Source organism: Odontesthes bonariensis, chromosome 7 (assembly GCF_027942865.1).
Source record: "Odontesthes bonariensis isolate fOdoBon6 chromosome 7, fOdoBon6.hap1, whole genome shotgun sequence".
Taxonomy (NCBI): Eukaryota; Metazoa; Chordata; class Actinopteri; order Atheriniformes; family Atherinopsidae; genus Odontesthes; species Odontesthes bonariensis.
The window spans coordinates 10,861,224-11,096,540 of record NC_134512.1 but is presented as its reverse complement, the minus strand read 5'-3'; the positions used below and the strand labels follow the sequence as shown (position 1 = coordinate 11,096,540).

At 40.4% G+C, this 235,317-nt stretch overlaps 3 protein-coding genes across 4 annotated transcripts; all 3 read left to right on the top strand.

Moving 5' to 3' along the window:
- The first annotated feature begins 2,648 nt into the window (after positions 1–2,648).
- On the top strand, positions 2,649–29,792 carry mtss1la (MTSS I-BAR domain containing 2a). 2 transcript variants are annotated; one of them, XM_075469444.1, is made up of 15 exons: positions 2,649–3,209; positions 6,486–6,547; positions 6,665–6,738; positions 20,947–21,031; positions 21,244–21,335; positions 21,427–21,501; positions 23,748–23,905; positions 24,043–24,150; positions 24,537–24,634; positions 26,110–26,242; positions 26,901–26,975; positions 27,204–27,359; positions 27,676–27,858; positions 28,007–28,172; positions 28,394–29,792. In XM_075469444.1, the coding sequence occupies exons 1-15, from the start codon at positions 3,141–3,143 to the stop codon at positions 29,194–29,196; spliced, it is 2,337 nt and encodes a 778-aa protein (XP_075325559.1). In that variant the 5' UTR covers positions 2,649–3,140; the 3' UTR covers positions 29,197–29,792. The 2 variants fall into 2 exon arrangements, with proteins under 2 accessions (XP_075325559.1, XP_075325560.1); XM_075469445.1 differs by lacking the exon at positions 27,204–27,359 and having other exon boundaries at positions 2,650–3,209.
- Positions 29,793–34,608: 4,816 nt separating this feature from the next.
- On the top strand, positions 34,609–155,693 carry LOC142383745 (neural-cadherin-like). The gene is made up of 33 exons (XM_075469443.1): positions 34,609–35,839; positions 69,029–69,226; positions 74,717–74,942; positions 77,048–77,252; positions 78,945–79,056; positions 80,273–80,522; positions 85,252–85,394; positions 86,970–87,142; positions 89,545–89,713; positions 90,742–90,912; positions 93,557–93,729; positions 112,840–113,007; positions 116,825–117,074; positions 117,389–117,516; positions 117,912–118,098; positions 123,069–123,212; positions 124,573–124,856; positions 125,383–126,991; positions 127,713–127,806; positions 128,594–128,778; positions 130,511–130,740; positions 131,188–131,465; positions 133,763–133,977; positions 138,103–138,230; positions 138,413–138,540; positions 140,250–140,373; positions 142,015–142,198; positions 142,413–142,579; positions 144,901–145,165; positions 147,086–147,269; positions 148,608–148,858; positions 153,925–154,079; positions 154,644–155,693. Exons 1-33 carry the CDS (start codon positions 34,840–34,842, stop codon positions 155,208–155,210), a joined length of 8,745 nt encoding a protein of 2,914 aa, XP_075325558.1. The 5' UTR covers positions 34,609–34,839; the 3' UTR covers positions 155,211–155,693.
- A 40,388-nt stretch (positions 155,694–196,081) lies between these two features.
- tshz3a (teashirt zinc finger homeobox 3a) lies at positions 196,082–212,395 on the top strand. The gene is made up of 2 exons (XM_075469442.1): positions 196,082–196,445; positions 208,203–212,395. Exons 1-2 carry the CDS (start codon positions 196,406–196,408, stop codon positions 211,502–211,504), a joined length of 3,342 nt encoding a protein of 1,113 aa, XP_075325557.1. The 5' UTR covers positions 196,082–196,405; the 3' UTR covers positions 211,505–212,395.
- Positions 212,396–235,317: the final 22,922 nt, after the last annotated feature.

Below are 235,317 nucleotides of genomic sequence, written 5' to 3'. Positions count from 1 at the left end.
AAAAATGCCAGTGAACGCTGCGGTGAAAGGACTGGGAAGCAGTCCCAGTCTCTCTACCTCATGTTTGTCCATGTGTAGATCAGATACCAAACCAGACGTAGTTCCTAAATCTAGTCACCACAAGTTAATAAAAACAACAGAATGATTGTATTTACTTTGTATTGTGTTTTATTTTTTTCATTCTTTTTATTCCTCTGCAGTGTTCATGTTTATGAAGCTTTTGTTAACAGGTTTGGCTCTTATGACAGGATGCTGAGTATCTGATTACTCTATAAATACCCACATCAGCAGCCATGCTTTTCTACTGTATACGGACTATAAAAGACTTCTGTAGACTTACTGCTCATGTAATTACTTTTCAGGCAAATTTTACTGACATTACCCACAGGGCATGTAATCAGAAAAGATGATGTGATTAAAAAAATAGCACAATAGATCAAATAAAGAATTAAGGCACTATCGAGACAAATTCTACATCTTTGCCAGACTGTTTAGTGTTTACTGAGGTGGGCTATAGTTTTTGGTTGTACTAAACCAATGATGTCTGCCTGCTAGAGTGGACGTTCTCGTGTGTTAAAAACAAGCTGACGGATGATAGGGGAAGGTGTGTGTGGCAGATGTGCAGGCTTATAGATTGACAGGATGTTTATCAGGAAAACTGCAGAATGACCCCATGGCCACTTCATAACAGAACAGTAATAAAGTGGTCAAAATGTAATATACAACACTCAGATGGCCTCTAATTCTCCATGATTGTCAAAGTTATGGTAGATAATGTGCAATACAACTTCTACTGCCCTATTGTTAATTTGGCTTGCTGGATCATTAATTTATCATTTTATTGATGTATTCAATATAGATAAAATTGCCAATACCCTGTTAATGTGGATCCATTCTAGCCGAACAGGTTTGGGAAAAGGTTCTTATTTTCTTTCTGGCTGAGAATCATATTTAAAAAAAATTGCTTTATGTGTAAATGATTTAACTTAGCTTTACTGACTTTAACTCAGTGCAGAAATAAAATCCAAAAATAGCAATCCTGACTCTGTCTGAACTTCTTTGTACTTCTCTGAACTTCTTGTAAGAAAATCCAAACCTGCTAAGCTACTATTTGTACACAAACTTAAGAATAAAAGCCTAAAATTAAACAGATTCCTTTCTAGAACACAACAAGGCGATGCCATGTTGGTACATCTTGGGGCCAGCAATTACTTAGCATCTTATGTTAGTGTTGTTAATGGCACCTAGCCTTAACTTAATTATAAGAAAATATTTTAGTTGATTTTGTTATATATGTTTTGGGGGGTTTTTTTGCACAAAAACAACAACAAAAAACCCCACAATTCATAGATTTAGTCTAGAAAAATGGATATTACTAACTTAACTTATAGTAGCTTATAGTGCAGAGAATCAGCTAGCCTTGTTTTACAACATGCCACAGATAAGCCCTGGTTAATTCTAATAAAAAAAAACAAAAAAGTTTCTACGTATAAGTAGAGTAGCGCAGGAGAATAACTTGAGAAGATCTCACAGGCAATGCCATATTTTTAAATCTTGAGCCAGCAGCTACTTAGTGTAGCTTAGCTTATCTCTTAGCATAGAGATATGATTATACAAGTTAGGGTAAAAAAAACTGGCTTTTTTGAAGAGAGGAAGATGCTGTACTTCTTTTACATTCTCCTATGCTGGATGTTGACCAAGATCAGCATTATGTTTCTGAAATTCACACTTTGGGACACAAATTTGGTCTTTCCTCTACTGTTGTTGTGCATGTAATCTGTATTTTAAATTGTCCACCCTATGGTTGAGAAGAGGGTCAGAGTCTAGGGGACCAAGGTACACTGTATGTAGGCTATAGGCCTGCATGTATACTTCCCATTAACAAACAAGGCATTTTCACTTTAGACCAGTATAGTGAGACAAAAGACAAGCCAAAAATGGACAGCTACGCTAAAAAAAAGCCACTTGAGGCTACCATTTTTTAAAAAGCAAATTCACAGAACAAGCCCAAAGCAGCAATTGGAGACTGTGTAAAGTTAAGATACTGTTAGTGTATCAATGTTAAATCTTTAGTAGATGTTGTATGAGGTGCAATAACTCCCAGTACTCGAAAACAGAAATAGGCCCACAAAGAAAGATCCTCAGAGTTGTTTTTACACCTCAAATTAGGGCTTTGTTATGTCAAGGTGAGTCACAGCATGACAGGTGCACCTACACTAAGTGTTAGAGTTTGTTATATGATCAAGTTAAAGGTAGGATGTTTTTGGGGCATTGGACAAGAGAGGGGATTAAGTTAATGTAAAACGTTTAACCATTTCAGGAGATAACTTCGATTTGAATCAACATCTGTCTTTTGTTATAAGGATTAGGGAGATTAACCGATGCACTGTGAGGTGATAATGACCCACATGCTGCTGTTACCTGAAAAAAAAAAAAAAAAAAGATAGTGAACAGACCCATGCGTGAATACACAGGTAAAACCAAGGAAAACATGCTTTACAGTTAGTTAGATTTCACTTTTGTCTGCGCGAGTGAAAGGGAGGCTGAAAAAGGGGGTGTTCCTCCTTGTCCCCTCCTCCTCGCCCAAGAAAAAAACTTGACCAGCCCCCTTTCCATTCCCATGGATCGTATGACTGGAGACTCCAGCTCCGAGACATCTGCTCCGTTAATAACAACGGAGCGCGTCCCCGCGTCCCCTGCGATCCCGTCTCCCGTTGAGTCCCCTCCTCCTGCTCTCTACCCCAGAATTGGGCTCTCTGTGTTATTTGTGCAAACGTGGTGATCATGAGGAGCCACCGTGCATGTGCCCTCCACGTTTTCCGTCTGTAGTCCAACCAAGCGCGTCCCTGCCTGTTCCCTCCCTCCCGAGCCTCCGAGAGGCGAGTAGCGGCGGCGGAGCGCGCAGCAGCACCCGGTGCCACAGAGCAGCACATTTCTTTTTGTCTGTGCGCTCCGCAGGCTGCTGGCTGAGCGGCTTCGCATCCTCACGGCTGCTGGCAGCGTTGTTGTAGGAGAGGACAACGAAGGGCGGATGAACAAAACAAAGATCTACAAGTCTAATGTCTGAACGAGCCTGAACTGTGGGATATTGTGTCTGATATTTGTCTTTCCACAAGCTTTTTTTGTTTGTTTTGGCCACCATGGAGTCGGTGGAGAAGGAGTGTGGAGCGCTGGGTGGATTATTCCAGGCCATCGTTAACGACATGAAGGTAACACATAGGCTACAGATATTAAAGTAGACTCGGATTTGATGTGACCTTTGTGGTTGCACGGTGGCTGATCAGACACATATTTTTTACTGCCTTTGTCTCTTTCACCGGATCCTCCCCCCACTAGATACACCGCTGCAGGACAAATTGAAAGATGAAACATGTTTCTCTTTGTGTGATTTGCATAAAGTGCAGCAGGTCCGTCAGACAGTGGTTGCCACAACACTTAAACCAGTGTGTCAACCTGTTTACCACACAATACCTGCATGGGGGCATCAGCAGAACATATGATTTTATCACAAAATTGCGCGATGTGTTTAGTTAAGGTATTGTGTTTAAAATCTAACATCATAATCAAACAATAACAATCTCCAAATCGTCAGTTCATAGAGAGAAATAAGAAAGAGAGTAAACAAAATTAGGAGAGGATGTGCATTTATTATAATGCAAAACTGATGATGTGACTTTTGACCCCAGATTACTGTTTCCTCTTCATCTTGTTTATGGAATAATGCTTTGAAAGAAAACAGCATTTCCACCACCCCAGAAACAGGCTTGACAGATTACTGATTATGCTTTATGATGTTTGGCCCTGTGGCAGGAAAACATTTCTTTTGCAGTTTGTTAAGTACACAATTGGAACCCTGACCTAAGTCATTTAATGGACTCACTTTGCAGGTAATTTCTATAAATCACGAGCTAGTTTGATATAATTTCTTAAGCAGGAATTGGATGGGTCTCACCATCAATCACTCACATGCAAGTGTGTGTATTCGTGTGTATTTGTTGGGGGAGGGGTCAAGTCAAGGAAGTTGTACCAGGGTCAGGGTGGTCTGTTGTTGTTTGTGATGACAGATGGAAAGTGTGAACATATCCATCAGGCCTTAAGGCAGATCCCAGTCTTCACATTGTCTGAGACATTCATCACGCTTACAAAGTGCTCATAACAGGAAACAAGTCGAGCATTAGGCTGTGCTTTCAACCTTACATATTTCTCATTGATTTGAAGGCCCAGGGCTGTGGTGCCTTCGGACAGACTATTTATGGACCAACCATTTGTCAGGCTCCAATGAAATCAGCTTTTAGCTATTTGCAGCGCTGCTTTGGCTTCATATATTTTTTCTTTTGTGTTGTGCTCACGCCAGGACCAGAGAGAGATAGACAGGGGCTCTCAGAAAGAGGGAGTCTGTGTATTGATAAGCAGCACAAATGAATGAGGCTGAACCCTTAGTCAGCACAGTATCGATGTTCACTGTCTGAGAAAAAGATCTGACCTCATTTCCGTAGCTTTGCTGGGCAACAGAAGCCCGTTAGGCCAGCTTTAACCCCCTGGTGCTTTAACCAGCACCGCTTTCCTGATTGTGCACAATGTTGGAGTAAAGTTCTAACTTATTCACATGATGCACATACAGAGAACTTATATAGTCTTGCTTCTAGCTGCACCTGTTGGTTATATAACTATCTGATGAAGCCACAGGAAAAAAAGTAGGAGATGTTAGCACAGTAGTCAGAGGGTGAAGCCAATACAGCAATGACTCATCTGGATTATATCAGGAATCAAGAAGTAGATCAGCTATTGGATTAGAACTGAGTAGCACATAAGGTCCAGTCGAAAAGTCGTTTTTAGTTTGGGAACTTTCACAACCGAGTGAAATTACCCAGAACTGTCTAAGTAGCAGCCAAGTTATGGGCTGTTCCAATTCTGTACATGCTAAGGAAATAATTCCCAAGGCTTCAATAATGATCTCCTTTAGCACAGGATACACTGGACATGGTTTATGAGAGAAAGGTGATATTTCCACATATACTCATATAGCGAGGCTTGATTATTTTCATCCAGTTGTACTAACTGAGATTCATGTGGCTACATATATGGATGGTAGGATGAGTATGAGTAGCCCATGACATCACTGCATTTCACTTTTTTGACATTTTTCTTACTGTTTTCAGTTCCTAACTTTAAAAGTAACATTCTAGATTATCTCTAATTCATTATGCATGACATAATTTTCATGTAACATGAGACAACATGATATTGCAATAAACAAAGTATCTAAAGCACTTTTGTAGAATATTATTTTAACCATTGTAGTTTCAGTGCTGCAGACCCACATCACAGCTTCGTGGAAGTGTGACCGGATTCTCATTTCTCCTATTATCTTTCTTTCACCCCATGATGGTTTCCACAAGGTCACGGAATAGAGCTTAGGAAAAGATGATAGGAAGTAATTTGTCTGACTATTCAACCGGACCCAGAGTGATTTAAACACTTTTTTACCAGCACCAAGGATGATTCTTTCAACCTCACCTTCCAGTAAATGATGGGTCAAACCTTCTTCTCCTTACTTCAATCTTTCTATTCACCCTTACTTCCCTGGGCCTTGCTCGGTGTGGAAGAAGATGAAAATGTTCATCTGTTTTGGCAGCGCATCCTCCCTCCTGCCTCTGGTAGTCAGCGACCACACAAGCTAATTAGACACCTGTTGAAGTCGAGTGCAAACTGAGGCTGTGAAGCTCATGGCTCAAGTTTTTTTTTTGGGAGAAAATGGCTCCTGGATAACTATCTGAGGCAGGAACTTTATCCAGTGGAAGCTGGGAGTTAACCTCTGTCATTGCCAGATTTTTGGCTCGTATCCATTAAAGTGGCACGCAGGGGTTATACCTTTCCTCCCCTTATTCCAGGGCTGAAGCTCTTGCTTTAATGGGATCTAACCTTGAATGTGTTTTATGTTTGGCTTCTGCACTTATAGCTCCAGGCAGAGTGTGATGATCCAACGCTAAATCTAATCCAGATTTTTTTTAAAGACACGCCCATGCTACCTGTACATAAACAGTCTTGGTATGAAGTTTGGATAGCTCTTTCAAGTAACAGAAGCCTGGAACTTGTGTGCACACATGAGAGAGGATGGCGATTTTGCTGATTGATAATGATATGAAATAAGCATGCACTAAGACATCACGGTGAATTTTTGAAATATAATTCAGAGCACGGAGCGTGTTAGAAACCAGTCTTTTCCAACACCAAAGTAAAAACTCAAGCGCTCTTTGAGTTATTGCAACCGTATTTGGTTTTCAGTCCAGTATTTTATCTGTCTGAATTTATGAGAAAACTGAATTTCATCAAGTTGCACCAGACAGTACACTCTTAGAGTAAACATGATGTCTTCTCAAAATCTGTATGCATACTGTGTGTGTGTTTGACAGGATGTGCTCTTACACTTAAATGTCCTTGGTGAGATATTTATTTCACACAGTACTTTCCCTTTCTCTTATCAGAGCTCTTATCCTGTGTGGGAAGACTTCAGTGCCAAGGCTACCAAGCTGCACTCTCAACTCAGGTGAGAAGTGGTTCATGTGAACAGCAAACTTTTTTGATTTGATGAAAGTTCTTATGTAATGTTTACAGACTCTTTGCAGAGTCAGGGTGCAGTGAGCATATGTCAATGTATTTACAGGACAACAATTCTGGCAACAGTGGCCTTTTTAGATGCCTTTCAGAAGGTGGCGGACATGTCTACCAATTCCAGAGGTGAGAGGAATAATATTGCATTAATTCATGCTCATACACTGTCAAGTTAGGTCTAAAAAAAAATGTGCATTTGAATATTTGTGTTTTGCTTGAGCATAATATAGAAATACACTTCTGAGCACCTTCAAGCACAGTGTTGTCTGCACCTTTTCTCCATTTGTTCAAGTGGTACAAAGGGTTATAGCAGATGGCAGGGATAGTCTTTCAGCTATACAGTTTTTCTTCTTGATATTTAATGTGACACTCTGCAAATCACTATTCATGCAGAACAAGCAAAGAGAATATTCATAGCTTTTTCATGTTCTTCTGAAAGTGGACAGTTGGTGCAACACTCTTGGCTGCCTCTCACAATCATGGTGCCACGCTAAGATATCCAATGTGGGCGCAGCTATCGGGGGAGGTGGCTCAAAGAAAGGAAAATCTGGGCTTATTGTTTTTCAGTCTTAATGAGGTCTGCTGATCTGCTTTGTCACACTGCTAACAGCAGCAGAGAGGCTGACCACAACTGATTAACACAGATTTCTTTGGAGTTGATCGTCGAGAGCAGTATGTAGGTCAAAAAGATCCTGCTAACTCGGACGAGCGTGCGAAGGCTCCTGACATGAGCTCAAATGCAATCACACAGGCGTTGAACCAAACAGGCACACACCCACATACACACACTCACACATATGTATTCAAAGGTGACAGCTGGTAGGTGGCCAACTGACCTTACAGGTCACATGCCAGTATACTTTTAAACACTTCTACCACTCCTTATTGAACACCGACTGCTGGAGAATACAGATAAAGTGGCATATCTGCAACAGTGTTCAACCAAAGTCGCCAGTACAGAGTTTATTGCCATGGCGATACATCAAGCTACCATAAGTGATTCCTGATGAGAACGCACATGAGTTATGCAAGATGAAGCACAGTAGACTCGGGACTCGGGTCAACCTGCGGGCAGGTTATAGCTGGCAGCTTGCTTCAATAAAATGAAGGTGTGGACCATGGCAAGCCAAGACTTCAAAGCAAAAGTGCAGTAAAAAAAGCGAAAAGAGCAGAATGATCGATGGCCCAGAGAGAGATGAGAAAGATGGGTGAACTGACTTTAGCAGCTATAGACACACAACAGCCCTGTAAGCATGTCACTCATACACCCACCTCTCTTCTGCTTCTCTCCGAGCGACATTAACTGAAGGATTAATGTCATCTTTCTCAGGCCACCGACTGTATGAATGATGAGAGACTTTGAGAGCAATTAAAGAGAAACTAATGAAACATGGATTAGATTTATACTGAATGGTCAATGGACAAAAAATGAAGATGTGGTATTTTTATCATATTAAATTGAATAACATTAACTGGTGATGTTTCTTTTTGAAATCCATTTATCAACATTGTTTTATGGATAGTAGAATTGACCTTTACACAACACTGTGTAAGGGGTTTCCAACCAAAGATCTCAGGGGATGTGTGAGGCTTTGAGTCTGCTGAGGTTGAGAGATTGTCAAACTTAAATTTGCACACGTAGGATGAAGTGACCCATTTGCCAAAAGTATGTGTATCAAACCCAATGTATTTTGGTCTGTTGTGTGGACAAGAGCTTGTGCATTTTATGGGTTTGCAAGAAATAAAAGCATCTTTGAAGGAGAACAATTCACAACTGTGCAAACAGCGAACTGATGCGGTCTGGATTAAAACCACATACCTCACAAACACATACAATAAAACCAACTAACAGATGCAGGGTCTTGAATCAAATTAAATCATCCAGTGCAAAGATTATTTCTACGCTTCTGTGCAACTGGAGTGCACAGTGGGGAAAAATGTCAAAAGAGAAGCCACAACAATTTGAAATGTAGATAAAATAGTTTGATAAGACTGTGTTTTTGTCTTCGTGGACATTATTTTAAAACATAGCAGATTAACTGTTTTGATGATATTGATGCATACTTACAGTATCAAAGGAATTATGTTGATGGACCTCTACATTTCCAGCCTCAAGAACATGGAGTACCCCAGCTGTAATAAGCTCACTCAGTGTGAAATAAATATTTCCAGGAGAACACATGCAAAAAGTTTTGATTGTCAAAGGACATTGCACCCAGACTAAACACAGTTTCTAAAGTTAAGCCTCCCATTCAACACTATGTATGTGACGGAGACGGCCTTCAGTACTCTGGTAACAATGAAAACAAAATCCCATAACAAGCTAACATAAACATCAGGCCTGATATGTCATCCCTGGACAGGTTTGGAAGCCCAAGGTGGCTTTTCAAACAGGAGTCCACAAACCAATAAGTCTGCGGCCCTCTACAGTGTGAACGGGATTGGTTTTGAGAACAAAGGAAGAAAACTCAACTCCTGCTTTCTCAGCTAACGATGTTATCAAGTCCAGTTTTTATACCGTGACATATAACTACACCTGGAGAACTAGTTTTTACCAGCCCCAGCTAATTGTTGTCATTAGTTTTGTTAAGCAAATAGTAGATCAGTAATTCTTCTCACTAAAATGGTGATCATAGATAATCAATACACCTGCAAAGCAGTGACATAATTCCAAGTTCATTCAGGATTTCACAGACACATCCACAACAATCCTATTATCAAATCCTAACATGCCAAATCAACTTTAAATAATCTGGCCTCTGGGATACACTCTTAGTAGTAACCCTGAGTGCATCTAGTGTAGAGTCAGCAGATAGGAAAGTCTTGTTATCTTGTTAACGATCATGATCTCAGCTCCATAAGGTCTTGCTGGAGGTAAAACAAATAGAGTGCATGGTCTCTGTCTTGGTGGTCATTAGTTGAGTGCACATTTCCTGATTGGATTTAATCTGTTTTGAATCAATTGCTGCTAACTCTTTCTCACTATTACCGAGTGACTGCTGATTGACAGATCGGTGGTACATGGGTTATTGGGTTGAAGGTGAATATTTCAATTATGATCACATCTTTCTTTTACTTCTTAGTTGGAATTTAAAAGAGTCACGATAAGAGTGGAGTGAAGTTTCCTGTTTTTGGTGCGCATGATCCATAACTGAATTGGACTGGCCTGCGTTTTGTTTTTGTAAAAGCTGGGACCAATCATTGTGATCTGAACCGAATCTGTCGCCCACTCAGAAGCCACGAAAACATTTCCAACATTGTGAAATCCCCCCTATGTGCAGCTGTTCGTCTATAAATAAAGCATATTTTTCTGTACTGTAAATTGTTAATGAATCATACCAAGAAAAAAAAAAGAAGACATTTTTATTTTTTCTTGCATTTCACTGTAAATAATGTTTTAAACATTGAAACTTCTTAGGGAATCTACCAATTTTGGCTGCAGCAGTTTCAATAAAAGCCTGTAAAATCCTGGAGGGACTAATATTATGAATGCTGCAGCAGCAGTACTATTTTTGCTATTGCGAGCCTGTTGCCATTTTAGCATTTAGTATGTAATGTTGTTGTGGGACAGCTTAACACTGATGAAGTGCAGCTGCTTTGACTATACACAGAATGTGCAGTTTGAAGGCATAACTTTGAGTTCTGGAGTGTGTTTTGGACTAAACATTTCACCAGAAACAAACCTTAGGTAATCTTAAAGTACTTACTTGACCTTTTCTTTGAACTTTTATCTTTTTAATTGGTTCAAAGAATGCAGAACATATTGTGCAGTTTATATGTGCTCTATAACAGAGTGTCATTTCAATCCTATTTCTCCTGTGGGAGCTGTTTTAGTCTTTCCGTGCACCAAACTCTAATTAATTTGGCAGTAGGAATGTCGATATTTATTGGAACTGGCCTGTGGTGCACAGGAATAACCTTTCAACCTCAGACTGCTGGCTCCAAAGACATAGTTAGGCAACTTTGACCTTCAGGCAGCTGCAATGTTATAATGAAATTTTCTTTTAATACATCACCATGCAGATGTCGTACTCTTTGCACTTTTGTTGTAATTCTAATTTTAATAACTCAAGACTCTAGATAAATAGCATAATAAAATTACTTGCTCACCATTTTGTAAGTCCTATTTCTGTCCCTGTTGCTGTTTCTCCTCACTCTCTGTCTGCCTGTTTCCCCTCATGTGTGTGTGGGTCTCGCTGCCTGCAGTGATCATGTTTGTCTCAGCGTCTTCACAGCCATATAGGGCTGATTGCTCCACAGGGGGTGTGCCCCTCAGCTATGAACTGTTGGCCGTCATCTCTGTCACCCTGAACCCTTCTTGTGTTTTTGAGACAAGCTGCAGCTGTTGGAACAGCTGGAGGTTTCACCACGTTCTTCTTCTGCCTACTTTAATCTACCTTTAACACACTCACCCCGTCACCCCTTTAACTCTCACACTCTGAAGTCTGCACACGCTTCCCTGCTCCTCGCCAAAGAAAGCAACATTCAGTACTTCTTGATAGATCCAGAGAGAGAGAGAGAGGACAGTAATTGGGAAAAGATTATATGATTTCCTGTCCTAACTTTTTTGTTGTCTTTTACTCTGAGGTCAGCTTCTCAAATAAACCTCTGATAACTGTATTATGTGTGAGATGGCCCCCTCTGCTTCTACCTGAGTCAGCCTCCTCTCAGCATGTGTCAAAAACACCTCGGTCTGTGTTCATGTTTGGACTTCCTCTTGCATGTGCAGTCAGTTTTTAGAGTTTATGGTCATGGCGTCAGCGTCTGTGTTTTATGAAGCAGCTGTAAGAGTTGGCTGCCAGGCGTTTTGGCACTTTGTCTGACAGCGCTGCTTCTTTAAGCTGCGTTGATGGATCCATGTCTGAAGGCACGTCTGCCTCTGTGAACTGGAAGCTTGCATCTGGGTTCAATAAAGGTCTGCTAGCCGCAAAGACTATATTAGATGTCTATATTTGGAGAATTTAAACCTCACAAAGATACATGTTTCATGTTTCAACACCCATTTTTCCTGTGACTTAGTTTGAAGCCCTGCTGCTCTTTGGAATGCTTTATTATTAGACGGGTCAGGCTAATGGATTGTGGTGTATCGTCTAGACCTTTTTTGTTACTCATATTAAAAGCTGTGTGAAGCATTTAAGAAGACTGGACTCACTGTGTGTTGCTGCTGCTAGGCTGGACAACATATGTGTTGTCCTATTTTTCATCATGGTTTATTTGAATAGATGTCAAAGGGCTGGTAGTCCAAAGCTAATGGTCCATGAGTGTGTAACACAGGCTCTTTTTTTTTCTGAGAGTAAAGTAGGTCTAATGGGGGGCAAGCTGACCTGGATGGGGGTTGTGGTTGCTGTGGGATTTCTACAGCTCTGGGTATCCAGGGTAGGCAGAGGCGTTGAGTTAATCCTCTTATCCCCACTCTGTAACACACAGACAGAGACTGCCTTTGCTTCCCTTCCTCATCAGCCAACCCCAGCTTTAAAAAATCACACTCTGGGATCACTGGACAGTCAGCCATGCACTGCAAGTTTGTCCACACTAATGTAGACCTTCTTTCTTTTAATATGCACACCAGAGCCGGTAGTACATGCACCATTACACACAAATACGCACAGCCGTAATGTTCCTGGGAGCCATTGCAAGCCCTTTCTGGTTGCTTCTGTCTTTTCCCTCTTACTTGTACAGTGCACACTGAGTGAAGGTATGCTTGTAGATCAGTGTGTCAGCGAAGCAGTAATCTGCTTGGCCGCTGTACTTCTCTGGGTTGGCAGATGGGGCGGATATCCCTACACACCATCTGGACAGCCTGGCATAGACGAGATACGGTCGTGGCCTAATGCTGAGCGAGATCAGGGGATTACTGTCTTCCCTGCTATCCCAGCAGCACAGCTATTTTTATGGACATGTCAAATAATGAGCGTACCCATGTGATCGAAACTGACATTCATCAAGCCTGGCATTTCATGTTGTGATACAAATCTGTGTTGTAATCTATGCACAGAATCACGGGGTTAGAATCTGGAACTATGGACCTGAATCATAAAATGAGCTTATACATTTCGAGTGTTTTGGATTATGTTCATTAAGTCGCATAGAAAATTGCAATTGTTGATACATAAAGGTTTGTTGTGCCATTTTGGTGATTGTATGCTGGCTGTTCAGATATTTCATGACCTTCAACTGTAAGGCCAAATTAAGTATCAACAGAATCCTCTTATTTCCCCTTCAGCTGTTTACCTTGTCTTTCAGACTGAGCTAAATAGTTTCCAACACAGTTCTTCATGACTTGTCTCAAGAGTTTATAGGCTTTAACCTCAAAAGTAAATGTGGTCATCCTGCAATAGAATGTTTTCCAGCCATTATAGTATCTAGATGCAAAAAGTAAATGGTGAAGTTGCCCCAGTAATGTGAGGAACAGACGACAAAGAGGAAATAATGATCGGAGGGAAAACAAATCTTTTGGTTTTGCATAACTTTCATGCTGAGGTTGAATACCGAACTAAGGAGACAAACACAAGGCTAGAGTGGAACACTGTGTTCAGCTATATCCTGAACATGAACTCAGCTGCAAAGGAAGCAAAAGAGGGGAGGGAAAATACACCAGACAGCTTGTAGAGGAATGTAAGGGAGGACTTATGCACAGTTTCTATGAACTGAAGTGGCTCATTTAACCCCTTCAGACCTGCATTTTTTTGGCTGAAAAAAAAATTTTTTTTCAAACTGATTCTGACTCCTCTCCAACATAAAAACAAAGTGCAAAAAACACATTTTTGATATCTCATGTTTTTAATAGTATTTTTTCATGTCCATTCCAATGGACGCCACGACAAAATGGGCGTAAAATGTCATAAAAACCTAAGGAAAATAATGCTGAGTTTTTCCACATGGTAACCAATATGGTATGACCTAAACATCTGGAACTGGATGTTTGCATGGTTTTGAGTCTGTGTACAGTTTTTAACATGCACATCAACTTTATGGTGTATCATAGAGTTGGTAGGGAACAGTAGTGAGGTCATCACCAGTAAAACCTGGAGCCTGCAAGAAGATACAGAAATAAAGCAATCTGAACATGCACATGATCACAATAGATGTGTGACTGCAGATAAGATTACCTGAAAAATCTGTTTTTCCCATAGTAAACTGTATGAAAATTAAAAACTTACAGATATGTTGTATCTTTACATACTGACACTAAACATTTTAGTGTTAGCTGAACCCGCCCAACTCCGTATGTCCATTGCAATGGACATCAGACTTTGAAAAAATCCTATGAATTAATGATATGATATATATTCAAAATAACTTCAAATATTATCACTTGTAACTGTTACAATTATACTGAGAGCAAATTTATTTGGCCAGCATGAACATAAATTGATATTTTTGATTGAAAATTGACACTTACTCTTCCCTCTCTGCAGTCGCTCAGCCATGCTTGTCTTGTCTGATGTCTGTCACTCTCTCAGAGCTTGCTCAATGTCATAAAAATGATTGTGATTGGATAATCAGGATCCAATCAGTAACATGCACTGCTGGCATCATTAAATTACAGAGTATTTATTGGTTTAGAGACAGAAATATGTCATGTCCATTCCAATGGACGCAGGGTCTGAAGGGGTTAAAACTTTTAAACTAAATTGCAGAGAATTAAGGATTTTACATGCCAGTAGGAGACTTAATAAAAGGATAAATATTTGGAGCATATATGTACATACAAATATATTGTTTGGAGCACATAAGGCATGTTTATATTTTTTGACGCTCAAATCTGAAGCTTACACATAAATGAATGCAGAAGAAGGTGGAGAGTGATGATAAACTTTAGTTCAGGTTAACTTAATACTTAAAATGCTACAGATGGAGATGGACATGTTGTATGTTTAACAGGAGGAGCAGCAGCAGTGGTGTCAGAATTGTATGCAGGATTGTTTGCAAATGAGCAGGGCAGCATTAAGTGGGCAATGTTTTCGGCTGAGATAAGAACAATTGCCAGTTGAGAGTAGGATAACTTGAGTCACAATATGAAACTGCCTCGCCGGTTCAGCTCCTATAAAGAGAGTTCTATATTTGCTATCAAGGATCCTGGCTATCACGTAAAGATTTATTACATCCCATCACCTTTAGATTTCAGTATCCTCCTCATAAGGCCTGAAGTGAAAGGACTTTTATATACTTTGTTTTAAGTTTCTTGTTTTCTCTTTCTTCGTCCCTTTTTTCATCTCCAGTGAAAAGCACATCTGGACAAGAGGTAGTGAGTATTTTTAGCAACATTTGTATCCCTGAACAGGAAGCTCCTCCAGCAGAGAAAAAATGCTTGTTTTCCTCCTTCTCCTCCTTGAGTCTCTTTCTAATGCACACCCAGAACATCAGGGCACACCGCGGGCCGTCTGTGTCTGCGGATATTTCTGGTTGAGAGATGAAACTTGCTGTGCATTGTCTGGTCAGGCAACAATGGGATGAGTGTGTGTTTGTGTGAGACAAAAACAATTGATCGAGAGGCCACTTCCTGTGCCTTTTAGTTGCATTGTTGCTGGTAACAAGAGACATTCCCCATTTACAGTAAGGAAGTGACACAAAGGCTTGGAATGAAGTTTTGATTTCTACTACAGGCACACATGGCACACGTTGACTCATAAACAAACTCACATTTGTTTAGGGTTAGGGATATTTTCAGCCTCTCAAATGTCGGGATTTGCTTATTTCCCTGCCTTATGACATCCATGCATCCAACCATCCATTATCTGTACTTGCCTCATCCTGTTCAAGCTGGGGCCCGTCAGAGCTTTCATCAGGCAAGAGCTTAGGTAAACACGCTGGACAGGTCACCAAAACGGGACAGAAACAAACGAGACTACACAAAAAAAAGAACAAATTTAAATTAAATGTTTCTGTTGCTCATAAGCAAATTAATTGAGTTCACCCCCAAGGACAGAACAACATTTTCAAGTGGATTGAAGGACACTGCCAGCAGGAAACCAGAAAAAATTAATCTGATTCACGTGAATATACTTATTTTTTATCAAGTACAACTCAAAACTCTTTTTACAGTGTAACAACCATGCAGGTTCATACTCAATTCAGTTTAGAATCACAAATGAACCCAATATACATGTTTTATTTCAGACTCTGAGAAGAAGCCAGAGTACCCAGAGAAAACCTACGCCGTAAGTTAACATGCAAACTCCACACAGGAAGGCTCTTGCTGAGATTCAAAGTAGGAACTTTCTGTGAGGCATCCGTGTTAATCACCAGACCATTTACCTGCCCTGCTTTGTAGCAATTTACATAAGTTATTTCTTGGTTTCGATTGAACAAAATGTGACATTGTTGATGTCTAGAAAGTTGTGATTTTTCACTATTTTGTGAAATTTAAGCTTTTAATCGATTATTGAGAGACCACTTGATAAGCATAAATTACAGCCCTGCTGTCACACACATATTAACAGAATTGTTTCCCTAATCCACACAAAAAACACGTCTGTCTTTGTTCTTTCTAGGATTTATTATAAGGTTTACAGTTTCCTGTCATGAAAGTCTTGAAGTTTTGCTTGGAATCCTCTTAAACTGCTCCAGAAACTGCAGAATTACCTTCTTGTTTTTTATTTCTACATGGTTCTGAAGTGATGACATATTTAAAGAAATCTGCAAGATAAAGTAACATTAGATGACGGTTTGAAAAGTTAGTCACGTTTTATAAATGCATTGAATAAAAATGAGAGTTATATTGCTGGAATAATTGTTCAAGTCTAATTTTGTTGGCTAAACAATGTTTTCATTGTTGCTTAGTTGTGTCAGTATTGTTTGAATTATATAATTGCAATAATCAATTGCTATGAAATGTTTTTTTTAAGAATGCCTTTAGCTTCTGATATAATAATGCACAGAGCTTAGGTGTAGAGCTGCTGCTGCCTCAGTCCTGCCTGCCTTCTCTGTCTTTAACCTCTAAACAAAGAGCAAGCAGAGTACAGAACCCGTGCAACCAGAAATGAAAGCAAAACATGCGTACAGTGTATTCCTTTCTCTTAATTTAGGTTTACAATGGGAGGGAAAACCCCTTCGGTGAGGTAATGTCCGTATATCAAATATTAAGTTAGCATAATTACCGTGACATTTTTAGTTACAGTGCCCTTAAAGTGTCAATAATTGCTTTGTGAAACCTCCCCACAGATTTAGCTCTCTTTTTTTTTTAAAAACACAACGCTTCCTTCTTAGAGTTTATATCTTTGGTTCCATTTATGGCAGTTTAATTAGGTCAGGACAAAAAAGTGCAGTAATTATTTTCACATATAATTAGGAGGTGAAACAAGCATGAACAAAGATGATAGTAGATGTTGGTTTGATAAAAGCTACTTCTCCAGCTAAAGCAATGTGAGATCACTTGGGCTTTCTTTATAATATGAAATACAGTTTTCACCACAGTGTCACTATAATGTTAATATGGATTTAATTATAATCATGTCCATGGAATTAGATAAAACGCTAATTCATTCATGCTGAAGTCAGATTTTAAATGAAAGGGTTAGGGTTAGCGGTTTCTCAATCGACGCACACTGTTGTCTACAATTTATGTAACTTTAATTCGATTTGTAACTCTTCTGCTTCAGGACAACACTCCATTCCACATCCATATGTCTACATGAGGTTATTTCACCCACTAATCTTCTTTAGATCAGAGGCTATTGTTCCCTAACCAGCAGACACAATGGATACTGTTTTATCTATTAATCCGTCCACTGTGTTGCACCATCAGATCTCCAGCTGCGCTTTCGAAGTCAATTTTTGATGATATCAGCATATGATGATTGGTAAGGTTTTGAATTCAGAAGTTTCAGTTGGATGTTTTCTTCATTCGTAGCTAGACAAGACTAATGGAGATCACAAAGTCAGAGCAGTTTCTCCTCAATTTCTCTCCAACTTTTTTTTTCATGAAAAAGGTTTTAATTACTAGTTTTGCTTCCTTGGAGGACATTTGCACTATTATAAAAAAAGATTTTGAAAACAATGGAAGACATTAAATGATCTGATTCTTTCCACTTGCTCCTACTCTCTGTGAATTACGTATCAAGTGGACTTGATGTGGTAGATGTCTTGGCAGTGCCTGTTGCACCTGCAGCAGCCACCCGACACTTCCTCTGCCCCCCGACTGGCTAAACTCACCCTCCACCGCAGCAGTATGTCCCTCTTTCATCCTGCAATCGCCTCCAATTTGATCTCATAGCCCCTTTCATCCATCAGTGCCCTTCACTGTTTCCCTGCCAGTTCACACTCTGTGTCGCTTAAAAGGGTTGGGTGAGGGAGGATAAAGGCAGGGAGCTTAACTGTCTGTGCCAGCCGCCATCAGCTCCAAATCCAAGGTGCCAGTGTGAGAAATAACTGTTGTCCCATGGATGATGGAATTTCCTGAGCTCAACAGCGGCTGTATGAGAGACCAGCTAAATGAAAGGGACCTCATATTCCTGGAAATTATAACAGTTAGGATGTTCTGTACTTTTCGCTTGTACATTCTGCACCAATGCTTTTATTTACACAGGAAATAGAGATAGTTGGAGCTCAAACTGATCTCAGTTGACCTGAATTCAGCCGGAAAACTGGAGGTAACACACAAGTCTGTCTGCAGTTAAATCTTACTCCAACTTGGTAGTCTGAGCTCCAAATAAATCTGAGTTAAACACCAAGGTTTAGATGTTGAATGAAAGAGATGGTTAAGCAAAGCTCCCATGTTGAAGACATCGGGGAGTGAAGGCTGTGGCAGTTTAGCTCCTGGCAGGAGAGCCCCCTATAAAGAAGGCCTATTAAAACGCTCCTCCTTCCCCAAGGAATCAGGAGAGTTAATCAGAACCAGAGCTCGGGGTGGAACCACTAACTAAACGCTGGGACCACAGTGTACTGGTCTTGGAGACTGGATCTTTGTGTTCCTACCAAAATCCCCCAATGTGGGCTTGGCCTTACCACAAGCAATCCCATGTACTTTTCAACATACACACCAGATCTTGCGGGGCTTTAAATGTCTATTGAGCATATGGAGTGAGCCAGGCGCCATCAGTGTCAGATACAGGCACAGCAAGGCTCGTGTAATGAACCACACATTGTTGCGCTGTTCAGTTGCTCCCAGTTGTTTGTTCCATGTCTCAAGATATATAGCTGAGTTGCATAACAGATCCCCTCCATCCTGGTTTTGTTTCGTTCATTCACGTGTGGGTGTCTGCAATAAGGTCAGTCCAGCTCCCTCTAGATCCCCAGGGGTCCCACTTTGCAAAATAATCACTTTTCCAGTTATTACATACTTGTAGGCAGCCGTCTAGCTACTTGGAAGTTTATTTAAGTGGCTTCCAATCTGAAAAAGAATGTGGAGAAAAAAATAAATGAAACCTTAAGAAGAGGTATTCACTTTCAAAGAAACATGGAAAGTCAAAAACGTAAAAGGTGAAAGAGTTTTTTCTGTATTCTGCTAAATATCTGTCTTTCTAGTCAGACTAAACCCTCCTCTTAGCTTGTATATATTTGTCACATGCTGTGTGGCCATGCAGGGTGCTGTGGGAGTAAATTGCTGCATCCCTGTACATCCGGTCGAGGCCAGAGGCTGGCTGGGCTATTGGACATGGCCAGGAAGCCTCTGAAGCTCCCCAGGATGTAGCTGTCAGCTGATCCCCTTTTGGGAGGGGAAGAAAGAGCGGAAGAGGCTGGAGGGATGAAGTGGGGAGCGGGAGGGAAATTGGCAGGTGTGGAAGGGACAGCAGAGCGATGGCTTTCTCCAGCTAACAGTGACATTGGCAAGGTCTGTTAAAAAGATATAAAGGGTCACATTGCTCCTTCCAGCACTCCTTCAGACTTCCATCATCCTGCAAGACCTGTCGCTGCCTCTGTAATGCCTATATGAAGAAACATTTACAAATTTAATACATTTCTAATACAATTAGTATAAATGATTTCATTATTTTGACATGTACTCCATTCCTTAATAGAAGGACCCCTCTTTTTTGTATTTATAGCAAGGGTTCAGCATATATGATCCACATGTTACTTCAATCACTTGTTTAATGCCTGTATGTGACACAGCTGGAGAAACTTTCACCTCTAACCCCAACGCTAAATTAGTCACCTAGCAAAGCAGAACGACCCTAACCTCCTCTGCCCATCATACAAACACACTCAAGTTATTCTACATGTGTCTGCTGAAAATGTCTCTCTGAGACAGGTTCCGGATCTATTCTTGAGGGTCTTTGAAGTTGAATAACATTAAGTGAAGTTGTATCAGAGTGAAATGGTCTTTGTATTACAATGTTACATGATATCACCTGGAGACAGTAACCTCGTTTCTTTATATGAGATCAGGAAAGGAGCACAGATCTCACCGGACAACAATCTGGAGCATTCCTCACACTCGGTTTCATTTCAGGCCTGCTATATTAGTCCTGTGTTTTAATTGGTGCAACACTCTTTCCTCTTGCCTGTTTTTACAGTGAAGGTTAGAGCTGGTGTCTCTTTCTCTCTGCCTGCCCTGGATGAATGGTGTTTAGGAAATCGGACAGGAAAGGCAGAGCAGACAGGGAAGAATAGAGGGATATCCCCTTACAGGGTTCCCTCCTTTTTCCTTCAGGATAGAAGGGGTGTTGGAAAGGCTGGGGGGGTGATTGTTAAATCACACCACCTGTCATACACAAACGTCAGCACCCCAAAAATCATTCATTAAAACATATACAATCACGCTCACCCTGTGAGGCCTGTGTGCTGCTGTCTCCTTTTGCATTTTTGTGTGTGCGTATGGTGAGAGACATTCAGATTAGCTGTATGTGGCCCAGATTACAACAGGATCAGCGCCACCACGTAATACACAGGCCTATGAACCATCAGCAAGACAGTGAACCAGCCACGGCTTTAGAAGCTTAAGACCCCATTTAATTACACTTCTGGAGAGAGGAAAAGTACAGTAACCATTTTCATACAAGCTGTTATTTACACTCTGGTGAGAGTCATGTATGCAGTCTTGAAGCGTCAAGGGGAAAACGCTTGTTTTGTTGAAAGAAGAAAAGAGGGAAAGTAAGGCTCTAGTCTTCAGGCACTGTACCTTGTTTGCATCACCCAAACAAATGTGACATTTATGGGCTCTGCTTTTGCAGTAAAGAGTGTGCTCACCTTGTGGCTACAGCTGGAAATGCTTCTCTAGATGAGGAATAATACCCTTATAAGTCCATTTGACAGGAGGGAATTAGAATACTCCGCTGATGTGTTGGGTACTTGCATGGAAAATCTTATTTTTCTAGGTCAAGGCACATACTGGTGATTTGTAATGACAAGCTTTTCAACTGTAGTTGACAGTTTTTTTCATTTTGTACCAAGGTGCCACCAGGGACATAGGCTCAGCTCTGACAAGGATGTGTATGCGACACCGCAGCATTGAGACGAAACTACGCCATTTTACCAAGTAAGAGTCACTTAGGCTATATTTTTTTTGTCTTTGCAATGTTTTCTCTCCCTTTTTTGTGTTTCCAGGTTCCAGACCCTTTCTTTTAACCTTCATCTAATTCTGCTGCTCTTCGCTGAGACTTTTTCTGTCATATAAATGAAGTCATTTGTTGTTCCCCTCATCCTTGGACTCATTCCCCTCTTTTTTTTTATCTCTGCTTGTTACTGTAGTGTCCTCATGGAAGGCCTGGTTACGCCACTCCAAGACAGGATGGAGGAATGGAAAAAGACAGCTAATCAGCTGGACAAAGACCATGCCAAAGGTTAACAATCAGAAAAACAAAAGTCTCTATTAATATACAATGTCTTTTGGAAATGTATACACTTTTTTTTTCCCACTTGCTCTCAATGCAGAATACAAGAGATCTCGTCATGAAATTAAACGGAAGTCATTAGATACCATAAAACTCCAGAAGAAAGCAAGAAAAGGTAAGGAATACTTTTGAAGAATGCTCATTAATAGATCTGATATAAAACAGATTAAATTTCAGTGCTGTCACTGAAGGCTTCTCAGCTGCTGGTGCTGAGGCTGTCATAGTGTCTAATAGTGAAACAGCACCATCTAAAGGGCCGAATGAGAAATAATAACTCTGTCAAATCAAAATGTTTGGTACAATTTCTGAGTTTTTTTTCCAGCTTTGGATGATTTACTTTATAAATGAAAGACATTAATCTCTCTCCTGGCTGTGCTTGCATTTGCCCCTACTACTGGTTGTAATTGACTTCCTATTGGTATAATTACCAGTTGTACGGGCTTGTCGTAAACATACAATGTGCTGCTGTTTTTACAGCTAATTCTGCCTGTTCTTCTGTCTCTCCACCCCTGCTTCTTACTGCAACGCTCCTCTGTTTCTTTCTGGCTTTTTACCCTGGCTGTAGAGCTTCTAGGTATGTCAGCTGTTCTTTGCCCCTTAATGAGAACTTCACAAGCATCAAAACCCTCATTAGATCAACCTGCCAGTCAGACAAAGCACTGTGCTCTCTTAGCATTTTTGGTTAAAGGGTGGAATATTTCAGCTTGTTGGAGGGAAATGCTTCTTTACTACAGAAGATTGATAGGACTATTCTGTCTATAAGGTGGGTAAATTACTGCCTGCCAGCTGACATTGCTTTGAGCTCAGCACTAAGACTACTTGAACCTGTGCAGAAGTCCACCTACAAACACCCTTAAATCATGAATTAACACACTATATTGTGTTTATTTGATCCATGCAAAAAAGTTCAAGATTCTTATAACGTTGCTTTACAGGAAAACATATTTGCTATTTTCTATTGATTTTGAACATAGAGCATCAACGGCTGGTGGTGGCTTCATGCATACTTGACTCATATAACAATGGCAGCTTATCAACCATCTGATTTCTCATATTTATAAACCTAAGATGCACACATGGTAAATCCATAATTATAATGCATGTAAATAATACATAGGTGTTAGTAAATTAGCTTTTTCCACACCAAAAAGTTTTTGTGTAAGTAAAAAGTTAGACAGCTTTTCTTTTTGCTCAAGTGCTCTGTCAAGTCATGAACCTGCGAAGCAGCTAAATGTTACATTCATACATCATTAACTGACCTTATTAACTTTGCATGTACTGCTGCGAAATGCCAAAAAATGCCATGAAATAAATGACCAAGAAAGAACATACTGCATATTTGTTTTGCTGGTGTCTTGTAACTTGCCCTTGCTTACAAACAGCCTGTCCTGCTTGCTTGAGATGTAGCCCTTCTATTTTTCATAAACGCTTTTGTTAAATAGGGAGAAATTTATGAAAACATATCTGTCAGACAAAAAGTTGTTACTTTAATAATAGCTTCTTTGTCTTGTGGTGACATTTAACTTCATGATGAAGGCTTATAGCTAAAAGTTCTTTTTGAGGACCTATAAATTGATAAGCTGTCATATTTTTATGGATCTACTATTTTTTGGAGCATTATTAAAAGCTTCTCTCATGAAGCTGATATGCGGTGAACATGCTGACAATGTTCAGATAAATCTGCGGCATACTGCTTGTTAGACAATTAGATTGCTGTCAGGGATTTCAATTCAGGCAACATAGAGTCAGTGTTGCTAATTATATATTCAGTTTCTACTATACATTCAATAAATAAGTTACAGTAGAGTTAACTAAAAATGCTAAGATACAGTGTACAGTATGATCTACTGTGTTTGCAAGTGATTGGCAGTGTGTCTGTAAATCAGCTCATCAGAGCAGGAATGAGGCATTTCATTGGTCATCTTCATCTCATTCTGTCATTGATTCATTTATCATCTCATGTACAAGGGAATGCAGTCTTGGATAGCTGACCATTCTGTACAGTGGTGTTTTTCTGTTCACATCCATTTCAGGATCTGTACATCATCGCTGTTTGACAACATGTTTCAGCATCCTCTCATTCCCATGTGCATGAACTATCTGAGTGCCATGTTTGTTCGTGCATTGCCCTCAAGTACGCGGCAGCTTATCATTTTTTGTTCTAATCATTTTTCCTCTTTTCCTTCTCCCTGACACTTCATGTCACTTCTGTAATTATCACCCACCCCTTCAATTCCCCTCTGTTTTCATTCTTCCTCCTCTCCTTCTCTGTTTACTCAACTCCCCTCTCCTCTGACCTCCCTCGCTCCAACCCTCCCACCCTCTTCTGTGCCTCTGCACCCTTGCTGTTGCCGTGCACAGGCCGGGGAAACCTGCGGCCCCAGCTGGACAGTGCCATGCAAGACGTCAGCGACTTGTACCTGCTGATGGAGGAGACGGAGAAGCAGGCGGTGCGAAGGGCACTCTTGGAGGAGAGAGGACGTTACTGTACATTCATCAATTTACTTCAGCCTGTGGTGGTGAGCAACACAAAGCCTTCAAATGCCTAGCATTATATATTTAAAGAGCACTGATGTAAAATGAGTGTATGTTTGAGCCTTTAGGCTCTTTTTGATGTCATAGATGTTTAATTTGATCCATCCTGTTTTACTTACAGAATGTGGAAATTGCCATGCTTGGAGAGATTACCCATTTACAAGCCATTGTAGATGACCTCACTGTGTTAACCGAAGACCCACAAAAGCTGCCCCCGGCCAGTGAGCAGGTATCAGGGGTGTCCTACTCCTAATTCTTTGTATGTTGATGATGCACTTAACATCTCACTTTCTAACAGATGGTAAGGTAATTTGGATCGCAATAAAATTTCCAAGGTTATGACAAGATTCAAATGTTACTTTAATGATATACAACTTTAGTGCCATAAACAGCCATTGTTGAGCCAGAGCTTTTACTCTCCCCAGCTGCGATAAAAGCCTGCTAAATTAACAAAAGTCTATCAATCCACAGGTGTAATGGTCCCCAAAACACATGGTTTACTCCAGGCTTTTAACTTCTGCTGCACATTTCAGTGCCTGTCATTTGTAAAAGCACTGTATGCCAATATCTGTTGTTGCAACTGTGTTATCACCATGTTGTGATGTGTTGTGACAGGTGATCCGGGACCTGAAAGGCTCTGACTATAGCTGGTCCTACCAGACCCCTCCTTCTTCGCCCAGTAGCACCAGCTCCAGGAAAAGCAGCATGTGCAGGTACATATTAAAACACACACACACACACACACTTTGTTGCACTAGCTGCTCAGGGTTATCTGTTCACTTGGTTAAAAATCCTCTCCAGGCATGTTCAAAAATAGAAAGAAATACTCTGCTTTGACAAAAAACTTCCTTCATGTTATTTGTGGCTGATATATGTGTTGTCAATGATGGATTTTGTTGATGCAGGGACTGTTCTGAACAAGTATGCATGCATGTTCTCAATTCTAACCCACCTAATATCACAGAAGCAAAGAAATTCAACTTTTAAAGTCGCACATTCATTCATGTTACCCTCTTCACCGAGCTGCCTGACTACCTGAGACAGTTGACATGCAGTACCTGTGGTATCGCGCCAGCTCCTTAGCCTTTGTTCTTGGCAGATTTATCATTCTCAAGCTTCTTACTGCCAGATTACATCAAAGGCTGTCAAACATCACAGCCTGAAAGCCACGAGGCTACGCGACAACCCTAAAGCCACAAATTTGTAATGTTGACGACGATAGTTCAATAGTTTATTTATAAATGTGCAATTCTACGTTAAGAGAATAATCTGAATTTAAAAATACAATTTATTAATGTTGAGTTTAAGGGATATTAGTATATAGTGTTACAGTTCCTGTCAGATATGCTTTGATTTTTGTACTAATTAACACCTTATCCTTTTTTTTACTCTGTCTCTGTCTTTACTGACATTCCAACCACTGACAAATGTGTGGTTATAAGATATTTAATTATAATTAAAGCCCATGTTTTTACAAATTTTCTCTTAATAAAACAAAACCTTTCAATTAAATTTTTAGCAGCAAAACAGCTCCATTTTGAAATAAAAAGTGTCAAAGATACAAAAGTTTGAAAATGCAGTAAGATGTAGAAAAACAAGATTATTTATCAAAGGAGAGAAAAGACTTAAAGATGGTCTGTGGTTTTAAATGATTAATGACTATTTGGTTTGACATATTTAATTTGGCTTTCTTCCTTAAGCCACATGCTAGAGAATGAAGATTAATGAGGAATGATAACGGCAGATATGTACCATAGGGAGATGGGAGGGAGGAGGTGTGGGAGAGGATTGTGGAGGGAAGGTGAGAAGCGCAAGTTACACATTTAAAAAATGTGTGGGTGACAAAGGGAAGCAACGCTGAGCGAGAATAACAAAGCAGGAGACAAAAAAAGCACAAACCCTCTTAATCTTCAGAGGGAAATGCAAATCAAATAAGGGATAATGTTTTAATGCTCTTTGATGCACAAAAATGAAAAAGAACGGCGCAATTGAAACGGCCTTCATGCTCTCAGCTTTTTGTGATCAAAATTTCATTTAACCTTTTTTGTCTTTAGCGCAGCTTACACACAAACCTTCTGCATCCATAAAGAAAATTTTCTGAACAGGGGATGAGAATGTGATAATATTGATCGTAATACTCATTAATATGCATACTTAGATTTATACTGTTGTGATATCCTGCCAACAGCCTGCTCCAGATGCCCTCAGCAGGAGCCCATCGGCTCAGCAGTGTCTCCTCCCACGACTCAGGCTTCGTCTCCCAGGATGCCAACACCCATTCTAAGCCTCCGTCACCCATGCCCTCTGATATCACCAGCCAGGTAGCAGTGTCAGCTAAGCTCCTAATTGTTCTTTTTTTTAATCAGAGGTAGATAGAGAAGCAGAGATTTTATACTCCAGCAAAACAGCCTTGCTATCTCCAGGGATTCCTCAAGCAATAATGCCGCAGGGCAGGAAGACACAGCAACAACACCACTTTCTTGTCAAAGTGTATGTGATACACTCTTTAACAATGGTTTTCCATCTGGTGTCCTCAATATGCTTTTTAATGTTTGCATTTCAGACACAAATCCCTAGTCTCAGTGTGAGCTTGATAGTCAATCTGAGCTTTTCGTGTCTCCTGTAATAGAGCCTTATCATTTGCAAATGTTCAGTTCTTATCCCACTGGACTGATAAAGTTATTCAGATTCTCAAAGTCTGAGCGTACTGTAGTGTGCAGAGCACACTCAGCAGCATAACAGCACACCAACTGATGCAATGTTCCTTTTCTGAAGAAATTATTTTATAGGCTACTTTATATTTGATCTCGTCTAAAGTCTTTAAATCCCATAGGGGAGTGAAAAAAATCCTTCTCTTTCAAGTTATCAGCACTCTTCTGCAACTCTCAGCCTCTTTCTATGCGTCTCTCACACCTACATCCTTCTCCCTATTTCCTTTTTGGAACTGCACTGTTGTTGAATCCATCTTCCCTTTCTCAGAAATCAACAAGCTCAGCCTCCTCTGAGGCTTCCGAGACCTGCCAGTCTGTCAGCGAGTGCAACTCTCCTACAGCGGTTAGTACTGCATGCATCTCTCACCAATCTACTCGCCTTGCTGGACGTGCACACTTGCAGACATACACTCACTCACTCACACACGCTGATGTGCACTGCATTTCCCTCATTGTTATCTATAGCTTAAAAAAAGCCTGTGGGCTATCCATGGCAGCCGCAGTGTAGTTTGACGTGGACTATTCATGGATGTTGAGCACTCTGACTCAGACTTATTTGTCCATTCTGCAGTTTGGCTCATGCTCATCCTTCGGTACCTTCCGCCCTGCTTTCTCTCACACTGGCACCATCAGGCCTCTCTCTGTCATACCTCCTGCGTCCCCCACATTTAACCACCCTCTTGGATCCAACAATCCCTCACCCTCATCAAAGGTTCCTAGCTGGAAGGTTTGTTTTTATTTGCAATTTTTTGTTTGGGTTCTCTCTTTTAAACCTTTGTTGCTTCTTTGCTTTTTGTGTTTTATCACTGCCATGAACATTCTGTCATGCAGATACACCGCACAATCACCTTGTTGCTGTTTTCACTAAACTAAGATTTAACACAAAGCCATAGCCTGCTCTTGTCTGCTTATATCTCTGCACATGCATCTAACCAGATCATGAGCCTTATCAGCAGCCTCTGAGTTTAATTAAGAGTGCAACTGTTGGATGGCAAACTCTGAAGATGCAAAGTTGGAAAATAGTTTGATTATTCCATCTGCAGCTGCAGGAATGGGCCAAGTTAAGTTCCTGTGAGCCATCGTTGGCCAGTACTCTGCAGCGCAAGAGGGAGTCTGCGGATAAGATGAGAGGAATGGAGGCTCCGCCCAGTCCGCAGGGATACTCCGGGATGCAACTAGATGATCCACACAGAGTGAGAAGTGGCCCAGGAATTATTACAGCCAAGGTAAGAGGTCCCCAGAAGGTGAAAAATGTAAATGTCAGTAAATTAATTTACTGGCATGGGGATTGCAGTGTAGTCTATTGCTTTGTAAACATGCGCTAATCTGTATGTGTTTCCTACCTGCCTGGGATTGTGTATGCCTCTGCTTCAGCATGGAGAGCCCCTATCTCCAGCAGCAAATACCCTAGCTATGGTTCTGACAAGAGGCTTGAGTATTGAGCAGCAGAAGAGCAGCAGAGACTCTCTGCAGTACTCCAGTGGCTACAGCACACAGACCAACACCCCCTCCTGCTCTGAGGACACCATACCCTCACAAGGTAACTCCCATCCTGAACAGCTAACACTCTCTCAGAATGAAGCAAATTATTACCTCTCTTTTCCAGTTTCATTGAGTATTAGATATGGTGTGGTTACACTTTTAAATCACTGTCAGTGAATTTTGATGAATTGATGAATTAATTCATCAGAAAGACAGCTGCCAGTATTTTTATCAGTCAGTGTTAGAAATAAAAATCTCGCGACTTATTGTCACTTTTAGGTTCTGATTATGAGTGCTACTCTCTCAACGGGGATGCTGACAGTGAAGGGCAGGCAGACTTTGACAAGTCTTCCACCATCCCCCGCCACAGTAACATTGCTCAGAGCTACCGCCGTATGATCCAAACCAAGAGGCCTGCCAGCACAGCAGGCATACCTGCAGGTAAGAGCCTGCAGGGAACCCCTAATGGTGCTGGGGGAAGCGTTTCTGGAGCTATTTCCTCTGGGACAGCCACCATCCGCCGGACGCCATCCTCAAAAACGGGTGTGAGACGCACACCGTCCACATCTGGCCCCATTCCAATTCGCCCCCCCATTGTGCCGGTTAAAACCCCCACAGTACCAGACTCTCCAGGGTATGGTAGCCCATCCCATCATCATACAGGCAGCGAGGAGTTTCTGTATGGTGATGACCCATCCGCTAGTGACTACACAAGGGCTTCTCCAAAGAGGATGAGCCTCCCTGACACAGCTTGGGGCTACGGAGGAGGAGGCGCAGACAGGACTGTTTACACCCAGCAAGCTGCTGGCATTGTCTCCCACAGTGCCGAGGAGGACCCTCTGCTCGCCGCCAACCGTCACAGCCTGGTGGAGAAGATAGGAGAGCTGGTAGCCAGCGCCCACGCCCTTGGTGAGGGTCAGTTCCCGTTCCCCAGTTTGCTACCAGGGGATTTTACACACTGTGCTCCCAAGGAACTGTCCTCTGTGACCCAGGATGATGTGGATATGTTAGTGACTATAAGGCGGGGGGTGAAGCTGCGCAAAACAGTCACTGATGACAGGTCAGCTCCCAGGATCCTTTGATAGTTGAGGGGGAGGAGATGGTGTTAGGACACAGCTGTGGCGCCCTTATTTACGACCATAAGGTTCGTAATAAATAACAGGAGCTCTTGTGTAACACGCAAACTGAGGCTCAAGCAACAAAGACAATGTTACATGTGAATGAAGGCCAGTCGAGTAATGATGGGCTATGAACAATGTCAAGTCATTTCATATCATGTATCCTTGTTTTCTTTTGTTTTTTTTATCATTCTGATTTGTTTTGTTGACTTTGTGGCTGTGCATCTCTGTTCCCTGTGTGACCAGTTGTTTCAGCCCAGTTTGTCCCTGTTTACCCCATCATTAACACATCACTCTACTGGGAAGTGAATGCTCTGCGTCCTTGTTCTTTCAATTAAGATCATGCTTTATTGTGCATTTCTCTATTTACACAGCCACCTGTCAGCGGAAAGTGAAGGGCGCAGTGCTCTGTGAGCCTGTCTCTTTGTTGTGTTTCTCATTGTTACTGTCCAAGTACTGTCTTACTGTTTTGTTTAAATGGACAGCAGCATGTAAAAATAGAAGCAATATGGCAGTGCTTATATTGCTGTACTGTACTGTCAATATATTCTGCGATTAAACAGGCTTTTTACTGTAAAACGCCTTTTGTTTCCTGTTTTTTTGTCAGAAAATATATAGTGTCCCTTTTTTGATAAATGGTCTATATCAGTGTTGTGAATGGCACAAATGTAATAAATGAAATATAGAGCAGTGGTTATCAACATAAATTAATTAGGGAATATTTACATGTAAACTAGGCTCCAGCAATTTTCCTCAGCCTTTTAAAGTTCTTTTTTTCCTCTTTTTATTTTTTTTATTTTTAACAAGAACAGAAAAATCTTTCCACATGTGCTTTCTTTTCTGAAGATTCTCATATGTTAGTTAACAATCACTATTGTACGGCTTACCCAGGACAGTGGTTATAATTTCCCAACAATTTTAAACATTTTATTGTGGGTCACCATTTTCTTTTTGTAAGCCAGCTCTGTGAGGCTCCAGGACTGTGTCCAACAGTGCAGTACTTTAAACAGACAGGTGGGGGCGCCGCAGACCCTTCCAGGGGTAAACGTGCGCCGTTAAGTGGACAGTGAAGGAGGATTTCTTTTGATGTTGCTTCCTCAGTGCAGTTATTTCTTAAAAGCTATAGAGATGGTAAGTCGATGGGTGAAACGAAGAAAGAGGCACATATAAAGACTTGTTGTTCATGTTCAGAAAAACAGTGAACACATAACAGAAGGTATGCTCTTACAGTCCCATGTAACATTGTAACAAAAATACAGTATGGTTTATGTTGATAGAACTCCCATAAACTGTTTGAGATTTCATTTCCAGGCAAACATATAGGCCACCTCACAGGTGGGACTTAATAAAACACTGTAAATGTACGTTGCACAGTGCTTGCAAGCATTTACTTTGTAAAACAAACCCTGGGATGTGTGAAATTTATATTTCCATGAGCTGCTGAAAGTCCCCCCATTATTTAGTGAAATATTGGCCCTGCTGCTAAACTGACTGAATAAAGTGTTTTTCCCCTGGAGAGCAGTGATGATGAACCGCAGCCCCCCTTTGCCTGGAAAAGAAACCTGTTTTCAGAGTCTACTGCTTTATGATGTATGAGCATAAAGTGCATTTAGAGTCATATAAACAGGGCCACTTAACGGTGTACACTTATAAAAAAGGGAAACATACATGTCAGATATGAATAAGTGGGAAATTAAGAGCGGGATGAGTGTGTTACTGAAACAGTATGTATTAAAATTACACAGAGTTATTTGTTGTTTATATTCTTGCACCGAGATTGGTATATAAGTTTAAGTACAAAAAGTGGAACTAGATTGAAATAAAGAGGCTGTATTTAGCCACTTTATTTCAATCTAGTTCCACGCCTGATTGGCACCGGAGAATAAGGAAGACACAGTTGAATCTTTGCTTTAACCGTTGATGATGAGGGCAGGTTTTCTCTTTTGGTTTGCTTGTTTTTGGGAGCGATTTAGAAGATGCTGCAGGACCTGCAAGTCTGTGGAAATCATCAGTCTTCTCTGGTCGAGATGCCTTCAGTATTTTTCACGTTCAACCTCAATGGGTTCCCCATAATCCTGCCAGCCTCATGAATAGCACATTATTGAATTTACACCATTAGCCCATTGCCTTGAACTTGGTGAGTAATGGATACCTACCTTAATGGCTTTGGCTTGATGGGATAATTAACGCAGAAAAGAGCTGAAGAATTCTATTGTGCATCCAAGGTTTTGTTCTCGCTGCCTAAACTATTCCAAAGAGAATATCAACACTGCATTTTACAAAAATCTCACCTCTCATTTAGGCAGATTAATAGACACAATTGAGCTGGGCTAATTTTAATTCTCTTTGACTTTCTAATGACATTCTCCGGTGTCTTTGGATGATGGGAGCAATCTTTTAACATGATTTTAACATGAGATTATTCAGGACAACAAGAAGATACTTTTTCTTCAGTTTCTTCAGGTGCTTATCACCTAAAGAAATGATACAACTTTAGGCTTCCCTAATCAATACGTAGATATAATAAAAACACTCCTCTGACAAAATGTTGCCCTGAAAAGTTGTTTCTCTCGAAACAACTGCTGTTTTAATTTATCAAACTTATTGAATTGTCATGTTGTATGTAAAAACTAATCCTTTATGAAAGTTAATTCTAAGATAAAAGGTTAACCAGATTCTCAGCAATGAGATTGTTTGGTTTGGTCTGTTTTTTTTTTTCACAAACTAACAAAAGCTCCTCTGCAGTATTAGTCATGAAGGTAAATTCTCAACCTGGCTGCACACATTGCTCCATAATTAATGGATCTATTAATAAGCAGTTATGGTTTCTGCAGCATAGCTTTCGTCAGGCTCTAGGTGCCTTCAGGGGATCACAGATCAAATCTAATTAGCTGCCATACCTTATACACAAGGGGAATGTCTTTATATTTATCCAGCCCCTTTAACTGCTTTTTGCCTTCAGGTTTCGATGAGGTAAAATGTCTTGAGGGCGTCACGCACACAGGAACACAACAATAAACAGCACTGCAGAGCGGATGTTCCTGTCAGGTGTTTGGGTGTTCCCAGAAATGGCTCTTCCAGAGAAACATGTGGGACAGGAATTCCATGGTTGTTCACTCAAAATGTTGACTGATGAATGGCAGCCAGCGCGCTGGATACTTAGTCATCCATTTTAATTGTCCTGTCATTCTTTAATAAAGCTGCCTTTCTCAGCCAATTATTTCACTGACTTCTGCTGAACAGTCTATTTTTAAGACTTTCTGACCAATCCACTCACTCTGTGGCCTAAACTGGCTATGAACTGATGTTAGTGCCAACTCCTGTTAACGCTACCTTCCATCATTTCCTGACGTCCTGGCCTATTTTCCAGAAAGGAATAATGGATAATTTTACAGAACATACAAGTGGCATAATGGAACCTGCTCTCCCAGAACCACTCCTGATGCACACAGAATCAGAGGTAGCTGAGGTGTGCTTTAAATGTTACAAGGCTGCACTCCAGGCCTTCAGAAGTTGTGTCTGCCTCTGAGTGAAGGGAATGAATTCAGTCAATTATTCATTAAGTAAGCATGAAGCTTTCTAATGTTCACTGGCTGCTTTTTTTCGGTGTGAATTTTTTTTCTCTCTTTTCAGTGCCCTGCAGCTCCGAGTTATCTGTTAGAGGAGAGGGATGATGAGGCTGTTTCATGACGTTTTTTTCAAAATTCATTATAGCTTTGTTGTTTTCATGTGGTGTATGTTGGTGTTTCATCTCAGCAGATAACTGCAGCAACCCTCAAGTAAACTATCCTTCAGACTCTGGCCTGGTCCTGTGATTGAATTAGTCTTTGCCACGGCTATCTCCCACACTGGCAGTCACGGTGAATTTCACCATGTGAGACAACGTGATAAAAGACAGGATTTGATTTGCATTCATGGAGCACTTAGGAAGTTCAAAGAAAAGTTGCAGGGAGAGATGAGCATGCAGGGTCCTCTCAGACAGAGTCTCTTTTTGACATGTGAGCAATGCTGCATGAGATCGTTTCCCATCAATAAATCGCTGTCGTGTTAAATGGTCTGAGGGTTTTCTCTTTTTTTTGGGGGGACATATTCTGAAATGTCCGTTCCATCTTCAGGTCAGAGATTGTAAAAACACCAGGGAATGTGGAATGGCTCATGTGGCACAGACTCAAGCTTGGGCTACATGAAAAAAAAAAAAAAAATCAACTATGAACCAATCTAAGCTTTGTGCTCCAGCTGTAAGCAATGATTCAAAATTGTCTTGAGGCTTGCTGCCTGAAAGGGACAGTTCACTGCAGAGAGTGGATTTGGCTAAAAATACTGTGATGGATTGTAGTTTTAAAATGATGAGAATCTTAGACCCTGAGCTTTGCTGAATTTTATTTCAGATATTTTATTATGAGCAGGGAAACATTGCATGGAATCTCACCTCCAATACATATGAGTATTGATCCATCTCAAGGAAAAAGGCTGACATGACATGAAAGACAGAGTCAACATTGTGTGCTCCTTCACCTCTTATTTTCTTATCTTGACTAATCAAAGCTATTCAGTGTGTGCAATATTTAACATTCAGACTTACAGAGGTGAGAAGAATTCGAAGTTGTCACTGTGGGAATTAGCAGCTGCCACCTACAGATTAAGGTTTTCTCTGGTTGATTGGCACGCCAGCAGAGTGAGAAAGGAAAGAAGAGCAAGGAGGATGACAATCATAAATTGAACTCTGGTGCGCATATTCTGGCTGCAAAGACATATGGAGCTGCTCAACATAAGCTGCCTTAAATCATCATGTTTACCCAGTTTAAAAGCCCAAATCCTTGCATTTGCATTTATATTGATGCTTTTTTCAGTTTTTTCTAGTTTCTTTAAGCTATGAATGAAATGTGAAATTGTGTAAACATGTGTGCAGTGCGATGTGGGGAAATAAATCCAAATTTCAAAAAGGGAGAGCAGTAGGTCGTGGGTTCAGTTCCTCGGGGAGAAGATGAATGCTGTGCATGAGTAATTCTCCCTTCAGCAACTAATGCACCTGAAAGAACCTCTAACCAGTAGCCTATTTGGAAACTGTATTGCTTGAATAGAGCGTGGTACGGAGAAGGAGCAGATGTGTTCTGTCGACTTTCAGTGGACGGGAAGCATGAGTGATTTTTCCCTTCTATCAACAATTATTTATGCTGAGAGCGGATTTATGTGCCATACAGCTGCGAAGGCGCTCACTGAGTGTGCACAGGCTCAGCCGCCGCGAAGAGTTGTGAGGCAGAGACCCTTCTGACCATCACACAGGGTGGGGTTCACCGAGGAGCTCCTTCCCAGTGCGCCGCCACGCCCCCGCGCTTGGAGCTGTCCGGTGTTCTGGTGCTGAACGCTGGATACGAAAACAGCGAACTGCCTGAGGCGCTGTGGACTGCCTGCACGCAGCCGTGCTGCATGGAGCTAAGAGACGAGTCTTTCAGGATGAAAAAGCTTAAAGTTCAGAGGGCTCTCCTAGAAGGATCGTATCGTGGATAACTATGAAGGGAATTGTTTCTCAATTGTTTTTCTTTCATTTTTAAATGATTTTCTGTCAACCCCCTTGAGTCGCTAGGAGGTACATAAGTCGCCACCAACATGATTTTGGGTGTTCTGTTATGCTGCCTTCTGATACCGGCTGCTGGATATCAAACACAGGGGCGACTGCCTTTCTTTCACGGGCATGTTTTTGAAAACTCGCCAGTGGCTTCCAAAGTAAACGGACTGAGCATTCTGGTGAAGCGCATCAACGCGCAAAAATGGTGCCCGGTCTCCGGGATCCACTTCAAACTGTATGGAAACGACAGTGAAGATTTCCGCGTCTTTGCCCACCACAAGCGGGGAAATATATTACTCAAAACTTCCAGGGTTTTAGACAGAGAGGTTCGCTCAGAGTACCTGCTGAGAGTAGGTCTGTGTTGTCAGACCTGCGCGTCGGAATCTGTAGTCTTTGAGGTTGCGTCGATAAAAGTGGACGTTTTGGATGCCAACGACCACGAACCGACTTTTCTCACTGCAGACAGCATTCGCATAAGTTTGAATGACACCACTGCTCTTCGTAGCGTAGTTTACAAGCTGGAGGCTGTCGACGAAGACAGTGGAAAAAACGGAGAGTTGACGTACTTCTCCATCCCCCAAAATGGCAGTTTCTATGTTGTTCCGAAAACTGGTGAAATATTGTTGGTTGACTCTATCCTGGGGCTCAACCCTACAATACAATTCTATGTGTATGCCAGAGACCACGGATGGCCCCATCTGACCACTAAAGCTGTGTTGGTTACTATTGTTCCGCAGCAATGGGCGACGCGTCAGGTTGAATTCATGGGCTCGGACAGGGCAGGACGGTCACCCAGGGCGCTCCTTGACCCTGGCACCGTGGTCTCCCTCAATGTGTCAGAAGATGCCGGCATAGGCTCTGTCATAATGACCCTGAATCCCACCAGGTTTCAGTCAGCCGCCTACGAGTTGATTTACCCGGAGCCAGAAAGCTCTCCAGTCACCGTGGGCCGCGACAATGGAGACATTACAATAACCCGGAGGCTGGATAGGGAGACAGAGCCTTTCGTGGAGCTCACTGTTAAGATTCAAGACAAACGAGGTGTGTTGAATATTTCCCTATTCGTCCGCACTTAGGTTTTGGCCGCACAACACCCCCTCCCCTGCCTTTCCCCTACAATTATTTGCTTTGAGGTGATTTTTTTTTTTTTTACCCTGATTTAATAAAACGCAGCACAGTACATGCACATGGCCATCTGGACACCTCACTCTTCATCAAAGGAGTCCACTTATCAGACCTGACACATCCATTCCATGCACACTGGCCAGTTAGTGTAGCCGCAGGACATACCGTAGGCTCATTCCACAGGTGCTTCATTAACAACATACCTGGAATATTTTTTACCAGTACTGACACATTCAGTTGAAAATGTTTGATATGCTCTAGTCAGAAATTTGTCCAGGTTATTTTGTAATGTAGAAAATGGATACTAATTAGGAGCCTTTTTGTAGCAGAGAGTTGAGCCACGAAGGGTCTCTTTTAGAATGAGTGAATTATGTCCTCGATTGACATAGTTTGCAACTGTGAAGTTGTTTTCAGAGCTAATCCTTGCAGAGTGGCAAACGACTGTGACCCTCTTTCTCTCATCTACCGGCATTACCCCTCTAATCCTCCTCTCATTCACTCTCTAGTCCCAGGGATTTGAAGTAGCGCTGCCAAAGTCAGAAAACCTCTCAGATACTAAGCGGAAAGGTGAAATTCACTTCTGTTGAGTTTTGTTTTTGCGCCTGCAAAAGTTTGACTTCAAGCTTAAAAACAGAAAAATGAAAACAAAATGGAAAAGAAATAAAGCATGGAATCAAAATGATTTCCTTTTTAATTTAACCTCACGGTGTGCAGGAAAGAGCGCGGGCTCTGTTTTCAGTCAAATTGCCTGCTGCTCCTACGTTTCACAGCATATTTTAGATTGTAATTGCAGGCCTGATTGGGATACATTCTTGCAAAGGGAGGTGTCTGGAGGTATTTTGGACGGAGCAAAAATAGTTAGAAATTTGACACTTCTTTTTCTATCCCCTTCACAAGCAAGTAACATAACTCAGATGCTCTAGTGTGACAGATATCTAGATATCTCCCTCCATTTTACCTGTCTCACCTGCAAATTCTCCTCCCTCGATCAAAGGCACGACATGTCCTTTATCCTGTGACTGTGGCTTTTGAGACAGAATTCTGATGGGAGTCTGGGAGGACAAGCCTTTCTTCTGCTCACTCCCAATCCGTACACATCTTTGATATAGAAAGTCAATTTTTGCTTGTTTTATTATTCTTTGTGGAGGTTGAATCTAATCTCCCGTGTGATCTTTGACTGTGGGTGTGCTTTGTGTACGGCAATAAATCTGTGCTGTGTCTCAGAGATGAAGGGGTGAGCTGATAAACAAATTACAGAAGGGAGAAGCCCTTCTTCTTTTGTAATTGTAAATCCATCGTTGTAGATGTTTGTTTATGTACAAGTTTGACTGCATGGTCACATGAAAATGAACCCCAGGCACAAATAACAACCGTTTTAATGAGGTCTCACGTTGAGTTATTTTACCAGATTGAACTCTCTGTGGCACAGAGCTGTCCGTAGTGCTGACAGTCACTTGCTGAATGTCAAACATGTGCCATCAGCGAGCAGTCCAAATGCGGTTCCAGCATTTTACTCAGCAACAGTTACAACTGACATTAGTAATACTGAACATGTGAGGTGAACAAAATAGTACTGAGACACAAACCAGGAGAGCAGCATAAAAGGCAAGGTCACAGGAATCAAATACAAAAGCTAAGTCACTTATTTTTGACTTTGTCCTTAGCTTACACTTCCATCTCTTTCATTATATCATTCATGTACCATCTCTGATCCCCTCTAGCCTCTCATCTTCTTCTACAACACTAACAGCTACCCATATTTTTATTACAACTAGCATTATTAACATAAACCAGGCTTTGCAGACAGGTGCTTTCAAGTTTGTGAACCTTCTAGAACTTCTCAATTTTCTGCACGTAAATGATGTAAAACATAATCAAGCTTTCACACAAGTCCTAAAAGAGAGAAAGAGAACGTGGTTAATCAAATAAGACGTAGATATTATACATGCTGAAGTATCCTCTGAGAAAATTATATGACATGAGTAGGCTCCCAATCTTTAAAAAGATTGGAGGAAATTCAAGACTGATAGTCATCCTAGGCATTAGGCAGTAGTCTGTGAAATCACTTATGGACCTAGGGTAACAACAGTACAGGGCCACACTCAAAGTGGTTAATGTTAATGTGCATTGGTAAAAAAAATAAAACACTGGATTCTGGAATAAGAGCACAATGGTGGAGTTGATACTAAGATCTGGGTCTATTTTTATACATCTGGACTGGGACAGCTTGCCAATACTGCACTGTTAATTTTGATTTACATCAGCAAATTCTAAAATTCCAAAAGAAACAGTGTGGAAAGATCTGATGCAAGCAGTATAATTAAAAAAAAAAGCTTCATGTAATTTGTTCACTTGCAGGTATGTGATATTTGATTACAAATAATTGACAAGAGTAATATTTCTCTTTTTTAGATTAGGCTCTCATTTGAATAAAGAACATCTATGAAAATCTGAAGATGATTTACGTAATGTATATTTCCAACAACAGAAAATATTTAAAATGTTCAGGTACCGCTTTGTGTGTAAATTTGTATTTTTGCGATGATTTTCTTTTGCAGGTGTTTTAGCTCAAAACAGTTCACATTACTATGCAATTGTGAATGCAAATTTAGTCAATGTACAGTGAAAGCATTTATTAAACCGCTAATGCAGGCATAAGAAGCTAATTAGAGAAGTGTGAGGCTTTCTTGTGTTAATACATTTGCTGTGGTTCCAGCATTATGATTAGAGCCATCAGATGAGCTGTAATTAGTGTTGTTCAAATGGAGATTAAAAAGCCAAGTTTGTTAGTTAGAAATAATGGCAAACTGCATATACAGCAAACATGGAACAGCAGATCTAGATTACTCTCAGTATGGGGTCTATCCTCACCGAGTTACTTACCTAAAAGAAGATGTGCTTAGCCATGTTTGACATGTTTGAACACTGAGCCTTGAATGTAGCCTGCCACATAAGTCTAAATCAATCTTAAGAGTTGTTTTTAGATAAGTGTTAAACACTGTGAGAATCAGCAAAGCATGTTGTGTCACATTCCAATACACTTAACTACCAGGACACAGTATTTCACCATCCATAGCATCATACAGGTCTGCATGTACAAACGTTGCTGATTCTCATCATCATGGATTTAACTGAAATGATTTAACATAAATTTGATATCTGCTGCTACAGATCTCATAAGATTAGGCATAGTTTTGATTGGTATTTCTGCAGTAAATTGATCAGTTAATGTAACCATGCAACATATTGTCACATACGACTACTTCCACTCAAGTAATATCCTTATGTTACATATTACCATCACTGTGCTGTGATTTATTACTCCACTTAATTTTTAATTACACATCCAAAGTTGGGAATTACATTGTCTTTTTTGAAACAAAACAAAGAAAATTTATTTTCTTTTAATCACACTTTGCAAAACTTAAGAAAATTATGTGTAATCAGAGCATATGTGGAGTCTCATTTTTATTTTATTTGTACATATTCAGTAGTCATAACAAAACATTCATGATCTTTTGGATTAATTAGGGCTTTACTTCAGGATAGATTAGACTTGGGTCCTCTGATGTGTTTAGACTCTGGTCCTCCCACTGTGGTGCATCAGATTTAGCACACAGTTGTACCACTTTGTTGGTTTAAAGAGTTTACTCTTCCTCAGAGCCCAATGAAAGCATTCTTCCTTTCCCTGACAAGATTCCCTGCTAATGCTGGAGCAATATTTAACTTCTACACTATATTCAGTGCACCAACAATCCCCCTGAGAAAACAATGATATTTTTCTGAAATAGCCTCTGTGTATCAACCCATCTGTGGAAGCAAAAAAAAAAACGAAAAGGCGAAAGCAGTGGAAGTAGGCCATGACTCATGACTCAGAGAAACTGGTTATGCAGTGTTGGTTAGGGGAGAGGGAATGAGGTACCTCTTCAGCTCTTCCGGTAAAGAATTTTCACTGGCCTACAGAGTACGTCACTTTAGATTTGTGGTGGGGATTTTTCTTTTTTGGCTGTCCCATCCAAAGAATCCCTTTCTTTGCAACTTAGGAGGAATCTGTTAATGCAATTTGACAGGTTAGGAGACGTATTGAACAAGTGATCCTGTCCTAAGTGGGCTGGAGTGAGGGATATTGGTGTGGTTTCTGTCTCTCCTTTAGATATCTGTGGGCAGGCCGGTATTCAGTTTGTGGTAATCACCTCTTGTGGTAATCAGCCTGTTTTAGTCTGGGAACCCTCTCTTTCTCTTGTCTGCCCGCGTTTCTCCTCCTGTCTCTCTCTCACAGTCAGCATCTCTTAACATGCTGCCTTTAATCCAATTTCTCTTTTCCTAGTTGCCCCCCACCCCCCCAACTAGATTTGCATATTCCCCTTGTGACGTGAAATGAATTGAGAAAAAATTCCCATCTCATTTTTTTGTAATTTGTGACTGAGGGGCTGTTTGTTTAAGTAGAAACAATTTCTCAAAAAGCTGTCTTCATTTATTGAATTTACTTTTTTTTTTTAAATGCCTAAGGTGATTATGCTTTATTTTCAGTGATTTTGAGCATCTGTGGGGTTGTGTGTACGTGTACATGAGGATTGTTTTTTCATTTATATATCTAGTTAAATAAATCTGTTTGTATATCAGTCTGTTACATGGTAAATGTTGAGATTGGCCTTTCAGAATACAGATTACTCACAGCAGAGACTCTCAGATTTGTTACCTCTGACGACTCTGCTTTAGAGCTGTAACACGCCGGCAGCACTAGATTTCTGCTTTTGTGGTCTCTCATCTATCAAATAGATGTGTCTAACATCCCTCTAGTCCTCTCTTTTCTACAGTCTTCACATGTATCTGCTGCCGTGTAGGAGGGAAGGGTGTGTGTCTGCCACAGTTTTTTGAAAGATGGGATTAAGCAGTAAGAACAAGTGCAGTGTGAGGAAGGAAAGGAGCTCTACATGTAGAAGAGACATTTAAAGTGGATACAAGAAAGTCAGAAAGGTCAGAACAAATGGTAACGCTGAGGGCAAGAACTCTACTATGAGATCGGGGAAGTTAAGAGAAGCAAAGATGAGAAAGATAAAGAAGCACGAAGGCAGAAAAAGATGGAAGGAGTGTGTTAATAGTATCAGTGCATGAAACTGTTTTTTTTCCACTCTGCAAGCTTCACTGACAATAAGTAAAGGGCAGCCAGATGAGAGACAGAGCCTTGTAGAATGCTGATGAGAGGTCAGCTTGGTGAAATGTAATTGTCAGATGGTTAGAGGGCAGGAGTGAGAAACTCTTGGGGTGGCAGGAGGGGAATGAGGTGTGCATGTACTCTAGCCTGTTGTGCAGAGTGGATGGTTACAGGGCATGACGGGGTTGGGAAAAAATATAGTACTGTATGGCTGAAAAGGGCAGTGTGTGCTGGTATTTGTCAGAAAATTGTTGCAGGGCAAATGGAGTAAAGATGAGAAGACAAGTATCACCTGCCCTTAGGAACTGCATGGAGAGGGAGTGAGCTAAACACTAAGCGATAGAAAGACTTAAAAAAATGTGTGTTGTCTAGTAGAGATGTTTAGATTGACTTTTCTGCCCTCGGAGTAAGAGCACTCATCCCATACCAGTGCTCTCTTTAAAGCACAATTAAAAGAGGGATTAAGTTGGATTGTTTTGATGTCGGATAGCATGAGGCCAAAGAATTTTCCAAAAAGTCCTCCCTCAATTCTACATTGTGGCAATCTGTGAAACTGTCATAAGATAAAGTTTATTTAATTGTGACCTTGGACATGATTTAAAAAAAAAAAATGTGTTTAGTTCAAATAGACAGACAAAAATCACATAGAATCCAGTCTGTTTTAAGAAGCAATAAGGTTTGCATTTGGAGGCTTGAAGAGTCTGAAATCAAGACCTGGTAGGTAGGAGTTTATCTATACCAGCATTTGTCAAACTTCATACTATGTTACACTTCATCCATTTTAATTTCTGTTAGTTTTCACTTTCACATGGCGATTGGTTAATTTCAGACACCAAAAGCACCAGGTATGGTTTAGGCATGAGCTTGATGGCTAGGCTTACCCCTGGCCTGTACTCAGGGTCATACAGCTCACATGCATCAGATATACGTAAGTGATATAAGGTACGTGCAGAACAACACATCTGTCTATAGGTGTTGTTTTCACATGTCATATGTTTCCTACAAACTCACTGGTACCATTAATTACAATACAAAAGTCATGCAGCATCAATAAGGTCTGGCTTCTTGGTTAGAGTTAGGAAAACAGCTTTGTGTGAACTTGAACGTCAGTCTACTGCATTTTCAAGCTTATGAGGCTGATGAATTTGATCCTCAAATGCTTGCACGTAAATATTAATTTGTCACATATTTACTCAAATTAAAAGTACAGCATGAAACTGCAGAGTAAAAGTACAAATACCTCAAATTTGGTTTAGACTACAATATTTTAAAGCATCACGAGAATATTTAGACATCTTTGGTCTTTGGCTCTCCTTACAGTTGTGAGATGTAAAGCCACTGTTATAAAAACATATTCTAGTGTAGGTGTAGTACAGTAAGCTTTTTCTGATTTACATTTTTGAAGGATACAGCATATGTGTGAAATCAATACATGTGCAACGTAATGCACATTGCTTATATCACAGTGTTATGAATTGCAAGAGAGCAAAATTTTGATGTAAAATGAGCAAAAACTGAACAATTAGTTTTCATCTGCTAATGTTCAAGTTAGTCTGAAAGGGAACTGATGTACTAACTGAGGCTTCATCTGTGAGACAGAGATGAAAATGATAAGTTTTCTAACTTATGTTTGAATATCAGATAAATAACATCTCTGCCATTGCCAATGACTTGGTTTAGCATATGGTTTGTGAAACAGATTTTTGCTGGACAGAGGGGCTGCATGAGAGGGTAAAAGATATTATTACAATGTTATTTTCTATATTGATCATTCTCAGTCTTGACCAAAATATGCAATCTGAAAGTGCTGTCAATGTGTGTGTATTTGTACTTTTCAGCTATAACTGTTTGTAATTACAGTTACATTCACATTTACATAAACAACAGAATGCCTTCATATTTCTTGTCTCACTCACATTCACATCCGTTACAACTTCTATTTGGTAAAATTGTCTGCCCCTATATTCGGAGCACAGCTGCAAAGGCACAGGCTCTCACTTTTCTCCTCCTGCAGCGGGAATGGGCAGCATGACTCTAGCATTAATCTACATCTTTCACTAGGTACTTAAATGTCGCAAGAAAAGTGCTCAAATGGTGACAGTATATCCCAGCAAGCCTTCCTTCTGTGCATGATCATGTATTGATTGGGTGTATGTGTGCGTATAGAGGAGAGCAGGGTTGTATATGTCATATCAGTGTGTGGGCCATTTGCCAAAGACAGCGAGGGAGAGGGGTTTAAATAGATGTGCTTCAAACAGCTCTACAGTAAAAGAAGACATCATTATTTTGGATAGTAGAAAATTAGAAAAAATTTAAATTTTAAAATTTTAAAAAACAATTTATTGCATGAAAAAGGTTCCATCCATTCATTCATCCATCCGTCCATCCATCCATCCGTTCATCCATCCATCCATGTTTTTTTCCACGTTAAAGTTCATTTCTAGAAAGGACAACCACTTCTTCTACGAAATTATAGTCATTAGCAACGTTGCCCACACCGCCACCCTCTGGAAACACTATGGAGACTAGTTTAGTCACTTCAAAGCAGTCTATGAAAATATGTCTGATTCACAATAGTTTTTGCGGCTCTTTATAAGATTGCTTTAGATTTGCTGCACTTAGTGAATGAAAAGCCAGTACAATACAATACAAAATTCATACGTTGTTTTCATGTTTTCAATTGATTTAGGCATTACTGAAATGACTGATGCTACAGTTTTTTTCATGGTGGGAGTCTACAGGGACCTGTCAGCCTATCATGACTAAATGAATGTAAGTGAAAGCGTAAACACCACATTTTATCATGATGCTATGATGACAAAGAGAGAAAGTGCATTTAATGTGAATCAGCCATGAATCAGCCATAAGGTTAATACTACACTCTGAAGAGATATAAGACTGGTGAATCCCCCCTGCAATAACAGCTACTGTAGAAGAGGGAGGAAGCGGCCAAAAATATAATTAAAGTCACGGCACTGAATGAGTGAGTACATGCGGTATCTGTCTCACAGAGGCATAAACCTCATCCTTCAACCTACATGTATTTTTTTGTTGTGTGCGATGTTGTGGGAGATGAGAGTGCTACATTTGGCACCGTGCTTTGAGGACAGTCACGGTAACAAGGCGTTTTTATTGGGCCAAGCGGCTGCATTATTGATGCCCATTACCACAGACATGGTCAAGTCTTAACTTTGCACAGACACAGGCGCTGTCAGGTAAATGTCTTGCTGACCTCCAATCGCAGATTCCCCAAATGCCTCTGTGCAACTTGATGTCTACCTCTGTGATAAATGAGCACGACTCACACATTGCAGAAGGAGCTTATCACCAGCAGTGAAGGTTTTGTTTTATTAAACCTAATCCATGATGCGCTGGCACAAGCTTAGTGGGAGACGAATGCTGGAGTTTGAGTGTTTTGTTGACATAATTTAATCATCGACTATTGTGTTTACTATGATTGCCTAATGTGGATAGATTTCTGATAAACACAGTAACATTTTACGTCACTGGCTGACTGGTCCCCACTACACCTGCCACTTCCCCAAACCATTTAAAACTTTTGTTCTAGATCCACTTTGGCATGCTGGGTCGTCTCTCAGTGGCATTTCCCCAGAGAGCTGAATTGATTTTGTGGTATTGATTAACCAGGAGCAGTTTTGCTCCCAGTCACAAAACATCACTTTAAACAACAATTTATGTGTTGCAGAATAGGCTGTGACAGAAGCTTGTTGATAGTTTACCAACTCGCAAAGAGGTAGGTGTGTGATTGAGTCGAGGGGCTGATAGAACTCTCCTAAAGCACTCTAATGAATCAGCCTTTCAGACAGGCCCGCCTATAGGCTTGAATGAAAAAGGGAAAATTTGAGCCAGCACTGGGATATGTCATGGGAATTCAATGCTTGTGCTTATTTATCTATTTGGTCTTGAATTTCTCAACCTTTGGTACCCAAAGGTCCAATTAACTGGGCATAACAATGGTTGTAGCTCTGTTCTCGGTGGCCCATGGAGGCACTGATAAGCACACAGGACGCAGACAACTTTGAAAGCTTTGCCGGTTGAACTGTGAACGAGGAGATTTTTAATGCAGTGAAAAAGATCACATGCCTGACCAAGTTGCCTGGTGAGCTGTTTTGACATGCCATGAACCTTGCTTTGGAGTAACGTGCACAAATTGCAGAAATTGAAGTAATTGCAGGACACCAATTTGCACAGTGAGAGTGTGGCTTTTGTTAAAAAGATGAAAATGACTGGCCATGCAGAAAGAGAAATGCCAAAATGAAGACAAGGATTCTTGCTGCATTTTGGGCTGAATGGGGATCAAAAAGACTATGTGGAAGGCAAGGGAATTGGGGCTCATATTGTAAAAATGTGTTTGAAGATGATGTCCATATCATGGACTCATGGTTCAATCATTTTCTGGAAGACAGAGACACAGAACAACTCCTTCACAGCTAGAGGATGGCTGATTACAGAAGCAGGTGTCTTTGATGCACAGAAAATCTAGTGCCTCTCAGGGCTGATGAGCATCTAAGAGAGCCTATGTGCTGTTATATGGATATTTTAAGATGAGAGGTTGTCTGTGTTTGAGGGAGCTGCAATTATATATGGAAATGGAGAATCTAGAGATGACATTTTTCTTCCTGCTTGTTTTGTGATCTAGTTTTGGCCTTCCGTTGTATGCTTTTGTTAGGTTCTCCTCTTTTCAGTTTGGACATTTTTGTTCCATACTTTGCTCATGCACATGTGCTTGTGCAGTATGTGTTTTTTTTCTGCTGAACTGGTAAATGTGCAGGGCTTTCTTTCCTTCTTTCACTCTGCCTCGACAGTGTAGGGCTTAATTCTGTTGACAAATCAGGCCATATGGTCTCTACAATCTTATAACGTGACAAGAAGGACTTGATAGGGATGCTGCTGTGTCAGAAGTGCCAGCCTTGCCACAGAAACAGAGTTACATGTGGCACTGTCTGTTTGCTGCATTCACAATGAAACCTAGAAACTGAATGAAAAGAAAACCAAATAGATGGAAAGCAATAATCAAAAGTTTTTCTCTTTTTTAACCTTCAGCAAAATCTGCATATCAGTTGTTTATATCCGGTCTGGAGCTGTGCACATATATTTTCTCAAGTTATCAGCTCATAATTACTTCTTCCCTTTCTGCCTCAACACTGCTGCTTTTATTTAATCGTGTAATTTCTGTAATTAATTGTGTGACTGTGCGGTAAGTTGGTTTTGGTGAATATCTCTGACTTGAAAATTGCTGCGTCTGTCAAACACTAAATTGAAGATTTGCGTCTAAATGTTCATATAGCGCCTTGAATGATTGTGTGTTCAAAGGTACAAATGAGTCACTCGGCTTGTCTCAATATTTGGATTATATTTACGTCTAATCCTACTGATGGAGTATTACTTTATGATTAAAATGGTGTGAGATCATGCTCATCCAATGTGAACATTATCACAGATTTGGGATATTAAGATTGATTAATGTTGCTCTTTACAACATATGTATGCTTTGATCGTAGATATCCGTTGGTGACGTAGTTGTGATTGCACATATTGTGAAAAACTGTGATGAGGTTGGGGGAGTTAAACACTTGGTTTCTCTGACGCACAGTGGGTGATAAACATTGATCTTGTTTAATCTTACTGGCCTACTGTTAATGATGGGAGATGATGGTCCAAACAGGACAGACTGCTCACTGGATTAGAATATCTAAATGAGGACTTTATCCTCATCCTCTCTTTATCTTCCTCCCATTACCAATAAGCCGGAATGCAGTCACATGCTGAGTTACAGTTTAATGCATGTGACTAGTAGTGTGTAGCATGTTTTGTGTACAAGCTTCTGTTCAGGCAGTTGAGAAAACATATCTTATGGTGTTTTGTCAGTGTGCATTCATATTCATATTCATGCAAGTATGAAGTGTTTACGTTAGACGAACACTGTCAGAGCTAAAATCCAACCTCACACTACTGCTTCATACGAATGTGCTGTACTTCCATGAGAACACATTTGCAATGTTTAACACATTGTTCTACCTTTCCACAATAATAGATAGTGATAGGGGGTTCCCAGAATGCCTCCCTCTCTGCTGTGCTAAACAATCACGGACCCAGGTCTGGTTTCCTTGATAGATTAACGCTGTCTAACCCATACACTGTGGCTTGTTTTCCCATTAAACCTGTGCAGCAGTCTCTGTTGCTTCTGCCTGGCACCGGTCTTGGATTTGCGTTTGTGTGTGTTGGCATCTCTGCCTGTGCACGGGCTGTGTGATTGTTTGCCTTGAGACATGTTTCTATGGAAAGATATCGAAAGCGCTCCATGGAGCACCTCCATCAATCACCAACTCAGAGGGAAATGGAAAGAGGGATGGAAGATGAAAAGAGAGATAGAGGTCACCAGAGGAAGCAGCATCCAGAGAAAGGGAAGAGAGGAGACAGAAGAAAAGCGGTTGAATGAATGGAACAGGCAGTACCCAGCTCAATCAGAGCTGGGTACTGTAGTTTATATCCTTTAGAGATAAGGCCTGGGAGCACTGCTCAGCAGCTTCCTTCCCTGTAGCTTGAACTGAGCTTGATAATAAGAAAGCGTGAATGGGGCAAATTGAATTAATGCCGCGGCACACCATAAAAGCCCTAACTATAATGCATTTTAAAATCCTATAATGAGGAGAGAGCTAAAATAATTTCACACTCCAATGAAGAAGATGGCCCTGTAACAGATTTTGGGGCCTGGCTGACACTGCCAGCGCTTTTGTCATTTAATGTGACTTTAGGTGCAATGTCGAAATGATACTTACTTTTACTTCCTGGCGTTCAGCAGCACGAAACAAACTAGATGAACAAACATTCAAATTCGTGCAGCACATACAGAGTTTAATCACGGTGGAGAGCGGCTGCTTGCTTGCTGATGTCTCACTTGGGTCAGTTTTACAGTGTTGGGGTAAAACAATGTTTCAGAGAGGGCACATCTGCCATGGCAGTATTCTCTCATTACTCTCCATTAACAGCCCATTCAGAGATAGGGACAACTAGGAGTTGGACCACATCCTGCTCGAGTCCACATGTGCACACATGCTTTTATATGCATAAATATACTTGGAAAAAGCCCAAATGTGTTATTCTTTGTGTACACACGCAAAGACACACATTTTTCAATGTCCTCACATACTATCAGCTATCCCTTCCTCATCATTAGAGTCATACTGCCATAAAGGAGAAATTACCTCTCCATTATCAAACCGTGGAGGGAGAGAAAGATGGCTCTCTGACACAGCATCACTAGCAGACGGGTGCTGATAGAGACTAATGACTAAATGAAAGCCGCTGCAAAGAACAGTGCACCTTTCGGACTTGAATGGAAAAGAGCAACATTAGCTGCTTCCTCTTCCTCTTCCCTTCCTTTCTCTTCCATTCCATTTGCTTCTCTTCTCTTTATCTTCCATGTACATCAAACAGGCCTGTTCTCCACTCCTGAAGGATTAACGTTTCTTTTGTTTAATTTTTTTCTGTGCGTAATTGTGTTGAGCTGTGTCGGCTTTCTTTCCATTTGACCTGAAGGAAGTGTGAGCTGAGGTGAGCACAGCCATGCATCTCTCATCTGTTTTCAACAGATGTACAATACACAGCTGTGGTTACACATCACTAAATAACAAACGCACCCCATCCATACGTGCACATGCAATTTCACATCCTTGAATGCCCACAAACACACATGGATGCACAAACAAGGCACATTTCTGTAAAACATCAATACTCTCACAAACCTTTGCACAGACTGTACAGGACACAAAGAAGCACAGGGATGGTATGTACAAGCTGGATAAACAGACACTGCGTACACTGTACGCACTGTGGACAAATGAATGAAAGCCTAAAGCTAAGAGTGAAGCAGGACGGGGAGAGGTCAAACAACAATTTATGTGTGTTTACCTCAGATCCTCATGCTGAGAGATTGCACTGGAATATTCCATCTTGCACTGTCATCTAGATTAACTGTCCTTGCCACCTTTGCAAATGACTGTGAACTGTTTGGCAGAGCGTGCACATAGTATGTGCTATTGCACATCATGTCATTTACACTGTAGTGTAGAGGGTTGGTGAGTTTAATCACAGTTTTTCTGTACTGGATATATGTTGGAGTACATGTTATTTCTAAACTAAGTGTCTGTTTGGATTGCAGCAGCATTATTCCATCACAAATTTGAGTGTAGAAAGCATACTTCTTAGCCAGCTCAAATTATGTGTGTTACCACAGATAGTTGAGAAGATATGGTACTTGACTACTAATGCAGTGCTTATACAAGTGCAACCTGCTACCTGTGTGTATACTTATTTCTCCCAGTTTCATTTGAGAGGAGGCAAGGAACCCAACACACTGTTAATCACTTGGACTTTCTTTTCAAAATGTCCTCCTGGAAGCTTTGTTCATTTATTCATCTTCACCTGCACATAATAAGCTCAGAATAAATACAAACATTTATAGAAATGAAGACAGGTGCTACAGCAGGGTTCCTGTTTCAAGTTTTTGTGTTTTGCAATCAATTTCGTAGCCTTAAGATCTTATTTTTTCACAATAAATGGGCTGTTTGCAGCATTTGTTAGAGGGCTTTTACCTTCCAATCTTCAGTAATTCCAAAATAAAAGCAACAGATCAAGCTGTTCCTTTTAGACTGCTTAGACAGAGTCTAGAAAGGAGACAAATGGTAAGGCTGTATATTCCTTTTCGATACAACTGGAAACCAATCTTGTATTCAGTCAACCTGTTACTGCCCTCATTATGCCGCAAGACTAGTATTGATTTGCTGTGAGCACAGAATCTTCTTGGCTTTGATGGTGTATTTAACATTTTCTAAAAAGTTTGGAGGACTTTTAGGCTTGTTGTTATGCATTTTGGTGGCACTTCTCTTCTGCTTCTGTCTATGTGTGTTTTCCTTTTATCTTAAAGAGGCCATAATTTAAACTTATTTTACTTTTTGAGGCAGTTTTTAGGATTCTTCTATGCTTTTGATGGGATCCTCACAAGTCATTACTGGAGTTGTTATTGTTACAGTAATTTGTAATTAGTCAAAAATGTGTGAGGCTTACCAGCTCCACGTTTAAGGTGTAAAATGATTACAGTAAAATTGTATGCACCTCAGAACCTTCAGAAGATGGTTCAAGAAGTCACAGATGAGATGCACATTTATGGAGTGCTGTTGCTAAGATATGGAAACTGATCAGGAGATGACACCTAAATCCACACCTCAGTTTTATGTGCTAATGTGTGTTGAACTATCCGTGTTCTCAGTTTTGAATCTCCAGTAGGCTGCACATGCCATTGCGCAAGTAGACCTTGGCCATAGTAGCTTAATCAATCACTGATTATTGGATGGTATGTGTTCTAGTTAACTGTTCAGATTTAAGTGTTAGTCTTTTGTTCAAATATTCTATTTGATTAAACTGGGTTGTAAAATAATTAAACTAATTATTAAAGTAAAATCCATATTGTAATGTAAATCCTTAACATTCAACTGTAATTGAAAAACAAGCAAAGTTATATGATGTCAGTCCTGAAATGCATGTACACATTCATGTGATTAAGAAAGGAGACCTTCTTTCAATGCTATGGTTTTACATATCTGAACAGAATGAAAAAATATCTGGTCCTTTGCAGGTCTTAACCTCTATTTTGTAATATCATAATGCCACAGAGGAAAAACATCAGTAATGATTATAGAGAAGCAATTGTTGCCCATCAATCTAGAAAGAGTTATACGACCATTTTCAAACAATTTGGAGTCAATGATCATGCCAATCTTCACAGTAGTCGACGTCCCATTATGAATCATGGGATGTACTTAGTTATTGAAGCACAGCCTCTGCATTTTAGCTTAGTTTTTGTTAAATAAATAAATAGTATAACTGTCATGTGTTGTTGTGGAGGTTGTATTTACCAGATATTAAGACCTGATAAGAACCAAATATTAATTATTTATATGTATATATATACACATATGTATCTTGATGGATGAATCCTTAGAAATGAAAATGCTGTCCTTTCTTTTTCATATGACTGCATCTCTCTGCCAACAAAATATCAGGGAACTTTGGTGGAAATACTATTATTAGAGAAAAAATTGCAGAATGGACAATTCTGATAAAAAAAGCTTTGCCCATTCATCTGTATTCATTGACACTGTATGAATACAGTTACATGTACAACTCATTCAGTATGCTTTCTAAATTATCACTTTAGAATTTTTCTTTACTGATGGAAACAAAAGTGTCATTGCAGCAGGTTACAGTAACTTTCAGGATGTAAAGATCAGTCTATGTGATTGTCTTGTAATGTTACATCAAGGACAAGTTAAGCCTCGATTCACTCAATTGTATATTGCATTTACTTTCAACCATTTTATTTCTATTCATTTATTTGCTTATCCTGAATTAAAACTGATCTTGTGAAGTGGAAAAGGCTAATACCACTTTCTCTTTATCGTTGAATGCTGTGGCCAAGGTTCCAAGTTCGATAGGGAGCAAAAAAGTACTTGTTTTTGAAAGACAGCCCTCCAGAGAGTTAAGTGACTATACAAAAATTAAGCTCAGTGTTTGCAGCTTGAGATCTATGTATCAGTCACTGATAATTTGTGTAAGGTTTAATTGGTGGACCTTTGTTTAGTAAGAACGCTCAACATTTCTCTTTCCACAGAAAAAAAAGGGACAAACCCGATTTGTAGGTTTTAAAGTTCAAATTGATTATCTAGAATGAAAATGATAAATCATTTGGGTATCTTGTCAATTAAAGACATACAGAAGAAGGGAGTGAAACTCACAGCTATGAGTATGAACACAGAAAAAGTCTCAGGTCAAACAGTTAAACTTCACTGTGTAAATCTTTTAGCAGTATTTCCCAACATGTTGACAGCAAGTACAAGAGCACTGTTTTGATTCTGTCTGCAAATAACCTGCCATAAGAACAAACCGTGGATCTTCTCATGACACAGGGCTCTTTGTGTGTTGGACTGCTGTGTGACAAAAGGCCCACTTACAAAAGTGTGACTAAAAAGATCCCTGACAGAAGGAATCACTCTCCTTTTAAGAGCATGCCAAATATTTTGTTGGGATGGAAATAAGAACTGGCTCCATCAACAGCCCATTATGTATGTTGCAGTAAAAAGTGCAGAATACAAGATTTCTCCTGCATCCCAACATAGAATACCTCCATTTATCCGTTGCAAGTAAGTAGTGTTTCTGATGAATGCCAATGATTCAAATGTTAATCTCAGCTTGTAATCAACATCTTCCAACAACATCCCTGCCTACTGATCAGACATACTGAGCTCCATTACTCTGGATTTAGAAGGAATGCTACACTGACTACACTGAAAACATCCATTAACTGTATTTGTATTAATCAGCATGCTCTACAAAGTGGATGAAATAATAAATAGGTTCATTCTTGTTTTTTGCTACTAAATAAAACATTAATCAAATGACATTTTACATTACTAATTAAATATAAACATAGGATAAGAGAAGTCCACACAAGTAGAATTGTAATAATTTATTGAATTTAAGCTACTCATATATGTTCTGGTCATGTTTTCATTGTTGTCATTCTAAATAGAATAATCTTTTGTCAAAAAATAGATGTATAAAAGTAAACTTTTTACACAGCTGTTAGTAATTTCATGTGCATAGACTTCACACCAAGAATGCATTTTTAAAATTGCTAAATTTCCTTTCACATGAAGCATTCTGACACAAAGGTTGTGGGTCCCTCATTCATCATCATTAGTTCATAGTGGCAGTTGAATTGCACTTCAGTTTCCTTTTTTAGATGTCAGTGCATATCTCTGTTAACACAAATCCCTCTTTGCATAGTATTAATTTGGCTGAGGTTACTAGAACAAAGCTTCACAAAATATCCACTTAATGACAGAAAGAAGGTCTGCTTTTCAGTGAAGACATCACATTTGGATTACCTCGCTTGGGCTAATTTGTATCGCCATCTTCATGGCTAGCAGGTATTCAATGAGTCATTTTCAAAGTGACTAACATGCTTGTCGTGCATGTATTCTTTGCTTCATCTCACTTCACGTTCAAATTATATCTACTGAGCATGCTACATCTTAAAATATTTATATAGTACATTCGAGGTGTTGAGAGGAATTAAAGTGACACATTGAATGGATTTTTTTTCAGTATTCATGCAGGATTGATAATTCAGTCTGTCAGACAAGAATCACAATTCTAATGAAATCGACATTTCTTTTTGTCTTTACAGAAGACACGCCAACAATAGCATGGGAAATGAGAAGTAGAATTGTTAACAACAATGTTGGCTGTTTTCCATTTAGGTGAGCTTGTTCCAAAGCTCTAGTATTGTGCATCTTCACTCAGTGACAATGTATACTAATGCAGTGGAATATGTGACCAAAACAAAACAAACCAATATCAATTAGCCGTAGTGTTGTACAAGTCACGCCTTACAAAAACTTAAGGGTTCAGAAAGCACAAAAATTTGTTTAAAATAAACTAATTCAAGGTCATGTTTACAGTCACAAAAAAGAAGTTCACATTTATGTCTTGCTTCTATAATGTGATGCAGAGCTTTTCTTTTTCACTAAAACCTCATTAAAGTAATTGCCACTTCACAAACTACATGAATTACAGCTAATTAACATTAATTCAAAGACTTTTAAAAGGCAAATAAAACTAATCAGAGTATATGTTTACCAAGTTATACAAGATTGATTTATTGATATTATTCAGCTCCATAGGAGTTTTGAAGCTGCGTTAGTCATCCTTTGATAATAATTTCTCATCATCAGTCACTGGGAAATATTTCCCATGACTGACTCGATGCTTCAGCTTTATATGCTGTGTTAAATTGGTATCAATGCAGCTGGCATTTAGGTTTGTGTTTCAGACTGGGGTGCAACCAAGCTTGCATAAGAGGAGAGAACAAGGAGAGGTTTTCACCCAAAAACTCTTTAGAATGTTTTCATGGACCATGTTCAGCAATGTTTGTGATCAAGGATGCTTAAGGTTTCGTTGCACTTACAGTAACAAATGTGGTTGTTATCAGCCCTAGAAAAATATAGTCTCCACTTCCATCTCTTTGCTGATCTGAACATTGTGTATTAGAAATAGCATTAGCAATAGCAATAGCAATAGCAATAGAAATAGCACAAATGATGTCTTAACCACAGATGGCATAATCCTGGACATGTCACCTGTGTTACCTGTCAGTGTTGTAAGTGACATCATAAGCTATAAGATATTGCCAAGCTACAAAATCAGCAGCTCAATTAATTGATTGTGACCTCTGAATACACCTTATACACCTCTCTCTTCACCTCTCTCACTTCAACTTTCGAAATGTTTGTCAACTGATTTTTATTATATTTTGTTCTCTATCTATAAAAAAAATAGAATTTTTATTGAAACAATTTATACTGTACCAATTCCCTCTTGGATTGATAGATAATTGAATTGAATTGAATTGAACTGAAAACCCTCTAGATAAAATTCAGGGTAGATTTATTTCACTTTCATTTGGCTCAAGTGAACAAAAACAATTACGTCCTAATGATAGTATGATAAGGAAAATATGAATGGAAAGTGTGGCAAGGTGACACGTAAGCACCGGGGGAAGAGCAAAGGCATTACTGTGGCTTGAGGGAGCAGAGAAACAGGATGCCATTGATTTTTCAACTTTGAAGAAGATCAGCAGCCTCCAAAACAAAACAGTGTGGGGAAATACATCCTATACATTTAACTTCACAACATGGATCTGTGCTTTCCTCCAAGTAGTCCAAACGTGATTGGCAAGTACATTACATTAAAATGTTTCCTTCTTTGTTTGGTCTGCTCATACATTTACAATTCAGACAAGATTCAAAACCAACACTTTCTACATTTCTCTTCATTTGTTTTGAAAAAACTTAAGTCAATCACAATATCCAATCAAAACTGATAGCACACCTACTAACTTCTTATAAAAGAGCTGCTGTTGAGGCGTGTCTGGATTTGAAGTAAAGAGGAAGCAAGTGCTCCTTAAAATAAAGGATGTCTGCGCAAGGTTTCAGATAATTAGAGAAATGTTTTTTGATTATTTTATAAATGTAGTTGTGTGGAGTAGGTTACTTCTATGCAGTTAGTGTCTTATCTGCAGTAGACAGTAGTTGGAGCATTGTCATTTTGGACAATTAGGAGTAATTCTGACAGAAGAGTAACAAGTTCTCAAAAGGTGGCCACAGAAGAAGGGATTTTTCCTTAGGGTTAGAAAACTATGATAGTTTGGGCTAAATTACTTTTTGTTGGTTGCGTTGCTTACATGTAAACACCAAATATTGCTGCAAAACGTTGTTACTTTCTGGTTGGCTTTAGAAAAAAATAACACATAGTAAAGGATAGAAATCAAGACCACTTGGATTAAGGCTGAAAATATTTTTACAGCACGGCTGTATCATGCTATCATTCAGTTGCTCTCAAGACCACCACAGGTCGCATATTGTTTGAACGTAACTATTGGCCATATCTGCCTGCATGAACAAACTACATGTGCATGTTTTGGGGAGGAGGACAGTCTCCTCTTATCAGCTCTGACCCAAAAGTCTGCTGCTCCCATAGCACAATACCGACTATGGGACTGGAAAAATGATTGAGAAGCCTGGGAAAACACAAGCCATTTATTAATTTTTGCAGACGTAATGCCCAGCATTAAGCGTTCCAACAAGTCTTGACACAGCTCCTGCCCTTCACAGCTTATCAGCAACGGGGTAAGTTGGGCAGCAACAGTACATGCAATGATGTGGAACAGCGCAGATGCTCTTCAGTTGAGCACTCTGACCACTATGAATCACAGATAAGACACTAACCATGCATGACACGTCACACAAACCAATCTAAAAAATAAGAATTAAAAATCCCAGTAGTACAACAGTAGTAGCTAGCATTTACTAAGCAGCTACGACAGTTGCCTCTGTGTCCAGGGTGGTAATTAAACAATTGTGACTTTGCTTGAAGAAGTGAAATACACTTGAGACACCTAATTCAACTGCTCAAATACAAATTCATCATCTCAATGTGCAAACCATCAATTTTACAGTCCATAGCAGTGGGCAAGAAAGTGTATATGCTTTGACTGACTACTATAGAGTTGTACCAATTATTGTTCTAACTTTAGGATAGGGAACCATGGCCAAAGACAACAATGAAAGAAAATTATAATTGCTATTTCAACACAGTTTAACGTCTGCATCGTAGAGGTCATGATCATGCGTAGTTCCTTGCCTCCTTTGTCTCTGTGTTGGCCATGTGATGGACTGGCGACCTTTCCAGGGTGTACACCGCCTCCTGTCCGGTGGCAGCTTGGATAGGCTCCAGCTCTCTGGTGGCCCTGAAGTGGATAAAGCAGGTATAGAAAATGGATGGATGGATAGTAGACGCCACTGTTAGTTGTTTTGTTAGAGAAAATCCGATACTGTCCTTAAACGAGATGTCTTGTTAGAAATAAGTGGTCCACTGGTCATTAGAGTTGACTTATTTTATTATGAAAAAAATAGCCAGACAAATAAACACAACACCAGCACTCATGCTTGAATACACAACATTGGCATTTAAAAAGGTAGTGTTGTTTCTGAATTATTTTTCTGATTTATGCAGTTTGGAGACACTGAACCAAAAGATCTATATCCTAAGAGACCAAGCAGTATACAAATTATGGATTTGTCACACATTTAGAAAGGAAATACTAGGAGACCTAATCTTTGTCATACAAACTCTGTTTGAGATCCACAGTGTAATCTACAAGATATTTTCTGTGTCTCTGACGAACATAAGCTTGTATCAACACAATGCATTTGACCAGAAAATTCTGCCTTGGTGCAGAATTACAGCCAGTCCCAGAAAATGAGCTTTCCTTAGGATCCTCAGAATGAGCTGTTTAGGGTCTGCAGCTTTAAATGCAAATTAGGAGGAGAAAGGCGGGGCAAAGCGGAGGGTAGGGGTGTGGCCTTACTTACGCCCGTGGTACCATGCGCAAATGTTTTGTGAATCGCAATGGCACGTAGATGGCACGGCAGCCCTATGCCGTAAAACTAGCGAAACCTGTTGAAATGAGCTTACTTTGACAATATGACGAACTAGTTAGTGAACAATTTTCCTAATACAGTCAAACATCAAGCAAGTGCTACACAAGACAGAGCAAGATGACAAAAAAGGCGTACGTGAAGGGGAAAGCAGGAGTGAGGATTTTGACATTCTCATCTGATTGCTCTGGTTTGCAAAGATGCACGTAGCGCTAGCACTGGAACCATGAATTAATCATTAATCATCCTGATGAAATGCACTGAATTTGTGGATTCATTGTTCTTCAGGAAGCTTGAAGTAGGGGGTTTTGGTCCAAAATGAGCGAGCTAACCGTTCTGTCGTCACTTTCCCAGAAAAAACTAAATCTGTCCACTGGCTCTTTAGAGGTTCTGATGCAGGAGCTCTAAACAGATGTTTTACATCCATGTACAGAGCAATGAGCTGGCCAAAGAGCTGTGGGCGGGGAAAGGCAGTTTTGGCATAGCCATATATGGGCTCTGGGGGGAAACAACCTCGACGTCATATGAGGCGCCATGTCATAAGAGGCAGCTTTCCCGATCAGGCCATCTGCATGGTCACATTACCAAAGGCGGAGAATAATTTCTAGTGCATGGTTTAGGTCTATCGTCATTTTTAGCCACTGGGGGACCGCAGGCAGGCTAGGGGAACTCATATTAACCTTAAAAAGTGAAAATTTCATGCCATGGCTCCTTTAAAGAAGCTGAAGAAGTAGACGTGGTGACACTTTTAGCTGAATTAGCAACCTGGCTCAATTGCACCTCCTCTTCCTCCATGGACAGCACAAGTGGGCCAGGTTCTTCTAACCCTCTCTGGTTATTGAAGCCCTTGTATCTAGGGATGCAGTGATACCACTTTTTTTCAAACCGATACGATACCGATACTTGGATCTGAGTACTTGCCGATACCGAGTACCGATGCTGATACTTCTACCACAAAAAAATGCAATGAATTAGAAGACAGGTTTCGGTCTCACTAGCCCAGTGGTTCCCAAACTTTTCGTGCCCAAGGCACACCAAAGGACAAGTAAAAATCTCAAGGCACACCTATTGTGCAAAATAGCCCTTATAACACGTGTTATCACTCATATCATGTAAAATATCTGTAAATGTGCATTATTATTTACTAATAGAATACCAAATAGAATGTGACAAAGACAACTATATTACTCATGAAATATAATTTGAAACTTTATCAAATTAGGCTTCATCGAAGCAACAACACATTCATATAAACCAGACAGGTCACAAAATAAAAAAATGATTCAGAAATTCAGCACAGAGAACTGTCAATGCAAGGAAGCTGCATTGTTCATGGTCCTAAACTACAAATTATCAATGCAACATTTCAGCAATCAGTGAAACATGTGCTATTGAAAATATTTTGCCTACTTACAAATTAGTGAGATACATGTCGGGGCGTGCAGATTTTTTTAAATCCTTGGTGGCACTGAGCAGAGGGCCACTCGCAAGTCCTGTTCAACAGAGAGCCGTGACCTCCTGTTGTTCTTCATGTTTAACCAGAGTACAGAACGCCAACTCACACAGGCAAGTAGCGGGGAAAAGAAGAAGGTGCTCAATCGCGTGGTGGGAGATGCTTAGGTAGTTCGATGCAGAAGGATTAGCTCACTAGCAGTTAAGTTAGCATTAGTTATCTTGTCCCGACAGGATGCACTCGGGCTGAGGATTGTTTACATCCCCGGTCCAACTGAAGCCATAAGACGGGTAACTTTCATGATACTGTGTGCTGACAGTTTTTTTCTCTTTTCTTTCGGTGGTGGGTTGTCGGCAGTCACTGCACTGGTGGTTGGTGGTTTGCTCCGCACCAGAAAGCGCTCCATTTTCCCTCTTGCGTGTTTCTCACAATTCCCACCTGCGCAACTGCGTTAACAGCGAAATATGGGGTTCTCTGAGGATTTTTTTTAGGAAAAGTGTTTTCCTCTGTATTATGAAATGAGTACATACAAAGTACTAATATGGTAAATTAAAATAATAATTATTTTTGTGTAGTTGTATATTGCAATAATAACGTATGGTTGTCACAAAATCCCACGGCACACCAGGACTTGGACACCCTATGATCGCGGTCTTCATGCATAAATTGGTATCGGTTCATGGTATCGGTTAAAGGTATTGTTCGCCTCTTTTGACATGAAGCTGTATGACATCCCATATTAGCAATATCATTTGTGAACATTGACGTACCCCCCTCTGCGTCCTGTGAGCCGAGTTCCAGCCTCGTTTTGGCGTTGGCGAAGGTAGTCCGGCTAGTTTGCTAGGGTCCCAAAAATAAAGCGTCTTGCTTCTCAAAACAATATGCGTTCAAAAGAGTAATACATTTGCATCACAAAATCCTCCCTCCAGAAAAAGTCAGACCTCACATCGCTTGGCGCTAAGAGTTAAGAGTTTCTAGTTCTATACTATGAATAGAAGAAGTAACAGTAACATTCTTATATGAAAAATGTTTTAGTTTTAAAAAATAAAATAAAATGTCAATTCGAAGTACGAAGCAGCTTATATTGCTGGATGATACTCTTTTTTTGTCAACTGTTGACACAAGAAAATGATAAATATTTCAGTCAGAACTTACAAAACCTCACTCTTTTGTAGACCCCTTTTGAGTAATTGTTAGCTTCTCATTTATAATTGCCCAGATTTTCTAAGCTGAGAACACAGTAAATGAGGATTCCAGGTATAGGTGTGTAATGGATATAGGCCTCATTATGTGAATTCTTTGCATTTGTGTATTTGGCGCTCCTCAGAGCTGTACACACATCAAAAGTGACACTGATTAAATGTGGGTGGAGCTCATATGGCATGATGTTTTTATCTTCCTGGAGAAGAAAGTCCTACAAAAAGAAAGAAAGAAAGAAGAAACCAGTGAATAACTTAACGTATTGTATCGTTAAAGGATTGCTTTTAAGCACTTTTAGTAATTGATTGGTTGAGGTTAAATCTTATGATTAACCACACTGTGCAGATAGGGATGTATAACATATCTGAAATTAATTTTGTGCCTTGAAACGTTGTTGACATTATTAAGATTTTTTTTCTTCTAAATAGTAAAATACAGGCCACATTTATTCCAAATGAGTATTTAAGCTAAATTATACTTTTCTCTTCCCTGGAGGCTATGCATACACGACCAGTATATCTCCATGTAACACTTGCTCCCCTCTAAATCCTCCTCTTTTATGCGAGTGAATAGGGCACATTTTTTACCGCTCTGAACAATAAAACAAAGGGGATTGAATAAATTCCGTAATTTCTTTGGCTGAACTACAAGAAAAAAAAGCCTACAGTACCACAAAGGAAACTATAGTCAGTGGCTATTTGGGAGAGATCCATCCATCCAATTCATGAAATTCTTATTATTAACTTATGTTGATATACTCAATGAATAAGTTCTTTCACACAGATAGTCTTATCCTTGACGCTCTGTTGCTGCTTAAACTTCCCCACAACAAAAAACAAAAATGTGACAAAGCATTTCTAATTAGTAAACAACCAATCACTCTCAGTAGAGAGTGGTTTTGCTATTTTTTTTGTGTTGTTATCAGACGTACACACAAACTCACAAACACCACTGGTGTGCCCCTTATAGTTAGCTGACTGCACTTTTGAATCAATATGACTGAACACTGAGGTGCACCATAGTCTGAACAAAAGAAATAGATATCGCCCCTGAGACGACACCTATTGGTTTGTGGACTGCTCCTTTGAAGCCTTGAGTTTGGCATTTAGCCATTGCCAAGTTTGGATGGAGCTTGGGAGTGATACTTAAATCTTATTACTTTTTTTCAGACTTATTCATATTTGGAATGATTTCCAAGCAGACCATAAGCACACTAATCAGTATTAATTTATTTATATAAGTAAATTAGGTGATATCACCATATTGTCTAGTGTTACTTTTGAGAAACTGATACTTTTTCAATCTATTGAAACCAGATTATTTCTGGAGTCAGCTCCTCGTCAGTGGTATTGCACTTCAAGGCAGTTCTGCTTTTACTTAACAGTTTTAGATTCAGTTGCTTCATCCATTTTTAAAGTAAAGCAGAAGCAATGGAAACCCAATGAGCTATTACATATAAGTTCTAACTGTACAAGAGGGATTCATAAAACCCCTGTTATTAATGGCACCAGCGGCTGTTAAGTGAAGTGCATTTACCATCCTGTAGCCAGAGGTTGAACACATGCTTGCACTTTGCACACTTGGAAGGCAAGAATGAGTATCCTGGGTAAAGGAAAAATGAAAGACACAAGACTGAATATGTTTAAAACCTTAGACTACATTTCATCTTCAAGCTCTGGTTCTAATCTAAACCGTGAAGGGTGGGAAATCAGTGACGACAATATTATTTAGCCTTTCAATTTCACAAAAAATATTTACTTTTATGATTTTGAATTTACTCACCTTCACAGGGTTGTCTGCATTAACATGAATGAAAGAACACTGGGTGATCTAATGCGCTTCTTGTTGTCCAACTTTGGAAAAGGTAATAGTCTCACTCCATCAAACCTACATCACAGTCTTGCATTGGTGTTGTTGCTTTCATGGCAGTGTGCTTGTATTGTAGTCCATACAAATCCCTCCCTCTGTCTTTAATGGACCTCATAATATTTTCCTACTGAGGTTAAGGAAAAATACATCATGGGGTAATGTTATTGGCCAGACGACCATAACCTTGGACTTTGTCTGGAGTCAGTTTCTACAAGGAGCCAGACTTATTGATGTAAGAAGACTTAGTTTCTAAACAAACCTTAGATATTATTTCATAATGTTGCTGTTGCAGGGGAACAGAAGACAAGCAATGTGGCAAGACAATAAGGAGCAAGCGTAAATGTCACATCATGCGGATCTCCCCTTGAAACACTCAAACATTTGAATATTTGTTCAAAATAGAACCTGGTAGAAATAATCTTTTTGTGTCACCAGGAAACAAGTGTAATCTATATTTGCAGCTTCATTCACTCTGGGGCTGTGATGCTCACTTTTCAGATTTTGTTTTTCTTCTTTAGTTTTTTTATCAATTGGCAAAGATGGTTTTATTTTAGCTCACTTGGCTTTGTTTACTTTCCTGTTCTATCAAGTTGAAGTAGAGAGGAAAAGCTGGTAAATAAAAGAGAATCTGCGGTGGTAGTGTTGGCACCATCTGGCTTCAGAAAACACAAAACAAAATAGAAAAAAGCTACATGCAAATACTGTGTGAGAAATGTTGCCCCGTTCAACAGGAAACGTAGACAGTTTGTCACATCCGTAACACAGCCATGTCAGAGAACATGCTGGTACAGGTCCAACTCAGGTAGTCAGTCCATCACATTTCATCTTTGTCAGAAAATGAAAAATCAATTTTCAATTTTCCACCAATGTATCAGGTTTGTATTAATTTTCACATAGCAAAATATGACAGCCTATTAAGTAAAGGGTGTGACACTAGCAGTGTGCCAGCTGATTGTTAGAATCTTCAATTTAAACAGACAAGTTAGACAAACGATAATCCACCAGCCTCCCTGTGTGCAATTTTTTTGAAAATGCTTAAAATGAAAATATTAAGATGCAAAACCACGATTCTTATGAAAAAAAAAAAGTTAAATTTGTAGCTTAGTGGGGAAAAGCTCTTCTTGTCCTCTTATGTAGTTTTTTTGACAGTGTGGCAGTTTAGAAATAAACAACATTACATTCAATCAAACCCACATAATGTTTCATTGTGAAGTATTATTCAGGTAGTAATTCTAAAGACGCATGTTAAACTACACAGCTGCTGGATTTCACGTATACAGAGTTACAGTTGATTTGATATACTTGGAGATATATTGGTTAAAGTCCCCATGGTAATCAGATATTGATGCTACTCTTACTAATTCTACAAACACAACTTCCTAAAAAGTTACAGTTTTTCAAAATGCAACAAAAACCTGAATCTGCAGTTTGTTTATTTCTTTTTTTTTTTTTAAGGAGCACCTGTAAGCAGACAAGCAGAGAAAAAATACACAAACAAATAGACAAAAAAGCACAAGCAGCAGCAATCATATATGACCTTAAACCACAGGACAACACAACAACTGCTTAGCGAGCATGCTACTGGGGTGATGAATGTGTGTGTGAGTGTGTGAACATGCAATATACATAGAGGGTCCCACATAATAACCATGCTTAAATATCAGTGTATAGGGCCACAACCCCCCCCCCCCCTCCCCCAGCAATCAGAAGCAGGCCGAGAGGGCCCCCAGACCCAGGCCACCAACAGCCACCAAGGAGCACAGAACCCGGGAAGCCCACTGTAGGGACAACCACGCATCCACCCAGAAGACAGCAGAGGAAGGCCCCGGACAGAGCCTCCACAAACATAGGGCAGAGACCCCCCGGTGACCAGAGGTTGCAGCCTACCAGCCCTGCCAGGGCCCCGCCACCCAGACATGGGCCGTGCACCAGAACCGGTCCCCGCGAGCCCGAGCGCCACCAAACCCCCCGGCAGAGGCCCCACCCAACATCCGAGAGGGCCAGGCGCCCCAGACAGCCAACCACAGTGGGCCAGCGTACGCCCCAGTGCCCCAGGGCAAGCGCCCCAGGAGTCAAGACGTGCCCACAAGTGGGTGAAGCCGCGAGCAGCCTTGTGGAACTGGGAGCGCAGCCTTCATACCCAAAGAGCCCCACCCACCAGATACCACTCAGTGCTACCACCCCCCAAAATCTAATGTTTGTTTATTTCTATCCACCGTTAAGAGACACAAGAAAATGGAAAATGGATTGTGGCTCCCTACTATGTGCCAAACTCTCTGCCAGAATCATCAATCAATTCAAGAAATATATTTATTCATGAGAAATTACAAAAAACTTAAGTCTTTCAACATCTACAGTGCATAATGTTGTAAAAGGATTCAGGGAGTCTGAGGAAATCTTAGTGCATGAATCCCAAGTTTCGAAACTACTGTTTGATGTTTGTGACCTTCAAACAGCACTGCATGAAAAACCTTCATGCCACCATGATTCATATAGCCACATGAGCTCAGGAGTACCTTGGAAAATCATTGTCACTCAACACTGTCTGCCACTGCATCCAGAAATGTATCCGGAGACTATATTACACAGGTAAGAGACTATATTACACAGGTAAGAAGCCATAACTCTTTGTAGAAATGCTACTGAGTTCGCTAGACACGAGCTCATCTCAGATAAACAGAGAGAGTTGACACGTGTTCTGTGGTCAGAGTCCATGTTTCAGTTGCTTCTGGGAAAAATGTATACCAGGTCCTAAGAGTCAAAGAGGAAAAAACAGTCCAGGCTGTCATCAGCGAGAGGTGCAAAAGCCAGCATCTGTGATGATATGGGGTTGCGTCAGTGCCCATAGTACGGGTGTCTTGCAGATATGTGAAGGTAGCAGTGATGCAGGGGTGTGCATTGGAATTTTGGAAAGATATATTATTTCATCAAGGCAACATCTTTTCCTTAGGGAACAATCCCAGACCTCATTCTATAGAACTTACGGCAGTATGACTTTATACACACAAGAAAAACATGTGTCTCATGGGTTTGCCTCCAGACCAGATCAGTCTCAAAGTGAAAATGTATGATGCATTATAATAACCATAACCTGTTAAGCAGCCAAAATTCTGTATTCAGCAAATAGACCCAGATTTGTCCTTACACAAATAAAAAGTGTAATTACAAGAAAAGATTTCTCCCAACTTTTTTCAGTGTGTTGCTATTGCTATTTATATTTTCTTAATACTATTAAGTTAGTAAGAACACATAATATAATTCCCTTTGTATTTGTGTCTGTTAAATAAAGGTTAAAACAATGAGTTAAGTTTCAAAATTTCCCTTACCGAAATTGATGTTTTGTATATATTTTCATACCATCTGTTATGTAACATTTTATCATTAGTCATTTTCTGCGGCTATGAGGTGAGCCAGAAGGATGCTGATACCTTTGGATGTTATTTGCATGTATAGCTGCAAAAAGACACACGCTAACTCCTTCATCAAACACACACACACATTTTCTGCAGAGATGCAGATTTGGATTTAATAAACAGAAGTTGAGGCCATTTACTATTTGTAATTATTATAACAGTGCCAGCACGTGAGCTTATATGATAAGTGTGTCGGCCCTTCTGAGCTATTCCAGAGTCCAGAGAGTGTGTTGTGGGGTTTCCCTGAGTTAATAGATTTCAGTCCCCTGTGCTTTTAGAGTGTTGATCTCCTGCTGATGGCTTCACACTCTGCTTTAAGCACAGAGGTTGAGGGAGGTTTGGAATAGATTCTCCTTAACACTGCAAGCGTTTGTTTAATGTAGCTCATCACCTTTCCTTCGAGCTGATTTTTACTTTCCATTCACTTGCTGCTGAAAAGCACCCCTGAAATTCCACATCTGACACAGGCCATTGATGTCTATGCTTGCAGATGCAGTTTGTTTAATTCCACACAGACGTATTTGTATCTTAATTTCCTCCCTCAATGGAAGTGGAAGGAACCAGGGATGCATGAGAAAAACCCTGTGTTATTAATTATGCTGTGTACCCAACCTTAATTTTCTCCTCTCTTGATCTGCTACTGTATGTTTTATTTCCAATCAAGGATGCTCCCAACAACTTTTGATGTGCTATGCTGTTTGTTTTGCTTCACATGTGCTCTTGTCTTTGCTTTGTTATTTTGCATTTTCTGGTAAGCATCACACAATAGACCTTCCACTGCGCTGCCTTCCTCTTTCCCCCACTCAGCCTCTTTTTCTCTGTGGATATTTGTGTTTCTCTATCTGTGCCTCTCCTTTACTCTGTTTCCTCTCATCCCCTTCCCACACACACTCAGCATCCTTGTACTGTGGGCAGTGTATATGTGCATAGAAGCACTTGAAACAACTTTTTTTTTTTTATTACTGGCAAGCCACTTAGCAGCTTTATATAGCAAGTTCCCAAGGAGAGGATTAACAGGAAGAAACTTCAACAGAATGGCCTACGGTGATAGAAAATTCACACACACTCAAGCAAAACTCACACACGTGCAGACACACCATACCATGGGCATTGTACTCTCTGAGCTTTGGCCAATGACATATTGCATCCCTATCTTCCAACTTTCATGATACAATATTATGTTAGTTGTTCAGCAGATGCAGTGTGGACCAGCTTTTCATCACACAGAGTGCACAAGGCATATTTGACTTTGAAAAATCCACTGGAGCCTATGAGCTGCTGCCTGTTATTTCATTGCATCTTTTGTCTGGTCAGGTGAGGCAGCTTGTGTCAGTCTGGTACTCATGGAGAATCGCTCACTGCAGCTCTCTACGTAACGTACCAGATCAGAGAAAAATCGTACATGTTTGCGGCCTCAGACCATGCAGTGAGTAACTTTTGTTGGCTTATGTGCACATACAGTCTTACACCTCACAAACATGTATCTGTGCACACACTAGCACATTTTTCATTATCCTTCCAAAGCTGATAGACTCTAATTATCTGCCTTGGCTCTGATTAGTCCCTCTGTAACAAGCTAATTAGAAGGAGCCTTGTAAAATCATCGCTGCTATTACCACAGAGACATGGTTGGGAAAGACACCAACAAGCAGTAAGCAAGGAATGTGTCTTGCACCACTCCCTGCAAAGATTTGATAGTTAACTAAATGTTAAGTGCTGGAGCTCTGATTTCTTTTTGATTAAGTGCCTTTTAAATCCCCTCTGCATCACCATAGAATCTTTATCCTCTCTCATTATTCATCACGAAAGGATTGTTCTGTCTTGCAGGGCTGGATGATCTGGTTTAAAGTGCATAAATTGCCACTGTCAACATTTTACAAGATAGCATCTGAACATTGATTGGTTTCTCTGCCCCCACGATACAGTGGCTATTTATCCAAAAGGAACTATTGTCACATCCTTGTCTGAAGTTTTCCTCTTCAGCAGAGCAACTTTAAAGCCTGAGCGGAAAGCTAGATTAATTCTCTCCTCGAGCTTTTTCCTCCTTGTGTTATTATCCTTCTAACAATCCTTTTAAGAGCTGTCACACACTTTGTAGCAATTGTGTTTTAGTTGTGAAAGCTCCAGAGCTAGTGTCAAGTGCATCATATAGTATTTTCCTTCTAAACTTAAATGGAGGGTAGTTAAAAAAAAAAAAAGAAATGTGATTTCTGCATATACTTTCTGCTGTCCAACTCATTTGGAGCACTATTTGCTGTATGCCTGCACCAGTCATCGTATTCATATAGTTTTGTTCATCAGCGAGAATAGACTTTGGAGGGATATCACAGAAAATTGGGGAAACTAGTAAAATAGAAAAGTTTGTACATCACAACATATCTGTTGAGTCAAACTGGGTAGTGACAGGATGCATCACAAACTCTGCTGCTCTGCTTTTGTCATGGATTAAAAAGCACATAGTTAGCCTCTGGTCACAAACTGGACAGCTGTTACATAATAGGATTTGAAACTTGTAGCTACTTTTAGGTCTTAGGAAGCTCACCTCTTTGCTTAAGTGTCCAAACACGTGCATTTGTTAGAGAAGGTGAGATAGAAGAAGAGATGCAAATAGCATTTATGCCAAGTGCATGAGCATGTGGTCTGGCTGTGACAAGATATTTTACTTGTATATCAAATCTTTGCATTTCTTCTTCTTTGTGGTGAGGCAGATGGCCTCTGTGGATCACAGCCCACTGTGCTGGTTGGCAGCTCTTCTGACATTACTTCAAACCGTGTTGACACATGACCAATATTTATGGAAAAACTGTCTTAGCTCACAAATCTGTGACTTGCTCCACTTTCAGACAATAGATCTTTCAAGAAAGTGAACATTGTTTCCAGATTTTGTCATTGTATTTAATGTGATAACGATACCCAACTACCAGTTCAAGCAAAAGTCATGCTATGTTCATGTCATGAGGACACAGTTGTACGTGACCTGTCCATGGGTGCTACTGTGCTGCTTTTGAGTGTGTCTCAGCTTAGTCTGAGCAAGCTGGTAATTGGATTCCTTGAATCTTCTTATTCACCTGACTGAGACAGTGTGCAGGCGACAAAGAGCCTGCTGTCTTGAGGCGTCATCCTTGCACCCCTGTGGGAAGATCAAGGTAGCTTTACCAGACTTGGTAGATGAGACTGTGGCTGAAGCTATGTCCCATGGGAACCTGGATGCCTGGATGGGAAACCTTATACCAAAAGGTTGGATGATGTCACATCCACCAAACTCTATGGACCTCAACATACCTCCTCACATCCATTAAGAACAATCTTATATGCATGCTGTCAATGACAAAGATAAAGAAAGTTTTAAAGTTTCAAAATCACTACTTAAATGGGGACATATTAAAAAAAAAAAACATTTTCCTGATCTATAGTTCACTAAATTACCTTAAGAATTCAATGAGCTAATAATGCTTTACCAGTGTTGTCTAGTAAATCCAACTTCTTATAGTAGTGTATTGTAGTGTCAAGGGGATCCCTTCACTCCTTAAAATTGACTTCTATAAACAGAACTCGAAAAACATGGTTGAAATGGGTGCTGTTGTAGTGATTTCCTGTGGTATTATGATCATCGCAAAATTGTGTCAACACATGAAAAACGTGTATAAAATGTCTCCTGTAAGGGTGATGTGGTATATTCCCTTTGATTAGAGCTCTGGGTTCAGTTCCACATTGCTTACACAAGAACGTTGACATTTATTATAACCCTGTTGCTTTATGTTTTTCCATTTACTGGAAAGGATTTATATCTCAAATACCTAAACCCTTAGTTGACTCTTGTTTGTTGGTATTTCAGATTTCCCTGGTTGCTTGTCTCTCCTTTACACACACAGTTACATGACAGCTGTCACTTTTAGTAACCGCAGCTCTGTCACTATCTCTGCACTATCCCCACAGGCACAGACTGGTACCTCAACAAGGTGAAGCTGAAGATCACTGATGTCAACGACAATGTCCCTGCGTGGAATATGAAGCCTTACCCTTACCTGGCTGTTGTGTCTCCAGAGGCCCCTGCAGGAACATTTGTCTACCAACTTCAGGCACATGATGGGGATGAGGGCAACAGTGGAGAAGTGGAATACTTTTTGTCAGATGGTAAGCTTTTTACTGCTCATATACATGCACACAAACACAAGATGAATAGGAGCAAAAAAAATGTGTTGTTGGTAAATAAGCTTGCAGGCTGTAAAGCTTTGGAAATAAATACACAGTCACCCAGACACACAGCCACAGGCGTTCATATGTTCATTCATGCTTTCATACTCTTTAGGTGTCCATTAGCTTCTCTGTCTTTTTTTACCCGGCCTCTCTCTACCTCTCTATCTCTGTCTCCCCTTTCTCTCTCCTGTACACAAACACACAGATACAAAAGCACACAATCAGAAAATTCCACGCAGCCAGAGGCTTTCACACATTTGTTTATGCACTCTTGTCTGTCTGCTTCTTTCTGTTTCATACACACAGATAATCATGCAAGCACATATTCACTCATGCTGTGGGCTGTTGGTAGTCTGCCAGGACAGTTGCCCCCCTGGTGGTTGAATGGATGGAGGGATGTTGGCAGATATTGGGGGATGTGCTGATGTTACTAGTGGGGTTTAGTGATTTCGTTTTTACTTAAGTTATTACATCCCACAGAGTCCTGATTTGATTAATACTACAATTACCCCGAGGTGCCTTACCTCGAGTCTATATGACCATGCGAAGAACTTCTGTCAGTTGCATTTGTCATCTGATATTTTGCAAGTTTGTTTCTCTTCAAAGTAATGTTGACCGACTGTTTGGATTTCACATTTGTTTATCCCTCTGATGCAGTGCTTAGTTTTAAAAACCACAGGATGAGATAAGAGTAGCTGACCCCATTTTTTAGTACTTAACAGCAGCGGAAAAAGTAAGGTGCCATGTGGGATTTTCCTGTAAACAAACTGACAAAAACTTGAATAGAATTATATATATATGTATATGTATATGTATACACAGTATACACATATATATGGTGTTAACGATGCACATATGACAATATTGTGAGTGATTTTTTTTTCAGTTGTCATGGTATTGATGGTAGATGTTAGGTTTGCATATCTCTTCTTTATCAGTTCATCTAGATGCCTTTATTTTTTTACTATCCATTAAGTGTAATTGTTATACATTAACCATCACATTTTCTTTAACTTTCTGCTATGATTTCGAGTGGCTCAACAGAGTAGTATATGATTTTATTTAACCTTTTTTCCTTCAGCTGCTAGGAGAGTTGGTACCTGGGGGCTTTATAACTGACACTTAGGGTTAACCCATGGCACGATGCTGAGGTTAAGGTTCAGAGGATCAGGCTTGGACTGGAAGTCATGCAACTGCTTCAACATGCAACCCAATGTCAAGTCACTTGAACCTTCGAATCAGTTCTGTCGTAAAGTGGATAGCATGGCTTAGGTTGGGTGGTTTTGAGCATCTTGCACAAAGAGGAACAGAGGGTGGGTGTTTGGAACCAGAAGAGCAGTAACTACCTCTGGCACCCTCTACAGTGGAAGAGATTCTTGATGTGTGATATCTGGACTCCTGCAAGAAGCTTTGCTGCTCTATGTCTTGGTTTAATGATATTTTTTTGAGTATCTATTTAACTTGCAGTACATGCACATTGAATTATGAAAAAAGGTGGCGGTTGCTTGGAGTCTCTGGTCTGTCAGTACAGCAGTTTAATGGTTTGTAGTTATTGCGGTAGCTCTAGATGTCCCAATGATATTGCTATTGTTAATTATTTTGGTTATGATAATCATGTGGTCAGAATGTGACATGGGGACAGCGCTTCATGCAGTGGTTCTCATCAAAATCCACAGTGCATATTGTTGTTGTCTAACAAACTTTTTGAATGCATTCCCTCTCTCTATAAAACATTTATTAGGCCCTTTATTTAAATATTTAAGATTATACATTGTTTATATCCTAGTTTTCAGTAGTCCTCAGTGCCTTCAGCCCATTAATACCTTTGTTGATGCATTACTCCTACCAGCTGTCAGTCTGCAAAATAGTGGAGCAAGATGCTAAAACAAAAGGGCATCTGCTAATTAAAAACTCCATTGCTCTACTAATTGTCAGAACATCCATGCTTTATCTTAAAGAGAAGAAGAGATGACAAAAAAAAACCCAGTAGCAAATAAAAACAAGATAAATTGTGTAGCATGGTAAATGCTAAACAATTCTATGAAATAGAAATAGAAGTCAAGGACAAGAACCTCTGCACTATGCTTAATGTGTTATGTTTTTATTTATATATATACATACATTGCCATCAAATCCCATCAAGTAAGTCTGGCTGTTTTATTCCCCTGTGAGTAGACCTCTCTTGATCAGCAAAATGATATGAATATTGGAAGAAAACACTTCACTGAGTCACAGTGTTGCTGTGTGTTCTTTTATTATCATAAAAATTGAAACTGTACCTCATTCTGGGTAATTCCCTTATACAATGTCCTGCTGCTCTAGGTACTCATGCATCAATCTGCATCTGAAAAAAGCCTTCAACCAAAGCACGTTATCTCCTATTTGAGTCATATTATCAAAATTCATCAGCGCCCAGCTGTTTTAGGAAATTATATTGCCATTTAATGCCTATTGCATTCTGTCTTTTTAATTTGTGAGCTGTTTAAAGAAAATCTATGTCTCCAACAAGAACAAATGGGCTTTGGGCTGAGAGCCACAAAGAGAGTAGGGCAGTCATTGTACTCAAAAACAGACTTGCACAGTGTTTTTATGAGATTACTTTCCAGCAATATTAATGCACTTGTGCTTAGTTAATTTTTAGTCTACATACCCTCTCTATGTATGTACCCTTTAATGTTAACTCATTGGCTGCCAGCCATTTTCAGTGCAGAGACACCCATACTGCCAAGTGTTTTTCAGTATTTTGACTGATTTTCCAAGACCCACAGAATAGTGTGTCTTATGACTATGTACACACCGAAATTACCAAAAGAAAGAGTAGACTCTCTTCTTTGATCAGGAAAAAAAAGTTTGTTTCTACCATTTTCAGTCTTTTAGTAATAGACAGTAGAACATAGGTTGGTTTCACCAAAAACAGCTGTTTGACCCAAAAAATGGAGAAAACAAGCTTTTTTTTTTTTTTTTGTGGATAGTGGCACTGCTGCAACCTAGCGGGTAATTTTGCCATTATATTCTCTGTTTAGTGTTTACAAGCCTAAGATTTAGTGACGAACTCCGCTAGATTGTCCCCCAGCCCGCTCCGTTAAAAAACGCAATTGACGTCTATAGACGTCTTTGGCAGTGAACAGTTTTTTTAAATTGACGTCTATAGACGTCAATGGCACCGAAAGAGTTAAAGATTAAAGTTGTAGTGGCATATGAGCAAGCCATCAGCAGATTAAGCATGACAGATGGGCGGTTATTGCTGATGTCTATTCATGCACATGTCAGCTGGTAAGACTGATTGCTAGCTAAATAAATCATCCACAATTAAGTTTCTTGCAGGTGGGATTTAGCAGTCAACAGATGTTGATTTGTTTGTCCAGCAGCTAACCCCATAGAATACCTGTTCTTTTTTGGTCAATTATTAACAGTGCATTATATACTCAGTTGAACTCAATTCAGTCTTATGCCAATAGCACTATCTCACGACATTGTCTTCCAAGGACACTACAAATAGAAAATCCCAACCAATTATCTTTGAAAAAACACATAGCAACAGAATATACTCAATGTTCATGATTGAAATTTTAACAAAGATGACTTGGGACAATCCGATGTCTTTGATCAGAGTTTTTGTTCAATAAATAATCTTTCACATGAAACTTCTGAAAAATTCTGCAGACTTTGTGTACTGAATGAAAATGGTTTATAGATTACAGATAGAAGAGCATTTGTGTTCTAATATTGATAACCAAGAGTCAGTGCTACTTTCTTGTCGGCATTCTGTAGAAAAGATGTTCTGGTGTTTTGTGTGGAAAAAAAAAGAAAGTTGCTTGAACTTTACCACTTTACCAACATTTTCCCCTGATGCACATAAGCTGCTGAGGAACAAGGCTGACATTTCTTCTGCACAACTGTCAGCAATAGAAATCCTGAGGACGGCAAGACCTGATGGCTAGTCATGAGTTATCATCTGGCTAGACTAGTTGGGAGCCTGTGAACTTTCTGGGCTGTAAGCTGGGGAAACATCACTACTTTATTGGTACTTTGTTTGGTCCAATCATTTTCCAAAGCATTGAAACCACTGCTTGATATTGTGTTGGTTCACATCATGCTACCAAAACAGTTTGACCCATTGAGGTACGCACACGAGGATGTCCTGTAATTATGTTCACTACACCCATATAGTGTTGTGCCTGATCCATGCACTCATTTGGAGATGATACAGTGTTAGAAGTTAGAAGGAAGTTCTCTACTGTGTACATAACAGATGTGTGAGTGAGTGTGTCATTTACTTTTCGATTACTTACAACCAGCTCTCACTCACCGTTCATATTAACCTCTAATCACAAATTGCACTCAGTATGATATGGAGATGTACAAAGATTACCTCTGGGTTGTTTGCTATGGACAAATGCAACTGGCTAACAAAGACATCTAGATGTGTTTTCAGCCTACAGCTATTGCTAACGTCTATTATTATGCCTTGGAAACAAGATAGCAATAAAGGCAAGGCAAGGCAAGTTTATTTGTATAGCACAATTCAACAACAAGGTGATTCAAAGTACTTTACAGATACATTAAAACAGTAGAAATAAAAAGCATGATTTAAACAAAAAAGAAAGAAATAAGAACAATAGATAAAATCAGTAGGTAAAATTTAATTAAGTTTTAAACTCAAGCTTCAGATTTGGATACTCTAAAGAATAGAGTATTATCACTGATTTCAGTATCTTAAATCCATCGGGTGGTTTATGAGAACAAGGTGAACATGGATGCAATTATCAAGGCATTTTAATACTAGTATATGTTCCTCTCAGTATTTTTCCTGTCAAAGCCAGTGCAATATGATTTAGTTTGTTCATTCCTCTGTACTTTTTCAAATGAATTGCACACAAAGTGTATTCATTTATGAATGACATTTAGAAAATGTTTTTGAAAGCTCAGTATATGGCCGTGGCTCAGTGGTTAGAGTGGGTCATCCAATGATCAGAAGGTTGGCGGTTCGGTTCAATTCCCACTCTCACCCCTCAAAAAAAAAAAGATTGGTGAAATTGACAGCTGGAGGGGTGTCAGTCCACCTCCTTGTCATGGCTGAGGTGCCTTTGAGCAAGGCACTGCACCTCCATCCTCCCTGGGGGCTGTGAATGGCTGCCCACCACTCCAGTGTATGGCATCTGTATCTATGAGTGTGTGACCCTGTGCAAGTGTGTCAACAGGTGCCTTCCTGGATGGGTTAAAATCGGAGGACAAATTTTGTGTGTCTGCATGAAAAATAAATTTAATCTTAATCTGTAAGTGTTTCGAGCCGTAATATAGTAAACCCAGCAAGACAGACTTATTTCATTTCACTTGACTAATATGTCTTAGTTAGTATTCAAGCCAACAGCATCAGATTGGTTCGGATCCAGTAATAGGAAATAATGTCATTGTATTTTCCCGTAGGCGGTGACGGCTGCTTTGCTGTCGACAAGAAGACAGGCCAAGTGGTGACGACAGGGCTGGTGCTTCAGAGGGAGAGAGAGTACTTGCTAAGCGTGGTGGCCCTTGACGGCATGGGAAGCCGCAGTGCACCTGCTATGCTCTCTGTAGTGACAGGGTCCAGAGCGCCACAGTTCACCAACGCCAGCTACGCCATCTCCATACCAGAAAACACGCCGGAAGGACAGCCGTGAGTGCTGCATAGTGAACATAAGCGAGGATGAATATCAGCTGAGTGATAGGCAGAGTACTATAAAATGTATACTGTTCCTCTATAGTTTCCCAGATTGTGTGAAAACCTTTGCAAGAAAATATAGTTGTGATATTTCTCTAAGGTTCTGCCTTGTAATTAAAGATATTTTTTTCAAATGTAATGTATTCTTATGTGGTTATCTCCCAACACCTTTTGTCACGTTGTTGCAGGGTTGGGGAGTAACGGATTACATGTAACGGCGTTACGGTAAAAGGATACAAAATAAAAGTAACTGTAATCCGTTACAGTACAAGCAAAAACGATGTACTCAGATTACAGTTACATTCAGTGAGAATGGGGGTTACTTAACAGGATTACAATTTGTGCGAGGTTGCAGTGACAGAAGTACAGAGCGGCAGGGTCGGACTGGGGAAAAAAATCGGCCCTGGCAATTTTCCCCGGGACCAGCCCCCCCTCAGTATTAATTAGTATCTCCAATCTAATTAAATAAAAATAAAAAAACGAGCACAGACCGCTCATACAGTCAATGGCATGTACCCATAGAAAAAATACACACTCACGCACACATCACACAACCTGACTATCGGCTAACAACCATGATCAGTAACCTACACAAACCCAGACACATAATGGCTCGGCGGCCAGCAATCGGATAAACCAATGAAGTGAATCAATCCTGTGAAAGAATGAAAACAAGTGAATGAAACCTGCACTCACCCATTATGAAGTTAACTCTGCCAGCCCCATACTCTTGCCCCTGCTCAGCCAACTCCTTGACGTCGGGTATGGTTGCTAACGTTACGGCGGCTAGCATTAGCAACGAGGCTGCTAGGCTTGCTAAATCGGTAAGCATTAGGCTACTGAAGAAAGCTAGTCTTTTTAGCTACGTTATATTATCATCTTTCTTCTCGGCTATAAGTTAACCTTTGTTTACGGCCACTGGCCATAACCTGACGCGCTAGCTGTCAAATCACCGGAAGTTTTCACCGGAAGTACTGGCGCACACACACAAGCAAGGGTGTGCAAAGAAAAATAAAATGTGATGTAAAAGTCTTACTTTGCTTATTTATTACTAAAGTAGAGCACTTCATTGTCATTGCACATGTATTAATGAAATGCAGTTTGGCATCTTATCAAGTGTAACGCGTGCAGATGTATAGCATGCAGTATTTAGAGATAAAATGCAGTTATTTACAGCTAGTGTAAGGAAAGATGGTTAATAGATATGTGCAGAATAGATCAATTACCTAGAGAAATGCATGTATGTGCAGAGAATGTATAATGTAGTTATGGCAGTACAATGAAAAGAAAAATATCATGGTATAAATAAATGTGATAAATACAGATGGAATCATACAGATAATATACAGATTATCCTATACCATAAATAGGTAAAAGTAATCCAAAAGTAATCCAAAAGTAATTAGTTACATTACTTTTTTTAAGTAATCCAAAAAGTTACACTACAATTACATTTTAAACAAGGTAACTTGTAACTGTAACGGATTACATTTTTAAAGTAACTTCCCCAACACTGCGTTGTTGCCACAATCAGAATGATTGCCTGACACAGGAGGATACAGTATAACAGGAACACAATATCAAACAGCTTCCTTATTCACTGACTCACACAGGGACATTTTTAGCTTCTGTGTATCTACAGACACAACTCCTACAGTAACTAATGCAAACATGTGTATTAACACACATTAGGTGCTGTATCTCAAACATTAGGACATGTGCTAATAAGTATTCATTTGATCACACCATTGCACTCAAGCAAGCACTGACAATCATCATCACACACTATTAAAGATTGCAGACTCTCTTAACCATAAAAGCAAACACTTGTATCTGCATAATAGTATTGCATTATTGCATTATTGCACCGAACTGACAAGTACTGATTGACCGTGTTTATAGCATGTAGGCAATGGGGCATAAAGAAATTGATTTCATTACAGCTTTGTGCTGATGTAAGAAAATAGGATTTCGACTCTAATTCAACAGGGTCACAGCTGAAATCAAATTACAAAGCTAGTTTTTTCCATTTCTTTAAATCACTTTCTCTTTTTCCACAGCTTCCTGGTTGTGTTTGCCCATTCCTTCCAGAAGCAGCAAATCAGCTACAGCCTGCTGATCAATCCCAGCAGCCTTTTCAGCATTCAGAAGGAGACAGGGGAGATCAGTCTGACGAGGACACTGGATTATGAGAATGACCAGCGACGCTACCTTCTGATGGTGCGAGCCAACGAAGAGCCTGGCAGCCTCAGCACTGCCACAGAGGTTAGTCTAATTAGGCAGTGATACAGCCAGCAAATATGAGTCATGTAAGAGTTCACACACTCTGGTCATCAAAGCCTAAAGCTGAGGTCCGCTTTGATGTTTTATTATTGCATCGTTTAAAAAGACATTTACAGTCACTGTGGTGAATTTAGTTGAAATAAATATCTAAATAAAAAGCTCTCAGGCATGCAACTTTTTGTGCCTGTTTTATAGATCCTGACAGCTGGCGAATACGATGACCCTGAGGTGCCACAACAGCAAAATTCAAAACGCAAAATTTTCAAAAAATATAGCAACAGAACAAAAAACACAGTAACAAAATACCACAACATTTATTCAAAGCACTGTAACAACAAAGAAATGATAAAAAGTAAACAGATAACTTCAGGAATCACAACACAGCAAATAATGTCTATTTTTCTATTTCGGTCTTTGTTTTATGTTAAACGTGTCTTGGGTTTGTCATGCTTTCTAAAATATTGTGCCATCTGAATTGGTCACATATTTTTGGTTATGGTTGCTATTTTATCTATATCATTCTGTGTTTTGTTTTGCTGTTGTCTTATTTAAATTTGTAGTGTGTTTTTTTGTTTAGTTATGTTACCTTAAAAATGTTTATACTTTTGGCTTTGTTGTGTTTTCTGTTTCAATGTGTTATTGCTGTGTTTTGTGGAATTCTCTTTGTTTTATATTTCTTTTCTTGTCTTTCCCTCCTCTTTTCATTTTTGTAGTTTTTGTTCAATGTTACTGTGCTTTACTGTGCCTCAGTGGTACTATAGGCCATATTGTATGAGCTTTAATGATTAAAACTCAGTGCTGACTTACTGACATCACACTGCTTGGACACAATGTCATGGAGGACCAGTTGAGTTTGTCACTGTGTGCAGGAATGCTATGGCTGATTGGATTTGTAATGTTAACAAGTGACCAATAGGCTTTGGTATTTTTTTTCTGTTGTTTATTTTACCTTGTGTTTCCTTGCCTTTTTATGTGTTTTTTTGTTTGTTTGTTTGCTTTTTTGTCAAAAATAAATTATGGAGATGAACTCTGTAATATAATATATACATATAACATACTCTAGCATGAAACCTCAGAATCCTTCAACGTAATTGACAAATTGGCAATTTTCTTCAAACTATTCATGAATTAGATTGTGTTTGAATTATTGATTTAAACATTTTGTTTCCAAATTATCACAACACCCTTCAGCACCCGTCACACCACAGATTTAGCAGGAAAAGTCACATTTTTGCACATGCACAGCCGGATGTTAAAGAGTAGGTGATGGATACTGGGAAAAACCTATCCTGGCTATTTCAGGACTATTACTCATCTGTCACTTCACACTTTACACACTGTGGTGACAGGGAGCTTGTGGGATGGAGGACAGCTAAAGGCTTTTGTAGAAAACACACACAGTAAGGCATTCACATGCTCAAAACATTTCTATTTTTGACCCAAGAAAATCATGAAGTGGAAGATAAAGGATGTGTTGAACAGGGCGCCAGTGAAGCTAGAAAATGCAATTAAGATTAAGTTTTGGGGTCAACTTCCTGTACAGAGAATTTGATATGGTTGTCTTCCGGATTTGTGAGCTAATAAAGAGTGGATAATTTTGTGCCCTTCCACTCTGATTTTGTCCCCCTCTTCTCCTCTCCTTCACTTTCCTCTCCTCTCACTGGCACTAATCAGGTTCAGGTGCTGATAACGGATGAGAATGATTGTGTCCCCGAGTTCCTCCAGTCCATCTACAGTGTAGATGGAGTCCCTGAGACTGTAACCACGGCAACATCCCTGCTGCAGGGTGAGACTCCTCTGACCCCATCCATCTGTTTCTTTTTTAAATGGAGAGGGAAACAATCCAAAAAGTTACTTTTTCTGCAAGATTGAAATTTCAGATTAACACGATTTGAGAATTGTTCACAGTCGTTTATATTTCATTCATATATTAACAGAGGCTTCCAGCAAATTACACCTGAAAAAGCACATGATTATTCAGGTATATTACATTCAGTAATATTTCAATGTTGATTCACATGTTGTGCTTTCAAACTTTCTTTACTGCATAGGATGTAGGAATCTCTGAGCAACTGCTTTCTGACAAAGAAAAAGGAAATTTAATCTGAAAGCATTCAATGGCACAACCCGGGTTAGAAGAAATTGTTGGCGCTGCAGAGCCAGCTGTAGGGGAAAATGGCAACCAATAGAAAGCAATGCATCAAAAAGAAAATAGTTTGGTTGGAGAAAATCAGCAGTGAAAGAATCAAAGATAGAAGCAGTGAGACAAGGAGTCTTCAGTACACCATCAGTATCTCTTGTAGGCAAAGAGAAAGACCCACACAGCAAAGAAGATAAAAACTCTGGCGAACTTGTCACATTGAGTTTCAATTCCTTTAACATTTAATGAGTCAGCCGCATTATACAAGCTAAGGAAAAAAAAAGAGTGTAGTAAATTGCCAGTCATGAACTGTTTTACACGGAGCTGAAATGTAAGAAAAATGAGGCATTGACATGCACAGGCTGCTGGTGCTGATGCTTGACAAGCAGGAAATAAACACATCAAAGGAATCTGATGTATGCAAGTGTTATGAGCTTGAGAAAATCTGTTTGAAACAGTGAGCTTCAGTGAAATTCACAGTGGCTGTGACTGTAGCCTCAGAAACAAAATCTCATCAGACACGAGAGACAAATCTATACTTTTTTGTTTAATTACCTTGGAATATTATACTTTCCAAACACGCATACACACAAACACAGAAAACACATTCTATTTATTCTTTTTTTTTTCTTTCCTGTCTTTAAACTCAGTTTTGCAAATGATGGTAATCATCCTGGCAGGGCACAGTTTGTGTTCTAGTAATTGTAGTCGTCTGAGCTTATGATTTATTTCATGTTAAGCAAGGCCATGAAGAGATAATGATCTACACAGATGTCAACAAATTCATCAGCTGATGCCATCTCATCAGCTCATTTCGATTAAGTTTTAATCGATGGTTCTTTTGTCATGTTTTCTCTCCCAGTTTTAGCCACGGATTGTGACTCAGGGTTAAATGCTGAGCTCACGTATTACACCCTGAGCCCAGATTTCAGCATTTCACCCCATGGGACTGTTTTCCCTGCGAGGCGGCTCGACTATGAGAGGTCCAACCATCTGTATGAATTTGTGGTGATGGCAGTGGACAGCGGGGATGAGCCGAACTCTGGCACTGCAACCGTCCGTGTGAGGATGGCAAACGTCAATGATGAAGCCCCGGAATTCTCTCAATCTGTGTGAGTGGCTTCATCACATTTATTTGAAAAAATACCTGGCCATTCCATCACTTCTGTCCTCCTAATTTTGGTAATTTTCTCAACTGAAATTTATTCAAAGCACAGTAACATTTTTGGCTCTGGCTTAGTTTTTGTCATTTGAATGTTTATTCAAACGTAATTAAATCCTTTTGCTGTAAATTTATTAGAATTTAGTTATATTTAGAATTTAGACTTAGACACTATGATTTCAGGCAACTGCCTCAAGTGCCTGAAGTCTGAACATCAGCAAATAATGGTTTTCCTCCTTTGTGATGCATTGCTAGACCTAAACTTTAGCTGTTTTCATTATTAGGTCTTTCTGCTGTAGCTTCATCTTTGTCAAGTTAAACTCAGTTTGAACAGGTTGAGATCAGGTGACTAACACAGTCAGGGCACTGTTCCCGCAAAGTGCTGACCATTTGGTTTTGTTGCCTGTGGCTGAAGCTCAGTCGATGATATATAACTCATGAGGATTCATACTGAATTCTCTTTGCTTCCATTCAGTTTCACATAAGCAATAAACGCTAGTGACCAGGTGCCATTGGACACCATTCATGCCCTAATGCAGCTTCCATTTGTGTTACTGTTGATGTCGTATAGGTAATGAGCTGTTCCAAGTCTTCTCCACGCTTTATTTTTCCAATCCAATAAGTTAAATCTGTGTCGTGGATGGTTTGCACCTTGAGGTGAACCTTCTGTGTTTCCTCTGATTGTGTGCAGTGGTGATGAAAAAAGAAAAATATTAGTTAATTATAAGATAAGTATTCAACCAACATCAACAAGCAATACAAGAAAAATACTATTTTGATCGGAACTATGTAGCAAGTTATTTTTACCATAATTTGTGGATTCACAGCTTACAAATGAAAGGTTTTTTTTTTGTATTTATAAAACAATTGACTGCAGACCTTTCCCTGTTTTAGTGATGAAGAAATAATGAGGCGCACGCCCACACCTACTGTTTGTATGAAATAGCTTCTGAGTTAATTGTCCATTTATATTTGAGCCCCTAAGAAAGATGGTTGTACATATTAATGAGCTTCAGTTCATAAACCCTGTCTTTAAAACTAAAGCTAAGAGACTGATTTTTAAGATCAGTCATATAAATGTAACTTTGATATGTTTTGGTAAATGGCTTAAATAGGAAAAAAAAACATTTTGCCACTGTTACTGTGTCATTTCCCCACCTAAATATCGCCTCCTTTTTACCTCACGCGAAACTCTGTAGTTCGTTATGACACTCTGAGAATACTCTTTCAGAATAAAGCACCGCAAGGTTTCATTTGGGATTGAAAAAAAGCTTGGAGAAAACAGAAAGGTGCTAAAATGAATGAATTAACAATTATCAAACATATTCAGCGTGGGTTTTTGTTTGTATGGTTTTTGTTTGTCTCTCTGCTTCTGACTGAATGTTGCTTTAGAGTAAATCTCCAAAGATCAATACTAGTCACCAAAATGACAAGGTAGAATAATGTTCCCATTGCACCACTTCTTTAACCCTGATCCACCAGTTGATCACGTCTCCTTATATCAAAGCTTAGCCGACAAGATACTTGCATCACAGATAGATGGGTTGTTCAGCCTTCCTTCAGGCTGCTCGTTGCAATAATATTGGATGCTGGCAGTACTGTCATAAATAGAGGCCGACTTGCGTCAAAACTGATGTAGTAAAACCAAACCACCAAAACACCTCAACATGTTTGTTTGGTGTGTTAGTCGCAGCCGTCTGGCATAAGAAAAGTTGGAACTCATTTCTCACACACAATCACAAACAAATATTGTAGCAAACTGAGGAATTCACTCAATGCTTTATTAAATATGTTTTTGTGCATTGAACTGACATATGAACAAAATCCACTGTGCCACTGCCCGCCTTTCAAAAAGGCTACATGAGTGGGCGGGCTACCTCTGTCACTGTGGCTCCACTGCATTTATTTCCCAGGACGAGTCAGTAGCTTGTCCTGTCACTCTTTTTTAGTGACCTTCACGGAATATTGTTGCAGACCTCCGTTACATGCTCATGTTGCATTGTCAAGTGTCAGTCTCGACGGGTGGCTAGAAACAGATCCAAACAAACAGGTGGGCAGAAAGGTGGAGACGTAAGCAGACAAAACGTAAAACTCAGAGGAAAAACACGCTGAAACATGGATGCAGGGCAAGTCAGTGGAGAATACCAAAACACGTGCAGCAGGCAGACAGAAGACAGCCATTCGGATATGCAGATAAACAGAGCAGCCTGTCAGCCATCAGATAGTGCTCATTCTCCAGATTATGTGTGTCGGGTACTTCATCATGACGTGGCCTACTCAGACGTTTCGAAATGCAAAGAGGGAATATGAGGACATGATGTCCAAAATCAGCACATTTAGCAATAGAGTGATGCAGACTATGACACTTGTGAAATTATTATTTTTTCATGCACTTTTTCCTGAATGAGTGGTAGAGAGACTAAAATGAGGTGGTGGAAAGACAGACACAGATTCTGTGGAAATGCAAGCAGCCGGACTGACAGACATACTCTGTCAGAGCACATCTTCACAGTTCAGTGAGATGAAGGGAGATGCTTCAGGAAGAAAAGCAGAGGGAGTGAACGTGTCTCATCCCACCGAGCTGCGGAGAAGTGGCCTCTGAGCCGGGTGACAGATTACAGGTCACTCATGTTGCCACGGAGATTGCTGTGGCTGGCGGAGATGAATCACCCATCGGCGTTCTTCTGTAAACCATCAATCACCTCTGACTTCTCACCACAGACACTGACGCCCCACCTATATACACACACACACACACATTAGAAGCGGATATGGCGCGAAGCCTCACAGTGGATGAGTTCTGCTGACGAATCAACTGAAACTCTGAGAATCTAACAGCCTCTTACATCCTGCTCCTCTCTATCAACAATAATCTTTTACTTTCTTTTCTTTCATCCCCACATATCACTTTAACTGTCATTTACATGGAAGCCTTCTTCTTTGTCACCTGCTCCTTCCTCACCTTTTGTCCATTTCTCTACGTCTCTGCTTCCTCTTAGTCAAAGAGTTAATTTCCTCTCCATAGCTCTTCATGCCATAGCGGTATATCATTGTCCTGTGCCTCGCTGGGCATCTTGCTGCCCAGCACAACAGAGAAGGCAAATCACTGCTGACATTTTAAAAGGCACTGGATCAAATGGCCCATAGTGGGCTGGGTATGAGGAGGCACCATTTGTTCAATGACTTTAACATCCCAGTAGACATTATCATTTGTCTCTGTCCTGGCCAGCTAAGAGGACAGGTTAAATCACAGTGACAAGTAAAAGCCACAAGCATAAGTCTAATCAGCTTGCTGGTGCTTTGGACTGTGTAATGATTCATATGACCTGTCTTTATGTGTTTCTGTTATTGACTTGTTTGTATGTGTGTCGGTGTGCGCTTGTGTGTGTGTGTGTTGGTGCAGTGCTAACAGAAAGTTTTCAAAACCTCTTTCGGTTTACACATTTTGCTAAGTTTCAAATGCGTCTCAAAAAATCTCTCATTAATCTACACACTGTACTCCACAATGTCCAAGCAAACATAAAGTCTATTTTTTTAGTCAATACAAATGAAATACTAAAATATCCCATTCACAAAAGCATTCAGACTCTTTGTGACACTTAAAACTGAGCTCTTGTGCATCCCACTTCAATCAGTAGTACTTGACTGTAATCCACCGGTGCCTCATTAAATTCACTGGAGGTAATTTGAAAATGCACACAGCTGACTATATTTTTCGTGTCAATGTTTATGTGTGAATTCAAACCAACTCAGTACCACCTTTAGCACCAGAGAGCAAGTACCGTAATGTTGATCATTTTTAAATTAAAGCAGTTTGGAACCGCAAACAGACTTCCTAGTTCTGGCTGTCTAGCTAAACAGACTGAACAGGCACAAAGGGCCATGGGCAGATAGCTAATCAACAAGCCAATGGCCAGAGTTCCTTCTTGGAAATAAGCAAATCTTATGGAAACAAATGGTCCAGGACTGTGCCAATCCAGCCTTTATGGCAGAGCTACCAGGCAGAAACTAGTTTTCAAGACAGGCCACATGACACCTTGCTATAAATTTCCCTGAAGGCACCTGAATGACTCTCAGACCATGAAATCTGATGTATATCAATAAGGCATAGAGCAATATCTTATTGATACCTTCTTTACAATTAAGCAGGGTGATGGCAGCATCATTATATGGAGATTTTCTTTCTGTGACAAGAACTGGGAAGCTTTTCAAGAATGAGGAAAATATGGATACAGAAAAATATGGAAGAATCCTGGGTAAAAAAACATTTACAGAACACTCATAATCTCAGGCTGGTTGCAAATATCTACATTTCAACATGACAATGACCTGAAGCATCAAAGTCCTAGAGTGACCCAGCACAAGATAACAATTGTAGACTGTCAGTTTGAATGTTTTAGCCAAAACTAAAAAGATGGCCCAAGCTTGTAGGATTCTTGCCAAGAAGATTTCAAGCTGCTTAAAGTGCTCAAATAGAGGTATCTTATGAAAATGGGTTATTTCAGTGTTTTTGAATTCAATAAATGATCAAAACACACAAAAAACTTGTTTTGTTGTCATTGTGGAGAACTATTAGAGAAAAAAAAATGAATCTATTAAAATTAGTCTAAAACATTTCTGAAATCCTTCCATTTGTGTTGTCTTTCACTGTCTCTTTTTAAACTTGTTCCTCCTTGCAGATATCGAACATTTGTTTCTGAGGATGCAGGACCCAACACTCTTGTTGCTACAGTTCTGGCCAAGGATCCGGATGGTGATGGTATAATGTATACCATGACAGCAGGCAACGAGGAAGGAAACTTTGTCATTGACAACCAGAAAGGTGATATTTCCTAATTTTCCGGCTTCATATTTACACCTCTCACACTAATTGACAAGCTTTCTGTCAAACCACACACTCAATTTTATCTAATGCACTCCTGCTGCAGTGGTGCGCATTGAATGCCCTCTATTTTCAAAGTCAATGTGGGAAGATATTGAAAGTTGATATTAAAAGCTGTACATTCTATACAAGTGCTGCTCTCTCTACTATTATGGTTATAAATATAATCTATACCACTATTTAGGAAATTTCCACATTTGTTTTTTCAACCGACAGATGTAGAAAGGAATGTTCCACGTGTTTCTCAGCTTTCTAGCATTGGTAACTGCATAGTTTATCTTTTTTATTTACCCTTTGATCCGAAACCAGTGGCAATCGCTGTGACATTTGTCACCCAACCTTTTCAATTCAATTTCACAACAACTGCTCTATCATAGCTTACAATCTTCAGGCTGTGCTCCGCTAGCTCCTCTTTCTTTTGTGTCATCTCTTTATATTCCTTTCCATCCTCTCTCTGTATTCTCAGAAAGAAAAAATGCTGATATCTTTCATGTGCAGGGAAATCACTAAATGTTCTCTTCTTCCTATATATACATACATATATACATATATATATATATATACATATATATATATATATATATATATATATATAAATAAATTTTATAAATACATATACATGTGTATGCAGAGTGCTGGTTCATTTATTACCTGGTAGAGCTGCTGTTGCATTTGTAAACAAGGTTGACATTCAAGGCATAAGTGGTACCCTGTAAATTGCATCCCGCAGTATATTTGTTTTAATGACGTGCTGCAGTGATATCAGTGCCATGTATTGTCATTAGGAGCTTGGGCCCTTTCCTGCACCGTTGGTAGCCAGAAGCACAAGTGACATGGGAGAGTGTGTATAAGCTTGCTACGTTGTCTTTAATCATGTGCGTTGAAAGAGATAAATAGAAACCCCACAAGAAAATCCAAAACCTCCCCATGCTCTCACTTCAATGGATCTCCCCCACATCACAGGCAGCTTGTTCATCCTGCAATTTCTGATGTTTTTGTGTTACCGTTGACGAGAAAGATGTTGACTCAGACGCTCAGTCCTTTCATCTGATCTTTTATCTTGACTGTTACATGAAAGAAGACAAAGGAGGGAAGAGGAACAGCTAATAGGCCTCTGCTGAGCCAGGTTCACTTCTAACCAGAATCTCTTTACTACTTCATGTTTTCACTCAAGTGCTTGAGCTAGATGGGCATCTTTAGAGGAAAGCGTCCAATTATTAGATCAGAAATGTGACAAAATTGTAACTGTGAAATTGGTTTTTGGATTTAGTCGGCATATCAGATTACCTTTCTGTGGGCTTTTGTGTTGATGAATTTCTACTACCCGCCATCTCACTCCTGACTTCTAGAACAACAGCATGCATTTTCTGCTTTGGTTTATAGCACATCCCATTCGTTGCAAGGCCACTGTGGCAATAACATCCTGCTTAATGACTAATGGATTGGATGTACATGCTCGGTTATGATGCACCATATTTCATAATGTGTATATTAATGGGTCTGTACTCTCTCTAGGGTTGATTCGTCTCCGCTCCACTCCACTGCCCAAACTTCAAGGCTTAGAGTACATCCTGAATGTAACAGCCACAGATGATAATGCATCAGGCGGGCTGCACCCTCTTCTCTCCACTGCACGGGTCATCGTTGGAGTTGATGATGTCAACAACAACAAACCTATATTTGAGGAGGTGAAACGCTTTCCTATAGGACAACTGCTACTTTATCAAATATATTCACTGCTCATATTTCGACAAAAATTACAGTAGTTGGTTCTGTTCCTTTATATGGGACCAGTTGCCATGCGCCCAACAGAAAATCCACAAGTAGATCTTTATACTAATGGATAAAGCCTGGCTTACTGTTTACTCCAGTTTTTAGTCTTCGTTCTATGTTAAGCTAACCTATTACAAGCCTCAAGGGGGTTGATGTGCTGCGACAATCGGTGTAGTCTCAGAGAAAGATTGGTATTTGTGTGTAAAGGCAAACCAGCAATTGTTGTGTTTAGGCACACACGGATGCTGCACTGAACCCCCTCTGTTTAGGATCTGTTTAATTTTTTCACTGATATGGCGCTACCACTGTGTGTAAAGGGCTTTTGATTCTAGCAACATACAAACAACACAGGCACAGAATTTAACTAATCTTTTCAGCTATATACCAGCAACATTGCATAAATGCATTTACCAAAACATCATAGTGTTTCTTTCATCTTTTTGTAGTGCTGTTGCTGTCACAAAGTCAGTTTCTTGAATCCATGAATACATAAATCAACCATTAGAGTCCTTCCTCTCTCCTACCTTGTCAAATAGTCAATGCTTTGTGAGAAAATCGTTTCAAGGTTGTGTTTTATTCATGTTATGCCCTGTCTAGGGGTGGCCAAGACACAACATGAAAGGGACCCATCCTCTCTTGGTCTAAGCCACAGATACATTGTTTAGATTTAACAATATAGAAATCTATTAATAGAAAATATCACAAGCTCTAAAAGGAGTTAAAGTTAACTTCAGAGTGGGCAGAAGCAGAAACCACAAACAAAATGAAACCATCAAGCCTGAACAAGATAACCCTTTCAAAGCAAAATAGAAGTAAGCACAAAAGTCACCCTCCAGACTAAGAAAAGCTGGAGAAAATGAGAATAAAAATAAATGGCGTCCGCTCCTATGATGTCCTGTTGTAATTGAATTAAGTTGAATCAGACATAACATATGTTACAAATAACAGTGTGTCAACAGAAACTTTGAAAACTTGAACTGGCTGTGAGTTTGATCCAATACAAACCCTTCAAAGAACAAGCAGCAAGGCAGCGGCTTCCTTTTCTATCAGTTATAACACCACCAAACTATGAGCCTTTCCTAGAAAGAATAAGTGGTTTTGCCGTCAAAATTTTTTAAAAAGTATAAATGAGAAATGGTCTCAGACTAGAGTTGAACAAAATTCCTTAAGCAAAATTCTTCCACGTCTTAATACACTTGTTTACCTGATAATCAGCTGCACACTTGAGCATGCTGCTGGAATATTTGCTGAGAAATGTTGAGATTAGTTGTATCTGTGATTTCAGGAAACATAAAATAACAATATTTTACGCTGGTGACTCGATATTTACTTTGTTGTCATATTTTTCCTGACCTGCCAGTCAGTCTCATTTTCTCAGTGAACTTAAGTTTTTCCTCTTTGAATCACTCCCTCCTTTCTTCCTTCCTCTTTACTGCTGTGTTCTTTTCAATCTCATTTCCCTGGCCTCCATCTCTCTCCACTTTTTTCCCCCCATGGGTTGCGATTAGTCTGCACACCCACTCTATCTTTAGGCACTCCATTGGGATTTCAATTAATTTATGAAAAAAAGTGCAGTATCGTCACAATATTCTACACCTGTTTAATTAACTTCTTCCTTAATTAGGTATGACTTGAACTTCAGCAGGAAACATATTCTCCGGGAGCTTCCAAGGGCTTTTGGGCTGGGCTTGTAACTCTTGGCAACTTGATATGTGTAAATTTCAAGTTATGCCTCACAGCCGCATGGGCTGACCTTATGTTTTATCTAATGTGAGTTTTATGAACAGTTACCTATGGGCCGTGCTGTCTGTGCCTTCACGTTCTATGAACTATTGCATTATTCCTCTTGCTCACATTCTTTGATCCATCTCCAGCCCCCTGTTTTTATCTTGCTCCTCCTTGCCAATTGTTTTTCTATTTTCATGGTCATTCTGTTGAAAGAGTTGCTTGCATTCATATCTGATTACAAAAGAGAAAGACTCTAGAGGGCTACTCTTAATCTGGGGACTATGTTCATTTGGGGAAATAGAATTAATTTTCTGCTAAGACAAAGCTGTTTGCTGCTGGCTCTTCAAAACAAATCAGTTCAAGTATTTTCATTTCCATTGATGAGAGCTGCTGAATCTCTAACTGCTGCATTGTGCTGATGCATAGTACCTCCCTGTGTAGCAAGTGTGCTGACCTTCTACCCAATGAGTTTATTTTCTTTGATTCCTGTATTCTCATTATGGTTACAAATTCTGACTATATATGAACAAAGTCTTTCTCGTATTTATTTGTCTCCTCCATTGTTACCTTTTCCCTCTCTTTATCTCAGTGCCAGCAATACCGTGAACAAGCTTCCGTGTTGGAGAACCAGCCAACGGGGACTTTTGTGTTGCAAGTGCATGCCGAGGATGCAGATGAGGGAGCGAATGGAAAAGTCAAATATGGCTTAATGCACAGAGACAGCTCCATGCCTGCCTTCAGGATCCATCCAGACACAGGTACAGCTGTCATAGATTGTAAGAGGCAAAATTGGTCTCAATTATATGAAGAACATAGGCTATCCTGTAGATAGACAGTGCTGTAGTTTAATGATAACTGACATATTTGATGGTGATTTTAAAACGAATTGTGAGATGAGAGGAGAGGCTGCATAGATAGACCTGAGATAATTACCTTATCCCATTTCACCCATTCCCCGTACCACTTAGCCTATCCCTCCGTTTTATGCATTCATGCCAAGAGCTAGTGTGTCCCCATACATTCTTGGATAAAGGGGTTGGGTGCATGATAAGACTACATGGGCCTTAAAATTGAGATATTCCAGAAGCGAGAAATTTCAAGTGATCATACAATCAACACACTTTTCAGTTAATGATCAAGAGAGTGTGCATAGAAATGGTCTTTATTTCACCATAGACAGTAGTCACTGTCATTAAACATGCTGAATAGCATCTGGTTAACTACAATAGAGTTTTTTTCTTTGTAGTCACCCATACATACCGCAAACTGATCCAAGGACGTAGTAACATTAAGAAATGGAATTTGGGGCAATTTCTTTTTAACATCATTAAACATGTTATTCACAGGAATATAAGTCAAATGCCAAAGCCAGTACATTGAACTGCATTAAATGGAATCTGGAAAAGCTTGACATGCCCCTTCAGTACAAAAACATATTGTATATAATGAGAGGAAGGTAAATAGAGAAGCTGCTCTGAAGTCTTAACATGTGAAATCAATGTGTTATTCCCTCTGTCATTATTCTTTCAATCTTGCATTCTATCTTCTTCATCTCATGATTCAATAACAAAGTCACTGTAAGTGAAAATAATGTAATATTTACTCTAACTAAATTCATTATTGTTTACTTGATTGTGTTGATTTATGGATGGATGATGCATGGATGGATGGATGGACTGGGAGAATTGGAAAAGTGCTGAATGGATGAATGAATTTGTATTCAATCATGTGTGTGTGTATTTGGCGGGGGTTGGTGTACGGGCTGATTATGTTTCTGACTTTACAGGAGTGATTGTGACAGCCAGGCGATTTGACAGGGAGCGACAGAGAGAGTACTCAATTACAGTAACGGCTACTGATTGGGCTGAGGAGCCGCTCATTGGCATCTGTCAGCTCACCATCCAGATACTTGATCAGAATGATAACAGCCCCAAGTTTGAAAATCTGCGCTATGAGTGTAAGTGTTGGGTATACATTATTCATACTAGTATCCAAATAAAATATGAATAGTAACACTGAGGCACAGCCAGAGACTGAATAACGCCGACGTAAACAGAGTGAGATTAAGACATAAGGTTATCCAGTATGCCCTTTAATTTGATTTAAAGAGCCCGCATTATACCCTTTCATTTGTTCTTCGTTATATTTTACGGGTCTTCTAGAAGCATTTTTGTGCTTTATTGTTAAAAAAACAAACAATATTCCATTTGCAAACTGTATTTTGTCACAAGTCCTATTGTCAAGTTTTGTTTGAAACAGCCCCCTTTTTGACCAAAGTGGTTTCAGCGCTGGTTCAGTGCTAGACTAATAAAGAACCAGGGAAGAACAGGTTTGCTTGTCCAAAGTCAGACAGCCACTACAGAGCCACTTCATTATATTAGTTTAAACATCTTTTCCAATACGCATCTGAACCTCCCTGAATTATTGATAGAATCCTGAAATTCTGTGGAGGACCACAGTGCAGGGAGATGGTTTATCTTCACAGATCACAGGGTTTGTCTCTTTTTCCCAGAACATCAATGCCTTAATATTACCAGACTGGTTTTCAAATGCTGTTTAAAAAAAACATGATCGTATTTGTGAATGCTCTCTGCAATGCTGACCAGCAACTCTAAACACTGACCAGTATTTATCTGGCAAGATTAAAGCAAGATTGTTTGTAAATGTTACTGCAAACAAGATTTATAAATTCAGCTCAAAATGTAGACTGTTAATGGCACATTGGGTTTGTTGAGATTACTACACAAACAGCTGGAAAATGAAAGAAACAGGTAGCTCATGTCTTACCACTGCTGCTATTACCATGTTGAAGCTCCATTTTTAATTGTTCTCTCTTGAATTATGGTGACGGGACACAATACCGAATCTTTCTACATCTTTTTCAAACATGGCAATCACAACATTTAGTTGCACTGGTTGGTCTACATATCTCTTTACTCTGGCCCAGCAAATAGTTGTTGCAGGTGTGGTGCTAGCATTTCAGGGTTGGATTCAATGCTTTCGTGGTCACTTGCTTGGTAGGCACTGGCTCTGAACCAACACTGGAATCGTCTTTTTTTATTTTTTTCAAAACTCCTGCACAAATCTTAAACAAAACATTTCAGCACCTACTTCTTAAGGCCTAAAATTTTAAAATATTTACAATGATTGTATATTAGACAACAACGACAATAATAATAATAATAATAATAATAATAATAATGATAAATGACTAAATAAATAAATACATTTGAGAAGAACATTAAAAAGCCCGTTGGCTGTTGGGACAAAGGACCTCCTGAACCTCTCAGTCCTGCAGCGCAGAGAGATGAGCCTCTCACTGCAGCTGCTCCTCTGTCCTGTCAGGATGCTGTGGAGAGGATGTTTATTATTCTCCAAAACAGAATATAATTTCCTCATCATCCGTTGCTCCACCACAGCACTGAGTCTCCAGCCTTCTGCCTACCACAGAACCAGCCTTTTTCTCCAGTTTGTCCAGGCGCCTACAGTTTTTGTCTGTGGTGCAACTCCCCCAGCAGACAGCAGCATAGAACAGTGCACTCTCAATGATAGTGTGATAAAACATGCATATCATGTCACTGCAGACATTGAAAGACCTGAGCCGTCTCAGGAAGAAGAGACGACTCTGGCCCCTCCTGTACACTGCTTCTATGTTGGCAGACCACTCCAGTTTATTATCCAGCCCCACCCCAAGGTATTTGCAGGTCAAGATTACATGAAGATATAGATGACACTGGAAAGAAAAAGTTGGGTTACAAACAAAGCATTTCAGACAGTTTAGCAGCAATGTCATCTATTGGGCAGAATTACTCTCTTAGATGTGAACTTTGGGCTTTATAACAACAGATCTGTAACATGCACAAAAACTATAACATCCTGAGGAAAATGGAAAAAACACAATATGACCTCTTTAATTGACTACTTTTATAGAAATATATAAGTTGTATCATATAAATGTAACTATATTGGGTTTTATTGTGCAAAAATAGTGAATATCATTCATTAATATAAATGAACTCCTCAGTTCATTCACACTCCTCAGGCAGAGGAGTGTGTTCAGTGGCAGGCTGCTGTCTCAATCCTGCTCCACCAACAGACTCAAAAACTCTTTTGTTGCTCTGGCCATCAGGCTGTACAACAGCTCTCAGTGATGGCACTTCTGAATTTCACTGGTCACTTTATATTTCACTTTGGTCTTACTTCACTGGTCACTTTATATTTTTAAACTGTTTTTTTTTTAAATTGTTTTTTAAATGCTTAGATTGTTTTTAAAGTGTTTATAAATGTATAAACATTTGTATTGCTTTATTATGTCTTACTACTGGATGCTTGAATTTCCTTCGGGATCAATAAAGTATCTATCTATCTATCTATCTATCTATCTATCTATCTATCTATCTATCTATCTATCTATCTATCTTAATGCTGTATTATGAACTGTATCCCAAGAAATTACTTTTGCATATCAGCCTATGTACAAACCATCTTACCTGCATGACTATCATAATCCTTTGCCTTGTATGGAATACTATTTTAAAAAACTATATTTCTGTTCTTAAACATCAAACTGAGCCTGTACACTTTATGTCTGTTCTCTGTAGACTTCCTGAGAGAAGACACTTTGGTTGCTACCAGTTTCCTTCGCGTGGCAGCTCATGATGGGGACTTTGGCACTAATGCAGCTATCACTTATTCCATGTCGTTTGAGCAGCCCGAGTACCTGCAGGTTAACCCTGTTACTGGATGGGTCTACGTTAACCAGCCAATATCTCAGGTTAGTCAGCAGTTATTAGTAGTCTCTCTGTTAGCCAGCATACACAAAAAAACACACATTCATGCACACACACATGCACTCATAGGTGCCGTTTATACTAATCTGTTTCTATCGCGGATGCACTGTCCATTTACATTAAAATACTGGAATACGACTTCATAGGTGGAAGGATTCAAAGACGCCGGAGCCCACGTAAGCATTCGCATACGATGCTGATTTTAGCAGTTGTAAACGGTGAGAAACGAGGATCCGCAGTGCAAGCCGTACATGGAGCGCCGCTTTTGGGTTAGACCGGGAAGAAGCAGCGCATGGTGGGACACTTTCGTGGACCAAGTTGTTGTCGCCGAAGAATGGCGCGAGAACTTTCGAATGTCCAGAGCAGCCCTGATAAATCTGTCCGAGCGACTACGTCCACAGCTGGAAAAGAAAACAACAAGAATGAGACGGCCCATCGACGTTTTTACCAAGGTTGCTTGCACCTTATACTACTTGAGTGATGAAGGGAGACTACGGAAAACTGCAAATGCCTATGGACTTTCCCGTCCAAGTGTATGGTGTAAGCAATGGGCCAAAAAGATTTGTCCATCTGTGCAAGTAATCCGTGCATATTTGGGAAATGTGTGCGTCTTTGGTTGTAGTTGAGCATAAAATAAATATTTGTGATCTCTAAAAATGAGTCCATCTGTGTTTTTACTGGGTTGTGTTGTAATATTTGTCAGAATACGAGTTGGAAAGTTACGAATGCAAAAGTTACGAATCAAAAAGTTACACATTCAAAAGTTACGAATACGAATTTCTCAAGTGCAAGGAAAGGGGACACATATACGTCTTCGCTGATGTCATCACGCCACAGGCATCACCCAGAGCTATAGAGTTACAGAGTTGCGACACGCTTTGAAGTCGCCGCTTGGGCTGTCACGTGGTTCATGTGAGCCTCCGGAGTTCCAAACATCACAGCGCTGTCAGTCAGTTTGAACGGGTTTTAGCGGAACGGAGCACAAAAATTATAACTTTAACATTTACGATGCAATTTTCGGTAAATATTGACCCATAATGTGCATTGATCACTTCACCGACGATGTATTTTATCAACGTTTTTCTTTTTTGGAGCGCAGAGACACATTTATCACCATTTTAAATCGTAGAGGGTACCCCTGCATGCTAGCAGGGGGCAGCTACCTTGTCCTCCTTTATACTGAATCATGCCAGTGGTCCAGCTTACCTTCAGATCTACATCCTTCAACAGAAGATGATGTTACTGTCTGTTCCCAGGAATTACTCCTGTTGTCCCAAACACTCTATCTGTAGAAGATGTCATTCAGTCTGTCAGATGGACAATGCCCCCCCGCGACCCGACCGACGGATTCAGCGGGTATAATGGAATAAAATATGAATTTAACTTTTTTCTGGTTAAAACCATATTAACGACAAAATAAATGTGTCAGTTGTGAAAAAAATAAACAAAACAGATTTAAACCAAACATTTTATTATAAAATGTCATCATGGAAAATGTAAAACAAGCCTTAATAAAGAAGTTATTTTATTGCTATTTATACTGTTGGGTAGATTAATCTGCAACAATGAAATATATTTGATCAAATTTAAGCGTTTGGACATTGTAGAAATCGGCTGAAGCCCTAATGAGGGTTGATCCATGACAGCAGCGACCAGCACATCTGCTGACCTCCCTGACAACAACAACAGAGAAATTCATAAATTCATTATCACAGCTGCAAAGTCATGCTGAAAAAAACTTACTTAATTAAAGACCGCAGCTAATGCCTCACTATGCCAAAAATGTTGTAATTTAATCAATTTACTGGAGAAAATACGTCAGAAATACCAAAAATGTATTAAATGTATTATTACTATTGAGAATGAGGAGTCACGTGACTCCGGTCGGCCATGTTGGCAGAAGACGCTAATGGTTGCCAGGGGCAACATATACATATACATGCAAAATAAAGATAAAGCCTGGGAGGGTAACGCTGCTCATGGTATGACAAAAGGGCTGAGGGGGTACCCATTAACACATTAGCCACATTTAGGGGGTAGTTAACATTAATTTTCGAACAGGCAACAGTTTTGCAAATTGAGCAGTTCGCTAGTTAGCTAGGCAGCAACGTCAGGTGCACTTCAGGGTTTGCAACAACATAAGGTAACTTCGTAGCTTTAAGAGACAACAACATAAAGAGATTTTTAGAGAATGTACCCGAGTGAAAATGCAAAGAACACACTCTCATCGACAGAGGGGTGCAATCGAAAGTAAGGTCCTTTCTTCTTATTGCAGCCAACCAAGCAATCTGGCGTCTCCTCGTCAGGTCAGACGCCTGCTCTCCCTGATGCTGCATCCATTTAGGAAACCTAAAAAAACGTATTTCGTTGTTCCAATGTTTCCCAAACGTATTATGTGAGGTACTGGAACAGTTCTTCACACAGCATTGATTTCCAGGCATGTTCTTGCAATTCCGCATTGTTTAAACTTACTGATTTAAAAACACACGCGTACAATGTAAACGAACGGAGAGAATGGCGTTTTCTCGCTAGCATTCTGCCAACATGGCGGATAGGGGCGGGGCTCTGTACTATGACCACAACTCCTCATTCTCAATAGGCCTATATAGTATTTTGGTGATGTTTTAAAACCTAACAATCAAAACAACTTTACATTATGTCACCTGACAATAAAATGTTAACGGACTTTAGTGAAATGATCACGTTAATTACCTCACGTTAGCCTCCGTTACCAAGCTTTAAGCTAGGTCCCTAAATCCATTACATTTTTAACATCAACATCGACATTTCATGCTAACCAAATGTAAAAATAACGATATCTAAGAGTATACTTCTGATAGATAATGCTTAAAAATGTAAAAAACATTTAAAATGTTGTTATTTTATTAACTTACCAGTAATTGTTCTTGACGAGTAATTGAGGTTAACGGAGCTGACAGCGCTGTGATGTTTGGAACTCCGGAGGCTCACATGAACCACGTGACAGCCCAAGCGGCGACTTCAAAGCGTCGCAACTCTGTATTACTCTATAGCTCTGGGTGATGCCTGTGGCGTGATGACGTCAGCGATGACGTATATGTGTCCCCTTTCCTTGCACTGGAGAAATTCGTATTCGTAACTTTTGAATGTGTAACTTTTTGATTCGTAACTTTTGCATTCGTAACTTTCCAACTCGTAACTTTTCAATTTGTATTCTGACAAATATTACAACACAACCCAGTAAAAACACAGATGGACTCATTTTTAGAGATCACAAATATTTATTTTATGCTCAACTACAACCAAAGACGCACACATTTCCCAAATATGCACGGATTACTTGCACAGATGGACAAATCTTTTTGGCCCATTGCTTACACCATACAAGTGTCTCTCTCATCATTCGTCATGTGTGTAAGGCAATATGCACCTGTAGGTCGTGTTTTCTAAGCAGTTGCGCATGCTCCAGATGCAAGGGCGATCATGTGATGTGATGGCTGATTAGTCATGTGACTAGCGAATCAGCCGATCCCCGTTTCAGAGTAAACAGTTAGGCTTTTATTGAGAGGACAGCAACTTTGTGTGTAAATGTAAATAGTTTGCAAGACGCCGACACGAAGAAATGGTGAAATGAATTAATGTAAACAGAGCCATAGAGTCGTATCAGCCAGTAGCCTGTAGCTCTATGTCAACAAAGTTAATTAATGAGCCACATCAAAGTGTCTCTGTCTGGAACTACCAATCTGGGGTATGTCTGCTCTCAGAGGTGCTGTATGTGGGAAATACCACAGAGAAAGAAGATGGAGGCAAACCAATTCAGGCTAAACAGATTATTTAAAACCAATTTTAACAAGCTGAGATTCCCATGGTTATTTTTGATGACTTCGATGCAATACTCAGTTACAAGACTATACTTTAAAAGAGACATACAATTCCTTTTTTTTTTTAACAAGCTGACACAATTTTCTGAGGTCTTAATGAAATAGTGGGACATTCTTTGGTCAAATTAGCAGAGAGAGAGAGACCCTAAAACAGCTCCTTTTTCCTCCAATTATTTACACCTTTATTCAAGTGGATAAATTTAGGGCGTGGAGTGACCCACTTAAGATCACTTTGCCTCCGTTTTCCTCAGGGCTTCCTATTTTGAGATCTGTAATACCCAATAACTCGTGGAGAGCACATAATTATTGTATGGGAGAGGATACTGTAAATAGCCAGAGAGCTCAGACCACACACTAAACTGACCAACAACCTTATACTCAAATATGTACATTTCCCTCATTTACAGTTGGACGATAGGCATCCTCCATCATATATTGGCTCCATAAACTCTGGACTTCCCTGTTGCTTTATTCCTTGTATCTATCTGGGCAGATTTACTTGTTAGGATACAAATCATTGAACAAAGTACTGATAGAGCATTATTTTTTCAATTAAGTGAACGAGAAGCCCGGTGACAAATGTTTCAATTTTGCAATTAACATCCCACCAACATAAAGTAGCTTCAGCAGCAGGTGAAGAAAAAGATGTAAACACATTCAAACCCTGAAACACATGAAGAAACCAAACTAGCAGTGTTTGACTAAATCTGGTGTGGAATTACAAAAGGAGATGAAGTCAAGACCAGAGCATGTGAACGGAGCGGAGCGCAGCGCAATTCCCGCTCCCCGCTCAGGAGGATGTTCGCTCATTCGCTCTCCGCTCAAAGTTGCGCCAGGACGCTCCGCGCTCACCTTAATTTTCCTGCTGCTCAGGTGAAATCGCTCCACGCTCGCTCAAATTTTCAGGAGAAGGAATTTTCTGACATTTTTACTTCATGTAATTATGACAGGGCCCTGGGACACACGGCGTTTGATTTAATGATGTGACCGTTGTATTGTCTTATTTAACTGGCTGTTAAATTATCGCCACTTTGACGTGCAAAAAACAATGTTTAGAAAATGTTAGGCGCCAGGTAGAAAACTACCACGTCAGGACGAAGCCCACCAGATTACTCAGCTTAAATATGCATCACACGACACAGCAAAGAGAGAGCCCAGGCTGGGCTAGGCAGGAGGAGGGAGAGGCGTGCGTGTGTGTGCGTGTGTGTGTGCGTGTGTGGCCGCGAGAGCATCAGCAGAAACGGAAGCAAAGCAGAGGAAACGAGGGTCACCTTTAGAACTAGCACCTGAGCAGTCATCTTAATTCAGACAATCAGAAAGGGGAATATGTCTTCACGGTACCTGACCTGTTCCGAGCGTTCCCGTGTCCCAAAACTCCAGACGAAATACACAATCCACGCTCGATAGCGTTTGTAGGCCCTACAGTGTTGTGTAAGCAAAGGGTTAACGCCAGTGTTCTGTGACAGCCAATGAGAACGCTCGATATAGAGATACGGACATGTCACCTGTGTTATGTGTTGTGGTCTTCAGTAAAAGTTACACAGAACCTCACGCTCTGCCTCGTTATTACTAGAACAGTCTAATAACGTAACATGGTGTCAGAATAAAGTAGACACGTAGGAGTGTGTCTGAAGTCTTCCGCCTCTGAGTAGGAGTGAAAGCTGCCGCAAGTCTGCAAGAGGGGACGGACGGAGCGGCCGGCAAGTACACTGACGGGAGCTAACGTGTGTGCTAATCGAAGCTAGGAAGCTAAGGACGGCGGAACCGCGCTGAAACGACGGCCGTTTAAAAAAAAAAAAAAAAAAAAAAAAAAAAGGACGAGATGAGTACTGATGGCCAAGCAGCGGGAGGTTCGGCTCGAGCAGCAGCAACTGTAGCTGCTCCAGTAAGCAGTGTACAACTGACTCCACCAGGCAGGTTTGATTTTAATGAAGCAAATGAATGGCCAAAGTGGATAAGGCGTTTTGAGCGCTTCAGAATAGCGTCAAGCCTAGACAAACAGTCACAAGAGTACCAAGTCAACACATTGATGTACACACTTGGGGATGAGGCTGAGGATATATTGCATGTCCTACCTTTGGATGACAATCAGAAAAAGTCTTATACGGACGTGAAAGAGGCTTTTGAGAAACACTGTGTGAGCAAGAAGAATATTATTTTTGAGCGTGCACGGTTCAACAGGCGCAACCAGGAGCCTGGTGAAAGTGCCGAAGCCTTTATTACTGCTGTCCATACACTAGCTGAGCACTGCAATTATGGAGATCTCAGAGAAGAGCTCATAAGAGACAGGATTGTCGTTGGCCTCAGAGATACAAAGTTGTCTGAGTCGCTACAGTTGGACCCTGATCTGACATTACAGAAAACTGTTGCAAGAGTGCGCCACAGTGAAGAAATAAAGAAACAGCAGCCAATGCTGCGTGGCAGCTTAAATGACAGACAGGCAGACAACCTGGATGCAATAAGTGCAAGGCGACACACACACAGAGGCATAAAAGGACACAAATGGAGCTCACAAGCCAAGGCAGAAAATAAATCAAAAGACACAGGATGTGGACGTTGTGGACATGCTTCAAAGCACCCCTGGAAGGACTGCCCCGCAAAAGAAGCAGAATGTCGCAAATGTAAACGAAAAGGACATTATGCCCGCAAATGTCGTTCAGCCGGTGGCATTAATGACATCACGGAAGAGTCTTCAGAACATGGAGAAGAGATTGCCTTTCTGGGAGAGGTGACAATTGTCATGGACAATGTTGAACACGAGTGGAGAGAAGGTCTAAAACTGAATGGAGAGACAGTGGAGTTCAAAATAGACACTGGAGCTGGAGTTACAGCTATTCCAAGCCAACAATACTCCAAAAAGAAGCATGGGCCATTACAGCCACCAAAGATACCCCTGTATGGTCCAGGCAGGCAGCGCCTGGACGTGCGAGGACTCTTCAAAGGAAAACTGGCGTCAAGGAACAAGACAACAGAGCAGGATGTCTATGTGGTGGCTAAGCTGATGAGACCACTGCTGGGACTTCCAGCCATTGAGGCCTTGACTCTAGTGAAAAGAGTACACACAGTTCAGGTAGGCGAAGATTTTACAAAAACTTACCCCATGGTGTTCAAAGGGCTGGGAAAGCTGAAAGACCCATATAAAATTGAACTGGAACCAGGGGCCACACCACATGCTCTGTCTGCTCCACGTCGAATCCCCCTGCCATTGCAGAAAAAAGTGAGGAGTGAATTGGATCGCATGGAAGCAATGGGTGTGATTTCTAAGGTCACCCAACCCACCCCATGGTGTGCAGGCCTAGTGGTTGTACCAAGAAAATTAAAGGATAAGCTGAGGCTGTGTGTGGACTTGACACCCCTGAATGGATGGGTCAAGCGAGAGAGACATATTCTGCCAGCTGTGGACCACACACTAGCCATGCTCTCAGGAGCGAAAGTGTTCACCAAGTTGGATGCCACGTCAGGGTTTTGGCAAATTCCCTTGACTGAAGACAGCGCCCTGCTAACCACTTTCATAACCCCATTCGGCCGCTACTGCTTCAACAGGCTGCCGTTTGGGATCTCCTCAGCCCCAGAACATTTCCAGCGGCGGATGACACAGATGTTGGAGGGCTGTGAAGGAACAGTGTGCCACGCGGATGACATACTGGTATTTGGCCAGGATCAGGCTGAACACGATACCAGGCTGCACCAAGTTCTCAGGAGACTGAGAGAAGAGGGGCTAACTCTCAATAAGGAGAAATGTGAGTTTTCCAGGGGCGAACTGATGTTCCTTGGACATCAGATCACGACAGAGGGAGTCAAGCCGGACCCAAGCAAGGTCAAAGCCATTCTGGAAATGCCAGAACCAACCAATGTTGCCGACATCAGAAGGGTGATGGGCATGGCTAACTACTTGGGTAAATTTCTCCCTCACCTCTCATCATTCACACGACCTCTGAAAGATCTTCTGTCTGAGAAAACAGAATGGTGTTGGGGAGCAATGCAGCGAGAGGCTTTTCAGAAGCTAAAGACAGAGCTGAGCTCGACCAGAGTCCTTGCTGTGTACTCACCCTGTGCAGAGACACGCGTGTCAGCCGACGCGTCGTCCTTCGGTCTCGGAGCCGTCATGGTCCAGAAACAGCCAGAGAGCGGTGACTGGAAGCCAGTTATGTACATCTCAAGAGGTCTGTCTGATGCAGAGAAACATTATGCTCAGATTGAGAAGGAGGCACTAGCAGTGACCTGGGCATGTGAACGACTACAACCATACCTGCTGGGCATGAGGTTCACCCTCGAAACAGATCACAAACCTCTGTTGCCATTGTTGAGTACTAAGGCGCTAGACGCGCTTCCTCCTCGAGTCCTGAGATTCCGCCTGAGACTGTTGAAATTCTCCTACGACATCGTGCATGTGCCCGGAAAACAGCTCATAACTGCAGACACGTTGTCACGAGCACCGGTGGAGCACACAGCAACTCAGGCTGAGAAAGACCTAGAAGCGGATGTCCAGATCTTTGTGGATGCGGTCATACAGTCTCTTCCTGCTACTGAAACTAGACTGCAACAGCTCGCGGAGAAGCAGAAAGGAGACCGCCTATGCAGAACACTAATCCACTACTGTCGGACAGAGTGGCCTGACAAAGTCCACCTGCCAGCTGAAATGGGGCCTTACTGGAAGGAAAGACAAAACCTGACCCTGGCTGGAGATCTTCTCCTGAAAGGACAAAGGATCGTCATCCCCAGCTCGATGAGGGAGGAGATGCTCAACGTCCTCCATCAGGGGCACCAAGGCATAGTGAAATGCCGCGCCAGAGCCCGTCAATCACTCTGGTGGCCAGGACTCTCAGCTGACATTAAACAGAAAGTTGGACAGTGTCTCACTTGCACCCAGCATAGAAGAACAGAGAGAGAACCCCTGCTGACAACTCCAGTACCCGAGAGACCATGGCAACGCGTAGGGACAGACTTATTCGTCTGGAACAAGAAGACCTACCTCGTGGCTGTGGACTACTTCTCCCGTTACATTGAAGTTGCCCACCTCAATGTTGCAACAGCCAACACCGTCATAGCAGCTCTGAAGCATGTCTTTTGTACTCACGGGGTCCCAGAATTCCTCATGTCGGACAATGGGCCACAGTATGCCTGCGATCTCTTTCGAGACTTTGCCAGTGAGTACGGATTCAATCACATAACAAGCAGCCCGAGGTACCCCCAAGCCAATGGAGAAGCGGAGCGAGCCGTGGCTACTGTCAAGGGCTTGTGGAAGGAGGGTGGAGATCTTTCTAAAGCTCTGCTCAGCTACCGATCCACTCCACTGGAGAATGGCTATTCTCCAGCACAGCTCCTGATGGGGAGACAACTGAGAACCACTCTACCTCAAGTACCTAAAGCCTTGTCTCCACGCTGGCCCAACATCAAGCAGGTCCGCAGCATGGAGATGCAAGCGAAGAGGAAACAAGAGCGACTCTACAACAACCGCCACAGGCCACACTACAAACCAGACCTGCGCCCAGGCCAGAGTGTGTGGGTTACTACAGAGAATGCCTACGGGACAGTTGTACAGCCGACAGCAGACCCAAGGTCCTACATCGTCAGAACGGAGAATGGACTGTTGAGGAGGACCAGCACGCACCTGCGTGCAACCCAGCAGCCACCATCTGATGCACAACCACACACTCCAGTTGTTATAGGCTCTGGTGGTGTTGTCAACACTGCAGGTGACACAGGCGCCACACCACACCGTGTCACAAGCTCAGGGAGACACTCCCGTCCACCCAAGAGACTGGACTTGTGATGATGTTACTGATTGTTGCATTGCAATGTTACTTTGTAAGAGAACAAAAGAAAAGTTGATTTGATTTGTTCACAGTCACTGCAACGTGTGCGTTTTGATAATGAAGAGGTTACCGGTTCAGAAGACTTGTATGTTATGTTCTTGGAAGAGTAGATTTTTGATGATTGTATTCTGCTACAAATAACAGGAAAGGTTCTTACTTAAAAGGGGGAGATGTTGTGTAAGCAAAGGGTTAACGCCAGTGTTCTGTGACAGCCAATGAGAATGCTCGATATAGAGATACGGACATGTCACCTGTGTTATGTGTTGTGGTCTTCAGTAAAAGTTACACAGAACCTCACGCTCTGCCTCGTTATTACTAGAACAGTCTAATAACGTAACATACAGTTCGGGTGTTTCCCTGTTTATTATCCGCACTGTCTCTGCAACTATATGCTAGCTCCGCCACACATAGAACACACCGTTGCGCCCTCGACTTGAATTGCTCACTTCCTCATTTACTACGGGTGACAAGGCCCGCGTGGCTGCTTGTCCCCAGCTGTGAACGTAACATCTAGCTCCATTCATGTTGCCCCGCGTTTCCTATTTAATTATTAATTTATTACACTAGACTACATTAAATCAAAAATGTTATTTTACAAATTTTATAATCCGACATTTTTAATTGACGTTGTGAGCGCATCGGAGCGAACTGGAGCGGAGCGAAATCCTCGCTCCGGCTTTTGAACTGAAAACCGCTCTCCGCTCTCACCATATTTCACCGCTCCGCTCCACCCTCCGCTCCACGCTCCGCTCCACGCTCCGCTCCGTTAAGTGGCAGGTCGTAAAACAAAAGTTAAATCTACATAAGGGGTGTTCTCTGACTTTCTGTTATGGAAAGTTATCTGTTACAGCCTTTGAAGCTCTCTTTTGAAACCTTTTGGTTTAGTGTGTTCTTTTTTTGCCAGTTTCCGTCGTGCTGTCTGCTGTACGAACCTTGCTGTGTAGTTCTACATGTCTCTAACTACACATATCCTGATGTAGTTGCATTAGTTATACATACGTTGTTGTTTTTTTCTGGTGTAGAAATCATTGCAAGGTCTGTGGCATCCACTGGAGTGCATACCTGCAGGCTGCAGGCAGGTACAATTCAGCACGACACATCCATCGTCAATAACGAGAGAGAGAGCTATGCTCTCTCCAGGTTCCTCAGTTAAAAACAATCCTTGTCGGGTCAAAATTCCCCGGAAATAAGAATGCAGCTCATGTTAATGCTCATCTTAACGCATTTATGCGCAGCACTGAGCAGAAATAATGAGGAAATTGTTTGGATATACTTGTAAAGTGATGTAACTTCACCCTGTAAATCTGAATAGCTCACTCACTGTTAGATTTTCAGATATAGGGGTGCCCAAAACAAGATCCACTGGACTGTGGTAGATTACTTCGAATGGATAGCACATATTTTTTAGAAGCCAATTATCACACAGTAACTCTGTCCACTGTAATTACTCTGGCTTTGACAAATTGAATACAAGACTTTTTGAAGCGTCATCTATCATCTGAGGAAACAGAAAGCATTGTGCAATTTGAGATGACCCATCAATTTTGTAACACTTTAAGATTCTGCTTGCAACCTCAACTCTACCAGTTATCTTCCTAATCATTTATAGACCACCAAGATACCCAGGAACTTTATTTGATGAGTTTGCTGAACTGCTGTCAGTTATCTGCACTGACTATAACTTTTTTTTATCAAAACTGGGGATTTTAACATTCACATGGACAATGACATGGACACTAATGCCAAAGAACTCTGCTCTCTACTTGACACTTTTGGCCTCCTTCAACATGTGAATGGACCCACACATACTCGAGGCCACACACTGGATCTGGTTATCTCTAAAGGTGTTGACATTTCTTCTGTTGATATCAAGGACTTGGCGCTCACTGATCATTTCTGTGTGTTCTCTGACTTACAGTTAACTCCAAACATTCAGTTAACCCGTGTGTCTGTTAGAAAAAGGTACATAAATGAGAATACCAGTGCTAAGTTTATGGAAGTTATAGCTATGTCATCAACTGCGAGTGCAGAGACAGTTGATGAACTCTTAGATAACTTTAACTTGAAAATCTCAAATGTCATGGATACTGTTGCACCTGTTAAAAATAAGATGATCTTGAGCAGAAAGCGAACACCATGGAGGAACACTATTATGGTAAAGGCCTTGAAAACAGAATGCAGGAAAGCGGAGCGTAAATGGCGAAAAACTAAACTTCGAATTCACCATGACCTCTACAAACAAAGTCTTTGTAATTTTAACCACGGGTTACTCCGGGCTAGACAGCAACACTTATCTGAAATGATTAATAAGAACATCAACAACACTCGTGCTCTGTTTGCTATGGTTAATAAGCTGACAACCCCCCCAAAACAGATAGTTTCAGAACTCTGTTCCACAGAAAAATGCAATGAATTTGCTTGTTTTTCAATGAAAAAATCAAATCTATAAGGCTAAATATCAACATAAATGAGCAAAATAATAAAATGACGCAATCCTTAAAACCACCTAGGAAACAATCAACTATGATGTCAGAATTCAATACAGTTGAACAAAAAACCATAGAACAAACAGTCCAGCATCTTAAACCATCGACATCCTGTCTTGACACAATGCCATCTGACTTCTTTAAAACTATTGTAAGCTCTGTCCAAACAGATTTGCAGCAAATAATAAACTGCTCACTTCAATCAGGCACATTTCCTAAACCCTTAAAAGTAGCTGCCATCAAGCCACTCCTAAAAAAGAGAACATTGGATGCTTCCATTTTAACCAACTACAGACCCATCTCAAATCTTCCTTTTATAGCCAAGATTGTTGAGAAAGTGGTTTTTAATCAACTCAGTAACTTCTTGAACTCCAGTGGACTCCTTGACAAATTTCAGTCAGGCTTCCGACCTCACCACAGTACAGAAACGGCTCTTATTAAAGTGTTAAATGACATAAGGTTGAACACTGACTCAGGCAAGGTGTCAGTTCTGGTATTGTTGGATCTCAGTGCTGCATTTGACACTGTGGATCACAGTATACTGCTGAACAGGTTGGAAACCTGGGCAGGACTCAGCGGGACAGTCCTAGAATGGTTCAGGTCCTACTTGGAGGAGCGGAGTTATTTTGTGACAATTGGAAGTAATCAATCTGATCGAGTGGCTATGACATGTGGAGTTCCTCAGGGGTCAGTTCTTGGACCCCTTCTGTTCACTCTATACATGCTGCCTCTGGGTCAAATTCTGAAGAACTCTAAAGTCAACTACCACAGCTATGCAGATGACACATATATCTCGCACTGTCTCCAGATGACTGCAGTCCTATAGAGTCATTGTGCGACTGCTGAGAGCAAGTGTAGCAGTCACAGTGCCGTGTGGATTAAGAGTTTTTCAAACTTTGACAAAACCAACATTCCTGTGGGGGATGTTTACGTATGTGGATATAAACCAGATCTTCATTTTCTTTCCACAAAGGAAAAAGAGACAGAAACTGCCTAATTTACAACACCCTTAAAGTGATACTCCGGAGTAGATTCAACCTGGGGTCATTTGAACCGTGATATCCAGTCAAGTAGCCCACCCGCAGTTTTTTCGATATTGGCTGAACATCAGCTGAGTTACTGAGTTATCCCAAATAGCTTCGTACAAGGGTTAATGGATCCTGGTCCGTATCTCCAAAATTACCACACTAAAATCACATGCCATGACACCAAACTTCTACAGTAGTACAAATATGGTCTGTACTCACAAAACGATGCATTTGGAAGTTTGAAAATAGTCCAGGAGTTTATTATTATCAACACAAGCCTGATAGCTTCTCTGCAGCTAAACGTCACTTCAGAGAGCTGGGAGCTTCAAAATAAGATGAGGGTTGATCTACTACTGTAGACAACAAAGTATATGCTATATTCTACATGTTTTTTTATGAATTTTTATGTTGTAGAGTTGTGAAGTTATTTTATCAGTGGAGAAACTGAGCAGCCTTGCTTTGTTGTCTACAGTAGTAGATCAACCCTCATCTTACTTTGAAGCTCCCAGCTCCCAGAAGTGACGTCGACGCAGCTTTAGCTGCAGAGAAGCTATCAGGCTTGTGTTGATAATAATTAACTCCTGGACTATTTTCAAACTTCCAAATGCATCGTTTGGTGAGTACAGACCATATTTGTACTACTGTAGAAGTTTGGTGTCATGGCATGTGATTTTAGTGTGGTAATTTTGGAGATACGGACCAGGATCCATTAACCCTTGTACGAAGCTATTCGGGATAACTCAGTAACTCAGCTGATGTTCAGCCAATATCGAAAAAACTGCGGGTGGGCTACTTGACTGGATATCACGGTTCAAATGACTCCAGGTTGAATCTACTCCGGAGTATCACTTTAAGAGCTTTTGGGGAGTCGAACTCACTCTTGGAAAAGTGGGACACTTACTATCTTATCTAGACCATAACTCGAAAGTTGACACTTTAACACCCCTTTTCACCAGCAAACCGACCAGATGGCTACATACGAACTGAGAAGACTTCACTAAGGCTCACTTTTAGTCGAATCTTAAAACTATATTAAATGTGTTTGATAACCGTGTACAATTTCTTTCAGGTTTCCAGCTTGATCACAAGACGCATATAGAGACAATTTGTACGATTCTGGCTTAAATATTGACAAAGAACTGATTTTGGTGGAAAACGCCCAACCTGCCTGATGGAACCACATTGCCCCCTAGTGGTCTGCAGTGTTGATTAGTTGAACATTTAAATCCCAGAGGACTCAGTAAAATGGACAATATATGCAACTAGTAACTTCTAACGATGTCCCTTCGGTATCTATTTGGTATTTGTTTGGTGTCCCCATTGTTAACACAGAAAATGAACATTGTATGGCTCACTATTCATATGTCACGATTTCATAGATATTCATCTGAATTTTGGAAGTCATAATTGTCTTTATCATGTGTGTTATTTTGATGTCTTTATATTACAAGTCTATGTTATATCTTTAATCTGCATATCTTAACAAGATGTGGTGTTTTCAGAATCACTGAGACAAATGTTCTATGAGATGGGAGTAATGGAGAAACACAGAGTTCTTTGTCTCATCCAGAAATCCCCCTATAGCACAGATCACCTTACAGAGACATGCACACAGTTCAAGCATGTCATTGGCTGAAAAAGTAGTGTAAGCCCCGCCTCCGAGAGTCAAAACCCGGAACCCGCGGAAAACACACGCTCTCTGGCTCTGTCTCTCTCTAGTTCTCTCGTTTGCGGGCTCGCTTGAGGCGTCTGCTCTCTTGCTTCTTGCCTCTTGTTCCAGAAGGGTTCCAACCCAGAGTTTCAGAAGGAGATTTGAGCAGAGAACAGTTGCTCAGAGAGATTTGGAGATGGTTTAAGCAGAAGAGAAGAGCTCACCAGAGTTTGGGAGTTTTCCCATAATCTCAGGAGAGAACGGAAGGACGTGTGGATAACGATGCAGCGGACGACCGGAGGAGACCCTCCAGAACCCAGTGAGACCCCGGAGACGAGAAAGAAAGACCCGAACAAAGAAACAGATTGAAATACTCTGAAGATGCACGTTTTACGTGTTTTTGTTCGTCCCTCGCCATCCACGTCCTTCTACGTCGCACGTCCTAACCTCCGCTGTTTCACGCCATCATCACCTTTTCCTACCAAGAAAGCCAACTCCAAGCAACCTTTTATTAATCTTCTGTGAACTTAAGTTCACTTCATCAGAGAAGCAACGGACCCACTGACACTAAGAAGATTCGACCATCTAACCCCAGTCCTCGGCACCATCGTTTCGGTTTCCCGGTGAAAGAAGCAACTGAGAAGTCCGCTAAAGTCAGCCACCACAGCCAGGAAGGCCCAGAGAGCGGAAGAGAAATCCCCTCGGACCCGCGTGGCCGCTACCGTGGTCCGAACCGACTGAACAGAACTTCAGCACAGTAAGACCGACCCGTTTTCACCTTAAAGTGGGTTTGATGGATGTCTCGAAGCTTTCACAGAATGATACATTAATCCGAAATGTCAGTATTTAGCGTCAAATAGTCAGCCAACCTAAACTATTTGAATACATCCAGTATCTCCCCATTCCCCATATTTTATTTTATATTCACTAAGTGTTTTATATAATCACCCATATTCCATGCATCTCCTGTTTGTTTAAAGGTTCATGTCTAAGATCATATCATTGTAATAAACAGCTCATATATCTATATATATGTTATAATCACAGATTGTGTCGTATGCTTTCTTTACGTAATGTCTGTCCAACCAAACGAGAACTTCACAAAAGTAGCGAGATATGAGACTGAATATTAATTGAATATTAATTGAATGATTAATTTAACACCAGGATCGTAAGATTTCGAACAGTTTTCCTACCTGACTGTGACTTAAATTAAGTCAAAACCTAGGTAGGTGGTGCCCTGAATTCGAGGTAAGGTTTATTTGAGACTGTAAGAACATCTCATAAATCCTTATATTTAATAGGTATATAAATACCCGGTAACGCTACAGACTGCTGAGAGCAAGTCAAAAAGTGGATTAACCAAAATTTCCTTCAGTTAAATCAAGAAAAAACTGAGGTCATTGTGTTTGGCAACAAAGAGAAGAGGTTTGCTGTCAGTAAACACCTTGAGTCACTGTCTCTAAAAACTAAAGACCAAGTACGGAACCTCGGCGTGCTGATAGACTCAGATCTGACCTTCAACAGTCATATCAAATCAGTCACCAAATCAGCCTTTTATCAACTTAAGAACATATCCAGGATTAAGGGTTTCATGTCCCAAACAGATCAGGAGAAGCTGATTCATGCTTTCATCTCCAGCAGACTTGACTACTGTAACGGTCTTCTGACTGGACTCCCCCAAAAGAGTCTCAAACAGCTGCAGCTCATTCAGAACGCTGCAGCCCGAGTTTTAACCAGAACAAAGAGATCAGATCACATCACCCCAGTTCTCAAGTCTTTACATTGGCTCCCAGTCAGATACAGAATAGATTTTTAAGTTCTGCTACTCGTCTACAAATCACAGAATGGTTTAGGTCCACAATACATGAATGACATGCTAGCAGAGTATAAACCCAGCAGAGCTCTGAGATCTGCTGACTCAGGTCAGATAGTGGAGCCCAGAGTTCAAACTAGACACGGTGAAGAAGCTTTTAGCTGTTATGCTGCACACAACTGGAACAAACTACCAGCAGAACTGAAATCAGCCACAACTGTAAGCACTTTTAAATCCAGGTTAAAAACATTTCTCTTTCGGTGTGCGTATGGTTGAGTTTATATCGTTCTTTTTCCCCTCTTCTTTGATTGCTTTTAACTGTGTTTTCAATTTTTATTCTATTTTTTTTTCTCTTTAAATTGCTGCTTTATGCTGTTCTTTTAAATGCCTTGTCTTTATGTAAAGCACATTAAGTTGCCTGTGGTATGAAATGCGCTATATAAATAAAGATGCCTTGCCTTGCCTTGCCTTGCCTTACCATCTGTGGAAAAACTTAAACACTAAGTCAACCAGTTGGATAACACATACAATATTAAAACAGGTCTTTTGCAAATGTGATTAATTTCAATTACAAATAATAACGTTCATTTTAAAAACTACCTACAAAGATTAACATGCCGCCTATCACCCACCGCTGTTTGTCAACAGTTTTTTTTTTCTTCCAAGCGATTTACTGCGTGATGCAACACACTGTTTTCCATTTTTTCACAAGTAATTATTGACTTTCTGTGGCCTATTCTTCCTGTTTTTCTTTAGTTATTCAAAAAAAGTTGGAATAGACACTATAGCACTGTGGGGCTGTTTATTATTTAGTATATTTCTCTGCAGCCTGGTGTTTTATGTCTCTGGCAATATTGACTTCATGTTTTGACCACTGACTTCATGCAAAATTGAAAGTGTTAAGTCCAAAAACTCACCAACCAAAGCGGCTGCATATTTTAGGATAGTTTCAAAAGCGATTTGAATCACCCCACAATCTCTGTGCTGTAGCTAAAATAATAAAAGCACTTCATTAAATTTTAAGTGTCAGCTGGTCTCAAACAGGGCTTTATTTTGATTTTCTCATTAGATTCTAATAGCATTGTAATCAATATTAAGAACAAATACGCTTAAAAATAAAATGTGCAGCAATGTTCCCAGCTTTGAGATACAAAGGTTGCCTTTTCATTGCAATAATGGGGAGAAAGACTACTGGACACAAAAAGGTATTTTTATATCCTACTGTATATGGATATGTTCTCGTTGAGATTTTGAAAAAACAAAACAAAAAAAACAATAAGACAACAACCCTGTAATACAAACTTAAAAGACAAACATTTTGCCGGATGCTATTTTATAAAGCAGTTGCTGGTTTTAATAAAAATTACAACATTTTTTCCCTGAATTTAAGTGCTGCTCAAGAGTTGTTCACACTTATTGGATTGTCCCAGGAATTGCAAATCAAATTCTGAAATCAAGGGAGATCCCTTTTTTTTTCTGACCACTCCTGCATAAAAATAGACTTGCTATATGCATTAATGGGACAATGGATGGTGGGTGAAATGGTACAATTTAACACTTCAATCAATATTTAAGCATTTAAGCAATATTCAAGCAATCTCATTTACAATCTGAATTACTATATATATACTGATATACTAGCTTATACTGCAGCTTTTGTTGTTTCTTGAGTAAATTTATTATTTCCTCATCATTTCCTGATGTTCATCCTGCAAGTTTAGAGCCACGAATCAGCTGTGGGTGATTTGATCACAGACTACACCCAGATTTAAATATCTGGATTATATTGCTGCTGCCATCTTCTGACGGTGACCACAAAGCCACTGCTGCAGTGCAGAGGAAATGTTACTCAACTCAAAATATGTCAAGATGATTCTTGGGTATTATTGACCATTTTCTTTGGACATCAAGAATATATACTATATTTTACACTTCAGACATCTTGGCTTTTTATTTGTAAGGGAAACCGTTCTGAGACGTTGTCATGAAAGTATTTGATATTGATGCCTGTATAAGTCATGTGCAGATCACAAACGCCTCTTAAATCTAATCAAATCTTATAAAATAAAAATAAAAAAAAAATACATAAATAGATTTAATACTTAATCAAAGAGTGAGAAAGTAATTCATCTAACCAAGTCTGAAACTCATCTTAAACATCAACTCCTCTCTTATTAAGTCCCAGTCTACCCTGATTGGTCAACTGATTAACTAAAGAAAGCAGAGGGTGAGCCGCTGCTTACACTTTTTGGGGCTTTGTAACTGGAGACCTTTTAGATGCAATGAAAAAGCATGCACAAAACTAATGAAAAGTATTAAAACCCTAAAAAATGATACTGTCCTTTTTTAAGGGATGATTTAATTTTTCGGTTGATTATTTCATTAACCCATAACATCATGACCCTTTCAACAACTGGACTGTTACTGTTGTCCACAGAGAACCTACATCACACGGGACATCATAGCAACAGATGGAGGAAATCGCAGCACTTCTGTGGAGTTGGCAGTCACCATCACTAATGTGAAGAACCAGCCTCCACAGTGGGAAAAAGATAGCTACAGTGTCGTCATACCAGAGAACACTGCCAGGGACACACCCATAGTGGTATGATTGCATGGAACTTTAAATTACTAAATTGCCCATGTCAGGACACATGCTGTCATGCTTGTTTTTCTTCCTATCTGGGGTTACTGTAATTGAACCAAGTGTCTGTTTGCTTGCCCTCTTGGATTAGTGCAGAGTGTGAGGGTTATTTTTACACTGTGTTTTCTTTGTGCTCAGAACACACCTTTGAAAGCTTGTCAGTGGAAAATCTGTAATAGATTGATGCTATAAGAAAAAGCTGACATTAAACCACATGTACTAAGCAAGGTTCATGACTAGAGGCCAATTAAATCCATTCAAAGTATCTTTGATGTAAAAAAAAAAATATATATAGCCATCAATCTGAAGAATGAAAAAACTTTCAAGGTCTTCACAAGGGAAGTCACTTAGAGATAGGAGATTTTTTTCAGGATTTAGACAACAAGTTTGACTTTCATCCTACTATAGCTCTTACTCAGGTAATCAATCATTGCAATACATGTAATCAAAATTTGACACAACCCTTGACATTTTCAGACTACAAACCCCACATGCAGTCTGACCCAGTTATTGTACCCTGTCAGATGAGAATAAATGTTACCTGAGCCACCTCAAATAATGAAAGAGTTTGGCAAGTGGGAAATAGGCTTATTCACTTCTTTTCACTTGGACATAAAGCTTGATACCACTCAATGTCTGTTAATTACCTAACTGTAGCCTGCAGCAAGTTTCTCCAGCTCAAAATAAAGCTTGGAAAACAGTTAAAACAGTTAGTAGCTTTGTCCAAAGTCAAAGAGACATGCCTAATGCTGCGTGTACACCAAGAGCGACCTACGCTACCTGAGCGCCGGAAATCATTATTTCTCTATGGAGGGTGAGCTAACTGGGCTACCAGAGCGGATTCGCCAGTGGTGAAGAGAACTGCGCTACCAGAGCGGATTCCAGAGATTAAACTCAAACTAACATTATGGTAATGAGCTATGACGCGTTTCGGCGAAAACCAATGACAATCCACAGATTGTAGGGGTCCGACAATCCGCGGGGTTCGCGGAAACAGACGTGTAAACTTTGGTTCCTATCCAAACCATAGTCGTTTAATCCTGAGACTGTTGCAATTGCCGTGTCGAGTGCTTCAATACAATAATGTAGTAACCCCACGCATACCTTTCTCACTGCAATTAAGTTTTATTTCGGATTTTATTTCGAATTTAGTTTCTTTTTCACAGCTGCCTCTGCTATTCCTGCTCTTCTCAGGTGTACCTAATGTAGTTTTACATCATTTGTAACGTGATGTATATCTTGTATAACAAATTGTAAATAACAACACGTTTATTCGTGTCCCTGCCCTCACTTTCCTCATGTTTTTTTCCGCGGGGGTGCTGCACAGCCGCGGGGCCTTTAGAAATTTAACATTCTAAATATGACGTCACAAGCTACCAAAGCAAATTCTCAAGCGAAGCTTCTCCAGCTACCTACGCTACCTGAGCGCCGGAAATCATTATTTCTCTATGGAGGGTGAGCTAATTGGGCTACCAGAGCGAATTCGCCAGTGGTGAAGAGAACTGCGCTACCAGAGCGGATTCCAGCGATTAAACTCAAGCTAACTTTATGGTAATGAGCTGTGACGCGGTTCGGCGAAAACCAATGACAATCCACAGATTGTAGGGGTCCGACAATCCGCGTGGTTCGCGGAAACAGACGTGTAAACTTTGGTTCCTATCCAAACAATAGTCGTTTAATCCTGAGACTGTTGCAAATGCCGTATCGAGTGCTTCAATACAATAATGTAGTAACCCCACGCATACCTTTCTCACTGCAATTAAGTTTTATTTCGGATTTCATTTCAAATTTAGTTTATTTTGCAGCTGCCTCTGCTATTCCTGCTCTTCTCAGGTGTACCTAATGTAGTTTTACATCATTTGTAACGTGATGTATATCTTGTATAACAAATTGTAAATAACAACACGTTTATTCGTGTCCCTGCCCTCACTTTCCTCATGTTTTTTTTCCGCGGGGGTGCTGCACAGCCGCTGGGCCTTTAAAAATTGAACATTCTAAATGTGACGTCACGAGCTACCAAAGCTACCAAAGCAAATTCTCAAGCGAAGCTTCTCCAGCTACCTCTGCTACCAGGTAGCGTAGGTCGCTCTTGGTGTACACGCAGCATAACAGTGGTCCTGAAGCGCACTAATTAACAAATTGTATCTCATTTGTTTTGCCAGATTAACTTTGTTACCAGCTTTTGTGCTAAGCTAAGCTAATCGCCTCCAAGCTCCAGCTCACACAAACATAAGAGTGGTATCATCTGACACTCGGCAAGAAAGCGAATAATCACATTTCCCAAAATGCTAAATTATTCCTTTAAGTCCAGAATGATATCCGTCTTTAGCAGCTTGAAGCAGTTGAGCATGAGGCCAGAGCCAAGAAACCATTACATGGCATAAGACCAGGGGCAAATATCTATCTGTGTCCTGCAGGAAAAATACTAGCCCTTCTTGAGCTCACTTATTGACATATGATATTTTTTGTTTGATCTTTCCAGAAAAAATGTAAAAAGTTCTGCAATTATACAAGAAGTCAAATGCTTTCATTAGTTCTTGGCTGGACTTGCTGACCTCATGGAGTCTTGCTGCAACTATGAAATTACAATGTGAAGGTTTCTGGCACAGCTTCACCTTTTTCCAAGGTGCAAGGAGAGGAGAAAAATGAAAGCGGCCAACACTCCAGGAACTCAAACAGCATTTAAAGAATTAGTTTGTAAACTACACGTCTTTGCTTCCTTGCAGAGAAAATCAATAACAATTTTATGTGTGTCCATTCTATAAACCTTTAGTTGCCCTGTAATTTGCAAACAGTTGCAGAGGTCAAAACTCCAGTAACATAGTATGTAGAACAACTTTATGAGACAAATGTGTTTCCTTTAGTTATGTCATCATAAAACATTCAATAAAATGCATTTTAAGTGAATATAAAACAAATATATGAACAAACCAGTCAAGTTTATCCACTTAAATCGAGTGTGTCATCCAAAGGGGTGGCTTGGGTCTGTAGTTGGGCACATCTATTTATTCATAGCACAAACTTTACAAAAAAAAACTAAAAAGTTACTATTGCAAAAGTCAGTCTACTTGAGTTATCAGTTGTTTTTGCACACAAGAAATGCATCAACAATGTGGTGTTAAGATACAATAAAAGGAAGGAATTTTTTTCCTTGAGGTCAGTACAGTATGTGTGCCTCCTGGTAATCAACAATCTGATCTAGACATTTGTAATTTCATAAAAATCTAATTAGGGTACAGACAAAGGAGGTCAGATTAACTAAGAAAGTTGTAGACCTTATTGTCTTTGTTCAGATAACAAGGCAATGTTACAGTAACTCTAGGTCTTGCTGGCGGTCAGAGATAATGTATAAGGATTCATGTGGCTACATCTGGGTCATTTTAGAAAAATTAATAACTGAGAGCCGTTAGCTACATGATTGAAAACTGGGTACAAAGAGTTTAATGTGGAACCTTAAAAAGCTTTGACCTGTGGAAACAATCGGTCTACTGGGTCTTTGTTTCTTTAAAGAGATATAATTATCAAGAACAAAACACCTCCAGTAATGATATATTTCTTGGGTGAATTACATCTGAGCTTCTTAAAAGGATGATTTTTTTTAGGTAATTAAATAACTATTTCTGTGAGGATCAACAGCATTTGGTTCATGATTTACTAAACTCAGAGTTGTTTTTTCTATTTTGTTTTTTTCTATTTTTTCTATTATGCTCACCTTATATCAGCATTCCCTGACATCCAGGCCAAGTTTAACCATCATTAAACTTCCCATATTTTTCAGACAATTAAGGCAACCTCTCAGTTGGGTGACCCAAGGGTGACCTACAACCTTGAGGATGGGATGGTCCCTGAAACCAACATGCCAGTTCGTTTCTACCTCTCCCCCAATCGGGAAGATGGCTCTGCATCTATTCTGGTGTCTGAGCCGCTAGACTACGAGACCACTCCCTTATTCTCTCTCCAAGTCCGGGCGCAAAACGTAGCCGCAGTGCCTCTTGCTGCTTTCACAAGAGTTTATGTTAATATTACAGGTATATTTTTTTACTCCTTTGTCATCAGATATGTAAAAGAGATTGGTAGATTTCATCATTCAGTTGGAATTTTTTTCAAGGATGTGTTATATACTTTATATTGTGTAATGCATTTCATTAAGATTAGATATCAAAGTACAATTAATTTGTATGATGAAAAGATAAGACAACACATTTATGTAGTTAATCATTTTATGTTTGAGAGAAAAAAGATATCTGCATCTGGCACAGTTCTAAATACTTGAGAGTTTAATACAGACACACTGTGGAAATAAAATGATCATTTTGCTACTAAATCTTTGTTCTTTTCTAAGATGTCAACGACAACGTGCCATTTTTCACATCCTCAATCTACGAGGCCTCAGTGACTGAAGGAGCAGAGATAGGGACTTCAGTTCTCCAAGTGTCTGCTCACGACAAAGACCTGGGTCTTAACGGAGAGGTTTGTGGTGATCTGTTTGTGTTCAAGTTCTGAAAGAACAGGAAATGACAAGCTTTCACAAAAATCCACAGAGTGATTTTTCATTGCTAAACCATCCCTGTCACACCGGAAGGAACATTATGTAACATCACGCCCCACTCCCTTCAGTGTAGGAGCTTTTATTCCACTGTTGTATTGTTGAGGTAGTGTTCAGAGTTGCTGTCATCAGTTTTCTGAATGATTGTGACAATATTGGCAGACAAGAGTGTCTTGGTTTGATTTAATGAGGAGACGGATTCTGGGAATATGAGGGAGACACCCTGACATTTTCAGATATAGCTCCTTTCATTTCTGTTACTGCAGGTGACTGTTCAAAGTATGGTGTATATTTATTACTTTTCAAATTACCTCCACAGATCACTTACTCTCTGCTGAATGACAGCAGTGGCGACCACCATTTGTTTCGTATTGACCCAAAACACGGGATCATCTACACAGAAGCTGTGTTTGACCGTGAGGCGCGTAGCTCCTACTTACTGGAAGTTCAGTCAGAAGATGGCCAAGAGTCAGCACGACCTGGCAAAAACAAACAGCCCAACACAGGTTAGAAATTAGAAGCATCGACTGATTGGTGGATGGATGGCAGATAGGTGGATGGTTGGATGGGAGGATGGATGAATGCATGGGAAGGATTTTTTATCCAGCAAAAAACATGTATTTGTATTTTACTCTATTATGGGAAATGTTCACAGTTTTGGGACACTCTAAATATAAGGGAAGCAAAATCTGCCACTGTCTTATTATTTGCAGTGTTAAAACTGAATGGTTATGTTTCTAAATTGGCCTAACAGTACGTGTTCATGGTGCCATTTTGGGACATAAGAAGTCAAACTCTTTCATGATACATGGTAGGTGCATACTTTCCATCCAGAAAACTGGAAACCAGCACTGGCTCATCTGGCTTTCACTTGTGGGGAGACAACTTCTAGATTTATAAGTTATGGGTTGTTTGGAAAAAATTTCCTTTTTTTTCACAATGAGTTAATTTGTGTGCAATTTTTTTAACACATGTTGGAGGAAATACCCTGTGCAGTTGCTAAATCTGTGTTCATTTGAATTAACAAAAGCCAACTATAGCTTAAGTTTTTTCAGGAGTTTCTATAGGTGACAGGTACATGCTGGAGGCTCCTTATTTGAAAGAGTTTATAAATGTGAGTCATACGTACTATGTACTATTACATGGCATCAGTGGATCAATGTAAGATGAGGGTTGATCTACTACTGTAGACAACAAAGCAAGGCTGCTCAAGTTCTCCATTGATAAAATAAATTCACAACTCTACAAAATAAAAATTCATGTAGAATATAGTATATACTTTGTTATCTACAGTAGTAGATCAACCCTCATCTTACATTGAAGCTCCCAGATCAAGGAAGTGACGTTGACGCAGCTTTAGCAGCAGAGAAGCTATTAGGCTTGTGTTGACAATAATAAACTCCTGGACTATGTACAAACTTCCAAATGTATCGTTTTGTGAGTACAGACCATATTTGTACTACTGTAGAAGTTTGGTGTCATGGCATGTGATTTTAGTGCGGTAATTTTGGAGATACTGCCAGGGTCCATTAGCGCTTGTACTAAGCTATTCGGAATAACTCAGTAACTCGGCTGATGTTCAGCCAATATCGGAAAAACTTGGCTGGATGTCACGGTTCAAATGACCCTAGGGTGAATCTACTCCAAACCATCACTTTAAGTAGCTTAGAGCGCAAGTTTACTTTTATTTTACTTTTTTTCTTCTTCTTCCTCGTCGAATTTCTGTCGTCATCTGGTATAAGTGATACAATTGGCTATGAATCGCGCGCAAAGCAGCATGGGAAGAACCAGACGCCATTTGATAGACATTCGTAGCGCCCAATAAACGGCTCTAGGCATTCGTAAACCACGCCTCAAATACGAGAAAATGCACACCTAGTTCCCAGACCACCATCTCATCGAGATGGTGGACGCATCAGCCAGGCTAGGTTCTTCCAATGAAGCTGCTTGTTACATAAATTATACTTTTGATTGTAAGCCAATCCGATTTGTCAATCTTGAGTTAGCGACATTACTTGAGTGACATGCCTGCTGCTCCCAGAAGAAGTTGCAAAAAAACTTCAGTGATTTTGATGCACTGAAAAAAAGATTTTTTTTCCATATTTCTACTCCTGCTTTTGGCAAGTACTCATTTGTTATCAAAATCTAAGAGATTAGTGCTTTGAATAAAACATACGTCAGAATTTTACTAGAATTAGAAATATTTTTTATTTTGAGGTCAAAATATGTGTTTTAGCATGCTAGCCAACAGCCCACATGCTGCATCAATAGTCACTGCATATAACATTGTTCATTGCAATGACATAAAGCATGATAAGCATGTGCAGTTTACATCTTTGTAGGCAGAATCTATCCTATTATAGTGTTAAATAGATAATACATGTGTACATTTAGTTTTATTTATTTTTTAATTAACATATTTACCAAGTGGGCTTAAAGGGGACTCCAGCAAAAAAAACACACCATTTAGGGTGGTGGTAAATGAGTATAGCTAATAACTTAAATGCATGATCAATTGATACTTTTTATGTTATGTTACTGCAGCATATATAGATTCATGTCATGTAGTTGTTTTTTAATGTCATGTGTGTAGAATGAAATATTCTGACTTTTAACCAGAAATTCACTGATGTTCCCTTTAAGCCCACCTGCTCCCATTAAGCCCACTTGGCTGTGTTTCAATGGAGATTTTCTCCCTTTTGACTTTTGAACCATTTTCCTGCCTAACTTTGACCTCACCTAATCAATCAGCTTCATAATGCAGATAATTAAATACCCAAATTTAAATATCAGTGATGTTGCATAGGTCAATTCATTCTGGATAGGCCTACATTCTATACATTTTATGTTTTAAATATCAATTAAAGTTATTTGTTTAATTGTAAATACTGAAATTGACTCATTTATTATTCTTAAAAAAATAGTATTGAACCAGGAAACTGCCTTTCTTTCAGTCATTAGGTCTTCAGAAATCTAGATAAAAATATCTGCACTCTCAACCAGCTGGCTGGACCAGAAATTTTGGCCAATTGTAAATGCGAACAGTACAATGTAGGATAGAGATTCAGACAAAATGACAACACATATTGAAAGATGAAGTATTGAAGAGTAATTTCCATTCTAATTTTGATTTTGTTAATGAATAGGTTTTTGGCTACATTCCAAAGAAGACATGTTCTGTGTTGACAACACAGCAAAAGGCTGATCACGCATATTTCAAATACCATTTACAGGCCAGTGGAGAGGAGTGGAGACAAAATGAAAATAGCTATTAAGAGCTAAGACATTACATATTTTAATAGAACAACTTTGGATTGTTAAGATTTTTAAATATATATGTATTTATCAACAAATCATGAAGTGGGCTTATTTGGAACACCCATGGACTTAAAGCAATACAATGTAACTGCTCAAAAAGCCCACTATGGAGCTCCCCCTACAGGCTTGGAGGTAATGTACGGTTACACTGTCGTAAATACAACACCCTTTCGCTTTCACGTTTCACGTTTGTTGACGAACCGGCGAGGAGTCAAAAGGTGCAAGCTATGTCGACCGAGAAGGTAAGAGTAATCAAATGTACCTGGGAGCGTGAGAGGGGTCTATTTGTTTTTGCGGTAGGTGTGCCAGAAAGCAAGTCGAAGTACTTCCGCTCAGCTCCCGGGCCATTCCCGGGCCGGTCCAGCAAAGTTACATAGCACAGTTTTTCCAACTCAGACCCCCGAAGGGCATAGGAGACAGGCCAATCGTAATATTAAAACTCATTCTAGCCGCACAATTTTTTTCAAGCTGTTATTTTAAGGTAGAAATGTTACATAGTATTACTTTAATGGGTACATTAAGTACCCAGTAAGCCCATGCCAGACTTTTGACATATTTTGACAAATTAAACAATAAAAAAAAAATAAATAATTGGTATAAATGAATTATTGACACTTCAAATGAGACATTAGATTATCATTTTAACTAAAATGTTCTCACTTCAATTGGGGCGGTATATATTAAAAATGTCTGAAAAGTAGATTTGGTGGGCTTTATAGGTACGCTTACCCTACTCCTTGCTTGAAAGTCACCCTGGATAAAGTCGTCTGAGTAATGTTATAAACACACTCACAAAGCAAAGTTGTGTGTCTCCCTGCTGATCCTGCCCACAGTAAAGGAATACTACCTGCAATGGAGAATGCAGCATTGAGGAGCTGGAACTGTACCGTACCATAAAATGGGAAAATGCCATTAGTGGATCCTTAGCCTTTTTATGTCAAACTAGTTGGCAGAGTTAACTTTGAAGTGACCCCTGCCTTCAAATAATGTTCCATTCATTAATAGAAAAAAAAAATTCATCGCTTTTTTCTTGTAGGCCTAAAGGGCATACCCAAACTTGATATTTCTATGAACGGTGCTACCTCTGTGCCCTGTGTTTTAAACAGCATTGGTTTAAATACACACCTTGAGATTGACTTTGAAAAGGGAATCTTAATTTGATTTATTCCACAGCCATGACCAGACAGTCTAATGCCTTTCCATGATAAAAGAGCTCAGAAATGTATTGCCATTCTCTTTTTTTGTTACAAACCCTTTCTTGTTCTTGTTTTAATTTTTACTATTCAATATTTAAACTGTATTGTCTTTGTTTATTTACCATGCTCCGTCTGTGAAATTTTGGCAGTCAGAAAATCTGAGTCTGTATCTGAAGTGATGTAATTTGACATTTCTATTCCAAAGTTGGTCTTTTGCCTATATTTGTGAAGCTGGTATTAGAGGTAACGGGTGATGTTTTGGAGCAGCAAAGCCCTCTCTCCTGGGTTGCCAGGGCTGCTTAGCATTTACAATGAGCCTTAGCTGTGTCTACATATCTGTCACATCCAGAAGGGCTCATCTACACTGCAAACATTACCTGGCTCTCTGTCACCTCTGGGATACACCAAAAAGAGGAGAGAAATGTAAAAACAAGCCAAGAAAAAAAATCCACGTTCCCCCATCATCATCTCTTACTGCAGCAGCTCCAAATTACCATGTCACCAATGTGCTCTCTGAGCTGATAATTTACAGTTTTTTTTACTAAAGAAATAAACAGTGTAATGAGGAGGGCACAGATAAGACACAAACACTTGTCATCTTATGAATATTTAACTTTCCCAGTAGAGAGTGTCTATATCTCCTCTCAGCAAAAAAATTGCAGCTGCCTAAAGAGGTTTAGCTGTGATACTGGAATTATATTGTCATCACAGTTAAAATAATAAATAGATCTATTTAAATAATAACGAATCTTTTTAAGTAACGTTGGGTCTGATTTTTCTGTCACTGAGGCAAATGTTGTTAAGTTAAATAGCTATTTAACTCTAAACAGAGACAATGTAATGTAGAATCAATAAACAGATGGAAGGAGAGTAACGCATACTGTACAGTGTTAGTTGAATTGTGGGTGCATGTGTGCGAGTGTGCTTTGCTGTTTAATCTTCTACCATTCTCATTCTTGCAGACACAGCTTATGTGAGGGTTTTTATCAGCGATGTCAACGACAACAAGCCTGTCTTTGCTCAGCGACTGTATGAAGTTGGTGTCGATGAGAATGCAGATGTGGGCCTGGCAGTTGTCACTGTTAGTGCTAATGATGAAGATGAAGGTATTTAAATATACAATCCATTAGTCAAGCAAACTTGATTTGAATAACAGCGGACTATTTTACGAAACTCCTACGACAGGTCTGGATCACTCGTAAATTCTGTTCGTACCTGAAAGAAAACGTAAAATACGAAAAGATTGGTGAATGCGCAAATCCTCTTAAATCACTCGTACGGACTATTTAAGAACAAATCTGTGCGTACGAACGGTTCTTGCATGAGGCCCAATGTTATTTTGGTAGTCTATCAGTCCGTTTTTTATTGAGTTGTGTGCCAAAGAGACACCCTTTTTGCTACATAATAAGTGTATATAGCAGTACACATGAAGTCCCCCTGGGGGCAGACTATTTCAATCTGGCCTGAGCACTGCAAAAATCATGTTACTGCAATCAAGCTGTGTGCCAGATTTAGTAGTCATTTAAGTGAGTGGTAATGCACTGTAGCACATTTGTTCCAAAAAGAGTGACATGCTCCCACACAGTAGGTGGGTGGGATTTAAGCAATAAAGCAGTTGCTCATGCTCTATACAGCACTGGCCTAAGATCCCTTTATCGGGAATGTTTAGGTCCGTTAATCAAGTATTTATGGAGAGCGGGGGTGCAGCTTAGGCTGGGCTGCAGTACTAATGATGAATAGCTGTGGAATAATACCAACCCCCAACATTAGAGTTACAATACTGTTTCATTTGCGCCTAAGAGACCATGCTCAATCTTTCTTGTGTAAAGACCCCACCCTGGCTCTGACTGCTGTAAGCCTGCCAGAGCCCTGTGGGAGACAGGGTGTATTTTGCAGTTATGGCTGTCTTAATAGAACAGATTAGTGAATTTACATGGGATTTTAGCTACTTTAACCCCTCGGGATGATTGAAAGCAAAGACTGTATGTTCCAAAAGATTATCTCATCTATTCCAACATTAAAACATTAGATTGGTGAACACATAAATAAATACAGTGACTGACTTCCTTTTTAGTAAACTGCATCCCCCAACCTCACCTAAGCCTTACAATAATTCTATAGAGGGCACCATCAGGGTGCACAGCGCTGCTCTCCACTCTCATTACTTTTTTTTTTTAATTAGTATCTGATTAAAGCCGAGGACACAAAGTACAAAGTTTCCATTTAATTGAGTAATCAAACAAGAAAGGGTTACAGGAAAATCTTCTAATCCTCAACTCTTGGAGGAAATGAGGTGTAAAACTCCACATAGTTAGTATTAAGTTAAGAAAAGGTACCATATGGAAATTTTCAGTACAGATATTACTCAAACAACATCGTTGATAGCAACCTGCTGTAGATTTGAAAACCTAGTTAAAATGTTACTACACACAATCCTAATTATGCATTTTGTGATATGTGCCACAGGGGCAAATGCCAAGTTACGCTACCAGATAACATCCGGTAATAAAGGTGGGGCTTTTGACATCGAGCCAGAAGTTGGGACCATCTTTATTGCACAGCCGCTGGACTATGAGCAGCAAAAGAGGTACAAGCTACTGGTGCTCGCCTCAGACGGGAAGTGGGAAGACTATGCTGCTGTTGTTGTCACTGTGGTTAATAAGAATGACGAGGCACCTGTGTTCTCCATGAACGAGTACTATGGATCAGTTACAGAGGAGCTTGACGGGTCACCTGTGTTTGTATTACAGGTGAGAGGCTTACTGCAAAAAGATTTTCTCTATTTTTCAGTAATCATTAATCCATACATCTGCAATTATATTTAGTCCTGTCTTTTTTTTTAATCATCATCCTTCTAAACTTTGCTATCATTGTAGCCTTATGTGACAGCTGACTAATGCTTACAATTTCTTATCCTGGCATGTTATTTCAGTTTATCTCCTCCTGCTAATGTTTGAATTGAGCCTGGAACATTATAGAATTTTAATTCCACTAAGTTACAGTGACGGCAGTGATGGATCTTGCACGGGAAAATTCAGCAGTAAGGCTGTCTAACCCACTTTTTGACTAGACGCTAGAAACATTCCTGATCAGAGCTTGTTGCTTTAATTTAGGTGGTCAGAAAAAAAGTGCAAACACTTAAATGAGCTGTCTAAAAAAATCCAAAGCAAAGAAGACTTGGATGATGGTTGAAAAGAGATAAGAGGAAGTAGTAATTGGGGTTTAAATGCATGAGTGAATATCCATTTTCTTAGGAAATTGTCTTTATCCCTGCAGGTGACGGCCACTGACCCAGACAAAGATGCAGATCAGGGTGCCATACGGTACTCCATTCACGGCCAAGGAGCAGAGTCACATTTCATGATCAACGACATCACAGGAGAAATGTATGCTCAGCGTACAATGGACCGAGAAGAGCGTGCAGTCTGGCGATTCGTTGTCATGGCGACGGACGAAGAGGGCGAGGGACTTACTGGTTTTACAGATGTAATCATCAACGTGTGGGACATCAATGACAACGCTCCCGCCTTCTCATGTGCGCCTGATAATTGCCTCAGTAACGTGGCAGAGAACTCTCCTTCTGGAACGTTTGTGGTGGAAATGACAGCAGTCGATCTTGATGACGCAGCCGTTGGTCAAAATGCCATCCTCACTTACCGGATTACAGTGAATGCAGTCAATTCAAACAAAGCAGACCTTTTCACTATTGATTCCAGCACTGGCAGCATATCTGTGGCAGCAGAGGGTCTTGACCGAGAGCTTGCTGACAGCCACCACCTGGTAGTAGAGGCCAGGGATGGTGGGGGTATGACAGGTACAGCTACTGTCACTATTGTGGTAACAGACATCAACGACCATGTTCCAAGGTTTAGAGAGGATTGGTGTGGTGCTCGTGTACCTGAAAGCACACAGGAGGATTCTCCCCTTATGGAGCTGAGTGCAGTGGATCCTGATGATGGCATGTATGGACAGTTGGCATTTAGTGTGGTGGCAGGAGATTCAGAGCAACGATTCTACATGGTTAGTAACAGATTGGAGCAGATGGGCACTCTGAGGCTAAAGAAAAAACTGGACTTTGAGCAGCCTGGGGAACAGCGGTTTAACCTCACCATAAGAGTAGAGGACTCAGACTTTGCGAGCCTTATTCACTGTCTGATTCTGGTGGAGGATGAGAATGATAATGTCCCTGTGTTTATTCCGAGCTCCCACCTGCTCTCCCCTTTGCCTGAGGATGTGACTGTAGGAACCAGCGTGATTCAGGTTGCAGCCGCTGACTCTGACTCAGGCCTAAATGGGGAGGTTTTGTACAGCATTCTCCACCAATCAGACCCATATGGACATTTTACAGTCAGTCGTGCTGGTGTTGTCACTGTCGTCAAGCCACTGGACAGGGAGACAGTGGCAGGTTATGAGCTGGTTGTCATGGCTACAGACCGTGGTACACCAGCACTGACTGGTAGTGTCACGGTCCACTTGCCGTTGCTTGACATGAATGATAACGGACCAGAGTTGGAGACAGCCTACACTCCTGTGCTGTGGGAAAACGGCCCAGCACCTCAAGTGGTTTGGCTCAACCAGAGTTCAGCTCTGCTTCATGTTGTGGACAGAGACTCCCCAGAGCACGGTCCTCCTTTCTTTCTCTCTCTGCCGTCACTTTACTCTGCTGACTTCCACCTTCAGGACCATGGGAACGGCTCTGCCACTCTCACCACCCTACGGAGATTTGACAGGGAAAGGCAGAACGAGTTCCACTTGCCGGTGATAATGATTGACAGTGGCATTCCACCGATAACGGCCACAAACACTCTCACCATTACTATTGGCGATCATAATGATAACGCCCATCAGGCAGGAGAGAAAGATATCTATGTGCATAGCCGCAAGGGTGAGTTGCATCCCTACCCTCATTTCTTTCTTTGTTTTTTGTTTCTGCTTCAGAGCTTTGCACTGCAGGCAGAACTTGACTGAGGAGGGGAACTGAGGATAAATCTGAAGGCAATAGTTATCACTGCTATACCTGCCCGGTGTAGTCTGGAATTCATAATTGCTCTTTTACCTTTATATTCTACCAGTGTTTTGTTATGGTAATAACATAAAATTCTTTCTTAAGCCGTAAGCACATTCATCCCTTGCCAGCCCGATGCCTAAAGCTATTATGAACTTCACTTTATTGCAAAGATCATCATTCTTTTGCCTGTTTTTGTTTTCACCCCCCAGGTAAGTTGGTTAGATACTTTGGCTTGTTAGTGTTTTGATCCTACACACAGCTACATGGTAGTTTTGGTAATTGTGTGAAACAGAAGCACCATGACTCATCCAGGCTGCCATTGTTTACCCAGTTGCAATACTCTGGCACTGCAGGTCGATAATAACATAATCCATACTGAGATAGCCTCGCTTCCTTAAGCCCCACGCTCTCTGAAGTGGAGCATTGAGAGCCTATTCATTCCAGCGGTGGGACTCCACAGTTATGAGCATAATAAGTAGAACAGAACACAAGAATGCAAGATAGGGAGAAGAGAGGGACGAAAAGATAAGTGTTGGCATCAGCAGATTTTGTCCTGACTGAACCAATGTGTGTGCATGTGTGTGTTTACCTTGAACAGGAAGGATGGCAAATGCAGCACTGGGGAAGGTGTATGCCCCAGATCCAGATGACTGGGACAACAAGACATACACTCTAGAGACAAGCGCAGCAAAGTAAGAGCTCACTGCTAAATACATTTTTCTGAAAACATGCAGATCTCTAAATGTGCAGCAGAGGCGCCTTGCAACAAGTACAGCCCAAAATGTAGAAGTTGAGCACTAAAGAGGCAGTGGAATTGGTGATGAGTCTGCATTTCCCCATCAAGGCCTTTGTGAATGATATCACTTGTCTTGAAATGTGTCTATCTGATTTTTCCTCCCAATCTCAGATTAAATTCCCTGACCTCTCATATATGCCACACTTTTCAATAAGATTTTAATAATTGCCATCATCAGTAATTGCCACTCTGGAAAATACAATGAAAATCAAACAGACTGAGAAATCTTTGTCAGCCTGCATAAGATTGTGAAGATGAATCAGCCTGTACGAGCACATTTTAACTACATTGGGGACCTTGTGCGGCTATTCAGTATTCAAACTTTCAAAATCAGATTAGAAATACCATTGGCATATTTGTTTTATTCATATAGAAAATTCTGATAGTTACCATGACAACTATCAAGCATTTTTAGGAGTACTTGGAGCCAAAGAATTCCCTTTTTTTCTCTCCTCTTTTCCTTCTTGGTTGTTTCAATTTTTCTAGTTTCCTCTTATTGTGTTCAAATTAATTCACATTCAGTTTTTGCTGGAGTACACCCAAGTATCACTGACCAGCTCTCCACTTGTCTTTCTGCCAAGAGGCTCAGAAACATAAACAGCCACTTGTCTTTTATTTTCATTCTCTGTCATCTTACACTGAACCAGTCCTTTCCTACCTCACGGCTGCTCTTCTTCTCTCAGGTACTTCAGTCTGAACCAGAGCTCAGGAGTGCTGACCATCCGACAGAGCACTCCAGCAGGCAGCTACTGGTTGAGGGTAGGGGTTTCTGATGGGGTGTGGCCTGATGTAATCTCAGGAGTCAGGGTTCATGTCAGGGAGCTGGAGGAAAAGGCCATCATGTCATCTGCATCGCTGCGTTTGGCAGGTAACGTTTGCAGAAACACAGACATACCTGATGGCACAAATCTGTTTTAGTTCATTATCCAAGGGTGCCAGCAGATCAGCAGCTGAATAGAAGATGCGCTTTGTTTTGCTGCTTATGTCATTACATGACCCCAGAACTGCATATAAAAGCCTTTCTGTTTGATTCCCAGTCTCAATCATTTTTTCAAAAAAAAAAAAAATCTTCTTTGTTATCACTGGTAAATTCTGTTTTGAAGTTGATGTTGAAAGAGGCAGCATCTGCCGCAGGCATGAATAAATTGGTACTTTTCATTGAATGATTATCAGGTTGTCAATCCAGTTAAATCTGAAATAATAGGCTGTCAAGAGCTTTTTTTTATGCTCGCATTGTTTAACATTTCTAAACATTTTAAAGCAACAGTTCACACTGCTTGTTCATAATAGTTTTCTTCTTCTTCTTTGTCTGCACTTTGAAGTTTATATTTAGAGTATTCATTTTTCTGACAGTCTCTCAGATCAAATCTGAGTTATAAAGGTCAATTTGGAAGTGTCAGGTAAAGTCCTTGACATTTAAAAAGCCATTCGCTGAACAGAGTCAAAGACCATTATGGATTCCTCTGACTCCAAGTCGTTATCATATTTGAGAGATTAAAGATGACTGCTCACATTCTCCAGACATTACTGGGAGGTTGCAACCCAAATACGATTGATTTTTGTCAGTTGTTAAAATATTTTGTACAAGGCGGTTTTTCAAGACTTTAACTTTATGTCAGGGAGGAAACAAGTTATTTATACTGGGCTGTGTCAAGACTCATTCACCTTATGGACAAGTCAGTAGCCCCTTTCACACTGCGACCCGCTATCTTAGCGGGTCCAAATTGCACCTTCGACCCGCGTCGAGCAACGTGAACGCTTGGCGTGTCAGGGTGACCCGTGTCGCCTGAAGCCGAGTTCAGGGGGAGTTGCCTAGTGGCAGAGCATCACACGAAACACATAAAATGCTGGGCGTGTACAATGACGTAGGCACAAGCCATGCGTCGGAGGTAGGGTGAAATACACCTGTCTGCATCAAATTTTTCAAACAAACGATGGCGGGACACCTTGAGAACTCATTTTTGCAATGCAGTTCATGGAGATGTTACTTTACGGTGCGTCTTGCTGCGTGGGAAACCGCGCTCTCCCATCTTTCTGGCCAGCCCTTACAGCAGAGGTCCATCTTTCACCGTCCCCGAAATGTGGCGGAAAATAACGTCCTCTGTTCGGGGGCTGAGGAGCTCGCGGACCTCCTTGTCTCCCTAGTTGGCCATATTAAAAAATGTCTCCAACTTGATGTAGGCTAAAACAGAGTAAAACTTGTCCTCACCTGTCGCTGTTGTTCTGAATCAGCTGTACATTCTGTCTTTTAAACTCCTCACGTCACGCCCACGTCCGACCCGCGTCGATTGTGTTCACATCAAACTCGGCTCGGCAAAAAGACTAGGGTCCGACGCGGGTCGAAAGGCGAGTCGAGTTGACGCGGCAGCCCGGGTCGGCAGTGTGAACACAACAGCGGACACGCTAAATTCGCGAATTAAACGCGGGTTATTCGGCAGTGTGAAAGGGGCTAGAGATGAAATGGATCAATAGAGGGAGATGTTAGGCTACCTATTTTGCTAATGGAATCAGGAACTTCATAGTCTTTGATCAACTCTAGTTGTCATTGAAGAGTCAGTAGTTCCTGTATCACGAGCCTTCATTCTCTTTGTCTCCTTTAGGCATTACAGCGAGAGAGTTTATCGACCTGAACATGGAGGGGAAGAGTCGACTGGAGGTGTTCTGGGACTTCCTATCCGAAACCCTATCCGTTAGACCTGGAAGTATCAACATTTTCAGCATAGAGGACAGGGAGCAGAAAACAGTGGACATCCATTTCTATGTGCTCACTAATAGTGGCTATTTGCGCCCTGAGAAACTGCACAGTGCCCTTTCAGCACATAAAAAGAAGGTATATATACATACTGTCAGACTGATAGAGATCTGTGGTAATAAATCAAGCGATACACTTGTTTGCTTGAGGAGGAGATCTAACATGGCTTTTTATCTGCCATTTTATTCTCACACCAAACTTTCTGTCTGTTTACAGCTTGACCCTTTCATGGCTATTTGTCTTTCATTCTATTGTAATTGTCTTCCCTCCCTCTGTGACACACTTTCTTTCAATCATGTTATCATCCTGCATCAACGTGATTATCTTGCCATTTTATCACTTATTTTGCAAGCCTTGTTTTTCTCTTTTGCTTGTATTGTGAGGGTGTTTTGTCCCTCCATATGGTATATGTCTGTTTCCAACTAGCCACCAAAATTGGAGATCCAAATCCCTGTTATCTCCACTGACAGTTAATGTAAATCCCATTTTTGTCTCCCCCTACTTTCTCTTCCATTCTCGCTGCAGCTGGAGTCACTTCTGCGTGTGAATGTGATCCAGGTGCAGGTCGATGAGTGTGTGTACGTCGACTGCAAGGCATCCGGCGGCTGCTACACACAGTTAACCATCAGTGACTCACCCACCTTGATAGACTCTGGTGCTTTATCCCTGGTCTCAGTGAAAGTGACATCCATGCCTGTGTGTGGCTGTGCTGCCAGAGAAATGACCCACCAACCCTGCTCCTCCTACCCAAATAATCCCTGCCTTAATGGGGGAACGTGCATCGACACCCAGAATGGATACAGGTGAGAGGCATGCCTGCAGTTGGACTTGGAAAAAGGCTCTTAAAAGTTTAGAGACATAAATAATATATTCTTTATATACTGCAGTCCTCTCTGTAGTCCTTCAGATCCCTTGTAAAAGTGATTACTAAAAGTGCCCTAAAGACCAAATGGTTTTGAGCTACTCCTCAGTATTGTAAACTGAAGTGAAAAAAGCCTGATTTTCTAAAAGGCAAACTGAATTTGCCGTGGAAGCACTGTTCATATGTCCATATGCTGTATCATACCATATCTTTCAAAGATCAACTGGAAGGCATCTAGTTTTGTAACCTGTGAATTTTAAAGTCATAGTATGCTGTGTTTTGTAAAACCTCCTAGTAGGTAATAAACAACGTTTGTAATATTAAATTAAACATTAAATATTGATCAATGCCTGTAGTCAGTTTAAAGGCCTTCATCTCCAAATGTAAAGGTCTCTGTGGGTGTCTTATGTTGGGAAAACACATGCACTTCATTTCATACATTTCAGATTAGATAAATATAGGGCAATGGGATTATTTTAAATCTGCCCCCCACAGTGCTCACAACTTATTAAAATCTCACTTAATGCCATTTACATGAATATGCAAGTTTGTCAAAGGCCACGTCCTCAAAGACAGCATGTACAGAACTTATTTTCATTATCTTTTAGATAGTTTCAACTTAGGCTACGTGCCCACGACAACGGTAACGACAGATAAACGTAGAACATTTCGACAGATGTGCCTATCTTGCACACGGCGACGGCGTTTTTAGGAGTTCAAAACGGAGAAAACACAAACGCCCCCCAGAGTGGAGATCTTGAAAACTTTCCAACCTCTCGTCGCCATAGGAACAGTTCAAAACGCAGAAGTCCGTTTTTTGCACACGTTTTTGGTATTGTTGCTACTGCCACCTATACGTCCGGGGCGTGCATACTACATCGGCAAACTGCGAGTTTTATGAGTTTTATACGTTTTCCCTGTTCCCATGGATAGACAGATATCCACCCCCAAGACACTCGTGAGAACGCAGATAAATTGTGGAGGAAAAAAACGGACATCTGCGTTTATGCTTCAGAGCGTTGTCGTGGGCACGTAGCCTTAAACCCATAAAAAATCCATGTTGTGTTAGATAACTCTCGGTATGTGCTATATGTGTGTTGATATGAAAGTCAACCAGCTATAAAGAATCCAATTTTTGGTCTTTTCCTCTGTTAGAGGAATTTAACTGGAAACCTCAGACAGCAGCTAATCAGATATTGTCAGTGAGACCCTTCCTGGTTTTAACAGGCACCACTCATGAGTCACATGAAAGAGCAGCGAAAGATTGAGGAGCTATGCTCAGTGTGTGCACATGTATGCACAAGGTTTCACTCAGCCTAAGCCGTCCCTTTTGCTGCATATGGATCAGTATTCCTGACATATGTTGCCCCTCTGCACAATAAACAGCGATGGGAGAAAAAGCCCCTTACACGCAGACTTCTTCAGACACTGCATGAAAATAGATGGCTTTGACATTATCAGCAAAGCCAGCTTGTCTCACATGCCTGCATTGGAGAGGACAGGGTAAGATCAACCGGTCCCCTCAATCCTCGCCATCGTTGCAACTGAATGGGTTGTTTTTCATCACCTTATGTATCTTCATGTCTTTATGACATTTGTGTACGATTATTGAGATTTACCTCTTACACAAAGAGATCCAAGAGAGTCATGAAGAACATTTAATTTCCAGTTTCTGCAAGAACAGTGATCCTTAACACTAAAGCTCTAATCAAAGTAGATAAGTACAAGCGGAGGCAATCTAGCAGAGTGTGTAATACCTTAAGATTGAGGAGGAGGTGGGGGAAGATAGTGGAAGAAAGTCCAGAACATCAGCAGTGGCCCGGCATACAGAAAAGTGAGTGAAATAGATTTAATTATCTCCTAACAAAGAATACGTGATGTGCTGTGCATGAACAGTCTCCAGGGAGTTCAGCTCAGACAGCTGTGATAGATAAAGAATAAACCAGAGTAATGTTGTGTTCACAGCTAATTGATTTAATGTAGAACTGAAAATTCGCGGCTTTGTCACTAATGCAAACAGTTGATTGATAAAAGTGCTCTTGCCGCTCTCTGTTGACAGCCAGCATGTTCAAGCAAAGTCAGACCTCTCTGCCTGTGTGAATAAACATGACTGTCTCGTACGCCAGAGAACTGACAATGTGAAGATTTCTCAGACCTCAAAACTGAATGACACTGATTTTTTCTTTCCGCTTGTTTTGTCCTGGTTTTCTTCACTTTTTCCCCTCCTCTGTGCTACAGGTGCCACTGCCCCCCGCAGCTTGAGGGGCCAGATTGTCAGCAGACTAGACTTAGTTTCCTTGGCAACGGTTATGCCTGGTTTCCTCCTATAAAGCCATGCTTTGATAGCCATCTTTCACTGGAGTTTATGACAGAGGGAGATGACGGGCTGCTGCTGTATGCTGGCCCATTGGCCACTCTTCTACCTGGGGACAGTGAAGACTACATGGCAATAGGTAAGGATTCTGGATAATTAGTGCCTGGGGGCCTCTGTGCTCTAAAACTTGGAATTTAATTATATGTTTAATTACTTGGTGAACGTTAATCAAAGGCAAATTTTATTTTTTAGTATAAGTGTTCAGAAAGCTCTTAATATGATGCTTCACTGACTAACCGGTTTCACTCTTAAAAATGTAAGTAATACTTTGTCATGTATACCCCAGTTCAATGTCAAGGATGTAATTGTGCTTTTGAACAGCAATTTTTAATCCAGATGCGTGGTACAACCTACCCCTTGCTCCCTTGACAAGGAATGTCAGTTACCTTCTTGCACCCGGCACCCGGTTGTTTTTGTGGCATGGTTCGCAGGGGTTACCTCCAGAGATACCACCCAGTTTAGCAATGTTATTTGCAACTTCAAAAATGAGCAAGGCAACTTCTGTTGCAGCCTTGTACTTGTTGTAGAAATCCTCAAAATGCCCCAAAATTTGTTGGTTAATCTCGTTGGTTTTAGTCCTAAATTGCTTTGTTATAAAATACAAATGATAGCTGTAAATCAAGTAGCAAATATATACAGTATTTCCATTATTAACCTCGTAGCCTAAAGTCTGAAGAATCTCGACACTGATAGGCTGTCGAACAAAGTGTCATGCAAATTGTTTGCTCAGGTTGAGAATTTGACCTTTCGGATTTAATCACAAACATACTTCGTTCCATTGACTTCATATATAATTGTGACACCACAATAGATTCCTAATTTAGATTTAAAAATGCAACAAAAAGAGGTCAAATACTTAGAAAACAAAAATTTCTCTATTCTAAACATTCAAACTCAATATGTGAGTTTTTGTTGTAAAAGCAAAGTACTTTTATGCTTCATCAGGTACTGGGTATTTTTTCTCCCAACCCTTCCTTCTGTGTATTACCCCGGTAACACAATCACCCTGGATATCTGTTACTGCTACAGTGGTGATTTCACTGCAGACTATTAAAATGAAAGTTTAAAGTAATATGGTCAACAATAGCTTGTTTCCCAAGATTTTTTAGCACTTTTTGAAAACTTAACTTCTTAAATAACAACAACAAAGTGTATGTTACTTCACTAACAAACACGAATATTTTTTGGCACACCAACCAGGCCCAATGACTAATCTTCTGTGTCATCCTTTGGTGAAGTAATGAATCGTTACTAATTTCTCCCAGCGTCACAGATAACAGTTCCCTTTTAACTGAGCTTTTTTTTTTTTTTCCTCTATGGTAGTAATACCCTGTGCAAACCAATTCACAGGGAAAAACTGGGAAGGCACCCAATGTCTCACTGAAGGACCCATCGGCACAGTTAATTCTTGCTGACACAAAGACTTACTAAACAGGACCTTCCAAGTGTAGGACAGGAGTAAATGTTTTAAACTTTTAAACTGAGTAAGGGTATTTGGTATGCCAGCTGGATGTCTTAAAAATAGCATAGCTGGTAGGCTACCATGTTTTAATATTTTTTCTTACAACACAGAGGCTAAACTTACTATAAGTCCTACATTTTATATCTTACAAGGGACAAGGCAGGTAGCGTACCGGTTTAGGTCAGCAGGTGGCAAAGCTGTACGGTTTGGTGGGATTTAAGATGAGCTTCGCCTATAAAGTATATAATTACTTTTACATCACAGAAAATATTTGTATTATACAAAAAAAAGTCTACCATAAAGGGGTTTTCTGCCAAAGTGAGACATTTAGTGAGACACTTAAACAGCAATATTTCGGATAAGATTTTAATTTGAATTGTGGATTCTAAAGGTAAGTTTATTCATTTTTTTAATAAAAAAAAACTAATCCATTTTACAAATACATGATAAGTGACAGCCCTGCTATAAAGTTATGGGGGAAAAAACGTTTCACAAAAAAACTTCTAAAACACATAGAAGAAGAGCTGCTATGGGATGGATGTTCTTGCATGGAGTGGGTATAATTAATTAAAAATGTGTTTCTTCAGGTGCGGCGAAGCTTGATAATAGGACATCATTCAGAAGTTACGCCAGACAACACATCATACATTCTGTTGTGGGGCCAGCTGCTGCTTTCGTGGGTTGTTAAAGTAGAAAATAGTAGGAGCCACTGTTTAGATTCGTGTCATTCAGCGCCTGTGTTCTGGCCTTTAGCCTACTTGGGTGTCTTAGTCGGCCCAACAGTGCATCTTCTTTTTATCGCAGCCTTTTTGTTCTGCACTGAACTCAGACGAGCTGGTGTTGCCAGATCTTGAGACAGAAACAAAAAACAAAAAAATTATTATAATCACATAATTAGTGGATTTGGAATCTCTGTTAGTGCGATCGAGGTGCATGTCTACAAAATCTGATTAAGATCGGCAAACTCTACATATGTTAAAACAAGTATTTCCTAAACCAAAAGTGCCCTTATTTGGTTACGGTTATAAAAAATTATGTTTAAATAGGATCGTTTTATTCAGAGTAAGGTCTTAACTAGGTAAATATTGAAATACTGCTGTACTTGTACATGTAGACACGATGATCATATGATGATGATAAATGCGTGGTATACTTGTGTAGTAAGGTGATACTGGATTTTTATGCTTTTGATAGATATCATGATTGTCATGGCTAGGGCAGCCAAAGTAATGTGGACTCTTAAGCAAAACCCAGTGAAGACGTGAAGTGTAAAAGGTTTGTTTAACAGATGAGATTGTGCTGGGGAATCAGGGAGTTTGGAAAACAGTTTGGTTACGGGGTCTGAGTCACCGAAGGAGAGGAGAGGTGTGTTAAGTCAAGGAATGATTAGAAGGTGATAATCCGGTGTATCCAGAATAGTTTAGCTTCAATTAATGTCCTGGTAAAGAATGTCAAAGAGATATTGAGGGGAGCCAGTGGTTACCCTCAATGAGTGAGGAGCTGTAGGAAGATGGGCAGGCAGGCAAGTAGTTGAGGTAAGTAATCAACAGGAAGTCTTTCACAGTAGCAGGCTTACACGAAGGAGACTGGTAGAAAGCACAGGTGAATAAGCCACTTCTTGACCAACAGGGAGATACTAGGAGGTAGCCTACAGGAGAAAGTTTGTTTGCACAAGAGAAAACATTACTCAGGGAAATGTTGGCAAGTGGCCTGATAACCATGCTGCTGAAGCTGACAATCTGTTGGCGATTGGGTACACAAATTGGTTCTTAAAAAGCAGCTCCAGTGATGAGAGCAGGTGCAGTACCAGGAGAGCCGAAGCCCTGACACCATCCAGGAGAATGGATTCCAAGCCTGCTCAGACCAACTTAGTGCTAAAAGGGAAAAAACACCCCAAAACACCAACAACCAGTGCAGGACCGTGACAACGATAAGAAAAAAATATCGAAAACATGGATTTTGATCACAGTTCTGTAGCAGCTGCTGTGTAAATGGTCATTATGTTTGCATATGTAAAAAATGATAATTTCGATGATAATTTGCAAACCTAATAGTTATTTCATATTTTACGAGGACTCATTTCACCCAAATTTTTATTTTATTCACCTTTCAGAGTATCTGTTTCTGCCTTTATCCAACTATAATAAACATGAACTCAGTGATATTTGTTGTGCATACATCAGTTAGAAATTAGATATAAAAGAAATCTGCAGTAACATGTCATTACACAGAGAGTACACAGAATAATCCACAGAGCTAACTGTGAACAGCAATTCGGGTGAAATGGAACTTTAATTGGATTTCATTTCCTATATGAAAATCATGTCCAACTATTTTCTATTACATGTTTCCACTGCCACTTAGAGTCTCTGCTACACTCCAGCTGTGTTGTGTTCTATTTTCCTTCCTTCTGTTTATTTTTTGTTTTGATATGAGATACTTTCATATATTGTTTTTCTTTTCAATCTGTGCCTGCACAGAATAGTTATTTGTATCTTGCCAATTTTCTTTTTTTTTAATTTTCTTTCTTTTTTTCTTATTTTGGTTTACTGTGCTTTTCGTCAGTTCTTATTTCATTGACCCTGCCTTTATATTTTATCTCTGCCAGCAAGCCAATGTTTTTATCATTCTACATGTCTCTAAGAGTTGTTTTCGTTTCCTTTTTTTCCCCAATATTTCCATCCACATCAAATAATGATCTTTTGAGTGGCTAGTGTTAATTGTGATCACTATCTTTCATAGAGCTGATTGGAGGGACGCCTAGCCTTAAAATCAACCATGGTTCTGGAACCCTGGTCCTCCAGTTAACAAATAATGGTGGAGTGGCTGACAAACGCTGGCATCACCTTGATGTGAGGAGCAACAGTAAAGTAAGAGAAGTACATTCATGCCAAAGCCCCTATACGGCTGTTGCTTTTTCTCCCTGTGGGCAGAGAATATGTCAGATTGGAATATAGGCTGCAGTTCTTAGAGAGTGCCAGGCAGCAGTACACTCCGCTTTCCCCGAATGCAGCAGTGGTGACATCTCTCTTCCCTTTCCCCCAATTTAAAGGAAATACGCTTCACTCTGGATCGATGCTCCGGTGCGATTGTAATGGAGAACGAAGGTGTGGACTCATGGGCGATGACAGAGGACCGCTCTTCCTGTGAAATCCGAGGGGTCACACCCAACAGGGACAAGTAAGATCAGTAATTAAATAAAGTAGGTGAACAATATAAAATCCAGGTGGCTCTTCCAATTTTAAAGCGAGCCAATTATAATAACCCCCCAGGTCTAAATCATGTGATAAATAATACACAGTATTTTCAATGAACAATACACACATGAATAAATGTGGTTAGATTTGTTTTGAAGTAGGTCACAATTATGGTTCAGAATTTCTCCAGCGAGCCTTCTGGGGCTTTAATTGTGGTACAACAAAACTAATCTACTTGTGTTTTCTCCTGTTCGCTGTTTTCTAAACCAGAATAGATGCATGGCCCAAAGGGGCAGTGTCTAAAGGTCCCATGCTCCCACCAGGCTAAATAGCCATCTGTAGAGTGGAGCATCAGCAGTCATACCAACAGCAGCTTGCTGTGTTGTAAAAATGAAGATCAAGAATTCAGAAATTTGTTTATGTTTTGATTTTAGTATTGTATACTGAGGATCTTCTGTCATGTACACTATGTCAACATGGCTTGGAAATAACCAAACGGGAACTAATCGGTGGATCGGTGAATTTAGGATATGTTTTTTTGATTGCTGATAGTCTAGTTACATTTTAATGATCAGTGTTTTTTTAATTAAATTATTTTTTTTTAAATTGCTGCCAGGCAAAACTAATTAATCACACAGTTAATGAATTATCAAACATTTGGTTCAGAGAAAGTTTTCTACTTTTGCTTGAAAGGTAATGTGAACTGTTTTGTATTAAACTGTCACTGATTCAGTTCTTGCCTTAAATTTCTTAGACTTTTTAAAGCAAAACTATTGTCAGTATTATTCTATCACAAGTGATATATTATAAAATGAGAACTCGTAATGGTCCCTGAATATGAAAAAGATGTTGAGGCATTCATGTTCCAAAAAATATGTATTTTTATGTGCATACAAGCTGTATTATTTGTTCAAACTGAATCAGGTTGTGATTGAGACTGGTTCCCAATTTACCACTCTGGAGAGAAGAAAATGTTGATAAAATCTTCAGACACAATCCTTGAAATTAATCTTTGACTGTGTTTGTGTTCATAGCCTATTTTGCTTGTTTACCCCCACCATGGCCTTGGTTTTCCCACTTTACTCGTTATATGTTGCATCATTATTTTATGAGTTTTCCTTTTCACTATGTCCTATTCACAGTATTTCCGCTGCAAATAGTAATGGCATTAAACTAATTTAATGGATTCTTCATTTGCCCATGCAGCACTGTCTTATTAAGTTTTAGAAAATACAACTTGTTGAGAGATAAACAGATATGAAAATAAGCAGGACTAGAAAATACTGCTGAGACTCTCCTTTGACTCTTGCCTTGGCGGCAGAAGAATTATCACTTTGTACATTCAGACTTGAAAAGAGCAGAGTTGCTGTAGCAAACCACTTTTGTTTGGATTGGTTTTGTTGAATGTAATTTACCTGTCATGCGTGTTTTCAAAATAGGGGGAAAAGAACAATAATAAGGTGTCACATTTTCTTCCTGAAGGTAGTAAAAATGATGACAGCCTCAGCAAAAAATGAGGGAAACTGAATTTTAAGCTAGATAGCTTATATGGAGTGTAAATTTACTTGATTCCATCTGTGTGCAGTCAGTCTTTGTTTATTTTATGAACTGGGTTTTAGATTGTAACCATGAGAACTTGCATGAAGCCCCTTTTTCTTCAGCTCACATTCTTCTGTTGCTCTTGTTTTCTAGGTACCTGAATGGGAGTCATGTGCTGCAGCTTGGAGGAGTCAATGAGAACATATCGTATGAATACCCACAGCTGCAGCACAAGCACTTTTCTGGGTGTATAAGAAACGTACTTGTGGATAGCAAGGTAAAGTATAGAGCGAGCTGGATTTAATTCATGTGCATGGCTGGAAGAATGGATTGCTGTATTGTACCCTTTTGTTTTTTAGCTGTTTGGATGACAGGCCTCACAGGTGATGGAGGATTCAACTTTAATAAGAATGTAAATGTGACCTCAAGGCTGCACAGGGAAACCTGATGAATGCTGAAATTCTTCGCACATCACCTTTTCCTCTGATCAGATTCTCACAGGCTGTCTACAATGTCTCTTTCACAAAGAAAAGACCTCAAATGACAAAATCAAAAGCCTCCCTCAGAATATAGAACGCTATATGTCAGTAATATGTTATTCTGAGGGACATCAGAAAAACATTATAAGAGATCCATTCAAGTGTAAGTAGTTGTTATGGGATTAGTTTAAGTTTTGCTGAACGTTCCTACATTTTAATCTTGAAAAGTCTATAAGAATGTATTTTGGTGAAAAAGCTCAAAGGCTTTTCCTTTGTCTCTGCTTGTGTTTGTTGACTTGCTGAAAGTTCAATAACATCAGTTTACTGCTGCTAACTTTGTTGGTTGCAGAAATATGACGGCTTGATTTTTCAGTGAATCATTACAGTTTAATTATTTTGTGACATTTGTGTTTTCACAACGCACTCTTGAGGAGAAAAATAAAATGAAAAAACCTGAACCCTTGATCCTACTGAGAGTGGATCTGGTAGCTGTGTTATGAGGTGCATTTGCTATCATGGTTTGGGTTTTCCATCACTACAAATCTGAACAAACTTGTTATGAAAGATATCCGCCCTAAAATGAAAATGTCCCCATCCTGAACCACACTTAATGGTCTGAGTATGAAAATTATATGAACTTTGTGCTAGGGCTTTTGTAACAACCAAATCTTAACTTAGCTGAGCACTTATGGAGCACTGTGGGAGATACCAATCCTTTATATTGCATTAGACATGAAACAACATAAAAGAAGTGAATCCTTAATCAATAAAGCATACACCCAGCTTATATTAAACACCACATAATAATTAAAATCCCAAAACACATCAAAATGATCACACAGCCAGACACATAACAAATTGCAGTATCAGTACACACACACATTAATCAACTATATGTCTGAAGGCGGGAGCAATGGGAGCCTTGAGAAACTTTAGAGATTGCTTTTAAATGTGGAAACAGTTGTGAGATGCCCCAAGCAGGACCACACTAGGTAAATGCACACCCATCAGCTATGAATCTAATCTAACATTTATAATGTGATCAATGCCAAGATAAAGTGAAACTTGTAGCCCAACACCTTGATAAGACACTTTATCCTGTTTTTTATCTTAAGTGATTAATTATGTATGAAGTACATTTGGTTTAAATTGTCACACTTCTAATGATATATGGCAGATATTAGTTATCTGTATTATTTCTCAATTTTTTTGGATTAAACCTATTACTTTGGCTCAGAAAGAACGTATTTGATCTTTTTCTTGATGGTAATGATGGTATAAGATGTTTCATACATATGATAGGACATATTTTTCTCAATCTGTAAACAGAGTTCTTTTCACTGATCTACTTGGATTGCAAGGACAGAGAATTAAACTATTTAATTTCCCTTCATTCCATACATTTTTCTCAAATCTGCTCTTTTTCTTCTACCATCCAGCTTTATGACCTTGGTTCCCCTGCTGAATCCTCTAACACTTTGCCGGGCTGCAGTCTTATTGATGACCATTGCACCAATGTAGAGCAGTTTCCCTCCTGTGGGAAGCGGGGCCACTGTCATGGGGAGTGGGGCTCGTTCAGCTGTTTGTGTGAAAAAGGGTTTACTGGCGCACAGTGTAATGAAGGTAAGCAGGTGGAGTTTCTTTTTAATGAGGTTTTCAGTCTGTTTTAGATCTGAATCTTATAAAGTGGACGAACCAAATTGGTAACTTGCGGGTGTAGGAAGATAACCTTACATGAAAGAACTTTTGCACATAAACATGCCCTCAATCTGTTTCCTGCATATATTTCCCATGTGACAGCTTATCGAGCAAGCCTTGTGTGTTTTTGATTGACAAGTGGCTCCAGAGTTTTCCTTTGACGGCCGGAGCCATGTTCAGATCCAGCTCTTGTGGTCTCTGCCCGCGCGACAGACTAGAGTCCAGGTTGGGCTTCGGACGCGTGTCGCTGCTGGTGTCATCCTAAGCCTGCTGTCCCAGGAACAGAGTGAATACCTACGTTTAGAGGTGAGTCATGGTTGGTAACTTGCCTCCACCTTGACAGCTGTGATTGTCTTGTTTGTGAGCCTTAAAATGATGATTACAGCCTGTAAACCACTGCTTCGGATGCTTGTCAGGCTGAGAGTGAGTAATATGAGGTTTGGAGACATATGGGTGGATACTGAGGGGGCTGGTGACTGACATATGTATGTTCTCAACAGGGCCTTTTGGTAGGCCTATAGAATGTTGTTTTTGAAAAGATTCTATTTAAAGAATAGGTCTTCTTTATTCAAGGTTACTCGTGTTTCTGGTTAATGAGTCAAACCCAATTTAGTATGGCAGAAGGGTGATTGTGTACTGTAATAAGTGGGAGGTCAAATCCCCTGCTTAGCAGTTTGGAGTTTCAGGCACAGCTAGCTTTAAGTGGTGAGCTCAAAGTCATGTCTGCATACATTCTGCTTGTTTTGCCACAACTAGAGGGGGTTATTTCTAGTCTACTTCACTTTCTAATTTTCCATGATATAGTGTCTCTCCTGGCTGACACATTTCTGAGAGTTTATGAAGGCTGCATTCCCTGTCAAAGCATTTGGTCTCATCAGCTGACAGGCCAAGTGGGAACACCACCTGGAAGCAAACTTCTCTGGTAGGACTGTCACTCACAGGCCACCTATTACCACTGAATCTGCCTATGTTATTGTGGATTTCACACCACTGGTCTTTCATATAAAACGTCTTTTTTTTTCCGTGCCAGTGCCTGCTATTTGTCAGAAAGCATTGTTTAAATCGTCATCTCTTGTTTTTCTTTTGGTTTTTAAGCTACATAAGGGAAAACAATGTCACACCCCTCCTTTGTTGCAGTCCCTCAGTGACAGGAGAAGGAAAAGACTGTAGTCTTTAGTGTGCAGTATGACGGCTGTGAAGCCTCTCTGTGAAAGCCTCTCTGGAACTGAACTGGTGAGCTGTATAAAGCATCTGATGTCTGTCTGCAGCTAGCACACTGAAACATTTTCAGTCTTCTTGTCCCAAAGCTCGTAGAAACACTTGAGCAAAACCCTGCTGTGTTTTCCGACAACAAGCTCCAATTTAAGGGGCTGCCTCCCTGCCCGTTTTTTTTCTCTCTTAAGGGTAGATGTGGAATGGAGTGCACACTGAATAAATAACCACACTTTCACACAGAGGTTACCAGGGGCTAGCTGGGTATAAACAGCATGGAGCTCTCTGAGGAATATGGTCTCTGTAAAGAAAACATTTATCCAATGCAGTCAGTGAAGATTTTTTTGGGGAGTGACTGAGATGCATTGCAGTTTCTGTCAAAGACCAGTAACCCCTAAAAAGGATAAAAAAATCATAGCTTTGAAATTGATGTTCTTTTTTTCCTTGTGAAATGTCAAAGTTCAGACTTCAAAATACGTGCTTGAACATTTTTTGCTTTGTGGTGACACGATATATATCCGGGTGTGATGCAAAAGTTTATGTTATCGGATTTTACCTGAATATTTATTGAGTCCTTTGCACATTTTTGCTGTGGACTTGTTTGGGTATGAAGCTATAAAGAGAGCCCAGTCAGCTTTTAATGTGTGTGTGTTTGTGTGTCCAGTAGGAAATGCACATTTGAGATGCTCATGCTGAGGGAGCAATAGTTAATGCAAGCTAGGCTGAATGTGAATTATCTAGCTCTACTGTTTCCAATTAAGCTTTGGACAAGTACAAGCAAGCTGCAGTTATAGGTGCCTCACATTGGTTCAGTCCATTCTGTTCGCTCATCCTTAACTGCTGAAGATAATTGTTGTTTCATGTATACTTTCCCTTCGGGATGACTCTGGCATGTAGTGATGTGTATAGCGTCTCGGGAAAACCTCATTTCTGCAAAATTGCTGAATTAATTCTTACCACAGAAATTTTCGTGCCATTTCCTGTCATGCTCACCACAGAGAGACTTGTCTGGGTGGTTAAATTTCACAATTCTCGCCTTGCTCAACCTTAGCTGCCTTTTCTTCACCTTGGGACCTGCCCTATTTCCTTTAATGTTCTTATGCTCAAGAGCTGTTTTTGCCTATCAACACGGCACAATATCAAAGGAATCCAGGTCTGTCAAACTGTCAGTCTGCTGGGATTTGTGTCACCCTATTTTGCAATTTTATTCACAAGTCTTAAAATCTAGACTAACAAAAATAGTGTTACTGTAGCCGCTGACAAAACTGAACAGCTTCTTTCAGAGGAGCACAATAGTTCTCAGTAGTAGTTACGATGCCTTTAATGTGAAGCCGCTCCTGAATATTAAAATATGTTTCATACTTTTCCTCTTAGAATGTATACACACATCAGTAAAGCCCTACTGTGTATCTCAGGTTATTCAAGGACTGCTGGCTGTTTTCTACAACTTGGGAGATGGAGTCTACAACATCACACTGCCCTACCTTCGGCTTGATGATGGGGAGTGGCACGAGGTGGAGCTGGATCGGTATGGAAAAGAGTTCACCCTGAGACTGGACGGAGGTGGAGGACGACAAGAAGTGACAGCCTCACCCGGCCGAAGTCAGGAGATCATTATTGATCCCTCTGTGGTGATGCTTGGAAACTCTTTTCCATCTGGACACAACCACAGCTTCCTTGGTAGGTGTCTGCTTTCCTATTTTGATCACAAAGAAACAAAATAGAAATGTTTTTAACTCTCCGTATTGACATAGTTTGAATTATTTCCAACAGTGTGAAACAGTGCTAACAGTAAAATTTCGAGGCCCTTTCAATTTAGATTACAAAAGTTTGATTTTGTTGATGAACTGACTGAGATTCACAGTGCTGTATACTTTTGAATAGGGTGCTAGTAACAAGTGCCCAAAGACAATTTAAATATAGTTCTTTCCTTAGTTGTCTGTTGTATGTAGATATAGATATAGATGTTGTATATAGATACAACACTGGTTAACCCCTTAAATTAGGTGTTTTTTTCATGCTTGATCGATTCATAGGTCAGTGCTAAGTGGCTTAACAAACAAAGAAAAAAAAAGGTAAACAGTCTAGTGAAAACTGCCGAATACAAGGACTGGTCTGAAAATGATTTAAAAATCAGCTTAAGTCTTAGGAAAAACTTTAAAAGACCTGCAGAAAGACTGGGAAACTATTTCTCGAGACCACTTTAAATTTTGAATATGAAACCTGATTAAAGTGCCCTCAGTAGTAATGAGAGCCTGAGGTGCTTAACGCCCACAAGTTTTGTACACCTTCTTCTTGGAAGTCTTGACAAAAACATTAAAACCTAACAGTGTTGGATTGGCAGTATCAGCCATTTTCAGTTTTTCTCTACCTGGTTGAGCTCTGAAATCTGACTGGGTCACTTCAAGACATTCACAGAGTACGTTTGTGAGAGTGTTTGTATACTTTGGGTTGCTGTTGTTGTTGAAATGTATCTATATTCTCTATTATAGCTCTATATTTTTCTGCATCCATCTCCCTCACAGAAATTATTCCTACAAAATGTTGCTGCCTTCAACATGTTTGATTGTAAGTCAACATTATTTAAGTGGTGCTCAGGGCCTGGTTTTATTCAAACACCACATTTGGAATTGTGGCTAAATAGTTAAATCAAAGGATTTTGTTTCTCATGGTCTAAAAGTCATTCATGTATCTTCTGGTAAATTTGGTTTGAGAAACCCCTCTCCAGATCTGTGTGTTAACACAGTCTTGTGTCGGTCTTTACAAATTATGTTCAAGGACACAAATGAACAGATGTGTTCAGTCAACTTATCTCAAGGTATCTCAAGGATCAGTGATTGAAGTACGATGCATAAGAGCTCCACTGTGTGCAAAGTGTGTAAATAGTTATGTGAATGGTATATTTTAGTCGTTTATTTTCAATAAATTCACAAAAAACTCCATTAACTTGTGTTTACTTTGATGTTGTGGTGCACTGTGTATAGTTTAATGATGAAAAAATTGATCAAATCCACTCTGAGAGAAGATTAAAACACACCGTAATGTAAAAAAGTTGAAATGTCTGAAAACTTTCCATTGCTGATGTATCATAGAATAAATGAGTGGATGAAGTGTAAGATGAGTGGAGAAATGTGATAGTTGATAAATGTATGAATAGGCTGTGTTTACTCAAAGAAGTGGAGCTCACAGTTAGAGATGCAAATGATTTGATCCTTATCTTCACCCCTTACTGGTGCTTCTATATTTCCCAAGCCGGCTCTGTGTTTTTAAGCCTCAGTTATGAACAGATGAGAGAGGGTGAGTCAGTGGCATTGATATGTACTGTATTTACATTATGTGTTAGACCTGATATATCCCACAGTGTGAGTAACCAGCAGAGAAAATACCCCCCCAAAAAAACATGCTGACAGCTTAGCCGGAGGCTGTTTGTGTGTCTGACTGTGTGAGAGTGTTGGTCTGCAGGTGTGTCGGTGAGTCTGATTGTCAGTATATGTATCTGCGCATCTGAGGGTACACCCTGCTGTCGTGTAAATGTGTGCCTATAAAAGATTCTGCCTGAGGACTAGTGTTTCCTCTTCCCTTTCTCTATTTCTTCACCAGGCTGTTTACGAGATGTGAGGATCAACGGACGCCCCATCCCTCTGGATCCCGAGCAGCCGTCGGAGGGGCGTCAGGTTGTCACATTGCAGGGTGTTTCTGTCGGCTGCACCTCAGATGCCTGCAGAAAGCATCAATGCTCTCCTCCCTTGGTCTGCGTGGACCTCTGGAGACACCATGAGTGCAGGTACTGTAAATATGCAGGATAAACAACCCAACACGATGAGACCGTTCTGTGCAAAATTACATACATGGCTTGAGAGAACAAGGAATGCATAACATAACCTTACTTGTAAAAAAAATAGTAAAGCCAAAACTCAGATTGTATCAAAATAAGTCAGTAACAGAAAACTTAAACAGAATAAATTTACTACAGATGGTGCTTTTAATCTACAGTAATTTATGTGCAGAGTAAAAATTTACAGTTGCTTCACAGCTTCACATTAGGTTAGCATTCAGTTAGCATTTTTCAGCTATGTAACACAAAAAGAAAATAGCCAGAGGTCAAATCATTTGTGACCAGACTACAAGTGTAATATTTCACATAAGTGAAAACAAGGAAACAGGAGCTATTTCTTCAGCCAATTATGACATAGAAAAGCCAGTTTCATAACTGTAACATTGGCTATTGGCTATATGAGTGCCATCCATAAGTCCAGTACCTCACGTTTTGAGGCCTAACTAGACAATAGACAATAAAAGAAAAAAAAAGAAGAAAAAAAAGAAAATTCACAACAAACACGGTAAGACTCCTGCAGCTTTGCAGCATGGACCTCTTAATCAAACAAAAGAGGGCTTTTTATGTTCAAGCGGTGCAAAACTAAGAGGGTGCACTGTTTTAGCAGAGAACCAAAGTACTACAAACTAACACTAACCAGTCAACTCAAGGCAAGCATTGGTAAACCTTTTTATAGTTTGGTTAAGAGTGCCAATAAGCAATGACATTGAACCAGCATGTAAATGCACAGCCTTTCATAAATTGATAATAAATCTATGCCTCTATGATAATAAATCAAAGTGTATGCTGAGAAAAAGCTCTATTGGGTTTCAACTTGACAGAATAGTGTATAACAGTGGTGAGTGTCTGAGTCCTGGCCGCCCCTTTAAACTCTGCAGGACCACTAAGTCTCCTTGCTGTGATTTCAAGACTCAAAACCAGCAGGGACTTTGACATCCATATTCTGTGATTGCGGCACAGCCTCGGGATACAAAGCACTGAGAGAAGTTGGGAGTAGGGGTGAATGATATTCAGAGGATATTTTGTACAAATATACTGAGGGACTACTACTGCAAAGCCAATCTTAGCTTCTCGGTTTCTGTTCTTTATTTCATTTACAGTCGACACTCTGTAACCTTCAAAGAGTATATCTTTGAATCAGATATAAGAGGCCTAACTCCTGAGGGATTTATTTCTACTCTATCGGCTTAGGCCTCATAGCTCTGTGGAATTCAGTGTTCCTTTTATCTGACAGTTTCCCAAGTGGCTCATGTCTGTGCTTTATAGTTCTTCATCTTCTCTGCACAGGTGCCCTCCAGGCCACATGACCAAAGAGAGCTCATTGGGCAGAGTGTGCATCTATACGCTGTGTGCCAGCCGGCCGTGTCGCCACGGCACCTGCGTAGCTCATTCTCCATCCCGCTACTCGTGCCACTGCAGCGAGGGCTACCGGGGACGGCACTGCGAGGTGGCGCTTGCCGTGTTCCACAACGTGGACGGCAATAGCCTAAGCCTCAGCTCCATGTTCGCCATCAGCATCTGTGTCCTTGCTTTTTTAGGTAGCTATGTTGACTATGTCCTCTTCTACTTGTGGTAACTAAACTTTGTCATTATTAATTGTCATGCTTTGTTTTTTTTTGTTTGTTTTTTCTCAGTTTGCTCTCTTTTTATTGCCTGACATAGTCATGGGATAATTATTGCATGATATTTTCTGTTTTTTATGTAACGTTGCCTGTTTTATCTGTTCTCCAACCCTTTTTGTTCTGTCATATCTGTTCACAAACACAAATCTTGATGCCATATTGATCTCTTGAGTTGTGCCAGGATGTATTTTCTCTGTGGGTGGTTGGTGAAAAAGCATGAAACAAATGTACATAAGCTATAAGAGCTGTGTACAGCTGTGCTGTAAGCTGAAGCTGTAAGAATCCCTTGAGAATTGGGAAGATTATTTTTGTTTTTCTATCTTTCCCATCACTCATGTGCCCGCTCTTTCTTTCATTGTTAACATCAGAAGTCCATTTCACTCGCAGCCTTGCTTTTTATTTGTATAACTTATTTTATATCCCACCATACACTCATTTTGCTCCCTTATGTTTGTCTTTTATACATTTCTGGGTATATTTCTGTTCTCCCATATCAAGCTGAATGTCTCCCTATTGTATACTTTAGTGCAGCATGTGGAGTATATGGAACAGGCAAAACCTTCAAAGTGCGGATAGCTTCTATTGTTCCCTTGTTCATTCTAAGTTTGCCTAGGCTTGGGGTTTTAAGTTAAAATCCATCGTAAAGTGACCTTATCAGATTCACTGTCAGTGTAGGAAGGTTTAAACTTACTTTAGAATAAGTGGATAATAAAGGTGTAGTTAAACAATAAAGATTCATAATATATTTGGAGGAAATATAAATCCAACCAACGTCGCTCAGCATATGCCCAGCTGTAGCATAGAATGCCAGCAGCAATCAAATGAGTCAGGTGAAAGGATTTAGTCCATATTTGAGGGTAAAGTGGTGTTTGAGGCTAAAAAAATAACACACCAGATTAAGGCGTCATTGGGAGTATTACTGAATGTTCATCTTGGGCAATAAAAATACAGTGAACAAGTGAAAGCTTGAAAATAATGATTTTTGTGAAAATATTTTGAAGTCAAAGAGTTTGCAAACTTTGGCTGTGGGGAGTTTGCAAAAATCTCCCTTTGAAGACTCATCAGATGATCTGAGGCTGCACTCTGACATCTAAGAGGTCATAAGTTCATAGACGTATACCAGAAAGCAACCTCAGACTGCTTTGTAGATAAAGATCAGAGTGTTGACGTCAATAATTATAAGAAGAGGATTATGTGGTCTTCTTTTTTCTGCCTGTTGAGAACTAAGCAGCTGAAGTTTTTCACTGATGCCTGAGTTCACAAAGCTGGACAGTATAGATGCAGGTATGGGAAACCTTTTCCAAGTATGTTGTAGATTGAAGAATGGTTTTTGAAAGTCCAAAAACGTAAGGTTAGATGTACCACTTGAGAGTTTAAATGGAAATCAGTTAAATCAGTATATCATTTCTGTCAGGTTACAAATGTTGCATGTTCTAAACCATGGTTTTTAGGAAACTGGAGGACATGATATTTGCAGATGTGAAGGGTGACTGAAGGGTATTGAATTATAAAAAACAAAAAGAAACAATATAAAAAAAGTCAGATACTAAAATTTAACCATAGGGACATTTTTTGTGACACTTTATAGCAAACATAATTTTCAGTGAGGAAAAAAATACCTCATTGACGGTAAGAGCTGCAGATGCCTTTCTGTTCATTATTCTTTGTACAAAGTCTGCTTCTTTTCTCACTGACTTCAGAATGATTCATTTGGTGAGGAAAATGTAAGAAAAGTGTTGTAAAAGCGTTCAATCCAAAAGAAAGGCTGAAAAGAAAAATGTTATCAACTAATTAACAATTAAAATGATGCTCCAGCTGTAGACCTGACCCAGTTTGGTATTAATGACACTTGCCCGCATATGTAAACAGTCAGATAAAACTGCATGGTTGATAGTCTCATAAGCTGTGTTAAGATCTAACAGGATCAAAATTCAATATCCACCCACATCTGCTGCCGGCAGTCTTTTTTTTTTCAAAGAAGTATACGTCAACATCTCTACAATTGTTGCAAAAAGAGATGGACGATTGCTTTAATTCGAATGAGCTGGTTGTGCTGGCTTCAAGGATTGTATATGAGGACTGGTGTTCTTTTTCTGGTCCTCACAAAGATGGAAGAACAGATGGCTCACTTCTTGTTGCACTCACTTCCCTCGAAAGGGCTTTTGCTGTTTATGAGTCTTTGTGTCACATATAAAACGCTTGGGCGATTCAATACACTGCCCCTGCCTATAACTGACTCAACATTCCCTCCAGGGCTGTGTGGCGAGTATTAGGACATCAGTTATTCTGACGCTTGTGAATGAAACATGTTAAGTTTTCTGCAGTATCTGATAATTAATTCAAAGCTGATGAAGTGTGGCCTTGGCCTCGTTCATAGAAATTCATGTGTTGCTTGCAGTCCTTACTAAAAAAAGGTGCCGTCCATTTGAAGTAGCTTGTCCACTGCTGCAGATGAGGCATTTATATTCAGAGCGCAAACTTTTCACCTCACCAAGAATCACTGCTCCTTAATTCAGATTAGAACAAGCGCTCGTTGGTGAGTGTAATTACATTTTCACACCTTAGAAAAATAATAAAACAAGCCGACTCACTCAGTGGAGCTTAAAGCAAAAGGGAGAGTCAGCTTCACCTCAAGATCTACCATCCTTTTAGATGCATGTGGAAATAAAATTAGTCCAGGTTTTGAGTTTGGAAAACAGCTGGCTTTACAGCGCATAGAGTCGTTGTTTAAAGATGACCCTCATCACCACAAGAACCACAACCATAAATACACTAAGCAAGACTGCTGGCTCGCTACTAAAGGGGGACTCTTACTCTGCCTCAAAGTGCATTAAAAGTTAAAACGATCATCTATTATTTAGTTATACATCAGTTATACATACGCCATCACGGGAGAGCAGACTGTGAGCTCAGCATGTGCTATTGACAGAGCCAGATGAGCTGACCAATCCTCATTAGTCCAGCATCAAATCTGACTCTCTGTTTTTTGATGAATAGAAGAAATCAGCTGCCCATATGGGCTCAGATGCCAAACGATTGTGTAAAGTGCCTCTTCCTTTTACTTCCCTGAAAGATGTATAAATAAATCATTTTTCCAACTCCTCCTCATCTCTCACCTGTCTCATTTCCGTCTGCTTCTTCATCAGTTTTCTTCTCTCCCTTATCCTCCACTGATGTTTCATTTGTCTCACAACTAATTTTTCTTCCTCACTACGCTCAGACTGGAGGTACAGTGAAGGGGTTAAGTGTTTTGATCATGCTTGGTTGTAGTTTACTTCACACTCATTCATAATGCACAGTCCAGTCCAGGATAACATCATAATGCCCTGTTCATAGTAACGGTTGGTGGGCCGAAAGGCAGCAGTACTATGGATTGATGAATGACTGCGATGTTGTGCTCCACCCTGAGTGATATTGATCTCCCAGGAATGTAGTTGCACTTTCACTCTCTCAACTCTGTGTGCTAGTGGCTGTCTGTTTACCTGCGGCTAATTTTGTATGTTTGGACGGTGAAGTTGTCTTGCTTGGCTCCACGTCCAACTCCTCCCCCTATAATGATGTGTTTAATATCAGCTCAGGTGATGTTGAGGGATGAGCTAGGCTCACGCCTAAGGGCAACACCTCAGAGTAGGTAATCCTGGAGGTGAGGACGTGAGCCAGCGTCTGGTTGGCGCCTGGACTTATCAAGATTCTGGTGTTTGCTCCAAGGCTGCTCTGGCGTAACAGCGAAGGAGCCAGGTCAGCTGATCAATACTGCTCTCCTCATACAGAGGACAGTCTGTTGGGGATTGAGAGGGAATGCTTCAAATCTTTTTTCTGTCTGAAATGAGAGCAGCATAGAAGTAAAAGTGTGTAGCAGCTGAGGAGCTTAAAATTGGCAGGCATTGACTAAAAGAGATGCTTTTTAATTGAGCCAACATTTTACTGGTGGAGATGAGCTCTCTGGGAGTTGTTTCCCTGTCTGTGTTTATAGGTTCTCAATACCTGCTTGCGCGACCACCAAAGAGTCGTTGGTGCAGAATTCTCTTTCGAAGCAATTACTTTAAAAATCCAGACTAATGGCATTACCCTACGTTTCTCTGAAGATTTCCAATTAAACTGATACTTAGCTCACACCATGTAAGCTACTTTTGGTGAAATGGATCCTATCTAGTGCACAAGATAAAAGCCGAGGCCAGAAGAGGCCAGAGAGGGGCTAAAAAACAGGAACTGCAGGAGACTTAATGAGTGAGGAGGAGAGAAGGGAGGACGGAGGGAGCATCCAATATGCAGCAACCAAAAGAAAGAAAAAACAGAGATAACAGAAAAAAAGAGTCTAAGAGTGAAGTAGTAAAAACAGATAGCAGAAAGAAAAAAATGAGCAAGAGGGATGGCAGATGGGAGAAAAATATTGGTTGAGATTAATGGACTTTAAAGGTCAGTCCAGCATGTTGTATAATTCAGCACACAATAGCTGTGATTGATGTGTATGCTTTAGGACCTTTCCTGCTCAGCATCCGCAGCATTCCTCTCGGCGTTTAGCTGAGCCACTGAGGCTTTGGGTTTAAGCTGGGAGGAGTACAAATTCATTTAATAGGGTTCTGAGGAACTGTGGTCTTTGATAAGAAGGGAAACAGAGAGGCAACTTCAAAGGGAATAGGTGGAAAGGTGGTACCTCTTTTTCCATGTGTGTTCCATCAGTATGTCTTAACTTTACACTCAGTGCATCTAGAAGGTCTTCCAGGACGAATCAATGTTATGAATTCCATATTTGTAAATTATTTTAAATAATGTGAGTTGTTTTATTGCATTTGATGAAAAAATATGAATTATAATTTTAACACAGGCGTGGTATTTACTAAGGTTTCTACATTTACATCATGACTTTCTGCTCACATTGTCAATTTTGTTTACACCCAAAGAGGTGCTTTTTCTGCTCGAAAACCCGTTGTAATTATGCGAGAGGGCTCCTTGCTGTGCTAACACTCTCTGACACCCCTCAGTGTTGATGCTGGGGCTGTTTCTTTACTCCTGTTGGAGAAGACACAAGGGCCTCAAGGAGGGTGTGTACCACGTGTCCGCACACCACGGCGAGTGGGAGGACATCCGAGAAAATGTGCTCAACTACGATGAGGAAGGTGGAGGGGAGCAAGACCAGGTGATCCCACACACTCGCTGGCATTTTAAGTGGCAATAAATAAATAAAAATGAAACATGCACAGTGCACTTTTTCAATGTCTTGGCTCTACTTCTATCTGTTTTAAATGTCATCACGCTATATTTGGCAAATATTTGACTGAGAAAGATTTTTGTTGGGTCTGTGAAATGAAAACTAAATATCAGTTCCCTGGAGATCTGGGAATGACAGTCAATTAGTTGAAATTAAACAAGAAGACACAATAGCTGTTAATGCTTCTGTTCATAGTGCTGGTAAGAGCAGAACCTAGTACACCAATCAGATAATTAATTACATGGCTGATCAAAGGTGCTGTCGCTACCAACATCACTTCCTACACCGTGGATCCTTGTCATGGTCCAAGTGAGAGACTAATTTGCTTGCAGAGGCTTTAACTGAGCACACTGATAAGATTGTTTCCCTGTGCAATCTTATTTATCATTATCTCCTAAATTCAAAAATAGATTAGACAGAAAAGAAAAATATAAATTTCCCTCTTCTCTGTCCTTCTTTAATTTCCTGCTTTTCTTTGTGCTTGTCTCTCAGAATGCCTTTAACATGGTGGAGCTGCAGCGCTCTCTCCAGCCCAGCCCTGCGCAGTCGCTCCGCTACAGTTACCCACAGAGCATCATCTCCTACCCGCAGAATAAGCTTCCCCAGGACAACATCAAAAAGGGTATGTCAAATGGGAACGGCAGCGCAGCTATTGCCCTGCGTCTGGCCATCCCTCCCTCAGAGGCAGAGACCCTATCATCCCCTCTGACTTTCCGTCGCTCCCAGAGAGCTTTCTCATTCTCCAGCCAAGACTTGGCTCGCTACTTGTGTGAGGTCATCAGGGACATGGAGCACCCAGAGGAGCTCGGCACCATGACCACACCACGCTGTCCCTCTGGAAAGGAGCGCAGCCTCGCGGCAGTACGCTCCCTGAGCTCCCTTAATGCATCTCAGAGTTCAGAAGTCAGGCTTCAGGCAACCCAGAACACCCGGATGGACAAATTCAAAACTCTCCGAGCTGTGGTGAGCGATTTAAGGGGAGACTCCAAGACTACACAGGGCCAGAGAGATAAACTTAAGGAAAGCAGAGGGCAGCTGAACTGTGAGAAGAGCGGGTGAGGCTGCACTCAGAGACACAGAGCTGCAGGTTTCAAAAAAGCAACACTAATCAGAAGTCAGTGTTGGAAATCCAAAGGGAGGTAATTAAATGTGAAATACTTTGAGATTGGGAGTTTGCCCCGGGTCTACGTGAAGTCTGTAATAAATTTACTGTATTGATGAAACTTTGAACATTTATGTTCTTTGATATAAAATATGTTTACCAATGAATGATCAGATGTGATGTATTGTTTACTTGGCATTGCACTGTACATTATTTTCTTCACAAAATGCACTTTTTAAAAGGTGCCCTGTGTCCAAACTACTTGTGTCATACAACTCATAAGAGTACTGTCTGCAAAGTAAGATGGCAAATAAGTTTCCCACGAGATATCTGGATTCTTTTTGCTTTGAATGACTCATGAAACCATTTATGTAACAAAATTAATTTGTTTCATTTGTGTTATCTGTTTCCTTTTAAATAAATGAGTATCTTTGATAATATTTCAAACTCAATCTTCTTCAAACAGCAGTTTATATAAGTGATTCTCAAATATTCAATTTTTGAAGTTCAAGCCAACTTTTTTCTTCAAAAGTTATAGCCAGCAAAGTCAGATATAGGTAAGATATCTCATTACCCCCGAATGGAAATAACTTTGCATTTCCAGCATTTTCCAATGATGACATTCATGTAATAATGAAACAGCTGTTCTTGTCCTATTTGGCTATTACAAGCTAAAGGAGCCACTGATGAGAAGAACAAGTCAATTTGGGGATTAATCATTCATGTTCAGTGCCTCCTGCAGCTTTCTGACCCAAGCTGCTCAGACTCTCCAGTACAAACTCAAAATGTGGGTGTCCCAGCAGGCAGCCCTACATCATACTTAATTGGCCAGTATTACTAGAATTAAACAAGTGTGACACTAGAGCAAGTCTCTTGGGAAGCATGCAGAGCTGCTGCCAGCAACTGACGGTCTTGATGTCTGCTTTCGGTCTGTCTGCCCACCTACAAAAATGCATCATTACCAGATATAAGAAGCAAAGAAGATCATTTTGACACCCTGTAGGTCTTTAAGGGTGTTTATATTCATCCATTTGTATTCATGAGTTTGGTATAGAATCCACATGAGATACCACATCACTCTGAGTTAATAAAAGTTATCTCTACATTAATGCTACAGTGCATTTATTTTCATATGGTTATTTTTGATCCAGTCATGGGCTAAGAGAAAAATGTGTTGCGTGGATCCACACTGCCACCTATTGGCAAGCGACTAACACTATCTTTGATTCAAACAGAATCTCATTACTCCACCTCAGAGTTTATCTCAGTGTTATACACAAGTGGGATTTCATCCAGCCAAATCTAAGGATCCTTGAGCAGGTTCTTGTTGTTTCTGGCATCTTGATTTACAATTTAGGTAATATATTATTGCATTTATGAAAATTAGTCCATCTACTCTATAAATAAGTGTAAATTTAAAATTTTATTCCTGCAAGATTATCTACCTACTTATAGTGTAAACAGCTTGCTAACATGAATAATATTTTGATTTAGATTTTTGAATAAAGATAGCAAATGAGGCTTCTGAACAATTTCCCAGGTAACGAATGTCACTAATGTTTTGATAATACAACCTTTGAAATGTTAGAGTTCGGTAGCCTGAACCTCCATTCACCTTGGTGTTGCTGCTTGTTTGTGGTCATGAGTGTGTAATTATTGTAATCATCATCATCGTACTCTCCAATGACCAGAGGAGAACATGAGAAATACATTATTGATTTCAGTTGTTGCAAATTATTTGTCAGCCATTAGAGGGTAGTGTAAGTCCATTAACAGTAACTGCAACTTAGCACAAGGGAGCAAACGTTTAGCAACACCTGGAGGCGGGGATGTGTTTTTCAAATGAAAAAAGTGGATGAATAAGTGCTAAAGATTTAGCCGAGTATGAATCGTATTCACATGCTTTCACACATAAACCAGCAGAGCAACTATTTCTTTTTCTAACTAATTTAGGACCAACATGTTGGTTTTTACATTTGAATATATTACTTAAGTAGAGGTAGTAATGCAATACTATATATTTAATATATCAAGCACTCATGATGCAAAAAGTTATTGATATTAACAGATTAAGTTGACAATACTAATGCGATTTACAACTGTTTAGTTCGTTAACCAGATAGTATAATGCATTGTATGTGATAATTGGATGCTGCATGAATTTCCTTTAAACTTTATGACTTTTCTTTCTCAAACTTTTTAGCTGTTGCATTTTTTTTCTTTCGTTTTTCTTTTTTTGTGTGTAATTTTGGGTCATGTATTAGGAAAGATGAGGCGGCACTGCGATTTATGAGCAAAAAGATTCCTGGTTTTTGTCTTGGTTGGGGCCTGTCTGAGTGGAGCTTGTATGTTCTTCGTGTGCCTGCGTGGGCTTTCTATGACCACTCCTGCTTCCTTTCACATTACATAGACACTCTTGTCAGGTTAAGTGATGATTCAAAATTGACCATAGGTGCGAGTGTTAGCATGCATGGTTGTCAGTCTCGGTGTTAAACCTGTGATGGATTGGCAACTTGTACAGGCTGTGCCCCGCCTCTCTCCCAATGTTGGCAGCGATGGGATGCAGCGACCTGGAGAACCTGAACAGATGAAGCAGGTACAATAAATAGGTGGATGGGTCTTAAGCAAAATATCATAGAATTTCTTTGAGGATATTTATCTTAATGAATGATCAATTTCATAACTACTTATATTGATATCAAATTGGATATAGCTCCAAAATAAGAGGAAATGTGGGAAATTTCCCCAGTTTACATGATTACAGCAGCTGTTTAAGATGTATTTTAGAAACTAGAAAGTAAGTTGTTTTTATAGTGGTCAAATAAGTCTAGTACAGGGTAGTATAAAGATACTACTGTCTATTTCTGTATTGTCTGATGTACAAGTTAAAACAAGTACTCATGAAATTAAAAGCTGAATGTCAGCAGAGCATATGATTAAATCTAGTGGTTACTTTCCATTGGTGTAAAACATCACATGAAGGAATATTTTTTTAAATTTCCAGTTTAGTTTTAATTCGAGAGCTATGCCAAAGAGAACTGGATATGTTATGTAAGCTGACTCTTCTTCATTTGTGGTCTATCACCCATCTAGGGGTACTCATATTATCAGGGTCAAATCTACCCTGAAGCTCTGAATTTGACACAATCTTTGAGTTAAGTCTTTCAGAGATGATCACTTTAAAGCACTCAAACTCAACAGAGGGAATGGGGAGGAAGCACTTTAATGAGGGGCCATTGAGGAAGATGATACACTGTGCGTACTCTTGCACATTTCTTACGCAATATCAGAAGAAAAAAACCTGGGGGTAGGGAGAGGTGACTTGGCTAAGTCTGTAGGAGGAGTAGCAGAAGAGCAGAGTGTTTGATGTGACAGCTGGAGATTGTAAGAATGAGGGGTGACACAGAGCTCTAGCTTCCTCAGCCCTGGATGGTCAACAAGCCAGACTGTCAGTCAGTCACTCTCTGAGATTCCAACTCTGTTTACCCTTGTGTTATTAACGTGTGTGTGTGTGTTCATGTTTATCCTCAGGCAATAGATCTGGGAGAAGTGACAGTGTGGCGTGGCCCTCTGTCAGTCGCCCAGCAAAGTGGCATGCGTGTCAGCTCTCCTGACAGACGCTCTCATCCTGCTGGCCAACGATGGCGGTGGCAAATGTGGGACATGTCTTGTGACAGAGCGACACAGCCTACACGACAACCCCGCTTGCAGACAGGACACGAGCAGTCAAGTTTGATGTGAGGGGGTCAATGCTGAGGGTCCGGGCTCTCAGAGGCTGAGTGAGAGCTGCAGTGATCTCTGCACAGCTGGAGACGCAGCAGCTCTGTTGCACATCACTTACAGCTTGTTTTTTTTTTTTTTTAAATGGTTGTAAGAGACACTTGCTTTTGTGAGGAAAGCGCAGATGCAGTTTAGATCTATCACTGTATAGCTTGTTAACACCAATTCAATACAGTTTGGAATTTTGTTTGAACCAGCAGTTTTTACCCGCTTTGATACAGCACTTAATATAGTGCTATACAGTAGTGGAAAAAGGTAATGGTCATAATCGGAGATTATTTCAGCAGCCGATGACATATGGCAAATTAATGAAAAACCAATTCCAACATGTCTGTGAAACACAAATCAGAGCAGTTTTTGTATAGCAATTATTTTTTTGAGATAAAAGACACTCGTGCTCTTGAATAAAACAAACTAAAAGAAATCTACCAAAGAGCTGTCAGTGAATTCAAAAGGTAAGAGAGTTACTGAGGAACAGTTTTCAATCATATTTCAGCCTTCCGTTGCAAGGTTAAGAAAAGAACAATTTTTGTTTAAGGGTGTGCACGTGGTCAAAAATATGCAGCATGCCTGCACACAGAGAATAGTTCTTGTCTTTTCTTCAGGGTTCTTTTTTCTCCTAGTCCTATAGCTCCTTCTTCATCACTTTTTACACTATTTGAAATGAATAAATAATTAAGCTAAAGTCTATTTTACGCGTGTTCTACAGTCCAAACAAAATATCAACAACTGGAAATATATATTCCACAAATTTACCAACAGCATATTGATAGTGTGAGTAGTTGCTGTGGTTCTTTAATTCCCTTGGCTCCTAAAGTAAAGGGACAGATCTCACACTGAATTTATCAGAAAGGGCATCTCTGTCATTATGGCTGATTTGTCAGAGCTGCCAGGATTTTTTTGAGACAATGGAAACTTAAAGTACAAAGCAGATGTAGTGCTTGAGACTGCATTCTATGATTCCTGCTTGGTCGATCAAAAAGCTGAAGAGAAAATGGGACTCATTGAAATGATATTTTTGTCCACATAAGAATTTGTCCACTTAAAGAATAGTGGAGATCTTGACTAGACTTCAGGAATGGTCAGAATCCCACAATGACTGCAAAGCACCTCACCCTACTTTTGTTTTTGTATTCATTTTTTTTGTCAGTGTGGCCTGTTTTGGTCTTTGTTAATTTCGTATATTATTGTTGCTTTTGCTGTTGTTAAAAAAGTAAAAAAATAATAACAATGATTTTGAACGTTAGCAAACAGAATTCGGTCACATGTATATAAAGTCCTAATACATGTTTCACACCGTATCATCGCTTCCATATTTATTTATGCCTGTCTACTGATATGTGTATATTTTTTTTATCGTAGTTTTAAACATTTTGACATCCGTAAATTCCACAACTACTTAGCCTGCAAACAATTGTGAAACAATTGAAATCTCCAGAAAAATAATCCACGAAAACACTGTTCAGATTTTCCAATCCCTCCTTTTCAGATTAAGACTGAAGTTTGGGAGGTTCAATATATTTATATACTTTATATGTATCTATATATGTATAGATACATATACATGTGGTTTTTTGTTGCTGTTTTTCGAGACAAAATGCAGTTAAATGCCATTCCATCATGCAGTTTGTGCTTTCTGCCCAAAGATGGCACTCACTGCCGCACCTGAGCTCTGACTCACACGACTGATCTGTGCTCACATCAGGATCCTCAGGTCCGACACTTCATCCGCTTGCTGTGGTACAGTGATCCAGCACTGTGATCAGGAAGGATGCACAACGTTCTCTCAGAAAAGTGGTGGCAACAGTTTATCATTGACTGAATTAGAGGCATTTAATGGCACTACTGTGATGGATTCTGGGAGCAGTTGATTTATTGATCATAGTTCTCTGCTGAGCTGCAAATCCTCAGATAGTTACTAATCACATCGAGTAATCACCTCCCTTTGTTTTGTAATACTTTAAATGGTTTTAAACTAGTTTGCACCACAGGTGACGTTGATGCAAGAACTGACTGACTATGTGAGGAGGATTACATCAGAGCAACTGAATCTATGAGGTCTAAGGACTTTGTCCATCCATCACAGAGGAAGAGGAGGGTTGAGCTGAGTGGCGTGGTGGAGAGGAAGAGGGGGAGAAGCAGAGGGTGCCTGACAGATGGGCTTAGTGAGTGAATCATTGACAGGGGCTTGCAAACGGATGCTGGCTCCATCAATAGCTCAAAGCCTGTGTGATGAATTACTGCAGACAAACAATGCTGAGTAAGCAAATGTGTTTTTAACAAAGCCAGGTGGAAATATTAGAGCTTCTTTTGAGAGCTTCAAACATCAAAATATCAGCCGCATTCATGTCTGCTTCTTTTTAGGTTATGTGAGGCCCAGAAAAAACAAATACATTTCAGTGTCATTTAAAAATTATTCATATTTTTATCTTCCCATTTCATTATTCCTAACCTTCACTCTTGTTTTTATTATAATTGTAAAAGGATCGACAGCTTTAAACCGAATCATACTGCACATATTGTACCAGTATGTGACCAAAAAAAAGCCCTTAAGACATCCTATAGAGTTAGCAGAACATGACAAACTTTAAGGGTAAATGTTCCCTACAAAAGAATATAAAACTTTATTTACTTACTTTATTTACTGACAAAATTTTATTTTAAATCACTCGAGAATGTAATTGAAATTATAATATTTAATGTTTTTGTTGTTGCTACTAACAACTTTTTAACTTCTTTAGTTATCTTTCTACACAGCCCTATGTAAGCTTGTTTAGTTGCAATATAAACTATGGAGGGACAAAGCTGCAAATTATGAAAACACTGGACAAAATACAAAAAAAAAAAGAGTATCCACTCCACTGTTTTATCATACATGCAAAAAACTCCATATTTGAAGATTAATGGGGATGGAGGATGGTGCAATGCACACGACTGCCAAGCTGAAGAGCCAAGTTTGAAGTCCACCCCAGCCACTAATGTTTTCAAGTCGTTATTTCCACTTACCTTGACCTTCATTCACTATTTCTTCACTGTTTTACACAGTCCAAACTATTCAGTGAAGGTTAGGCGTTAAAAACATGGTTGAGCTTAAGTATTAAAAACATTTTCGTTGCTATGCAGTAACAATGACCTGGTTATGGTTAGATGTTAAATAGAACTTGGTTAGGGTTTGATTTTTAAAAAGTACATTGTCAATGTAAGGAAAACATCATATAAAAAAACACTTTAATAAAGTTTCGCATTAAAACAGTCGTGTAATTGGGCACGATTGTTCATAAACACTTCTGCATTGTTTTTGTTTTGTTGTGTTTTACTGACACATTGTGTTCTGTGAAATTTTGTTTGATTTCTTTACAATAGTTGTTTGTGAAATGTTGTGCTGCTTTCTTGTTTGTTTGTTTGCTTGGCAACACTAATTTTAGGTTTTATGGTATTTTTTGTGCAGTGCAGTTTTATGTTCCCCTAAGGGCCATTGTATTAAATATTGAGGTGTTTCTCAGAAAATAGTTCCCCCTGAGTTTTGCGTGATTCAGTTATCTTCAGTAATCGCTGTTGTTGCCAAATCAACCAGGACTGACATTTTCAAGGTCAATAATTTTACAGAGTTTGAAAAAATGCATCACAAGTACACAAACTAATATAAAAAAAATCACGTCTCAAGTTTCCCTTTTCTTGCTACCTAAAAAGAGTAGCCTACAAAATGTTGACCCCTCCCCAATCTAAAAGTAATCTTCTGCTCCCTCTGTGTGTGTCCTCCTCCCTATTACTGCAGACAGAACTCCACCAGGTGCTGCTGGGAACAATGGCTGGCCCATACAGGGATCAATGCCAGGCCACTGATGGGCTCTCATTCCTTCACCAGCAGACGTGATAAATGACATGGCCCATATGTTTCAGCAGCTTAGTCTCCAGCCATCAGCCTCCTTTGTTTCCAGATCTAAAGGGAGTTATGCTGTGAAAAATGTGATGCACACAGGCACAAACAAAGCAACTTAGACACGCACATGTTACTGTTCAAGACCCAAGATGGAGAGAAAGTGATAATAAAGTTCTGTTAATAGGTGGCAGATCAACACTGTTTAAATTAACAGAATTTAGCAACTTCAGAATTTGATGCTTTAAAAATGAACATGCACTCTCTCCTCTTCTGCCTCAACACTTTTTTTCCTTGGCAGCAGTAAATCGTGATGTCTATACAGGTAGCTGTGCTCTGGCCCCTGCCGGCCGTGTCCCAGGTGTCTTGTCAGCTGTCAGAGACGTCCGACAGCAGACAGGGATGGCATGACCAACGGGCTGGGCCATGTTGGACGGGTCAGCCGTCAGCGTTGTGGACAGACAGGCATGTGGCAGTGATCTTCCTGTGACAGGCTGTCAGAGCCGCTGGAGAGCCACCAACCAGCACTCGCCCTCTGTCATCCCACCTGACTACAGACAGAGGGGAAGATCTGAATTCTCAACTTGGCACCCAGACTCCACTGCTGCCTTCCCAGTTTTGTACAGTACCTCCATTGTGGCTTCTAAATTCAGCACATTTCTTTATCAGGAATTGCAACAGTGAGGTGGCTGACTAAGTAACAGTGTTGCTCTATTTTGGTTATTCTAATCGAATGTTTGATGAAAGAATGATTAAATTCAAGTGCTTTTACCTGCCTCACCCAAACAATACCTGCATGGTCTAGTAAGCATAGTTAACCAGACCAGTCCTGCACATGGAGAGATGCAAAACTGTCACATGACATCATTGCCATTGACGTCTCTACAGCTTGCAATCCTCTCTCCTAATGGCAGTGTATGCTTGAGCATGTGTGTTTACCCCAAATGACTCTAAGTTCCCCATTCTCTTTGCGCCTGTGTGACAGGTGACATTTGGAGCAGTTCAGGAGACGTATATGCCATTTGTTTCCATGGCAGGGTCAGACTATGTTACATGACCTGCAGGACACAGAGCTGGAGAAAAGATACTAATCTCGTGCAGGGATCAATACAGCACAGAGACGGCCTGATAATTGACCACTGTCAATCAATCAAGGCTGTGTTTGTGCAGCCATTAAATGTGTTTTTGTCAGTAGGGAGGCAGAAAATAGAGCTTTACGGAGTATAAGCAGCGAATCTGCTCATAAGACTCATGCACTGAGACTCACTTTGATTAAAGTGTTTACTTTAAACTTGAATCAAGTAAAAATTAGGTGAAAATAAAATGCAGAAAATAACGCCATGTGAATATCGTGATATTTGATATTCTGTGTACCAGGCAGTAAAGTGGGTAATGCATTAATATGAGGGTCAGTTCTTTGATCCCCAGCTTGTCAAATCTACATGTCAAAGTGTCCTTGAGCAGGACTGTGAACCACACAGCTGCTCCCAATGTATCATCAGTCTGTATATAATAGAAAAATCCACTTTTTGTGTAAAATAAATGCCTTATATGAATACTTGTTTTGTAAAGTGCTTCAAGTGCAGAAGTTGACCAATATGGATTTTTTATTGCCAGTGGTGAATAAGCAGGTAGTGGCTGATTGCCAATATATGACTAAGATGTCATGGCTTCCTTTTTTTTTCCTTTGGATCTCATTAAATCAAACCTTCAGTATTGTTTCATCTACATTTCTTATACAGTTTCTGTTCTGCATTTACCAACTAATCAGGTAATCAAAAACCTCAAACCACAGAAGCCACACTGACGAGGCCACCTGCAATGCAGATGTTTCGCCTCATGTTTTTGTTTACCAGCTCTGTCAAAGTACAAGACAATGATGATTATCTTAAAATGGCATATGAACAGACAGATTTATAAATTTATCGTGATTTGAGTGGTCAGTAAGATGAGAGGAAGGTAGTCCATTTAACCCTTGTGCGGTCTTAACATTCTGTTTACTCCCCTTTGTCCTATGGGTCAAAAGGGGCCGCCCTACCAAAGCCCCAAAATAAAGCAACTTAATTGAATTTTAAATCCAAAATCTATTTTGTATTATAAAACCACCTGTTATTTATCTATTCAACTCAATTCAATACATTTTTTATCGTGTATTTTTTGTTACACAATACAAAAAGACAATCACCAGTTTTCAGGATTACACTTGTTTTTTTATACCACAAACCAACAGTCGGTTGGACCAACAGTTTTCTTGTTTTCTTAGTTTTCTTTTACATAATAAAGGTTTATTATTGCTATTATATAAAAGTGAAGTAATTACTTCTGAACTAATTATATTGAAAGGGAAAAAAACTGTGAACTTTTTTCTGGTGTTTAAATGTTTTTATAATTCACGGTTCAAAAATGACCAATAAGACAATCTTTGTACCCTAGTGGTGTACAGCCCACATGGAAACATAAACAAAAATAAAGTATGACTTTTTATAATGATGGGGTCCCTTTAGGAAAAGTCATAAAATTTCAAGTTGGAAAAAGACAGTTTAAGGTATCTTTTCTACAACTAAACATGGTAGTGGGTCACTTTTGACCCGCAAGACAACAGGAGGATTAATGTACGCGAAGAAATGCCATTTTATTATTGATCAAGAATCAAAAGGGATATATAATTTACTTGTAGAATCTGCTTAAAGTGCTTATGAAACGAATTTTAATTGTTGGAATTTCACAGTTTTTGCTGCTGATTCTAAAGGTTCCAAGCCTTGCGATTAAAATGAGATATTGTCTGGAAAATAATTTATCTGGGAAGTCATGTTAAAACGGGCTCAAAAGGAGCCACATTTTGTCTTTTTGTGCGAATTCTTTTTTTAATGCGTGACGTCATAGGGTTGACACAGCAGTCTAACTGTAATGGCGGCATCCATGGCTAAGACATCAAAGCACGGCAGAAAATATTGTGTTGCTGGAGGAACAAATGGTGTTAGTTGCAAAAATAGCAGCTTCACTGAAGGGATCTCTCTGCACATGTTTCCCAAACCAAAAACTACTGGAACTGAGGCTGACAAGGAGAAGGCAAAGACGAGAGCACGGTGGATACAGTTTGTACGGAGGCATCGTCGTGATTTTGAAGTGTCCTCAACATCCGTGTTGTGCTCCGTACATTTCCATCACAACTTCACTAAAAATGTGGAGATCGCGGGAATGGTTGGGAATAGGAGACGTCTTAGCTGAAGCTGTTCCAACTATTGACATCGCTGGACCTGGTGTGCCGACGGAGACTGTCCCTGCTCGAACTACTGCTCGGGCGCGAAGACAGGTGAGTCTGAAATTTCCAGATCGGACATTACTGGACTTGTTTTTTTTATATATAATAATGTTCGCTTACTGTTCGCTTCTGAGAGGCAAGTGTCGACCACTGCTATTGGCTGAGAGCACGGTGGATCGTATCACAGCGTGCTGCCGCCTGCCGATTGCTGCACCTGAATTGCTGCTCGGAAGCAGGGGACTGCTCGCTTTGCTCTTCGGTCTACACACATATCCAGCTAGAATTGCTGTCTGGTCTCTCCGGTGATTGCGCCGGCTACGACATCCGAGGCTCCGTGGATCAGTCCTACCGATGGCTGCTGTCAGTCGTGCCGAGGCCGGGTGCCCATCTCCCTGCCGCCGACCCGTGAGGTTCCGCAGACGGGGCCGCGCACTGGAGGATCTCCGACCCGTTAATCCACGCCATTGTTTATTAAGCTTACATTAAAACCATGTTATTATCACATACGTTTTTTTTTTAAGTGGCTGGATTTCAAAGTGCCCCTTCTTTAGGTTTCAACGTGTCAAAGACAGCGCAGCAGAATGCCATATCTGCGAAACCGGCATGTTCAAATCTTTTCCAGTTTACCACAGCAAACATACACTAATGTGTCATTTGATTGTTAAGATCTTAATAATAATCAGCGTGTAGTAGGAGCGATGGCTGTTTTGTGCCCGCCGATCCTGTGCCGAAAATGGTAACTTTCATTTCCATTACCCATACGGGAGGTGCAGAGAGCCTCTACAATATAGATATTAAATCGATTTGTGTGGCTTAAATTCAACGAAAGTTTTTCCACATAATGTTAGAGGTGTGTTCTTTCGATCTGCTGATTTTTTTTGTATCAGAATTTTGGTTCCTTTATGAGATATAGGTCCATCAAATGTATGTTATTTTCGCAGCCAGCCATACTAGCAAATAAGGGAGTCAACCCTATGACGTCACGGTCATGTGGCCAATTTCGCACCAAAGGCCACATAATTCACACTTTTAAATGGCCGTTTTAACAAGTTATGCCCGGAAAATTTAGTTCAAGTTGGATTGATGGTTTTAGAAAAAGACAAAAATTTCATTTGAATGATAGATGAACATTCGTTTCAGTTCATCTTTAACTTTAAAGGAACAAGTCATTATGATGTATGTAGCCTTAGTGGAGAAACTGACTCTGAAACAAAGTAGGCTACGAAATTATATGAAATTTAAAAAAAAAGCTTGCTAAAAGGTCTTGATTGCTTCCCACCAGTGAAAATAAAACGCATCTGTGCTTTGAATTCCTGAAAAAAAACTGAAGATTTGGTTGCAAGCAATCAATCAACAGGCCAGGAAAATACCTCAGAGATTTATTGGGGAACAACGAGAAAAGAAAGAAAGAAAGAAAGAATATAGTCTTTCAGTTAATGTTTCCTGGTTTAATAAACACAGTTCTTCGAATTTGGTGATATTGTGTGGGACAGAGCTTCATTTGGGGTGGTTTTATTTCTATCTGAGGAAAAGTACTGAATATACACTGCAATCACAAAGACATACTCTGTAGTACAAAATGATCCATAAACATGTCTGTGACAAGACGGATTAAACACCATTCCTTTTGAGCTTCCATATATGACCATATTAATGGGGGCCATGATTAGTGTGGCTGGACTAATGCACCACAAAGGTGCGAAGGATGCACACACATGAATGTGTACAGGGGGAAAAAACGCAGACCGGCACAAACAAAAACGCAAAGACACTACAACATGCCCGCACACACAGAGCACCAGAGGCAGAGACCACAAATGCATGAAACGTTCTGAGAGGAGGTGACATCAGAATATGCAAAAAAGACTTTGCCGTAGGCCAGAGATTTTTAATGATGAATCCATTCATTATAGAATAAGGTCATTATGCTTTTGTTGTCATGAAATGTACACATTCATCATTAGTCCACCCAGGACCGAGTCCATTGTCCCTCCTCGCCAGACGACCTTGGATGGAAAATTCATAAAGTAAAAAAAAATAACAAACACTCACAAATACAAACACAGAGACGCGCCAGCATGCAAACCAGTGCACACATCAGCATCCCCAAGGACAACAAATATACGCAACATGAAATATTCCACTAAACCATCAACATTTCATCACACCATTTATAAAGCAAAAGAGGTACTGCAACAAAATGCTCTGTTTTTGTGTATTGTTCAGCTGTTTCATACCCATACCAGAGACCAAACCAGATATATGAGCCCATAATGAAACATTTTATGCTAATTGTATTTGTTTATGAGCAAATTAATGGCAGCCGTGCAAAACGGATGATGATGTGAGCACATACACAACATGATAGGATTCCTGAGGAATTCATTAGCTGTTTGCAGGTAATTAGAGGAAATAATTAAGGTGATTAGAGTGCGTTACATGCACCCACACACACATACACACATTTGTACTGTATACATCAAAAGATCTCCCCCATCACCCTCCCCAGTTTTCTGAAACACTTTCTGGAAAGTGCTGACAGTGCTGCCGAGAATAACCCAATCACTGAAATACAGAAAGATTTTGAACGCTCTTTCTCCCCTCATCTTCACCAAGTCTACTGTTTGCAAGGTTCCCCTCCAGTCACAAATCCCTCATTCCGAACCGGTCACAATTTGACACATGCAGAGGTGGCACATTGGTGCACCACAGACACAATCAAGAGGAGAGCTGTGGCAACAATGCGGGAGTGATAAATCAACAAACGAAAGCTCCCCAATATAGATAGCACAACATCGCATACAATACCCTGTTGTCCATCTGAAGAGCTGAGTAAAACACACATAGACACACAGACATATATAATCAAATGTTCACGTGTGTAGCCGGAGCTTTAACATGGAGGGTTAAACCCACTGATTATCTGACTGTAATAAGCAAGCAGCCTCTTCCCCTGTGTAATTGGTCTGCAGTGGATCTGCAGCCGAAGCTCGTTAGTGTCACAGCAGAAATAATCACGCAGTAAAAAGCCCTCCTGTGACTGATCGCCATATATCATACAGATACACACTTACAGATGCATGGATGATTCCCTCACACACATGCACACGCGCTCTTGATAGGTGGAGCTTTAGTGTTGTAATGCAGATTTGTGCATTAATGCAGGACCTAGAGAGGAAGAAGGCTGTCATGTGAATTGGTGGCACTTTATTTGTTTGAATAAATCACAAAACAAAACAATTTAAAAATGTTTCAAATCTTAACAGCCTGAAGTACCTGCACGAGATATATTTTACAGTATCTTTCCACTGGAGTATGCAAATATCCTGGTGACTATTGTACATGTATTTTGTCTGAGACTGGTGCAGTCAAATATCTTCTGCCATTCAAAATATTTAAGAATTTAAGATTTAGTTGATGTATGACTTGGAGCTTTCACAACTTCAACAAAAATAAAGATTTAATTATTCATATTTCTGTTACATTCATGATTTCAGTGAAAAGCTAGCTGTGCTTGTTTATGAATATCATCTACATGTGTAGCCTCCTCTTGCTGGAGGAGTTGAATAAAAAATATGTTCTATTCTTCTAACGCTCCATCTTATTTGGTCGCTGCTGTTAGATGTGTCAGCATGTTGCACCAGAAGTCGGAGCATTAAGAAAAACCTACATTGATTCCAGTCTTTAGAGAGAGAAACAGTTCTGCACAACTGCACCTATGAGGAGAAATACTGAGTAAATGGCATTGAAGCTATTAAACTTAAAATAGCATTGAGCCTTTCATTGTTTAAGATTAAGGTAAAAGGTAGAGTGTGTGTGTGTTTGTGTGTGGGTGGTGACGGATGATCTTGATCAGAATGGGGACCTTTGCAGCGTCTGAAACAGAATCAAACTCAAACAGTCAGGTATACACCACCTGCACCAGAAGTCATTTAAATGTCCTCTTGGGCCATCGTAACATTGGGAAAATTCAATCACCCTGTCTGCTGTTGGAGGGGGGACAGCGTTCTCTGAGATTACTTGCAAAGAAACTTAATCGCTAAGAGCATTAAATGCTGGTTGTTGCGAGTACTGCTGCCAATAGTGAATAAATGATTTTGGCAGTGTATACAGACAGGAAAATCAATGCAAGAGGGTTTTCTGTGGCGTTGGGCCTCTGTATTCATGTAAACATGGGAAGTGGTTTTCTTCACACCTCAGAGTGAGATTACCTCTCACCACTGGAGGTCTGCCCGGGTGCAGAGGAAGATGCCGCTCTCAGCTTGAGTCTGCCGCTGGCAGGAAGATGATATTTGAACATCACCCATTCTAATATAATGTATGCAAATATAAAGAAATTTTTTTTCTGGGCACCTACGCTGTGTGTCAATGTAAGGAAAAATCTGCTTTGATGATTGAGGGCTAAGGCAGAATAACTGTTGCACATGTAGCGGCAGCTGCCCAGAGGCCATGAAATTGTGTGATCACCGATAAGCTGAAGCTATTTCATGAAGTGTTGCCGTTGTGATAGTATAAGCTGCTGGCTCTTTTGCTCTTCTGCTGTCCCAATCCCCTGTGGTGACCCCTCTCGCCATATCGCCATCCAGACTTTAGTTACGGGGCAAATGCAGGGACGGAGACAAGAGGCTGAGAAGGGGAGTAGGGGGAGGAGGTGATGGTGTAAGGGGAGGGGGACTGCTCAGCCATAGTGACCGGGTGAAAAGGCAGTGCAGATGTAATTTGTCCTCAATGGCTGTTTGGGAAGAGTAATTGTGGTGACACTGGCGGGTCGATAGTATGGATTTTTTGTTTGGAGTGCCCTGTGTGTGTGGTGCTAAGGGGAGGCCAGGAAATATAACACTGCTGCTCAAATACAATAAAAATGGATCGAGGGTGTGGTGGTTGTTTGCAAAGCTGGTAGCCATCGTTTGGCTGTGGATGTCATACTGTAGCTGCTGTGGTTATCAAATACACCCCTCCGTTCTGCCCTATTAACACCAAATGTTGGAGGCTTCAAACAGGCCTTTCAGGCAGGTTTAAACGCTGGAACAAAACCATCAGTTAGGAGTGGTTTCATTGGTGAAAATAAGTCTCCAAATAAACTATATAATGGAGGGACCATGCGCTGACACAACTGCCATGAAGTCAAGCCCTTTTCATGGACCTCTCAAAAAATCATTTTATATATCTAATAATGCATTGCATTCAGATAGTCTGTAGCAGAAATGTTTGGCTCTGAACAGAACAGCTTGTTGCTAATTAACAGGAAACTATGGAGAATTTGGTTACTCTTGTTTGTGTGAACGTACAGTAACAGTAGGGGGTAAGGAAAAAGCCTCAGGGGAGGTCACTGAACCCTTGCTCTGGTGTCCCAGTCAACTATAACATAATCAGGCAATGGTGTGTAAGCACAATGTTTTTTTGTCCACCCTAAGAAATGTAATGAGGGAGAAGAAAAAGGGTTATGACACAGTGGGAAGACATGCACTGTCTGTCTGGCCTTAGATTCAGCGTTTTTGGGGTTGTAAGGTCAGTATGTGTTGTTCATTGAGACTCTCACATAAACTGAGCTGTTAAGCTGTTAAAAATCTGCCAAAAAAGAACTCTTTCGAGGAACCACTATGTATTCTGACTGTCTTCATAGTCTGAGACATTTATTGTGTGTGGTTTCGGTTGTGATCTGTCTGATAATGGTCCCCTGGAATTCAGTGTTGGCAGATCAGCACACTCTTTAAGGCTTGAGGTGTCAAATACACATACAGTATGTACTAGGTTTTGGCATTCAACCTCTTTCTCCACTTTGATAATGAGCCGTGTGTCGTGTCTTAATAGGAAGCTTCCCACCGCGTCAGGGCACCTCGTAGAACACGCCAATGCCGGCCCTGTCTGTGTCACCCCTGTCATCTCCCATCAGATCTTGTTTCACTCCAAAGCAGTGCTCTTTGGGTATAACCATTAACAGAGTCAACAGACACAAACAGGACCACATTTTGACACTCAGCCGCCGTCCTGACGTAACTGAGCACGACACCTGACGTGGGGAAAAGGTCACACGACTCGTCAAAGAGACAGGGGTGCCTCAGATGGAGGACGCGAGGACTCAAAAATGGATGCCTCCCGACGGTGATGATGGACACATGGCTGAAGCATGGCCTTCTGGGAGCGGTGGGAGGAGTGGACATCCTGCCGGGAACTGTCCCTTCCCGTTCCTCCGGCCTGCTGACGAGCGGTGTCCTCACTGATTTCACATGATGAGGCTCACACTAAATAAGCAAATCAAGTGTGGACAGTTTCAGTAGCAATCAGGGCAGCACATGCCTTATCTAAAATGTAAGATGACATGTTAGCCAATAAATGTGCATATTCTGATGCCTACATTATGTTGTAACAGCTTGTGCAAACAATTTAGTATCTTATTGATATAGAGAACTTGTCTTATAACTGTATTTATAACTTTTCTTTTTAATATATTTATGTTCTCTTTTTTGGGGAAAAAAGGGCTACAAAACATTCAGCAAAGGTGCATCCAGTTGGACATTGAACACAGGGAAATTGTACTCTAGCTAGGCTACTGTTAAATGCTTATAACCCCCTTTAAGTCTTTGAAATTAGCATGTGATTTCATTGCAAAAAACATCATATGGCTTAGTTACAGGCAATATTTTTTTCATCCTCTGATATAGACAGGCTAACCTTTCCCATTTAAAGTTTTTGTTCTATGATAAGCTAACTGCCTGCAAGTGATTTGTATTTAGAAAACCAGAAGAGCATCATTCGAACATCAGATTTATGCTTCAGCTTGAAATTGACTTGACGTTGCATATGGCAGTTTGAAACATATTTAAAAACACAATAGCAAAACCATCTCAGATTACCTTTTGTAAAAATCTAATCTTAGTAATATTTTAGGATGTTGGAGGATGTCTGAGTTACACATATTACTACCCTCCGAAAGACCAGACTTTGCTTTCCATTTGCCACTGTGCTTTAAACGCTATCTAGTTTTTACTTAAATTTTGCTTTCAGACGAAGTCTACTTTCACTTGCTATTTGGTTTGGTTTAGGCATTAAAACATATGTGACTGGAATGAGTTAATAAAACTATGTTAGGGGAAGTAAATATCATGGCCTTATTGCAGCAGGTAACTACAGTTGTGCCATCTGCAAAATGCAAAAACGTGGCGTAGGCATGATAGAAAATTTCCAAACTAAAATACATTACTTTCAAGTTGTGCCGACACACCTTGCTAACAAATACAGTGTTTCAAATTCCTTGTCTGTTTCATATTTTATCCTGAGACTGGCTTTGTTTCATATGTGGCTGCTCACTAAATATGCTTTAGCTCTGACAAAGACCAGGATTCTCTGACGACAAATAGGTTCAGATCAAATTTCTTTAGACCATAATTTGAAAACATTGTTAAGAACGCATAAATGTCAGTGCAGATTATACTTTAAATCAATTCTGTGTCCTGGACAACCCCACTCTGCAGGTTTTAGAACTTTCCCTGCTAAAAAACCCCCATCTGATTTAAATAGCTCGGTCATTGTACATGTTTTGCTGAGTTTGATGACAAGTAGACAAGCTGAACTATATGTGATCTTATTTATACAGGGCTCTGACAATGTCCTCCCAATATGAGCAATATAACCTATATTGTGATTATCCTTTATCAGTTAGAAGGTTTATGAAGAGAAGAAGGAGGGGTGCATGGTTGACAACAAAGATGTTGATCTTAGAGAACATCCAAACACATATAATAAACATCCATTAAAAAGAAAATTGCTGAGAAAGTAGGTATTTACCAAAATTGTCAACAAAAAAAAAATAGATTAAAATCAGCCATGCCTATGTGTTTCACTGAAAAGTACTTATGGTGGACTTTTCACTGCTTACTAGATTTATCCTTTTTGTAATTTCACATGCAACAATAGCTTCTCAAAGTGTAATAAGAGCAGAACGCCAGAGGCATATAGACAGAGGGGCTGGCTTTATGGAGCTAGTGAGGCAGGGAGAGAAGTAAGAAGAGGGTGAAAGAAAGATAGAGAGTCCCTTGGGCCCCATTAGAGGCAGTTCTGAGGGCCTGTGACATCTGACTGGATCAGTGTTCTTCAGTCAGAGGCTCTCCTCTTATCCACTCCTCTACTAGAGTCAATAAACACATCACCTACGCACAAACACACACACACACACACATTCACAGAGTTGCCGAGCCTCCAGGGTGAACACCAGATTAGTTCATTTAGAGAGGGTTTGATTCTTTCTCCTTGAAAGTACACAGCTTACTAAAGACTTAATGAGAATGTTACTTTTGTTGCATATATGTGGTGCACTTGGATTTGGATGTTTTAAAGGCAAAGTAATTTTTGGTGACTGCTGTCATGTTACAATCTTGGTATAAAGCTGTGCACATGCTGCACCGGTTGATGTGTAGAATCTCAGACTATTGTGTGTGAAGAAGAGGCACTTGTGAATATGCACAGCTAGCTGGACAAAAAAAAAAAAACTGACGAGCTGTAAACACTTTTCTCCCTGTGTTGACAATGTGGTGGCACCAAACGGTGAAACTTTGAAAGTCAAGCGGTCCTTTATCCATCCCTGCTCTGACCTTTCTGCTAGGCTGCCCTGTATTCACTGGCTGTCAGTGTGAGTTTGTCAGGAGCCATCCGTCTCTGTCCACCTCCACCCCCCTCCCCAAATCCCTGCCGACCCATTAGCCGATAGGATCCGGGGGAGCGGCGGCATGGCCAGCCTATGGGGGCCTCTTCTCTCTATCTCCCTCCTCCCCCTCAGACCTGGTATCCAAGTTGCACACAGCTCATCCAGGTACCCCAGAGAGGTAGCACTGGCTGGCTATATATATATACAGTATGTAGCAAAAGCATCAACACAGCACTACTGTCTGACATGTGGCCCATGGGAGCTGCAGAGAGGCTGATAGCTGCTGGGACAGAGGGAGAGCTGGTGGCATCACTGCAGGGGGTTGGGTAATGCTGCTGCTCCACACTGATCTGTTGTGTCTCAACTATAACAGTGTGCATGCTTATGGACCAGAAGCCACTTGCACCAGTCCTCGTAAAATTAATCTCAGGATTATTTATAACTTATAAAGTGTTCAGCAGGGGTAGATCATTCAATTTAAACAGGCTGCACCTCACAAACTGTTCAGCTTCAGCTTTAAAAAGCCATTCAACTTAAAAGAGTAGATGATTGATATGATCTGACACAGCGTACGTAAATTATAACAAGGTCTGATGAATGCTGAAAACTCTGCTCTGAATTACAGATGAGTGATAACAATCAAATTCTTTCTAAAAAAAACACAGTGAAGTAGAAATAAATAGTGGTGTTTGGCTACCATGATAGGGAAATTCACCAAATTCACTCATTCTATTGATCAATACATTAAAAGGGATTAAATTCACATTCAGTAGCCTTCAACAGTGTTGCATTCACAGTGGTATCAATGATATTACAGCAAAAGCGGGACCAAATGGTGTACATTATCTCGCTGCTGTGTACCTGGTTTAACAGTTATGTTGAACTCGAGTTTGCCTGTTAGTTTAAAGTAGCAGCTTTTCTAAAACAGGTTTACATCTAATAAAACAGCATTTGTAAAACTGGACATTTTAGATTAGTTTAGGCTACGAGACAAAGATAGTTCTCTTTGTCAGTTTCTGGTCTGCAGTATTTTTCTCCCTACCTTACCTTCCATCAAAAAAGGCCATCTGAATAGTTACCTGACATCAGTACAGTTTGATCGTTGATGCATTGAGGAAGTTCTGGCCCAGTAGCAAAGTTCATGGATGTTAGCTGAAGGTTATTCATATTTTGTCACGCTGGGTTGTTCTTTGACTGAACACAATAAAACAGTTAAAGTTTTTTTTTGTTTTACTTATCTTGGTGTCAGATTAGCATTGATAACACCATGAGTGCAGAGAGTTGTTGAGTGTACAAAGAGCCCAGAGTTTGTCTTTTCATTCTCTTTAAATTGGATGACATTGTGTGCTGCCAATGAAAGTTCTGAATGTGGATCAGCTTTTCTTTCTTTGAATGATTTGTTTGCAATGGAACGTTGAGAAAAGTAGAACTTTTTAAAGAACAACACAGTTGCAAGACAATAATGTTGCAGGTATTCCCCCATTATGTCTTACATGTGCCATGTTTGTGAAATTTTCCTGTCACCAGAACATCTAATTCACCTAATCACCCTTGCTTGACTTTTGTGTTGTTTTTTTGAAGCGACAATAAACAAAGCAATTGAGAGACCAAGACTTAAACCTGTCGTGTTGACCCTGGATTCCTTTAAATAGCACTTACCCAGAATGTTTGGAGCTAAGCTGCACATATTTCTGCTCCTCGTTTTCATACAACACAGCAGGACTAAACATGGAAACAACTAAACTGGAAATATGTTTGTGCACATTACACGATACAAACGTACTACATACAGTAATACTGGTGTTTATTGTAAGCATATGTTATCGGGCTAGTAGGAGCAAAAGCTGCAGAAAGTTTAAAACATTCTGTTTGTTTCTTTAGTCATCAGAGGTGCACCTCCACCAAGCTTTGCAAGACCACAAATCAGTTGTTTTTTGCAGCTTTACTTTTCTCATCATGAAAATGTTGTAAAAATAGATTCTGCAACAATCTACATCCAACTCAAGTGAAGCTAGAACATGTTACTAATGTCTGAATATGCAGTTAAGGTCAATGAATGGATTTGGGATTTGACAGAAACATTAGTAGACTCACTGATGACCTGTTTGTTGCTCAGTTTACAGCTGACTGTATGAGCTATGATGTGCTCATTTCCATAAACTAGAGTGACTACCTAAGATCCAAACACAAATAGTCACTCCAGACTCATTTTAATGCTAGGTGTGAACACATGTATTTAGAGCTAAACACTTGCTTAGGGTGCTTGACAACACCAGACCTTTATAGTCCCACTGTGCAACCGGTTCTATCACAATGTTACGAAATCATCCCGGTATGCCATATGTATTGATAATTCTTACTTAATGACACAATTTAAAGTCTGTTTGGGCCTTGGCATCATCGAGGAAGTGTCAAACTCGACAGAACCTGATCTAATGACAGAGAGAGAATGTGAGGACAAGCGTTAAGTGAGAGTTTGGAAATAGTGATGCAGTTGTGATAGAGGTAGAGATGGAGGAGGAGCAGGAAAAATAGACAGTGAAAGAGGGAGGGAGGAGGCAGTATCATGTGATTAATGGATAGGTGGTAGTGGGGAGGTTGAGGCAGACTGGAAGAGAGCAGAGTGACAGTAATAAAGTGAACCTGCCTCCCATTCATCTCCCTCAACCCATCTCCCATCTGACTGGTAAGGCTTTACACATACTGACTAATGCCACGCTCCGCATGCGGGCACAGGCAGGAGCACCACACACAGTTTTTGGCTGTTGTGTACACCACCACATAAATGAACATAGAATTTTTCATGGCCTCCCATTGTCAAGTTTAAGTTCAATCATTCATCAGAAAGATCAACACTACCTCCTCGCTTTTTATGGCGTCTAAATCATACTATGTATTAGGCTAATCTTGCATGAAACAATTGCAGGTTACACTTTAACAACGGGTCAAAAATGGCAGTCATGTTGGATATGGGCCATATGCTTATGACCTTTTCCAAATGGAAATGTAAGCTTTGGTGATTTTTTTGTATCCAAGTCATGCAATAACTGTGTGATGATTTGTCGGTGTATTGTTGCATTTCCACTTGCTTTTCATGGATGATTCTGTAAAGCGGCAGGCTAAGGTAAACACTGATGTTTCATGACCTTCCCTCTGGCTGTCGTAATGAGATGCACATCCCAAATGTAGTCTCATTAACCTGTCCTGAGCTGTTTCAGGTCACATGTTTTACATTGATTCTGCACTAGGGAAACATAACCCCTTCGATTATAGGGTTATGTTAGGGTTGTTACCTCATGTAAGGCAGAATAACACGCCACCTTCCCTCAGACTTTCGGTAATTAGAATAAATTAAGTGTGGCCCACAGTGGAGAAGATAAACCTAAATATTCAACCTTCTGAGATTGTGCATAGCATTTAAAGTCAACCTTCCCTGACCTCACAAGCCAACAGTCTCATCCATAGCCCCCAACCTTCCCAAACGAATGGATTATTTGAGTCACTCCAGCAACTGTGCAGCTGAATGTGGGGTAGAAATAACTTGATGAGCAAAAATTTAGTTCTCAGTCAGTAAAGTAAGTAAATCACAGTATTTGAGATCCCAAAGCCTCCAGCAAAATAAAATGTATGACTAAATTGGCTTAAATTACTTTGGCACTGACTTGATGAAAGACCTTCTGTGTTATTTCAATCATTAGTGGTTTTAATTGCTCCAAGGTATAATGAACACATTATTAATTGATAAGGCACCAGAAACAGTAAAAATCTCCCTTCAAAGGGCCCCACCTGCATGGGGCAAATCTGTCTTCATATCAGCCACATGACTTTTGCCCGGGCAGACAATAGATTAAACAATGAATGAATGATTTATTAGCTGTCTTGTCATGCTATTTAGATGGATGGATGTACACGCGGCATGACCCCACTTCCTTGTTTTCTGCCTTGTATTCCAGGGTAAAGGGAGGGTGGGTGTGGACGGGGATATGCTGGCAGGGCGGGGTGGGTCAGGCACACTACTGGCCACTGACAGGACCAAGCCACTTGATCAATGACCCTGGATTCGATATGTGGCAAGATATGTGTGGGGCAGCAGCATCTGAGCATCAAATACATATAAAGGGACAAAGGTGTGTGTCTGTAAACTGTATCTGTCTTTGTGTTTTGTGTGTGTGTATGGGGAAGAATGGGGGGGTGAAGTGCTAAGCCAGAAAAGTAACTACCTTTAGTCTCCCCAACCTTACCTCCCTTCTCTTCCTCTTTCTCACTCTCTCAAATGGGTTATTCTGGCGATGGCCCTGACAGGCCATGGTTTGGATTTTGATTTATGTTCCTGTGAAGCTCAAATCAAAGATTCCATCTACTGCTGCTTTATGGCAGCTGGGATGATGAATGGTGCAGTCTCTCGGTCAAACCAAGCCTCTGTGTCTTTGCCCCACATTTTAATTGCTAAAGTAGCCAGTCATCGCTCAGCCCTCCTACCCTCTCCCTGCCTCCAAACCTTATCCTTTCTCCGCTTTTCAACTTATTGTCTCTTGCCTTCTCACTCGTTAATGCTCAATAATGTACCTTTATCTCTTCAAAATGTCTGAACTGTCTCAACTTTGCTTGATAAAACTTCAAATTGGCACCTAAAGTGTAGCCATGTGAAGAAAAAAAATATTATCTAGCAGCAAGCAGTGAAGCCTAACAGAAACCCCTTCATATTAAGAAACAGTATCTATCTCTTCAGCTGGCCTACATTATTTTAACCATCCAGCGTTAGCACATGATATACAGCAAACAAGTCTGATGAAGGGGAAAATTCATCCCTGCATCAACATAAAAAGCCACTTTATTTGGAGGAAGAATGCGCAGATGTCAAGCTCTGATAGAGTTTATGTTTTCTCACTATTTTTCAAAAGTAAACACATTCTGCGGTACATGACATTACTAAGTAGGTTAAGTATAGCCCTGGGCCATCATCCATCAGTACAGAATGAAGCGAGCATATTCTGCTCGATGAGAGGTGAAAGTTTTCCACTGTGCCACGATGACATTTAATTTTTCACATCTCCTGCGCGTTCCTGGGATGAATTTTGGCAGACCTGGTGCAATTTAGCTGCTTGGCAGTTTGAAATTGGGCGATGAATCACAACGGGGATTCAATGGAAGCCAGTCAGTGTACAATATTTTCTCTGTGTCAGACTGGAAAGGGAGAGAGAAAAAGAGAGCTGCTGAGGCTTTAGATTGTGTTCTCCAATCATCTTCCACTCACACAGCCTATCATCCGTTCCTCCCCCTTCCAAAAACAAAGTGCCCGGGTTGGCCATTAGAAGAGAAGCTCTGTGTGGCTGCAGATGTCGAGCAATGGCGGAGGTCTTTAAGGTCTGCAGTTGGATATTTTGACAAAGAGCAGCGAAGAAAGAAATCAATAAAGTCAGGACTTTGCCAGTCACTGAGCAGAGCGGCAGCAAATGCAAAGCTCCACTTCAACCCCTAGACAAACTCAAAATGAGTAACCAATAGACAGACACTGCCTCTGACACAAGCCATTTATTAGCCTGGCAGTAGAATTTGGTGGATTGCACAGCTGATGTTCTGTAACTGGGAGGACCACACCTGAGGAGGTGATGTGTTTTATAAATGACGGCATGGGTGGGGGGCACTGGACTGTGTAGTATTGACAAAAATTGTGAAACATACTGTATGACATCTGTTAGGGAAATTTTCCAACTACAACACTATATATCACTAGACATCACAGTGTACTACAGTTGCACTTAAAGAACTGTGTTCGCGCTCTGTATTTTGCATCATCTGCTCCACTGAGCCCTGAAAAATGATCACCTCCAGTGGTGCTGTTGTGTTTGCGGCTGCACTTTGACCTCCAAGTGGAAAAGGGCATGTGAAAAAAAGTCGGGGCTTTTTCTCCCGTGATGACATCCATTTGAACTCTTCGCTGATGCATGTGAAGGATGCAGTGAGGAAAATGATCACAGATAATGGAAACTACACAAATGAAGTAAAGGTCAGCTATTTAAGATAAAGATTTTGAAATCATAAAGATTGTTAAAAGCTAACAAAATAAAAGTAATCATCAAACCAAAAGAAGCAGGTATAATTAATGCCTTACTTTATGACTTGTATAGTGGATAAGTGAACTGATGAACCTAACATTTTGAATTAATGTTTTTTGATAAATAAAAAAAGGAAAGGATACACAAAGTAAACTATAAGCTATAAATATTAGTGTTCAGAGTGCTGTATTTACTTTCTATAGAATTTAATTTTACTGTATACATTGTATTTCTACGCAACTGTTTACTTGTGAATTACATTTTTTAATTTATACTTCTTATTATGCTGATCCATAACAACTAAATTGTGGTAAAAATGACAAAGTAACAAGAAATGTTATTCTAAAATAACAACAAACTAGGCATTTATTTGAAAGGATGAAGATATTTCTTCTTGTGTCAGCATAATCATCCCTTTTGTGCCACTTTTCTTGTGGCACAAGCAGACATATAGACAGAAACCTGAAGTCTTTATCTATAGTTTACATTCATGAGCAGCTGTGCTCTAAAGGGAACACATATTTATTTTGAAATAGATCAAAACCACTTTGAATTTCCCATCCAACAGGTTTCACTTAATTTTTTTCATTGTTTTAATCTGGAATACATATAAAATCTTTAATACACTGGAAATCTTTGGAAAGACTGAAACGACTTATAGGAGACTGAAGTCTGACACAATGAGTTCAATCTGAAGACAATGAGTTACAGTTGCAGGGTCACTATTAACAAAACTACACCTGCATGCCGATTGAGTATTTCCCATCATGCTTGTGTAAAAAAAAATGATGCACCTTTTGGCCAAAATGAGACAAAAGAACAACAGTAAAAGAAAAGACAGCAGAACATGAAAAATGGCTATTTTTTCACACAATCCACAATGTTGTCAAAAAATATATTCCCCGACCGTGCATGTGTACTGAGACAAAGGAAAGTAGTTTAATTTACTGCATCACTTAACAATTAACATGCAAAGTTAAGTTGAGTTCTAACTGTAATTTGACCAAACTGTAAATGTATTTGCGACTTTGAATGACATTGACCCTTGAACTTGAACTGAATGTCAGCAAACCAAGGCTTATCAATGCTTTTGCATCTCCCCAGTTTTGTCTGTTTATATGGCAGTATTTGATTTTATAGAGAAATGCTTGAAAGCGTACCACTTTGAGGCCACAAGAAACTAAAAATATAAAGCTAACTCATATGTCATCCTTAAACAGTAATAAATTATGAATCGTATCTGAGCCCGTAAATATTCTTCTAGCATGACTTCATTCACACACTTCATTCATCTATTGTGCCAGCTTAAATAATTCATTAGACATAATACCTTTAGTTTAGTTTCTTCTACTCCCCTCTTAGCCACATCCAAGAAGGCTTCCAAAATAGTTCACACTTGCAGAACGACTTGGCCTGTCTGCTGAGCCCACTGTTATGCTGCTCCTGGATGTGTAAGAGCCTCCATTTCGACTGCGTAAAATCACATTAACCCAAAGGGGAAGGCAAATGAAAGGATAGCACTGTGGAGTTTCCATAGACCAGTGAGTTGTCACAGTCATTTATGTTTGGGGGTACAAAAACAAAAAGAGTGAGCAAACATGGAGAGAGAAGAGAGTGAGCAGAGTTCATTTCAAGCAATGTACTGATTCTGTGTTACAGATGTGGCTCCATACCCAACACCTGTATTTAATTCTCTCCGTAGAGAGCTTGTATATTGATTGACAAACAAGGGGTATCCTCTCCTCTCACAAAGTGACCCTGTGTCTTGCACCCACCCCATGCAGTTACATACTTTAAATGACATCAGACTGGAAAATATGAAGTGAAATCTGCACGTGAATGTGTGTTAAGATGTGTCTGCGCACGTTGTCGTGTGTACACTTCTGGGGCGTGAGGATGATTCAAAGTGCCATTTCGTTGTGTGAGGACAGCCTTCACAAACGTACACGTCATGCAGAAGATGTTGTCATCTTCCGCCTCATTGTTTGTGTAAGTGATGTCTCCAATCACCATCAAATACGTGGTTTCACCCTCCCTCTGTCGCTCTCCTTCTCAGCTTCTCCTCCGATTGTACAAATTGTCCCATCGTCCTTCTGCTCATGCAGTCCCACATCTCTTCTGTCCTTCTCTGCCCAAGAGGTTTTATGAAAAGGGACTTAGAGATAGCAGTAAATATACAGACGTTGTGATGTAGAGTGTAATGGAATTGTTAGGCCCAGATTTGTGCCTCTCGTCTGTTGTTATAGACAAATATGAATCAAAACTGTGAGGAGTGTTGAGAAAAAAAAGAACAACAAGTTTTCTAGGACTTTTTGGACCATGATGATTAGGATTACATAAAGAGAGAAAGACAAAAAAAAAAACTAAATGCCAAGTGAGAATTTGTCTTTCCTTGTGGTTGTTGTTTTTTTTCTCTTTTTTCTCTCTGTCTTTATGGCCCATTTGACTTAGTTTATTGGCAGTACATTCTACTCACTTTTATTAAAATAAGGAGGATCTGCATAGGATTTTTTTCAAAGGACTGCTGTAAAGAAAAAAAAACAGCTATTTTTATTGGTTCGGCATGAAATATCCAACATTGTGTAAATGAGTCATAGTAAAATAACTTAATTCAAAAGAAGTAAACACATTTATATGTACTAATATTTGCTTTAGATTGACCGCTTTGGCCTTGCAGTGTGCATTATCATCCCTACCACTGTTTTTATGTCCTTTGTGTTTTGTTTTGGAGTGCAGCTGTGACATTATCAGGAGTGCTGATAGTGCTCCTGCTGTAATACCCTGCCATCAACCGCACTGCTTATAGCTGCGTATCATGGCCACTGTCACAACATCCACATATTTTGGCCTGACTTTCACATGTTTGGGATTGGACCTCTCTTTTCCATAAACATTTCTTGGGAACATTTTTGCTGCACTCGCAGAAACATGGGATTCACATCCTCTGTGAAAGAAGCTACGATGTGAAGCCACAAAGCAAGTGGAGACACATTATAACAAAAAGAATCCACCAACAATGTTTAAGAGAGAAGAGGAGCTCTCAGACTGAGACGAAATGAAACATGCATGAATTAGTTTAATAATTTTTTTCATTGGTTCCTCAACAGCAGGGCAAAAATTACTCCCAAACGCGGCTGATAGGGCAATTGATTTCTCTATGGCATGTAAAGCTTTCACTACACTTTTTGCAAGAAACACTTTATTTATCGAACTATCACTGTCCTAAAAAAAAAAAAACTGTATCCAAATTCTGACATTTTGAGTAATTGGAGTGAAACCTGAAAACTAGTTAAGGCTATGAGCTTGAGCTGTGCTGCCAGGTTCCCAGATGATTAACCTCATTCTTCACACATCATCGACCAAATGCAAGCTTTCAATTTGGTGATATATTTAAGCTGCAAAATTTCCATCGTTCCTTGTGATGTGCTCATGCTGCTGCTGTTCTGCTTGCTGCCCAGTATCATCTATACTTTGATGATTTAAATATTCACTCATATCTTCATTATTCTCTTGGAAACATACATGTGGGGAATGATAAACTCTGAGCCTAGACACCAGAGCCTACCTATGTTCTGCAAGGTTTCGAACATGAGTTGTCTTTAAGAAATACTGATGAATGTGATGCTAGTTGCATTAATATGCCAGACTTCCAACAATTTTGCATATAAAAGTTGCGGACAGTACAAACTGAAAGAAGCTAATTGACATATTTTGTGGCTTTAAAAGGAGCAGGACAATGTCAGATAAAGTGATATCATGTTTTTCACTAAATAGTATTGGATACCACATTTGAGCTGTGGTTACATGCATCACAGTTGTGATGTGGATACTGAAAGACATTGAATACATTACTAAAAACCATCAACCATTGTTTAATGGCAACATCGTTTCATATTACCTTTTTCTTTATTTATTTGTATACAGATGATTACCATTGCTCAGGACATAAAGTCTTGACCCCAACATTATTTGTATTTATAACCCCCCGTTGGGTTCCTGGTGTGTTTGAAAACAAATAATGCCTGACATTATAGAGTTACTCTGTGGCTATGCCCACATCACTGAACAACAGTAGCTTAAAGCTACAATTAACCACTACTTGTATAAGTGACTGAGTGAAGCTGGCAATTCTTTTGCACTGTACATAACAAAGGCACCAGGTCTTAACAAGAAAGAAGTCTGTAATAAGAAAAACTTGTTGTCCTGGTTCTGCTGCATTGCCTTTGATCATTTTAAAAAGAGCATTTTCTTTTCTTTTCTTTTTTTTTCCTTTCAGCTATCCAGAGTTTTAAAAAAGGAAAAACATGACAACAACAATCCTGGAACCCGGAAACAATCCCATTCTTCCAAACTCAAAATACTTAAATTAGATTAAATTAATTAAATTCCAAACCTTTCTAGATGCTTGGTTAAAAATCTAGATAATGCAATAGGCAATCATTAAATGTTATGTTCATACAGCAAATACATTTTTATGCATATTTGACAACAAATAATCATGAGAAAAGGAAACTCTCTTTCAATTCTTAGGTTTTATATATTACGTCATAGAAAAAAGAAATCCCCTGGCCCTTACCAGGTTAGAAAAAATCTGTGTCATTATTTGTTTAACAAAAACCTTCAAATAAAAAAGTTCAAATGAAGAAGCAGTATGTTGAAAACTAAATACACCCTTAACACTCACCACTTCCATAGAATTAACAGTGTAAGTAGGAGCCAGCTGCTCCTTCTCAAATGCACTTGATTAAGTGATCATCAGTAAGTGTGTGAACATCTATAAAAGCAGAGATTTTGCAGTTTGCTGGTCTGAAGCATTCAGGTGTGTGTTAACATAATGTCAAGGAGGAAAGACACCGGCAATGTTATTAGAGAAGCAATTGTTACTGCCCATCAATATGGGAAGGGTTATAAGGTCATTTCCAAAGAATATGGAGTCCATCATTCTACTGTGAGGAAGATTATTCATAAGTGGAAAACACGACAGCTGCCAATCTTCACAGGAGTGGATGTATCATCAAGTTCACCACTCATCAGACTGTGCAATACTCAGAGAAACTGCTCAAAACCCAAGACATCTCAGATTTTACAGGCCTTAGTTAACTTGTTAAATGTTAAAGTACAAGGCAGTACAATTAGAAAAAGACAAAATTCGTGTGGTTTGTTTGTTTCTTCTCACTCAAAAAAAATGGCTTAAGTTTGCAGAGTTTTTTTCTGAACAAACCACAGGACTTCTGGAACAATGACCTTTGAACAGACAAAGTAAAGTGGAGAGGACTGGTCATAATTCACAGCTCTGCATTTGGTGAAAAACAAACACATCATAGCAGCATAAACACCTCCTACCAACTGCCAAAGGTGCCAAGCACACCAGAAAATCTCCTACAGTCCAGCAAGTCCAGACCTTAACATACTGAAATGCTGTGGCAGAGCCTTACAAGAGCTGTGCTTAAATGAATGCCTGCAAACCTCAATAAAATGAACCAACATTGTAAAAAGTGGGCCAAAATGTATCCACAACTATGTGAGAGACTGATAACACGTTACAGAAAACAATAACTTCAACTTTTTGCTGCCAAAGGTGCTGTACTTAGTTTTTCATACACTGCTTCTGCATTTTGGCTTAGTTTTTGCTTTATGAATAATGACACGCCGTTATAAGTTATAGGATTTATCTTAAATCTGTTGTTTATTGGAGGTTGTATTGATATAATTTTAAGACCTGGGAAGGACCCAGATCTTATTATAGGGCTAATTATACCCTGATGCATAAAACCTTAAAACTGAAAGTGTGTTTTTTTACTGGACTGTGTATAGGACACATTCCTCTCACTGTTTTAGGGATTGGAAAACTGTTCAGGTGTGATTATGAATGCTGGCATTTGACTGTCATGAATGTGCTCCGTAATGATCTGTGATGAAAGGGAAGCTTGCATCCTCATACTTGTTACACATAAGAAATGTGGAAACAAAAAGTGGAAACCTGCTGGCGTTAAATTGAAAACTTTTGTTTAAAGCGAACAGCGTGTTTTTGTTTTTTTTAAAGAAAGAAAGAAAAAGAAAATATTTCTTGCTTTGACATGGATTTAGAAATTATTGCAAACAATTTAAAAGCCCATATAAGAACAAAACTGTCAACACAAATTAAATGCATCTGCATGTGGCCGCTGATACCATTAAATAGAACTAAGTTAAAATGGTATCCAAACAGATTAGCAGAAAAAAAACAAAAATAAGAGGGGCTGTGCAGTTGAATGCTGCAGATTACACTGTAGCTTTTTTCTATCTGTGTATAGGTGAGTACTGCATTAGCACTGCCTAAATCCGTTATAATAATGGGCTAGTGAAAGCATTTGGCATGCCCATTACATCCCCCCAACCCATCTCCCCATCCACCAAATATCTCGTCTCATTACCTGATCGACCTGTTAGCATTCGTTACCAAAAGCTGTAGCCGCTCCCTGCAGAGTACTTCAGATAGATTTCCCATTTTAGATCAGAGCAAAGTGGAGTCAGCTTCGATTGGAGTCGACATCGGAGGAGTTCTTCAGGGCAAACCAGCTGTGACTGGGCTGATGCGTAGCTGTCACTGTGTCGTGACATGATATAATATGAAATGATATTGAACAACGCCGGTTTGGCACTAAATTGTTAGCAGGGCTTCAGGTCTGACAGCAGCCAGTTTATGGCTTTAATCCCAAGGTCCTTTAAACCTTGTTTGACATAAATTGAGTTTGGCTTCTTGACAGGGAAAAAAAGAGCAATGACAGAGAAAACACTTTCCGTTCTCCTATCTTGTTTGGTTCAAATGGAAAGTTTTTCTGTCTGTGAAGTTTCATTTACTCCTATGCCACAGTGAATGTAGATGTCAGTGTCAAAGTGGTGTGGTGATGAATTTGGTACCCTTGCTATCGGTTAAATACACACGTGATTTTGATATCCTTTTTACTCCACATTCTTTTATATTAATCACACAGACCACATGCCAATGGGCACATTCTGCATCAGCTAGATTTTAAATTATAAAAGTGAAGCTAAACATCTTAAGACGGTAATCTCATCTTATTGTTAAGAGGCTGACATCCGCCAGTGATCTGTGATAAATCTGCTATGTAAAGCTCAATGAAAACCTCGAACACAGGTCTGAGGGACCCGTTACAATGACTAATGCACCGACTGACAGCGAAAGATAAGACTCATCCTTCACCTCAGATGAGCCCATTTCTCAGCAATAATGTTCATAATGGAGTGCTCCGGTGTCGTTATTGTGTGAATAATTTAAATTGTGATTTAGGTTATTGGGCACCGAGGTCACAGCAAAATTACCTACCTATAGAGAGATCCAGATGAGATGCAGCTTTACTGTGCACACTTTTAAGAGACACTTTCTTAGACACAAGCAAAAAGGCTGGAGACGACCAAGCCGTAATGATTTGGTGTATAGCTTAATTAGATGTTCCGGCGACATCTGTTTTTAAGGGAAAACTGCAACACTGGCACATTAATTCACTTTGTAATGAATAACTGAATGTCAATGCAGGCCATGAAACCACCAAGAGAGAAGTATGTGAGTCTGTGGGTGTGCAACACAGTGATGCTTTTCCATCTGTTTGGCAAAAACACTCTCCCTCCAACACTGGCATCATCACTGCGCGGTAGCCAGAACGAGGAGGGATTCAAGATGGCCTTAAGCTGATTGGAATTCCTTTTGAATAGGAAAAATGAAACAAAGATGGAGTGGACATTATGCTGCTGAATCTTAGTTAAGGACGCTTCACAAGTGTATGACAGTATCATTAATCTCCAGAAATTACAGACAGAGAAACCAATACAACAGAATCACAGGCTGCTAATAGAATATGTGCATAGAAAGACACATTTTGCTGCGCAGAAATCTTGTGAGTATACACATACACAAGGATGTGCAGGCTGCTAGACTGTAAGCACATCACTAAATAGCAATTGCTAAAATTTGCTTATGTTAAAAATATGCTACGTCTTAAGTCAGCTTTTTTTTTATCTTCCAGATGGAGTTAAACATGTTTGGTTTTTTTTCTCCAGGAGGATAAAAAAAAATGAAGCAGCTTCTTCCCTGTGAGTGACTGCCTGCAGTCCAAGGAGACCACTTGGCACCTGGAGTGACAGGCTGCCATCAGCGTGTAAAGATGCTAATATGAATTCTGATCACTCACTCATATAGGCAAGGGAATTACTGCCTATCACTACCATCGACTGACTCTCCACACATGGCAAAGTCAAGGGGCAAGCTGCAAAACCCAGGCAAATGGAGTTGGCACGACAGTCAAAGCCAGATTCTTCTCGACACCTCCCCCCTAAGTGATAGTGCTACAAGATGTGCTCTATAATATAATGAATTGGGAGCTGTGCCCTCAAGATTTCGGATTGATGAGAAATTTCTATGACAAATCCATCGCTTAAACTATCTCTGTCCTTCAATTTCCATGCCTGCACGAGCCCAGAGGGTCAAAGGCTAATTAGCAAACAGGATAAGAGGCAGAGGAGGAGAAAGACAGAGCGTTCACAATTTTAAGAGGTGTAAATTTATGCAGATTATTTCTAAGAGTAGAATGTCTTTCAGCTGTAATTTAAGGAGAAAAAGCTGCTCCACATTTGTCTCCAAACTTTAACAGCATACCTGCTTTGGTACTCAATTTCGGCTTATTGTGTGCAAAAAAAAAAACATTAAATCATACCACGTCATCATTTTTAAAATGATGATTAAAATACTGTAGCCTACTGTCAATATTTTCAAGCATATTTACTCTCTTACCACTCAGATGTCTATACTTTCTGGATAAAGACTGGATTGGGTTGTTTGTAAAACTTAATTATCTGACAGCAGAGACTTAAAGGGATAGTTCGCCTTTTTTGACATGAAGCTGTATGACATCCCATATTAGCAATATCATTTATTAAATTTGACTTACCCCCTCTCTTCGTATCACTGCGTGCTGTGTAGACCGTGCAGACCGAAGTGCAGACCGAGCAGTCCCCTGCTTCCGAGAAGTAAACACCGTAACAGGTGCGGCTATAGTCAGGTGGCAGCACGCATTGATATGAAGAGAGGCAAAAATAGCGCCAAGAGATTGTGAGGTCTGACTTTTTCTGGATGAACGATTTTGTGATGAAAATGTATTACTCTTTTGAACACATATTATTTTGAGAAGCAAAACGCTTTATTTTTGTGGCCCCAGCCAAGTAACCGGACTACCTTCGTCAACGCCAAAACTCGGCTGGAACTCGGCTCACAGGACGCAGCGGGGGCTAAGTCAAATTTAATAAATGATATTGCTAATATGGGATGTCATACAGCTTCATGTCAAAAGAGCCGAACTATCCCTTTAAGAACTTGACATTTTATTCTACAGTTTTTACAAAAAATGAACAATGATACAATCTTGTTTACAAAACAGTTGGGACAATGTAACTAAGTAGAAAATATAGATATGAATGGAACTATCTAAAAATCATTTGAACCTTTCATTAATTTGAAATAGTATTTTTAAAAGTGCTGTTTTTTAATTTGATGTCAGAAATGCACTTTTAACATTTGGGACAGGGCCATGTTCACCTCTGGAAGCATCTCTTCTTTTTTTTACTAGCACACTGTCAGTGTTTTGGAGTTCTGAAGATTAATTGTGAGGTATTGGCAGAATATCTAATCATTAATGCATAATAAAGGATTTCAGCTGCTCAAAAGTTTGGACCCCCTTGTTTTGCTTCATAATCACCTAATATTTTCAAAGTGACAAGTCTTTACTGCAGACAACCTAACTAAGCATGTATTTTACTCTTACTACAGAGGTATGCTAATGTCATGTGTGCCAGATCTGGTTGGGAAATATTTGTTTCCTCTTCTTCTTTTTTCTTTTTTTTTTTGTACAATTATATCTTGCATTTGTGCTTGTTACTCAAACTATGTTGACTGTGTTACAAAGCCCAAGCTGTAAATTCCACTGCAGAATTATATCTGTTTTTGATTAGGTGTTGCCTAAGAAACTGAGGATCACAGGTCACTCTCTAACACTTTTATGCCTTGTCTCTTAATTACAAAATGTCCCTAGATTTTCTGCAGGACTGGCAAAATCCCCCAATTCTTTCCAATTTTATGTTGAACCATTTTCTAAATTGTTGATTTATTTGGCCATAATCTACACCATCGTTATGACTCAGTCTGAGTCTAAGCCTTTCTTTGTTTTTAAAGATAAAACCTGTTTTGTTGCACATGAATTACTTGATTGCACATCTGATCTCCATAACAAACTCCAAAAAAGTGTGGCTGAAAAAAGACATCTTGACACAAAAGTCAGTCACCCGCTCTGCATCACTGTCCCTCCACTTTTCTCCTCCCCTGCGAATTCTTACTTCACTCCGGAGAGTGATGATACTGTCTGCTTTGCTAAGACTCCCCCTGCTTGACATCTCGACACGAGGAGAAGGATGCTCCTGTCTGTCTCGTCACATCACAGACGTCCTGATTCGGATCCCTCCCATCCAACACCCTGTGATGCTTCACTTTAAAAAGCTGCCCGTCCATCATAAACATCCACCCTTTTATGTTCCCCGCCTGAGAAGGAAGAGGAAAGAGAAATCAGCCCTCTCTCAAACACAAGCTGACAGCACTAAGCAGACTGACGTGACATCAGAGGAGCAATGTGCCAGACACAGATATGAATTTCCATAACAAGGTAACACCACAATTATAAGTCACTCAGTGAGACCATGAACTTACTGCAACATTACTGAATTAGCACAGAATTCTGCATACTTTAGCAAAACTCTAAAAAGCTGTAACTGAGAAACAACTGATCCTGTGTTAAACTTTTTCCTGTAAGAAGTGTTAATCATACATATCACTGTTCCTTAATCAGTCTCTTTCTAAATATTCTCAGCAGTTCTGGAAGAGTCTTAAATTAAATCCTTCACCTTGACTTCATATAAATGTAATACTGTCAATAAAGGAGATATAAATAGATAGGGGTGTAACAATTCATAATCTACCTGAATATTTTAAAAGGGTCTTTTGGGCAATGAGGCAGGGAAAGAGAAGACGACAGAGAGACTTGATCAATCGCCTGAATCCTGCCTCTACAATCAGAAGTGTGTTAATTGAAATGGTGCCGAGCGATCTACCACTAATAAAAGATTAAGCATATCAAATTAGCGATTTTTTCCAAACAATTTGCCACGAATGTATCAAATCTACTTTCATCACATGTGCCTCTGCTTTCCTGTCTGGACAATGATTAAGAAAGAGTTGCTTGTTGGCTGTCTGGGAAGAAGCATTGAGAAATGTTAAGGAGACCTTTTCAAAGTCTGAGCCATTCAGCTTGTGAATGTTAATGTTTTTTAATGAAGACATGAACTGAAAACTAAACCACATGGCTTAATAATGGGGAAAGGAGAGAGACAACACTCAAGACAAGAAGAGTTTCTCTATTAAAGTGAGTAGTCCAAGCTTTCGGGCACCAATGGTCCAAGGAAAATGTATGAATGTCAGAGGCTTAAAGAAAAATCATGAGTGTTTAAGGCTGGATCGCTGGACATATTATTAAGGTGCTTGCTCTGAGCTATCATCACATGTCCACCTTTGCCAGAGCTTTTCTATTTTCAGTATGAAGCTAATGAATTGGGATCTGGAGAAGGTTTTTCTGCAGGCTTACAATGAGAAATGATAAGAGATTATTTTAGAATGAAGATCAATGACAAAGTCCAAACGGTGTGAGAAGGAGCAGGAGGAGGAGGAGGAGCAGGAGAGACATCGACACTAATGTAAGATGAGTGTAATGTGCAACTCAAGGCCAAAGGCAAGAGCTTCATCTCACCAATTCTCTTTACAGGAGTGGAAATTACACAGTGCCATACATAGCTGATTTATACAAATTAATGACCTGGGTTATTAATAGGCAGAGGTGCATATTTTAAACACCATGAGTAAAGGTAGCTTCAATTATGCATCCTTTATAAAACCTGTTTGACTTCAGCACCCACTGTGAAGGTGCATTTTCAAATTTAATCAGATTCATGACAAATTAGTTAATGTAGCAATTTTGCCTCACTCTACCTTGGAAACTTCAGTGGTTTCTAATAAATCTGTTCTACACACATTAGTGATGGTGATATTAAGCTAAGAAAATGTATATTCAATCAGAAAATGTAATGAATCACAGTTAGACATTCTCACAACTTCATTTAGCTTTTTATTCCAACAAAGTATTTGTAAAATTCTTTTGATATTCTTTGAGACTTACTCTGTTTACTTCCATTTACACAAACACGTTCCACATTTCATTGCACACTTTGAGGCCTCCGTATGAGCAAGAGTTCCTGCCCTGCCCCTTCTGTTGTCCAAGGGGACTGCTGCACTGACAATGGTGTCACCTCTCCCCCAGGGGGGACACCTCAGAGTGATTTGTGGTCTGGGAAGACTGATGAACTGCTATTGCCACCCTGTTTCTTTGCAAGATCAATTCTACATGTAGGAGTGTGCTTTATGAATGATGGAGACCTCCTCAAGCCATCCATACAGCTGCCCAAAGACACGGCCCTGGCCCCCATAGCACCTACAAGGCAGGAATAAAGCAATCACTCTTCTCAACAGGGCCATGCATTATGCACCCACTCTCACACGTGAACATAGCTGCATGAATACACAGATAAGCCAAGAAAGCCTGCAATATGGAAACAAATCTACTTGCAGGAAATAAATAAAGATTTTGTTTGGTTTTATTTTTGTTGCTGTTTGAGGGTTTTTTTTTCAGAAGAGCAGCAAGTCTTTGCTTCATTAAAGAAAACTGCTCCTTCTAGTTTGGACAAAGTGTTGCTGAATGGGTCTTCACATGAGAACATAACTGTCAGTTTGCTCTCTGGCTCTGCTCTGTGCTGCTGCTCTGGACAGGCCCATAACTGGGCACAGGCCACTAAGAGTGATTTGATGGTATTGAGGGATCACTTGCAGCACACATCTGAAGGCTGAATAGCATTGTGAATAGGAGCAGCGTACATAGATGTCATGAGTCTTGCCTCCCGCAGAGAGGTTGAAAGCAAAAAGTAGAACGCAATGAATACTTGAGTGTTCTGGAGGCTATGAAATTGAAAGGCCTCTCTTTTTTGCCAAAAGATTTCAGCAGAAAAATAGAGGCAGCTCATGCTTTTTAATCGCAACTTTGAGATTGATTGGGTGAACTTGTGTGCAAATCAATGCAGGCTTGACAGACGTTCTTCTTTAATGATAATCTGGGTGTCAAAAGCAAGAAGAGAGGAATAATGCAGCAGGGCTACCTGACATAAGAGAGAATCTCATATGATTCTTCCAAAAGGAAAAAAAAAAGGACTGAGAATATTTTGGAACTATGCAAATGTCTTGTATAAAACTGCATCTCTTAAAATAATGGAATGGTCCAGTTTCTGAGAACTGTGGGCTATTTTGCTCCACACATTTAATTGTATTAAAAGTACAAAAGCATCCAGGACACAATTTGCATTGCTCTAATCAGATGCATAATGTCCATTTTTTCACAATGTACCAAACACTGAGCCAGGTTGCAGTCTTCAGATGTTGAGGTTTTAATACATACAGCAAAGCAAGACAGACGCACAGCTGAGATAACTTCCATTTACAGTGTAAGCCTGGGAGAGCCACAGTGTAGAGGCCATATACTATTTATGGGTTAATCGATACAGTAGCTGGATGACACCATGTCCCCACCACTTTCTGTCATGATGATGGCTCACTAATTTTGGAACGGCTGCTTTCTCCTGCTGCCTTCAGCAGGCTGCAAGACAGTTTAATTTGGCTGTAAAAACGCCAATCACCAGGTTACTTCTTGTTCCTGGGGGAGGTCAGGATGGGGGTAAGTCTATAGGAGGAAATATATTCGCATAGTTCTCTTAGAGACACGGCTAACCCCTGACATCCCATTTGGGTTGTAATTTCATGTTGTTAAAGCGACAGAGACCAACCCTCAGCTTTAAGAGAGACAAGGGCAATTCCTGATCAGAGAGGCCTTTAGTTCTTGTTCTCTGCATGAGGGTGCCTTTGCATCACAACTATGTGTGTGCATAAGTGAGTGTATGGACAGATCCTTGAGTCGGTGCACACTCTCTTACATGTGGATGTCTGCAATATACTGTATGCTGCATGTGTCCCTAAGTATCCACACACAGCATGTTTGTGTATTTGTATTTTGAAGGCAGGGGTCAGCACACATCAAAGGTCCAGGGGGGACACCCGCGACCATCCCACACCGAAAAAATGCAGCTGGCTCAAGAAAAAAGCGAGACAAGTGGTGAAAAACTCATTACCATGCCACGAAGACTTAACTCTGATCCCTTGATCTGGCTTTGATCTCAACCTAATGTGGATATGTGGGAGAACTGGAGCTTTTAGTGTGATGAAAGCTAACATTTAACTGATCACATTTAATTAGCAAGGTTAAGTCACGTTTGCATTTGGGTAAAGTTCATTTACAGTGTTGAGCACCAAATTATTCTAAGGTAAGCATACAAAAATGACATAAACATCTAAAAATTTGTGCAGAACTGAATTTCAACTGAACATGTTTTGTTTTTGTTTGTTTTTTTGTGCCATCATGATCAAGTTCAAAGCAGGTTAATTCTTTATAGCAAATAATCAAATGTAGTAGTAGTAGTTTTGGTCATGATGTACTGTATTGGATCTATTTGAAACATCGTATAAGATGGCATATTTTATGTATAGAAGTCACCCTTGTGTATTGTAATTTTAGAGGGAATTGCGCAAAAAAAGACATTTCATCAATGAAACTCGATGTCGTCGATTAGCAGAACAAACATATCAAATAATGTTCCCAATAACAACTATACCTACTCAAAATGACGGTGTAATTTGATACAAATGCATCTTTCCACTTAAGTTTTACCATGACAGATTGGAATTAGACCGTGATGAAGGTTCCCTGATTTTTTTTTTTTTTTTTTTCTCAGCTCCGCTGGCTAACGCCTGCTGATTTTACTGGAATATTATTTAGAGCTCATATGTTTGTTTGTTTGATTTTTTTTACAATAAGCCTCTTGTGTGTAATGATCAACTAATCGTTCCTGAGCTGTGATTCACTCGTGTGAGGTGTCCGCCCCTCTCTGAGAAGTAAAGAGTTAACGGAGCGGTGGGTTTGCCCATTCTCCTGCTGTGAGTGACGCGATCATCTCTCTTATCCCTCAACTTTGCCTGTTGCCAGACCAGGCAGCCGAGGTGGACGCTGGCTATCATCGCAGAGATTCTTAGCGCGATCACACACACAAAAATTACCAATGACCCATTTTCCTTGTTTGTTATTTTCCTGCTGACTTTCATCCCCTCAGGCAGCTCTTCCGTAACGATGATTTTTAGTTTTCCTTTCCATCGGACTCCCCGATGTTGTGCAGTCTACTACACGAAGGCGTAAATCTTTTCTGAGTAGAGGTGGATCTTCCCGGATACGGCGAGGAGGTAGCTATATGAAATAAAAACAAGACTTTTGACGGAAATCGTCGTACATAAAATGCCACGGAGAAAACAAGAAGCGCCCAAGCGCGCAGCAGGTATGTGTTTCCAACTATAATGCGCCTGAAATGACGTTTAGGCTACTGTGTCAAAGCCGCGAATGTTAACATTTGTTTTGTGAAGCTCACTTTACAGTCCCCGCATTTCCGTTTCCACTTTGTAGTTTTTGCTGTCTTACGATGCGCTTTGTCACTCTTGGCTACTCTTATGAGACCTGAAAGACTATTACCTTTTTCAAAGCGGATGTTCTGTTTGTATACAACGTTGTGTGGTAGTCCGTTTTTGCTCTCCACGCTGAGCTGCGGCCGTAGCCCCATCGGTTGAATCGGCTGCTGTAAACTTTCGCTTCCTGTTGTTCCCAACTTAAATCTTGGATTGTATACCGATTCCAACTTTTATCTCAATTTTTTTACATGTCAGAGTGAAGCCTCTAAAAACGAATAGTGAGCTCTTGGTGGTGAGTGCCTGAGGCGTGCCATAAAGGGAAGCGTAAATGCTTTGTGCGCATTTGATCCGAGCGCATAACTTCTTTGCACAAGCGGAAAAAAAAGCCCTACCTCTGAGGTTTTTCTCTTCTTGGGATAAGATAAACAATTTGTGAGCAGACAATGGGGTTTCGTGGGCTGGAAGGAGCCATAATCGACAGTTGCCATGTCTGATTTGACGGTTGATTGATTGGCTGTCATGCGGCTTTGATCTGATCCTTCCCGATTTGCATCAGAAAATCACTTCCCACCATGTGCTGCGGGCCGCTTACGTCACGTTTAAACCACTTTGAAAGGCCCTGTGTACTTTTTACTCTCTCTCTCGTCTGTCGCACTCTTTCACACACACTGTGCGTTCACGCACATTGTATCACTGATGGTCAAGTGACTCACGAAAAAGTGAAAGAAGGGAAGGAGGGGGGGGGGGCAAAGTGGTTTCACAGTGAGACATCAGACACACACTTCCTGCAGAGAACACCACACTCCCCTGTGCACATGCTCACTTGTTCACTTTGAACACACACAGACACACAGTCACACTGCATACAGTGGGTAGAGGAGGCGGGAGGAGTGGGTTAAGGGTTGTAAAAGGAGCCGTGTGCTATGTAATGGAGGGGAGGAATGGGTTTGCTCTGTCAGACCGGCCGTCACAACGGCTTTGTTTCATGTTTGATTTAATTGTCTCTACCCTGACAGGCCCATTCATCAATGGCTTTAATGGTCAATCAGAGACAGGCTGAGTGAGTGCTCCCATTCTGTTTAGCCATAAGCTGGCCTGGGCTTTTATTTCATCAAAATGCCCCAGCCTAATGTACATGCTCACTGGCTCAGAGTGGCCGCAGGGAGCACATAAAGAATGACTGAAAGCTTTCTGATTTCAGATCAGTGAGGATGTTTTTTTTTCATCTCCTCCTCCACTCTCCACTCTCTCCTCCCTGCTACACTGCTGTTTCTCTGTTGACGAAAGGGAATAAAAGGCTGTAATATAGATCGTTTTGTGTTTTTAGAAAACAACTTTTTCTCCCTGAAACCACGCTTCTTTGTTCATTCATTCATCTATTCATTTCTTCATTTTTTCATGCTCCCCTTCCACCCCTGTCAGTCAGCCTGTGCAGCTGCAAGTTATAAAGTTGTCAACTGTTCAGTGGCACACAAAGGGTGATGATGAATTGATTGCAGCACAGAGCATGGTGATAGAGAGAGCAAAGAAAAGGATGACAGATGATGGGCCTTGATTAGGGACTTAGGGGGAGAGTCAGCCCACTGCAACCTTGAGACTTGCATGAAAAATCTACACACACCCCCCAACAACACACATACACGCATACACATCCAGCTTTGGTCTCTCATTGTCTCTCAAACACACACACACACTCTCAGCTTCTCCCTCTTTTTCTTTCCTGTCTGAGAGGGTTTCTCTCTCCACAGTAGAAAACTTGTTTTGCTTGCTTCATTAGCGTTGGTCCAATTAGCCGTGAGGCTGATGGAGTCCTGACAGGCCCTGTGATTGGAGATGACAAGCTTGGGGTGCCCAGCCCAATGAGGTTTGCCACCACTTTGATGTAATCAACTTGATATTACACAGAGCTGCTCGCCTTTGGTTGTGCTGTAACTCAATTTTCTGCTGCAGGTGACAAATAGGCCTGCGTACCTGGGTCAGGTCTGAGTGCTCTTAACAACCAAGGGCAGCTGGCCATGTAAAGAGCCGAGCAAACATGAGAGAGGGAGGGTTTCCCGGCCGTGGAAATACAGACCTCCTTCCTTTGTGGCTTGCGATTAGCTCTACCACAAGTTCGGGGCCTGAAGCTATTGAAATGGCTTCAGAGAGTTGAAATGCTCCATCGACTTCACAGGAAGTCGTCAGCAGCTTTGCAACATATTTTGTAGGAATGTCCAAGTTTTAAAGTATCTCTGCGGAGTGGATGCATTGTATTCACAGTATCCAGAGTGTAGCATGTGCCTGTGCACTCTAAGGTCATCACAGAGAACTCAATCCATCCCCTCTTTCTCCATCAAAGGCTTTGCTCATTTACGTAATAGTACATTTGAGAGAGAGTCTGATCTGGACTGGACTCCACAGCAACAGTTTCTTCTTTCTGCAGGGTCAGGATTTAACGCTGCCAGACTGGCAGCCATCACTCATGTCTGTCTATGTGTGCGTGTGTGTGCGCACTCTCAAATCAGTGAGCTTGCACTCTCTCATCTGTTGGGTTTGAATGTGTGTGTGGTTTGGCTTATGATAGAGCTAATGAAAGGCATGGTAACCATAGAGCACCTGCTGGGTCAGGCCACAATTCTCTGAACTCTGCAGGCTTAAAGTTTCTTCTCCTAAGCTGTTTGTCTTGGAGCATCAGTTTTGCAACATAACGTACAGTGTGCGCAAACATGGAAACTCAAGACATAGACCGATATGGAGTGTTGACGCTAGTAAAGATACAAGCGTTTGCAGCACACGTTGGAGACACATGCATACGTGTTGTGACTGAGTTATAAAGCAGCAAGTGAAATGAAGTCAGAGGATTTATCTGTCTGCCTTCTTATTGTTTATGTTTGAAAAGCATGCCCTTACCGAAGCAGCAGGGGAGCACTAGTTGGGACCCAATAGTTGGCTAACTATGCACCAACATCGCCAGAGAGTTTTGACAAAAATACACATCTGCTACCGTTGTTTGCAGATGAGAGCAATGCTAAAGTTTTGGACTTGCATGGCCTTGTTGCCTGTAGCTGGATTCCGGTGCGGTTGAGTCACGTCTGTGATCTATGTGTCTGATAAGTGCATACCTAATGAGGCTGTGAGCACCAGTGGAAGGAGGAGGGGGACGGCTGACAGAGTGTTTCCCACAGGTATTGACAGACGCCTTTTTATTTTTGCCATAGGCCTCAACTCCATAAATCCTGGCTGTGTAATGATAACAGTGCCACCCTGCCAGCAAGTGACTGAAAGAGAGAAAGAGGACGCAGGGGGAGGAAGTGCTGGTGGTGGGGACGATGAGAAGAAGAAGAAGAGCGGGGGCGTTGAAATAGGCCTTCTCTCCTTTTTAACACACACTTGGCAGATGTCAAGTCATAGGGTTGGGCTCAAGGAGAGAAAGAGGACTCTAAGTGCTGGGGTAGTGTCACAAATAGAAAACTGTTAGCCGTCCACTCTTCCCTTTCAGATTTCAGTGTGCTTTAAGTCGAGGTTTTCAGCAGAGACTGCTGTCTGGGCACAGAGTCGGAGGCTTTGTAAAAATAGTCCCACCGCTGTTGTGATAGATGCAGCTGCACTGTGGCGACAATTGGGACAGGCAGGATCCCTCCAACACCACCACCTACCCACTCCTCCCAGAAGTAGAGAGCGTAAGAGCCTCGTGGGATGTGTGCTCTTTTCGGGGAAACTGAGCTGCTCCGGTCTTCAGGGGTCCTGAAACCCAATCCAGGAGGAGAATAGCCCGGCCATGCCAGAGAGCCGATTTCCTTTTCAACAGAGTCATTTATCACTGACCCACCCTTCGCTTCTGACACGGTGACGTGTGTCATTTATCAAACAGGCTTTACCAGACACACAGAGTAGGGAGGTGGATAGGGGGCAGAGGGGAAGGGAAAGAGGGGGTGAAAGAGGGGGAAAACAAGACAGAGAGTGGATTTAGAGAAACAAAGAGAAGTTGAGGAATGGAGAATGAGGTGTAAAGCTGGAGGAGAGAGACACACACAAACTGTTGTTTGTATGTGTGCGTGAGAGATTTTCCAGGGAAGAGTGAGTTTTCCTGAAACCCTTGAGGAGGAGTGTTTGGGAGGGGAGATTTTTTCGAGATGACAGGGAGGATTGAGTTACACTGAGCTGTGTTTTGATGAGTGACAGAATGTTCTTCCATGACACATTGCAAGATGTCTGAATGAAGGAAAGAAATATACTTTGTGAGTATACGAGTCGGACAAGTGTGTTAGTGTTGTTCACTCATAATATATGCACAACACACGCGCAGAGGCACTTTAGAGCCGTGTGTGAGTGCACGCACATGTGGCCATATGGCGTCAATGTTTAATGTGTGTGCGTGCTGCTCCCTGATGAACAGGGCTGACAGGTATCACTCATGCAGCAGCCTGGCCTTTAAATGAACCCGAGCTGCTCTGCTCTCCCGTGGCCCTAACAGGCTCTCTCCAAGATGGATGCTTCTTTAAAAATCAGATTAATGATGGATACCAGGCTTATAGTGCCATTTATCATGAAGAATATTATTTAGGCCGGCCGTGTATGGCTGTAACTGGAGAGCTAGGACGAGAAGAAGCAGGGTGGAAAGCCTTAGACAGACACTCACTGTGTGATGGATGACTGAGAGCTCTCTCTGAGTGTTACTAGACACCAGTGCCGCAGCAGTAAGCCATAATCAGATAGCCCAGGGATGTTTATCCCGCAACTACACTACCCAGATTGCTTTGCCTGGAGGGTTGCTTTATGAAAGGTATAGTCTATCATTATTATCATCTTTTAAAAGTTAGTGGAATCATGAAAAAACTTTAGACACTGAAGGACAAACACAGGAGCTTATTGCATATCTTAGAATGATCCATTGGATCTAATATAACTGACTGTAATGATTTCCAAGAAGTTTCCATTTAGTTTTGTCCAGAAGAGCCCCCAGACCCGCCTCATTCCCCAACAATCATGAATGAAAGTACAGTGTGAGGTCAAGGCAAGGCCATCTCTGCTGCTGCTCCTACAGAAGAGTGGGGGAAAAAACAGTTGTTTTGTTTTTGTCCTCTCCTTGTTCCCTTCTCTCTGCCTCCCACCTCCTCCTACACACTACTGTGATTTATGGTGGCCATCCATCTTCAGGCTGCGTCCATCACCTCCTCGTTGCTAGGCGATCATGGCAGCAGCTGTGTGTTGTGAAAGGGATTTGATCATCCCCAACCCTACTTTAATCCCTTCACATTATCTTACTCTAAGTTTCAACTTTAAAAGTGACACAAGTTTCAGTTCCAACTGTAAAACAAAACGCAAAATTATTATTATTTTTTTTTTTTAAAAGTCCATAAAGTCCACCCTAGTCTTAACTTAAATCCTTGCATGTATTTTTACAGGTCATACTGGCAGGAGCCTCAAATTCAGACCTGCTTCTAACTGTGGGTCTGTTTATGGCCAACTTTTTTTTGCTCATTTGGGACAAGTTGGTCACAAGAATCTGCTGTTTATTTGTTTGTTTTTGTTTGTTTTTTACAATCAACTTCATGATAAAAGTATCAACATTTAAAAAAAAATTTCACAGAATGTTGATATGACATACTATTAGTGAGCTGTAGAAATGCTCAGTCAGGTTATAAGGACTCATACAGAGAGTACTACACCAACAGCGAACCAAGTCAGATTCCTGTGTGTCTTGTTCTGACACCCTGTGATATATGTTTGATATTTTTACAACTTCCTGCATACAGCACAGAAAACAGGCCAGGGCAGATCAGACATGTTTTAGACAGGCCCAGTTTAAACCAGACAGACTCTGTTGGCGGGTGAACAACAATGATTTGTTATACAACAAACATAATTTGTTGCATAAAGTCTTGCAATCTAATGTCAAGTATAACCAAAAGTTCAGGTACACTAATCTGCATTTCCAAATAGTTTAGACATTATTGTCTGAAAATCTCCATGTTGTTTAAAACGGGTATTTGCTCCAGCCTCCAGGTTCAGATGTAATTCTGTGCTGCCATCAACGAAAAATAATCGAAAAAAAACCAAAGTCCCACGTACAGCTGACCAAGATTTCAATGTGGTTTACTATAAGTGTATTTAGCTTATCTTTGGCGTCTCTTTCAGCCTCCTTACTGTTTTGCTCATGTTATATGAGACCTAAATGGTTCAAGGAAAATAAGGAATAACCTTTTGCTTCATGGAACTTTGCATGGGAACTGCTTGAGTAAGGTGTACAAAATAGAAATGGAAAGAGGGATGCAGAGTTAAGGTATTGTATGAGGTTTAACTTACTACGTATTGCCGAACGAGACAGGCTTAATGTGCATGTTTGACTGGAACACCGGATCCCTCTCAGTCCATATGAGTGGCCTTGGTTCTGCACCTGTGGAAGTAGGTTTTGTTGACTTATTTTTTTCTTTTTGTTTTGTTTAATTCTTTTATCACTTATTGTGGCTGCTTCAAACTGGGACCTCATGACTTGGTCATCTTGTTCTCCTCTGCCTTAGAGTATGTGACATGAGGCCTTTATGTGATAGTGGCTTGTCTTATGTCCCATAAACTAGATACATTTTCAGGTCATCAGGGTCTGTATGTGCAGCTGGCAGCTTTGAGGTCCAGTCATAACACAACAACCAGCTGAGGGTTGAATCTGTTCGCTTGTTCACTCTCTCTGCTCTCACTATGTGCGCTGACAAGGTTCAGCCCTAAGCCTCGCCTGGGGCCAAAATGATCTCTCTGTTTTTCCCATCTCCCATATCACACATCCTGCACTACAATTGGCGGACACAATGTATTCACAATGCCATCAGGGGGTAGAGAACGCACACAAATAAGACCTGACAAAGACATCCACGATTGCCTGGAACATGATAGTCTGTATAAACCCAATGTAGTAGCAGAGCTATGAATAAAAAATCTAGAAATTGAGCCCCGCAATCTTCTGGGTTCATATCTGCTAAAACGACTTATGTCAGACCTTGTTAATTTTTTAGATGGCCACAGATCACCTGTTACTGTTCTCGTGGGACTTTCAGCCAGCTTGTAAGGATCAAAGGGAAAAGAGGGAGAGAGCTAAGTTTGATTGAGTGTGTTACTTTGACACATGTGTACAAGAGAAAGGCATTTTAGGTATGTTACTGATCTGTTGCTATTTTGACAGAATGGGGCTCTTTTGGACTAAATTATTCTAATCTATTTAAAGAGTTTTAGACAGCTGGGAAACTTGAGAGAGAGAGTACAAGGCAGCCGTTTGTTTTTTTGTTTTTTTTTTCAAATTTGATTGAGACTGAGGTGACTTCCTGTCCTGTAGTGTTCTTGAGCTGTTTCCTGTCAGTAAGAGCCCCCCGCTGAGGGGCCGTGTTGGTATAAGGTCGTCAAGGTCCAGTAAAAATACTGTACACATGTCAAGACATATCACACTGTGATAAAGTTTAACTCTCTCCTCTCAGGGTCCAGCTCTTCTGATCCTCTGAATAACCTAACCAACATTTCAAAAGCTATGTTAAACCTCAATTCCTCTTTTTTCATTGGTTAAAAATAAAAATGATAATAAACTATAATCTCTTCGTAGAATAACATCACATTATTGTTCAGAATTTATGCTTTTTATCAGGGTTGTTTTATTATTTTGCTGCTGTAACTTTTTCTTTACAGCAAATGAGAAGAGACCACCTATGTGGACAACTTCCTGTCCCCTCCCTGGATTCTCGCCGTCTTTGTGCACTATACAGTTATCTAACAACAAAGTGATGAAAGCTTAATCAAGCTGTAAAACCAATATTCATATAAATTACTTTTTATTTTTTTACCTTTTTACTTACCGATGTTGACAGTGAAGCACTCTATTAACAGAGTTATGTATGTAGAGAGTCAATTAAAACTGACTTGTAAGCATTTTTCTTCAACATAGAGATGTCTGTTGTTCAACCACCACCTTTTTAGAGCAAAAACAAAAAGCACAGATGAAATATTGTGCCCATGATGACCGCACAAAGGACGGCCCGTTTTTTAAATTACGACGCCTCTGGCAAGGTTGTGTTTTTGACCAAGCAGTCATTTGAGTACGAGGGTCAGATGCAGGTAGAGTTTTTAATGACACATCCTGTTTACCCTGCTTCTGTTGGGTGTGATCTGGCTCTCAGACTGTTTCCCCAGCTGTGGAGGCCAGATCGAGAACATTCCTCTTGGTCATTAAGAGGCTGATTTTTAAGGGACTGGATTTAGTACTTGTTGTAGAGATAATTGGACTGTTTCTTTTTTCACAAATGAACATTTGCTGAAGAAAAATATGCAAATATATGTGCAGATTAAGTTGGCTTCTGTTTTTGGTTTAGTGATAATTGTCCAAGCATATACAGTGGAAGTGCAATGATTGCTTCTTATGGAACTCAAAATGGCTTTTTTCTGTTTAGACACAAGGCCTGTTTTAGACACAGCATCAAAAGACTTTAAGACTTGTAGCAGCACTGAAGCAGAAATAACCAATATGACAAAGGGGGGGAAAGAGACAAACACTGAAAGCCTCTGCTTTAGAGGCAGCCATAGCACCTTCCTGCTTAATCACCCCTTGTCCCTGCCCTCTCTGTTGTTCCCTGTCGTCAGAGCAGCATTGCAGTATTTCTATCTGATGATCTCTCCCTCCTCGTCTGCGGCCCTTATGTTTATGAAAATGATACTCCACAGGAATGCCTCCTGCATGCCAAGATGTCACTGTCTTTCCTCATCGCTTGCATCTATGTGCATGTACGAGTGTGTTTGTGTGCGAATGTCTATGGGGTGGTGGGGGTTGGCGGGTGTCAAAACTGGCTGACTAGCTTTGTTTATAATTATGTGGAAGTGTATTTGTGCAGGGTTTTTTTATGTGAAATATGTGTTTCTGCATGTGAGACTTCCATTTTCTGCAGCTTTTGTGTTTGTGTGAATTTGTTACTGCTATTTCTGTGTGAGCTGTGACTGAGATGTTGATTGTGTGAAAGTGCACCTCCTTCCATTCTTTCCCAGCCCCACCCCAAAGGAATCATTCACTGAACCTAATGATTCTTGTCTTTTCCCCCACATGGCATCAGCTCAGTTTATCATTACAAGAACACGCACACATTCTCATTTTCTTTTTCTCCTTCTCACACCCACACACACGAGGACGATTCATACATTGGCCCTCCAACATGTGCTTAGATATTAGTTAAGACTGCTTCCAAGAGTATTGTTGTATTCATAATATTCATAATTTATTCTAAGGGAGCCTCTATATTCCCATCACCTTTTATTAGCTTGATAAATCACCTCTGTTGTCAGTCAAGGCAGGGAGAATAATTGGATGTGGTTGTCGCCCCGTGTGATGGATTATCAGTCATTGGGGATTGAATTAACAGATAGTGCTCAGACATAATGGTTTTTGTTTTGCATTTTAAATTGCCTGAAAGCACGGTTTGACTCTAAAGGTTTTTATTGCTAGTCCTTTTGGACTTCTCTCCCCCTTCTGCGCTATCTGGGCTTCATGACAAGTAAACAATAATCCAAAGGGCTGAATCTCTTTTTAGTATGAAATGTAAAACATTTGCAACCAGGTTTAAGCTCAGAGACAGGCCCGGGAAGGCTTACAGTTGTGATAGTATAACATGGCATTGGATATAGCAGTAGTTTGAATAAATAGTAAATCAACATGAAGAAATATATAGAATATTTTCTTGTTGAAGAAGAGAAAGGTGACCTGACAACTTGGTTGCGATGCGCTCGGCCCTCATGATGAAAGCTGACATCTGTGACCAGCTAGTCAGGACACGTTAACCACCTCCTCTTGCCTCCTTTTGTCTCATACAGATCAACAGAAAGATGGTGAAGTGAGGGAAAAAAGGGCAGGGTGTCACTTAAGCACTGGTAGCAGGGAGATGTATCCCTTAAATGTTTGGCCGAGAGTGAGCCATTTACTTCCTCACCCCGTTCTCCGCCCGCCCGCCCCCCCCCCCCCCCCATGTCCACATTATCATAATTGTGTCCAGGACATGAGGGGCCGGGAAAGTGATCATGTCATTTTATTTACACCCTGCTTGGCCCTTTTTACAAACGACATGCCACTGACTGCCAAGCGGACTGGGGCCCGACGACATCTTTTGATCAGGGCTGTCGGGGCCTATCAGCGGAGAATGGCAGGTAATGGATACCCAGTGACAAACCAAATCTCCGGGAGGACGGAGAGTGGGCCGCACCTGCCAGGTCTCCATTAGGCTGGCCTCTCAGCGGGGCTGCTTGCTGACTGTGCCCCCAGGGCCCAAATCAGACCAGCGCCAGCCGCATGGCTACCTAGAGATTGGCTGTTAGCACTGGAAATGAGAGTTATTTCAGCTATGACATTTTTGTTTAGGCTGGATGTGTGTCGGGGGGGGGTTATCACTGTGTGTATGTGTAAGTGTTTGTGTGACTGTTTGTGCCCACATGCACAGGCTTTACTGTGTGAGTGATCAAACAATTTCGCCCCATACCTACAGGTTCTTTTTGTGGGATTTGTCTTAGTTTACAATATTGTCTATATATCCTCAGACCTGTCTAGAGGCCATCTACTATTTTCAGAGATTTTTTTTTTTTTTTTTTTTTTTTTTTTTACTCAAGTTGTGAGTAAAGTGGTCAGGAAATGAGGGAGCAGGGCTTGGGGGTGAGTGGTGGGTGAGCTTGTGTTAGATGGGTTGACTTGTCGCCACAGGAGACACAGGAATTTGTGTTTGTGTGTATGTGGGGCCAAGAGGTACAAATATACACAGACCCTTGCACACACTTATCATCCCTACTCATGAGAGTACTGTACACCAAAATCTAGAATGACACAGAACTTATGTATCACCATTAGGTTGATCATCGTCATCCTGTACTTCATCCATCCTCTTACTTGATGTTATTTTACTACTTTCCATTTCATAATTTTTTTTATTTCTTTTGGTTTTAGAAACATAGTTTAGACCTGGAGTATCTACTATCTTTTATATATCAGGAAACTAATGACCTCACTGCAGTCCAGATGCTTCCTGAGGTGTGTTTTGAATATGTCAAAATTTCATAAACAAAATTTTGAATCGCTTCTCCCTAAATTCTTCAAGATATGCTTTTTGCCAGTGTGTGTGTCCGTATGTATGTATGTGTAATCAGAGAAGAGGCAGATGAAGAGGCGTCAGACATATTAACTGACAGATGGAGGTTGATCCAACTCATTTATTACCCCAGAGGAGAATGCCACAGTGAGATTGGGCTTCATTAATTTCAGATTTAGTTTTCATTTCAAGCTGTTGTGCCCTGAGATAAATAAAATGGTGCATTATGTTTTTGCCAAGATATTTCTTTTTTGTTTTCCTCCAATAGAAGGAGTGAAAAGAGGGGAGGCATAAGTTCCGTGTGGCTGGGGTAGTATATAAATACAGACTTCGCCTAGAGGAAAATAACACCTCAACGGTTGATGAGGTGAAATGGGATGACTGTAATTTCTCAGCTCAGCTTTAAAGGCTCCCACACAGATGGCTCATTTATCCCTGGGAGTCCTCGGGCACACATTGCAGGGAAACTTTTTCTCCACTTATTCTAACATAGCATGTTCACTCCCTGATATTCAACTCATCTCTTTGCTTCTCTCTTTGTCTCCATTCTCCTTGCAGCCTATTCTCCTGAGGAGCTGGCTGAGCAAACTGTGGAGGAAGCAGAAGCAGGAGAGCTGCCCTCAGTCCCTCAGGATGACCTTCCTATGAAAGATGAGTTTGTGGAGCAAAGCGGAGAGATTGCCAAGGAGCAGACATGTGACCAGGAATCAGCTGAGGCCACAGAGCTCTCGGGACAAGAAATGGACAGTGAGTCACATGTGAGTGAGGCCAGTGACCGACTCTCAGACTTTGAGAGCCCATCCAGAAAAGTCGAGGCCAACTTGGTCACATCATCTCTGAATGCTGACACCAAGACACCTCCCATAGGCATGGACACCTTAGAGCAAATGAAAGCTATCTACTCCAGCTTCCTGACCAGCCCTTTGTGGTCACCACTGAACTTAAATTCCACACCACTACAGACGCACTCTTCAGCTTCTACAGAGAAGCCAACTCGCAGCAACAGCACTAGCAGCAGTAGTAGCTGCAGCAGTGGTAGCTATGACTGGCACCAGTCTGCAGTAGCGAAGACACTACAACAGCATCCTCCTCAGAGCCGTCACCCTGCTCAGTCTGAGCCCAGCCTCTTCAGTACAGTCCAACTTCACAGGCAAAACCCAAAGCTATTTGGCTCAATCTTCACCGGGGCCAGCAAATTCCGTTGTAAGGGCTGTAGCGCTGCTTATGATACTCTGGTGGAGCTGACAGTTCACATGAATGACACAGGCCACTACCGTGATGACAACCAGGACAAGGCAGGCAGCGGCGCAAAACGCTGGTCTAAACCACGTAAACGGTCCCTGTTGGAGATGGAGGGAAAGGAGGATGCACAGAAAGTTTTAAAGTGTATGTATTGTGGCCACTCCTTTGAATCCCTTCAAGACCTCAGTGTCCACATGATCAAGACCAAACACTACCAGAAAGTGCCTCTGAAGGAGCCAATGGCCCCTGTGGCAGCCAAAATCATGTCCTCCAAGAAAAGGGGACTCGTGGGTTTGGACCTCACTTCTGTACCACGGTCTAGAGAAGGAACCCCCAAAGCAAAGTCGGACCTGAGCGAACCCTCACAAAAACCTTCCCACAGCCCTTATACCACCCCTAATAACCGATACAGCCACCAGAATGGTGGAAGCTATACTTGGCAGTTTGAGTCCAACAAATTGCAGATCCTTAAGTGTATGGAGTGTGGCAGCTCCTATAATACACTCCAAGAGCTGAGGACCCACATGATGGTGACAGGACACTTCTTGAGGGTGACCAGCTCTATGGGAAAGAGAATCAAAACACTTCCTGAGGCCACCTCCCCCAATCCTGGGAGGGTCACCACACCTACTGAACAGAGAGTTCAGTCTGTACCACTTGCACCTTCCACCTTCTCTCCACCACCTCTTCATAGTACCACAACTCCTCCCGCCACTTCTCCCCCTCTCAAAGAGATAAAGAAGGAAGAGGTTGAGGAGGAGTGCACCAAGCAAGAGACAGTTGGAACTGAAAGGCAAGTCAAAGTTTCTGTCGGTAAGGAGGAGGACGCTGAGAAAGAGGAAAAATATGACATTTCAAAGTATAACTATCTTACAGAGGAGGACCTGAAGGAAAGCCCTAAAGGAGGGTTGGATATTCTCAAATCACTGGAAAACACAGTGACATCAGCCATCAACAAGGCACAGAGTGGGAATCCAAGCTGGGGGGGCTACCCTAGCATCCATGCAGCCTACCAGTTCCCAAGTGCCCTCAAGCTTCAACAGGGCACCATGGAAAAGAATTCACAAATGAAGTTCTTGTTCAATGGAATAGATGGAGCCATGTCCTCTTACGCTAAGAACCAGCCCCTCATTTCTCCACCACTAAGTCAGTCCTCCCCCTTCCCCACCAACAACTTTCAAGCAATGGAGGATTTGGTGAAAAAAGTGACAGAGAAAGTGGCAAAAGTTGAGCAAAGGGTTAAGCAGTTGTCTCCAAAGAGGGAGAACCAACTGTCCCCCTGTAGTAGTGAGGTCGAAGAATCGCACAAGGGAGGAGAGGCTGAATCACCTCGGGAATGGAGGGAAGTCACGCCAGCCAACAGTGACAGGGGAAGCCATAGTGACAGGACCTCCCCAGCAACGGAACCCAAGAGAGACAGAGCAGTTAAGTCCCCTCTTGCCTCTACACTCAGATGCAGCAACGCCATTATCACTGGTCATACTCCTCCTGAGCAGCCCTTTGTCAACCCTCTAAGTGCTCTTCAGTCAGTAATGAACATTCATTTGGGGAAAGCAGCCAAACCCTCTTTGCCAAATCAAGATCCCCTTAGTCTGCTTTCTAGGCTCAGCCAGAGCATGACTGAGAAGGCCGCTGTGGCCGCTCCTCCATTACAGACCAAAAAGCCAGAAACTGTAGTTGATAATAGTTTTTGCCAGCCAAGTGATGACCAGCCAATGGATCTCACAAAAAGCAAAAGTGATAAAGGAGGCTCTGTAGGATCAGCACCCCAAACACCCTCATCCACAGCCTCCTCCATCTCCCCCATCTCTCTTGTTACTCCTGCAAAGCTGACAGTGGTCTCTCCTTACACATCCAGCAGCCCTCTACATGAAAATGCATTGTCAGATATCTCAGACATGCTTAGAAACTTGACACAATCCCACCCTGTAACAAAGCCTCCCTCGCGGTCCCGGGTAACAGAAAAAGTTGAAGTTGTAGGTTTTAAACATGATGAGGACGATGCATCTCTGCATGGCCACAAACGCAAAGGCCGTCACTCCAATTGGAACCCACAGCACCTCCTCCTCCTGCAGGCCCAGTTTGCCTCTAGCTTGAGGCAGACATCAGAAGGGAAATATATCATTAATGACCTTAGCCCACAGGAAAGAATGCACATATCTCGTTTCACAAGTCTCTCCATGACCACCATCAGCCACTGGCTGGCTAATGTCAAATACCAGCTGAGGAGAACGGGCAGAACCAAGTTCCTAAAGAACCTGGACTCTGGTCAGCCTATATTCTTCTGTAGTGACTGCGCCTCACAGATTCGAACCCCAGCAGCTTATGTATGCCACTTGGAGGCCCACCTGGGGTTCAGAATCAGGGACCTGGCAAAGCTGTCCCCCAAACAGACTGTTAGGGACACCAACACTCTCACTGAGAAAGTGGTACCCCTGGAGTCCTTTCTTTCTCCCCAATCTGAAGATGACTGCAGTAGTAATGGAGCAGTATACCGCTGCCAGCTCTGTGTCCGAAAGTTTGCCACTAAGCATGCCATCAAGCTTCACCTCAGCAAGAGCCATGGGAAGTCTCCAGAGGACCATCTGCTATATGTGTGTGAACTGGAGAAACATTGAATTACTCCTTGCAGTAATCTTACTGGAAAACATTTGTAGAATGACTTTTGAAAACAAAAAAATCAAAACAGAATCTTTGTTGATGTGTGGTGACACACAAAGATGCCATGAACTACTGTTAAAAAAAAAAAAAAAAAAGAAAGAAAAAGTCAGCACAAGGTGTTTACATCTGTTCGGCCTACAAACATTTCTGATTTCTCTGTATTTTAAAAGACATTTATTTCACGTCAAAATATACTGTAGGTCAAAGATATTCAGCTCCCTCTGTCTGTGTTCATCTTTAGAAATGTGAGACAGCAGTGGTGAATCTTTTGACAAGAAGGTCAGCATTAACTTGAAATATATTAACTTTATTGTATTTATTTTGTATTTTGTGACTTTGGTTTTGATTTGCTGGTAGACTGCATGTTTTACTTTTATGTTTGTACAGTCTTGTCCTGTCGAGATTTTAAAATGCCCTTTCAAACTGGTCTCTTTTTTTTTTAACACCCTGAAGCAGCCAAATGCCTGGGAAAGCTCCTTAAAAAGAATCTTGACTTGCAGAAGTTCATTACTTGTTTTTATGGTTTTCTCTGTACAACCTATTGATTTTCTTCTTGATTGTAAAATCTGCCTTATTCATTATCATTGAGTAAGGGGCACTTAAAATCCAGGTCTGTGTATAAATGTACATATATATCATGTAAGCTTACATTTTGCTGTTTAAATTATGCATACTTGTTATATTTCCTAATTTAAGAGGACTATGACTATCCACTGGTGCAGAGCCTTTGAAGAAGATTAAAAGGACACTGTTTTGCACAATAGTTTTATAAATGTTATTTGATAAAAAAAAAAACACAATACAGATATGTTAATGCCTTGTGCTTCTATGATTAAATTGAAATAACTGCTGCAAAAATCATTGTTTTCTTTCATGTTTACCAATCAGAGAACTTTGTAAATTAAAGTGTATTTTGAATTAACTATTATAAAGAAGTGAAATTATGAATAGAAACAATAGACTTCTAGGTCACTGGAAAATCCATCCATTATATGGCACAAACCTAACCCTTCCCAACTATTGTCCCACCATGTCATGACTAAGCACTTACAAATCAGCTGACAGTTTCCTCACTGGGTTACATTTGCAGATATACTGAGCAGAAGTTGAAAAACCTCACCACTTTCCTGTCCAGAACCATAATTTGTCAAGTATTCCTGGGGATTTCTGTGTCGTTGTTGTGGTGCGGACTCGAGAGGTACAAGCGATGCCACTGCCTGCAAGGCGTCTGGCAGGTGGTGTGTGCTGCATGTAAACCACCAGATGTTTCTGAAACGAGCCACTGGAGGAGGAGGAGGCAGGCGGGCTACAACAGCAGGCAGAGTCGGCTGATTACCACGGGGGCTTGGATGCCATCAGGAGCCCTGGGCACAGACAGCAGATCTGGCACACACCTGGACTCCCTGACTGTCCCTTGGAAAAAATAAAGCAGATCCTATATATGCGTTCTGAGACAAGTTGACAGTGGTGCAGAATGCACAGACAGGTGCTATTCCCTCAAAGCAGGCTCTTGGATCTAACAACATTACTGGCAGGTGTTGATGCTATCAGAGTAGTCACAATTCAGGCTCCGTGCCATGTAATGAGAACATTTGTTTTAAATGTTTTTCAGTGTGCATGATAAACGTGCACACACTAACACACATCTACTTAGATTTGTGACCATCCACCTCGGTCTTATTTGAGGATGCCTGGGGACATCATGTTCTTTCTGTTTGATCTTCCCAGGCTTTGCTTGTCATGACTGACTGACTGAGTGACTTGGGGCCGGGGAAGTTATCTGGTTACTATGGTGACGGCCATTTGCCCAGCCTCTAACCCCGCTCGCTCACTCAACAGAGGACAGCTCGAGTGCAGCACACCCATTTACTCTCTTAAATCTCATCATCTCGCTTCAGTTCCTCCCACCCGGGAACAGATTAATTAACACACACACACTGTGTCCTGACCCCGTCTTCTCACACAAACTCATTACCGCCTCAGACTTGCTCCCGGCTCTCCGACGTTTAGGATACATTGGTGAAACGTTGTGGGAGAACCCGGTGATGACTCACATCTGACAAGCAGAATAAAGCCCTTAACAAAGGATGATAATTGAAAGATGGGATTCAGGCCGGTAGCCATTGATAATGCAAATGAATAAGGCTGAGCAGCCTTATTGAAAATCTTGTGAGTTTCCAGAGCTTACTGAGTCCTTGCAGATAGAAAATGATCTCTGGGACCTGATAATTTTTTTTTAACACTGTATGTGTTGATAATGCTTTAGGCTTAGTGATGGACTTGGGGTGAAGATTGTTGGGGGCATTAATGAGATAGTTGACACTTTAAGGGTTAATGAGGGGCTGGAGGGAGAAGGCTAAATGATTGGACTTCTGCTTGAATGAGCATTATAGTGGCTGCTGGAGAGCAATGTAGAAGCTGCATTCTGCTGTAGCCAATTATTTAGTATGAAAAACACAAACCTCCTCTCAATTGTATTTTCCTGTGATAATAAAGAGGAGATTAGATGTGTTATCCATTGTTCTTTTGTCTTGACTATATTTGAGGGTTGGATAGTTATAAACGCCGATTCGCCTCAATGCTCCTAAAACAAAGTCAGCAGTGAAGTGGGATGAAAGGAGGCGGACAGGACAAGGATAGGATAGGAGGACAATGAATCCCCCCACTCCTCCATTCTACAGATCTCCCATCAGCTCTTGTCATCCCTCTAATGAATATCAGTTAAATTGCTCTGTGGATCTGAGGAGTTTGGATGTCAATGTGATTTGTGTGAGTGTGGCGGATGGAGGGGCCCAGACTAATGAAAGGCGAGCCTAGCCTGACAGAGTGATGAGCATCAAGCCCATCAGACCAATCACACAAGAGCGGATGACAGCGCCGACAGACAGACAGCTGAGGAGGAGAGACGATCTATTTAGGAAAACAAAATGGCTGCCAAAATAGTGGTGGATTTCTTTGGAGCACAATGACATATATCACTGCTGTCTTGGTATGCTTGTGGAAACTGATACAGACCACCATGTTACACACAAGAATGTGTTTCTGAAAATCCATAAATTGTGAGATTCATAGAGGCCAGCCCTCTTCTTAAAATATCAACAGGTTAAGAGCAAAAGTCAAGTTAAAAGGCATCAAAGAGGAGCAACAAATGAAATGCTCCTTTGGGGTATCTCTCACCTGACAGTATAGCATTATAGCTGGGGTGGATGTAGCTCAGGAGGTAGAGCAATCGTCTGCTAGCTGGATCGTCGGTGGTTTGAGCTCTGGCCCAGACCATATGTCAAAGTGTTTGTGGGCAGGACACTGAACCCCGTATCAGTGTGTGAATGTGTGTGAGAGAAAAAGAGCACTCCATAGCCTGTAACACTGTATACACTAAGAAATGCTGTATGTGCATGTGTGTCAGTGTAAATGGGTGAATGTGGCTTGTAGTGTAAAAGCACTTTGTGGGGTCAACTAGATCAGACAAGCCCTAAGTAAATAGAGTCAATATACCATTCAAAGAACCCCTCTGCTGACAAAAAAAAGAGCTTTTTTCCTCCTCAGACCCTTGCGTGCCAACATAGAAGACGATGTAAGAAGTGTTGTCCATTCAAGTAGTCTCTAAAGGTGACATGATATCTTCTGACACTAGTGCAGGAGTCATGGGTAGAACCAAGTTAGCTTCACCTTGTACCTCTGACCCCTGAGTCTGATGTGCAGCAGGAGTAACATGCATCTTTGACAAGCAATATAAAGGTCACTGGCCTGTCCATGAGAGGAACTACTGTTTTTACCTTATTCAGTCTAAAGAAATTAACCAGTATATTATTCATGATAACATGAAAGATTTCATTTTTCAGACATATGCAAAGTTTTATTGGAGCACAAGAGACAAGAAGACAAAGAGACAAATAGGTTTAGGTGATTTGATTTCTCTCCAGTGGGTGCATGTTTTTATGCTGCTGTGTTGCAGCATTCTGCCGCTGCCTGAGATAGCTGTCAGAGGTATTTTTGTGTGATATCTGACAGATTTGCTAAAGACACTCGTCTCAGGGCAGTGCTCTATATATCGTTAGTTTAATGCACAATGACATGACCAATTATAGCGAGCTCCATGCTCAAATAGCATGTCAAAACCTGTGTATCAATCCATTAGATCCTGTCTCCCATCACATTAAGTGGTACCTTTAGCTATCTGTTCGGCACGTAAAGAAAAATGCTGACAGAATGGAAAATGTGCCAGTGCTGTTCACAGAACTGATGTCTTTTGGAGAAGGAGCCCCCACTCTCTCCCTGCTTCTTCGTCTTTCCGTCTCTCTTTCGCTCACTTGCACATCCAAGCCACTAAGCACAAAAATGCATAAACAATATATCTAGATAATGGGCTGCATTGTTTACTTAGCTCTGAAAATGTATTTGTGCAAAACTCTAAAATGCATTTAGGAGGAATCATTCACTCTGTGTAAAGCCTTGTTGACGCTGGGGCGCTCTCAAAAGCAGGGGAAGTGTCATAACAACATCATACATCACTGCATCAATTGGAATAAGAGGATATGATGTGCATTACTTGTAAAAAACCAGTGGATTTGTCCAGTAGCTGCTCTGCCTCCCCCAACATCTCTGCATCAACCTGCTTTGTCGTCCACGACAGGGGGTGGAGGGAGGTATGTGATTTAGTGCAGTTGGTCCTAACGACCTCTCTGTCCTTGTGACGAGGACACACAGCCTTAGGGCTCTGGCATGGAGGATGAGCCTTGGACCGCCTGGCACCTCGCCTGGCACCATGCGTGGCGACACGTCCACAGTCTGCCACCCTTCTGATGGATTGGCCTGTCTTTGGTGCCACCTTCATGAAATCACTTTTTGATTTGTTGTCATGTTTTTCTCCTTTTTTCCTTTCTACTTGGGTTTTTCACGGCTAAGAACACCCTCTGGTCAGGTATTACAAGAGTGATTAAATTAACCTTCAATAAATCAGCATAATAGAACATTACCTGTGTGTGTGTGTGTGTGTGTGTGTGTGTGTGTGTGTGTGTGTGTGTGTGTGTGTGTGCGTGTGTGTGTGTGTGTGTGTGTGTGTGTGTGTGTGTGCGTGCCTGCCTGATGATATGAAGGTGTGTTATCAAGGGGTCAACATCAAATGTCCATCCACAACTACTACAAGAAACACAGTTGCCCTGTGGCTGAAACTGCTCTTTCCAATGTGCCATTTCACAGGAAACACATCAATAAGGCGCGATTACAAGGCTGACAAAGTTAATCTCAACTGTCATTTCACAGAGCTCATGTTTGAGAGTGCTCTGATCAAGTTACATTAGTGGGAAGCTACTGGATGATTTGGAGATGAATCAAAATCCATTTGACTTCCCTTCTGTTTTGCAAAAGCCATAATCAAGCACCATTTAATATCTGCTACAAATTACTTTTAAGAGTATCCTTTAAATTTTGTTCCTAAAATGAATTTTGACACAATATATTAAAAGCTATATCTTATGACCCTTATTGGATCAACAGCTACTGTACGAGCAGAAAATCAGTAATTTGACTTTTTATGTGTGGATTTTCCAACATCCTCTTAAGTTCTTAAGAAATCAGATCCAATGTTCAAGTCTATTTCTAGGATGTGCATTGTACTCTACATTATTTGTCTGACAGTATCTGGCCCATCAATGAGAAAAAATATGCTTTGTAGGTATTCTTAATGGTATATTTGAGCTTCTTATTTCCTGGGTTTTCATAAAAATATGCTGATGACTCATGCTGTATTTCTTAAACACCTTCACTTTATTGTTTTGCTGTTAACAAATGCTCAAAAGCGGTTACGTAGTTCAATTTATAGGGAAAAATAACCGAGTTAAAAAGCACCAAAGGTACATTGTCCATTTTTTGTTTTAGTTTAAGAATAACGAATGATTGCATTTACTATGTAATCTGCCCTTTTTTTGAAAATAACACAACATGTTGGGAGTGAGAGACTTTGCCTGAATTACTGACTGAGAAATTTGACTTCTTGTGGTGTTTTCTTTCATTTTCCATTGTTGAACCTTGGATATTCCAAGATACCAGTAACCCATGAGTGCAGCATACTCTTTTGCTTCACACTTTCTCTGTGGATGCTCCTTGTACTTGTAAGTATAACTGAATTCAGACATTGCACAGACAATGTCTTTGAATCACCTAAATAGAGATTTTGTCAAATGACACTGATGTTCTAAAATCTGGATTTTATTGAAGCAGAGCAAACGTCTGCAAATGTTTTAAGCAGCTGTGTGTTGAGACATAGTCTCATTGGGCTAATGTTCAGCTGTGTTACAAAAGTGAAAAATAATTTAGGAATGAGAGAAAACTTATTGGGAATTTGGCTTTATTGATAAACACTTGTGCTTTACTGAAAACATGTGGAGCATGTGCAGAGCACATAAGTCCATGTGAGTCTAGTTAAGCAAATACATGTGATTTGATCCAAAACCGCATTATTGGGCTGTGTAAGCCTGGTTCAGAGCCTGGTTCATTTTTATATGCAATATCAAAGTCCAGTTTCATTTGGACCACATATATGCTTCTTTTCTAGTGTCATGTAAGTGTGCTTACTGGGCAAAAAGGCTACTTAGAAATCTTAACAAGCTGCGGTTAGATTTTGCACATTTCAGTGGTTTGGATACAGGCAGCCTTATTTAGCATTATTTATTTAATCAGGAAATTTTTCCTTAGAATGACAAAATACTTTTTGTTAATATCCACAAATAGGCACATAGAAACAGTAATTATTTAAACATAAGCAATCAGCTGGGGAGATTTAGTTTCATTCACATATTATGTCTATCCCTGGCAAAAAATATTTTTTCTCACAATAGTTCGTTTGTAGGTTGAGAGTGACTGTTTGAATGTTTTAATATGGAATTCAGCATGTAAAAAGCCGACTATTTTAGCCAGGAAAATTTTATATGGAATGTTGTAATATATATATTATCATATTGTTATTATTATATCATCACTGTTATTTATTTTTCAGATTTTTTTATTTTGTGCAAATTTTTACATTTTTACTCTTGATCCATATTTACAGACTAGATTTAGCCAGTTAAAGGGGAACTCCGGTATTTTCAAACTTTAAGCCTCTTTTCTGAGTCGTCTGCAATGTTTTAGAACCCCCCTCACCGCTTTTTTGATGTTTACTGCTGTCTCCGGTATTTGCCTAATTTTGATTCTTCTCAACCTGCTTCAGAACGGCAAGTCATGCGCATGTCTAGAAAGGTCCGTAAAAGCACAATAAACGTCCGTTTTCAAAATAATCAACTCACCGGAGTGGTTACTGGTGTGCACAGGTAATCCATATCAAATTTCGTGGCGAAAAGTTGCTTCTGTCGTGTTTTATTTGGCAGCTCGTTCATGCTCGCACTATTTTCTTAGTAATATCAACGAACATCCAGTACAAAATGTCAAATAAAACACGACAGAAGCAACTTTTCGCCACGAAATTTGATATGGATTACCAGTGCACACCAGTAACCTTTCCGGTGAGTTGATTATTTTGAAAACGGACGTTTATGATGCTTTTACGGACCTTTCTAAACATGCGCATGACTTGCCGTTCTGAAGCAGGTTGAGAAGAATCGAAATTAGGCAAATACCGGAGACAGCAGTAAACATCAAAAAAGCGGTGAGGGGGGTTCTAAAACATTGCAGACGTCTCAGAAAAGAGGCTTAATGTTGAAAATACCGCAGTTCCCCTTTAAAGCACCTGTGGCGTTGAAAATACACAGATACCCGCAAAGCTTTGTTATAAGTAAGAGAATACATATTTAGTGGATATCTTTGTATACATTTCAGCTGCAGATGTGTAAAACTTTACCAATGTCTTTCGACACATTTTTGGAGTACCCGCATCTGACAAAACAAACACATGAAAAGTGTCAAACTGACCAAAATCTTGTAGGTCAATTGCATACATGTCCTCAAATGCAAAATTCTAAACTAAATCACATATGACAGGATAAGAAACATTTCAAAGCTTTGTCAGGACCTGATATTAGATTGCAACACAGGGGGTACCTTTAAATGTCTTTCTTCAACATGTAGGGTTAACACTGGTTAAAGTCTTTATTTTAAGCTACTTTATAGTGTTTTGTCAATACGTTGTTTCGATCCCCAAACATAATCAGGTTTGTCACCTATAGGGTTACAATGTGTCACTTTAACCAATCTTTAAAATCAATCTCCACTTACATATTTTAAATTGTTCTTTTATTTTTGATGGTGGAAGATGAGTCGACTGATGTGATAGACAATCCTAAATGTTAGAGCTATGGGGGAATTATTTATAACAGACACTTAAAGAGAGTAGTAAGTGATACTTTCTACAACATTGTTCCCATAAAAGCTGATTTGGCAGACTTTATTATACCCAAATAAACTAATTTTAATACTCAGAATTCAGAATTTGTGTTTTTCTAAAATATATCAATTGTAACACTATTTTTTAAACACAGAGCTTACTGTTTCTCATCATAGTGGAACGCGTGTTCCCAACAGTAAAAAAGCTAGACCTCAGACAACTCATTCTTTCCATCTGTGCTGTCTGCAGTGTCCTTCACGAGCAAATCTTGACAGGGGAGGAAGGCAAACTCAGGACATCTGCTACTCTGCTTCACAGAGACATGACAGAGATTTTGACACAGGGTGTCAGGATAATCTGACAAGACAAGCTTCATGTTTTATCGGAGCATTCAAAAAATGTGCCGCCGTCGCTCTGGCTCGTGTCTTCCGTACATCATTCTGTCTTCTCCTTGACTGTTAGGCTTGGCATAGGTGGCATTGAAATGAGATGTCCTGTAAAACAGATGAAAGAGGGGAGAAAAGGAAAAAGAGGGAGACAGAGAGAAACAGAAGTCAGACCCGTGACCTCTTCGGCCGTGCGATGTGTCTGGAGCTGGCAGGGGATGCAATTGAGAGTGACACTCCTGGTTGGAGCTGCCAAACTGCCACTTCCTGTCGTCTTTATTCACACATAGCAGGAGTTTAGGCTGGACGTTTGAAGAGCAGAGAACAGACACGTGTCTCCTTGTACAGCCATCGCTCTGACTGTCATTATTATGGCTCATGACCACTCTTTCAAACCACAGTCGAACACCCATCTGCCAAAAGAAGGTGGAAAAATAAAGAAAATTGTAAAGAAAACAGTATGAGGGGCAGGATATTAGATTGAGTCAGTTTATTTCTTGTAATTGAGTAAAATATGAAACTTTCTTTGTCACCATCATTCTCTTTGTTCAACTCTTTACGCCTTCTTTGTTGTATCATTGGATTTGGGAATCCTCAGTGGCTCAGTGCGATCAAATTGCTGCAAAACTGGAGAAATTGGTCTCATAATTTTGATGCTTTGTGTTGACTAACCCTTTAACTTTGTTAGGATCAAGTTTGTCACTCTTCCTCTCCTACTCTATCCTTTAATGGCTTTGTTTTTCTCATTCCTAGCATCTCTAATAATGCTTGTGGCTGTGAAGGGTCACTTTTACCAATACAAATAAGATTCAAAGTCATGTGTCCAGCTGCAGGTTTTCATTGAATTCTGTCCCCTTAGGTCAGGTTTGTTTTATTTCTCTGATATTCTTTCCAGCCTTTGTCTTACCACTGTATCCATCTCTGTTCCAGTTTTTTTCTCCTTTTCTTGTCTCTCACACTCTCTCTCTTGCCCGCATACACGCACACATTATCCTTGGGCTATTACCAGGATAAGTCAATTTGATCCATCCAAGGCAGTGGATGTCATTTTATTCATATATTTTCAAGCCTAGTGACTTTATTAAAGGCTACTGCTTCAATCTATCCTGAATGGATGAATGCACCCACTGATGAAACACAGGGAAAAATGAGGCCCACACAGCCTGAAATGACCACAGCCAATCAGCCTGTCATTTCCAAACATGTTCTCAAATTTTGTGTTTTATATTCAATCGAAAACAGCTTGGTGATTTTCAAGCTTTTGGCACAATGTTTTCTATTCATCTGAGAGTGAAGAGACAGAAAGCTGCCTGCCCGCCTTCCAATGACAAGAGAATGGCTGTTGAGACTTCCAGCTTGGGGGAAAAAATGAGATGTTACAGTCAGTGGAGGCACAGAGCAGAGAAAGTTGGAGACGAGACAAAAATGTGTCTATTCATGCCAACTGGTGTCCTGACCCTCCTCCAGGCTGCCACTGCCTTCTGTCAGGAGAGGGAATTAAAGGGCCATTCACCAGACATGATTATTTCCACTTCTCATCCACCAGGCCTCACAGCTACCACCTAACCCTGCTTTTACTCGGTTTAGGTTCACTCCAACACCTGTTAGCTGCTAAAGGAGCAACCTGGTTATTAATATTCATTCAGATAGATGTAGGTCCTGTCTCTTTAAGGTGAATATGGGGATACCAGTCGACACGGTGAACAAGTCATCCACAGTAGAGGGAAAGGTCGTGTAGAGTTCAGAGTGACAGCGCTAACTGATAGTTGTAGAGGGACTCTGGTGTCTGCTGCTGCACCTCAAACACCAGGCTGTGAACAGGCCAGGTCTGGTTGGGACACACCAACGACATCCAGGGCTGAACCTAAGTCGCAGTGCATCGAAACTTCTTTTAACAGGATCAACATTTCATGGAAAGTCTGCTCCTTCTCTGTCAAGACAAAAAAAACATCAGCCTTCACCAAGCTTGTGAACAATGTGATCAAAGGTGAATGTCCAGGAGCAACAACATGCTGTGAATTTATCTCATTTGTAAAATTCTGATATTTGTCAGCGCAGGTCTTTTTGTTTTTTCTTAACACATCGATTCTGATGCTCTGATGTTTTGTCAGACAAGGATTCAGACAAAATCGCAGGTAGAAGTCCATTAAAGTTTTCCTGAAACATTCATTCAACAGATGTCCTTCCATAACTATGGCTGAAATCAAATAGAGAATCCTCTGCTTGATAAACATGCATAATTTGAAGGAAACTAATTAAACTGATTATTTCTAGCAAATTAGAGTCTCATCAATAGCAAGACTTCTGTTGGGACAACTATGACCGAATCACACAATAGTCCTAAATCATAGCCATAAACATACATCAAGATTGCATCTTTGTGGGGGTGGTAAGACTGCTTATAATACTCAGTTAGTTCAGCCATGTGAAACTTATTAGATGAATACAGGTAGTCAGAGAGAAGATTCTTATTGCTGATCTTGTATGAGAAAGCTAACACTCTAGCGATAATGTGAGTGGCGCTTTTATTCACTCACATGTGAGTGGATTACATTCCTGCTGTATTCAAGGCTCTGGTTAATTTCACTTGGAGGGAAGATTTTAGATTTAACTAGGAACTTTTACACGACCAAAGGTACAATTTTATAAGAGAACTCTTCTAAAACTATTCTATTATTTTACAATTCTATTATTCTAAGGAAAAGAGGAAATGTATTTCAACCTGCAAAGTAAAACGAATGATACTGTTTAATTTAGCAAACATTGGTAAGCTTCTGGAGCAGTGTTTAGCTCTGTCGCCTCACAGCAAGAAGGATCTGGGTTTGAACCTCCATGTCAGCTGGGGTCTTTCAGTGTGGAGTGTGCATGTTGTGTCTGTATGGCTCTCTGCGGGCTGAGAGGGTTTCTTCCCACAGTTCAAAGACATGCATGGAAGCTGATTCTAAATTGACTGTGAGTATGAGTATGTTTCAGCCCCCCTGCAAATTTTGTCAATAAAAAATGGATAATTGATTATATGAATTGATTATAGATCGTTAACACCAAGGTTTATGTGCATTAAGCAGTACTTTCTAGTCGTACAAGGTTTCACCATTCCAAATACAGTTGTTGATTCCAAATGCAAGGTAAAAACTCAAAGCATGATAAACACAAGAGAATAGTCTTATTCCTGGTAGATTTTTGCAAAAGATTTTATCTCCGAGAACCTTCTGAGAATATTTTGCTGGAAATGATTAAATGCATTTAAACCAATACAAATTATTAGAACTCCTCAAAGATACAGTGACACAGACCCAGTGTGTTTTGTGGATAATTGTTTGTAGCAAACAGTTAAAAAACATCACTCTAATGAAAAATTGAAAATCAATTATTCTTAAGGGACTTTCATTGGACTAACATGATAAAGTCCTTAAATTTACTTGTAAAGTTGACAGGTATGAATACTTAAAACCATGTCAAGATACAAATGAGTTTATTATAACCAAAATACAAAAGAGAGTGAACAGGGAGGCTCAGCTCCATCCAAAAATCATGAACGCCTGGACAAGATGTTTGCTCAGGGAGACAACGAAGGTTTTGCTTCCACAAGATGACCCAGATCCCATCAAGCTTTTCACAACATCCCACAGTCTCCTCAGTGCTCTCTATTTGACTTATCCACACCATGCAATAAACCAGAGAATCCCACAGCTGTGGAGGAGAGATATGTGCGAGTGCATATGTGTGACAGTTGCAGAATCCAAAATCATCCCCAAATGCCTCCCTGCATCCCTTCACCGCCTCCTCCCATCCTCCTCAACTATCAGAGCTGTATCATTTTGCAAACCTCTGCGGTGATGTTGTCAGGCTTCTTTCTGTGAAGTGGCCCCAGCCATAAAACAACAGTGACGTGAGTGATTGATCCAGCAATGAGGATGGCAATACTCCTCTGCATCAATATGAAGGCAGCCTGCGGGACTGGAGCCCTTTCAGACAGCTCTCTGTTTCTCCTCAGAGGAAAAATCCATACACAATTGATGGCAGTTCAAAGAGAGGCTTTATTGTGGGATATCAAATAAAACATCAGAGAACACAGAGAACGGGAGAGAGATATAATGAAAGAGTGCATGTGAGTGAGAGAGTACTGATGTAAAAGAGGGGGAGACAGACCGAGCGATCTGCATTTTGCTTTATCTCCTTTTTGCACCTGAATGGTAATGAACTGGCTTAGATGAAACTGAAAGACCTCTCGTTTCCAGAGGACTTGCAAACAGCATGTTAATGTCAGCAGTATCTACGGCACAATTACACTATATGATCCTGCACAAAAATGGTATGCAGATACAGCAACCAGGTGACTGCGTGCCAATGAAGACAATCTAGATAGGCCTGTAAAGGTGTTAAGTATTTATAGGGTTATTTCAGGGTGTAACAGAGAAGTGAAAGTAAAGGGGAGGGATATCAGTCGTTTCCTGTCTGTTCTCTGAGGCCTGGCCTCCAGCAATCCCTGTTATGATTTCATCAGCACTGCTTCTAATCCACTTACTTAATGAAATACATAATTAACACAGTTTAATTGTGGTAGGGACAGCTTTGACTGAAATCATTTCCTGTGGCCGTTGTTGCTGTAATTGAATGTGTTCTTCACACCCAATCAAGACCTTTGGATTGAAACAGAAGTCATTTGTTGGATTTCCTTTAATTAGTTCTTTTGTTTAGTGAAATAGGAAGTACCCTGGCCTTTTTGTCATGGGTGTCTCATTGTTTATACAAGAGAAGTAAGTACTCCCTTGTGTAATATCACTTAAGTGTCAGAAGATTTAAATTGCATCACCCCCTAATAACTTCATTTCTTCTCACTCTACAAATCCTCCAATCCAAAAACTAGAAAGCAAAACTACTTGGTTAGGGTTAGAAATTTTCATGGTTCGAGCTAAAATACAATCTTCTTACAACACAACTATTACTTTCTTTCACACCATTTTTCTGGTTGTCTACATGTGTTTACATGTAAACATTATAACTAAATGTTGTTACGCCCTGGTTAGATTTAGATAATATCATCAGTCGGGAAGAGTTATAAACAATCATGGTTAATTAAAAAATGCCTTGTTTTAACTTTGCAACCATTAGCTTCATGGATGCCATTTTAACACTTCACACGTGGTTGCTCTTATGAACTTTTTTCTGCTCCTTTTTGTTGAATAGGTTTTTTTGTTCTAGCTTTCTCTTGAAAATACTCCAAAAGTGACTGATTGAATTCAAGTCAGGGAACATACTTGGTCAGGTCACAGTTTTAGTCTTTTTTTCTCCTCTTCTTGTGTGATTTTCACTGTTTGCTCTGAATTGTTTTCAAGCTGGAATGTGTTTTTCTGCCAGGCTTATGGACATCGGGAAGTGTCTTGTCAGCCAGTATTTCCACAGGTATTCATGGTGCAACCTTAAATGCCTGTTGTACACCCTGTATCATTACACTCTCACCTCTGCGTTGCACTGTTTGGACTGTGTGTTTACTGTGATTTCCCCAGAAGGTTCATAACAAACAAAGCTGAGCAAAAATTGTTTTGTTTTCATCCGACCAAAGTTTGTCCAAGATTCATCAGGGTTTTCATGTACTTTAGCAAAGTTTAATCTTAGAGTTTTCTACCAAAGAGCAAGCAAATATTTTTTCTTAAACACAATCTACAAAGGCTGATATTATGCAGTGTTCCTCTTACTGTCTGAGCTGTCACAGAAACTCTGATGGTAAGGGGTTATTTGGAGCAAAAATCTTGTTTTTGCAAAACACAAGTACATAATGCAACACTACATAAGTCCCAGATGAAGGCTGGACCTAAGAACAGGACTCCCTCTGTAAATGCTGGAAAGCTGAAACACCCTGAAGGACCAGGAAGATGAAGAGGCCTGCACGACTGAAAAGCAAAGTGACAGAATTACAGTGATATTTAAAGAACATGGACAATGGGCTGTTTGGTCCAGAGAAAGCAGGGAAAAGATTGTTGAATGAGAGCAGTGCCATGGAAATTGAGGATGGAATTATACTGACAATGTGGCCAAGCAGAGGTAATGTAGAGAATGCAGCAGCAGGAATAGACTATTTTCACAGAAGAGACAGAACATGAGGGAACAAAGTTTCTTTGTTGAGCTTGCATTTAAGCTTAATTTCCATTAATAACGCAAGTACCAAATATAGAACACTAGTCTGTCTTTTTTTATCTATTTATTTATTTTTCAACTAATTTTTTTTTTTATAGTTGGACTATTCAAGCCTTGCACAGTCAGTGTTGTCAGTTTCAATCGCTGAAGCGCTCTTCCAAACACATTTATTACTGCTGAAACTGTGTTTCAACTGATTAATTAGTCACCGATCATCCTTTATCTTTTTCCACATTTGTGAACTCTCACAATTGTGTGCAAATACTCTGTTAATTATTTTCTATGTGGAGTCATAATGCAGACAAACAGGTAGACAAAGTGTATTGTTCCAAAACTGAGAGTTCTAGCAAGTGGGCTGAGAGTAAATCACAGGTGTATTTAACTTTTCAACCCAGCTGTCAGGAGAATATGTTTCTCAGGAAGTCAGTTAGGTACAATAACTCTATGCCTTATGTAGCTACAGTAGTCTATGTTTTTGTTTGTTGGTTTGGCACGGGACTTTGACTCCCACAGGAAACTCGTCTTTTCCACTCGTTTTAACTTGGATATTATTGTTTCATGCTATGCTAACTCCTTTCACAGCCATTTGACCATTTTTGAAATTCTGTTAACTTTTCTTTGGCTACATACACATACTGAAGCAATATAGTTAGGTTTAGAAAATAACCTGGTGAGAGTTGGGGGGGGACGGGACACAATTTGACCTTAAATTATGAACTTTCATAACCTGTACACTCCTCACAAATCATTACTATGGCTTCTGTGGTGGCATATACACCATGCTCCCTCTGAGAATATACGTATGATATGTAACTGTCCTTTTCGGAAACATTAGATGACTATGTAGTTCTTAAGAGACTGCGTTCCAATTTTTATTTCAATGATCAAAGATTTTATAACTTGCGTGCTTTCACCTTTGCTGTCCTGGGTCCCTACTTTGAGGCCTGTATTCTTTATACTTCTGAATATCATTCAGAAGTATAAAAGAAAATCCAACTATTCAAAACCTCTATTGGTGATATTATTTTTAGTAATTTCACTTTTAAGTAAAATTCCAAAGGAGTGTAAGTGCTTCTGTTAAACTGCTCATACTATTCTCAAAGAGAACTAATTAGATTTTGACAAGATTTCACTAAATTAAACTTTTGACAGCTGTAGATTGTAATTATGGTTTATAGCCCTGTTGAGATGCCAAAATTTTAAGTTAAAACAAGCTGATATATTTATAAGTCATAACTGGCTAAATTCCGTAGCATTTGCTGATGGTTTCCTTTCATTCTCACAATTCTCTTTCTCTCTGTTGCTCTTTGGTCATGATTGATCGATGTGTCGGGTATGATGGGACATCATGGTGTTAGAGCGGGTTTTTGCAGCTCAGTCATGTGACCGCAGCAGATGGCACAGCTGAGTATTAGAGTGGGTTCACCTGCTGTTTGCTCTCCTGCTTCCTGCTTTACTGCTCTCAAATACCACCAAGGGAGAGCGAAGGAGGTGGGAGGAGGAAGGGAGGTGAAAGAAGACTTGGAAGCCAGTCAGAGGGTGCAGGTTTCAGAAAGAAAAAGCAAGAGAGGGGTGGATAAAGAAGGGATGAAAACATAGAGATGTGATGAAGAGATTCAGGATGAGCAAGGTGTGTGAAAAAATTAATGCTCTGAATTCTGATGTGTTTTCTCTTAATTTCCTTTTTGTTGCTCTGCCTCTCCCCCTCTCTCGGCTGAAATCATAAGCTCATAATGATGGGATGTGGTCGAGGATCCATTTAACACCCGTTCCAGACCAGCGGATATGTACAGATAGAGGGGCTTAAGAGACGCACAAAGTAACTATGACTGATTGTTGAGCCTGGTGACTCCAAGGGACATCCTCTATATAATTCTCTTAGTGTAGCATAATATCATTTATCCCACAAATAGACATTTGACCCTGCAGTACCCGTGTCACTGAGAGTTCAAGACTCTGGGAGTGCACTCAAAGGACAGGACACACTCATAATTGCACACAATCTGGTTAGTGCACATGCACTAACATGAAATATGTCTTATATACATGCCTGTGCACTACAATAATGCTGCAGAATAAACACAAGCGCACGTGGACACGGAGACGAAAAATCACACATACATATATACCCATGGTCATTACATATGCATAACCAGCACATAGTGTCGGTGACTAATAGAAGCACTTTTTGCAGCCTGCGAACATAAGCGTGTTATCGGTGATGAATTCCACCACACCTTCCCACTTTGACAGCGGTCCAACCGACAGCCTCATCGGCTGCTATCTGCCCTCTCCAGCCCTGCTCCTGGGCTGTTTGGGAATGAGTGGCAGGTGTGTGTAAATGCTGGTGCCGATATGTCACAGGCACCAATCTGCAGTCCCCGGGGATTCTACTGGGAGTTCAGCCTGAGTATCACACTGCGGAGAAAACAATTTCTGCTGCCAATACTCCCGCGCAGATGAGAAATGTTTTAATACTCGCTGCTGCTTTATGGCTGCTGCTGTGACAGTGATGGAGAAAATGTCAGCTTTTTCCACCCTTAAATGCCACTCTTTGTCTCAGTCTGTTTCTTTTCATTGATCTCTGCCTCTGCCTCTGAATCAATAAGGTCCACCAAATAGTCGCTTGTCTAAGAATGCACTGCCGCTTTCCTTTCTCAAACCTTTAAGTGATTCAGAATTCTGCACTTTACTTTCTTTGCCTAATTACTCAAGCCATAGAAGTTTAGCATGTGTGGAGGAACATGTACAATAGGAGAAGTAGCATCATGATTTAATAGCTGATTTAGTTGTCAGTCACTGGGAAGATTTGCTTTTCCCAACACCACCTGCATGTTTACAAAGACAATGGTTTGAGGTTATTCGTATGCTCATTTTACATTCTTTGACTCTGAATTGTAGATTTGTGAGAGCTTTTTTCAGCACATGTGAAACATTTAGATAAATTACAGCATCACAAAAAAGACAACAATATCTTGCTTCCTTCCTCCAGCTCCTCCAGGGCTCAGCAGAGCCTTGTCGATAGTAAGTGACCCAAACTTGCACCCTGACGGGGTGAAGGATAATTCAGTCAGTGTTGTCACTGCTACAGTCCCCCTTCAGTTCTTTCCTCCGGTGTTACCGCAAAGAGGGAAGAACAAAAGAGCAAGAGCAGTAACAGTTTAGGGCTCAACCAGGATGGTGGATGTCCTCCATCGACCGCGGCCTGTAGGAGTAGACAGCCAGTGCGGCTGATGTCAGTACAGATCAGTTATCTGTGATGTTAGTTAAATAGACACAGGAAGTGATTATAGAGTTGCACACATATGTCATCAGATGACTGAGAAGTTAAGATTAAAATGTGAGCAACAATAGGTCTATTTAGCTGAATAGTTTATTCTAAGGTTATGCAGGGGACGTCGGGGAGAGTGATGATATAATATAACGCATCACTTCCCTTAGATGCCGACAGGGCAGACAATTAAAGGTTTGTTCTCACAAGAAATGTCTTCCATTCCTGAGAGTTGGAGGTGGAGGAAGAGGAGGAGACATGAAACTGATCCCTCCTGAGACTTGCTGGACATTGTTTTGTGTTTATACACGCATGTCAAAACATAACACAGTGGTCATACTGTGCTGTGGCACAAAAAAACACACAGATAATTCATCTGCTCATAAAATGCAACAATAGACCTTTTATTTTTGATTCATTAAAAAAGGAAACAGATGCACAATACCTGGAAGCACCAAACGCCATGCATGCTGCAGGCGGTTACAGGTTAATGTTTAAAGCAAACACACCACTTAAAAGGATTTGCAGCTCACTTTAGCAATTCGCATGTTTTCCCTGTGGTCCACTACATAATCAATATTTACAAGATGGGCAGCTGTCTCCAAAACCTTGTTTCTGACCTTTTATCGTATCCTGATAGTGTACAAGTTAACAATTCTGTCACTTGCTGTACCATTAGGAGCAAAGGAGAGACTGATTAGTTTCAGGAACCCATAAAGTTAGGCTTTACATCTCATTGAGTTCGTTTGAAGTTGAGACACCAAAGATGGGGGGAATTACATTTATTGATTTAAATTAGCATATGTCATATATCCCTACAGTCTCAGTCCAGAAAATGTAATGGGTAACAATATCAGGTCAAAGATTTCAAGGGTTTAAAACAGTGACATCGTATGTCTTGCACAATGTGAAACTGCCACAGAAATGATGTTTGCCACTTTTAAAAAGTCAAAAATTAATTTCTCCCCAAAGTTTAAATCCCATCCGATCCATATTTTCCAACATTGTTTTCCCTCTAAGACTTTAAGAAGATAACGTGAACACTGTCCCAGGGTTAGCTATTCCTCATTCTTGAGTGAGACTGGGCTGACAGTGGGTAAAGCCTCGCTCAAAGTTTCTCTCGTTATTTTTAATACAATGAATTGAAAGGTTTTTGGGAGGGGATTTTAGATATCTACTTTTATCACTCCATAAATCATAAGATCTATTTTTTTACTATGATTTTAGTGACATTATGTCAGTGATATATGATAAATTATATCAATGATATAGGAACTAACTTTGCAGTAAAACTTTCAGAATATAGAAAAAAAACTTGAAGCTTGATGGTATGAGTGCTACTGAAGTGGAGATATATAACCTAAATCGATAGAAATAGAAAACAATCGAAATGTAGCTTTAAACGAGAGTGCATGCTGTATTTTCTAAATTATCATGTTTTGCATTCAGGTATATTGTACACTACACTGCGTATATGAATCTATGAATCTGGATTAACTTTGCAATAGTGTTCTTTTTTTTAAATTCCACACAGTAATAATAAAGACAACAGTCGAAAGTATTTGGACTACATATTGATATAAATGCATTACATACAATGTAGCCATAAATATAATAGATTAATTCCACAAGCAACTGCCAATATTCCCTAATTTAATCAGCGTAGACTCAACTTTCCCTCAGTGTTTGTACCACTTAGTTGACTCGTTCTTAAAGTTAAAAAAGTCACTGTTATTGTATATTTGGACTCATTGTAACTTTCTGTAACACACACATGAGCACACAAAGAGATCTCCTCAAGCAATGTTTGTAAGAGAAACTGATTTCGTGTGGACGTGAGGTCTTCTGAAGACTTCAGCTAAGGTGCTGCAGCTTGTCAAAGCAGGCCATTGTCAGGTGACAAGGCATCATGCCGCTTCTGACAGAAACGGCCCAGTAATGTCTCCGCCAATGAACCACGGGCCACAGCTTTGTGCCTCCATCACAGCTGAGTCCAAACAGCAGTCTGCTGCTGTCACTGTTAATGCGTCTCCACATAAACACTTCCTTAATCGCATCAGTGCTTCACTTTCATGTGACCTGTTATCATTATCACTTTGTTTCTGCTCGCTTTGGGTTCTGTTTTTTGGATGTGCCCTGGTCAGCACTAATGAGACCGGCTGACATCGTTTGGGTTTTTCAAGCTTTTTCAATTTTCAGTGAATTGTCTTCTGGCAGAACACTACATATTATTTGTATTCAGACAACACCATTATATTCAGTATCTATAGCTTAGAGTAGACCATCATTTGAATTAGTTGCAATATTTTACTCTCCAACTGCACCAGCTGACAAAAACATCTGGTAAAATCATATCCACTCTCTTTGGCATTTTCACTTCACTTTAACCTTTTCACTCATATAGATTTACTTTCACTTGCAAGCAACTATCACAAAATTGATTAAATTCAAATTTGACAGCGTCTTTCCACAGTTTCATCTATTATTTTGTTAAGTCTTCATTTGCTCCTTTTGAATTAACTTAAAATTGAATTGCTGCCATTTTCTCTGTTTGGAGGTAATGTTGCCATTAGGGGTCTTTGCCCTCCGCCATAAAGATGTACCTGGTAAAATAAGCAATGTTAAAGAGATTTCCCCTGATCTCTGTGCTCTGCCAAATGTCAATGAGCAGCTGTAAGAGGATTTGTCATTTGTGATCATTTTTTACGAAAATAAGTTACTATTTTTACTGTATTACAGATGAGCTATTTTTTTATAGAGTTTTTGTGTTTTATTTTAATCTCATTGGATTTCTGTTTGATTTATAATGTTGTTATTCTGCTATTTCAATTTGATATAGGGTTTGAGTGATTTAAGTTTGTTTCTGTTTTTATGAACAATTTCTACAGATTTCTCAACATTTGGGGGTTTTGAGGTGCAGAGATCTGTTGTCAGATGATCACAAATGTTTGATGAAAGCTGTGGAATTTGACAAACATCCACAGAAAAGGCGTAAAGATAATCTTACTATATTCATGGCATGTTTGCAAGCTGCCTGATTGGTGCATTGCTATGTCTGATTTAATTTAGTGTGTTTGCATCTCTATGCAAACACTCAGTATAGACTGTCAGATTATAGCTGTAACATTGTCTTTGACTCATGATGGTCTATGACTCTGTCGCTGGCTTTTGCTTGACAATGAATATTAATATGTTCCTTTGATTTTTACATTTATAAGAAAAGAAAACAATGGCTTGCTACAGTTGAATATGATAGAGAGAACAAATAATCTTTTCTGTGAATGATGATTCATTTGACTGAATGGCATTTGAATGTTGGTACTGTATGATATGTTTTCTTCTGCCACACATCTCATAGTACTCTGCCTAATCCTCTTTTCCACAGTGTAGTCTGAAAAAGGCCTTCCACTCTGTGGCCTAAGGGACATGAATAATGTTGATACAGAGGCTGTTTCATAAACTCCACAGTAATCACACTCTGACAGATGTAGGCCTACGACACACAAAAACATTGGATTTAACCCCCTCTTTCTTTTCCTAGTGACTCACTGCTCATATCAGCATAATGACCGCAGACTGATCCAGCCCACAGGGTCTAAGGATTGGAGTGACACTGGATTCTGAAAAAACAGAGAGTGATGTACAACAAGAGACTACATGGGATCGTTAACAAGCATGTATTTCCCCACAAAAAGGAACACTCGTGGTATACAGAGACTGGACAAACTACTGGTGATTACCAGGAAATTGCTTCATGTTGGAATTTTGGTTCTTAAACAGTCACAGAGCAGACCTTTCCACCCCATGAAACTTCACATTTTCTGTCATAGCTGTGGATCGTGAAATGAGTAACATTTGACCAAAGCAGAACAATAGCTTGAGACCTAACCTTTTGTCCATTGGTAAGTGGCAGTATCCTGGTATAGATTCTGCGACGATGAAGCATGAATAGTAATTGTTTACCTGCAGTGGGTACAATGTCAACAGACTAATCCATCACATCACTGTCAACTTATTTATAGGCAAGGGGAATAAATCAGGCTAGTGGATGAAAGTTGAAAAGACAAACACAAGGACACAAATAGGAGCTATAATCCTTTAAACATTTTTAATCAAGATGCCAGCAACAGGAAAGATGAATGAAGCATCCATCTAGCTGTAATTAAACTTGTGCATCATCATAATGTAGATATAATGTGATAAGCAGCCCAATGATATACTGAGACTAACAGTGCAGTGAGTGATTTGAAGTTATCACTTGAAGTTTGTCTTGTAATATTGGGAGTGAATGATTTGAGCTATATTGCTATTATGGGTTAATATTGTAAAACTCGGTGCTAATATGAACTACTGTGCTGCGTCCTCACTAAAGCATAATTCAGGGTTGTGGAGTGACTTCAACTTTTTCATGTAGCTAAAGGGAAAGTATCTGTTTTCTGTTTTATCATTTACTTTTCTGCATCCTCTGATCAGTATGAATAAGCACTTCACTGGAAGATGGCGGCACAAAACTTTCCCAGTATTTTGGTGGAGGCAATAATCTCTTGGAAAATCTGTTTATCTTGTGATTCCTCTTCCAACTGGTTTCCTTTTATGGCTCACAAACCAGACAGCTTTCCATCATTTACTGTAACCCCCCCCCCCCCCCCCAAATTTGTTCATAAACCACAGATAAGGAAACACTCTGTGTACTTATAAGGAAACTGGTCATGCATGAGTAATTTCCACGAGCCTCACTTTGAAATTTCAAAGAACTGTTCTGTGTTATTCTTTTATGCATCTGCCACACACTTTAGCTGTCAGAAGGTGTTGTTTTTCCAGTGTCTTTTTCTTCAATTTTAGGTAACAGGAGATAGCAGAATACCTGAAGACAGACAGACATATAGTGTGATGGCTGGAGAAGAAATGCAAACAGACAGAGAAATAAAACAAAACAAAAAATGCTGTTAATCTCTGCCGAGTGTATTTTCTTTAGTGGATGAAGCTGATTCTCTCTTCTCCAAAAAAATCCTGGTACAATACTAACTTTCAATGTCACTGGGTTTGTCAGTGTGTTAGGAAAAGGGCGGGATGGGGGTGTGGGTGGGGGCTGAGATTACAGTGAATGTCACCCTGCCTCCTCTCTCAATCATCCACCTTCAATCCATCGCCATCCCAGGTTTTGTGAGACAGCTTGGCGATGATGCCAGTAAAATGGGATCAATAGCATAGGGAAAAACAGACCAGACAATCTCTTACCCCCTTGAACTTCAGTACCCGTGATTGATTTGTCCCCTGCCACAGTGGAGGAGACATTAGAGACAAGAAACACATGTGTGACCACACATGTGTACGGCTGTGCACCTGCGTACATGTGTTGAAAGCATGTTGGGTTTTTTTTTTTTTGTAAAAGCTCAGCATCTGCTTGTGTGTGTGCATGTGTGTGCTCAGTGATTGATGATCTGAAGCATACACACATCATCAGCAAGGCATTTGCGAGGTGTGTGAGTCAGGGGCTGTCATCCCCCTCAGTCTCCCCAAGCAGAGGCCTCGGCTGCTGATTTATAGTAAATCATTAAAATCTGCTTATTATTGCAGCAGCTCATCACCCTCCCTCTCCCTCAGTCCCCATAACCAGCCCCCTCCCCACCGAAAACTTGCGACACCATTGCAGAGACACAC

Bases quoted from the DNA above. Each gene is read 5' to 3' on its own strand.
- mtss1la (XM_075469444.1), top strand. From the start codon at position 3,141: ATGGAGTCGGTGGAGAAGGAGTGTGGAGCGCTGGGTGGATTATTCCAG. The intron at 21,502-23,747 runs GTAAGGAATACT...TGCCGTGCACAG, and splicing joins CCAGAAGAAAGCAAGAAAAG to GCCGGGGAAACCTGCGGCCC. The intron at 24,151-24,536 runs GTATCAGGGGTG...GTGTTGTGACAG, and splicing joins TGCCCCCGGCCAGTGAGCAG to GTGATCCGGGACCTGAAAGG.
- LOC142383745 (XM_075469443.1), top strand. From the start codon at position 34,840: ATGATTTTGGGTGTTCTGTTATGCTGCCTTCTGATACCGGCTGCTGGA. The intron at 87,143-89,544 runs GTGAAACGCTTT...TCTTTATCTCAG, and splicing joins ACAAACCTATATTTGAGGAG to TGCCAGCAATACCGTGAACA. The intron at 138,541-140,249 runs GTAAGATCAGTA...CTTGTTTTCTAG, and splicing joins GTCACACCCAACAGGGACAA to GTACCTGAATGGGAGTCATG.
- tshz3a (XM_075469442.1), top strand. From the start codon at position 196,406: ATGCCACGGAGAAAACAAGAAGCGCCCAAGCGCGCAGCAG. The intron at 196,446-208,202 runs GTATGTGTTTCC...TTCTCCTTGCAG, and splicing joins AGCGCCCAAGCGCGCAGCAG to CCTATTCTCCTGAGGAGCTG.